Source organism: Carassius auratus, chromosome 28 (assembly GCF_003368295.1).
Source record: "Carassius auratus strain Wakin chromosome 28, ASM336829v1, whole genome shotgun sequence".
NCBI lineage: Eukaryota > Metazoa > Chordata > Actinopteri > Cypriniformes > Cyprinidae > Carassius > Carassius auratus.
Genome location: NC_039270.1, coordinates 16379278 through 16628938, shown reverse-complemented (window position 1 = coordinate 16628938; position 249661 = coordinate 16379278). Strand labels below are relative to the sequence as shown.

The following is a 249661-nucleotide window of genomic DNA, read 5'->3' as shown; positions in this document are numbered from 1 at the left end:
AATTACAAGGTAAATTTTTTCTTCATTGTTCATTATTGCACAACGTTTTGTTTGGTTTTCATATGAACAGAATCAACAAAATAAAGCAATCATCCATTTTGACAATATAGTACAAAGAAAGCAAAAATAAAGTGTTATGTATACATATATCAATATATATATATATATATTTATATATATATTCATAATAGTCTTTCATATAAACAGCCACTCAGCATGATCAAATCAGAGGAGTAATGGCACACCCCCAGTGACTCTGAGTGACAGCTCTGCTGATTGGGCTTGCTCATAGGAAGTACCTCCCACTCGTAATCATTTGTAAAGTTTAAGCACCCTTAGATAGCGTAACACCCTTGTCTTCAAATGATCCTGAACAAATGTATATCTTCCATTATATTCTGTGCTCTCAATCTTTAAACACTACACGCTTTACAAATACAAGACACCTTCTAGATTTTCTATTCCACAGACCCATAAGACATGGGATCACACAACCATAATATGCTTAAAATATTTCATTTCCAATTCCATCTCTCCTTTCCTCCGAAGAGCTCTCATCCTCTGAGGTATTGGTTTCTGTGATGCTCAAACCCATCTACTTTAGACCTATTCCCCACTCTCATCCAGCTCACACCGTCTGAGATCCATTCGATTTGCCTCTGCATCGGCTGCTGTGTTAACACACCGCGAAGAAGGTAGTGGTCTTTATGTGCTACCAAGTCTCTTTCTCAGATCTCCCAGTGGATCTCTAATGACTCAATCGCTGCATCAGACTGCTGAAATAAAGGGCTTTTTATGTTAACAAATGTGGAAACATGACATAAGGCTGTGCTTTTTACAGTTCAAACAACTGATAATGATACCATTCATCTCTCTCTGCTGCCGCTCAAATAAACGGTCAAAAAAATAAAAAAATTAAAAAACACAACACCCTATGTACTTGTTATTCCAAAATCATGGGCTTTAAAGGAACCATATATAATGGTCAACTGTATAACTTTCTTTATTCTGAGCAACACACAAAAAAGATCCAAAGAAAAAAATCCATGCGATTACAATAAATGGTGACTAGAGCTTTCAAGCTTCAAAGTAAAAGTGCCATAAAAAGCACCATAAAAGTGGTCCATATAGCTCATGTGCAATGCAGTATGATTGATTTGGGTGAGAAACAGACTGAAATGTAGGTGGCCAAAATCGAGAACCAATGCCAATGAATGAGTGAGTGAATAAATCATTTAGACTAGTTTTGTTGAACAGATAAAGAATCCACTGAAAAAAAAAATCTGATTGAAGTATTTAAACCCATTGTTATTCAGAAGTGGGAAGTCACATACTTGGCCATGTGTAAATCCCAGATCATCTTGGTGGACCATTACAGAAAACAGTCCAAAAGAGCTGTTCCCTGCTTTCATTTTCTATGCCATGATTAATTTCATAGACGATGCAACATAAAACCAATGCAAAGACAATTGTGGAAATCCCAAATGATCCATCTTCCTCTCTCTTCCTTCACCGTTGGCTTTCATCCAGCTCTCTCATCCTCTGCCATCTCTTTCTCCTTCCCCCCTTCTTTCTGTCCATCTTTTCAAAACATCAAAGTGTGGGAGACATCAGAGGACTGATGTGAGGAGATGCTAATGCATCTATTCATTCATTCATGCACGGCTGGGACCATGCGATTGTGAATGTGGAGCAGGGGCCCAGAGTCTACCCATCCACCCATCCTTCTGGGCCTCCAAACAAGTGCCACATCTCCTCTTACATAGCATTCAGCAATTTGTTTCTGATTTGTAGCTGTATAGAGATTTCACAGCCAGACGTTTTGGTTCCTCTCTTCATGAATGACTAAGAGAATCATAGTAACGTGCACTATAGTAACTTCCTGTGCTGGAGGTGCTGGCTTCGGACCGGTTTCCTGGAGCCCAGGGCTATACAACATATGTCACCCAGACAAACAAGGACTATTTTCAACCTTGGTTTATAGATGTCTGTGGGCTGGTGCATATGCACCTGTTGAACCCTTTCCACAGATTTCACTGTACCACAGTGGTACAGTGAAAGGGAGTGGCAGAGCCCTTGTTGGGGCCGTATAGTGCCGAGATGGTGGCTGTAATGGAGAGTTTGAGCATCTCTCGTGTACACACAAAAGCCACAGCCACTGATAATCGGCTTTGAGAACGAGCGGCGAGCACAGACTGCATCAATGCGCAGGGGCACTTTCTTTTTTTAATGGCCTTTAGTGCACAAGTCTCCTAATTGCCATGATAAATATGCAATACAGTCCCAAGAGCCGTTACCTTGTGTGAACTTGCAGTCGCGCACCATGCACAAGTCGAATTTTCTAGAGGCATGCCCAAGCACGTGCATCTCAACGTTTACAAGGATGGAAGAAAGCGAGAAAGACAGATATGGAGAGCAATGGGTGAGAGAGAGCATTTTGTTGTGACAGATCAGGAGCTGTGCACGGGGTTGATGAAAAACAGCAAATGCTATCTTTGCATCTCCTTTATTCTTCACACAATAGGCCAGCATCATAATTGCTATAGAGAACATGACACATCAGGAATAAATTGCTAGTGATTTTTTGTCTCTCAGTGCCTATCTGCAACACTGTATTAATGTCAACCCGGGCAAAACAGTCTTTGAGTAATCTCTTTCCAATATTAGCACCTCACATTCTAATAGAACAACGGATGAGGTTTTTTATCGAGTTAATATACTGCGTGAACGCAAACAAACGGCCACTTAAATGAAGCAGAAGAAAGATGAAGAGGGACAGCAGAGGCTTTACTTGCTAAGCAAGGACCATGCTTCCTGTTAAACCATGACATAACATTCAACTAGACAAATGAACGGCCTTTTAGTCCATTGCGCTGAATTGAAAATCAAATCTAATCATGAATGCAGCCGCGCGGGACAATATTGATGTGATTGCGTCATGACATTAGAAGCCAATTAGCAGTGAACAATTTTATTTTGGGACTGTAGGCCTTTAATCAACAGGGTTGAGGAGAAGCATCTATAAAAGCAGCGACACAACTAAGTTAATAACATTTTTAATTTTAGTAGTGGCACAGCTGTTTTAAATTAGTTTGCTTTCCTGCTTAAAAATCGTCAAACTCTTCATCAAACGTTCTTTAATGTCTGCAATGGGGAATAAAGAAATGTACCCAAATCCTGTTCTGTTTCACATAACATTGTAGAGTCTGATTAATTCAAAACAATCGATTCGTTTGGATGAAAATAAACACATAAATGCTGATACACTCTTTACTGTTTTCAATTTGCTTATGTAAATTTGGGTGTATTTTATAGTCTACATTTACCTTTTCAAGACCGATAATGTCACCTAGACTGAGATATTAATAAAAAACTCATTTGCGCCAGAAACAATATGATGCAGATTACTGTGCAGCTGTCATGCTACGGTGGAATGAAACACACAAGGAAGATGATGAGCAAACTGTATTTAATAAATCCGCAAGGATAAAACCAGGACAAAACAGGGAGGCGCACGAAGGGATGAAGTAGAACACAACTTAAAGGGGTCATATGATGTGATTTCAATGTTTCCTTTCTCTTTGGAGTGTTACAAGGTCTTTCATTACAACATTCTTGTGTAAATGCATCCATGGTTCAGTAATTTAACAGTAATTCTGAAATATTCTCATCTCATTTGTCTGCTAATACACCAGATGATTGAGGAGTGTAGATAGATGTTTGTTTTGGAGGTTGCATGCACCTTTGACTCTAGTATGGAGGAAGCTTTCATGACTAAAATCATTAAATATCAATCACTCCTAAATACCACTTAATAAATAGGTTATTGAGGCCGATTACTTGTTTTTATATTTGGCAGCTTACGACACACGCATAGGTTGGTTGTAAGAGGGTTTCAACAACTTTGCAAACGCTTGGCAAATTATTGTGCACTGTCTGCTATCATAGGCAGCCGTCATATATGGAGGAGACGCTGTTATTTATACCCATAACAACTAAGTGTTATGCTTAATATTGTAAAATACCTGCCGTATGCCACTGGTCCATGATCTTGTAAATGTATTTAACTGCATCTATAATATTTATGTCCTTGTTACTTCTTTTAAGTGGACTTAAATAAATTGTTAAAATGTGTGTGTGTGTTTGTGTGTGAGAGAGAAAGAGAGAGAGAGAGAGAGACACGGGGTCACACAGTGGAGTCAGCTGTCTTAACCGTCCGTGTCTTGTTTACTGCAAACACATACGAGCTTCATCACTGTGTCTGTCACGCGACTCTGTTCCTCTTTCAGGCTTGAACTGATGGTAAAACTAAGGACATTATTAAATGTCTTTACATTTATTTTGAAAGAGGAAGCCCACGATTATGGAAAGGGGCTTTACATTTCCGACGAGTGCAAGCGGTGTTCAGCCAATCACAATGCACTGGGCCAGTTGGCCAATCAGAGCAGACTGCGCTTGTCAGAAGGAGGGACTTTGTAGAAAAATATGCGTTTGAGAGAGGCGGGGCATAGAGGACCTATGATAATGTACAGTATTTGAAAAATAATGATTTTAAGAATATTAAAGCATGTCAACATATTCAGTTACACCAAATACACAAAATAATGATCTTTAAAAAGCATCATATGACCCATTTAAATAGGAGGGCTGATGAGGGTAATTAATGGCACACCTGAACCAAATGACAATAATCATACATGAGGGAAAACGTGGTCACACAGAATCCACATGGAATGAAAATACAACAAAAGTCCAATGGAGTGTGACAGCAGCCACCATCTTTTAGTTCTTTAGGTCAACTTCCAATGATTGGCTTGCAGCTTGGTCCTTTCATGGTCCTTAACACTGATAATAACCAACGGCCAAACAGAGTCTGTGCTTTCTAAGACCTTGGCTTTAAAATAAGATCTTGTAACATTTAAGTGGAAAATGTTTTACCTTGTTCCAAGCAGAAAGCTGAAGTTAAGAATTCATGCCTCAGCAAATTCACTGAGAGCCCTGTATATATAATGTATTGTTCCCTACAATGCTAAAGCATATTTGGATTTCCACAGAGCACTTGGTGCAGTCATTTAGCAAGAATGTTTTGGACTGCAGGTTTTTTTTTTTTTTTTTTTTAATCATAGCATCAAGCAATCTGTTCCTGCAAAATGAAATTAAGTTCTGGAAATGGAGCCTCAAGCTTACAGTCAGAATTCCACACGTTTTGCTTGATAAAAACAAGATTGTGTTCGTTGAGATAAATAACAAAAATGCACGACTAATGACGACTTTGAAATGTATGAATTACATTATACCTGTAAATAATTAAGTGCATGAAAAGACATGAAAATTAGCAAAATGTGCCTGGAGGATATAGACACTCACCTAATTAATGTCAATGCAGCATAAATAAATAAACAGAAATAACATTCTGGAAAAAAACATTGTTAGTTCTCTCAATGAGCTTGTGCAATACACCCAGCAGACATCTGTGAACTAACGAAAACGTATAACTTATAAATAAATACACATGCTCTGAAATATATTGTTTACATTGCTCCGTTTAGTCTGAGGAAGAAAAAAAAATTATGTACTGTAAATATTTTTACATAAAAGATCAAGCAACTACTGCATTTCTTTCAAAACTTTTTCCTAATATTTTGCTAAATTTTCACTTTAAGAAAAGGTTTTAATGTCTATTCAAATTAATTTTTGAACAAAGACTTACAAGGCAGCCATAAGAAGAAAAAAAACCCTGACTTTTAATCAGATCAGAATTAAAGATCCCATTTTTTCCTGTCTGAACCAAAACAGCAACATACTAGCATAACATAACATAACATAACATTAACATAAGCAGCAACTAAAGTCTAGTGAAATCTTCAGTGCACTGTTTGAAGGATTTTTCATTTCAATTGTTGATTGTTGAAATGAACACTGAAACAATAAACTGCACATTTTAGTGATCCCCTAATTTAGATGCCTGCTATTGGGCCATAATTCAATCACAGGCAAGGTGAGCCTGGGCAAACTTAATAACTAAGATTTGACACTTCATAAGCCTGTCGTAGTGCTCGCAGACAAGCCCAGACAGTAGCAGGCCTGCCGCACCCAAACAAGAAATTATGATGCCGTCATTGCAAATAAGAATCATCATCAGTCTCGGGCCCTCCAAAAAGATCTCTCGTTTCCAAATAGGGTTCTGGGGCTAGGATTTCAACCCAAACACCTGCTGTCTCGATTCAGGATATGACATTTGTTTTACAATTCCTAAAGTTTCTACAGTAGTTTTTTTTTTCTAACATTTTGTATTTTTAAATCAGGATCAAATGGATATCCATAATCGCTGAGACAATGAATGAATTATCATTGCCATCAGCTGTCTATTAAACATGCATAAGCATACACATAACGGGAAAAGTCAACCAGTGAATTCAATGAACTGAGGCTGAACTCACATTAGTAAAGCTCTCAGAAACATGAATATTAATGTATTTTACCACTACTTTTTTTTAACATAAATGTATGATTCAGGACTAGGAAAGGACTTGCAAGCAAGCAAATTCATGTTATATGCAAAATCCTGCCTAGTAATATAACCTCAAATGGGAAAGCTTCACAACATCAGTTCGAACATTTCTTGTGCCTGATGAGAATAAAACAAAACAAAACTTCAAATTCGTCTATTACTAATATAAACTGACCCAAAACACTGTCTGCACACAACAGAACAAGTACCAGCAGTCTGTCTTCTCTCACTTCACTTTTTAACACATGGCTCCCTACAGAACAGTCCAATATTAAAGATTACATTAAATCAATATGTAATTTTGCCCTAAACACTGACAAAGTTGACTTTTTGCTAATATTGCATAAGTTCAATAATATGTTCAAATTGGCATAGAAAACTGACAATCTTGGTTACAATTCCAGGGTTTAATGCTCAAGGCTATCAACTACCTTCTACCAAGATGCTGCAGGCCATCAGTTGAGAGGCACAGCTGTAGAGTGTACTGAAGGTATCCGCATTGCTTCTAATGGGCCAGATTGACAGGCACATCAGATAACTCTCAGCCTTTGTTCCTGTTGTCACAGGATGCTTATGGTGATTTTGTCTTATCTCTTTTGCTCTTTTTTTTTCCCCTTTATCGGCATTAAATGTGGTGGAGCTTAAATAACCAAATCCACGCAGGATGTCAGGAGCGATTTGCTTTGTGTCACCTTGATGAAACTGTTGTTTGTGTGTATGTAGGCTATCATATTTCAGGTATGTGAAGTGCTGTGCTCTGTGATGATGGAGAGCTAGTGCCTTGATTTAGTGATTGCCAAACAAACCAAATGAGAGAGAGAGCGAGAGCGAGAGAGAGAGAGAGAGAGAGAGAGAGAGAGAGAGAGAGAATCAAACACACCTACTCAGAGCTACACTTGAGATTTGAGACAAGCTGCAATTTAGTCCAAAATTACAACACCTAGAAGTAACTTTAACCATTTAATTTTCCTTTCTTTTCATTTCAGAAACGGAAAGGTACGGATAATGACACATTCAAGGCCATGCAATACGCCACAAGGGTATCCATCTCTTTGTCCTCTTAGAGGTGCCCTGGTCATTATGGAAGATATTTTTTTGTCATTAAGTGGGAGCATCACCTTTATTTTACCCGTATGACTTCTGTAGCGATTAGCACTTTTTTTTTCTTCAGTGAGACGGGGGGAGTAATTACTCAACCTCTAGATAAAACACTGATGTCAGAGGTTCTCCATGCATCTAACCGACACTCTCCGAAGCTGTAATGATTAGATAAGAGTGAATATGAGTCAAATATAAAGCATATGACCTCCAGAACTTCCCAGGCACCAATGTAAAAGACAAAAACTGCAGCTACAGAAACGCTACCCTTTCAGAAGGCAATTTACTGCTCAGCCAAAGATCACCCCTTCATTTCACGTGATGAAATATTTTGACTTGATTTGTACAGTGGTGTGACAGCCCGCATCCTAAGATTCCCGAGGCGGGCGACACCACGGCCCTACGAGAGAGCGGTCAGGACATGGGACAGCAGAGCAGCTGACATTTAAAGGACAGATAGCTGGAGGGGAGAGATGGTTTAGGTGTGGAGAAGCAACACTTCTCCCTTGAGTTTCCGCTTCAGAGCTTTTTGAGCGACCACGCAAGCATGCCAAAGCACTACTAGCGTGTCTACTGTCAGATCCTCTCCTGTCTTTTCCCAACACATCTTCATTTTCCCAATTTGCTTTTTTTTATTGCTTTTTTTAGAGGGGCAAGCCAATGAATTTTACTTCTGAATTTCCAAATGAAGCAATATCACATAAGCATGCTGCACTGAATATCAGCACAATGAATTAAAGGTATAGTTGACCATTAAATGAGAAGTCTGTCATCATTCACAACACAAGATCATTTAAAAGCCAGTCGAGTGCAGGAGTGTTTGCCCAAAGTTGGGAAAGTATCTTTCCCATTCATTTTTCAAAAGGGATTTTTAAAACATCTCCAGTAATGAGTTAAAAGCCAAGAACTAAACCAAACATCTACGAGTTAAATCACAACATGACAAACGTTATAAAAAAACGGAAATCGGACAAAAAGACAAAGGTGTAACAACTTTAGAGAGGAAAAGAACTACAATCCCATAATGCATTGTGAAAGACATGACAGAATTAAAATATACACATATTTATTATTCACAGTACTTAATGTCTAAATATCTTTTCCTCACAAATTATGCTATTAAGCAGGAATATGAAACAAATCAGTCGAAATACCACTTCAACAAACTGTGATCAAACTCGCAGATCACAGTAGACTTGTCTGTTTTTATTATCATTAAAAATCAACCTTCCCTATGGAGATAATCAATGGGATTTTTATTTCCAGAGTCAACATGAAACCCCACCGAGTTTCATTGTATGGACAATGAAATAAATATTTTCCAAAATATCTTCCTTTGCATTTCACAGAAGAAAGCATGTCATACAGATTTAAAATGAGAAGACAGAATTTTCATTTTTGGCTGGACTATCCCTTTAAAATCTTTTTTTTTTTTTTTTTTTTTTTATAATATATACATATTTTTTAGAGTATAAAATACTTCCAAGAAAAGCCCAGTCATCAAGCATTATGTGTTGCCCACCAACATACAGTACATACAACAGAAGAGAGAATGTAAACAGAAATGAATGACTGCAAAGAGCACTGCAATCAAGCCTGTTTTTTTTTTTCGCTCCCTGCTCGCACAAAACAAACCGATCCCACTTCTTACTCCATATCGCTCTCACACACATGGACAATCGGAGTAATTCCAACAGTGAAAATGTAGTCCTAAAGGCGATATAATCAGCACTCATTGAGCGCTGCACAGCCAATCTGATTCGAGGACCAGAACTGTCCATCTGAGCTAGAGGACTAAGCTAGTACAAACCCAAATTGCACGTGACCACAGCTGTCTCATGGGAAATGTAGTCTCATCAATAAATCAAAAAGTGAATTAACTTTACCTTAATAGTTTCAGGAAGAACTCAGGGTGAGGGAAAAAAATAAAATAAAACCTAAAGCCTGGACCACTCTAAAATGCATGTATCTTTGTCAATGGTTGTAGCACACATGCAATCTGATGTTCAACCCACTGACAAGACACATCGAGTTTGTATAAAATCTCACCCATCACTCCAGACATACATACACGTAATATATGCATCCGTCCTTAAATGCATTGTCAGGTTTTTCTTGAAGCTACACACACTTCCAAACTATACAGAGATGGCTATGACTTAGCTTTCAGTTAACCTGTTACTTTAATAAAACTTGCTTCCACTCGTATCCTGCTATAATGGCGATGCACTGACGCAAGCTTATTAGAGCATTAAATGCAAAGTCAAATCAAATGAACATTAACATTTAACATACAGTCCTCCTTTTTCCAGCCATCTGTCTCCCTGAGGAAACAGCGCGTTCAGTAGTGGTATTTTCCAAGGCCCTGAGTTCGAAATGACTTCATTTGTTCATCTGAACCATTGGCAGCCCATCCATTCTCAATGTAATGTGTTCAGCCCTCACATCATGCAGGTTTTGTTACTTAGTAAACAAGGGTTAATAATCTACTTGAAAAGGGAAAAAAAGACGTTGACATCATTATGTATATTTGGGGCACACAAAGCTACTCTTTATTGCTGTAGTGTCAGACTATCCTGTGAAGTCTTGCGCACTATTAGCAAAAGTTGTCTGGTGAGATCCAAGAACACCTTGGAAACCAAGTAAGCCCTTTGTTATTGTGTTCTGCTGATTTAACTTTAATACTTAGCTGTTTCTCATTTCAAAAGACTGGCTCCATGAATTAAAGGACAATCCCACACTTAGGTCCTGACTAAACCACAACACAACTGACGTAATGTACAGAGACCCAGACGTCATGGATGGACAGTCACTACCAATCAAACGACAAGGTCAAGTCAAAGTTCATCAACAGGTCGAGTCTAAATGTGATATTCACCTGGATATTCTAAAAACAAACAAAAAACATTAGGGGTGCTAAACACTACTGCAGGCTAAACTAAGATATTTGGAGGGTCATTCCTAGAGTTGCTCCATTTGCACATGAATACAGTGACCAAGTCTAAGCTAAATGAAATAAAGAGCAAACGAGTGCATTTTTTTTTTCAAAGAGGAGGGATAATAAATCAGAGGTGTCCTACCGCAGTCCAGTAACCATGCTAAAGAAAATGCATGTATAAATAATTGATTCAGTTGCAAATCCAATCAACCTAGTTTTGTCAAAAATGAAAGCTAAATATCACCGTCTTTGTGTTTTCCTCATCTGGCATGCCATCCAAGGACCAAAATAAAGCAGAGGCTCCTGGGTTCTTGAAGAAGCGTTTAAATCCCATCGCCTGTTCGTCATCCATTGTGTCTGGCTGTATTCAACATCCAGGAGTTCATGTAATCCACAGTCTAAAATCCTTAGGACGGTTTTTATTTTTTTTATTTTTCTTCCTTTTTTATATATATTTTTTTTGTTTTGCTTGCTTGGTTCTTTTTACCGGAGCGTACAAAAAGTCCCCTCCACCTAATCAAAATTATAAAAATGGAAGCCACTTGCAGGGAATAAAGTCACATAGAGAAACGTTCTTGGGACGTGGGGAGGAGAACGGTGACCACAACAATGTGCGTCACTTATTCCTTGATCCAGAGCATATCAATAAAAAAATATCTGAGTAAAAACCACACTGCTTTCTTCCAGCATTGACATCTTCAGTAGTTGTTACATTGAACTTCTTTGTAAAGAGACTCGCTCATGCAGAGGCCTGTTCTTTGTCCTCATGTCCATGTTTTCTTCATCTCCTAATGCAGAAGGTAGGAGATTACATATTTCTACACTTGCCCTTTAATTAAATATATAGAAAATAATTTAAATTAACCTGAATAAATAAATAAATAAACCTGAATAAGTAAATAAATAAATAAATAAATACAATTACAGATAGATAGATATCTGACTTCCTCCCATTAACTCTCTAAAACAAATGCTTTGCTTCAGATTGAATGTGGAACATTGTTCTGTCTCCTCGATGAGGTAAAACACAAATACAAACAAACTAAATAACAAACAAATGAAAAACCTTTAAAAAGAATGTGTATGTGTATAAGTATGAGTTAAAATCCTAAAATCTTCATTGTAATGGAACTGCATTAATTCATTAAGCACAATATGCCCTCTTTTAGAGAATCAATCTCTTTTACTGTATTCTTCTTTTTTTTTACTGTATCTCCTTACCTTTTCATTTCCTCTCTCTCTATATATATACTTGTAGGTTAATTAAAAAAAAATTTATTTTGTATTTTTTACTAACATTTAAGAAAACTCCCAGCATTCCGGCATAGGGAAAGCTTCGCCTGTACTGTATGTCGTCTCCTGACCTGATTGTTCAGGCAACTGTTTGAACAGTCCCCTTCGGTCTAGTCATGCTCCAAAGGGCCACACTGCTCTCAGGTCTCTCTGTCCAGTTTCTCTACAGTCCTGTCGGACGTTTACCACAAGCAAATACAAAATGGTAACAGGTCACAAATTAAAACAGGGAGATATAGAGAGAAAGACTTTGAGATGGAATGCCACATGTCAAACTGCTCCCTGAAAAAAACAGAGATTGAGTAGTGGGCCGAAGAAATACTAACACTAGGTAAAGCTTCATCTATTTCTCCTGGAGCCCACGATTGTTATTTGGCTTGTACTTTCCCCGTCTTTTCCTTGTGCTGCCTCCGACTGACTCTCACTTCTTGCTTCTCTACTTTCTTCCCAGGGGCTGGTGATTTTACCCTGTGGCTCTCTAATGAACACTTTTTCTTGGGTTGTGAGAGTCCCGTGGTCTAAGCTGCCCGTGCTGTTGCACTTTTTGACAGACGGGGGCGCTAGAGAGCTCGGCAGAAGCAGCGACGTCAGCGACAGGCTGCTCTGCGTCTCTGAGAGCTGCTGGCTGTCACACGTCTGGTTAGAGCCGCACCGTACCACCCCTACATCCTCATCGGAGCCTTGCCGGGTTCTTCCTGCACTGATGTCCGTTTCACAGCTGCTCTTGCTGCGCTGGTGTCCCCTCGTAGGTTGGAGGTTCTGGGTGGCTGGAGGACTGGGTCTCAGGGTCTCCGTGGAGAGGCTGGCGCGATCGTTGAGGAGTGTGTCCAGCAGCGGCTGGGTGGTGGATACGATGAAACTGAGCCCTTCTTCCATGGTGGTCGGTAGGCTGCTCTCTGAGCTCCCCGTAGCCAGGGAGGAGTCACTGTGAGATGGATACTGGGGGCAGAGAGGTCCAGTTTTTAGCAATGAATTGATAATCAGCAGGTTTAACATAGACAACAATACTCTGATTTTAACACGATTAAGACTAATTCTCTGACTTAGAAACTACCATGTAAACAAGAGATTTCTGATTTCCTTAATCCGCCTAAAGTCACATTCGAAAGTAAACACAAATCAAATTAAGACATATTTTAGTCACATTATCGAAGTACAGTATAGACAAGTACACACCTATTCACAGTAACAAAACTGGCCATAACGAAGACGAACTACATCGGATGGCATCATTTGGAGGTGTAAAACATGTGCCATTAATCAATCTATGTACTATAACATGTAAAACAGGAACATGAAAGGAACATTCTAAAAGCAACTCTTGTAAACACCTTAATCATAATATTGTCTTATATAGAATAAGGTAAATAATTTGATTACTCATGTCCATGTAAAAGTGTTCAGAGACACAATGCATAAGTTGTATATGTGTGTAAGATCAAACCTGTGTGGTGAGCAGCCTGGTGTTTGCTCCAGGAGAGCGTAGAGACGCCCATGAGGCTGGGGAAGTTAGCCGAAGCCCTCTTGGTTTGTGTCCCGGACGGCCTCTCGGGGGTGCGGGGAGGGCCGCTGCAGCTGGGTGGAAGAATTCAGCAGGGAGACGGATGGGAGTGGTAGAGCGGCTCGAAGCTCCAGAAACCCCTGGGTGCTCCTGATTACTGCTGCTACAGGGCACTCCACCTGCACACAGATTCAGTTACTCAATTTGAACCGAATTTATACCGAGGTAGCAAACAGGATGCAGATTTGAGTTTGAATGGAAGGAAGTAGAGTAACACTCTTAACAACGTTGGTAACAAAAGCTGTTGGCAACATGTTTAGATAATTAAGTATTATGTGGTAACTATTATTAATAAAAATGCCATTGGCTTAATATAAATATATATACAAGACCTTCACTTATCTTTGGAACACAAATTAAGATTTTTTAATGAAATCCGAGAGCTTTCTGGCCCTCCATAGACAGCAAGGGTCCTACCAAATTTAAGGCCCAGAAAGGTCAGTGTGTCCATGTGACATCAGTGGTTCAACAGTAATTTTATGAAGCTTTCATTCATTTGTGTTCCAAAGACGAAAGAAGGGTTTGAAATGACACGAGTGTGACAAATTAATGTTTTCATTTTTGGGTGAACAATCCCTTTAACTTATCAAATTTCATGTAATAGGTTGCCTTTTTTAGGTAGGTCAACTGTTTTTCTAGGAGTCCGTCCAAATCAAAAATCTTATTTGGAAAGTGAGACAATTTTTCTATTCTGAATTTTTCTTGCTTTTGTTCTCCAGTATCATTCCTGTAGTACTGTGGATAGTTACCTGTGCTGTGACGAGCAGGCGTGTTGTGATGTGGACTTTGAAAACCGTCTCCATTCTCTGCCGCCCCATCCTCTGTCCCAGAGCTGTGAAGCCGAGAGGGTCGCCGTAACCTGCTGTGACCTCTCCCTCCAGGTTCTTCAGTGTTTAGCCACTCATCACAACCCCTCTCCTGAGCAGAAATATTAGCAAGAGCTTTCAGCATACTGGGGAGACTTTCAAGTCTCTTAAACGCTATTGTCTTTTTTTTTTTGGGTAAACTAAACACTTTTAGACTCCATGCATTCAGGGCTTCCCTCAATAACAGTAAAAGAGATTAAGGAACTATTAAACTCTGCTAGATTATCTGAGCCATCTGCCTCACATACTGTCCTTTATGGTGTTTCTCTAACAAATAGTCTGCTGAAGAATTAGACTGGTTGAGCAGTGGAGCTACACGCCCCATGAGACTGCAGGGTTTAGACTAACAGCTTATAGTTATTTGATTTCTTCAGTCTAATTAGTGCGAGTCTGTGGTCATTCTCACTGATAATACATAATTAAAGGATCATTGTTTGGGATATAAGGGATTACAGCAGTTTATATATCCGATAGAGGTAAATCATTTCCAGTGGGGCAGAGTTTTCACCTGTTACTGAGCATAAGCCACTTTTAAAGACATGAGAATGAAAAATCTTTATCAACTTCAAATGCTATCTCTATAAAAACACCCAAATAATTCAACATTTATATACTGTTACAAAAGATTTCTGTTTCATATAAATTATGTCCTTTGAACTTTCTATACATCAAAGAATCCCAAAAGTATCATGGTTTCCACAAAAATATTAAGCTGCAGTGTTTTCAACTCTGATAATAATAAGAATTCAGCTTTGCCATCCCAGTAATAAATTACATTTTAAAATATCTTAAAAAAGATAACTGTAAATTGTAATACCATTTCACAATATAACTGTATGTTATTGTATGTATACTTCTTTCAAAAACATTTAAAAAAAACTTTCTGACCTCATATGTTTAAATGGTAGTGTGTATAACTCAAAAAGAGTGTTGTTTATTTCTAATTTACTTAGACAAAACAATATAACATTTTAATATTAGCTATTTATTAGTTACTGGCCATAGCATGAAAGTAATTATCAACAATCATCAATAACCAATATTAGCAAGAATCCTGATGAGTTCAGGATGAGTTCAATCCAGACAGATTTTCAAACATTTCAAAGTTTAAATGCTAAGCTAATTGTAGGGGTGAAGCATTCAAAATGACAAAATCATTTTTCTGAGAGAAAGTTCACCTTGCCCTCTTTGGCAGCCATCTGGTACATGCTCTGCTCGTCCAGGCTGAGGTCATCAGGCAGCGCTGGTGAGGATGACTTATCTGAGAGCTGCTCCGACCTCAGAGACGCCTGCTCCAGTTCAGCCATGTGGATCTGCTGTGGGCAAGAATTTATAGCATTGAGAATTGAGAGGGTTTTTACTCATTAAAATCCATCCCCACTATTTGGATTTCTGCAGACTTTTACTATATGCCAGTCGACCAGCTTTGTGGAGTCTGCAGAGGGCTGAACTGAGTTTGAGTGATAAAACTGTCAACTGGGACTTTGGATTGTTGTGGACAGCATGGTTTATGTCTGACAACGTGATGATGCCTTTCCAAAGAAGAAATCTGGCTAATTCAAGAAGAGAGACGTTTAGAGTCAAACAGAGTGAGTGGGAGAGAAGAGCTTGCAAATCAGAGATGTATGGAGAGCAGAGACAGGGGAGTGGAAACAGACTGACGGACTGACAGTGTTGACAGCCTGGCTGAATGGCGAGATGATAGGTGTGGAGGTTATGACTTGAATTATTTCTTTCCCCAACTACCCCTGTACTGTCCTTCACTCTGATGGGACACAAGCAGTGAGACATCTGTCTGTCCTTCTATCTATCTCTCTATCTATCTCTCTATGTATCTCTCTATCTATCTATCTATCTGTCTGTCTGTACTTAGATATGTACTTGCACCGTATTCACTTCATCTTGATATTAACATTGAGTGATGTGGCATTTATGAGGGAAGCTAAAAGAGTGGCTGATTGATGCAGGCGAAAGGTTTTTGTTTACATGTTCAGAGCTCACCGAGCTCAGCCAAATTCCACAAACTTTTGAGGTGCCTCAGACGTGTTTTCCAACTTCTATCGCTTTGAATTTTCTCCACAAAGGATTTTGCTGAGCGGATACAGTGTGTGGAGTGTGTGACTGTGACAAGTGTGTGTGTGTGTGTGTGTGTGTGTGCGTGCGTGTGTGTGCGTGTGTGCAGGTTTAGCCCTCTTCACAGCTGCTCTTTTGTAAAGTACATCTCTGTCTGTCATTTAATAATAATAATAAAAAAAAAAAAAAAACAAGTAACATGAAATATATGTTCATTTGTAATTTATTCCTGTGATGCAAAGATTTTCATCAGCCATTACTTTAGTTTTCAGTGGCACATGATCCTTCCGAAATCATTCTAATGTGCTGATTTGGTGATATATATATATATATATATATATATATATATATATATATATATATATATATATATATATATATATATATATGAAGAGTTCGGATGCAAAATCCTATAAGTGCCATCTGAAATGTTCATCTAAAATTAGGATTTTTATCAGGCTCCTATATTTATGTTCAGTTATTTCACTTTAATAGCCTGGAAAAGGACCTGCACATTGCAATTAAAGTAAAATGACCCAACCTAAGCATAGGAGCTTGATAAAAATCCTAATTTTAGATGAAAATGTCAGATGGCACTTTGCATCTGAACTCTTCATATATTACCCTCAGGATTCTTTGATTAACAAAATACTAAAAACAGCCTTTATTTGAAATAATCTTAATCATAAAATTATCTAAAAATATCATCTATCTACCTATCCATAAGTAAGGCCTATACATGTTCAAACTTCAATGCTTTTTAAACTGCTCTCAAGATCATTTGATTTATTATTATTTTTTCAATTAATTTACATTTTATATCTTTGAATTCATATTAGATGTAGGTTAGTGTTTAAGATTAGACTGACACAGCTCTAGTGTGTGTACCTCTTGTGGATGAGTCCTGCAGTCCTTGCAGACGGGTGGGGAGGAGTAATGATGGAAGACGGAGCCAGAGAGGTTGTCAATCATCAGCATCTCCCCTTCAAACGAATCTTTGATGAGCAGAGATACACTGTCCAGCCACAAGTTCTCCTGGGATACAAACACATATCACCAGAGTTAATAACCCACAGTTATTAACAATAACTCACTAAAGTAAGTGCAGGGCCAATGACTGGGGTTCTGGGAACACTTTTCCAAAAATCTATGATGAGGGAGCACACTAAGTCTGAGTAGTTGGGAACTGTATTTCTATAACATTTGGATGAATTGAAGTATATCTTATAGGAATGCAAATTAATTTTTATAAAAATAAATACTATATAACCATTTTTGTGCAATATACTGTGCATCCATGATAGTGCACTTTGAAATAGTCCTTGCACTAGAAAATAGAACACCCTAACCACCTGTGCGCTCTCTCTCTCTCTCTCGCTCTCTCTCTCTCTCAAACACACACACACACACACACACACATTAATGAGAGGGTAGGGTCAGTGAAAGGGTCTCCTTCACTGTCACAGTGCTGGTCTTAATGACGGCGTATTACAGCAGCAGAGCTTCAAAGAGCAGCTGTGCAGAGGGCTAAACCTGCACACACACACGCACACAAACACACACACACACACACACGTTTCACAGTCACACACTCCACACACCCTGTATCCGCTCAGCAAAATCCTTTGTGGAGAAAATTCAAAGCGATAGAAGTTGGAAAACACGTCTGAGGCACCTCAAAAGTTTGTGGAATTTGGCTGAGCTCGGTGAGCTCTGAACATAAACAAAAACCTTTCGCCTGCATCAATCAGCCACTCTTTTAGCTTCCCTCATAAATGCCACATCCCTCAATGTTAATATCAAGATGAAGTGAATACGGTGCAAGTACGATACCAGAACAGTCTTCTGAGAGAAGGAATACAGATCTGACCATTCAATATTCAGTTACCCAACAGAGCCATTTAGAAAGCAGTCAAGTGAAGAATCAATCTAACACAATCAAAATGTAGAGTTGTCTAATAACAGTCATTTATTTCTCCAGGTAATTGTGCTCTTTGTGTCACTACCAAACCGCTTTTGATTTCCTACACCAATAAACAATTAAGTTGAAATGACTAATTTGAGTTAAATGAAAATTGATCAGGCTGGCCTGCCTGCTAATCCGAAAGTGCACTTGGTTATTAGCGAGCAACCTCTCATGCACAATAAACAGGACTAACAAAAGAGCTCTTACAAACACCAGCAAACCTCAGCACCTCTAATAAGAGTTTGACAGCAGGACTTCACACTTTAGGCCTGACACTAACTCAAGGCTGCTATTATCCTCTGAAGATTAGCACCTAGCAGTGGCCAGTGTTACAGGATCACATACACCTCTGTTGTCCAGAGGTTTAAGTGACCAATTTATGGTTCCAGCCATGACCCACAGAGATAATGGCCCGCTTGGGTCTGGTTACAGCCAATGCACAGGGCGTTACGGTCACAGCCTGTAGAGCGAGAACAATCATTTTCAATATGGCTCTGAGCACGAGTGCCACATTTATGGGTGTTATAGGCTCACCTGTGCCGGCGTGGGTCATAATTCGTATCAGCCGGATGGAGCGGGGAAATGCTGTATAATTGGCAGGGATGTCGTTTTAATGACATTTCAACATATGGTAGTATCAGTGTCTCAGCATATGGCTACCTCAGCGCTCCTCAAATCACAGGTCTCTGTAAATCGAAGCGCAAGAGCATGTACACCTCCAAACCATCTCATTTAATGAGCTTTCTGGCGGCTTCCCGGTGGCAAATCACTCAACACGTGGTGCGAACAGGTGTGAATTCAAAGAAAGCCACTTTTTCTGCACTTTTCTGAAGGTTGTGTTTTACAGGTAGATGAATCAGCCAGAGACGGTCGTGAATGCGATACAAGGCGATACAAGACGATACAAGGCACAGTCTGACTCTAGTCTGTTCGGCGCTTTCTCCTCTGCTGATTATAACTGCGGTTTTGCACAATGCTGATCATGAGGAAAATGATGTGTTACTGGGGACCTAATCAGTACATGCTGTTTCCCGTCCCAGACCGACACATTAACGCAGACTGAGTCTCATTCACTAGCTGTGTGTACTCGCATATTTGTGCGTAAAAACTGTGTAGCACGTTTTATCCATCCTTTTTATTCTTTTGAAAGAGGTCTCATACAGCCTTAGTGAGCATCAATTTATCTGATATTTTAAAATACAGTACTATAGTAATATTGTGAAATAATATAACAATTCAAGATACCTATTTTCTATCCGAATATATATAATATAATTTATCTCTGTGATCTTTTCTTTTTTTCAGAATTCTTTTATAATTTTTTTTTCTCGACAATGCAAAAGTCAAACTTTAAGTCAAACTTAAAGGCTTTTAAAACTTTTTATAAGTCTTTGTCAAGTCAACATTCAAAGCGATTTTTGAGAAACTCTAGCTTTTCTTCACACTGAGTTAATACATTTTCATTCTATTCACATTCAAATTCAAATTCACAATTCTTCATCCTATTTCCTCAAATAAATTCTTAATAATAGACAGCCCTGACACTAACCACATGAAATGGAAATAACAAAAGGAAAATGCAACTCAGACCACTCATACACAAAAATAACATGGCATAATGACATGTAAAAAAAAAAATAAACTCCTATACAGACACGTACAAGCTCTGTTACCCATTTTTCAAGGATACAGTAAAAATCTAATATGCATCCTCGACAGCATCATCTGACTCTTCTTGGCTATGGCATACCGTGTGACCAGAAAAGCTGAAGTGCTTTAAGGACGAGAAGAGCTGTTGAGCAGAAATGCTGCAGTCAGTGTGTCAGTGCGCAAGGCACAATTCAGAAGAGATGCCTAGAGTGGGAGGTGACTTCCCACTGCATTTAAAATACGTTCTGTTATAAATACACACTGAACTGCGCTCGAACTCGGGACGTACACCTCTCTTTCACAATCTGCTGCTCAGTTTCAGCAAGCCTTACCGGTGTGACAAATTACAGTATGTTTGTACTGCCAAATCAGTTGCCAAAGCAGCTCATCTTTGGAGAAATACAGTAAGAACAGTAGAAGATAAGGAACAGTGCAAAATACATTCAAATATTATTCCAAAATACACAGAAAAATCATTATTATAAAGTGTAAGTAGAGTGAAATAAGATTACAAGAAGTTCAAGTTTAGTAAACATGTATATGGCTTTCGTATGTTTATATCCATCCTAACATCCAACAGCAGAATTCATTTTGTGACCATCTGCGAATTAAACACTTAAGCAAAAATGAAGCTCATTAATGACACATTTGCATTCCTCATGTCTCTAACCTTCTTCTGTTCTACTTTCTCTCTCTCTCTGTGTCTGAGGAGATGAAATGCTTTCAGTCTGCTGACATGGCTTCTGCTTGAAGTCAGACTAGTTTTTTTCCAATTCCTGTTCTGCTGACTGTCATGCATACCTCTTTCCTGTCTCTGTGTCTGTCTTTGTCTCCTCCTCTCCATCTCTCAGCCTCAAACCTGCAGGTAGTGATAAGGACTGAGCTCACTGCATGGAAAGCCGCTGCTATCTGTCTAGTCTGTGGTGTTTGTGTGGGCCTTTGTGCCTTTGTGTTTGTCACTATCGAGCCGAGACCCTGAACAGGTATGGGACATCACTTCCTGCAGGCAGTGATCTGTGTCTTTGGATCTTAGTATTCATATAAACAAATACCAGCACTGGAACTAGTTCACCCTTATGAAAGGAAAATATATTTACCAATATATTTCTTAAAATATATTGTGATATATTATATTCCCTTTTTATTTTCTAATATTTTATATATTTGAATACATTTTATAATATATTGATGATACATATATTATATAATATATTGCAAAATATACAAATGATTGCCGCTTTCAATATATTGCAATATATTGGAAAAAATAAATATATATAAGAATATATGCCTAATATATTACATGATATTTTCCAATATACTGCAATATATTTTTGTTTCATAAGGGCCAGCACATAACTGCACTGCGACAGCTTAAGACATGAGATATCAGCGTATCGAAGTCTTTTCAGAGTTTTGGAGACTTGTTTGTTTGGCTCCATTCACTAGACTAAACTTCTGTGGACGAATTTGCTTGATAGATCAACAACAGCTTCAAAGCAACAGCTACAGTATCTGGACTGATGTGGCACTTTCCATGAACATGGTACACTCATATGGTGTCCAATACTGTTTTTATCAAGCATCAAGCACCCAAACCCCCTTTTCTCTGACAACAAGTAGATATGTTGGACATGACAAACATCTATCCTCTCTTGCCACTGAATTTACTGTTATCATTTTTTTTTTATTAAATAATTTCTATACCAAAATCATACATATTTAACCATATTCCACATTTTAAATGTTATATGATATGGGTTCATAACAACAACAACAAAAAAGTAATATTTCTTAAAACGGTCTAGAAATAAAATCAAGTCAGACAAATAAATAAATAAATAAAGTCAAATGGTGGTAAGGCAAGTAAACAATTTCATTCCATTTCAAATTTTTTACAAATTATGCTGACCGCAATCAGTCACCAGCTCATCCTTTAAAACGGCAACCACATTTATTACAAAAAAGTTTTCCTAAATTAAATTAAAATTAAGTTTTACTAGCTATCTAGTGTCTATATGAAAAACAAATATGTATTTTAATGTATTTCTTTTCAAAGTGACATGTGACAAGTGACAAGTGTCTGGCTATATTCATTTAATAAAACTGCTTACATGGCAAACCTCATACAATTATTAGAAAGTAAAACAGTGTTCATACGAAAAATCTAATTTGTATAAAATAAAAATAAAACACTGCATTGAATTCAACCCTTCAAATAGCATTCCATTCCTTTCTCTCTCTTTCCTCCTCCTCTCTTTTCCTCTTCTCTCGGCAGTTACATAATCTGCTGCAGAAGCTAAAAATGGACAGGTAAAGACAATTATAGCTCCACAATAGCTGCCTGACAGTGAGTCATCATGGCTTGAGTGTGTGTGTGTGTGTGTGTGTGTGTGTGTGCACCACAACATTTGTCAGTACTCTGTTTTTAGCAATGCAGTCTTGCATGTGTGGAATATTTCTTTCCTGGTGGATCTGGTTCAACAGTTAATCGTTTGATCCTTAACATAATTACACAATTGGATTAATTGTAGTTTAGTGCTTTTACATATATAAGAGAACATTGCTGACTGACACAACGTGTTGCCATGGCGACAGGACCCAAGCTGGGGCGAGTCCAGAGGCTCTATAATGAAAACGTCTCATTCTGTGGCTTCTCCTTCCCCCTTATTGTGCCTCTTTTGCCCTTTTTAGCAGACCCAAATCATACTCTAACTTCATGAGCAAAAGGCACTAAGATTTTTCCACGCATTATGAAAGGATTGCTACAAAACACTAGACACTACAGAAATCATCCATCCATATACGGCTCGATGTACCACATGATGGTACAGATTTGCCATTTGCTAGAGATTTGGCTATAGGGGAGGTTATGGTAGATGTGTCAGTGGTTAAACAGCATCACGCCATTCATCTAAAGTACTGTAAATGCTGCAAAAGTTTGGCCACTTACATTCGTATATGCTGATTTGTTGCTCAAGAAACATTTCTTATTTAAATGTTGAAAAAAAAAAGTTTTTTAAGTGCTGCTTAATTTTTTTAAACGGAATCCTTGTGTTATTTCAAATAAACAAATATGTTAAAAATAAATATACTGTAAATAAATAAACCTTTTGAATGGTAAGGTGGGGTAATGTAAGATTTATAATAATATTACTGTTCAGCAGGGATGCGTTAAATTGATCAAAAGGGAGAGTAAAGACTTTTACATTGTTATATAAAATGCAGACCCCTATTGATATTTTGAATTTACAGCATAAATATAACCATACTGTGGTATTGGATATACCATAAATGTGATTTAAACTCACTCCATGCTACAGCCATTCATGCATGAATACATCCAACCAAATCACATACTCAACAATCCATTCCTCCATTAAAAATCAGTCACATCTACAGTATCCATCATTAATGTGGCCATCCATTCAGTCAATCCTTTTCTTGATCAATAAATTCCTCCATCTACAATCTATTCGTGCATGTCTACAATGCATCCATCATCCATTAGTCATTAGTGATAATTTATCCTTTCTTAATTTCAACCGAATCATCAATTCATCAATCTAATGCCCAATAGCCCAATCTCTCATCTACCATCTAACCGAATCATAATATTCATGAATGCATTCCTCCATCACTAATCTGTTCATCCATCCATCCATCCATCCCCTGCCATCACTGTGTGTGTTGGACTCGTACCTGGGCTGGTGAGTAGAGTTTCCTGGCGCTGTTGGGCTTGTGAACCCCTGGGAGTGTGCTTGGGGAGTGAGGTGGAACAGTAGAGCTGGGTCCGGCCCCCTGATGCCCCCCACTGCTCCTCTCCACTCCAGACCCCCCTCCTCCGATGCAGCAGAGCGTTCCCTGGGCCAGCTCCAGTTCAATCTCCGCATCCATCTCTGCCTCCTCCTGGGCTTCTTTGTTGGAGTCGTCCAGGTGTTTCATCAGCACTGCCACGACCACATTGATGAGAACAAACTGGGCCGTGAGCACGAAGCTCACAAAGTACAACGGAGAGATGAATTGTAGGCTGGGATTACAGGTGTATTCCCCCGGTGGGCATTCTCGAAGAGTGTCCTACAGGAGTGAAGAGAGAGTTACAATAAAGTTATTTATCACAGTTAGTTATGCTTATTTGACTGGGTATATGTGCATACAGATTTGCAATACTTGCTCACACTTCATTTAGATCTATTTTCATTGGTGGACTGCAGTGATCAGCATTTCTGTAATCAGAGGTGTTGTCTTGTTTTCAAGTAAAAATAGCGAAACATCCTTATTACCAATATTATTTAAAAGTACATCCTTAAAATACTTTATTAAGATTAAAAAAAAAAAAATACATTTTATAATACAAAACAAGACAAAAATACTGATTAAATGATTTTGATCTTTGTCTGATTGGTCAATAATACAAAATAACTTTTTTTTTATTTTATGGAAATGTTATTTAACAGCAATTTAGTTGTGTGCTGAGAACTTGGTATCCAAAAATGAGACATTACACTTGATAAACTGCACTGTGTTAAGTCGATTGTTTGCTTTTTTTTTTTAGAGGAAACAATTATTTAAAATAAGACATTTACTCTTTAAAATAATAAGCATAACAAGTGGTGTTTCAACTTAAAATGTTTAAGATCAAATGGGGTAAGAAAAAGTAATTAAATTCACATATTCTCTTAAACAAACATAATATAAAATACAATACAATACAAGTCTATGTAAGCATGTTTCCACCATGGGATCATTTTTTTATTTATTAATTAAAATATTATTTAAAAATGCATTAAAACTTTAGCATCTTTTTATATTGTGTCTTAAGTGTCAAACTCAGAATTGACTTGTTTAAAAAACTGCTGTTTAATAGCTGTCACAGCGCGGTAGGGGCAGCGCCGTGGAAAAAACAAGGTCAGGGTCCAAATGCAGGTAAGATTAAATTTAATAGAATAAAAAGGCCAACATGGCAAAAACAAACAGAAACAAATGACAGGGAACAAGCCGAAACAGCACAAGCACTAGAGACACGGTTCACAATTAACATTACAATAATCCACGCAGGCAGAGTGGTGTGTGAGACAAAACTATATACTAGTGACAAATGGGGAACAGCTGTGTGTGTGAGTAATTGAACAGGTGTGAGCCAGGTAATGAGTCCGGGAGCAAGGTAGAAACACAGGTGGGTGGGGTCAGAAAAGGAAAGGAGAGAGCACATGGCACCAAATAAACACAACACTCACAGAAGACAGTGACAGAACCCCTCCCTTAAGGAGTGGATTCCAGACACTACAAAATAAATAAATCACAGAGGGAGGCGGAACGGAGGTGGATAAAGGGGAGGAATGGAGGGTCAGATAAAAATGGTAAAACAGAGACAAGAGGACCAGGTAGAATGGGGAAACAGAGACAAGAGACACAGACAAGAAACCCAGGAGGGAGGTGGACCCAAGGAAGATCAGGGGAAGGGACGGAGGGCCAGGTCCATAGGAGGAAACAGAAAGAAAGACACAGACATCAGAACAACAAAAAATAAACACAAAAACAAAAGTCCAAGAAGGACATCACGTGACGCCCACCAGGGCGGAGCAGAAGACCACCATAACCGTGTGGTCGAGATGGACGCCCCCAAGGGCAGAGCAGAAGACCATCACAACCGTGTGGTCAGGGCGGAAGCCCCCCAGGGCGAAGCAGAAGACCACCACAACCGTGTGGTCAGAGCGGTAGGCCCCCAGGGCGGAGCAGAAGATCACCACCTCCGTGTGGTCGGGACATGAAGATCAGTGGTGACTTGTATTTGCTCATGAAGATCAGTGGTGACTTGACTCAGTCCTTGAAGATCACCGGTGACTTGACTCAGTCCTTGAAGATCACCGGTGACTTGACTCAGTCCTTGAAGATCACCGGTGACTTGACTCAGTCCTTGAAGATCACCGGTGACTTGACTCAGTCCTTGAAGATCACCGGTGACTTGACTCAGTCCTTGAAGATCACCGGTGACTTGACTCAGTCCTTGAAGATCACCGGTGACTTGACTCAGTCCTTGAAGATCACCAGTGACTAGCCTTGTCTCTGGATAATCCATGGTACCTAGCCCTGACTCTGGAGGGTCAGCGGTGACTAGCCCTGACTCTGGAAGGTCAGCGGTGACTAGCCCTGACTCTGGAAGGTCAGCGGTGACTAGCCCTGACTCTGGAAGGTCAGCGGTGACTAGCCCTGACTCTGGAAGGTCAGCGGTGACTAGCCCTGACTCTGGAAGGTCAGCGGTGACTAGCCCTGACTCTGGAAGGTCAGCGGTGACTAGCCCTGACTCTGGAGGGTCCACTGGAACCTGACTCGACTCTGGGGGGTCCACTGGAACCTGACTCGACTCTGGGGGGTCCGATGGAACCTGACTCGACTCTGGGGGGTCCGATGGAACCTGACTCGACTCTGGGCGGTCCGATGGAACCTGACTCGACTCTGGGGGGGGTCAACAGGAATCTGACTCGACTCTGGGGGGGGTCAACAGGAATCTGACTCGACTCTGGGGGGGGTCAACAGGAATCTGACTCGACTCTGGGGGGGGTCAACAGGAATCTGACTCGACTCTGGGGGGGGTCAACAGGAATCTGACTCGACTCTGGGGGGGGTCAACAGGAATCTGACTCGACTCTGGGGGGGTCAACAGGAATCTGACTCGACTCTGGGGGGGGTCAACAGGAATCTGACTTGATTCAGGTAAATCAACTGGAACGTGACTCGACTCTGGAGGGTCAACGGGAACCTGACTCAACTCTGGAGCTTTCGGAGTGGTCACCGCCGCCTCGTGGGAATCGTGAGCAGACGCCTCCGCCTTGGGGACATCGTGAGTGGACGCCGCTGCCTCGGGGACATCGTGAGCGGAAGCTGCCACCTCGGGGACATCGTGAGCAGGCGACGCCGCCACCTCGGGGACATCGTGAGCAGGCGACGCCGCCTCAGGGACATCGAGAGCGGACGACGCCTCCTCGGGGGCATCGTGGGCGGACACCGCCTCCTCGGGGGCATCGTGAGTGGACACTGCCGCCTCGGGGGCATCGTGAGTGGAATCTGCGGCTTTGTGAAGGCTAGCAGTCAGCCCCACTGCTTCAGAGGGAACATCAGCAGGCTCTACCACCTTGTGTGTCCTGTGAGCCGACTACGATGCTCGCACCAACATCAACTGTGAATCCTTCATGCAGCGCATCAGCCCGTGACGCTCCAGGAACAGGTGTGAGGCACTGGGTGCAGCCGACGAGGCCTCTGCTGACTCTTGAACTGTTGCCTCGGGAGAACTTTGAGCCGGCTCTGCAGCTAACTGCACCCTAACCCAGAAGAAAACCATTAGACAGGTCCTCTCTGTCGCTGACAGCCGAGTCCCCCCCACGAACTCCCAAGCATAATCCTTGATGCTTTGCTCTCCTTGGCAGATGTCGAGGAATCTCCCTGCTGGACCCATCTTGGCTGCCTGGATTCTGTCACGGCGCGGTAGGGGCAGCGCCGTGGAAAAAACAAGGTCAGGGTCCAAATGCAGGTAAGATTAAATTTAATAGAACAAAAAGGCCAACATGGCAAAAACAAACAGAAACAAATGACAGGGAACAAGCCGAAACAGCACAAGCACTAGAGACACGGTTCACAATTAACATTACAATAATCCAGGCAGGCAGAGTGGTGTGTGAGACAAAACTATATACTAGTGACAAATGGGCAACAGCTGTGTGTGAGTAATTGAACAGGTGTGCAGAGTGAACCAGGTAATGAGTCCGGGAGCAAGGTAGAAACACAGGTGGAGCAACTAAACAGTAATGAGGTGACAAGGTGGGCGGGGTCAGAAAAGGACAGGAGAGAGCACATGGCACCAAATAAACACAACACTCACAGAAGACAGTGACAGAAAGACAGAAGACTGTGACAATAGCAGTGTGGCTGTGCACTGAACACTTGACACCCATTTCTGAAAGTAATGCTAATTACAGCGAACAAACTCTAGCCATTGAATGATAAAACCATTATCCATGGCCTGGAGTTCCTAGAGGCGGCAGATCACCAGTAAGTGTGACAACTATCTTCCCCTTCTTCCTATTATCATCTGCAGTTTGATTAGCATGAGCTATAGGAACAAATTCCAGAAAGTAAATTTATTTTGATATAACAAAGACTTTTTCCCCCTCCAAAGCTGCCTTGAGTGAGAGGCAGCTGGACGCAGGCTCTGGCAGTAATTTTGCTTGGCCAATCATGCGTGTGGTTGAGGTTCGGGGCGGTGGTTTCTCTGCAGGTATGTAAGAACTCGGCTTGTAATTTACAACTCTGATTATGGTGCTTTAGCTTCCAGGAGACCACTGCAAGCCTCAGTCAACCATAAAACTCATTGTGTGTGTGCCTAATGGGGGGAGCCTGTCACCCTCCATCAAACACACCCTCTGGTGTGTATGGGGTGTTACACATTGATATCACGCCAGTGTGTTCTCATTTATTCTGGTGCGCTTTACTACTGCACTGAATATGCTGAGCTGGTATTTCCTCCATCATATACCTCTCATATAAACGCCAGGTTTGAAGGAGAGGAGATGAAACGCGGAAGGTTGTCTTTACACAGGCTGATAAGAACTCATTCCTCAAAGACAAGTATATTAAAGATGAGAAAGGCACAGAAAGACGAGAGAAACAATGATGAAAGAGGCTATGAAGAAATACCTTATAAGCAAAAGGAGGGATCAAGAAAAGTGCAGAAAAATGATGAGAAAAGACTGTAACATTGTAGATTTATAAGCGGCTACCTCAAAGCACTCCTCATGACAACCTATCCTGGTCTCTTTTCTGCCGTGAAACATCAGAAACCTTAAGCGTTTTGCTTGTGAATGTTTCTTAAGTGTCTAGTTGTCAGCTTCCTCTGTTGAATATTCTGTGCTTAATGGGAGCCAACCACTTACGATGGGCACCTTTTGAGATGGCAGTGTTATATCTAATACAGAAAAAGCAATAAAAAATACAATAAAAAGTTTTTACCTCATTCGTCTTTTTTTTTGTGCTATAATGAATGCAGATATATACAGCATTGGAATATGGTATTATACATTGGAATATTTTGCTGAGCTGTCTCTTCAGTTCTCTTCAGTGCCAGAAAGTGACATCAGCAATGTTTTCAGCTCATTTTTTTATGGTGGAATAATAAAGTAAAATGCAAAGAAATGTATTCATTTTGCTGGTGCAGTATAAGCCTAATGCAATTATGGCTCTTTTTATTATGGTCTTGAACTCCTCAAACTCGAATCTAAACCATATTTGGTTTTGAACTGCTGATCCATGCATTTATCCACTAATCTACAAAATCCCAGGAACAGCAGTGGCGGATGTAGGGATGAAGATATCGAATTAAACATGCCAGCTCATTTAAGCTCTTAAAACGGGCAGCAAGAATGACTGTTCAGCTCATAAACATGAGCCTATGATGGTCAATATTTAGCCACTGAATAATTCATATTCATTAGATAAGTATTCTCCATGTCTGGTCATCTGCGCACCCACAATGACATTAAAAAGATTGGTGACAGTATGATTTGTAGTTATTTATTTATTTAACGTAAATGTATACTTTTATTAAGCAATGACACATTACATTGATTAAAAGTGACAGTTAAAACATTTATAATGTAACTTTTTAAATTAAAAAATATATATATATTTTTTTTTACTTCCTCAAAGAATTCTGAAAACAGCAAAATCAGCATTTCAGAATGATTTCCAAAGGCTCATGTGACTAAAGCCTGGAGAAATTATGCTGCAATTTCAATTTTGCCATCACAGGAAAAAAATAACATTTTAAAATATATCAAAATAGAAACCCTTTATTTTAAATTGTAATAATATTTCACAACATTGCAGTTTTTTACTGTATTTTTTGGGTCAAATTTGAAAACCTTCAGTTAACTAACGGTCATTAACTTTTTTTTATAATAAAGTGACACTCGTACTATGTTTTTTGTTTTTTCTTTCAGTTGTACCTTCATTATTCCATTCCAGTTGTCCCCGGTAGAGACCTGGAACAGGGTGAGGAACGCCATGCCGAAGTTCTCAAAGGTGGCGTGCCGACTCATGCCCTCACATGGGTAGTCCTCGTTGCACACTGCAGAGAACAGACAGAGCCATAGAGAGAGTTTGTATTGATCACACAGAAAACCAGTGAGGTGGAGACAGAGAGAGAATGGGCTTTTGAATGGTAATAAGCATCAACAGGAGTAAAAGAAGAGTAGTATGTGTTTACCCAGCTCTCCAAACAATTCCACCCCCAGTGCAGCATAAATGAAGAACAGCAGCATGAAGAGGAGGCCAAGGTTCCCCACCTGAAACACATCAATCAAGACTGAAACCAGCGCACATGCACTCAATCGTTGACACAACATACAGGCAAGCAGGCCGTCATATATTAACACTGAATCAATAAGCAGATGCTTTTATTCATGCAAATAACAATTAACAGCCAATAGCGGTACCACAATCTGAATTGAGCTAAAGCTAGTGGACAAAATGTTGAAGTTTAGGACCAAATCTCTCTAATCTTAAATCGTTAAATGGGGTTGCCCTGCATTCTATAGTTCAAAGAAGATGGATCACAGTTCCAAGTAAAACACCTTTACCCTCACATTAACCCCACAGTGCCTCAATAAAAAACACATCACCACTCGTTTGATGTTTAAACCTAACTAATTCATGCAAATTAGCTTTTTGTATATATATATATATATATATATATATATATTTCATGTTATAACAATGTTTACACTTTTCTCTAAAACAGAAAGGGGAAATAATTTTTGCAGTGTTTCTAAGATAAAACATTACACTGCAGTCTAATACAGATGGAAGAAGTGTCTGGAACAGACGTAACAATAACAAAAATCAATATAATGTACATTTTAATGTCTCTGCCCCTGCAATTTGAGTCTCTCAGGAGACACAGTCTGTACCTGTTCCCCTGAAGCAAAATGAAGCAGAACAAATTTGTGATTTAACAAAAAGCTCATAAATGATGGATGGAACCGGCGGTCATGTCAGAGGTTCAGCTCTGGAACAGAATTAACTCTCTTAATGGAGCAAATGAGCTGTGTCCTCATGTAGCCAGAGCTAGGCTCACCACGCTAACGCTAACACACTAGCCTGTCAACAATATGTGTCTGGGAGTTCAGGGTGCGTCCACTAGAGCACAGGCATCTCAAAACAAAACAAAGAGATGAGATAAAGCCTAAGGCGACAAAGAATATGGCACAGGCGCTAACAGCTAGTCTAAAGTGCTGCTAATTAAGAAAACAGTGTGAGGGAGCTATAAACGTGCATAAACTGGTGAATAAAACAATCATCTTAGATCGTACTAATGTAATTTGTATAGTTACATGAATGCGGTTGGTCGTGTCATTTTATGCAGCGTGCCAGCGGGTATGATAAAACAACAGCTGAGTTTTATTACCATTTAATGCTAAGTAATGGCCTATCAAAGCTACAAACCAATGCTACAAAAAGACATTCTGGCTTCAAGATGTTAGGGGAAACATTACGACTTAACAGAACCAGGCTGTGTGTGTAAAAGCTGCAATACTGCAACATTTTTTTGTTCCTAAAGTTAGCATCTCTGGCAAATCTACAATGAGCCTATGGTGGTATGATCGGAAGTGTTTTACAAGCCTCTAATGCACAAAATCATGGTTAGACAGCTTCATCTTTCAAATAAATACTGTTCTTTTGAACTTTCTATTCAAAGATTCATGAAAAAGAGGATCACCGATTTAACTTTTTTATTAATAAAATAGTTTTTTAAAGCAGCAAATCAGCATATTCGAATGTTTTCTGAAAGACTGTATGACACTAGAGTACTGATTGGTGAACATTCTGCTTTGTCATCATAGGAATAAATTAATAATAAAAAAAAATACATATGTTACATTAGAAAAGTGTTATTTTAAATTATAATAATATTATACAATATTACTGTGTTTTTGAATGTAAAAAAATGCAGCCTTGGTGATTATAAGACACTTCTTTAAAAAAAATCTTCCAGAACCCGGACTTTTGAACAGAAGTGTACATCTCAAGCTTAAGGCATGTCTACTGCAAAACTGCATCTATTATTTATTTGTGATTATTAAACACCATATCAGCAGCAAGGCTGTCTTCATGGTGAGAATAAAGAAAAAAAAAACACTGTTGTGATGAATCACCTGTATTCCTTATTTGTAAATTGCTTTGGATTAAAGCGTTTGCTAAATGAATATATGTAAATGTAAATTTAACTGTTAAAAACATTTAATACAATACATTCAGGTGATGCTTTTTTAAATAAACCAGTTAAGCATATCTCTGAGTAAAACTATTGTCTATTTATATTAAAAACTGCAGTCCTGTAAAATGTGTATGCAAAACTAAATCTATACGAAGATCATAAGAAGGTTAAATAATATAGGCTAAACTATAAAAGCCAATCTGAGCCAATTTTTTTGAACAGTATCTGTAAGAGAGTTGTAAAGGAAATGCACAAGAGTGTCTGGAAAGATGTACTAAATAAGAACTGTGTGCCTGAGTGGCTCTTTAATCAGCTGCAGCGTTAATTACCCCACAGATGCCATGGGGATAAGACATTGGGCCCAGCAGTAATGAACAAGGGATCGATCTCCACAGAGGAGTGACGCTTTACTCCACCCTGGAGATGTCTAGCCAGCAGCTCTCTCCTCAAGCAGTCACCACTCTGTGACTACATAGACAGCAACAGCATTCTGTATGTTTGATTATGAAAGGATTGCTTTAATAGCGCGCGCGCATGTGTGTGTGTGTGCGTGTCTGAACCCATTTCTTTTCACATTACCTGTCATCTTTCTTCAAACTATTCCTCAAACTTACATGGGCGATAAAAAAATTATGGATCTCGCTACACTAGAGTTTCAACTTCTTTAGGAGCTTTTATTGGACTCATTCCTTTTTCATTTATTTTTCATTTGATTTTATCTTGTGCTTTAAAGCTACCTTTAAAGATGCGATATAAAAATAAAGTTTATTATTAATGTTTCCCAGTTGAAAAGGCAATGAACAAGATGAATGTGTGTGTGTGTGTGTGTGTATACAAAAGCAGGCACTTTATTCTTGCTTTGGGGTTATTATCTGTCCTAAGTGAGTTTGTGCTTCTATGAATCACCAGATTTCATGGGCCAATGAGCAGCCTGTGCTTGTTGTCGACACTGCTTTGGATGGCATCCTCTTCTCAAGCCAAAATATGACTAAAAGGGGGTGGGGTGACAATGCAATGCTTCATCAGGGAGGCTCATAGTGATATAATCACCTGTGGCAGGGCTTGAACCACCGTATCCAGCAGCGCTCTCATTCCTGTGGCCATCTTTAACAGCTTTAGCACTGTCAGAGAGAGCGAGAAAGAGAGTTACAGAGAGTTCAACGAGACAGCTCAGTGTGTGTGCATGTCTACGAGGCGTTGATCATTTCAGAAGAAGAAAAACAAAGAGGCCGAAAACAGACAAGGATCCCCCCCACCTTGGTTTAATTCCAGTCTAAACGGCTAATGAGGAGAGAAGGAAAAGGTCAGGGCTAAAATTAAACCCTCGCACTGCCGCCCTCTCCTCATACAGATGTAGAGTGATGGCACACTGACTCAGTGATGGCTGTGGACAACAGCAGGATTAAATACTAGATTAAACTCTAGACAAACAGATCAATCCTAAATAATACAGCACCACTGACCTGTGCAAAATACCATTTTGGTATGATGGAGTCGATATTTCTAAGCCTCGTATTGGGTAATGAGGCGAACGTAAGACTCATTGGCTATTAGGGGCTTATCAACACACGGGCCACTGATCAGGTGTTAAGAGGCAAATGGGGAGGAGAAAATGAGAGATTTTGGGAGACAAATTGAATTTGGCACTGATGAGTATTAAAGCCACTTTTTGTAACGATATTCTGTACATGAAGGGAACTCATTTTTATTTCAGGATGGCTGGTTGATTAAAAGATTAAACAGTGTGCTGAGACTGGGAATAAAGCCGCTTGATCTGATCTGGAGGACACTGCAGACAAAATAAATAGAGTTTTGTCATTTATTAGGATAACAGATACAAAAAAAAAAAAAAAAAGATTGGCGGATATGCTAAAATATGTTTGGCTGTGGTGCTCATGTGGGGGATCAAGTTCAAATCTGGCTCCTAACATTTCCCAGGCTCATTCCTTCTCTCACTCCCCATCATTTCCTGTTCCTTTGCTACTTGCCACTCAATAAAAACGAAAAAGGACTAAAAATAAATTAAAGAAAGATAAAAGTCAGGAGAGTAATGGCTGTGGTGTGTGACAATAAGCACTCGTGGAGATTACGGCAGAATGGATATGTGGCAGGGGCAATTCTAGGATTTCAGTCTTATCTGAACATGACCTGATGTGGGTTACAGAAATATTTCTTGCTTCAAGAGCAAGAGGTTCCGCTTGCTCCACTGATAATCCAATACACCAATCATACTGCATGTATTATATATATATATATATATATATATTAGGGGTGTAACGATACGCGTATTCGTATTGAACCGTTCGGTACGACGCTTTCGGTTCGGTACGCGGTACGCATTATGTATACCGAACGGTTCGTTGGAGTAATTAATTATATTTGAAAAAAAAAAAAAAAAAGAGAGAGAGATAGAAATATAATGATATGCGTTCAACAAGGTAGCCCAATAACCCAAACAACGTAACAGGCAACGCCCCTGACACCCCCGAAGAAGAAAAAAACACCATCTTATATGTTTATGTTAGGCTACTCAGCAGGCGCTCGCTCACTCAGTACGCGCTGAAGGCTCGTTGCAAAATAGCCAATGCGTTTAACAGACTAGAAATGAGAAGATCCCCCAATAACCAACAGGTCTGGTGTTTGGGTGCACTTTGGATTCCCTTTAAGCTATAATGGTGATGGCAAGAGAGTGGTGGATAAAAAAACAACGGTATGTCGTTCTCCTCCTTTCCAAAGCGCTCGGGCAGAAGCGCTCATGAGGCGTCTGTCTTTGCTAAGCAACAATGACGTGCTCTCTCCATGAGACGCGGAAATTTCAGCGAAGGATAAATGGATTTGCAGCTCTAAAAATCGCTTGCAGTAGCTCTGCTACTAAATTTATTTCAAAATTGCAATCCATATACAACTACGATCAGCTGTTCCTTCATCTTGGCTGAGCTCTCAACGTTGTTACGGGAAAGGATGAAGCTGATTGGTTGGTTCTTGTCACATGACCCGCGGTGCGCTTGCGGCATTCTGAAAAGTTGAGATGTTTTTACATTTTGCTGCATCTAAAACGTATCGAACCGAACCGAACCGAACCGTGACATCAGTGTATCGTATCGAACCGAACCGTGAATTTTGTGAACCGTTACACCCCTAATATATATATATATATATATATACTAGAAGTATACAGGTTTTCACTGATTATAGTAAAAGATTATTTGCTCTTGTATGTAATTAATTTAATTAAATAAAATTATATTATATATATATATATATATATATATATATATATATATATATATATATATATATATTAAAAAAGAAGAATAAGAATATATAAATATATAAATAATAATAATAATAATTAATAATAAATATAAATATATAAAGATACCATTATTTTATATTTTCATTTTTGGAGATAATATTTTTGGACATAAAAAAGATGCCAGTAATATATATATTACTGGCATATATATTACTGGCATACATATTACTGGCATCTTTATTTTTATGTGATATCTCACTATTTTATAAACTTCTAGATAATTCTAGATAGAAAATCTAGATAAACTAGTTGGCCTCACTAATCCAAAAGTCTATTGTGGCATTATGAGACTATCATTACTGCTGATGAGACAATTCAGAGTAAAAAAAAAACACTTAGGTATCTTACTGAAGTCTCTTTTCGGCAAGCATGATGAAAGTTCATTTAGCTACAAATTTTTGGGGGTCTAGCTGTTTAATTATGTATTTAGGGGTGCTGAAACCTCCAGCAGCAGCTATGATGAGTGCTGTCAGCCAGTGGTCAGTGTCTGTGTTTGTGTAACTAACCACGTGCGATGCGCAGGACCCTCATGATGCGTATGATGGTGGGGTTGATGGGCAGGGCTGCACTGATCTCGATCTCCTCCAAAGTGATGCCCATGACTGACAGCAGCACTATAGCCAAATCCAGCTGGTTCCACCTGCACACATCCACAAGGGACAGATTTGCTCAGTTACGCAACAATTCTACTTTCATGCACTCTGAATCCAACCTTCCCCTCTAGTTTCATTCCACTCTGGTCATTAATTCCTCCAGAGAGGTGCCTTAAAAGAAATTAACATCTGAAGCACGGTCTGGTCAAACAGGCGGCTTGGGACCTGAATTGTTGCTGGGGACCACTTAATAACACCCAATTAGGGAGAATTAAGGACCCTCTCCAGCAAAAGTGACCTCATTCACTAATGCAGGACGAGGGACGGCTCGTTTTTCCACTACAGCACAAATCACAGTCGCCCACATCTGCGGTGCTGGAACCAGCCGCGACACACCTGTCTGCACACACCTCTGCCATCCAGCTCGTAATTGTGACCTAGTTAAGAGGCATGGAAAGCTACAACTATAAATAATGGCTTGTTGAAAGCTTTCTGGTGTCAGACCCGAATATGCATGAATAAAAAAGACAAAGTGCACTGCGGTCTGAGCCCGTTTTTTTTTTACTCTTTTAAATGGGTCAATACCATATATTCTAATAAAGCTACAAAATGCCAGGATGTTTACACTCTGAGCTTGCTCAATGCACCTCGATACATGTCAGTGTTGGTTTATGACAAGCCAGAGCTACCGCTCTTGTAGGCAACCTAATGATAAGTAGGAGTTCTATTAGGGAAACAAACACAGGAGAGAGATTTCATTAAACCCTTGAGACAAATAACCACGTTCGCTCTTGCTCTTCACTGTAGTCTGCTGCGCTTTGTTGTATTAACATCACGCAGGGCTAATTTCATTTCTATCTGCGCCATGAATGCAACAGCAGATGCAACGGTTTGCCAATAACACACCCTCCAGTGACTCTGGAGAACAAACTAAGAGGATTCAGTCAGGTGGAATCGACATCTAATGAATTCATTAAATCAATTAGCGATCGGTGGAGAGGAAACATGAGGAGATGAAAGGTGAGAAGGGGAATGAACTGAGTACCTGTCTTTGAAGAAACGTCGGAAGCCAAACGCAATGAGCTTCAGGACAGCCTCCAGCACAAAGGTGCTGGTGAAGAAATAATTACAGTACTTGAGTGCGATCTCCAGAGACTGGGGGGAAAGGAAACATACAGACGCAGAGGAAGCCAGAGAGACAGAGGAAGAGAATAAGAGAGGTGTGAATGATTAGAAGACTTTCGCCTCGGGTTCGTAGAGTCAGCCAAACCAGTCATTTTTACATTAGCAATATAACAATATCAAGTATTCTATGAATGTTCAGTAAAAGCTTAATATTTTGAGACAAGCTGCATGCATTAATTTTTAGAGCAGAATTTCTCAAATTCATAGACCCCCAGGGTGTCAAATCGCCAGAGGGTCTGTGGGAAACTTCTGAATTGTGAATAAAAAAGTCTCACAGAAATCACAGATGCAAAGTGATACATAGCCAAATCAGCAATGATGGCTGTATAAATACACTCCTGTGAAAAAACAAAGTACACCCTATTGATTTCCATGGTTTTGGTCCTTGGCAGGTCTTAAAACAATACACAGATATCAAATCATGTCATTTTTTATTCAACTAAATCCAAGCCAAAATGGAAAAGCCATGGGTGACAAATAGGACACCCTTACAGTTAACATAGGAAATAAGAGGCTAAATAATGTTCAGACACTGCTATTTAAATATCAGCAACTGTGAGCACCTCTATAAAAGCAGCAGTTTTGGATCCTGCAGGTGTGTGTTAACACAATGCCAAAGAAAACACGAAGAAGAAAAAACATCGGCAATGATCTTAGAGAAGCAATCGTTACTGCCATCAACCTGGGAAGGGTAATACGGCCATTTGCAAACAACTTGAAGTCCATCATTCCACAGTGAGGAAGATTATTCACAAGTGGAGGTCATCCCAGACCAATCTTCCCAGGAGATTCACCCCATGGTCAGACCATACAACTCTCTGCACCTCAGACTCTACAGGCCTCAGTTAAAATGTGAAATGATCAAGTCTGTGACACTACAATTATAAAAGGACAACAAGTTTGGCCTGTTTGGGGTTGTCCAAAGTTGAGATGTTTGACCATATTCCAGAGTCAAATGTGAGAACATCCATCTGACAGCTAAAGCAAAATTGGGCCATGCAAAAGGACAATGGTCCAAGCACACCAGCAAATCTACAACAGAACGTCTGAAAAGAAAATAATCAAGGTGTTGCAATAGCCCAGTCAAAGTCCAGACCACATCCTGACTGAAACGCTATGGTGGGAGCTGTGCATAAACAAATGCCCAAACCTCAAAAAACTGGAGCAACGCTGTAAAGGAGAGTGGGACAAAAATCCTCCAGAACGATGTGAGAGACTGATGAAGTCCTACAGAAAATGATTACTTCAAGATATTGCTGATAAACGTGGATCTACAGGTAATTGAATCATAGGGTGTCCTTATAGTTTGTGAACCATTGCTTTTCCTTATTGGCTTTATTTTTTTGCAAAATAAATAATGACACAGTATGATATGTCATGTGATGTTCATCTGAGGTTTTTTTCTCCAAATTTTAAAACCTGCTAAGGACCAGATGATGTGTTATTATGTCTGTATTAGATACAGAAATCCATGGAAGTCAAATAGGGTGTCCTTCTTTTTCACTTGACTGTATATATATATATATATATATATATATATATATATATATATATATACACACACACACTCAAACTACTTTAAAAAATTGGGGTCAGTAAGAATTCTTTTAAAAATACATTTCTACTTTAAATTAACAAGGATGAATTAAACTGATGAAAAGTGACAGTAAAGATGTATTTTTTTTTAAATTAAATTTCAAATAAATAGTGTTCTTTTGAACTATTAATCAAAGAATCCTTAAACAGTGTCACAGTTTCCACAAAAAAATATTAAGCAGCACGGCTGTTTTCATCACTAATAATAATAAATGTTTTTTGATCACCATGTTTCTTACCAACCCTTTTATTACCTAACTTATACTACACAGAAGTCAAACTGACTTATTGTTGAAAGTTGGGAACTTGGTTCAAAAAAAGTTTGAGAAACCCTGTGTAAGAGAGTGAAGTCTACATTTGATCTTACATGAGGCTGGCTGTAGTGCTCCAGAGACATAGTCACAACGTTTACACAGATGATGAAGGTGATGAAGATGTCCAGGTAGTGGCTGGTGCACAGGGTGTGGATCATCAGTCGCACGTGACTGTAACTGGCATAGTAGGGCAACTTCTGGGCCTCTGAGTGAAACAAACAGATCAGTTTAGAATGAGCACATTTTGACAACAAATATAAGTGGTGACTGTCAGTTTATGTGCATATGACAGGAATTTTTTTGAAAAATTAATACAAGACGTAGTCAACCAGACAATGAACATTATTAACAGCAATTATTATATGATGCAATCACAATATTTGTTAGTTCTGTTTAGTTGTTTCAGGGTTAGCATCATCTGGGGTCCTCTGAGGGGTTGGCATCATCTCTCAAGTCAACAAATAGAACCCAAACAGGTTTCATTAACACTACAATAACACTCAAACACATAGTCCCTCCCCTAAACTCATTCCACTGGTTCAGCCAATGTTGCTACACTGTGAGGCTCAAACTAAAAGGTTTGTTTGATAGAGCTACAGAGCCACACTTCACACTTGTGAACACACTTTATTGCCAAGTGTGTTCATACGCAAGGAATTTGTCAGCTTCTGGTAAAGAAAATACAAACAAAGTGCAGACATACATAAAATTAGAGAATAAAATAAAGTAATACTACAAAGTAATAAACCAGAAAAAGGAAAAATGTCCACAGACAGAACTGTGAATGTGCATAAGTGCTATTGACAGATGAAGGTTTAATAAGAGTTTAATAAAGAGTTATTTCCAGATGTGTAGTACTGAGGTGTTATGTGTTGTTCAGGTGTGATATGGCCTGGGGGCTAAAGTATTCTTGTGTCTGGATGTTTTGGTGCATAGCGCTCTGTAGCACCGGCCAGAGGGCAACAGCTCAAAGAGAGAGAGTGGGTTGGGTGTGAGGGGTCTAGAGTGATTTTCTTAGCCCTTTTCCTCACTCTGTTGATATAAAGATCTTGGATTTTGGGTAAAGGGGCACTGATAGTCCTCTCAGCAGTCCTGACTGTCAATTGTAGTCTTCTGATGACTTTTTTGGTAGCTGAACTACACCAAACAGTTAAAGTTGAACACAGTTTTAGCAGCAACTGTGGCAGGTTGAACTTCCTCAGCTGGTGGAGAAAATACAGCCTCAACTGTAATGATGCTATTTAAGGCCAAACTGAAGTCAACAAATAAGATCCTTGGGCAATTCCCAGTTTTGTCAAGATGTTTCAGGATGTAATGCAGTCCCATGTTGACTGCATCATCCACAGACCTGTTTGCCCTGTAGGCAAACTGGAGAGAATCCAGCAAGGGTCCAGTGATGTCCTTCAGGTAGACCAGGACCAGTCGCTCTAATATCTTCATGACCACAGACGTGAGAGTGACAGGTCATAAGTCCAGTGATTTTGTGTTTTTTTTGGGAATCAAATTGATGGTGGAGCATTTGAAGCAGCAGGGAATTTCACTCAGTGCCAGTGATTTGTTGAAGACCTGTATGAAGTCAAGAAACACCATCTAGGCCTGAAGCTTTCTTAGATTTCTGCTTCCTATAGACCCTTCCTATAGAGGTGAATGTGGGAAGGGCTTATGTTAGTCTGTTCCTGGCCTGGTTATAAAAGATTTTATCCCCATTTCTGTAAGCATCCTCTTTGATGTGATGAAGCTGTTTGAGTTTCCCTGTAAACCACGGTTTATCATTATTGAATGTTAAGAATGTCCTTGTGGGGATGCATATGTCCTCACAGAAACTGATAAATGAAGTTACAGTCTGCGTGAGCTCGTCCAGATCGTGGCAGCAGCTTCAAAAACACTCAGTGAGGTGGAAACTGGCTTGTAAATTCCGCTTTGCTTTTTAATTAGACCATCTTTAAACAGTCCTTCATGTGGGTTAAGCTGTTTTCAGTTTCTTCAGGTTGGTGTAAGATGACCCAAACAGTGATCAGAGAGCCCCAAAGCTGCCTGTGGAACAGAGTGATATGCATCCTTAATTGATGTGTAACAGTGATCCAATATATTACAGTCTCTGGGGGGACATGTAACGTGCTGACTTAAATTTCGGCAGTTCACGGGAGAGATTTGCTTTGTTAAAATCTCCACGAGTAATTAAAAGAAATTCTGGGTACCGTTGTTCCATTTCAATTATTTGTTCGGCCAGCTGTTGCATCGCAGCGCTCGCGCACACATCCCGAGGCACGTACACATTCACGAGAATGAAAGAGGAAAACTCCCATGGAGAATAGAATGGTTTACAGTTTATGAAGAGCACCTCTAAATTAGGAGAGTACATCTTCTTCAGAGTTGTTACATCTGAACACCAACCTTCATTTATGTAAAAACCAACCTGTCCTCCAACCAATATGCTCGTATAGGTCGTTTGTCCAAATCCCTGAACTACGATCCATCAGAGCGTATACTACAATTGCGCCCCTATCGGCAAAAGGTTGTTTTCATATGAATGTTTTATACTCTTTTATTTGCCCTCTGGTTTGCGTTTCGTGTAGCTCAGTTGGTAGATTATTGCGTTATACCTTGATTTGTAATAATGCTATCATGGGTTCGATCCCAGGGAACGGTCGTGCACAAAAATGTATATGCGCAATAAATCATAATTTAGCATGATTTCTGTGAGGGTTAGGTTTAGGGCTGGGGTAAGGTGTGGTCATTCGAACGAATAAGACACCTAGTAAAATATGTAGGGAATACTGTGAGATCGGTGTAAAAAGCCCACGCATTCATTTAAATAAACGTGCGTTTTGATCGGTAATGACGTTATACGACCTATATGGTAGTTTTTTTGTTGGAGGAATGGCTCGTAAAAACATAGTCTACCACTTCTCGATTTCCCTGTTTACTCCGCAATGCGAACTGTTCTGAACAGCTGGTAGCCTGGCAGATGAAGCACGTTGTCTGGAATGACTTTACTCAGCCAGGTTTCAGTGAAGCACAATGCAGCAGACTTTGAAAAGTCCTTGTTTGTGCGGGTGAGGAGAAGTAGTTCATCCGTTTTGTTAGGAAGGAAATGTATTGACTTGGACCGCTGCCCCTCTGACCAAAACATCCAACAAAGCATCTGAATAATCAAAAACCGGAAAGAAATTGTCTGTTGTGTGTTGTCTTATGTCCAGTAGTTTGTTTCTGGTAAAACTTATAGTAAGAGAATGACTAAACACGGAACAAAAAGACTGGGAGCATTCCCCATCATGGCAGCAATACTCGCCACCAACTTAAAACATTCCTTAATATCATCACACTTCTCTTAAAATCAACCTTATTTTGGATTACTTACAATTATCTCTGCATATTAGATTGGGACAAGAGAATATTTTACCATCAAAATGATCTACAGTTTATATATGTGACGAAAAGACTACTCTCTGGTCCGTAAACTAGATTTGTTTTTCTTCAGAGGAAAGAAGCATCACAGAACACACCTGTGTGGTCTTTCCACCTGACTTATGTTATTATGAGATGTCTGAAGAATTAAACTGTTTGTTCAGCATATCATGTGCAAATCGATTAATCTATATTCATTTATACTCCTTTTCATTTCCTTCACCTCTCTTTCCCCTTTCCTCAATAGATTTCATTCTCCTCTCCGTGGAACTGTTTTGTTCCTAAAAAGAGGGTCTCAAACTAAAGACCATGTTAAATTGAAAAAGAGGTGGTGTTTTCCATTGTTATTACTCTTTTATTGGCCAAACCCATTTCCACGACACATGCTTTCCTCCTCTCCTCTCTTTTTCCTCTTTCTTACTTCGTCTCTTTTTCTCCATGCGTCTCAGTCGCTTCTCCTCTCTCCTTTTGGCCTCCTCCACTTCCTGGTGCTGTCGGCACTTGTGGAAGTTCTCCACCACCACTCCAACAAACATGTTCAGTACGAAGAAACTGACGATCAGGAGAAAGGAGATGAAGTACAGCAGCATCCAGGGGTTGTTATTGGTTATGGGCTGAAAAATGAAGAAACAGAAAGAATGGTGAATGAAAGAAACAAACACTTGAAATACACTTGATTTTCTGAAGAATATGTGAATGGCGACTGCCTTATTTCAGGTATTATTTCAGGTATAATTAACTTCCCGAGCACAAACCAGGCAGGAAGGGTTATTCCTCAAGGTGTGGCTAGAACAATGAGGAATGATAATAACAGTGCTTTTCTTCAGAAATACTTCCAAAAAATGACACAAGAAACTGTTCAGAACAGGGAGCTGCCTGAAATTGAATTTAACAAGATAATCAACACAGCCTTGTGTAATGCAGACACTCATAAGCTTGGGAAATTGGTCAAATTATGGTGAAGTGAACTTGGGTGCAGCTTTTACTCGGTTGCTTAGCAGCAGTGTGGAGTGAAACAAAGACGTCAAAGTCTAAATGAGCTCATTGTAAAACATGGGATGAGAAAGCACACGGTACTCTGCACATTTCCATCTGCTTCCACACACAGATGATGTCCTGCAGTGGACTCTGGTGGGACAGAGACGATGCAGTGGGGAAATTACACATGCCATTTAATCCATGAGATTTTTTTTTTTTCGCCCTGTGTTTGACTCCCTAGAGATGCTGGGCTCTGCCAGTGTGAGAGGGTCTGGCTGCAGGCCTACACTTAATCATTATGTGCTGGTCCCTAACTGATGCAAGCTCACTGCTTTCTGAATCGAGGACTCTTGAAAGTCATTGTTTTTAGCTTCAGAGCCAAAAGCCTGTTAGTATTCATGAAGCTGATTGTGTGTATTCAGGATTAAATATTCACTGTTGAGTGCTTATTCCTTAAAGCTCTTTATTTTAGTTAAAAAAGAAACTGACTTTTTTTTTTGCTTTTGCTTTTTGCCTTTTGACACTTAATAAGTATGAAAATAACAAATTCCAAAAATAAATTTAATTTTATACAAAGTTGTTAAAGCTTACTTTTAGTATCTTCGTTACATGATATAGGTTTTAATAAATGTACACTGAAAAAACCTGAACTGGCTTTTATGAAAGCGAAAGTCCTGACATTTTGCCAAGTATGGTAACTCATACTCGGAATTTGTGCTCTGCATTTAACCCATCCAAGTGCACACACACACACAGCAGTGAAAAGTGAACACACACCAGTGGGCAGCTATAGATCCAGCGCCTGGGGTGCAACTGGGGGTTCAGTGCCTTGCTCAAAAGCACTTCAGCCATTGGTATTGAGAGTGGAAGAGAGTGCCTTTTCATTCACTTCCCCCCACCTACAACTCCTGCCAGCACCGAGACTCAAACAAGTGACCTTCTGGTAACTAGTCTAAGTCTCTAACCATTAGGCCAAAGCAACTTGAAAGATTTTCTTTTCTATTTAGCTTTAATTTCCTCTATTCTTAAATTTTAGGGTAAATAAGGGTAAATCTTTAGAAAATGATATTTACCGTATTTTTCGGACTATAAGTCGCACCTGAGTATAAGTCGCATCAGTCCAAAAATACGTCATGATGAGGAAAAAAACATATATAAGTCGCACTGGACTATAAGTCGCATTTATTTAGACCCGAGAACCAAGAGAAAACATTAACGTCTCCAGCCGTGAGAGGGTGCTCTATGTTTTCAGTGGTAGACTACAGAAGCACTGAGCAGCATAAAGCGCCCTCTGGCGGTTGTAGATGGTAATGTTTTCTCTTAGTTTATTTCTCTTGGTTCATGTCAAATTAATTTTGATAAATAAGTCGCACCTGATTATAAGTCGCAGGACCAGCCAAACTATGAAAAAAAAGTGTGACTTATAGTCCGGAAAATACGGTATACATTCTCTCAAAGCGGAACAAATAAGTTTAATTGATGTATGGTTTGTTAGGATAGGATAACATTTGGCTGAGATACAACTATTTGAAAATCTGGAATCTGAGAGTGCAAAAATTTAAATAAAAAAAAATAAAAATATATTAAAAAAATATTGAGAAAATCACATTTAATAAAGGCAAAATAATTTTTTTAGCAATGCATATTACTAATCAAAAAATAAAGTTTTGATATACTGTATTTATAGTAGGAAATTTACGAAATATCTTCATGGGACAAGATTTTTACTGAATATCCTAATGATTTTTGGCATAAAAGAAAAATCTATAATTTTGACCCATACAATATGAACATGCTACTTATGACTGGTTTTGTGGTCCACCGTCAGATATTTATTTGACCTTTATTTAAATTCTTTAAAGCTTAGACTTCTTTATTTCATAATATATGTGTGATTATATTTGTGTGGCTATTTGTACTTTAAAAAGTCTGTATAAAAGTGCCTGCTTTGGGTTAACACTATACGAGAGGACTGACAGTGATGGTTCATTGTGATACCATTATGCAAATGTATCACAACATCCATATGACATTGAAAGAGCACAATTTATATTCACCAGGGTAGTATTAACAGGATGAACATGTTACATGAAGAGGATTACCTGCTGGTCCACTGCCACTGCGTCCAAACCATGATACATGATGTTGACCCAGCCGTCCTTCGATGCCAGCACAAACAGGGACATCAGAGCCTGTAAAACATAAACACACGTTCATACAAGCACATGCAAGGACACACAGAAGTATGGAGATGGTGGATGATGGACAAGCAGGACAAATAAAGATAGATGGGGGTTGAACAGACAAATATGTTGCAAGGACAGATAGACAACCAGATGTGATGTAAAGAAGAGGTCAATCTGGTACAGATGCACACACATAAAGGTACATTAAACAAAGCAACAAATTGAGTTGCCCAGTATTTGGTATTTTGTGAATCTGTCATGTAATTTGATAAGCCCAGTCAGAGAACAAACTAACCTGGCCCAAGTTGTCAAAGTTGTACTTGTGATGGACCCACTTATAATTGGCTGAGAGGCAGTCAGACTTGTTGGTGATGTTTTTGACATCCAGGCCCAAGCAGTAGTAGAACTTGCCTTTGAAAAGCTGTGAAGGCAAAAGAAATGGCACACACTTCATGTCATTCAACGCCACACTACTCAAGCATCTCTTTAATAAAACTGTCAGAGCAGAGGATATTTGAAAGAAAAAGGTTGTTATGAAAGAAGGCCAGGACAGAATAAGAAAACATGTTCTATGAAGAAAAGAACAAGATGCAGGCACTGAAAAGGAATAATATGAACACAAACTAAAAAGAAACTGAAAGCAATGGTGATGAAGACGGAAAGGGTATGACAGTGATATTAAGCACTAAAACTGGAGGAAAAAAAGGCAAATAATAAAAAATACAATTTCAAATATTCAAAAAAATAATATGAATTTAAATGAACAGAACAGTACTATTGTGGAATACGGTTTAAATTAAAACAAGGCTTTCTATTTGAATATAGTTTAAAATGTAATTTAATCCTGTGATGGCAAAACTGAAGTTTGACCAGCCGTTACTCCAGTCTTCAGTGTCACATGATCTTTAAGAAATCATTTAATCAATCTATCATATATATATATATATATATATATTTACATAATGCTTCTGTCCTCCAAAGCATTTACAATCCTATTGAGGGTCTCTTCTCACCACCATAATTTACACAGCCTTTTTTTAACTAAATTTTGACATACAAACGGTAACTTTCTGCCACAGGTTTTAGTGTTAGTATATCTTGCCAATAATAAGAACACCTCAATTTTCCAAAGATTCACATATTTATCAAAGATACAAAGATTCCTTTCAAAAAGTTGCATTCGAAAGGCTCTTCTGAAACATCAGAGGTAGCACACTGTCTCTGACAAGATGTTTCAGAGAGCATCTAGTTCTTTACCTGGACTCCCAGGATGCCAAAGATGATGAAAAAGGCACAGCAGATGAGAACTATGTTTCCTATAGGCTTCAGAGAGGTGATCAGAGTCTCCACCACCAGTTTGAGGCCAGGAGCTCGACTGATAACCCTGTCAGAAGAGGGGGAAAAGCATTCAGCAGAGTTAGAAACCAAGCACATGTCAGGCAATACCACATGAACGCTTGTATTTTTTGTTTTAGATGTACCTGAGGGGGCGCAGTGTGCGTAGAAGCCTGAGAACTCTGAGCACCCCCAGGATCTTAGCCCCGCCCGCCATCGACACAACGATGTCAATCAAAGACACGAACACCAGGAAACCATCCAAAATGTTCCAGCTGCTGCGCAAGTACGCCTGCTCTCCAAGATACAAACCCATAGACACCACCTACAATAAACAAAGAAACAACGTCTCAAATGGACAGCATAAAAACTTCACGCAGTTCTGTAATGTGTATCTTTGTTGTTCTGGTGTAAAACTGCATAGACTTTCTTCGGTTTTCTGGTGCTCTAATCTCATTCTGGTCCCTTCTAGTGTGATTTTGCTTACATCTCTTTGCTGGAATTGATCGAAACATTTATTGAAGTGGAGAAACAGACAGCAAAGTCAGAGTTTGTGATCTCCAGGAAAGCTAAGCCAAGACTTCTAATTATAGCCCTAAAACAGTGCTTCCTGTAGAAGAGCTAATTTTACTACTCAACTGAGCTCATCTAAAATCTACCGTTTTGTCAGAGGTGAGATGCAGATGTACTTAAAGGAGCTGCTGAAGGCTGAGAGATATTATATGGAGATTTTAAAAAACATTGTGGAAAACAGCAAAAACTATGAAACTAAAATTGCAGTAAAAGTGACGAAAATACAAAATCCATTGAAGCTCCGAGGTGACCTGAGCCTTGGGCCTCCAAGGCAGGTTCTTGTGACACTAACAAGACGAGTGACAGGAAAGAAACACGGTACGCGCACACACTCGATCTGACGTCAGCATTTGCTAAGGTCTAAAGAGCGAGAAGAGCGAGAAGAGCAAAGAGAGCAAGAAAACCGAGGTTCTGTAGACAGAGAGAGTGATGTACTTTTAAGAAATGAGATGCTGTACTGCGACACATATCTGCTCTTTCTTGGGATCAATTTGGGCTGTATTAGTCTGACAGTTTCTTTACAATACTGCCATAGAAAGCCAATAATAAATCAGTGATCTATACCAGGCTAATACAGTAATGTGACACTCACGCTAGCAATTTAAGGAGCTGCTTTTTGAGAGAGAGCAGATCTGCTTGCAGAACTCCTATTAGTGGAGCGTGGGTGGGCTGGGGACAGTAAAATCAGCCACTGCCCCTCAGGCTATGTTATACCGGTAGGTATATTTTTGCTGTAGCTTGCAGAATCTGCCTCCCCAAGGATAAACTGTAATTGTTGACTTTCTGGTCCTCGAGAGAAATGCGGAATCATTGTTTGACTTGTGTCTCCCACTGCATCAACGCTTTTAGAAATGTCCACAATAAAGGATACGCTCTGCATCATCTTATATTAACTGTGTATAGGACATTTTAAACGGCAACACATTTATGAAAAACCTCTTTCTCTCTCTCTCTCTCTCTCTCTCTCTGTATATATATATATATATATATATATATATATATATATATATATATATATATATATATATATACTCTTGTACAATGATTATACAGGGACAAAAAAAAGTATTATTATAAAATATATAAAATAATTACATTTAAAAAGGATTAATATCTTTGGTTTACACCGGACAAGCAGTTTGGGAAATGGGTGATTGAAAAAAAAATAATAATAAAAAAATAAAATAAAACATGCTTGTAACTCTACATAAGACAAGCAGTTTGGAAAATGGATGAATGGATGGATGGATAATAAAATATAATAAAAATAAATAAAAATACAAACAATACAAAAAAATTAAAATAATAATACAAACAATACAAAAAAATCATACAAATTTGATTACACACAATGGTCTGGTAGAGGTAATGTAGCGCTGCTTTTGACAGGACTATTTCATGTTCGTTCCATTTCCTAATAATTGATTAAGTTACATAACTGATGACCTACAAGTGCCGTGCATATACAGCAGAACAGATGGGTCAGCCTGCGAGACTGACTGCGTCTGAAAGGGGAAACTTGCTCTAATTAATATCATTTCTTAATTGCTTGCCACAAGAGAGCCAGCCAGCAAATGTAATACCACACTACTCTCAAAAGGTCCAGAGGAGGAAGTGTGTGTGAAAACGAGTGAGAAAGAGTGAAAGGAAGATGATGAAATGAGAGATAGATTAGAGATACACACACACAGTGGTTCATGTACTGGAAAATATTTAGCTAATTACCCATTCAGACGACCAGAGTCTTTAACAATGTCTCCATTATGTCTGGCATTAATCTGAATGCATGTCATTTTGTTCAATATCTATGCATTATGTAATATTCTTTGATACATAAAACTGAAAGATTTGGGATAAAAAAAAAGAAAAAAGAAACTGCAACATTTCACACTATTTCTAGATCACTGATCAATAATGCAAATTTTGACTCTGTACAGGCGATATGTTGCTGTAGTTTCCAATGAAGAACAGGAAGTGCTTTGGAATATCACAAATTATGCTGGAGAACATTATTGGTTAGGTAAAAACAACAACAACAAAAAACACCTTTTATGCAGCATTTGCTAAAGCAAAACAAGGACAGGCAAATCAAATGCTAAAACATCATGAAATTGATGTTCATTTTTAATTAAACTTTTCATTAAATTTTTTTATGCTGATAATATAATTTGTAATGGAAAATTTTCATTGAAATAGAAGGTGCAAAATAGAACCATTTCCACTGGTGTTTTATCTAACCCACTGTATGTTATATACATAACTAAATGGATTATACTATACTCAAACCATTAAAACATGCAAGAAAAAAGTTAGTAGATATATTCACAGCATCTGCAATTGCTATGAATACAGTTACCATATTGATAATTTTCAACACATATCAGAGGCATGTCAGCACATACATGAAGGGGGAAAAAACCTTTACATGGGAGTCCTGAAATTAACACAACATATCATGCTGTGAATGTAAATATTTACCTTGAGTGTCATCTCCCCCACAAATATGGCTGTGAAAATGTAATTGGACACGGTGAGGAAAAGCCTCTCCTGCAGAAAGGGACAGAAAAAAAGAGAGAGCTGAATTGTGGAAAAAGTAGAAAGGGAAAAGCTGGAATTTTGTGCTGTGAGAATACCTGCTTGTGGACTACATGGAAATCAATAACTAAAATAGGTTAAAAAAAAACTGAATCAAAGGTCCATCGGTCTCAGTCTTACCAGGCTACCCTGAAGGATCTTGGGTCTCTCCAGAGCCACAGTGATGCAGTTTGAGAAGATGAAGGCCAGCACCACATAGTCAAACAGCTTATGGGCAATAATGGACTGGCACAACAACCTGAACCTGGAGAGGAAGGAGGAAGTCAGGAATAGAGATACTGTATAAAGAGACCAACTTAAGCATAGAAAGAGACCAAGCCTACATAGAAAGCATCCAAACCATCATGGAATCTCACAAGTGATTGATTTAGAACACAGGGTGTGGTTTCTGATGTTGTTAACAGCATAGTACTAAGCAATAAACACAAATGTTACACATTTTGGGTAAAATATTAATATTGTAATTTCCCTGAATGAATTAACCAATACACTTAATAAAAGTAAGACAGACCTTGATATAAAAAATAATTTTCAAAATCATCTTATGCTAACCAAGGCTGCACTTATTTGATACAAATACAGAAAAAACAGTATTATTCCAAAATATGATTATAATATCAATGACCTGTTTTCTATTTATTTGTTTTAATTTTATTTTTCTTTCTGTGATGCGAAGCAGAATTTTCAGCATCATTGCTCCAGTCTCCAGTCACATGATCCTTTAGAAATCATTCAAATATACTGACTTGATGCTCAAGGAGTAGCATTTCTTATTATAACTGTTGGAAATAGTAATAATAGAATCTGCAATATAATGTTTTTAACTGCTGCCAAGCTGCAATAAAGAATCGACTACTTTCAATCAATCAACCAATCAATTAATCACTAAATCAATAAATAAGAACATTAAAAAAAAAATCTAAAACCCTAAAACTTTTGAACAGTAGCATATGTATTTTTTTCACTGTGCTTGTCACAATGCATTCTGGCAGCTCACTAGTTTTAGGAACAGTGAAGTATCTCAATTGTTCCACTGCAGTCCAAACTTTAGTTGGATATTCAAAGACTAGACAGTTACTAGGACAAAACAGACTGACAGACAAAGGGTGGGAATAATCTCGCTGACACAGATCGATATCCTAATCAAGCCACCCTCTAAAGAGCTGGCAGCCCATCAGTGTTATTGATCAGGCAGGGATAGCAGAATAACCATCAGGAGAGAAGAAGAGGTGTGGGGCATCTTATTCAGAGATCAAATCAGTGGCACTGTATGACACAAGCTTGCCTTTACCTGCTTCATTTCAACCTGGAGCAACTTCTAATCTGTTTTGTGCTATAATGAGGTCAGACTTCCAGCTGCACTTTCAAATTTTGCTTAGACTGACAACATTTGACTCTTATCTGACAAAACCCATGAGCCGTTTTTAAAGTGTAAAAGGAACAGGAAGGTGCATGATTGCCAGCAGGGTTTGCTTACGATGAGGCTGTGTGAGACACAGCAGCGCACGTGCAAAAGCATTACTGTAGACCAGAATTTCACCAATGTTTTTTTGGATGACCTAAAATATGTATTTACTTCACTGAGATTTTAAGTTATTTCAATAATTTAACAACAATTAATATGTTAACAGTTCTATGATGTGGTAAGATTACATGCAGGTAAAACATGTTAGATTTGTATCATTGAGATACAATTATAGTTTTTATTTAGCTACAGTTTATATATTTTTTTTAATTGCTTTTTAAAAAAGTTTTTATTTACTTTAATGTTGCACAATGTATCATTTAATTAATTCTAAGCCTTTTCTTCAATACAAAAACCCTTTTGGAAAACCCTGCCATAGGTGATTACTGTAAATATCGCACTCTCTGCTTTATTCAAGCTAATATAACTACCAAGGCAAACAAAATAAGTTGGCATCTCTAAAATGGCATTTATTTTAAAGTCTCTTTGACCACATAAATGCCATTTGCTTGGCTGTGAACATAATCACCCAAATGTCGATCACACATGGCAGCCAAGAAACCAAAACTGTGTTCCTGTTTTTCTGTTTTTTTTTTGTTTTTTTTTCTAAATAAAAATGAACTGAGAACTCACAGTTAGCATATATAACACATAAAACTATATATAAATTGTGTCTAAACAAAGGTCAATAGATCAAACCGCTTCCATCAGCTCTTATAAATCATATTCATGACTGTTATGTATTGACACAGATGATGCAGGAGGTTAAGGGACTCACTTGTTTTGGGGAGAGAAGAGGAAGACGGACCAGTCTTCCCTGGTCTCACACCAGTCTGGTCTGTACACCTCTATCATCTTCTGGATCCGGAAACATAGACTCTGCCGACAGAAAAATATGTATTTAGTTGGCAGAAATGAGCACTAAGATTAATTCTGCAGTGTTCAGGGTGGGAGAACTTTCTTGGAAACACGTTTGATAGTTGAAGCAGTTATGAAACGGAGCTTTCCAATGTTTCAGTTCCCCTTGGAGCTGCCATGTTACCCTTAATTGCTTACAAAACAAGAGAGTCTGGCTGTAAATTAAAAACTGAAATCCTGCTGCCATCTGTTAGCATTCCTCCTCAACAGATAATAATTAGTCGATTTTCATTGTGTAGTAGATTGTATGTGCAGTTGGCTCTGCTTCAAGAAGATTTACAATGTGTGCAAACGCTGTTGTACAGGAGCCAATATAACTTAAGATAATCCACAAAAAAAATACCATTTAAAAGACAATTCTCATTTTCATCCCAAACCAAATTTTTTTCCAACATTTGAATCTCTATCTTCCATGGAACACCAATTTCTAAAGCTCCGTAAATGACAGAAGTCTCCTGAAGCCACACTTTACTGTTGAAAAAGTTTGGGATCGTGTCAAATGTTTTTGAAACAAGTCTCTTATGCTCACCAAGGCTAAATTTATTTGGTCAGAAATACAGTCAAAGACATTTATTGCATCCTGGCTGAACTGAACTATGCTGAATTAAAAATAATATTTAATGACATGAAATGCATTGTGCCAGGTTTGATGGCAATCACACCAAATGGCAATAGTTGTCATAAGCAATTTCAATGTGCCAGTTTTAAAGTCCCCATGAAATCAAAATTATTTTTTGGGGGGTATTAGCATCAATATGTTAGTTTTAAGGTTATCCATAAGGCAGTGTGCTCCAAAACAGTGACAAAATTCTTATTTAGAAGATGCAAGCATTCAAATCTTGCAGTTCATTTCTTCCGGTAAAACGGCTCAACAATTTTTTATACTGTACATCATCTTCTCATCAAATCTTCTGACCAATCAAATGCTGTCTAGGATCTGGAGCGCCCGCCTCCTGCACTATAACTATAGATGCAGAAACACCATCTGAGATCAGTCACTTATTCACAGTGTGGTATTTCCTGTAGAGTGAATGCCTCGTAGTTTACAGTGTAGGTGATAGGGAATGATTCAGACAGTGTAATATGCTTTCGATTGGTGCAAATGAGATCTGGTTTCACGCTGTTTCACGTGAACCGCAGCAGTGCACGCACTCTGATCCGGACTTTGGCTCCTGTCCAGAGATGCGATCGCACGGAGCAGATCATTTGCACAACTAAGTCATCATTTATTGAAAACTAAAACTACACAGCCTCAGCATGATTATGACCAATATTTTGTTTTACTAAGAGTTTCATATTGAATCTAGGGGGTAATCTATGGCTGTCAAATGCAGTTTTACTGAGCTTAACGTCTCTGGCCCGAGCAGATAAAAACAAAACGCTATTGGCTGTTTTAAAAGGGGGGAACAGAAACACATTTAAGTATCCCTTGAAAAAAATTTTTGTGGACACTTACATAGTCCAGCTCATCGTCCAGATCCTCCCTGTCCTTGCGTGCATTGACCTGAGGGTAGACTTCATTGATGATTTGTGGTTGGACTGACGGTGTCTTCCCATTACAGTCCTGGTGCTCTCCAACGCTTCCCAGACCCCCAGAGAAGCTCTTCTTGCTTTGCCGGGGATGCAGAGGAGGCAAGGCCGGTCCAGGCACCTGCAGCAGCTCAGGAAGCTCCAGAGAGAGAGCCCGCCGTTCTCTGCATGGGACGAAGTGTCTGGAGAGCAGAGGCGGGTGCAGAGGAGGGGGCGGAGGAGACAGCAGGGACTCCTGCTCAGCGGGGTGAGAGTGAGGGCTACGGACTCTTAAACTGCCTCCGCCCCCCATCCCCAGGCATCTAGAGGATCGACCCAAGCTGTTCCAGCTTGACCTGCGACTCCATATTCCTGGCCGCGTGGACCGTGCCCAGTTGTGGTACAGAGAGGCTCGTCCTGGACACTGAAAACCATAGGATGCAAGCTGATAGTCAATAAATGAACATGAATTTAAGCACATACCCATATGTTTTATCCCAAGCATACAAGACTGAAATGACTAATTTGAGTGTACGGTCATTACAGACACTTCTAGTGTGCATGGTTGTGAGACAGACTGACTTTACTTGTAAGTGCTGCAACAACAGCAATCAAACCATTTTGGAATCTGGCTGACCTGTCAACAGATAGGAAAACTGTTCTAAAAGGGTGAGAAAATGTGCAAAAAAAAGTGCACTTTTGGAAGTGCCATCCATCAAGCCATCAGTTCTTCCATCAAGCTATTTGGAGCATCGCTATGCACTGTCCTAAGCTTTTTTGAGAACACATTTTAGAATTGTAACTCCAGACGGTGAGGACGATGAACAAGCATGCATTGTACAGTTTACACATACACACACACAAACACGTGTGCGCGCGCACACACACACACACACACAATCAAAGAAATAAGAAGACGAAAAAATTGATTGTATTATTAAATCAAATGACTAAATTACTAAAATTTGCCTAGCATTATTAACAATGTGCTTTAACTTCCCAAGGGAAATAAGTGGTAAACACTTTTTATTAGAAAACGGATAGTTCTGGTCCTTGATTCTGATTGGCTGAGCTGTGTTCAAAGGTGTTGTAAATTACACTACAAACATACACCTTTCTTTATGTCTGTGTGTTGCTTTGCGGTGCAGAGTTTGGCTCCAACTCTGATCAAAGTCACCTGCCTGTGATTTTCCAATGATCCCAAAAACATTGATTGGCATGCTCAGGTGTGTTTGACTAGGGTTAGAGATAAACTCTGCAGGAAAGTGGATCTCATGGTCCAGATTTGAGGATCCCTGATCTAGATGCACTGAATGATTCAATGATTAACCATTAAGATGAGTTACATTAAATAATATACAAATGTATTTAACTGAATGAGAAGTCATGCAAATGAAAAGTTTGATGGTAAGAGCTTTATAAAAGGAAGGAGAATGAAACCTCTTGAATCCTCAAATCTGGACCATGAGATCCTACTATATAAAGTGAAAGTGAAGTGACATTCAGCCAAGTATGGTGACCAATACTCAGAATTTGTGCTCTGCATTTAACCCATCCGAAATGCACACACACAGAGCAGTGAACACACACACACACACTGTGAGCACACACCCGGAGCAGTGGGAAGCCATTTATGCTGCGGCGCCCGGGGAGCAGTTGGGGGTTCGATGCCTTGCTCAAGGGCACCTAAGTCGTGGTATTGAAGGTGGAGAGAGAGCTGTTCATGCACTACCCCCACCCACAATTCCATCCGGCCCGAGAGTAGAACCCACAACCCTTCGACTGGGAGTCCAACCCTCTAACCATTAGGCCACGACTTCCCACAACCCACGACTTCCCAAGTGGGTTCTATCTCCTGCATGTGCGTTTAGATCAGGATTGCCAGGTTTTCAAAACAAAACATGCCCAAAATGCTGCTCCACCTGAACCAGTGTTGCCAAGTCCACAGTTTTTACTGTCTGCAGGTTAAAGTTACCTCAATCCCAATAACGTGATATTTAGCCCCTAAAATGTGAATTTTACCAAGGTAGCCCTACCAAAAAACTTGCATTGTAACCCCAGGTTGCAATTTTTATTGGGGAACCCCCTGGAAATGCGATTGGGCTAGATTTGGACTAGTTTTGAGAAGCAACTGGGTTTTGCTTTGTTGTGAAAACCTGGCAACCCTGATCTGAACACACATGCTGGAGATACACAACTAATTACAGGAGCGAATTCTATTCTTTGCACAGCCCTAATTTATATAATTTCTGGTGAATATGACTAAAATAACAGATGCTTTCTACTCATTCTTAGTGAATCCCCCCTCACTGTCTAGAACCCTTATAAAAAGCCAACCTCCTCACAAAGGCTGTTATTATTTAAACAATTGTAAAAATAATTATGTAGTTTATAAGTTGCTCTCAGCTCTTCGAGTGCCTGCTCAACGACCCTCAGTGTGTATGCTAATATAGTACAAGCTAGACGAGTACATACGGCCCTCTAAGTGCTGAATAAGTGTCTTATTAATGGTTTGCAAAATGCTAATACATGCAGAGCTGATGGATAATTATTGTGTTCTTTGCGCTTTTTTGAGAGGGTTTGGATTGCTGGAGCGATATGATATATCTGCCCTCTCGGTGAGTAAGACCTTGTAATGAATGGCAGGTTGACTGCAGCATGCACAATAGCTCACCAGCACCGTCTGCTCCAGACTAGCCATGCCCAGAGAGCTCACGCTGCTCTTGCGGGAACCCAGGGCAAAGCTCAGCCTTTCAGATGGGTACAGGCCCCTGGCGTTGGGTGCAGGTGCCAAATCCAGATGCCCATTAGGGGTCAAAGTGGAAAGCTTGGGATCTGCACAAACACACATGCCAAGACTGATAAGATCAAAAACACATCAGAAGGACTCAAGCCATGAGCAACACTAGCTGGCTTATCGCAAGGCACAGTAATTCAAAAACAATTTGTTTTGTGTTTGTGGTGCGGAATTAAGAAGTATATTCCACTAAGCCTATTAAAGTTTCAAGCCTGCATGATTTCTGGTATTTCTAAAGCCTCCTCTCATGCCAGGCGACACTCGTGGGAGCTTGCAAGTTTGTCTTCTGTCTGTGGAGAGTGTCAGTGTGTACATGCATTATTCATAACATCATGTCCTTAGATCTCAAAGCGCCATGATTTTTTTTCAGTTTTTGGCCAGATATTAATGAGACGTTTCAATGCATTGCTTTCAGTTACTCATTTTTGAAACAGTTTAGGATATTACATGATTACAGCATTTTTTCACAGTAACTAGTCTATCTGGGGTCCATTAGATTTTGAAAATGCTTTTTTAAAGACATCTCTTATGCTCACCAAGCAACATTTAAAAAAAAAAAAAAAAATAAGTACTATTTTGAAATGATTACAATTTAAAATAGCTGTTTTCTATTTTAAAATGTAATTTATTCCTGCCATGACAAAGCTGATTTTTCAGCAGCCATTACTTCAGGCTTCAGTGTCACATGATCCTTCAGAAATACTACGAACATGCTGATTCGGTGCTTAATAAAAAAAAAAAAAATGATTATAAGAAATTTTGAAAACAGTTGTTCTGCTTATAATCTTGAGGAAATTGTGATTAAAATTTTTAATTGAAAAATAACAGCATTTATTTGTAAAAGAAAACATTATAAATACATTTACTCTCACTTCTGATCAATTTAAGACATAAAATATGGGAATTAAATACAGTAATAATTTCTTAAATAATAATACTAATTTTCTTCAAAATAAAAATCTTAATGTCCCCAAACTTGAAAACTATAAATGACGAGCTTTAACTTATTAAAATAATTGACATAACACATAATTTACATCTGGACTTATCATTGATAAAACCTTCACCAACAAAATTATTTTAAAAAGTCAAAATACAGAAAAGCTTACTTTATGAATGTTAACACGTAGCTGACCATAGCAACCTTTTTTTCTTTCAGATAATCTGAAAAGGATCTCAGAACATGACAGAGTTTCTGCTTAGAATGAACCAAAAAAAAAGAACAGAACAGAACAGAAGGTTCAGAAGCAAAGGGGAAAAACACAGCTGTGCTGAACACTTCCTTAGTTAGTCCACAGCTCAGTACCTGACAGCTGAAGTGAATCCTTTTTCTCCGTTTCTTCTAAGTTACAAGAGGATCTGTCATCGTCAGAATAGGAACGGTTAGCATCACCCTGTCACAGACAAAAAAAAAGAAGGAAAAAAAAAACATGTACACAAGGTCAGAATAACACAAGATAGCTTGAGTTACATCCACATGGCACAGAGATTCCACTCTTAAAGTCAGTTTGGCTTTCACTCACCTATAAACGTATTATGTAAACGTAACCATACTTAACCACAGGGTAGACAATGTTATTATTGCACTGTGTGAGCCAGACAAATAACAGCCCAAAGTGAGGGACAGAAATTATTTTGTAAAATAACTAAAGAGCCCTGAGCATTGTTTAATAGATATGTCAATCTCGCTGCCTTCCCTCTGAAAGCATTTGCTCTAGTTCCCCACTCACCCTCACACAGTGCCTCAGATCTAGACCATAACCTGGAGGCCCACTTCTACATGTTCCCTGGAGAGATAACCTACTCCTGCAGTCTGCATACCTGCCCGAGAAGCCCTATTTATACAAGCATGCCCATCGAAAATATATTCACCGGCAAGAACAACAAAAGCCTGTGGAAAAATGCCCCAGGACAGCGGTCAGTTATTAGAGCCACGCCATGTTCATGCTGTTATTTTGTTGCTAAAAACCAGCACAGATTTGTCCCCCTTAAGAAAAGCATCACAGTCAACAGATGCTTTTCACAATAATGTATTCAAATGAACTCAGTGAGGATGAAATATTACTGGTTACTGGCCCTGTCACGTCGGAGATTGTTTTGTGCATCAACCAAAACACTCGATTTCTCAAATGCCTCGCAGTGTGTACCTTACCTCAGCCTGAAATCCTTCCACTAAGATAGCCACAAGCAGATTGAACAGAACATAGTTCCCGAAAGTCATGAGCGCGACGAAATACAGGGCAGCCAGGGGGGAGGTAGAGGCCATGCCGTTATACAAAACCATGTTCCAGTCCTCTTGAGTTAGGATCTGCACACAAGCACACACAGACAAAAAAAAAAAAAAAAAAAGTTTGATTAATAAACAAACAAATTCTATATTTTGTTATTTTTATATATATTTTTTTAAATTATCTAAAAAGGCCACAAATAAAGAATCTCATATTAAGTATTTTTCTATCTTTTTAATTTATCAAAAAAGTCCAAATCCATACAGTACATACATATTTTATTTCCTCTTTTTATTGTATATAACAAAATGAATGTGTGTGTGTTTGATGATAAACTCTATATATTATTCACATAACATTATATATTATATATATTTTAACTTTATATATTATTACATTAAATGTATTTTATTTTCAATTAATCTTTTGTTTAATACAAGGAAAACATAAATAAGCATTTATATCTAATGCTTTCCCTGTTTTTAATTTAATGTAATAAAAAGGCCAATAAAATTAAATACCTACTGTACACACATGCTCGCATACACAAATATAGATTTCATCATCATTTTGCTTTGTTTCTCTGTTTACTGTATATAATAGACATGCCAATAAATGTAAATATTACCATCTTAACAATATTCAATGTATACAAAATACAATAAAAAATACAAAGACATTTTTGGCCTATTTCATTTAATAATACCATGTACAGTAGTAATCTAAACCTTTCGTATCCCCACAGAGACTACCCAGGTGTGTGTATGTGTGTGTGATTAAAATGTGTTTTCACCTAGTTCCCAGTTGCCCTGTATTTCCAGTCACCTGCAACCGTGCTTTCATAAGTGAGATGAGTTTTGAGAGCGCTACACACCTGAAACACTGTGACAATGGCCCAAAGCAGGGAGTCAAAGTTTTTCCTGTCAGGTACTGTGTCCCCAGCTTCTGTCTTCAGGCTGAACTTGCAGCCAAATATGTGCATTCCCAGAATACTGCAAAAACAAACAGACAAACAAGCTCTGAGTGTTACTCTCACGTTTAGATATTCTGATACCGTATGCTTCTGATCGACCCCGAAAGGATGTGAGATGAATGAGTCTGTCAGAGATGAGGAGCCTATAAAAATGGTATCAGTGCTGTGTGAGGAGACATATGTCCTGGTTGGACAGCAGCCAGAGATGGGATCAGTCAAGCTGGAGAGACGGATCAGAGAATACAGAATGAAACACACACCAACATACAAATAGTACATGTTACTAATGACAGATTTTACATAATCAGATCATAAACGTTACATTTAAATGAAAATATTTAAGTATAACTGAACAGTGCTTACTTTCGGTGCAAAAGCTTTGTTGTACTGTGTGTGCGAGTGTAATGGGTATTAGTTCTAGACAGTGTGTATCATGCTTAGCAGTGACAAACAAAACATTACAATGATTTCTTGCAGCCTCTGCCAGATTTATACTTGAATGGGTCATATGATGCTTTTTTTAAAAGATCATTATTTTGTGTATTTGGTGTAACAGAATATGTTGACATGCTTTAATGTAAAAAAAAACAAAAACATTATTTATTAAAAAAAAGTACATTATTGTAGGTCCTCTATGCCCCGCCTCTCTCAAACGCCTTGTTTTCTACAAAGTCCCTCCTTCTGACAAGCGCAGTCTTCTCTGATTGGCCAACTGACCCAGTGCATTGCGATTGGCTGAACACCGCAAGCACGCGTCTGAAATGTAACGGCCCTTTCCATAATCACAAGCTTCATCTTTCAAAATAAATGTAAAGACAGTTAATAATGTCCTTAGTTTTACCATCAGTTCAAGCCTGAAAGAGGAACAGAGTCGCGTGACAGACACAGTGATGAAGTTCGGATGTGTTTTCAGTACACAAGACACGGACGGTTAAGACAGCTGACTCCACTGTGTGACCTCGTCTCTCTCTCTCTCTCTCTTACACACACACACACACACACACACACAAATAGCAAATACTTCAACTAATGACAATACATACTTCCAGTAGCTGATTCAGAAGCGCCAGATTGTCGTAGCAAAGTCAGAATTACCTCCTCTCCTAGGTTTACAGAACGGTTGGCCATTAAATGTGTTGCTGTTCTGTTGTAAGCAATCTTAAAGATTCCTAAATGCATCTACTTTAAGGTCAAATAAAGTGGTTTTGCTTTTGTCTAGATACACACAGCATCTCTCTGACATGGCTGCTTCAACACTAACTGTGATTACTGAAACCATGGCTTCCTTCTTTGCATGAACATTTGTGTGGCATTACGCAAATGTTTCCACATAGTGACATAGACATGTGGGGGCGGGTTTGAATGAGCTGTTTTAGGGGGGCGTGGTAGAGTCTTAACTTTGTTAACGATTTTTTTTAAAGATTTGATACTGTAGGCTTTGCAGCTTTACAGATCTTCTTTATGCATCAAGAGCTTGTAACACTCCAAAGAGAAAGGAGAAATTGAAATTGCATCATATGACCCCCAAACAAGGCTGATAAATATAAATAGTGGACAAAATATCAAAATCTGGGGACTGCATCAGAGCTGTGGTAGTTTTGCTCTGTCCTGAAACTCTCAGATATGGTTAAAATAAACTTTGCTGTTGTTTTGACAAAGTTTAGGCCTTTAAGGGCCTTGTCATTCTACTGGCGCAATGTGCTTTAGACCATGCACTTAGATCGTTAAAACAGGGCCCTAAGAAAGTCTATATTTCAAGAAAATGAAATATATGCTTGTAAAAAATATGCCTACATAAAAACCATAGAAATGTTTAAATCAGAATGCTGATAGTCCTGTGACATGTTTTTACTTTTCTGAAGAAAAACTAATCACTGGGAAGTACAGTGATCTCCACCCAGGGATAATGAAAATAATAGCAATGTTGTGCCGCATTACTTTTATAAGTAACATAACACACAACTCCATACAAACCACCCAGAGACAAACATGTTTCTTTCCTTATTTGTGTTCAGCAGCTCTCTATGCAGCAGAGCAATGATGAAGCCAATTAATAATTGGCAAAAATACAGCTTCCAGTCTGTAATGCTGATTCATTCTCTCCATTCGCTTTGTCCATACGTCATCCCAGGCATCTGCTAACAGTTACGAAAGCCTGTTGACTTTACCTGCAGGCTGGGGACGACTTTATCCATTTAAGAGACATACATCAGGGCATTGTTTTCAGATGAGGGGTTATAAATCGAGAAGGTTGGAGAGGGGGGAAGGGGATATGCTGAAAGCTAAACATGAGTGGAAAAGACAGATCGGCGGGATTGGTTTATGCACTCAATCCTGCAGCAGCCTCCATCTGTCTCTGTGCACTCTGCTGGAATTGCAGCGCTGCAGGGGGAAGGCGGGAGAGTCAGTGGGCACCAGGGGCCTGAGTGTTATTGTTCCGCCCTCCATCAATCTCACTCTGATCCTTATGGGCCCGTCACTCGCAGCTGAAGCTGAGGTGTACACTGTGCAGCTGAGACGCTCAGCCATACAGAGCCCGGCGTGATCCAGCTGCTGTCAGGTGAGAGATTTCATAAACCCTTGCTTGCTTTGTGTGATAAAGCGTGTGGCGTTTATTACAAACAAGTGTGTGTATGGGTGCGGACAGAGACTATGAGTAAGCACACAGATGTGAGTTTCAATTGCATAAGAGAACCATTTGAATGCAAAAATTTAGAATGAAAAATTATAATAAATAATAATATATATATATATATATACACATATTAGGACTGGTAAGCGATCAATATTTTTTATTTAATTAATTACATGATGTGGTGATTAATCTAATTAATCACATATCAAATTTTGAGAAAATACTCTGAAAAGATAATGTAAAGTCATAGTTGTGCAAAGCATCAAACATAGTTTACAAAAAGTAGGTTCAGCAAGAAATATTTTGTTTGATACAATTTATCACATATACTCTTTTGGACCATTTGAGTAAACGATGACAGAAATGGGTGAACTATAACTTTAATAATTTATTTTCTTAATTGTATTATTACTATGAAAATATGAAATTATTTCTTTAATGATAAATAATAAACTAAAAACGTCCAGTAAGTGGTGGTAGATGTCTTAACGATTAAATCGAGTCATTTATTCATTCGTTTCATTCGTTCAAATGGCTGATTCATTCAGGAGTGAAGTAAATGGTTCTTAATAAATGGTTCATTGAATCATTAGGCTTGTTCGACTGGAAGCGGATCGTCACCATCGGACCGACCGGTGTGTGACATCAAAGAACCGCAAGAGCTTCAGAGAGCAGACGACTCCTTGTGCTTTTGAATTGCTCTCTGGTACTTTGATGTCATCTGTGATCGATCTGTGCAGTGCCACTTCAAAGCCAACGAGACTATGGCCAATGGTTCAACGCGCCAAATGGTTCACCAAATTCGGTCAAAACGTGGATTAAGAAATGAAATGCAAACATGGGTTGTTCGGGGATGAACAGTTCTGATTTGTCTTTATATTTTGGTTGGCAAAATTTAGCAAAACAGACAACACTATGTCTAAAATAACACAATATTAACTTCTTAATGAACAGTTGTATAAGATGAGTATCACATTTGCACTCATGTGATATTGCACTTAGCTTACTGCTCGTGTGATATTTCTTAACTATGTGATGTATATATGAGACACAATCTCAAATGGGCGTTTTGCCCCATATCTTTAAATTTAGGGACATTTTTAGGTTCCATCATGCAGTAAGTTGTTGCCCTGCCTCATATTAATCATCATGCACAAGAGTGAAGCTCAACCTACCTGAATATGAAGATGAAGAGCATTAGTAACATGCAGAAAGTTGCTACGTTGTCCATGGTCTTCATCAGGACCACCAGCTGTCTCCGCAGAGCTGGCATGAACCGTACCAGCTTTATGACCCTCAACAGTCTGAATGTCCTCAGGACGGACAGACCCCCATCAGACTGCCCAATGATCTCACATACACTATACACAAACACACACAAAACTGTTGATTATAATGTAGAATCAATGTCTGTGTGTATATACATTTATATATACATTTATACTGTATATCTATATATGTATGCAGCTTGTGTTGCAAGGGTACAAAAATAGCCTATAACAGAGTAACCTTTACTTGAACACGACATTAAAACTGACATTTTATCTTGCCTTCATCATAAATTTTTGCTACGCAAATGGCCTTTACATATATTTTTAATAGCTTTAAGGTGTTGTCACATTAGTGACATTTCATCAAATTTTCACAGGCAAAAACCATACAGTTTATGCACTCTTGACTTGTCTTGAATCTTAAAACATAATGTTTTGTAGCATAATTATTGTACTAAAAAGCTTGTTTCCCCAATAAATATTTACTCTGTTGTGGTGTCACTTTTTGTAGTTTCTCTATACCAAAATTGTTTGTACCTAACAATTTTTGTACCTGTTTAAAATGTGCTAAAATGTACCTGGTTACCAATGAGACAATGAGTAAAATGCATTTTTGAGTTTTGAGTTATTTCCAGTCAAGCTGTTATTTTATCAAAATATTATGCATTATGAATATGATTATTATTATTATTTTTTTTAGACATTCTACAAACGTGAATGCACTTGCCTGATGATCACAATAATGCCATCAAAGATGTTGTAGGGGTTTCTCAGATATTTAAAGAAGCCAAAGGCAGTCAGCTTGAGGATCATCTCCAGGGTGAACATACTGGTGAACACTATGTTACAAATCTCCAGGACATTAGTCAGTTCATCTGGCTGTAGACACAGAGAGAGAGAGAGAGAGAGACATTGAGGACAAGTGAGAGGTTGAGAAGAATAAAAGAAGAGGTAAATGTGGAGAGGTCATTTCAGATCACTGCATTGCTGTTCAAGAGAGTGTGTGCATTGTTGCATGGACAAGATCAGCTTTTGACAGCAAGCATGAGTTCTTCAGTGAGGCTGTGACCTCCTCATATGATATAAAGGTCAGAGAAAACTGAGTTTAAACCTGAACAATTCCTTGTGGAGAATCAGTTAGAAAAAGATCAGGGGTGATGGGAGTACACTGATAATATATGTGAATTGTAAGTGCTGCATGTCTGCAGCTTATTCTGACCAAGGACTGCCCACTCTGACAGGAAGAATCCGTCTGATTGACAGGTGACCATTTTTTTTAATGCATTGTTTAGACAACACAGAAAGGTGCAGAAAAACATTAAGTCTCTGTGAACGTTTGTACCGAAAACACAGTAAAAACTGCTGTCAATCCAAAAATAATTACTGATAATATAAAAACAAACAAATGCAAAAATTAAAGTTGATTCTGCTTGAGAATATCTGTAGTTATCTACAATAGTTCACTGTAAATTTAGTTATTTTACCGTAATCAAAATGCTGATGCTCACTGCACATTTACATAACATGCAAATATGATGTATAAAATAACTATATATTACACACAGTAATATTTAATGGGGTCGGTTTGATTTTATAATGTTTTTGATTTGATCAAAAATACAGTGATATACAGTAATATTGCGACCTATTATAACTTTTCAAGAAAATTGTTTTCTATTTTAATATAGTGTTTATTAAAATGTAATTATGTGAAGGCAAGGCTGAAATTTCTGCAGCTTTTCTCCAAGATCCCATCATTCTGATACAGAATGTGTGACCCGTGATACTTTTTTCTTTACTTTTCTGGAATCTTAATATAGAGATCAAAATAGCATTTATTTGAAATATTTCGCAAAATTATAAATCGCAAGATAAAATTCTAACTGATCCCAAAATTTTGAATGGTAGTTTCATATTACTACTACAGTAAAAATACAGTAGGTTCTGTTAACCCAACCTGGTAGCACAGCTTTGTTTCCAGGCAGAATAATAACAACCTATGTGGTCATGTACATAGTAGAAATCCAGCTATTCAGCTTGTAGCTGGTGATTTAAGCCATTTCTGTGTGCACTAAGCATCAGACAGTCGGTGAACAGACTGTGGGGGGTCCATCGAAGTGTATGATCTACTGCGCTTAGAAAAGGATCAACAGGCCACCCTGATCTGCTTCAGTCCACGCTGTGTAATCTGACATCACATAAATCCATTACACCTTATCTCAACCGATAGCACTATGTATGTTCATGCGCGAATTCCAGGGGAGCAAAAGCGAACTCTGATATAAGAACACTTCCTTCGTTGTCCCTTTTGTTCCTTCTCTCTCTATCCCTTTATTGATCGATATCTCTCCATTGACGAGTTAAAGCCAAGAAAGCACAAATGAAGGACGAATGAAAACCAAACCACAGGCAGCTCCTGGGAGATGCCATTTAGAGAAATTGAATATTGACACAGCAATCAGGAGTAATAATGGCAAAACAATACGGTAAGGAAACACCAATAGCTTCTCCTCCCTCTTTGCATTTTTATCACTCCTTTTTTCTTTGTCCTCCCACAGGCTGTACAGTAAACTGCTCTTAAATCAATCCATCAGTAGATCATCTCATTATCAAACCTATTTGTACAATACGTCAACAATGCTGTAAGTGATTTTTGGTAAACCATGAATAAATTGTCACTACAACCCGACAGATCACTGAAGACTTTTAGGCATTTGCTGCCTGTCAGTCATTTTCAGTGTTCCTCGAGCTGGATTTTGGAGACAGGGGCCAGTCAAATGTTTAACGCTATCTCTGCATCAAAAATTTTGCAACTTACCTACAACATAGTGTGCGAAAGTACACCAACTAAGTGTTGAGCATCCAAAAACATAATACTCATGACAAAGTAGATGACAAATACCTGGATGACCTGCTTCTTCCACCAGGATATTACACCTATGCATATTTTATAGAACACGCTTTATCAGCTTTTTTAACAGCTAAGGTGTTCAAGATGTTAAATGCAGTAAAAATTCAGAATACAGATTTTAGGAAGAGTCAACCCTTCTTCTGAATTGAACTGAATTGGTTTGGTCCAAAATACCAATCCTTGTAATTGAGTTCAAAATCAAGCATGTTTTAAAGTGACACTTCACCCACTTTACTCACCCTCGTGTTCCAACTTACTTCTGCAGAAAATAAAAGCAGATATTTTCAGAAATGTTCCATTGTTTTAGTTTTTTTGTCCATGCAATGAAGGTCAAAAGTTACCAAAACTTCTTCAAAATATCTTCTTTTGTGTTCCACGGAAGAAAGAATGTGATGCATGGCACAGTAAGGAGGCCTTTTCCTGTACACAAATGACTGGACAGCTTATGCAACTAAAGGCACTCCTTAGTGCAGTACTCCACTTCCAGTGGAATACTTTACCAATTAATTCCCATTTATTCAGATTAACTGCTTTAAGACATGTTTTTGGAGGGCATTAAATAATGGCATAAATACTAGTAATTTGACAAGCGCAAATCTTACTAAATCACGTACATTGCGTGATGCATTTTAATACCTTGCGCAATTCTTCACTGCACGTCTTTCGTTAATCCTGACAGTACTATTCTAATGGAAAAAGATGGTTTGCACTGGCACAAGCTGTTAGAAAATTTTGATCCTACATCTGCAGTTCAGTTGCTGGCATTTCAGTATTTTGAAACATCCTCTTGCTGCTTCCTCAGACAATCCCTGCATGATCTTGGCACTCACCTCCCATATCGAAAGAATTTCAGTTGATACACTTCCTGGGAATCAAACCCATGACCCTGTCATTGCTAGCAACACGCTCTTCTCTTAGAGCAACAGGAACCTTTAAATGCATTTGTGTGTGGAGAGACTGAACGCATTGACACTTGTTCGATCGACTATTGTGTTCGAGCACACACACACACATACAGCCCACACACATGTAAATACCGTGATCTTTCCTAGGCTGGTTAAGAGTCAGGTTAAAACATACTGAGTCACAGCAGATGATGTCATCACACATGATCCGTTTAACCATACCGAATGGAGCACAAACTCTCACGAGGAAAGTCCTGTTTACATGCGAGCACGTACACAGGGGCTCCTCTGTTTGCTTGCGTAGGCTGCATTTACATGATGTCTCACATGTTAAAAATGCTGCGTAATAGAAGCCTCTTTCTCTCTCTCTCTCTCTGCATCTGTCTCTCTCTGCTTGTTGATATTTTTAGAGCCCAGAGAGATGAGAAAACAGTCCCCACTGCAGACGAGGCAGTGAAGACATGAGGGGGTGGAGGAGGAGAAACATACTGCGAGAGCAAGATAGAGAGAGTGTGCATGAGTAGTAGTAGCTTTCTACATCTTCCAAAGATAATTAACTGCACTTTCATGACAAGAAAAAATCCAACAAGACTCCAAAGGCCGTTGCACACGCTCTTATTACTTTGAATGGCAGGCCCTGTGTAGACTCTATCAGCACCGCAGAAAGAACCGGCTATTACAGTAATATATGACATGATGAGGTTGAACACTTCTTCAGTGTGGGTTCATTATGTGAACAGACTGCACTGCGGGTGAAATTACCTGGTTATGGTGCTCGATGCCCATGCTGATTGTATTGATGAGGATGGCGATCATGATCCCTCTGTTGAAGTACTTGCTTTCAACTATACCCCAAAGCTTCACTCGCATTTCATCCCAAACATCTTTACATTTCCCAAAACAGGAGCGTTTCCTCTTTGGCGAGTCCTCGGAGTCATTGTCCCCCTTCTCGTCCAAGCGGTTCTCATCCCTGTCAGTCTCCTCCAGCGCACCCTCCTCTTCCTCCCCATTGGCGGAGTGGCCCGTCGATCCCGCCCCCTCTTTGAGTGACAGGGCGGCAGTACAGTGTGGACACTCCTCTGGGTTTGGGGTGATGGAGAGGGAGATGGCGTTCTCCAGAGGTTGGGAGCTGTGGTCCAACTTGGTATCGTGAATACAGTGAGGCGCTGCGAGACAGATGGAAAAATTCAACATTTCTGTTTGACATTTTCATATAATACAATAAAATTCAGTCAGTTTCTTGGACAACTGCCACGCTGCTGCTTGGGATTGAAATGTCATTGGGCCATAAAAGCAAACACGTGAATGGATTTGTTCTTGTTTTTATTGCAACTTGCTCTTTGCTTTTGTAACTTGCTATTTGGTTCAGAGTCGTGGGGAAGCTACTTTGAAACTTGGCCAGGCTACAAGCTATTTTTTTCTGATACAAAGCAAGCTAAAATACACTAAAGCAACTTAAAAGGGCAATACTGTATAAAATAACGTACTAAAAATAACAAATTAATTCCTAATTTTAGAAACATATTCTTTTGGGGTTAGAATGAATGGACAGTGATGACATCAGACTTTTACGGATAAATTGATACTAAATCAAAGAAAAAAAAAATTGAATAAAAACACTTAATTAACAATTAATTTAAAATGCAAATTAATTTAGGATTTACTTAACTACTTAAAATGCTGTTCAGTGTTTTATATATATATATATATATATATATATATATATATATATATATATATATATATATATATATATATATATATATATATATATATATATATACTGTATATATATATTCATTCATTTACATTGTTAAAAAAAAAACACTTTCACGTTGTTAAAAAAACTTTACTTTCCAACATACAGTATAAGCAATAGAGGGCAGTTTAACATGAATCAATTCAATAAATGTTGAATAAATAAAAATGTTTCATGCCAAATATAAGTGATAGATAAGAGATCAAGACAAAATCAATCAGACTTTCCAATGCTACATTTGAATGAGAGAGGATAGTTTAGGACAAACACATGAATCAGATTTTCAAACATTCTCTCACATTTCTGAGTCTGACCAGATCTGATCCCAGCAAATCAGACTTTCTAGCACAACATATATATGAAAAAGAACAGTGTTTCTCATTATTTTTAATTTTCCTATACTATGAGTGAAAAAGGATAGTTTAGTTTAGTTTAGGACGACTGATGTTCTAGACTAAATCATTTTTTTAACACTGTTTAGGCAAAAATGGGCAGTTTAGGATGGCTCATTTCTCTAGTACTAATCAACCTTTTCAACATTATATATAAGACAAGAAAGAGCAATTTAGAATGACAGCTTGCTAGTATTTTGAGCTAATGTCAGACTAAAATAAACTTTTGTTTGATTAATTTTCTCCACAGCACTGTTTAGACAAAGCTTTTCTATGACCCAATGCCATTCCTCTGTCTCTAACTCTCTCCTTACTCACTCTGAGTAGAATGGCAGTGGTGTCTTTTGCTGCCATTCACATTAGCTCCTCCCCCTGTTGATCCTGCACCTCCCCTGCCACGCCCCCTCCCTCCTCCAGGGGGAGGGGCTTTGCCACGGAGCATGTAGTAAAGGGCGGCTGAGCGGCGGCGGGCCTTGCGCAGGATGTGGCAGACCAGCTGGAAGAGCTCCTCGTAGCAGTCTCCGGGCTCAGCGAGCGAAGCCAGCGTGCTGGAGGACAGGTAGCGAGCGCGTTGCTCTTGCATCAGCTGGTGCTCTCGCTGTTTGGTCTCTGAAAACTGAGTGGCAATGACCACCAGGCACAGATTAATCATGAAGAAAGATCCAATCTGGAACAGAAAAGAAGAAGTAGCGAGAGAGTTGACTAACTTTCTTCTCTGGATAAAAAATGCTACAGAAACATTACAGTGCTTTCTGGTAAGCTACTTTCTGAGAAACAGACACAAAATTAAGTTTTTGTTCAATAACATACCCTCTTTAAAACAGATGCATTTGGATATTCAGTTCAATCTACTGATGGCTCACACTCACAACAGTTATATGCAATAAGCAATAAGTCAATAAGTCAATAAGCAGAACTTGTGAATAATTATTGTGTGAAATGGATCCACCAGTTCCACCGAGTAAAACAATCCCCCAGATTCATTTACAATTCAGATATTACTGCTTCTTTTATAAATATTCCAAGGACTGCTAGCAAATATTTTCAATGAATAGCAACATTTTGGCCTTTTTGCCAGACAAAAGTATTGTATGATATTTTGGGAATATAGCATTTGCATTCAGCGGATGTTCTCCAAACTTGCGCTACGGTGATGCGTAGAGACACAGAGGAGACAAACTGTTGAATAAAGTCATTATTTTTGTTTTCTTAATGTACAAAAAGTATTCTCGTCGCTTCATAACATTACTGTTGAACCACTGATGGCAGATGGTCTAACTGACGATGCTTTTCATACTTTTCTGGACCTTGACAGTGTAATTTACTTGGAAAGTCAATGGGACAGTCACAAGCCTCCCGGTTTTCATCCAAAATATCTTAAATTGTGTTCCGAAGACGAACAAAGCTTTTACGGGTTTGGAACAACATGGAGGGAAATGATTAATGACAATTTTAATTTTAACTTCATTTTAATTTTTATTTTGGGGCAGAGTATCCCTTTAATACTCCAGTTAGCATTCAGTGTAAAATGACAGGGTTTGACATAACACATAAATAATGTCTAAATATTCATTTTTGGGTGCACTGCACATTTAAAAACATATTTTAGTTAATTTATTTGAGCATTTTGCTGTCATTGCTTTCTTATCCACTAAAGATACATTTTAAGTTAGATTCTGTTACCATAACTCTTGCACTGACGTGTGAAGTCTCAGCTACTTTAAACATCCAGATCTACATGACACCTAAACCCCTTTTAAGCTCTCTAACGCAGCCTGTGCTGCAGTGTTTGGCATAAGCAGCCACCATAGCTGTCTAGATGAGCTGCTATAAACGGACCCTATGTTTGAAAAAGTCAGCTGACGCCCAAACAAGATCCTGTTTTGTTGTGTTTGTGCCTGTATTGCTCTGGCTTTGATATGCTATAATTATCAGACTCTTTCATAGGAGCAAAACCTCTAAATATCTCCTAGTCCTCGCAGAGAAGGGCTAGATCCCTCTGCCAATGTGAAACGGATTAGAATCATGAGCCAATCATTTTAAAGACCGCGAGTGAACCAGTTCCAGACTCAACAGAACAGAACAGAAAGCCATTCATATCACTGGCATTTGTCAACACGCGAATGCACACAGCACTCGCTCTTAGGTCTTAATGAAAGTACAGCCTTGATCCTACATATGTGAAGTAGGGATCAGAGAGGACGGATGAGTCGTGAGGAGGACAGGAGGTGGAGAAATGCACAGAAGTGTGTGTGGGGGGGCAGGTCCTGCCTCCACATCTGCTGTCCTAATTTGGGAGTCTGATGTGTGACTGGACTGCTCCTAATCAACAGTTGGACCACTGTTTTATGCAGATAGACAACTTCTTTCCTTGCAGTCACCTTTCTTCTCATCAGTTCCTCTGCATGCATTGACACACACACTCGTAATCCTTTCTGTGTCTTGTATATGATTTTTAAAGTGATAGTTCACCCAAAAATTTACTCATCCTCATGCCTGTGCATTATGACTGACTTTCTTCTGTGAAACACAAAAGTGACTTTTTGAAGAAATTTCAGGGCGTTTTTGAATATAATGAAAGAGGACCTCAAAATGACAAAATAAGCAGTATAAAAATGGTTTTGTGTGAAGAATAGATTATAATTTAAATCACTATTCACTAAAAATCTAGTCATTGACTCTAGTTCTCCTATAAAATAAAATTATAAAAACTGAATAAGATAAAAATAAAACTCTTTACACTGATAGCCTTGTGGGCATTGCACCAACATATAGTGCTGTTGGACTTTGGGCGTCCCGAGTTCAAGTCCTGGCTTATGGACCTTTCCCGATCCTGATCCCATCCCTGTCTCTATCTCCCACTTCTCTTCCTGTCATCATACTGTCCTATCACGATAAAAGCCAAAAAAAGCCAAAAATGAATCTTTAAAAATAAACAAATAAATAAAACTACTCAAAACATTGGCACATTTCTGAGAAACCATGATGTAACAAACCATGTCTAATTTATGAATGGATCTTTTTGAATAAAACAACTCAAATCTTTGAAATGATTCACTTTCAGGAATAGTTGGTCTGAATGATCCATTTCAATTGAATCTGATTATTAATGTGGTTAATAAATCTCGACTACTCAATGACTAATACTTAACATCTCACAAAACTAGAAGATTAGCCATGAAGAACTTATTTGAATTAATGTACTAACTGAAATAAAGAATGGTGCCTCTACTACAGGCAGAAAACTATTATTCTAGATTATTTTAAATAAAGAAAGAAATAAGGTTAGACATAAAGTACAGATGGAACAAGGCAGAAGTAGAAAGGGAGAGGTCAAAGGGGTGCTGGTTAGTGAGTATATTTCAGTTCTGTTACAGTTGGATGAAGTATGACAGATGATGATTTATACTCTCATTTTAAACTGCTCTTACAATCAAAGGGTCTGGCTGCAGGCAGGGTGACCTTAAGACTGCCTGTCCAAAAAAAGAACAGTAGGCAGAACCGCTCATTTCATTATTGTGCCATCACTGTGCAAACGCAGGGAGAACTTTGCCAACATAACATAGACAGTAAAATAAAATAAAAAATAAATGATTCCCATGTCATCAGCTCATAATTCATTTCCATTAGTAAATCCCAAAGCAATCCAAAAATTAGCAAGATTTGTTAATATGTTGTTGCCTGTAATCAGAGACAATGTGTTTAACCTAATTATTTGAGATCCCTCTGCACATGTGTACTGATCCATCAGAGAACAGCTGAAGAGGAAAAACCGGGCACAGAGAAGGCGAGCCTGAATTAATTGCTCCGATGTTCAATAGAAGTGAAAGGAAGTGAATAGAGGTGCATCGGCAGGGTGTGGGCTGTGTCGGCACACTATGGCCCTCTCTCTACAGGTAGTGATGGCTGGCTGTGTGGTTGCCTGGTTACAGACAGAGCAGGGCGTCTAAGAAGTAATAAAAGTGCTGAGGGACACACTCGCATAAACCTGCACACACATACAGTGAAAAGACACATCTCACTCCACTCAAACACTGCAGGACACGCAGGGATTTGACTGATTCCAGCTGTGAAGGGGGCACCAGAGAGCATAAAGCATCAGAAACCACAGATGACTAACAGTTTCATAATGCTTAATCACATTTGACTGACTTTGAAATAATACATCTGTTTATTCTTTAAAGAGGATAGACAGAAGTGCAAAAAGTGAACTCAAGACCTCGTTTCTACTTGTTGACCTTGTTACTACTATCCTATCAGAATAAAGACAAGCTTCTAGACCAGCCCAGAAGTAAGCATCACCTTGGTTCCCTTGACAAAAAGATAATAGCTTTGTTTTGTTCATCGATCTTCACAAATTAAGCCGCTTTAAATTGAAGACTAAGTTCAATCACCAGAGGTAAAAAGCTAAAGGTAAGCTATAAACACATTAGACCAAATTCAAAGTTGAAGTCAAAATGTTTAAAAATAAAAATCTAATAACTAAAGACAGCTCTCTCAATCTACAAGTTTGAGAAGCATGTGCAAGTGAAAGTACTATGTAAACAAAACAAGTCTGTGGTAAATCATGAGGGCGAGTACACAGCCGAATCAATTGCGGTGCACCTATTGATTTCTGTCACTTCCTGTTTTTTTAGGCAACACAATACGGATGATGACTAATCTAAGTGATGTCTCAGTCCTGAGAGACTCTTTCTACTTCAGTCAGTGGCACATTCCACCAGTCGGCGTTCTGCTGGTGCATGCTGGGAAGGATCACATGACAGCTTCACAGGGAGCATGTGTCGGGGTAGCAGGGTCTCTGTCAGGAAGTGTGAGACTGCAGAGATGGCGGCAGGGGTCCGCTAGTCTGATGGGCTCTAATTAACTGCTAATGCTTTCACTCCGCTGACCTACACAGGATTAGGCCCTGTCATTAGCTACAGACACACACCCACATCTCCCTATACTTGCCATTTGTTGGGCTAAAATGGATTTCGGCATCTCCAGCAGAGCCATCAGCTGTTTGTACAAAGGACACGGGAAAGGTAAAGAAAAGCACAAATAGCTACAACAAACATCAGCAGGCCGCTCTACTATCTGACCAGCAGATCTCATTCCTAAATCCATTCCCTTCCTCTTTTATTCCTTTAGTCTCCTGCCGTCTTTCATTCTCAGATCCTTTTCCTCCTTATCCTCGGGTTATTTCTTTCAGCTCTCTCTCTCTTCTTTAATCTTGGGAGGAGACATTATCCGAAGCACATCTCACTGCGGGGCTGTCTCGTTCGCTGCTGTTCCTACCATTCAACAGAGAGGGCTGGTGTGGAGCTGGACCTGGCTCCATCATGGCATCGTTAAACATTCAGCCGAAACAAAGATAAATTCATTTTAAAATGCCCAGCTATTGATTCTTCACTTATTGATCTCTGTCGACAACTAAATGCGCTGTGTAGCTAATATCTGCATCTCTGAAACCCTCAGGGCATCAACAGGAGTTCTTCAGATTCAGTTCAGTTCAGTCTGTCAATAAAAGCTGGGTCTGGACACATCTCTAAGGAATAACAGTAGTGATTTTTTTCAAGACTTTAAACTTCACTTGCAATGCACCGTATGGGGGGACTAATCAAACTGATAAGCTTCTATTAGACGTTACGTGGCCTTGCAATAAAAAGACTTTATTAAATTTGGGCTTACAGATGTCTTGTTTTAGAAGAAAAATTAAACAATTAGAAGTATCAATGCACAATATACCAGTACCACAGTGGTTATCGGGGGATATTAATAGTGATTTTATAGATTTCCTCAATATGAGTGTCAGTTGTTCAAGCTGTTCATTATAATGTTGTCTTGCCTAATTTTACTCTAAATTTACATTTAAAATGATTGATTTTTCTTTTTTTTATTTATGTTTTTATTTCTACTTAAAATAGTAGAGAATTTTAATATCAGCTATTAATCAGCTAACAGCCAAAACATGAAAATAGTTATCGGTATAAGTCTTATCGTTATATATTAAAGGGGTCATGAACTGCCTTTATTTAAAAAAAAATTGCTGTTCTCTGAGGTCTACTTATGTTGTTATCAAAATTTTTACATAAACGTAATAGGCTATGTTCTGTCCTTTTCTAACCCTTCTCATCAGAACGCTCTGTTTGAAACACAAATTTATGTCTTGCAGCATTACTGCAAGATCCAATTTAGTCGGCACAGCATCGTCTTTTACGTAGTTTGACTCTTTCAGCAAATCCTGCTTGGAACTGTGTTTTTTTTTTTTTTTTTGGTAAACAAATCTGCAATAAAATGAATAGAACAAAAGACAAGTTCTTTCTGACGTGGTCTAAATCTCCATAGAAAGCTCATTCACTCTTTCCTAAAATGGTATCAGAAGGAAGGTAATGCAACGACTGTTTTTCCAGATCTTAGCACTGCACAGCATCTAATTGTCTTTCCAGTCATCTTTATCGTTTGGTTTCTGCATAGACCACCTAGATCACCTCTGTTTAGGCAGATTTTTAGATGCTTAGGCAGATGTTTAGGCAGATTTGCTTTTAGACTAACGAGAAAGTAAGGATGTTTTAACAGTACAATTACCTATTATATGTTGCAAAAACCTGCCCTCCTTAGTTACTGTTGCTATATCCGACCTACCATGGTGTACTCACAGAACACCACTTTCAGAAGCAGGTTACTTCTGGTATGAAACAAGCTCTCAGCTTTGGTAATTTTTTCAGAAATTCAAATAATAAATACCATTTTGTGGCTCTTTAATGTATCGTGACAGTTTTCTGTAGCACCTCGGTTCAAGCGGCATGTGAACCCATCTAATATCCATTTAAAGCACAAAATAAACATGAATAAACTTCAGAATGTATTTTGTTTCAACCACAGAAGGACACCAATACACACAATTTCTTTAATTTAAGTCCACCAAAGTTAATCTACTCTCCTGTCTAATTTGTTTATAGGACAAAACGGCCATTCTGCATTATGATTGGTCAGATTGCCTGTCATGACTCCTTTAATATCAGTGCATCCCTAATTAGTAAGCTTTGTGCTAAAAGTGTCATTGTTGTGATGGGTTAAGCTGTGTTTTTGTGTCATGGGGAAAGACATGACCTTTTTGTTCTTACCAGTGAGACCAAACATCTAGTTCACCCTCTGGTTCTGTTAAAGGTCACCAAACTTCAGGTCCTCCCAGATTACATATGCCTTATAAAACCACAGACTACAAGTTCTCAATAATTAGGACAAATGCATTATCTCCGAACACATGTATGGCGAGGCATAAAAACTTACAATGATGAGGAATATGAAGTAGATGAAGTTGTAGAAGGAATGAGCGTCCATGACGTAGTACATGATCTCCACCCAGCCCTCCAGCGTGATCACCTGCACAAACCAGACCACAATCAAGCTCTTTATGCACCTGGGAAAGATCCGTCTCAGATGATCCATCACAAGTCATCAGTTGAGACAAATGCTGTTTACGATGAAGTAACATGTGTCTGCTATTTGTAATCAAATTTCGAGGGGAGAATACATAAAATGTATATTTTAGATTTAGAAGCATTCAGAAAACAAGAAATCTTTAGCAATTATAATGAAATGTATACAAGCATATCTACACAAGCACAATAAATATGTATAACAATATATATATCTAAAAAAAAATAATAATAAAAAAAATATATATATATATATATATATATATATATATATATATATATATATATGCACATACACACTTCTCTATTGCTCTTTTTTGGATTTCATTCCTTCTGTAGCTTTTGTACTAATCTAGCTCGTACTAAAACTGCAGACAATGTCAGTTTGCTTTGGGTGAACACTTTGCTAAGTAAATAAATAAATGTAAATGCTTAAAACTATCTGCCAGTGGGTAAGAAAAATTCGAATTAATTCAAAGTGAAAACAAGCTGATTTTTCTTCCCCCATTTGCAAATAATTTATTTAAACCTTTGTTTTACCACAGTGGATGACTGACAGATGTGTAGGCGGCCCTTCGCTGTTGTCCAAGACGCATCAGGATGGATTAGCATTTGCAACACACTACACATGCAATGCTGTCACGAGGATTTGTGCTTTGAAACAAAATGCTTTGAATCGCATTTACACCCGTAGTAAGCACTGTTGATTTATGATCAGAAACAAATGTGTAATTTCATCAAATACCACTTGACTCAATCTCTAACCTGAAATATGACGATCCATGCATAACCTATGTTGTCAAAATTGATGGCTCCTTTATGTGGGTTGGTGTGTCCTGTATGACAGCGGGTGTAGTACTGGTTCCAGTTCACACAGAGCCCCATGGCGGAGGCACTACCGTTGACCAGTGGCTCCGCGCTCAGGCCCAGGGCCTGGCGGTGCAGTGCATCATCTTTATCTAGGCAGCACTCCCGTCCGCCTTCTCTCCGAGTGGGCACATCCCTGCAGGACATGATGCCGTTATCCTGAGCCAGCGAGCAGATGAAGGGCCGCTCGTCATCCTCCTCGGGCCGATAATATGGGGCGGGGAGGGTGATGCCAGATGTGCTGAAGACAAGACGGAAGGAGAAGTCAAGGTTTTTGAAAATGTCAATGTTAAGAAATGAACAAAATGAATGTGCATTGAAAGAAAATTTATTTTTATTAATTAAAGTTGTGGTCAAAATTGTACATACACTTTGCAGTATCTGTATCAGTAATTATTTTACCAAAACAAGAGGGATCATACAAAATGCATGTAATTGTTTATCTAGTAATGACCAGAATAAGATAGTCCACAAAAGAAAATAATAGTTGAATTTCTAAAAATGACCCTGTTCAAAAGTTTATATTCGCTTGATTCTGAATAGTGTTTTGTTATCGTAATGATCCACAGTTTGTTCGTTTTTTTGTTTAGTGATAGTTGTTCATGAGTCCCTTATTTGTTAAACTGCCTTCTGTTCTTCAGAAAAATTCTAATGGTCCCACAAATTTGTTGGTTTCCCAGCGTCTTTTGCATATTTGAACCCTTTCCAACAGAGACTGTGTGATTTTGAGAGCCATCGTTTCACACTGTGAGGACTCATTCGCAACTACAGTATTACAAAAAGTTCAAACGCTCACCGATGCTCCAGAAGGAAACACTAAGAGAACAGAGGTGTTTTTTATTTTCTTTGCCTAAATATCATATTTTTTGTACACTCCCAGAATTAAATCCATATTTCACATGAACAAAATGTTGTGAGGCCTGTGCCTATAAGAAATATAATATATAAAAATAATAATAATTGAATCATAAAATCATTTTGAATCTATTAAAGTGTTCTTACAGCACAGTTGAAACATCTCTGCAGTCCTAAAGAGATCTGAGCAGTAACCAGAGTAGATTCATTCTGTAACGGACCAACTGAGCGTCTGTAGTGTGTGCGTACATGTGTGTAAAGCCCATTTATCCGTGAGTGACCCATTGAGGGCAGCCTGCCCCTTAATCACAGTGTTTCACTGCCCAGAAATAGCTGTTTCCATCAGCCACTCACCCTCTCATACACATAACAGGGTCAAAATGGCTATTTACACTACCTTTCCCCCTCTCTCGCTCCTTTTTTCTCCCTTTCCTTGTTTCTCTCACAGATAAATGTATACGCAAATAAGAACCAACACACAATGCCATTAGTACAAGCAAGCCACACTGACCAATCAATGTCGCTTTGTGGTCTAGACAGTTAATCTAAATGTGCACATGCACAAAGCTCCCATGACAGCCATGTTGGAGGTATTGGGCACCAAGAAAGGATTGGTTCATCATCCCCAGGGTGTAATTCTCCCCATTTGGACAGAGGACTCCTCCACAGACTCGCAGCTCGATAAAAGGCCAAGAATGTTTCTGCTGTCGCGGAGGACATTTTTCCTTTGCCCTTCAACATCACGACATCCAAAAGATCTGAGCCATTCGATAGCAGTAATGAGCAATGGCATATCAGGCTACACCAGAAAAAGCAATTTGTCTAGGCAGACCGCCGTGGTGACACTCGTGCGAGGATATGCGTGTGCACATTTCCAACGCACAAAATGAATCAATATATGTGATATGGCAAATTGAGCCAATGCATCAAACCTTCGCAGATTCCCCCGTGGGCTTTGTGTGGCACACACTGAGATCTCTCCTGTAAAAGTCAGTCTGTATTTCCAACACGACAATCAAGCTGGACCACGTGGCACTGCTTTTCTTCAAGAGCTCAGCAGTATGGCGACAACTGGTGGGGAGGGGGCAGAGAATCAGTAAGTCTGTCAGGGCTCTGCAAGGAGTGCTGGAGTGTGAATAATGTTTGTGCCAATGCCAGGGCTCGGGCACAGCGTGGCAGCGCACTGAGAAGCACAGCCCAGCGTGGCACACCGCTAACACCCCACTGTGGCACAAAATGCCATTCCACTGCCAATAAGACTGCTCTCGCACATGGAGATAATTGACCAATGACTGACAAGCTGTTTGTGGTTCGTCGCAGGTGGCCGGATGTTAAGGAATAAAGCATAAAACGAGCCCCAAAGAGAAGTGTGACTTTGAGGGTTGACTTTTTAAAGAATTTCTTCCACTTGTGCAATTCAAACCCAGTGCTGGGCAGTAACGCATTACTGTATTTTATTACTTTATTAGTAATGGAGCAATTTAACGTGTTATACTTTTCTAAATAGTAATTAGAGTATAGTTACAATCCAAGGTCTCTATACGTTACTGCCGCGTTACATCGGTGACAGAATGCAGCGTTTTATAATCTAGAGATAGTAAAAAGGATGTAGCTCATGCACTGTCGAGTCTTGTGTATTCAGTTGATTACAGGTTTCTCGCAAAATAGAAATATTTAAACATAAAATATCTGAAAAATAAATTGTTATTAATCTATTTGTCTGCTAAATACATAAATGTAAATGTAAATCTATTGCACAAAAGCAACATGAACTTATATCAAATAAAAACGATATAAACGGTGCAAGCGTATGAAGTTTCAAATTAGGCTATAACACGTGTTTGCAGTGCTGAAATTAATTGCGTGTTCACGAATCCTCGCTTTATAACGCACGAATTGTAGACATTATGAAAGATTCATTATGTATATATCTATTGCGTTATAACAGAGATTTGCGAGATTGTGGTGAACTGAGATGTCTTTCAGAGATTATAAATGCAGCACTCTATGCTGGTATTCTGCCATGCCAAACCATATATTCAGCAGCCGCTTGCTTTAGTTAAAAATAACAGTGCTCTGTGAATGTTGATGCTTTAATAACAAATATTTATCGGGAGCGTGTATGTTGGGATTTCATCAGTTTCATGGAAGAAAAAGTAATGTAACTAGTAATGTACCTAGTTACTAATTACTTTGGAAATAAAGTAATCAGAACAGTGACATGATTACTTTTTGTTAAAATGGTGTATGGCTTAAGTTAACAAAATTGCTAATAGCAGCTTTAAATATGTTTCTTTGGTACGCTTGTATGTAAAACTTTGAACCAATACATTTTGACAGTATTAAAGTTTCAATGTTCGAAGAGTGTTTGAGCAGCCAACTGTTGCAATGGTAACATTGTTTTGGTTACGCAACCTCTGAAACCAGTGAAAATACGTGTTCCGACTAACTTGTGATCTAACATTCACAGTTATTTATGTCTGCAAATGCTAAAGAAATTTCTCAAATAAAGAGACACGCCTTATACGCTAAACTAAACTATAACTGTGTAGCATTTGTTCTTTCAAACCCTATAAAAACATTTTAAGTAATTCATCCCCACCAAAAGAAAAGGAAGGATTACATTTTAAGAAGACTGTAAGAGAATGTACGAAGCAGAAGAAAACCAGGCGCTCTCTCAGGAGACTATGATAGGCTCTCCTTTCAAGACACTTCATCATCTTCTGACTATAGTGCCAGCCTCTAAATATACTCGCTGCAAGACAATAAACGACAATCAGGCCTCAGCTGACGTTTAAACTTAGACACGCACTTCTTTATCCCACACACACGTGTACAAACAAACGCACAGTGAGTCTCGCACGCTGCCATGCACCGTGAGTCCTTTCAAATCCAATCACACAGCAATGAGAGGCAGGCAGACCAGGGTTGGCACGGTAACCTCAGGCAGACACCCACTCATGAATATGGACGCCAATCTGAGTTTTAATCAACTGGAGCCATAGACTGGGTGGAACCACATTTGCATTTTAGTGGCAGGTAGACAGTAAAAACAAGAAGATGAGAGGAGAGATTAAACGGAAGGATACGAGTGAGAAGATGAGTAAAAGTAAGACCAGTTTACATCTTAAAAACAAACATTTTGAGAATATACAACAAGGATACAATTTTTGCCAATATCCGATATGCTGCTATTTTTCAAATCAGTTTTGTAGATGCGATACCAATGTATATTTCCTTTTTTGGTTTTGTTTTGAAACAATGCCAAGTCTCTCCTGTGCAAAAATTATATAATTTTTTATATTAATTAGTATATATATATATAATACACATACAGACAAATTATGGGTCACAGGAGGGGATGCTCCCAATATTTAAGCTAAACATCATCAAAACAAACCACTGTCCACTGTTATTTTTTACAGAAAAGAACGCATAATCATGACTTTATAAGTTGGAAATAGGACGTTTTTGATAGCACGTGAAGCTCTCTCATACAACACAGTGAAGTGAATCATTTTGTTAACTTTGTGGTTTATTATTTTGGGTCGTATGGGATGCGGTAACACACGGCCCTCTCACAATATATTGCTTTAAAGATCAATTGCTTTTGCTGCTCAGAAATATTCACGCAATCATGCAGCACGTACCAGAAGATCTGTGCTCCGGTGCGGTTAGCGCTCACACTCACTGATCTATATATAACTGAACCGCACTCTTGCCCACCTCTTCCAACCGAGCAAGGGACTGCTAAACCTTACAATAACACTAGTCAAACGAATCAGGCTTTCGAATCCAGCACGGTTAAGACACTCTGCTGCGATGGGTCTCTAATAGGAAGGTGCCTGTTATAATGTTATGATCAATGCTCTGGACTCTGCTGTAAAAAGCACCTTATTTGTTTAAAATGTTCGCAAACCAAATGTTATTACATCTCTGCTGTATTCCCCAGAAAAATGCAATGAAAAATGACCTTTAAATCAAAGCAGACTTGTGATTATTTTTTTTTTATCCTTGTAAACCTAAACTGAGATCCAAATAAACTCACATTTTAGATTCGTTGCTTTTGTCTTCAATTAAATGTGAGCTGAAAACATTCAGTACATTCAGTCTTTTATCTCTCTCACTCCCTTTAGTTCACCAGCCCTCCTCTTTACTCACAGGGTGAAGTTCTCCTCTGGGTAACAGCGATTTCTTAATAGTCCAGCCCACAGCTGCACGCCAATGATACCAAAAATGAAGAAGACAAAAAAACAGAGCAGAAGCACATTTCCCAGCATGGGCAGAGTGTCCAGCAGCAGGTTCACCAGGATACGCATACCTACACAAACACAGGAACACAGAAAAAAGATTATCATGCCAAAGAATAATGTGCACGGAGATATTCATTATAAAAACAACAACAACAACATCAACAAAAAACAAGACGTTTTAATATCCTTTCGTGAAATGTAATAACTTTTTTTCTACCACTGACTCAACTTACTACTATTATTAAGCAAATCTCAGTGCATAAAATCATTGTGATTCTCACTGATCGGTTAAAAATTTTCAAGTTACGCAAGTTAGACATTGCCAGTCTTATTGATTGATAATTTTAGGTCATCCAGTCATTTATTCTTCATTTATTTTCTAGATAACAATTTGTGTCACTGTGACCGTCTAGCAACTCTTGAAAGCATGTCTTCATAAAACTTAATTTGTGCTTTTTCTTCCACACCAGTGGGATCGTTTGTGAGTGAGAGTGTGTTCCTGTGTCTGCTAGTGAAGCACTGCTGGGATTGAATGAAGGGTGTGTGTCCGTTCTGATTGGAGAACAGCAGCATGTGATTACTACAGTGTTTGTGGTTTAGAGAAACACAACAGGGAACTAACACAACACTGATGGAACATATTAACACATCGAGTCGTGTGGTAAAACACAAATGTTATAAACTTCATGTGGACTGGTGAAGCCACTGGTGCGGTGAATATCTGGACCTCTGGAATGAAAGCAGAATTGTGTCTTGGGCCACTTACAGAGAAATGAAAGGAATCACAGTTTAAAAAAACAAACAAACAACATTTTTTATAAAATGAAATAAAGAGGAGAGAAGAGGATGATTTAAAACGTGTGATGCAAAGGTCACATGCAAGCTTAGTTTCCAAGAGGGATGTTATTTTTACATATCGCACAACATCACAACATCATTTTCCATGTGTTCATAAAGACAGAAACCTCTCTTTCTTTCTCTGTCCGTATTGTTTTCCTTTTCCTCAATGTTACAAAGTTCCTCAAATGTGAAAATTTTGCAATCATAAAATAAAATTATAATTATTTTCTAATAGTTTAAGAAATAGGAAATTCAGAAATTTTTTCTTGGCACTGAATTTACACAATTCCCTGAAATTTCCAGGTTTTTGATAACCTTGGGATCCATGCAAAATGTCCACACTGCTCTTTTCCAACAAAAGCAGATGGTGATTTTACAAACATTTACCTAAACATTTACCTTTGCCTATTCCACAGAAGGAGAAAAAACTACAGGTCTGGAATGACATCAGAATGAGTAATGATGACTGCATGTTTATTTTTAGTGAACTATCCCTTTAATAAAATCTTGCATAAAGCCTTGCTACAATTTGGCATGCTACATGCACAGTTAAATTGATGCTAATTTAATTCTGTATGCCTGCATGCAGGAGTGAGAGTGTGTAATAGTGCATCATATGCATTGGGTTTGTGTGCGTCTTCAAAATCAGTTTTTCCCCCCACATGCACACGAGTTAACACACAAAGACCTACATTCTGCAAACACTTACTAAAACCCTCCCCTCAAAAACTCACTATCTCTTCATTAAGACTTCGAGAAGCAAAATCAAGTGCGAGCTAATTCAGTTAGCATTCATATTTCATGCGCTACACCATTGCCATGGGCACTGAAATATTGATAAATCCTGGGCTTCTTACAGAAGCTCAAATAAAGGCCACGATGTTTGGGAGGGGTGTGAATGTGAGACAGAGGAATATGAATTATGGCGTTTGTTCAAGGACAACTGTTTTTCTACCCAATTACAGGAGAGATTAATCTGGCTCTGCTAATGGTTGTGGCAGAAAAGTAATGGCTCTGAAATCCTCTTTGATTCATTCCAGCTTTGCTGTTCTGGAAGACCTGCACACCAAATACAAAGCTACACATGCACATTACTGTGGGTTTGATAGGGCAGGGGTTGAAGCTGACACATGAGGGTGCTTTTGAGGCTTGGCAATAACATAACCAGTAAAATCAGACACACAATTAATCAGATCATGTGTAACACCTGAGGTTTGCAAAACAGAGACTTTTGGGGGAAAGTGTGTTTGTGTGTACTCACTGGGTACTCTGTTGATGGCTTTGAGAGGTCTGAGTACACGCACTGTTCTGATGGCGGAGAAGTTGATGTTCTGGAGATCAAGGGAGTATTCAACCATCCTGAGAAGAAGAAACAAACAGAGAAAATTAGTGTCACAGTCACTGGGTATAAACAAACTCTGGGTGTTGTTTCTGTAGTTTAGACCAGCTCATTAAAGCAGTGTCTAGACAGAGACCAGAAGAGGGTCAAGGTCGAGTCAAGACTGAGTCCAGATGTTCTCCAGTCCACAAGACCAATACCACTCAGACTCGACTCGACTCAAATCTGGTCTTGACTTCTTGCTTTAAATGAGCTGATCTCAACGACAACACTGTTTTCTTCCACTCACTTTATTACGTACGGGGTCATCGTCTATAATACTGTAGTATTACATTTTTATATGTTAGGCATCTTTCATACCAAAAACATTATAATCATGACCATTTCTAACGTCTCTTTAAATTCCCCCTTTAAAAAAACAAGAAAAAAAACCCTTTTTTTAAAGCTTAACCCAGTGAAAGGCAGTTTCCTTCTCACCTAATGCCAACGTGATGCTTCCTGATCAATACTGCATTGTGTTTGTGCATTTAGACCAGAGGAGGACTGGTCCACCGACAGTCCTGTTTATGAATTGAATTTGTTCTTAATTCTTGAATTCTGCAACATTGATAAAGTTATTGAACTGAACTGAACCATCATTGAACTGACTTGAGCTGAATAATGACACTATTGTCTTCTTACAGCTGCTTTACAGCAAAATTTGGATGTGCCTCTTTTTTGGAGTTTAAATCATTGTTTGTTACTTTCCTGTTTTGGAAAGTAATCTCTATTGAGATTATACACTAAAAAAAACAAAGTTCATTGACAAATTTGTATTATCTCAATTTGTATATATATATAATTATTATTATTATTTAAGTTTAATAAAAACATTTTTTAATCCAAAAAAGTTAATATTGTGGCGAGTGGGGCGGGGCCGAGAGGCGTAGGAACGAGTGGTGGGGCGCAGGTGTAGCTCATCTTCAATCACTACACCTGGCCTCACTCCTCGTTCCCACGCCTCTCGGCCCCGCCCCACTCGCCACAAATATAATTTGGGGTGCTTTTTAAATGAAACAAATACTTTCATACAGCAAGGAAGCATTAAATAAATTAAAAGTGACAGTAACATTTGTAACATTTATAATGTAATTTGTATTACAAATAAATATACTAATTTTTAACTTTCTTATTAAAGGATCTTGCTAAAATGTAGTTTACTCACACACAAAAAAAGTAACAAATCAACTAATTGGAATAATGACTGATGAAAATTCAGCTGTGACCACATGAATAAATTACATTTTAATTGAAACAGTTAAAACAGTAAACATTATTAAAGTATAATTATAATAACACTGCACAAATTTTATAGTTTTTCCCTTATTTTTCAATCAAATAAATGCAACTTTAGTGAGCATAAGAGACTTATTTCAAAAACATAAAAAAGAAAGAAATATATATATATATATATATATATATATATATATATATATATATATATATATATATATATATATATATATATATTGTTTTGGTCTGGCTTTCATCCTCAGCACCAGGTAACATCCACTGTAGGGAAGCAGTAGTTTAAAACTAGACTAGCCATACACACTACAGAGACCTTTATTCATCTCTCTGACAAACACACCGAAGGAGAACAGGCCTTTCTAATGCAACCCAACCCAAAGCACAATGCTGTTCATCTTGATCTGACCATGTGTACTGTGTCAGGAACTGAAGCGGTGGGGGTTCATCTCTCTCGTCTGTGTGAGAGCAGCTCTGTTTGGGATAGTTACCGATTGCTCTCTGCATCAAACGGCCCTGTGGGACTGTCTGTTTGAAAATAGAGGCCAGAGGGTTTCTTTTCCCAGACAGAAGCACACATTATCTGCTGTTGATCTCCACTTTAATCTACACGGTTTATCACAGAGAACAAATCTAGATGCTGTTGTACTACCAAAAGCAGACACACACAGCCTCTTTATCCTTCCCACCCGAGCGAGGGCCATCTTTAAACAGACACTCCTGTGATGTCACCAATCTCGTCAGCATCCCTTTAACCTCTGTCTCTATGAGATGTTTTTCAACGGGAGGCATCTGCGGTGAGAGCTGAGTCACAGAACGGGACGAATGAGTCACATTGGCCACTGAGAATATACTGACAGCATCTCATAGCAGCAGCCCGGGTAGTCACACATTCAACATGTCTACATAACCACACAGCGAGAAATACTCCATAGCTCTCCAGAGCCACTCCACTGCCAAAACCCTGCCCACATACACGCAATTATCCCGTTTAGTAGAGTTTACTTTAACTACAATGATCGGCAGGCCCATATGGAGTCTGTAAATGCCGTTTTCATGCTGATTTTGCAATACTGTTTTAAACAGACGGTTGTGTAACTGAACCGTTCAAACTGTGATGTTTTTGTTTGATTGGACAGGTGAAATACTAATGTCATTAATTACAAAATTATTGTTAACATCTTTTAGATTTAAGTTTTTATTTCATCAACAATAATGGGAGTACTGCTGAAAAAAATACACAAAATTTACAATGAAATGTTTCAGCAAAAAAAAAAAATAATAATAATATATATATATATATATATATATATATATATATATATATATATATATATATATATATATATATATATATATATATATTCTTTTTTAATCTAGAAAGAATATGATTGTTTCAAATAAACCAATTACGTCAGGAATTTGTGGCTTGACTTTGTTAAACTTCGTAAGTTGAACCTGAACAGTGAATGAATACTGGAAAACTAGACCCCATTATAAGTGAGTTAATTCAGTGGTTCCCAACCCTGGTCTTGGAGGCAACCCGACACTGAACGTTTTGCATGTCTCCTTAATCAAACAGACCTGATTTAGGTCATCAGCTCATAAGTAGAGACTCCAAAGGTGCGTTCCGTTCGACCGTAAGTGTACTGCCGAAGTGGACTTCACAGGGTATTCCACCATCTTAAGTGAGATTCCAATCCGAAGAGAAGGGTCTGGCTGCAGACCATGGGCGAGTGGAGCTCCACTCTCAAACCGGAAATACGTCACCTCCACTTGAAAACATCAAGATGGCGTCGCCGGGAGTACTTCAAACTTAAACTCAGGTAATTTTATCTCTGCATCGCTAAAATGGTGAACTGACGCTGTTGTAACGCGCAGTGTAAGAAAAACGCACAGGGCTTACGTGAAATTAGTAACATAAGAATTACTAAACACTATGGATTTATAGATTTATATCGCGAGCAATGTTGATGTCTGGCCACTGATCATATATACACCACATATAGTAATTTATAGATCAATGTTTCTGTCCAATGTGTTTTTTTATTAAGTTATCAAGTTCAATTACAAACCTTTACCCCACATTTCAACAACTGGACACATATTATTAGTGTTGATACAGCCAAATAGAAAGAAAAAAGATGGAAAAAATAACAATAATCACACCATAAGATAAAACAGAATAAATAACGGAAAGAAAAAGAAAGATGTCTTAGGGTCTTATTCTAACAACAAAAACAAGTTCAAAGCATACAAGAGGTTCTGGGCATTCCTGTCAATCCTGTAATGAAGAGACTTTGCAAATATCTTTAGTTCATTCTTCCATCCGCTGAAGTGAGGTTTAACCTTTAAAAACGTACTTATCTTACTTATCTATGAATCTAGTATTTGCACAAAGTAATTAAGTTATTTATCAAAAAGTCTAGGATATTTTCCTTCAACAATACTCCAACCTTAACTGAGATCACAGTCAAAGGGTGTATTGATATCTGTTTGAAATGAAGCCAGTTTTGAAATTCCAGCCAAAAAGTCTGTACAGATTCACATTTCAAAAACATATGATCAACAGTTTCATTATCTTTCTCACAGAACCCGCATGAATTGTTCTCCCAATTAAATCTTTCTTGTAGGAAGTGATTAGATGGATAAATGTCATTTAGAATTTTAAATGTTACTTCTTTGGCTTTAGGAAGAACTGGATAAGTAAAATAACACTTCCTTATTTTCTTTGCCTCTTCTTCAATAAATTCTTGAAGAACATACTTTCTTTTCAGTTGACTGGGGAAGTAAAGTTTGGATAATACATTTCTGATAAACTTATTTGTTAATTGTTTGCTCTTTAAATTTTTACCTTTAGTACATGATGGATAACATAGATGTAACTTAGTTTTTGGTGGCTTGTGGTAAAATAACGTAGTGAATAATGAAAGGACACGATCGTTTTGTATGTGTATGCCTTTAGCATTTGTTGTATAATTTTAAAAAGGTCATATGAGGAGGTTGTTTTCATATTTAACTTTTCATTCACCTCCAGGGATAGAGGTGAATGTGTATTTTTAATAAGTGATTTTTTTTGCACTAAAAAAATCTTTTAACTGCACTGTTGTTCACTTCATTGATTTGCACTATATCTCTCATTTACCTTGCGCTGCTTTATTTAACTTTATTTTTAACTTTTATTTTTATTATATGTCTTTTTTTATAATTCCCTTATTGTATAATTGTATCTACATTTTATATTTGATCTAGTTATTTTTTTAGGCTTTAATGTTAATGTTATCTGTATGCACCGGAGTCTGAGAGTAACGCAATTTCGATTCTCTGTATGTATGTACTGTACATGTGGAAATTGACAATAAAGCAGACTTGAACTTGAACTTGAATAGGATTGGCATATAAGATGCAGCACTCTTTACATTTTAAATGTATGTTGCCACCTTAGAAGTCAAGGTCTTTTTACATGTGACATTAACATATTTATTTTTTCTATTTTGTTGTTCTGTTATTCTATTGTTTTACTTTTTTGTTTCAGATCAAATGTATATCAAGTGTTATCCATCCTCATAACACCTCCACAAATAGAGACTGAAACTTCTGAGCACCATCACCTTGTCTGCTATGGGACTGTCATAGGTAAATGATGCAGTACTATTCTGTGTTGAATTTACAAAACTTCAGCACACAGACTTAGTATTGTTCCAGTTTTGCTGTGCTCATGTCTTCTTTGTGTCCCCAGCCCAGCAATCAGATGCATCAGAACAACAAAGCACAACTGTGGTGGCCCAGGCACCTTCAGCAACAAGTAAATTGCTTTAACATTAATGATAATTAAATGTCAGTATTGTAATTAAACTTGACCCATCTGACGTAATTGTTCATGCCAGAGATTTAACAACACTGTCAGTCAGGAGCATATTTAACAGGAGCCACACTCAACTGGCTTGATGGTGACTTCAGTAAGTGTGGTTGACTCTCTTGTTTTTGTGGCTATAACAATTAGACTAAGTAATCTCACTCTCTTCCATTTCCTTAACATTAAACTTTTTTTTTGTTGATACTGAACAGGTGCAGTGAAGATATTTAAAGAGACACTATCTAAAGTACAGAAAGCCGTACATAATCTCTAGTTGCAGTCGCCTACAGTGCAGCCAGCTTCACAAAGACTGTGGGGCTGGTCACCAGGAAAATGCCCAACAAGGAGTGCTTTTGGGGTTTTACTCCTCAGATGACCACACTGGCTACTGTAGCTGGGATTGCTTCACAGAAAATGGAGGTCTTGAAGAGTAAAGTGTGCATGCATGTGAACACATTGTGTTATTACAGTAACAATTATGGTCACTTGCAGTTCATGTGTTTTCAATGTAGTGTAAGATGTGTTAATTATTATTATTACTCAAAAACCATTAAAACTTCTAAATTGTGGAAGTTATTCTTCATTATTTTACTGTGGTTATTTTGTATATGTTGTTATTTTGATTAAAATACAAAATTCAACACACATAATTCTGGTTGAGGTATTATTTTAATAATTTATTTAATATTTCATTTATTTTTCACTGCTAAATATTAAAAACATAAGGTTAACTTTCTCAAATGTATGGAATGTTACATTGGCAGTTGTACACTGGTAAAACAAACATGAACAAATTGATGTCTGTAGTGCTAATTTGCTTGGGGGGGGGGGGGGGGGGGGGGGGTAAGAAATGCTGTCTTGTCATAAACCGTAAAAGATTAGTGTATATATATATATATTTTTTTATTTCTACTAGGTAAAAGTAACAAAGATAAAAGTACAGAACATATTAACATTACGTACAAAGAGGTGACATAACTGGCAAAGCACCCTTTATACGTGTATATAACAAGTAATACAAAACGAAAGTTTGGTGGTAGTGACATATTTTCCCTCTTAAATGGAGCTCCACTCTACGTAAAGTGTTACCCGGACCAACATGGCGGCCGCGTCATTAGTGGAGGCGACGTAATTCTACGGAAAGTAGGGCCCGGTCCAACATGGCGGCGCCGTCGCTAGTGGAGGTGACGTATTTCCGCTCTTGAGTGGAGCTCCACTCGCCCACATGTCTGCAGCCAGACCCTCTTGAATCCGAAAGGAGCGAACATGTTTAGTTCAAAGGGCACTAGGTGCGATCCATTCGACAGGGTCCCTACGCAGTGTTCACTGCTCCCTACTCCCTGAGCACGGTATATCAGTTGAAGTGGACTTCACTGACAATAACCGCTCATTTGGAACGCCCTGCAAACGTCATCAAAGAAAGTCACCGATGGGGTCGCGCAGATTATGACATAAATATATAAGACTACATTCATATTTAAATTTTTATTTACAATCACATTTAAAATATGTAACGTTACACTATACAATAAAAAAATCATTGAGTACTATATAATGAAAAACGTATGTTTATTATACACTTTAATTGACAATTGCTGCTATTACTTCACTATTAACAGAACTGAAGCCGTGCTGTCATGCAGATATGAAAATAAACTTTTATTTGGTTAACTGTATAGCCTATATGTGTTTTTAATAAATGGTCATATAATTGCATAGCGGTCTCATGCGCCTTTTTCCCGCGCACAGCGGTATAGTAAACACTGAGGTAAATAAACTGAATACCCTGTGAAGTCCACTTCGCAGTACACTTATGGTCAAACGGAACGCACCTACTGAGCATGGCACAGGGAATAAGGGAACATCGATACATCACTTCACAGGAAGTGGAGAGCGATTATGTCATTGCGCGCAGCACGTCATCACCAGTCATAACACGGCCGTCTTCGCTGACTTCATTCATATTCATTACAGATTGTAAAAAGGTATGATAATGTAAAAGTGACTAGAAGCAGACGAGGCTCTGCCATTTTTCTTTATTTTACTTTATTTACCTCAGTGTTTCCTATACGGCTGTGCGCGGGAATAAGGCGCATGAGACCGCTATGCAATTATATGACCATTTATTAAAAACATATATAGGCTATACAGTTAACCAAATAAAAGTTTATTTTCATATCTGCATGACAGCATGGCTTCAGTTCTGTTAATAGTGAAGTAATAGCAGCAATTGTCAATTAAAGTGTATAATAAACATACGTTTTTCATTATATAGTACTCAATGATTTTTTATTGTATAGTGTACATATTTTAAATGTGATTGTAAATTAAAATTTAAATATGAATGTAGTCTTATATATTTATGTCATAATCTGCGCGACCCCTTCGGTGACTTTCTTTGATGACGTTTGCAGGGCGTTCCAAATGAGCGGTTATTGTCAGTGAAGTCCACTTCAACTGATATACCGTGCTCAGGGAGTAGGGAGCAGTGAACACTGCGTAGGGACCCTGTCGAATGGAACGCACCTCAAGACCTGAAACTGGTGTGTCAGGGAAAGGAGACATGCAAAATGTGCAGTGTTGGGCTGCCTCCAGAACCAGTGTTGGGAACCACTGGGTTAATTAACTCACCCAAATTATATCCATAAGATTAATTAGATATATAACATAAACATAATTTTACAACTTAAATCGACTCATTTCCATTGTGTTGCTGCTCGTTTCTGTTGTGTTGCGGCTTGTTTCAATTGTGTTACGACTCATTTCCATTGTGTTACGGATTGTTTCCATTGTGTTACGACTCATTTTCATTGTGTTACAGATTGTTTCCATTGTGTTGTCGCTCGTTTCCATTCTGAAAAAACTTTAAACTTTAAACAATTGCTTAATAATTGTAGGGGCTCATGTTTGTACATAGTTGGTTTTAAAATGTTTTTTAATTTTTGTATAGTCTATATTTGTATATAAGTCTTTTTAAAGTCTATTTTTTTATACTTTTCTAACAAATAATTTTGTGTGTGCGTGTGTGTTATAATTAGATGGCATTCTAGTCCAAGTTAAGTGGCCTAAAATCTACGAATATGAAATAATAAAATATTGACTGTATTTAAAGCACTAAATCCAAAAACAACCTTAAAAATTAACAATGTAGTGAAATTCTGACTTTTTGGATCCAGCCCACCCGCGAGTAGAAACATAGAGCTAATTAAAATATTCAGCAGAGACTTACATCTGGTTGCAGGCAATGAATTTCGACAGGCAGGTGTGGACATGCTGTGCCTTGATTAGAAAAGTAACCAATCATTATTACTGTACCACTGAGATTGCATGTTAATAAAAGCTGTACAAAGGGCTTATGGGATATTTGTCACCCCCGGCGGCATGGATTTATCTAAATAAACTTGGCTTAAGGGAATAGAGTGATTTCGGAGCTGGAAATGGGCCAGAAACAAGAGAGAGGAAACGGAAGAGGATGAGAACACAGACTGTGTTCCTGCGTTGTACTAACACAGATGAAGAACAATCGACTGCAGTGGTGTTGTAGAGCTTGACAATCCCATTATGTCAATTACTGTGTGACTGACAGTGGTGTCAGCCCTTTGAAAAGTAGTGGGGTGCTACCACACGCACCACTGCGGCTGCTTGTGTGGCTCACGCATGTTGCTCAGGACAGAATTCCTAACAATCATAAATTCCAGAGCATAATGTTTTATAACACCCATGCAAATCCTCATAAAAACAGGCAGAAATTTTCTCTTAACAAATATAACATATATACCATATCATAGCAATGCACAATGAGACAAGATTTCAGTGACAAGCAATGTTTTATGTCCACAGAAAAACTAAAAATGCTCCATGATGCAAGAAAATCACAACGATTCAGGATCATCTGACAGCTGCAGCATGCATACCTTGTTTTTATGACTTTCATAATACTTCAGCAGATGGGATGCATTTTATACATTTTCTTGTGGAACCAGAGGAATTTATCATCTATTGTCTGATGTCACAAAACTTCCACAATAATAAAAAAAAGGATGATTGAGGGTGCAATTAGGAATATTGTACCACTGTCTATTGCTGGAACGGTTTATGATTTCTGTCCAAACTCTTTTTTTCACATTCAGTGATGTGGTAAAGTTGTGTGACACATTCATAGCCTTGACCTGAAATGTCAATCTGTTTTTATCCACTGCATGCAAAGAGTTTACTATACTCCAAGTTATTCTTAGCTTACACTTTTTATATGTAACATCTTATAGTACAGTTACCATAGCATCAGCAAGAGTTTAAGTGCCTTGCACTGGGCTACCCTTCAGATCGCCCCATAAACTTAAGATTTTGGGTCATCAATATTATAGTCATCAGTACTATACTACCCATCACCCATTTCTTTCAGAAACATGCTAACAAGAAGAAACCCTCACAATAACAGTCTCAACAAGTGTGAACTGTTCAAAACCGAAGGCAGGTGTCTTACTGCCCAGTAATGACCAAACAGACAGAACTAACATGAAGACACAATAATGTCATATCTAATGAGCTACTGAAAAACAAATATAGAAAGAGATAAACCAAAGAGATAAAGTGAATATTTAAAGACTGCAATGGTCATTTCTCCTAAAAACCGAATTATAATTGAAAAGGTACACATTTGTGAACTCATTTACTACTTTTAACCAATACATCAGATGCTGTTTTTTTCTTTCTACAAATCATTAGACAACATACTCAGGATTGTGGGATATCATAAGCAGCAAATAATGGATATGATGCCTTCATCTCAGTAGATGTGAATGTTAAGCAAACATTGGATTCAGAGGGGCCTTGATGCATTCCTGCCTCCATGTACCGCCTCAAATGCATTTTTGGACAAAGCCTATGTCTATGTTAAGATACACACAGCTCATCCCACTTTTTCTCTCTCACTAGATTTCTCTGCCTTCCTGCATGTCCATCATGAATTATTGAAAAGCTTCAGACCAGCAATGCTTCAGGAAAACTCCTAAGTTTGATGTGCACTCGTCACTGACTCGTTCTCCATCTTTCCTTTTACTCAACCTCTTTCATTCTCTTTTTTCCCTCTTGTATCTCCCTTTCTCACAACCTTTTCTCTTCATTACTGTCAAAAGTTTTCAGGAGATCTTTAGATGTTTGCGCTATTTATATACTATTTATTAAGATCTTGAATTCATTAAATTTTTTAGATTTTCCATTTTTATTTTTTTATTTCAGTTTAGGTTTTAGTAAATTTGTTATGTGATGTCATTTTTATTGAGATGTTGTTGTTGTTTTTTCTATTAGTTAGGTTTTAGTCGTTTATTCAGTTTCATTTTTAATTTACATTTTTAATTTACACTGAAGTTTGTTTTCATCAAATATTTCTATTTTATTTCAGATTTATTTTAAATAAACAAAATGACAGTTTTAGTTTTAACAACAACAACAACGATCAAGCTAAAATTTAAAATAATAAATGCTACTAACTAGATAATCATGTTCAGTTCAGCTAGTTCAGTTATAAATTGATACCTATATATGTTTTGTTTATGTTAAGTCACACACGCAATCAAACTAAATTATTATAATTATATATATATATATATATATATATATATATATATATATATATATATATATATATATATATATATATATATATATTTTTTTTTTTTTTTTTTTTTTTTTTTTTTTTATCTCATACAAAGGTATCACATACAATTAGAACACCCAAAATATAACATACACGTCATATGAACAACTTTTATGACATATTTGTGCCATTTAGGCATCACTGTGGCATCATTGTGGCAAAGATGAACATTACATGGAATAAAAGTCATTAAAATCACAGGTTTGCTTCCCAGAGAACACACGTTGATAAAAAAAAAAAAAACACTTTGCACTTTGTCGCTTTGGATAAAAGCATCTACCAAATGCATAAATGTAAATATATAAGTAGTTCATCTTTGAGAAATGAGTCTTGAGATGCCTGTGTTCTGTTCCACTCTATTGCACTTCATCTAGCATCCTGTGCGAGCAGCCTCTTGCAGTGGACTCAAATAATACATGGCAATGTTAAGAATGAACCGCAAGCGCTGCTCCACAAACAAGTTCAGGTCGAGTACCTCAGGATACATGGGGAATATCTACTACAGTACATGCCATGCTAAACACAACAGCGTCTTTAAAAATGGTTTCAATGGCATTATTTGGAGCGATACTGCTGTAACAGCGATATCCCTGACTGCATCAACTCATTCTGAACATTTCATTCAATTTCAGTCTAGAAGAAATTTCTTCTCTTTCATTTTGAATTTCCACAACATCTTTACTTATTCACGCCCGGGCCTGCTGAGGGAGGCAGAGCCTGCAGTGCTCCGTCCGTCACTCAATAAACACCTGCTAATCACATACAGCAGCTGGCCCTCTCATTAGCATACATACATTATTCATTCATGCAAAGAGAGCTGATTAGAATGGAGGATCAGAGAGGGGATTGGACAACTAAGTGAAGAACACTACACGTTGAGTTATTTTGTTTCTGAGTGAAGCCATTGTGAAGTGTGTATAATCGGACAACATTGTTGCACTTTAAGTAGTGTTCTTCATGGTGTACTGATTACTAACAAAATAAATGCTCCATTTAGATGCATAAAGTCAGGCTTTGTGTGAATACACACACACATGCTCAGAGGCACAAGCACACACTTGCACTCAAGGCAAACGTTCTTGCAGAAGTCAGGTTGGATGATCCAAAAATATCAGCAGATCTTTTTTCCTTTTATTTTTTTGTAGAATCAGTTGAAATGTCAAACTGGAGATTGAAATGTCATATAGAGTGAGAAAACCTAAGAGAGCAGGATCTCTCCCCTCTACAAACACACTGACATTAACCAAATTTACACAAACACACCTTAATGGCAAAAGGGTCCGACCCTCAAAGGCATCATGATGCCTACAGAATGTCTTTTTAACAGTGGGACACGACAGGACATGCAGAACTGAACTAGCCACATTTAGACAAACTAACCACCACAGACACACATGCAAGTTTACACACATACATAAACCACAGAGAGATGAGCTCATCAATTTCCTTTCCACCTGGAAGGATTAAACCTGCAGGTGGTCTTTCTGCATCAAATATTCTTACAGAAGCAGTCCCTCCTGGACAGAAAGACACATACCGAAGACAAATTTGCTCATCTTTTGTATAGTTTGCATTACATGAAACCATAGCAGGGTATAAGACCAATAAATGCTAACTGAAAATTAGAGAAGACACATACAGACAGAATGATAGAACACAAACAGGACCGTAGTGAGATAGTGTGATACAGTATAGAATAGCTGTCACACCCCTGGACTCTTTATGTGTGTCTTTTCCCCTGTCTCCCGCCAGGTGTGTCTAGTTTTCCCTCTACATGTGTTCCGTGTCTATGTTAATTTAGTTATTCAATGCACCTGTGTTTCTCCTGTTAGCCTATGTATAAAAGTCCTAGTCTTTTCAGTCTGTGTTTGTTGGGTCTACCAGTAACATACGTGTGTCTTCCTAAGTGTTTCATGTTGGATATATCTTGTGTTGGATTAATAAAGAGACTTCTTTCACTTATCCTCGGCTCTGTGTTCCTTCCGGGCAGCGTAACATGACAGAAGACCTACAAAGTTTAAATTGCGTGTCTCCCCTCCGTTTATTTTCCGGTTTTCCTCAGTCCTTTTTGTTTCCGGAGAGTTGTTCATGGATCCCCTCCTTCGCCCTGAATTCCTCCTCCTCCTGCTGGAGCTGGAAAGATGTTCTCTTGAGGACCATATGAGACTGTTCTTACACGGCTACACGGACGACGCGCTCTGCCCATTCTATAATACCAGCCTGAACTCCAAGTGCAGAGCATTTTCATCCGAAGATGGTGCTCGGGAGGAATTCGCGCATTCGTGGAGCGGACTCTGGTGAGAAACAGTTCACCTCAGGTCTACCATCTCTGGGATGCGTGGAGTGCATGAGCCCACTGCTGATGGAGAGCCAGAGCCCACCATGACCGACAAGCCATCGCCTCATAGAGTGACAGAGCTGAGGATCGCTGGAATGGGAATCTGAACTGGAGGATGCACTGTCCCCTCTCCTCTCTCCGACATCTTCACTGGTCCCATCCAGCTCTTCTTCATCCTTGGTTTCCTCTTCCAGCCCTGAAGGGGCTTTCAATGCTCCTGGGCTCCTGTTGCCCAGAGCTCGCTCCAGCGTTGGCTCCATCCCCAGAGCTCGCATCAATATCGCAAAGCATCAATATCGCAAAAAAACAAATACTTGCCTAAATATAATAAAAAACTCAATCTCACTGAAGACAAGTAAACACTCGATTACTTGATTAAACATGATTAAATAAGAAACAAGTTACAAGTAACGGAGCAAAAAACTACAGTAGATAGATATAGTGCTACACACTGTACATAAAGAAAACAAATGTTTAAAACACTGCATGTTATTTACTGTGAAAATTAAATATATATTTCTTCTTTAGTTCACGCTGACACCAAGGAAGTCAAGTCGACACCCGGCAGTAGTCTTGTCAGGCCTTGACTATGCAGATGACATCAGTCTGGTCTCCGACAACATGGAACAAGCACAGGAACTACTGCACAGGGTAGAGCTGGAGTGCACCAAGGTTGGCCTTAGGATAAATGCAAAGAAAACTGAGGTCATGACCTACAACGTTCCACCAGAACATCAACCTCTGATAACAGCAGGAGACACTGTGCTGAAAGAAGTTTAGGACTTCAAATACCTGGCCGCATGGGTCAACTCAACTGAGCAAGATCTAAAAGTGAGGAAGGCACTTGCATGGAGGGCCCTGAATGGCATGAACAGTGTATGGAACTCCAACCTTTCCCGCCAAATCAAGCTCAGCTTCTTCTACGCGACGGTAGAGTCCGTTCTCCTCTATGGCAGTGAATGCTGAACCCTTAATCCAACCTTAGAGAAGTCCCTGGACGGGTGCTACACCAGGATGCTGCGTGCAGTGCTTAACATCAGCAAGAGTAAGCATGTAACCAATACAATCCTGTATGAGGGAGTAGCAAGAGTGAGCAATAAGATTGCTGTGAGGGGAATGAGACTTGCAGGACATTGCCGAAGGCATCGAGAGCTGCCAGCCAGCAAGCTGGTGCTATGGGAACCAACACATGGCCATCGGTCAAGAGGACGTCCCACGCTAACGTACGTGGACATACTCAAGAGGGATGCAGGAGCCCAGAGCACCAATGAACTGGCCAGATGCATGGAGAATCGGGATGACTGGAGGCAACGATGGAAGGCTCGTCTGAGGACGACCTAGAGAGTTACAAAGTTGATTTAGTCAAGAGCAGTGAGAGACTTTCTCTCTTTTGTTGTTAAATTTATATGAATGACAGCAGGAATATTAGACCGCTGTCACTTTAAGAGCTATTCTATGTACTGTTACATATTTACTTTCTGAACTGTTTGCTTTCACTTTACTGTTTTTATGAGGATACTTGCAAAGACAGGGATTTTGACACATACAAGTGAGTGTAAATACACTATAAAGTAAAAAAAATAACTTTGTTAAATACTTGGTTAAATACGATCTTAAAGTGTGTGCTCCTATCTGACCACGCTCAGAAACAGTCTCTCAGACATCATGTGCATACAGCAAAATGAGTTCTCTATCACTGCTGATTGCATTTCAAAGGCTTACAATTATTTATTTTTAAACCGCAATGCTTTAAAACACATGCAAACAATACATTTTGTCACCAGTTAATTGTATCTACCGGTATATCACCCACCCCCAGTATAATGATAGATAAATAGACATAATGAATTATAGAGTGATAGAAAAAATAAAGAAGTAGAATAATAGACAGCTAGATATCTAGATAGCTACATGGATAGATGGAGAGGGCACTCATTACTTTGCTTTTGTAATGAATATAGTCATTACTGTATATCAGCCCCCCCCCCCCCAGGTGAGTCTAGTATAACTTCAACAGAATAACTGAATTACAAATCAACCAAACTATGCCAAGCAGTGGGGGAACATGCCAATGTGATAAAGGGATGGAAATAGAAAATAAAAAAAACAGAGCATATGTGAGGTATTGTGGGGAGAGACATAAATATACAGAGGCAAATCCCGAACAGAGGCTCAGATGTAATGGGAGAAAGAGAGAGAGAGAGAGAGAGATCTCAACTGTTTCAGCACACATCAATCAGAGTGTGTGTCTGTGAGAGTAATTAGCTACCTGCCGACGGGCAGCCTCTCTCTAATTGTTCACTGCTTTGCTGCAGCCTCTTTCTCCTGCTCTTTCTTCATCTCCCTCACTTTTATGTACCGTCAGCCTTCTAGAGTGTTAATGTGTGGGGTGTGTATGTGTGTGTGTGTGTGTGTGTGTGTGTGTGCTGTTGTGTGCATCTTGTGAAATGAGACTGCAAAAATTATGACTCTTCTGTGGGTGTGGAGACGGAAGAGAGAAAAAGACAGAGATAGCAACTAAAAAAGGCAGTGAGGCAATCTAAGCTTGTGAGAATAGAAACACTGAGGCTGGGTTGGGGGATGGAGAAAAAGAGGCATGTAAGCTGGGTGTGTATTTAGTGATAGCCTCACTGGCTTCACCCAAAACACAACAGAGGGATTAGCCAAGAGTCGTCTAGAAAATATCACACAAACATCCCACCATACAGAAAACACACACAGGAGAGGACTTGATGTAACAGGGTTTCTAATCCAGTGTTTACCAACCAGGTGTGTGTGTACCAAGGGGGTACTTAGAAACATTTCGATTTTACTTGGTTTAACATGTCTTCATCGCCTGGAAGTCACAGGTTCTCATTAAAATGTGCACTAATGGCGGTGTAGTCGCTTGTGGGTGATATTTCATACTTGTTGAGCTCCAGTGGTTTTTAAATTCTACCATTCAAGTAGTGCAAATGACTTTACGTTTGTTAAACATCCCATCTGGATTTATTTATTTTTAAATAAATTTGTCATTAGGTCTTACTCTGAGAATATTTCTCTATGATTGTCCCCAGAAGTGTCACAACTGGGAAAGACAAACAAACGCAGGTGTCTTATAGCTTAGTAAGTCGGCTTTTCTTGACTGTTATAAGTTAAAAATCATTCGTCGACTAATTTAATTCTGTGAGTGATATTTCTACAAGTTAAAAGTAATACAGTTCTGGCTACACAACACTTTTTTTGTCTTTATTCTGTTAAAGTTTCAAAGGTGGACTATTACTGTAATAGCATATCCCTTACGAAAAATAACCATGGTTTTATTATAGTAAAACTGTAGTAACCCATGGTTTTTTGGCGTATTGACTGCCATTTGTAAAACCACAGATTTACTACAAATAGCATGGTTAAACTATGGTTAATATAGCAAAACCATGGTTAATTTGTGGTTACTATGGTTTAACTACAAGAACCATGGTTTTTTGGTTTTATTTGTAGTAAAACCATGGTTAATTTTCGTAAGGGATTCCCAAAAAACGTATGCACAACATTCTTTCCCTTCTATTCTATTGTAGAAACACTTGCTTTCCATTTATTTAAATCAATTTCTGATGCAGTAATTTCACCCAATCAATAACTCTCACTCATGTCCTTGAAAACAGCACACTAGAGTGATGAATTACAAAATACAAGATTTTTGTTTGAAATAAATTACTGCTTTCAGTCAGCAAGGATATATTAAATTGACCAAAAGTGTCAGTAAAGATGTTTAGACTTACATATTAGACAAACATATTAGGAAGTACAACAGTTTCAAACATTGATAATAGTTTCTTGAGCACCAAAGCAGCATGTTAGAATGATTTCTGAATTATTATGTGACAGAAATTTCAGCTTTGCTACCACAGAAACAAATTGTGTTAAAACACAATTTTAAATCATCATAATGTTTCACAATTTATTGTTTTACTGTGTTTTTGAGCAAATAAATGCAGCACTGATGAACATAATACCATTTATTCTGATACTGAGAAATATCTCTGTTACGTATGGTAACTGAGGAGACGTTGTGTTGAGTGTACAACACTAGGGGTCACTCTTGGGAGCCTTAACACCTCTGACATCTTTGATAAAAGGCCAATGAAACTGGGTGGGCAGAATTTGCATAGCTGACCACAACCCGAACATCTGGGTATAAATAGGAAAAATGGCATCTCCTCACTCATTCTGTTCTGAGACGTCGAGAAGCATCTCAACCCACTCAGAAGCAATTCGTAGTTGTGGCATGAAGGACACATCCTACCCGATGGGGAGGTAACATATGAAGATCCCCACCTATGGACTTACAGAGGGAAGGGAAGGGAAGGGAAGGGGAGGGAGGGTACTGGGGTGGGCTCCAGGTAAAGTGAGATCTACCAAGACTCAGAAATTATCGACAGAATGTGTAGCGCTGGTAGTAAGCTCTACACACTGCCAGTCTCCTGAGTCAAAGAACTGACGTTCAGACCTCAGTTTGCCAGGGTTACTGATGCAGCCATGTCCCTGGTAGAGTGAGCCCTCACTCCCAGTGGGCAAGGTAGGCCTCTGTCCTAATAGGCCATTAGGATTGCATCCACAATCCAGTGTCTGGAGACAGCATTTCCCTTCTGCTGTCCTCCAGAGCAGATAAAGAGCTGTTCAGAACATATGAATATTTGAGTGTGATCTACGTATGTGCATAGGGCACACACTGTGCACAACAGAGACAGGTTGGAGTTTTTGGGGTTAACTTGTAATGGTATTACCTGGTCCCTGAAAGTGGGAACCTTGGGCACAAATCCAGGCCGAGGTCTCAGGACAACTTGAAACTCTGCTGGCCAAAATTCAAGGCATGATTTGTTCACAGAGAGGTCTTGGAGATCCCTCACCCTCTTGACAGAAGTCAAGCGGATCCCTATGAAAGATAGGGTTCTACCTCTGGGCACCTCTGATGAACCTAATAACCAGATCCTACTTCCTCACTGATTTGCCTCCCACGGTGTCCTGGTTAGCCACCATAGCAGCCACATACACTTTAAATGTAGAAGCAGACAGGTTCCTGCCCAGGCCTCCTTAGAGGAAGGAGAGCTCATATCCGATGCCACATCTCCAAGGGACCTTCCTCTGTGAAGAACACCAATTCATGAAAACCTGCCACTTCATGTTGTACAGCCGCTTGTCAAGGGGGCTCTGCCCTGAATAATGGTACTCACCATTGCTGGTGAAAGGTCTCTGAGATCCTCCTGGTCATGTCCAGGGACCAAACATGAAGGCCCTTCCTCAGGAAAATTCGCCAGGGAGGAATTGATGACATGAGGACGAGCACTGAGAACCAGGTAGCTTTTCACAAGCAGGAGCTTTTCTCCATCTTCCCTGACTTTGCACAGTGTCTGTGTAATGAGGATCACTGGGGGAAATGCATACTTGAGTAGGCTTCTGGTCCAACTGTCAGCCAGTGTATCTATGACAAGGGGAGTCTGTGCCTGGGATCTGGGATATGAGTGGGATGCAGAGACCTGAGTTTGTGCTGGCTCCAAAGTAAGAGATGCGAGTTGTGACATGAGATTGGAGCAAACACCACCCTGGTGGTTGACGTATGCAACTGATGCTGTGTTGTCTATCCAGACAAACATGTGCTTCACTTGGATCAAAGGTTAAAACCTCCTCAAGGCCAAAATGCCAACAACTTCAGGCAATTGATATGCCAATTCAGCTGAGGGCCTGACCAGACCCCTGATGCTGCATGCCAGTTGCACATGGTGCCCCAGCCTGAATTGGAAACATCTGTTGTAACAACAATGCGTATGGACAGCTCCTCTAAGGGCACACCTTAGGTACGGTGACAAACAGTGTTGCCATACCCATCATGGGACTTGTGTATGAAGCCAGTGCTTAAAGGTCCAGTTTTGCGTGCCTTTTTGAATCTTTGATTGTGTTTACAGTCTGCAATATAACATGTGTTCATGTTTCATGTTTAAAAAAACACAGTATTTTTCACACAATTCACCTATCTGTATACCGCTGTTTTCACTGTCATAAAACTGGGCTGATGACTTCCTTGTTCTATGAAGTCCCTCCTTCAGAAATACGTAACGAGTTGTGATTGTGCCAGCGGTTCCTGTGTTGTGATTCGACAGCAGCTTAGTGCACACGGCCCTCCTGGAAAGGCGATTGGAATAGTTTTGAGAAGCAAGTGGACAGGAGCATGTGCTGGAGATGTATATAATCACAGGATCGCTTTTACTGACAAGATGCGCATGAAAATCGCATTTGATTTTTTTGCACAGCCCTAACATCTAGTTAACAAAGCTTAACAGCGTTGCCCTTTGTGTAATAAGTTACAGAAACTGTTAAACGCACCAACTTAAATAATAAAATACATTTACCAGTTGTGGTCCATAAACAACGCTTTCTCCAGACAAAGAGGGAACTGCTCCATCTTTCAGGATTAATCTTGCTGCGAATCCGGCATTAAACTGATTGATTGAGAAAGCTGTCCTCAGCAAGCTGTCCTAAGCAAAATGTGCTGCACATAGTTTTACATGTGGATTATAGTTTTCGGGAACCAAGTTAAACATAAATTGTAACCACTGATCTCAAAGTACAACGTCCCTGGGAAGGCCAAACAAAGATGACTGGACTCAGAGATGAAAATAACAGCGTTTCGACGACATGGCGACAAACAAACGCAACTCTTCCTCTTCTCTGTCAGAGTGCAACAAGGCCACGCCCCCTGTTTGTGTATTCAGTTGGGTGGAGGTTAGTCAAAAAACTATTTTAGTGACATCATTACTGCAGGAACTAGAGGGAGGTAGTCCAAACGGGTCGTTTTTTGTAGGCGAATTCTGTTAATTAAAATATCTCGCTTGGCATTGAGCTTTGAGCTTTAGAATTTTACAGATATACTCTAACAACAACATTACACACTAACTAAATTTTAAAACATGGGATCACGAAGAATGGGACCTTTAAGCGATCTCATATGCATCAGTCCCAGTGGCATAACCACGGCTGAGGATGCCATATGCCCCAGGAGCCTCTGAAAGTTTTTGAGAGGGACCACTGAAAGGGACAGCCCTCAAGCATTTCAGCACTGACTGAGCACAATCCTAAGAAAGGGGTGCAGTCACTGCAACCGAGTCCAATTCTACACAGAGAAAAAGATACTCTGCACAGGGGAGAGTTTGCTCTTTTCCCAGTTGACCCAAAGTGCCAGTCGGGCTAGGTACTCGAGGACCATGTCCCTGTGTGCTCAAATCAATTCTTGCAATGAGCTAGGATGAGCCAGTTGTAAAGATAATTGAGAATGCAAATGCCCATTTCCCTGAGAGGGACAAGGGCAGCATCAGCAATCTTCGTAAAGATGCGAGGAGACAGGGACAGCCCAAAGGGAAGAACTTAGTACCGACATGTGCTCCTCTGTCAACAGTGGATTCAGTCTGAAGTTGACTCTCTCCTGACCTCCTTTCCTTATAGACTTGAGCTCTGTATGCTGTAAACTGAACACATCACAATATAGCAACACTAAAATGCCCCAAGATGTGTCTGAGCAGTACTAGGGAACAGTTTACATAATCTGCAAGGTCTAAAGCACAGACATCATTTTATTTTTCCCCACCTGTTTACATTCACCTAAGACATAAGACAACTTTCATATACACCAGGTGGTCAAAACTGATCTGTGCTGTACTATAAGAAATGGATCTGCTCTGTGCCAAAAGGTCGCATGGATTTTCATCAGCACTGCACAGTTCAGTTTTATCCTTCTTTTGAATTGTTTGGCTCCCTCATAACCACGTAAAAAAAGAAGACATACAAGTTTGGAACAACATAAAGGGAAGTAAATGATGACAGAATTGTAATTTGTATGTGAACTATTTTTTTTAGACATTCGTCATGCAGACTACCTTACTGTATTATTCATAAGCTGTACGAGAAGACGAACACTCTAAAAGTGAGATGAAACAGCGCTACTCAACCGAACCACATAGTGTGATGCAACCCACTGGACAGGGCAGAGAAAATCTGTTCACTTAAGTTTTTTTTTGACCTTACAGTGCAGACTGTTTCACTGGGTCATGGAAGTAATATACACTTTACACTTTTCAGTGGGTCACATTTGACATTTTTTTTTTTTTTTTTTGCTGTTTGCTCTAAAACACGACAAACACGCTTAAGAAAATGAAAATTGTTTGATAAATTAAATATGTCCATACTGTCTGAAGTTTTTTTTATGGTTTTCTTGCACAGTATCATTTCATTTGGGAATTGTAATAATTTCATTGTTTCTCTGTGCTTTCCTCCATCAACACCTTCCCTTGAGCGTTAGATGTACTTATTTATCTGAGTAAATACCAGCTAATTTAATCTACTTTGAATCAATTTTGTAATTAGATTTTGTCTTGAGTTCACAAATAGTGTGAAGTAGGGAAAACTAGGTGCCCTGAATCATAATGAAAAATTTTTTTGAAAGGTTTAACAAGTTAAAGGGACCCCTTTAAAGTTGGTCTTCCAGCTAAGGCTGGTGTTCAGCTGGTTAAACTGGTGAGCCATCTGGTCTCCCTACATTACCAACTAAAAAACCCACAACATCCCTCTAAAACCTTCAGAACAGATTGGTATATAATCTTAAACTGCTATCAACAAGTTGTACAAAATTGGGAATTTATCACAAATCACAAAACTGTAGTTTATGCGTGTGTGCATGACAAAAAAAGTGTTTTATGCCAGAAGGACCAGCATGGGAGAGACTAATGTCTGTCATTACACAAGGCCACATTCATGCCCATCATGTTATAATGAGTGTAATCTTTCACTCAGCAAATCATTCCAGACATGAGAAGAAGCTTGGATGGGGCTGCTCACTTTTACAAACCCAAAACTACCCTGCAGTACCTGAACAGACATGTGGATCTCTAATTAAATGAGCATGCAAAAGTAGAAAGGAAATATTATAATGTTCTATGAAGAGAATAAAAAATTGTTATGGGGATGCCTTGCTCATAGAAAATTAAGGTAGCATATATTTAAATAAAAAAATTAACACCCTGTATCACATTACGGCTGAGTTTCAATTTGTTCAGCCTCTTAACTTATGACTGTTTGTTTCCTGTGATCTAGAGAGAAAAGTCTAAGGGAGACAGAGACTATGTGTGTATATTACAAATTAAAACAAGTTTATCTCACTCCAGCAGGTCTGTCCTGATGATCCAGTGCTTCTCCTTTCTGTTCTGATGTTCTCCTCAAAGAATTGTCCAGAAAAGTTTGGTAAATTAACACTTTTATAGCAGTTCTAGCAGTTTCACTTCTTTTTCAGCAGTGAAAACTAGGAGATCTTAAAAACAGCATCAGAACATGTGGGATGCTTGTACTCGACACAAGTGAGATCTGAAGGACTGTAGCTGAAGTGTTTGGTCTGGACATACAACAGAATACATGAAAAGCTCATCAAGGGCATTCTGGAGCTAAACATGAAGCACACATCCTTCAGAGATCACGTTGCAAACCTTTAGTCATATTCTACACTAGCCAATTTCCCAGAACAACTGAAATGAAATGTCTATAAATACAGGTCACAGAATGCAGACGTATACTGAGATGAAAGATAAATCCACTCAGGGTCACTATAGCCCCTGATTCACCAGGAGCTTTAAAGAATGGCGTGTCAAGAAAGATTGAAAGAAAACAGAAGTGCTCTTACCCTGCCATGACGATGAAAAAGTCCAGTCTGTTCCAAGTATCGCCAAGATAACAGCGACGGCCAAAGATCCCCAGAGCCACCATCTTCACCACCATCTCCAGTGCAAAGAAAATATAGATAAATGCATCGAAAGCCTAGAAGAGATCAACAAAGACACAGTGTGCGTTTTAATAGAGCGGCATTAATTCCATATTTTGCTTTGAGACTATCACTATAATGCGCTCCAAAAAACAGCACATATTGGTCCAATCAGATGTACTCAGATGTGAATTGTTTTTATGGATATTGCCACCAGTTAAGCCCTTGAGGGTTTTTTGTCAATTCTCCATCACATTTTTTGTGAAAGGTATAATATTGTGTTTTATGCCTTCATAGTGAAAATAAAATAAATCAAAATCAAATCAGATGTACTCAAAAATGATGTCAATACCACACATTTTCAATTACATTTTTCAAGCTGTAAAGCCAACAATTGTTAATGTCTAAATAAATTCTTAATAATAATGATAAACAAATAATTAATATTTGAATAAAAATAAGAATTTTTATTCAGTCAGAACAACAGACAGATAGCTTGATACCTAGATACTGTAGACAGACAGACAGACAGACAGACAGACAGACAGACAGACAGACAGACAGACAGACAGACAGACAGACAGATAGACAGATAGATAGATAGATAGATAGATAGATAGATAGATAGATAGATAGATAGATAGATAGATAGATAGATAGATAGATAGATAGATAGATGGATAGATAGATAGATAGATAGATAGATTTATAAGAAATGATTAGCTGTCCGGATGGAGTCAGTTCTACAGCGCTGGTTCATGATCCATTAATTGCTCTGCTCATCTGTACGCTCTGCAAAATAAAACCTCCGGACCATTCAAATTTGCTCTGAAAATGAAAGAGTAACCGAGATACTTAGCAACGTGTTGCACGGCATAGTTTTTCTTTAATACACAGTGTCTGACTGCTAACGAGAGCTAATGAGATCCTGAGAGAAGTCAAAAGCTGAATGAGCCTGAAACGAAAGGGCTTTTAAGAACCCTTAAGTGAATGATTGAAGTCCAGTCAGCACCCAGACTGTTCACCTTTACTTCACCTGATCCCAGACGACCCATCCTGGATCTCATTTCCCAACCGACGCTGAGATGACTGACGATCAGAGCATATGCTCTATTTGACTGAAAGCGGTTCTTTCATAAACAACGGAGTCACGCGAGTACACAGACTTAAAGAGGGCTGTTAATTAGCTCCTTAATAAACACTCTGACGCGTGATTTTCGCTGTCAAAGCCCTGCTGTATTCTCATTACGACGCCACAGATAGTTGGGATTTCGAGTGACTGATTACACAGACCAGCCAAGCCGCGATCGCCCTCATCAATGGCTTTGTCTCTGCTCTCATGTTGGTCAATCGTACAGTTTTTAAGTTCAACACTGCAGGGGTAATAATGATGATAGAAGGAGTTAAATTTTCTTGAACATGCGTGTAGAAAATAGAACGTCTGTTATGTTGTGCCCCTTAGTCTTAGTCACTTTGCATGTCCCCAGTTGCCAAGTAGAACTGATAAAGGTTTTGTTACAGACTACAAAGTGTTTATGTGTGCTACAGGGAGGGGACTGTTGGGCAGTGATTCCAATTTGGATGGCTGCCCGCACAAGAAATGGAGAGTTTGAAACCGGCCGGTGCGGATGAGTAAAACAGCTCTGGTTTAAGATCCCCTGTGGGACCAGAGGACGCAAACATCCTGGCACCAAAAGGATGCTTCCTCTAAAGCTACCTTCTTCCTCACGCCATACCGGACATATGGCTCTCTATACGAATCGGTACACACACAGCAAGCAGAAGAGAGACAGACTTTCGTTCCTGCCCACACAGTTTTCATTTCAACCCCGTTAGTTTTGTCTTTTTGTGTTGCAGTCAATCCAAAAAGCTAATGTGAGAAATATCGCATTGCAAACCTTCTTAATTTGCATTTCTCTCTTCAAAACTCTTTTTACACAACGAAAGTATAGCTCTGAACAGCAAGAGCTTACTGAGGGAATACTGTCAGCCATCTTGACTGGTAAAACATTGAGTCATGGCTCTCGCTCCATTTCAGCTGCACCTATGAGAAGGTAAAGCTGACGGCTGATGCCTCCGGCCTGCCGCAACGCAAGCCACTTCCACAGGTAAGCCTGAGATACGAGTTAAGCTCACAGTCAGCATTATTTCCTAATTGGGATATGCACTGTGGAAAGTGATTGGGAATTGCTATAAAATTCAATTTAATTTGGCGGAAAGCCTAGTCATTAAGGGAAGATCTCGATAACTTATCACTTGGACTAAAAGCCTATAAGATGACTTACAGTGCTTCACCTATGTTTCATCCTTGTAAAACTTAAAGGGATAGTTCACCTAAAACTGCATGATTTAGTTTACTTTCTTTTGTAGACCAAAAAAAGATATTTGTTTATGTGTGTTTTACAAGTCAAGGGGGTCAAGTGTTGCTTGGACCCCACTGACTTTGACTGTATGTGCAAAATCACAAGATTTTAAATATATTCCACAGAAGAAAAAAAGTCATAAAGGTTTAGAAAGACAGGAAAGTGTGTAAATGATGACAGAGCTTTCATTTTTGGGTGAATTATGCCTTTAAGCAGTAGGTTTTTCCATCATATCACATTGGGATCACATTGTCTTGATTATTGTGAACACAGATTATGAATCTAGACGGTGTAGCAAAATGTCTCATGGTGTTACACACACTAAGGACATTAACAACTGCAGACAGAAGTCAAACTTACCAACCAACAACCATCCCTGATGACACTGTTCAACAAGAGGAGTGTATAAACTCATCTCATATTGATGTGTTATGGGGACGAGCGGCCCACAAGAGCCCTGTTTTATTTATAAGATACAGAGAGAGTTTATATTGCACACATTGGTGAATATTATGAAAAAAGTAGGGCAAAATACTGCTACTATTTTATTATCTGAATATGAAAGTCAAGACATTTACTCAGTTTCATGTTGCTTCAAACACTTATGAATGACTTTCTTCCACGGTACACAAAATAAATTCTTCAGAATATTAGTACTTGTTGCTCTTTTCCCCCAATGACAATTAATGGTTTTAAAAAGCTGAAAAAAAAAATCATAAGTGGCTCATACAAGTCCTCTGAAGGCAGATTTGAATGACAAACACACCAAAATTTGTTCACAAATCTGACATTGATCTCATGATCATGCAAATGTAAGTTAAGGTGGAACTTAAATTTAGATCTGTTCACCACTTACACCTATAACAAGCCTTCAGCAGAAGACTAGGAATATAGTGTGTTGTTGTATCCACCCCCTCTTATCAAACTTTTATGGTGTTTTGTGTCCTTTTTAAAGCATGAAAGGCTTAGTCTATGTTCATTGTAACTACATTGAAAAGAATGATCATCACCAACTGCATCTTTCAAAACAGCTCCTTTTGTTCTCCACAGAAGCAAGAAAGTCATACAGCACAGGTGGAACACCATGAGTGAGTAAACGAGGACACAGTTTTTAGGTGAGCTAATCCCTTAATGGAGTGTGTTCATGTTTAAACTGTGTCATGAAAGCTGAACTGGAGCAGTGCTATAGGCGATGGTTTTTCTAACACACAACGATCATGTACGTTTTTATGTGAGGTCTCTGAACAGACTCCCTGGACCCAGCCGTCACATCCAGGCAAGCTAATGAACACAGCAGGACTCCTGGGACAGTGGATGCATGGAGAGTTTAGAGGACACATAAAACGTCCCTAATGCTCCCGAAGGATGACATAAGCAATTAAAGGCCATACTCTATCAACACAAACCCCCCCGAGTTCTGTCTGCTTCGTCAACCTCTCGGAATGAGAGAGAGCCTCATTAACCACAGAGAGTCGAAAGGGATGATGATAATAAATGGAGGCAAAGAAAACAGGAAGATTGTATCTTGATACAAGATGAGCTGGGAATCAGTATACGATACGTAACTCTCTTTAACTGACATAAACAATTGCATTTTGACAAGGCACATTAAAAAAATATTGAGGGCTGTTCTGTTGCATCAGGTTGATTTTCTATGTCTGGAAAGAGAGCAACACACATTCTCTGTTTCAAACCCTATGAAGTTATCATTTTAAGATATCTTAGGTTTGTTCCTGCTAAAAAAATGTAGCTTCATTTAAATTATGCATTAAATATTTTAGTTTAGGCAAAATTTTGAGCTACCACTCCATGTATGCTTTGCAGAGAAAAAAAAATTATACTGCAGTAAGGGTACAAAACTTTACCATTGGTGCAGTAATATCTTCTAAAAGGCAAACATTATACCTTCAAGCAGTTATAGTTCATCCAAAAAAAGAAAATTCTGACATCATTTACACACCCTTATATTGTTCCAAACCCTTAAGACTTTGGGGGCCCTATTTTAATGATCTAAGCACATGGTCTAAAGCACACGGCTCAGGTGCACTCAGGGTGTGTCTGAATCCACTTATGCTAGTTTAACGACGGCATGGTCTAAACGGGTTGTCCCTTTTCTCATAATGAGTAATGGGTGATTTTTGGGGCGTAATGTGCAATAAACCAATCAGAGTCTCATCTCCAATCGCCTTTAAAAGCCATTTGCACTTGCATGGCAGAATGCAACTTTTATATGGCGGAATGTAATTTTTCATTTTTTTAAATATTTGTGTGCTGCGCGCATCCCTGTTTGTGTAATAAGCACACTGTACATGCGCTGTGCACCTGCCTATGTTGCACCAAACTTTAGACCAGGTTTGAATTGGTCTATGGTGCAGTCTATTTTTCAGTTCCTCAAAATAGCAATACGATAACAATGCGCCTTAAAACTCACCTCTTTTTTAGACACACATGCCCATTGGCGCACAAATTTCTATTTAAACAACGTGATGCAGGACGGGAAAAAGAAAACTGCATCGGGCTGAAACTAGCAAAGACACTTGCGCTGGGTGTATCATAGGGCCCTTGGTCCCTCCGTTGTAACTTCAAGTAGCCAAAACTTGTAAGATCCACAAAAGTCATAAAGGTGCCATAAAGCAAGACCACATTAATTTAGTAGTTTATTCAAAATCTTGTGAAGAGATAGTGATAAATGGATTTAACTTAGTCTCATCTTTTGGGTAAGTAAATGATGACAATTTTTCATTTTTGGCTAAAATATCACTGAGGTATTACAACAAACCTTTTATATGTAAATATCCCATCACATCACTTTTTTTTTCAGGCAAGACCAAAAGCCACAATTGTATCACAATTATTTTTTATATTGATGCTTTAGTAAGTTATCAAGCTCTACAGTCAAACTAATTTCCCTATTGAGCCCTATAAGGTAACAAATAAATAAAAATAAATAAATAAAGACTGGCAGAGCATTTGATCCATGACATTTAGGTTGCTCACTATGTTTCGGAACAGAGTTAGTTAGTGTAGAGTATATACGTGTCCACACTGACCTGTAGAACCTGACAGCGCTCTGAGGTGCAGTCGATGTTCTCGCAGGGCTGGTACATCCCCAGAGTGACGCAGTTCAGCAGGATCACCATGATACTGATGCGCTCAAACCACGTGAGGAAGCATATGTTAAGGTCAAAATTTATCAGCAGACAAGTAAAAACAATAAACACACATTTAGACATTTACACTTTTTTTTAGGTGCTTACTAATTGCTATAATATTTCTAGGACACTCACTAGTTTAAGGGGGGTCAACAAGGTTCCTGTTTTGAAAGAAATGTACTCAGCAAGAGCAAAAAAATACTGTAATATTTTTCAAATATACATATATATATATATATATATATATATATATATATATATATATATATATATATACTGTATTTTGACCAAATAAATGCAGCCTTTGTGAACATAAGAACATTTTTTTTGAATAGTTGTCTAATAAAGCAGCTTGCACCATAATTGCTAACAGAATAAGTTCCATGCTGCGATTTAATACTTAGGTTTTGAGTTAATGTCAAGCTTTTCAGATTTATCTTCCTTTATTAGCCGTGATTAGGGTTTTGAAAACAAATCTCTTGTTGCTTCCCAAGCAGTAAATATTCACCAAACATACGATTTAACAATTTAATACAATTTAATTTAACATCTTGTTTATTGTGTGTGTGTTTGTATACTTTACATCAAACATGTAATTTATTATTTCACACCAATCTCATCAAATTAACAAACACAGTAATGTATGAACAGGACAAATCCAAAGTCCACTCCACTCATTGAGTAAAACCTCCAGAGTGAAAGCACATCACAGAGAAACACAAAATACACTGAAAAGGCATTTGTCAGCACCTCGTCCCTCAGGCCTGTTAGCTGGAGTGAAATCTTCACGCCTCTCCACTAAATCTCTACAAGCCTCATCTCTTCACCTTTATGGACCATTTCTTTTTCAATTTACTCTACTCCGTCTTTTCCTCCGGCTTGGTCAACCTTTTAGCAAGCTATTTTTTTCTGTTTGCACATACCGTCTGCCCCTCCTCGTTTAACTTCCTTGTTCACTCCATCATATTTCTCTCTTTCTCTCTCCCTCCTGCCTCTCATCTCCAACACGTGTCTTTTATTTCCTGTTTTCATGAAACATTTTCCAGTGTTTGAACTGCATTAGCCACAGGGCAAAAGGGCTGCTGATTCCGCTTTGTGCTGGATCTAACAGCGCTATACATTCCTCAATTAATTAGGGACTACCAAAAATGCACTGCACCGGAAAGAAGCTTCTGGCACTCAGTAAAATGTGATTTATGGGCAAATTTTCACTTTTTCCCCCTTCAACCTCATTCAAACTTTCAATGAAGAAAAATGTACATTTCAGTATGCATGTGCTATATTAGACTAAGGGGTTTGCTACAGTGCTGGCCACACTCTGAACTTGTGTGTGTGATATTGTAAAAGCCTCGCAGGCTTGTGTTTCTGTTTAATCATTAGAATGGAGACTGCAACCCCCATAGGGATAAAGCAAGCACCCGTATCATGCTGCAAAGCATTCACTATGGTTACTGCAGGAAATTGCTTCTTTCTTTTTTATATTATTGTTGATACCTCATCAGGTTCTAAGGCGAGCTTTTGACAGAGGGAAAAAAGCGCCAACAGAAACACTTAAATGACATTAAAGGGACAGGAGCACAGAATCAATCTCACAGTACACATCACAGAGAGAGAGAGAGAGAGAGAGAGAGAGAGAGAGAGGGTTGGGAGACAGAAAAGGAAGAGAGCGAGTCAAGGCCGATAGGCTGACAGAAACACGGCCCGTTTATTTAAAGAAAGGTAGAAGGAAGGCTGAAGGGGTGTGAAATAAGGAAATCACATGCACACGGGGAAAACATTTCACTCAAAGAAGTATTGGAGAAAAAAGGTAGATGGTCACAGTAGGATCAGTGAGGATGAGGATTTGCTGCAGATTTTGCTTCAGGACCTGATCTCACTTTGGATATCAAGTGGAAACCAAACACAGTTCCAGCACTGTTTATCATATAAAATGTCCTTAAAAATCAAATGAGGGAATTTTTTAAAAGGGGACACGAAATATTTACATGAATGAGAGATTGCTCTAAAAAAAAAAAAAAAACCTGCAAGTTTCAAAACTATTTGAAACTATTTTGCAGTTTGAAATGTTAATTATTATTTTCTACCCTTCTGAATTGGCCAGATTTGAAATTGCGACAATTTCTCCTCAACACACCCCTTACTTCAAGATCATCTATCTAAGAGTCTATCGTTGATTTGATTTCGCCAAAACTCTCATTCTAATCAATAACACAATCTGTTCTGCTTAATTAACAATAATCTTATTTAAGTCATGTTTTCACTGTTTTAGTTATGATGAAAGTATTTCTGAGAACCTGATGAGGTATCAACAATAATATAAAACAGAAAGGAGAAATGTTTATAGACAGCCGGTGATATTATTGACAATGTAAAAAAAATAAATAAAAAAAAAACAATACATATTTTTATTGTCAAATAGTTGATTGATCTAATATGACCTAATGTAAGAGCCTGCAATGACACAATTTGACCAGTGTGGTGCGCAACACAAGACCAAAAGTTGGAATAAGCTACACAACATTTAGGGTGCTTTCACACTAGCACTTTTGGTGCGCACCCGGGGTCGATTGACGTCAGAATTCAGTTCGTTTGGATGATGTGAACGCTGTCTTCCGTACTCGGATGCGCATCCCGCGAACCGTACCCGAATCCGCTTAAAAATGGTGGTCTGGGGTACACTTCATGTGAACTCTGGTATGGATCACTGCTCATGTGAACGCAATCATACCAAATCGCGTTGAGTGAACTGCTTTTAATGACAAATTATTTGATGAAAATGTGTATTTGTGTGTGTGTTTCACTAACTTTCCTGATGAGCGTGACTGACGCGCTGCAAGCAGAGAGCTGTACATCTCATTTATGTTCGCCTTCAACGTTCTTTAGAGCATTTTCAGTAAATTCGTAAGACAGACGCAAGTGCCATTATGTACCGAAGCTTCATCAACAAAACGAACAGTTCAAAAGCGTAATACATAAAAGTGCAGAGAGTAATGTTATTCATTTGCCGCCTTCTCCTGCTGTCGTTACCAAGCAACGGGGTAAACAGCTGCTGGCTTGATGACGCAAGCGAACCGCGGTTCGGATTCAAACATTACAATATGAACACAGTCCAGCGGGGGCAGGGGGAGGGGGGAGCAACCAAACTCGGGTTCAGACCAGGCAAGTGAAACAAGTATGAAAGCACCCTTAAAGTATGAACAGATTTTAAAACACTAGGCATCATACACTTACTGACTTTATACTAGTCACAGAGGAAAAATTGTCCATCATACACTAAAATTTAAATTCCTTCCAATCACATCAAACTCTGCAGAAACATACGTGTAATAGGAGACACGTGACGAATGGAAACAATGTGTGTTCTAAAATCTACTGAAAATATCAACATGTTTGATCTCCCCCGACTGGATGGAATCAGAGTCTGAAGTCTGTGACCATCGGACACTACGCACGTTGCTTTGAAATCTGTCAACTCAAATCTGCAGACTGGCTTTGACTTTCAGCAACTAGCATTGACTTCTCCAGACTGTGATTCGGGGGGAAATCATGTAGTAAATTCCAACCTTAATTGTTAAAAAAACCCTGTAAGATTATTTATTTATCAAAATAATCATTTGTTGCAGACCTAATGGACAGCAAATATGACCAATTCATTCACCATTGGCCATCATGACAATGGTTTTGCATACCTTTGACAAATATGCAAAATGTCTCAATGATAAGATCATGCATGATGCATGAGAAAGCTCTTATCAGAAAGAGGAGGGTCAGAGTATCAACAGCCAATCACAGACACTTCCAATCAGGCTTCCTGAGGCCCATCAGAAAAACGACACAGCACCATGTGCCAATACATGTGCCATCAGAGCCACGGTGATTAAGTGTAGCACCGACAGAGAGCGATAGATGAACGAGAGAGAGGAGGAGCAGGAGCAGATGGATGATAAGCGTGATTAGTGACGAAACAAGTTCATTTTGAGAGCAGCTCCATCAGTTACAAGTGCTAGCTGATTAAGACAGCCACGGCTTATGTTTAAGTCAACATAATACTGTGACAACTGAGGAGGAGAAGGATAAAGATGGGACTGTAATTGGCACCCTGAAGTGAAAGAAACTAAAGCACAGAGAGAGGGGTCAGACACAATGAAGCACAATTAGAAGGGAGGAACAGGTGTAGACTGATCTTTATGTGTTCATCATGGAAGTGTAACTCTTTGTCCTCAATAGTTATTAAAGCTACAGGGTAACACTCATACTAAATAAATAAATAAAGATAATATAAAAATTAATTTGTCATTGTGTGTATATATATATATATATATATATATATATATATATATATAATACACACACACACACATACATACACACACACACACTGTAGTCTAATTTCTTCTCATTTTTGAGTTGGATATGTTGAGCGAAGGGAATGAAGAGCAGTTGATAAGGAGGAAGGGGCCTATTTTAGGATATTCCGCTCCCCCAGAGACTTTAATAATGAGACCAGGACTCTAGGTCCCACAGAGGACACAATATTTGTCTCACATTGCAGAACAAACTCAGATTTGAATGCACCACTGGTGCTGCGCAGAAGCATACTAAACAGATTAGACGGACAAGCTAGCGTGGTGTGAGTCGGCGGTTAAAGCACATGCTGTAAATGTTTCTTCACACACAGACAGGCTGCAGATGTGACATCTGGCCTTGTGCATGAGCTAATTCCTCTACAAAAACAGCTCTGTCCATCGCACTTTCTCTGTTTCTCATAAAGTTCTGCTGCCCTTCAGAAGCAGAGTTTTAAGGAATTGTGCAGCTGATGTGAATGCTGTTAAAAACATAGATCATTTAATTACTATGCCTTCAAAGATCTCAATAAAGTCTCATTTTAGACTAATTTAAAGACAGCATCACATGCAATCTTCATGAGAGAAGGCAATCCCAAAATGCATTGCAACTATGCATATGTGAAAAGAAAATGTATCCATGATAACAAAAGATTTTTAATACATTTTTATTACATTCACTCTGAAAATGAATTCAGTAATTAAAAATTAATTATTTTACCACTATTTGCGTTTGTTATTTCCATGCTTTTTAGAGTTTTGCAGCATTAGCTTAGCAACATGTGAAGAAATGGTTATACCAAAATGCGTTGTGAAAAATACTAAAATTTATTAATAAAATAGTTCAATAAATAAAAATAAACCATTTAACATAATACGTATGTATGTTATATAATTTTATGATGAGAGTATTTTAGCATTATACAATAACAATAAATAAATAAATAAACCTGGTTTTCTGGTCTTTGTTGATTTATAGGCAGATCTACCTGTAGCTGGTTTCCCATCCTGCAGCCGATTTAGTCAATTTTGTCTCCCCAGTGCGAAATGTGTCCAAAACCTCTCTGAAACCAGCAAACAGTACAGGATGGGAGATTAGCAAAGACCAGCAAACCAGTTTAAGCTGGATCAAGTAATTTTTTCAGCTGACAGTTCGCTGAGCTTCTTAAGCTCCTGCAGCCTTTGGAAGAAAAACATTGTATTTCGCAAAAACGAATCACTGATTCATTGAATCACTTTGAATCAGCAAATCAGAAGGGGGGAAAGGGAAAGGGTATTACACATTCTTTCTCAAACTGTCATCATATATCTTCTTTCTGTCATTCTCTCTCTGATGGAGACTTCTGAGGCGAGTTTGGTCGTCACCCGACGAACGCTCACACTATGCTTCAGACGACTTACAGCCACACAGAGCTTAGCAAATAATCGAAGCCATTCCTCAGCTGACTGCCTTTGCGCTCGTTTAGCTGTTCCGCTTTAACCACACAACTCTCAGTGGAAAAGGGAACAAATTCCAGAAGCACTCCCACCTCCCTCCGCGCATTAGCATTAAGTGTGCGTATGTAAAGAGCTCGCAGGCAGTGTGTTTTGAAGGGAGAGTGTGCGACACTTGCTTTGGTTATTGGTGTTAAGAGATGTTAAGAGGAGGATTAATAACGGCAGTTAACTAAAACCTTTCACCGTTATCTCACTATAAAAGCGAGTATGCACGTCCCTTGAGTACACCACAGCTCTGTGAAGAGAAACAGTGTGGATCTCCATTGTGTACAATCGACAGAGCACCTCTGAACTCTGCCTGCATCACTGTCCTTAATTGTGTGGGTTTGTATGGGCAGTTTGAACTTTGCCTGCTCTTCTGGTATACTATGTTTTTGTGTGCGTGTGTGTGTGCGAGTAATTGCGTGCTGCACTCTCGTTAGATGACCGTGTGGTGTGAAGTGTGAGTGTCCGTGTGAAACTCTCTCGACGAAGGCCATGGTGACTCATGGCTGCCTGTGGGAGCAGACTCATCTTCCAGTAAATTAAAAACTCACCCCGTCTCTCAGATCTAAGATCACCTCTCCAAACCTAGCTAAATAATATTAACCACAATCGGCAAAACAGCAGAAATGGATATCGGTCCAGTGGATTCTTTACAGACCGAAGATCAGATACATGGAAATAAGAAAAGCAGGTCACATGACTTATCTAGCTGAAAAATACTGTAATAGAAGTATATTACTCATTATATTTTATTCTTATTATGACAGATTATTTCAATAAAGAAGCTAATTGTGGATTATTGTGAAGTTTTTATCAACTGTTTGGACTCTCATCCTGATGGCACCCATTTACTGCAGAGAATGTTAAGCTAACTTTTTCCAAATCTGTGGCAATGAAGAAAATCTGATCGTTGGATCCCTATTAAAAAATAAATATACTAAAATGTATTTGAAATTCAATTCAATTCATGCTAAGTATAATACAAATACATTTACATATTTATATACTTACTAGAAATACCCTGCAATTGTACCTTTGGTTTACTTAAAGCCTGCTAAATTGGAACAACTAGTTTTGCACTTAATGCACTTCAGTTGTGCAGAAGTTGAGCTGAAGTCCAACTAAACATACACTGAAGTATATTTGATTTTGCTAGTGGAACTTGTGCAAGTATACTTCATGTACACTTTAAATATCTTGCATTTAAAGACTGATATTATTAAAAGATTATATGGTCCTCATCAATAATGACATTAAAACACATTTTAAGCTTAATATTAAGAAATGTGCATTGTGCACAAGTAGTTTGGTCATGGCTTGTAGCCATGCTTTTAGCTTTTTTAGCTTTCAGTCATCACTTTCACCCATGCTTTTTGCCATTAGTTTTTGTGTAATTTGAGTGCGGTTCCAGCGTGCTTCGGCCAGCATGCCCGCTGCTACTGAGCCATGATGAGAAGAAATGCATAGTTTCGTCAAACTTTACTTCTATTCTTTTACTTTAGTTTCTTTTCTATTCTGTTAAGAGTTTAATCTTCTGAGTTAAGTTTTGTCGCCGTGTCTCCAACCTCGAATGCCCGTCTAAAACTTCAACCTGCCCACAACTCCACATATCTTCAGCCAATGCCCAACCATTGGCTTCCCAAGACATAATTTCAATGACTACTGAACTTAACCAGCTACTCAGCAACCTCGGGAAACCTTCTGTTCAGCAAGGACAACAACAAAGGGAACCCCCTAAACAAGCAACGGAAGTACCTCCTGATTCTGAAATGGTGCAGTTAATAGACCTTTTAACCTCATTGAGGAACTCAATTTGAGGGTTAATAAAGTGATCGATAGTTGTTCAGGTCAATGCAATTGCACATTTTGCTATAAATTTGGGATTTCACATTTTCATTCTCTGAAACTCATTCTTTCCTCACTTTCTCCCTGCAACTTGTATGAATGTGTGAATGCGTGTGTGTATAAGATAAGTTTATATGTCTTAGATTTATCCAATAAAGTCTTATTTATATATTTATATTTGAAAAGAGAAGTATCTTGTGTTTTGTGCTTACAAGTTAATGTCTTAAACTGCCGATCTTATTAAAAGTGACATGACATACAGCCAAGTATGGTGACCCATTCTCAGAATGGTTTTCACTATATCTAGGATTTTTATATCCATTGCAGAGTTTATTTTATACGGCTCATTTTTCAGCCGTAAGACAGTGATTCTGTCCAAATCCCCTATAAAATCTTAAACATATTTTAAGGGAAACAGGTCAATTTAGCTCAAAGGGGTTCACCCTTTGAGCTAAATTGACCTGTTTCCCTTACAATATGTTAATACATTTGAACTGATGTATTTTAAATATATATATATATATTTTTAACCAGGGTTGGCCTTAGGGTGTCAATTTTCAGCAATTTTTTATTTTACTGTGTTATACATTAACTCAAGAGTAAATACAACACTGAATCATGTACTGAAGGCTCTAGAAGTAAAACATTCCAATCCAGCCTTCATTTTCACAATCCATGTGATCATAATTTCTCTCTCCTTATTTTTTCTCAGCTCTTTATCTGCTAAATTTGTTAGCTAACTGCAGCACACTTACTGCTCAAGAGGACAGCGTGTTGAGCCACCAAATAAAGTAGGCAGACGCTGGCTGGATGTCACTACTCAGAGTCAGACAAATATACATAAGTACACACTTCACTAAAAAACCCTTGACCTTCTTAACAGCCTCATAGTGTTAAGAAAGACTCTCTTGTCAAGGAACTCTTGTCATCATCCAGCAAATCTCAGCTAAACACACACATTTTCAGCTGCTGAAGACACGTTAACCCCTTTGCGGAATGAGTAAAAATCTTTATAACTAAAGTTGATCAACCGATAAGAGACAATAGGCTACACTTCATTCCTTGATCAGAAAGCTCATTTTAAAAGGATAGTTAAGCCAAAAATAAAAATTTCCTCCATTTGTTCCAGACAGTTAACTTTCATATTATATATTTTTTCCAAACTATGGAAGTCAATGACTACATTCGAAATTTGGGTTACCAACATTCTGCAAACTATCGCCTTTTGTGCTCAACAGAATAAAGAATCTCATACAGGTTTGGAGCAACTTGAGGATGAAATGATGACAGAATTTTCTTATATTTTGAGTGGTATGGTCCTGTATAGTACAGTACAATATGCAACTATTTCTGTTTCCACTGTCAGAAGTTGTGAATGGTAACAAAATAGCGAACCGTCCCAAACCAATTTCTTGGTACCCTTCCGTTGGGGTGCCTAGCACAGCAAAGGGTTCCAAAGGGTGGAGCTAAACTCACCGCAGAACGTTGATTGGTTGACTAGAATCATCACTTTTGCATAAACAAAAAAAAAAAAAAAAACTTTTATTTTATAATTTTAAATCTTCACACAGACAACAGCCATTTCTCAATATGTGTTATTGTCTGTTCTTGAGGACTTGTGAAACGTTTGTTGCCCAAAAACTGTCATTTTCTAAATATTACGGTTATTGTGTCATGAAATGTAGTTTTAAGAGTTTTTCAGGTGATAATGTAATTGTTTAAAACTCAAATCTGCAGTTTATTTATAAAGATAGCACCTATTTAAAAATTTGCTATGCCGATTTCGGAGCTCCAGGCGATCACCGGGCGCTCAGTGCTCATGTATCCACAGAGAGCAGCCTTTGCTCGGCTAGTCCTTCTGACATTTCCCGCTGACACTGATGTCTCTGTAGTGATTAAACATGAGATACGATTCATTTTGGGTTGGCTATATTTAACAGGCATTTGTGGTCTCATGAATTTATTATTTGTTGCTGGTCATATCGTGTTGGCTGAGCACAAAGATATGTTTACCTTATATTTAATTTAAACTTTACCATAGTACAGCGCTGACTTTGTAGCATACGTTTGACTGAACTGTTTGCTTTTGTCTTAATTTCCTATTATATAAGCCTCGTATACTTTGTACTTATACTTTTTTAATTGCTATTATTGTTTAAAACTGAGATTTAACAGAAAGAGTCAGAGTTTTGCTAATTGTCGCAGTTCACCGTCAATCACTTTCCGTCATACACCACGCCTACCAAGTAAGGGTACTATTGGCAGTGGAAATGCAAGCCTGATCAGGGTTACCCATACCGAATCATACTGTACTTTACCGTACCGTACCTCTCAATGGAAACGAGCCAATAGAAAGGACGGGGCAAGTTAGAGCACACAAGCTATGTTTTAAAACCTAGTTAGCCACCTAACTAGACAAAATTTATCCCAAAGGCAGTTAAATTAGATGGAAAAAAAACATGAGCCAAATGAGTAAGAAAAATGTTTAATTCAAGAAATATTCTCTAAAAAGAAGAATATTCTCATTCAAAATGCATTCATGCAAAATCATCTAGACAGCGCAACAATCAACAGTGACGTAGTCAACACAGATGCACACAAACACACATTTGTCTTAAGGGTGTAAGGGTGGGCGAGAATAAAGCGAGGGAAAGGAAGGGAGTGTGTCTGTCTCCCAGATGTTAAGCTGCACTGGACCTTGACAGTAGCCCGAGACAAGCCGGGCCCTGTTGCCACAGCAACAGGATCAGATGAGGTGCCTCCTCAGATACTGAGCTAAACACAGTGTCTCTCCTGTGAGGGGAAACAAAATGGAAGATGCAAAGAGCGCACGAGCGCTTTGATTTTATGTGCATGCCGCTCATGTGTCAGAAGATCTGAAGATCACGCCGCAGATTGGAGAGACAGACCAAGCTTGTATGAACCCCATTTTCATAGCAATGACATGACAATAAGGATGATAATGAGCTGATGTCATAAATACCAGGATGTAGTGCATTCTAAAAAAAGGAATTCGGGATGCTCCCTTTCTGCTTTCATCACGTTAACACACACACACCATCTCACCAGCTGGGTGCTAATTGATCCTCCAGTGTCCCAGAAGGCTTTGATCTATTGATCATGGCAGTGTTTTATCTGTGTGTATCAGAACGCTTAGCAAGGTTTGATCTTGGTCTGTTTTATGTTGGGAGAGTGTGCATTTATGTGCAACCTCAAACGGCTGCTCTTCTGTACTTAAGTGGGTCCTACAGGCCCCCAAAAGTTTTCTAGCACCTCAGAAGACATGATTTAGACACCAGCGGATAAAGTTACAACGGGAGTCCGCCTCCCTCTCGCCTCCTCTGAGCCCACTGAGTTCTAATGGACCCCTACAGCACATGGTGAGTTTAGTGGGGGGTAATTGAGAATGAATGGGGAATGAATGGCCTCCATCGCAATATGATTACAAAAGACATGATTGGTTCATGTGATCAGGAATGAACATTATATTGTTCAATCGATCTGAATTAACAAAATAATGGCTTTCATTGGAAGACAAATAAAAAGTAAGTAAACAACTCACACACTTAGATATAACCACTTTGCTAGGTCCAAAAAAAAATGGCCTGAATAAACAATATGTTGGAGATTTTAGTGAGTAATCAGCTTGGTAACATTTTAAATAAATCTCCATCTCTGTGAACAATATTTTGACGGCTGATGATCTGAAAAATTAAGTTAATTAAGTGGTAAATGACTGGCAGCTTATTTTTGCCAAACAACAAAAAATTTTTTAAATTAAAGTAAAATTACTTCAAATCTTAATTGAAATAAAATGCAAAAACAATAATTTTACAGAAATTTTAGAATTATAATTTGTTTTTGTTTTTTGATATTTTACTTTAATTTTATGGTTTTTGTTTGGCAGATGTAGCTGCCAGTCATTTACCATTTGTTATGGTACTTTTATCTACAGTCCAACACCCTTATTTTACAGATTTCTTCTTGTTTCAATTACAATAATTTACATTAATTTTACTGTTTTTGTTTGGCAGCCATAGCTGCCAGTCATTTACAGTTTTTACGCTACTTTTTCACAGTCTAAAACCCTTATTTTACAGATTTTTTTGTTTTGTTTTGTTTTGTTTTAATCACGATAATTTACTTTAATTTTACTGTTTTTGTTTGGCAGTTGTAGCTTCCAGTCATTTACCATTTTTTATGGTACTTTTTTACAGTCTAAAACCCTAATTTTACAGATTTTTTTTTGTTTTGTTTTAATCACGATAATTTACTTTAATTTTACTGTTTTTAATTTTACAGCATAGCTGCTAGTCATTTACCATTTTTTAATTTTTTTTTTTTACAGTGCATTCATATATGAGAGGACTGATGCTGTCTCTTGAACATCTACATGTATTTATCTGACAATGTTTCAAATGCACGACACACAAGGTAAAAATAAGTTGTTTGGCATCGGATAGTCAGAAAGTGTCAGAGAAGATGAAGAGTACAAGAGGGTGACTGATGAGGATTGAAAAGTGATTGAGAGCAAGTGACGGGTGGAAAGAGTAAAAACAACTAGAGAGAGAGTAAAAGTGACAAAGGAAATGGACTTCTGCATGACGACACACATAACTCCATGACAACACCAGCCTCCCTCCAGCCATCTGTCGCTCTTTCCCTCCTTCTCCGTTTCTCCATGTCTTCGAATATTTCCCTATGTTTCCCTCATCACTTCACTTTTGACCTTTCCTTTCACAATGTTTGCTCCTGGCACTGAGAGCGGAAGAGAACAAAGCAATGAAGGGAAGCCATGCGAACGCATAAAGAAAGATCTTTCACTCAACAAGCTTCCTACTCAATGGGCTATATATTGGAATTAAGGAAATAGAGTAATATTTTCCAGCAAGTTTATCACACTTTGAGGTGTAACGTGGCACCAAATGGAACTGTAAAATTGACTGTTTTCGAACGGGATTTTCGAAGATTTAATAGCACTTACTTGACTGGCATCACTTGGTTGAGCCAGAAGGTGAAATGCCAGAACATTTGAACAAACCTTCTGCCTTCTGCCTTCTCTTATTATAAAGTATATTATAGGGATGCACCGAAATTTCGGCCACCGAAAATTTTCGGCCGAAAATGGCCTTTTTGGTTTTCGGCCGATAGACTTTTATCACCGAAACAACACGGCCGAAATGTTGTGATGACGCAAACAGAAACCGCGACCTGCACGTGCACTTGCATAGCGCAGACCACGAGCTCCCCGCAACATTCACTTCACACCAGTGAGAACATTCTCTCTCTTCGTATTCCTTTATTCGCAGCAGTAAAGCGTCTCCTAACAAAGAAATTAAGACGGACCACGAAGTAAAAACAAAGAAAAGTACAGTCTTATAGAGTCTGTTGGCGCACGTCTCATTGAGATCTTTTCGGATCCTCTGCACTTCATCGCGAATGTGCTTGATCCGCGTTATAAAGACCATTAACGTTACTTGGATGCGGAAATAAGGCAGCGCGCACGAGAAATGATCCAGGCCGCGCTGGATGCGGAGAACCCGCGTGGAGACGGAGAAGCGCCAAGCGCAGGAGACTGATCAGAGCGCAGAAAAAAAAAACTGGTCTCTGCACCAGATGAGGGGCATGCACCATCGTTGTCTGATATGTTCAGTGGAATTCTGCAAGAAAGTGCCTCAAATAATAATAATACATTGGCTTTTTTGTTCTTAGGCTACTATATATACACACACACACACACAAACATACATACATAATATCAGATTGTAGCCATATTTATGCTAGATTTCTGCTTTAATTTGATAAAAATGTTTATTTATGCCCTGGCCCTATTTAAATACACTCTCTCAAATATTTCTCAAATGTCAGGCAGATGACAAGCTCAACTGCTCAACAGCTAGATGGTTATCTGTCTGAAGTCCCCATCCCCAGAAGTGATAACAGTCTTGCCAACTGGAGAAGTAATGCACTTTCTAGTCCTACATAGAAAATTTCAAATGCACTTCACCTAAATGCACTTTGTTTTTATGAGAGAACTGTTCATTTTAAAACCTTTCTGCAGGCCAGTAGTCCTGTACATTATTATTAAATATACACATGAGTGGGATACATTTTTAGTTTGAATTTTATTTTATACTGTGCATTGTTGCAATGTGCTTAATAAATATTTGCATCATTTGTAATTATGTATTTTTATGTATTTTTTTAAATAAGTTATGTAATTGTAATTATCTTTGAAACTTTAATATTAATTTATGCAATTGCAATGTCTTAATTTTAGTAAAGTTAGTACACGGTCATAGCAATAAATGCAATGGTACTAATAATTGACATAATTTCATTCGGTGTTTCGGTTTCGGTTTTCGGCCTTGGTTTTCTCTTTTTCGGTTTTCGGTTTCGGCCAAGAATTTTCATTTCGGTGCATCCCTAGTATATTATTGAACAACAGCTATTCGACAAGCTTAATTATGGCTAATACACTCACACTCTCAAGACTAACTTTATCCAAAACTCTAACCCCAACAAAAAACTTTTGCAGTTTTAGAATTAAAACAAACACTGTAGCATAATTTGGAAGTAATTCTTTTTCAAGACTGCCTAATTTGAGAATGTGATATACTTTGGGGTAATTATAGCTCACTTTTCTTTCTCTCGCTGCCTAGCGTAATGAAATAACAGCTGGACAACAGCAGAGACTGAATTTACAGTGAAAAAATGAGAACCAGTGTGGATGATCATTTTCATGCGAGGTGGTGGAGGACATGGCAGTTAAGTGATTCAGAGAGCCCAGGAGCTCAAGACCTTCATTCATATTTTACATGAATCTAATGCAGAGACATGAACCATTTGCATAGAGTGTCCAAAGGAGCCAGATCAGATGACCTGAGTGCAGCAATGCATAACAAGCCTGGGACCGAAAACTGTCTCTCGGTTTCTCCTGCTCTCACTCGGCACGTCAGATCATTATCCATCACTTTGATGGACTGAGATAAGCTTTCCATCATGATCTATTTATATCCAGTGTTTTTCCTTTTCCAAAATATTATATATACATATACATCATTACAATCCCTTGTGTAGTTTTACTTAACATTAATATAAGCAAATACAAAAATTCTATTCAAACTAATGATGCACCAATGTTAAAATTCAGTCCAATACCAAAAGCCTGATGATAATTTGATAACTGATAAATGCTGAAAATAAAAATCTATAAAATTTTGTCTAAAATAAAGAAAGAAAAACAAAACTCTAACACTTTAGAATAGGGAACACACATTAACTACTAACTAAAAGTTTTCTCTGAATAAACTTCTAATGTGCTGCTCATTACTGGTTAGTAGGGTGGTTGTTAAGTTTAGGTATGGAGTAGGATTAAGGAATTTAAAATATGGTCATGCAAAAAAAAAGTTTTAATATGTGGGCTATAAGTACTAATAAATAGCCAACAAGCTAATGATACACATGCTAATAAGCAACTAATATTGAGAATTGGTACTTAAAATAAAGTGTTACCTACAAAAGACTACAAACTAAATTAAATTGAATTTAGGCATCTTTATATTGTACGAAAAGGAAATTCATTCTGAGATTTGAATGATATAAAATACAGTGTGTATGGTATAAAAACCATTACATCCCAAAAAACAAGGAAAGCAGTGTGTGTGTGTGTGTGTGTGTGTGCTCTTGTTTTTGTGACATATCAGGACACAACTCTGTATAATGACATGGGTATGACACAGGTATTACAAGGAGATGGTGACTTATGAGGACATAACCCATGTCACAATTTTTCAAAGCGCTTATAAACCATACAGAATTAGTTTTTTCTTCTTCTTTTTTTTTGAAAGTAAAAATGCACAAAGTTTCCTGTGAGGGTTAGGGTTAGGTGTAGGGTTGGTGTAGGGCCATAGAATATACAGTTTGTACAGTATAAAAACCATTACGCCTATGGGATGTCCCCACTTTTCACAAAAGCAAATGTGCGTGTGTTTGTGTGTGTTATTTCGACATATAAACACAAGGTTTGGTCTGGTCAATCATTTTTTCAATCAATTCTTCAAATGGCAGACAATTTTCTGTTAACATAACTCTCAGGATATGAAAAAGAAATCTTGGTGTGATCAAATTAAGAAGTGAAAGGACAGAAAAGTGGTGGAAGACAGAGACTTGGCAACAAAGAGACAGATTTATAAAGTGTAAAGAAGAGGAAAGACCACGAGGAAAAGGCAAGAATAGAGAAGACGCTGTTCTCATCTTGACGTGCTTGGCTCATTTGCTCATCATTATGTTTAATGAATGCCACTACAAGTTGGGTATAAATAACGCCTCTAAAACGCTTCTCCGTCACTGATAATCAGACCCCGCGCCACTGCATTCATGAGATGAAACTCAATCAAAACTCAATTCATGCTCCAAATTTATTGACTATTCATCTGGTTTCAGAATCACCAAAAACATCCATCCATTCAACACCCATGCCAGTATGTTCAGAGAGTCGCGAGTCAGAAGTGCAAGAGCGACTAGTGCAGGTGTCACAGGAGAAGAAACAAACGTGCCGAAGGCCTCAAAGGCCACACAATAGAAGCTGGCGGGCAGGAGAAAGGGAGCTAATTGCATTATTAATAGGTAGAGTCTGGGGCATTTTGTGATGGTAATTTGCAGAGCGGAAGGCGGGGGACTGTCACTCTTCGGGTGAATACCGGCGGTGGATGTGAAGAGCTGAATAGCTGCCACTAATGAGCTGGCTACGCAGTAGACGCAGCTCTGGCGTGATGGCCCATCAGTGTGGCCATGATCTGTTGGTCTATATTTCACATGCCAGGATGAAAGAGCCTGATTAACAGGCCACCGTCCCAATGAAACTATAATGAGATTACAGTCTTAAAGGCAATTTAAACACTATGCAAAAGGTAGGAAATGTTACACTTGCATCTAGGCCTTGGTATAAATACAGAGCAGAGATGATCTTTCTATTGGTGAATGCTGCTTTGATAACCACTCAAACCCTTGATGTCATTGAATTCTCTGTCAGAGTTTTGTGGCAGCCAAATAAAGTTTGTGTGAGTCCTAAAAATAAATCTAAAATGCTTGTTCAATGGCATTGGTAGATGTTGAAGATTAGCCAATAAGATGTCGATTCAATAAATGATAAGCTGCTTTCCCACAAAAAGCAGTTTATCCAACATAGTGAAGCTACTTTTCCACTGACAACCATTCAAAAAAGGCCTCTGGTCTCCTTTTCTGTGAACCGCAGCGTTGGCTTTTTTGGTTAACCTTGGAGTCTTGCCTCAAGGGGGCTTTGATACAGATCTCACTGATGCAGGAAAACCAATAATGAATGCTGCTACATTTCAATAATGAAGATCTGTGTAGGTCAGTGCTTCTTAACCTTTTTGACTCCTAAGCCCCCAATTGTGCAAAACAATATATAAAGCCCTCACACTTCGATTATCTGTAAATTAAAATACAGGTTTCCATAAGTTTCAAGAACTGAATGTACTTTTGCAGTTGTTCATGTTTTACTTGATAAATATTAAAGATAAAGTAATCAAGGGATAAGTTAAAATAAGAAGTATCTATTTATTTAGTAGATTTAGTTGATTTTTGTTTTAAATCAAGTCATCTTGAGGTCCTAGTGGGGCCTGGTCCACTGGTTGGGAACCAATGGTATACATAGGTTAGATTCTTTGAACTTGTAATAAACACCTGGAACAGGAAGAGAGTGAAAGTGGCTAGAATCTAGTCTGGGTGGGGAGTTGATTTGTTGTAGATTTTTACATACTGTTATATGATTGTGAGGGTATTCTGCATGGTTGCTAGGTGGTTCCTTACTGGTTTAAGCCAAAAGAGCTCACCACTAAGTCTCTGTGATATCCTTTCCTCTAGATACAGCCATTTTCAATGGATTTTGATGGTTTTATGGCTCAGCAGGTCCAGTTGCTCAGAAAAGAAATACAACACCTCTGCTCAAAAGGACACACAATTTGAGATTTCAGTTCATGTCTATATAAATGATGAAGGGGAGATTACACACTGAAGATCAGTATTCTCGGAACACTAAACACAGAAAAAAAACACTTCACCTTTAAATTTCCCTTGAGATTAATTAGATTCTAATTTGATATGTTCTACTAAGGATGTCGTGCCCATGAGAGACAACACTACTGTATCCTGTTTTCCATGAGATTGATGTGAGCGTGGCTCATTTGAGAGCAGCAGCCTCTATAAAACCAGATTAAAGGAATGAGATGGAGACAGCTTGTTGAGATGTAACATTTGACCCAACAATAAATGTTTACTGAGGCAGCTGCATTATTCCAGCTTTATGCAGAAAGAGAGGTCAGAAAGCCACAACATTAAAGCTCAGGAAAGTATGTAAAAACATTACTGGGTCACAGCTGAAAGGATGCTAACCGCTAATGCTTGTGTTTGGCTGTCTAAGTAAAGGAACAAAAGCCACTGGTGACCACATATTTAAATATTAATATGTCCACTGCTTAAAAGATGGAAGGAGAGCATAAACCATTATAGGATGGGATTAGTTTGATAAGTTATGTAATTATAACCAGAGCTCCCTGTAATTTAATGCTGTCCGAATCTGCCATGTCAGTGATTTTTCAGACTGCACAATCTTCCCTCAGTGTTCCTAGTCCAGCTTAATGTCCCTTTGTTTCTCAAGTTTTAAAGTTTTAAAGTGGACATCAGGAAATCACAAGACGTGCTGAACTAATTTACTCATCAACTTATTCAGAGAGATAACACTTGCTAATGGATTTTGGAACATTATTCTCTCTCTCTCTCTCCAAAAAAAAGAAGAAGAAGAAAAAAAGAGACTAAAGCAAGACAAAAATATATAAATAGCAGAGTATTCATGTCCTTATTCTGCTAATGCAATACATAAATGTCCAAATTATCTCATCAGTTCATTTTTTTTTTTTACAGTTTTGTTTGTTTGCTGTTGTTCTTGCTTTACATTTCATCCTTTAAATTCAGTCAATATTTTATGATATTCATTCTAGTCATTGTTACTTAAAAATATAATTTTACAAAATGAAAATACCCTTTTATAGAAATAATAAAAACTGATTAAACTGTAGTAAACCTTCAAGACAAATTTGTAAAAATAAATAAATACAATTTTCATATTTCAAAATGTTTCAAAATCTATAAATGTAAACAATTAACAAACTAAATCTTTGTTTTGAAAACCTTAGGTGCCTAAATCATAAGCAACTTTTAAAAGTGGTTTGCTTTAAATAAAAAAAATCCCTGTACTTTCAAGATGCTACTTTACATGTAAGCACTACAAGCACTAGCCTACTTTACAGAGTATATCTTGAAAATGAATGGAGCCTCAATGAAAGATTGGTTTTATCTGTATCCTATTCAGTCTATTTTGGAGTTTGCTTCGCTGACTAAAACACAAACTCAAAGTCAATCCATAAACGTACATCTCTTTTTCTCTTGACCTTTCTCATCTTTCCTACACCAATCTATTGTTTTCCTCTCTCTGGGAAAAAAATCCATCCCTTCTATCCACTATCATCTCACATATCCACCACATTACCCTCCTTACAATAAATATTTGTCATGTTTGTGTTCCTCCTGGAATGATTTACTTTAATCCCTCGTCTCCTATTCTGTCTCCATCTCTGTTGCTAATTTAGTGGCTTTAAGGAGAGCAGCAAGGCAGAGAGCTCACTTCTCTAATGGCAGCATTCTACCAGTCACGTCAAGCCCAGCCGAGGATCCAATGTTCTTGTCTTTTTTAATTACCATCTAACTGACTTTCAACAGTGTGATCCCTCAGTCCTTTCCTCCCTTTCTTTTGACTCTCACACACACACTGAACTCCTCCACTATGCATCCAACCTCCTGTGAACTTCGTTGAGGACGCTCTACATATCTGTCATCTGAAAAATGGAGAGGAACACTTATAATTATAAAACTTGCTAGCTTGCTCATGAATATTAATTATGTTCTGTCATGTCATTAATATTCAATAAGCCCTGTAGTCTTACCTGATTTGCTTGTTGTAAATGGGTGCTAGGTGCTTACAGCTATAAGCCTAGAGAGACCAACATGCGTTATAGTGATTATACCATGCTTAGGGGGAATTCTTATGCATGACAAAAAGTGGAGTGATGAAATGGGATGAAAAGCATAACATGTCTCTAGTCTCCTTCCATTATTTGGTATTACAGAAGGGTACGACTGGAGATAGGCGGTCAACCATTCTGTCTTAAGAGGGTAAAATAATATTACAGTGGGAGCAGTAAATAACCAAGTGCAGTAAAACATAGTGCAGTGATGGAGAACTGGATTTGTATTCTCAGAAAGTTGGTCTCGCTCCTTTTAACATTACATGCCCCATTCAGCTCTGAGCAATCACCCCTTTCATTACCACCATTACAGCAGCCCAGCAGTTATGGTCTTAATTTAATGTGCTCGTTAATACCTCTAATGCATTTAATTCCTACACCAGCGTCACAGTAGCACAGTCAAAAAGAAGAAAATACTTTTTTTAAAGTGAAAAAATGGCAGTGCTCTTCTAGGGGAAATGCTCTTCATGAAACCACTGAACTTTGTACAGTTTTACAACATGATTTTAATAATTTTGTAATTTCAGTCATGTATTTTGTTTTTAGGGGGACTGTTCCATTCTGTCCAGGGACTACAGATTAGGTAACGAGTTTAATACTTTTTGATAACAATCCTCATCCATACTTGCATTTCCACTGCGTTTCAGAAAAGATCTCCGTCCACATTACACGACCAAAAACGCATGTTATGGGACCATTCATGCACACTTTAGTATTATACTATGTAAGCCTAAGATTTATACTTTAAACCACCATCAAGTGTTTGTTATAACTTCCGATTGTGATCTAATTTGTGTTTTAACCATATAATGTTGCTGAAATATGTTTGTAGCCTTTTATAGCAAGCTAATCACTATACTTAATTTCAGCTTTATCATGTTGGAATAGTCACACTTGGTTCTGCATCTACATCTCTTCGGTTCAAAAAAGTTCATCTTCCAACTTTAAAATCGTCCTACATCATTATTTTACCTGTTTTACCTAAAGGGCGTTTGACTTTCTTTGCACGTTTGCTTTGTAAACACTTTTGCCTTTTTCCAATGTGATTACACAATGCGTGAAATCAAACTAGAGCAAGACATGCATTTGTGTTTAAAAAGTATTGTGCCTTCGATCATTTAGCTAGATAAGACCCGTTTGATCCCCACTGAAGCACTATATACTGAGAAAAGTCCTGTAATGCTTTCCTCAAACTTTTATTTACTTTCGATTCAAGAAAGAAAGACATGAACATCTTGGATGACATGAGGTGAGTAAATTATCAGGAAATTTGTATTCTTGAAGTGAACTAATCCGTTAAATTCTTTATAATGTATAACAAAAAATTAAAAGCTTAGTGAAAAAGTGGCCAATGTTGATTATAAATAGTGAAAATATGCATATTGATCTATTTTTGTGTTCTGTTAATTTCTATGCTCAAGGTATCATACTGTTACATGCTAACATGCTTAATCAAACTTTATTAAAGTAGCGCTGAAACAGAAGTACAGACAGATCATTTCTTCCGCATGAAGACCTATATCCAAGTGTAATGGATTATAAAAAAAAATACATGCCAATGACTTGTTCTTTCTCTCAGTTGCTGATTGGATGGAGGCAGATATGAATGAAAGATTGCAGTCAATTATAAAATAGGGATGGGTTTAAGGAAAACAAATGATAAGAAGTCCGGCATATGTCACCAGAGAGAAGTCAGTCATGTCAGCAAAAGATCTGAGTTATGAGACTTTGATTTATAAAAATAACAATAATAACAAAACACATTTAAGGAGAAATCCTTTGCAAATAAGAGCAATAACATACACTTAGAAAAAAAGAAATGATGAATTTTCCTTTTCAAATCAATTACTGATCACATGTTGAAATGCTATGCTATGTATGAGTTGTTGCCAGCGTACTGTGGAACCTTCCAAATCAGTCACTTATGAGAATCTAGGACAGCTAAATTGCTGTCTTAAAAGGCAGTTTGTAGACGTTGATCTACACACTAGGTCTTGGAACAGTATGATGTTAAAACAGGTCTGTCATCATTGCTCATCGCTAATTGTTGCTTAGACTACATGCTCATCTAGACAAAAGCACTGAGTAAATGTTGACTCCATTACAATGAAGCCACCAAACGCTTGACAAAGAGCTTGACAATCACAACTTCTTTACTCTGTCCCCTCCCTCCATCTGTTCTTGTGTACAATCTGAAATCTCAGACATGAGTCTCTCTTCGCTTCCCGCTGTTCCAGCCTCCTCTCTATTGGCTGAACTTGTTTGAAGGCCTGCAATGTTGAGTGCAAATCCAGGTCCCGTGTCAGAATGGATGACAGCAGACAAGCTGAAGTCTGAGCCTGGGGGACAGCAGCAGTCTGGAGGCAAAGGTGTGACATTTTGACAAGACGCTTTTGTCACACTAAGTCAGTTGGTGACTCAGGGCCAAGGCCATCTCCACAAGGAGCCATCTCTTCACACAACGCTATCCGGGAAGAGTAAAGCCCCATCGTCCCATTAGATCACCTGCTGTCTGATTCAACAGAGGTTTGATCTATCTTAAAGTGTTGCTTTTGCATTCAATTTTTGGTATCACTAGACACCGTTTTCTTCCGTGGCTTTTTTGTAGCCATTTAAAACATCACTGTCACATGTGGTTACACAATCTGACAGCTCATCAGATAGTACAGCTCTGAAACAAGAAAGCCTGAGCGAGAGAACAAACACACACAGTTGTTTGTCTATCACAATAGAGAGGTCCAGTTGACTTCTGTTGTTTTCTATTGTATTGTTTTTGATATTATTGTAATTTAAAATAACTGTTTCAGTGTTAATATATTTTAACTTTTTGTTAAAATATGTTAAAATTAACTTGTACGTTTTTCAAATGTATTCCTGTGATGGCAAGGTTGAATTTCCACATGATGCTTCAGAAATTAATTCATACAACAAGACTAAGCAAAACACATATACAGAATGAAAAGTGATGTAAAGTGATGATGCACGTGTTTTGAAGGCATATGAATGCTTTGTGCAAACATTGTAAAAAAAAAAAAATTGCAAACTGTAAAGAATTGTAATGAAGCAGTCACACCCATCTTTTGCAGACTTGACCAATGCAGAAATGTCAATTTTGGGTGGGAGAGGTTCATTTGCTTAGCACAACACCTTATTTGCATGGTTTATGGTGGTCTGAAGGATAAGTCAATATTAAGTCAAATTATGATAATAAGAGCATGGTGCAATTTATGGTGACATAATATACACCATTAATCCAGGAATCGAAGATGCTCATTTTGATTCCTGCCAGGGATTGGAAAATATTAAGGCAGTAATACATTCATATGTCTATATCCAAGTAACTGGAGCACATTGTTTTGGTGTTAATACGACTATACACAAATAAAAGTAGACCCTTTGCAGTTTCAAATGATACCTTATTCTTATCTGTACGATCAAAAAGGAAGTAATATTTTAAGTTCTTTTCACAGTCATCAAAAAAATAGACAGACCACACCAGTGCAGGTTTCCACCTCAGGGGTTTAAAAGCTCCACTACAGGTATACTCCAACCACATGGTTCATTGAGGGCCACATTTCTTCAACAATTAAAACACTGTAAAAAGCCATAAAAGACCAGAAGGCATGCACAAACCCATCATACACATCATTACTTTAAAAATACTTATCCCTGAAGTTGGCCTGGTCTGCGTGTGAGTGGATGTTCTAAGCCTCCCTCCCAGGTGCTCACCTATGTTTCCCCTTCATCCTGGTTTGCACACATTAGCATGGCGCTGCTGAAGCTTGCTGGCGGCGCATTACTTCAGCTCTAGGCACCCAGCGGGCTGCCCACACTGACGCTGATGGGTATTGGCAGCCCATAGCCACTAAGAGAGTTGGTGTAGTCCAACCGCCAGCAGGCGGTGGTGTGTAGAACGCGGAGTCACACTTCCGCAGAAAGACACACAAGCAGATGCACAAACACACCTGGGTCTGCCAGATGCTCAGCTTAACCCTCTGCCATTATTCAATTTGCTACAGACTTCTATTGGCTGAGCTCTGAAGGCCGTAATGCCAGAGGGGAGAAAGACATGCTGAAATTAGCCTCTCTGAAAACATATAATCCATTCCCACTGAAAAAAGTAACACTTGGGTCAAGCTACAATAACAACATTTGTGATAAACAACATAACAGTCTACAGCAGCCATTGGTTGGTTGGTCTGTGACAGGACTCTTGAATTAAAGGGATAGGACACCCCAAAATTTTAATTTGAAATTTATCTGCTTACCCCCAGGGCATCCAAGAATTGGGTGACTTTGTTTCTTCAACTCAAAAAATAGCATTCTGTCAGTCATATAATGGAAGAGAATGGAAATCACAACTTTGAGAGTAAAAAAAAAAAAAACATACACAAACAAAACAAATTAAATCCTGTGGTTCATGACGATACATTGATCTGTCAAGACACGAAACGATTGGTCTGTGCAAGAAACTGAACAGTATTTATATCATTTTTTATCTCTTATGCACAGCAATGTCCAACATCTGGTGCGTGACGTTTGTACGTGCTCTGGCAATGTAGGCATAGATTTGTAGTAGATTCCCGCGGCCCATAGAAACAGTCACTAATGAGACATATACGTATATACGTAGCTATGTGTGCTATGCAAGAGCATGTACATCCATCAGGCGCTGAATGTTCTACATTGCGGTGAAAATCTGGGGTAAAAAATAATATAAATAATGTTTTGTGTCTTTACAGATCAAAGTATCGTCACGAGCCACAGGGTTTAATTTGGTTTTATGTATCCTTTTTTTTTACTCTCAAAGCCGTGATTCCCATTCTCTTTCACTATAAGACTGACAGACTGCAACATTTTGAGTTTAAAATCTTTGATGGTGTTCTACTGAATAAACAAAGTCACTTATATCTTGGATACCCTAGGGGTAAGCAGATAAACATAAAATTTTCATTTTTGGGTGAACTATCCCTTTAAGACAATTTGCATGTTACCCATACTAAATAGTATGCCAGATTAAAATGAGCATGTCACAAATCACAGTACATTGAAAATGCACCAGAAAAAGTATTTTATTAGGACTCCCTCCTCATGCTATTTTCAAAGTGTGCATCCATGCTAATCCAGCAATGGCTAATATTGCTCATAACCACTTCCACAATGGAAGAGGGGGAGATTGTGATGGTTCTCTTTTGTGTTGAGGAATGCAAGGCTTAAGCTGCCACCAGTGTTGGGAAACGCATTAATTTACATTGTGTCAGTGTCAGCTGACTGAGACTGTCTCCTACAGAGTGGAAGCTCTTTGGCAGGCTTGCAAGCAATTTTTATATTTATTTGTTTATTTATTTTTACAATGGAAGTACTATTTTTATTTGTATTTTTATTATTATTATTTTGCTATGGACAAGTCTTCCATCTGCACAAAGTATGTGTGTTTAGTATATTACATATATCGAAAGGAAACAATGGGTATGTTGTAAAAACTAGTGCTGAAAACACTGACAAAGAGCCGACAGACAAGACAGAGAAGGTTACTTTAGACATGAAACAGTCTCCTTCGGATGAGACGTTAAACTGAGGTCCTGACTCTATGTGGTCATTAAAAATCCCTGAATTCGCCCATTGGCCTCTGACCATCATGGCCTCCTAACAATCCCCATGTCTGCTGATTGCCTTCATCACTCTGTCTCCTCTCCACCAATAAGCTGGTGGGCGTTCTGGCACAATATGGCTGCCGTGACATCATCCAGGTGGATGCTGCACACTGGTAGTGGATGAGGAGATACCCCCTGACAATGTAAAGCTCTTTGAGTGCCTAGAAAAAGCACTATATAAATGTAAGGAATTATTATTATTATTATCTGCCACTAAGCCGCTGGAGCTGCACATCTGCAGTCTATCACTTCGACATGACAGACTCAAATAAGCCAATCATGAGCGCACCACCCCAACATCTGTCCTCCACAGCCCCACAGATGGCTAAATTACAGCCTATAAAACAAATATGGCCCAAAAAAATGTGAAAAATCAATTATATTGAAGTACATAGGCTTCTGGGAAATAAGAAATCCACAAGGGCCCATATACTTGTCTGATTTGTGAGACTATAAGACTTATTAGATAACTTCTGAGTAATAGCATTAAAATTTCTCCATTATGTTACCTAATAATCAGAAGGGTGTTAATATAATTTTCCTCTGTGCTTATGGCTACTGGCCGTTTAGGTAATATCTTTAAGAGTGCCTTATTGAAATTGGTTGAAATAGATCAGTCCCACACTAGCCATTAACAGTGACAGACGTAGCCCACAGCAGCCCTGCCGAGAGTGAGACACACTTAGACGCATTAACCGAACAAAAGGACATCATTTAGTCTGACCACTAGCCCAGCACAAGATAATTGTACACTGCGAAAGAGAGGTCGGGGAGGGTCTGTTCTCAGAGGCTACTGATACATGTTTTGTAGCATAAGCTAATACAGTGTTAAATTAGCCCAATCCTGCTACTTCCTCGCTTTCTAATATCACCCAGAGGACTCTTCTGCCTAGTTCAGTTCCAATACTGCTGAACTCAGCCACCACGAGAGCAGGTACTCCGGAAAGAGACCAATACCACAGATACAAACGTGCCAAATGACGTATGAGTTAATAAGCAAAATTCACATTGAAACAGATTGACTGCAACAAACCACAGAAGAAAGAAAATATCTTGCTTGTAACCGACTAGCTGAATTTAACTGCTAATTATGATTACAAAATAAAATTAAAAAGCATAAAAAGAACAATTAAGAAGGTGTATCATGCATTGTTTGAAGGGTTTGCACTAATGGCTAGGAGTGACTTTCAGTGATAGGAAAGCAGGGGTGTGTGTATGTGTGTGCTTGTGTGTGTACTTGTTGTGTCCCCACAAGGGAAAAAAAAGTATATTAAATGTTTATCTGAAAAGGTAATGATGCAAACATGTTTTCTGTAAGGGGTAGGTTTAGGGTTATGGGATATAAAGTGTTCCTGTAGCTTAATTGGTAGAGCACTATCAAGCGCAAGGTTGGGGGTTCGATTCCCCAGGAACACATGATAGCTAAAAGTTGATAGCCTGAATGCACTGTAAGTCGTCTGCTAAATGCATAAATTTATAATATATTTATTTTATTTATAAAGTATCGTTTGGTCAGCATAAAAGTAATAGAATTCTATGGAAAGTCCCCACTTTTCACAGAAACAAACGTGTGTGTGTGTGTGTGTGTTTATGGGCAGGGGTGTGGGGTTATGATTCTGATGTTAGGTAAAGATGAGTGTGAGGACAGCCAGCAATGATTCACACTCACAGCAGGGTCAAAAATAGACAAGAACATGCACAAATGTGACTTCTGACTCTGAATATTGAGTTCTTAAAATCTGTCACAGGTTCGTCAGGAATCAAACATAAACAAAGCACTTCTGACACTACTGCCACTGTGCAGCACATAGATTACATGCAAAAACAAACAAACAAAATTTTGCCAATTTGCTATAGCTAACTAGCATTTTATCATTTTATTGATGTGACTTGGATTAATAAATAAATAGTGTTAATATATATTCTAATGTAAATATTAGAGCACTGGCTATTTGTTGTTATTGTATGATCATTGGTCTTTCACAACTAACCAAACTCATGTAAACATCACATGAATCAAACTATAAAAAATCCCTTACACTTAGAGAGGGGATTTCACAAGGTAACCACATGCCAGTGATCTATGTACCGAGGCAAATCGAATGAACATCTGGTGTTTGTTTAAAAAAGGTGAAATGGATTGAAGGTCTGTGTGGGGCTGTTGTTGTGGGCTGTGATAACATCGTCCAAACTGTGCTCGGATCTCGGCGGACTTCTGTCTGTTTCCTTAATTTGTCTGGGAAATTGGCCAAAAGGAATCATCCTGATGAACTGGAGCTCTGTGGCACTTCATGCTTTAAAAGTAAATTGGAGCGAATTGCGCCGTCAATTCACATTTGAAGAAAAAGCAAGAACAGTATCTAGTCAAAAACAGGTTTATATGAGAGCACAGTCAATGCTTAGATGAGTTTTATAATTATGTGAATCACGTACCTACAGTATGTTCGTTCCTATAGTCAAAGTAATGGCAAGGGAGTAACAACAGATGCCTGAGCATATCACTATGACATCTCAGACATGTGTTTGAGTGTGTAAGTGTGAAGTGCCTGGATAGCGTGCATGTGTATATACAACAACCACTAATTAATTTTCTGTTCAGAGGATTCAATCATCTTCTATAACCCACTGCACAAGACAACCATCACATCTGAATGACTGACCAGAAAATCACTTCCACAAATCTATCTTCAAGTAATGGTTCACCCAAAAATGAACATTCAGCACTTACTTAACAAGTATAATTTAAATTATAATATTGAATTTTTTAACCTTTTGAACATTTCCAGCACATTTTACCAACACCGTGGATAATTATTTTGCTCACTATAATCGTGATAAGAAATTTTCATATTGTTACACCCCTTAAAGCTTCAAAAATTGTATCATAAAAGTCTCACAATTTTGGACACTTTATTTCTAGAAAGTTCAAGAGATAATATTAGAAAAAAATCATAACTGTTGAATGAAGTATGACAATGTTCATAATTGTTTCATATCTTGCACTTGGTTTTCAAAAAAAGCTGAATTCAAAGATCAACTATAAAATCACCTCACCTGAGGTAATTCACTCAGCAAAATATCTGCCCACTGCAATTTACATCATTATAATGAACACCATTATACTGTAATGAACTGACAGCTTGAATAAACCCTTTTGGAACTGTTTGGACAAGTGCGGCATAATTGCAATTACAAATCTTCATTTACTTGTCATTCAGCAGACGCTTGTTATTTAAAGTACACTACAGGACATTGATTATAGGTACAATCCCTTTGGAGGAACCTGGGGTTAAATGCCTTGCTCAAGAGCTACAGTACATGGCGAGAGAGCAGGAGTCAACAAACACAGTCCAAAGAACTGTACCTTCATTCAGACCCAGGTAGAAACAAATGAGATATTGAAACAAGATAGAGGTCATGACCTGGATTAGCATGTTTATGTGCCCTGAGCAGAACATCAGACATATTTCTCTCTCTTCGCTTCAAGCTGACAGCTCTGAGACATTCATCTGGATACTGTATAAATGTCTGAGGATTTTCTCCCTCTGATTAATCCTCTGACACCCAGAGAACTGGATGTCACTGGGAACAGTAGGTCAACTAATCCAGGGTCAATGGGAATGAATATCTCCGTAGGTGACAGACAGAAACATGAAAAGCTGTAAATTATAGGGCCCATTTATTCTATTTTTTTCTCTCTGCTTGCTGCTTTCCAAGAAAAAGCCAGGACCCTTGATGTCCGTCTAACAAGACCTGCATAACCTGGCTGCCGTTTCCTGCAGACACTCACAGACGTCCTATTATATGCCACACTGCACGTATGTGAATCTCACGAAACCTGTGAAAAACACATCCAGGAAATCTGATACGGTACCTCCAAATCAAAATAAAATGAAAACACTGCTTTGCTGAGAGAAAAAGAGATTTCTATTTCAAATAAAAGATTGATCTTTTGAACAAAGAATCCTAAAAAGCACCACTCGATCCACAAAAATATTAAATAGAAAATCAGCATATTAGAATGATTAAAAGTAGAATTAAATTAAAAGTAAAAATCTAAGATGCATTAGGGAAAAAAATTTATTTAAAGAAATGTCACAATCCTATAAATAATAATAACACTTTTTGGACCACTGAAAAGGCAGAATATGTGTAAATGAGAGTGAGTGCATGCAGTTATTTATGAATAAATGCATAACTGCATGTGTATCTGTGCATACTGTACATGCACCCAGTGTGCCGCCTGCACCATTACTGTAGCGCAGGAGGAGGTCTGGTCCAGTCGCTTTGACAGTGACAAAGTGCTGCCATTTCAGCCAACTCCCATGGTTCACTGATTGTTCTCTTACTCCTTCTATCTCTCTCTATCTGTGTGTGATGAGCAGATCGGTGGCTTGGCTCCAGCAGAGGTGAAAGGTCAGTGAGTAGGGCAAACACAGACATTGTTCATCTCTCTCCATGCCTTACCTCTGGGAATAAATACTGTATTCTAACCCCTTCGCTTCACACAGTCTCTTCCCTTCCATTTGCCTTTGTCTGTCGTTCATTCTCCTTCCTCTGTCTGTCACTGCTTCATGCTGTTCTGGGCACAGCCTATAACAGCCCCTGCCAACAGCACAGTTAGAGACTCAGCGGTCCTCCTACCTGTTTATTGACAGAGTCTTAACAGTCAGCAGTCATGACCTCCTTTAGACACGCACACACACAGCCAAGCAGACTGCATCCACTCTCTTTTTTCCACACACATATTATCTGATTCAGAGGCAGGCCACAGTATGTTTAATGGAAATGCTATTTGTTTTTGAGAGAAAAACGTGATTGAGGCCGAGCTAAATGTCTGCTGACCTGATACCATCCAATGTGAAACTAGAAAATAACATTAACAAAAAACCTTTGATCTTTTCAGAGAACAGCAGCATTATTCCTTTTAAAGCTTTGCAATGTGTCCTAACCAGACATAATGCAATGCCATGACATGAGATGAGAGGTATCTTTTCAGTGGTAATTGTAGGTTTTGTCCTAACTAGCCACAATGGCGACAGGGGATTCGGTTTTAGATACGGTTTCCATTTCTGCAACGGCTAGAACAAGAACATACAAACTATGACACTGATAATATTAGGTACTGATTATGTGCTTTATAAAATGTTAAAAGGGTTAAATGTGAGTTTGAATATTATTTTGCGATTTCAGCCATACTGAAAGCGACAATAAATAAGTTACCTAAGATCTTGTAAATTCAAGTGAACAAGTACATTCAAACTCTTATGTGAACAAACCAGTGTATATCTTGCAAGAATCACTTCAGTCACTCAGTGTATTTTTCATTTAGTTAAAATGACTTTGGGTGTACTCACACTGCCCGAGCCCAACTGAACCATACCCTGGCCCACCTCTTCCAACTGGGCCAGGGACGGCTAAACGAATCACGCCCGAATGTGGCATGGAGCGAGGGCAAGGTTAAGATTGCCTAGTGTGAGTACACCCTTAGTGTCAAATAAAACTGTCAACAAGCAAACTTGTTGATACTAATTTATATAATGCCTAACAGATTCAAAGCAACTTTCCACTGAAATACAGAACCAGAAAAATCCACTATTGGCACTAATCACCAGTGGCATATTATATTAAAAAAAGTTCAGGTTCAAGTATTAAAATCACACATTTGCTAACACTCACAAATTCTGTGCCAAGATAAAACGTGGGCAATATATATATATATATACAAAACAAAAAATCAATTTCCATAAAGGCAAGCTACAGTACCCTGCTTAAAAAATAGTGTAGACCTGCAGGAATTTTTTTGCTGGTTCAGGATGGCTCTATGGCTTTTACAGAGACAAAGACAGATTGGCTAATGCTGGTCAACTAAGGAAGTCTAGCTGGCAACTGTTACCTGATAGAAACACTAGCAGCACCTTACAGCTAAAGGTCTTTTAAAAGTCTAGCAATATGATACATTGGTATCTTATCATATCATATCATATCAATTTTTTTTATTTTATTTTTTTAGCCAAACTTAGAGATTTTTTAATCGATTGACATTTATTGATATTTGTGCATTCTCATTTCCCCTTTTCAGATTACCATTTTTAAACATATTTAATTTTTTAATGCTAAGTAATTGCTATATATCCACTCAGGCCTGATTGGATCACTTATACCCAGTGTTTGGAATAACGCTGTTTAAAAGAATGGCATTAGGTAACGACGTTATTTTCATTACTATGCATTGATTTAATAAACTATGTAATCCGAACGCACCCCTGGCTCACACAGCGAGTGAGGAGATGGGTTAATAATGAGATAAGCGGTTGTGATTGGCTAAGGTAGAGTCATGTGTTTCACGGTAGCCAATCAGAGCCAGTGTTTTTACACACATGCCAGCACACGCGCCAGCGGTACCACACACACACACACACACACGCCGCAGCAGCTAAACAGAGATTCGCAGCAGCAGCAGAGATTTTCAAGGCATTTTCAAGGTGGAGATATAAGCACTACTTCAAATTTATTGTGGTCGAAGGCAAGAACGTGCATGTAATGTTTACATGTAATGTGTGACACACGCATATACAAAGCTAGTGGCCAAAAACACTTTTCTTACAAAGATAATACTTGAAATGCAGGATAAAACTCTTGCTGTCTGTTGATGTGCAATAAATATCGAAAGTTATGTACGAACACCTGTCTTTTATACTCATTTCAACTGACTAAAACTGCTAAAAAATAAAATAAAATAAAAAAAATTCTTTGACATATAGCAACTTTTTTTTTTTTTTTTTACAGTAACGCAAATAGTTACTTTCCCTGGTAATGAGTTACTTTTATGATAGAATAATTCAGTTACTAACTTACTTTTTGGAACAAGTAGTGAGTAGATATAACTAATTACTTTTTTAAAGTAACGTTCCCAACAGTGCTTATACCCACTCAACATGACAAATAAACACACATCTCAGGCTGGGAATTCAAGAATATCAGTTTTGCCATGACCCGAGACAATGACACAGAACCGTATCATGCCAATACGGTCAAGAAAGAGTTGCTGTGAAACTTCTGATGCCAATAATCCACAAGAGCCATGAAGCTCACTGACATGACAGAAGTGCGAGTGTGTCTGAGAAAGTGTGTGCAGGCATTTAGAGGTGCAGTTTGAGGGAAAAACAATCTGTTCAAACGGCTGTTCAACACAGTGCCCTGAGACCACAGACTTGAAGATCACAGATGGACCAGGAAACTAATCTATTACTATTGTGTGGTGTGTGTGTGTGTGTGTGTGTGTGTTTTAGAAAGTATGAACTGTGGGTCAATGTCAACAGCACAAAATGCATTTGTTAGCACAGAACACCATTTAGAATCTCCAATTTGAGCTAAGAGAAGGCAGAGAGCAGATTACATCCCATCAGTCACTTGCAGAGGGGGGGGGGGGCGTTTTGGGTGCTTAAGACACTGCCATTTTTCAAAATTATTCAAAAGTGCCCCTCTCAGACAAATAGCAATGATATTGTGGTAAATAAAACAAAATGCATTTGATTTATAATTAACATGACAATGTGTACCAAAAAGTCATTTCAATGCTCAAAAGTATTTTTTACATATATTTATTTTTACATATCTGTCCATCTGAGGCATTGCTATGAGTTGTGTGTGTTTTGCTTAACTGACTGATATTCCACATATTCTGTTCAGAAACATTTTTTTCAGCGAACTACTTCATGAAACTTTCATAGTTAATGAAGCCCAAGTGCCTGTTATGTGAAGTGTAGGCTGGCCAAATAGTGAAAAGACTTTATTATATTACCATTTTTGATAATTATGCAGCATTTTGTCCTATGCTCATCAAGCCTGCATTTGATCAAAAATACAGAAAAAAACTTAAATTGTGAAATATTGTTACAATTTAAAATAATGTTTTTTCTATTTAATATACTTTTAAAAAATGTCATAAATATCTGCAATGCAAAGCTGCAGTTTTCAGCAGTCATTGCTCAAGTCTTCATTGTCACGATCTTTAAGAAATTATTCTAATATGGTGATTTATTATCAATGTTTGAAAGAGTTGTGCTGCTTGGTTTCTTTTAAATTTTTAATTGTTTTTATTTATTTTTTTATTTTGATATTTATGTTTATTGATAAATCCTTGCTGAATTAAAAACTATTTTATTTAAATGAAAAAAGATATATACTGACCTCAAGATTTTAAATGGCAGTGTATATTGTTACAAAAGTTATATTTTTAATAATTCTGTTCTTTTTTTTTTTTTTTACTTTTTATCAAAGAATCCTGAAAAGTATCAATATAAAAAAGGTATGATGACCATAAGTGACTTCTTGCAAAAATATAAAATAGTAATGTATTCAATTGTGTTTTTTTTTTTTTTGTTTTTCATTGCCCCTTTTTTACATTTGAGCCCCTGCTGTGAGAAACTCTCATTCCTGCATCCCAGCATTACAAGAAACAAGCACCTAGCTTCACCAGCAAAAACCAACACCTGGAAAACTGAATTTCACTTCAAACGATCTAAGAAATGTCTGTGAAATTAAAAACATACACCAAAATCTCATGCATTTGTTGCTGTGTTTCATGTACATCACCCACACGGCTGTTACTCCAACACACCTCAGTTGTCTGACACCTTTACTGTATCAAATAACATTTTACAACACCATCTGTTTCTTAGACAGGAGACGAATACGAGCAACAGCATTTTAGTGACATCGATGAAGACAAAGCATGCATTTTTTGAACTCCAATCCAGAACTTGAGATGAGATTTAGAATATTTGCCTCAAAGCAGCATCATTTATAAAAAATAAAATAAAAAATAAAAATAAACAAAAAGAGCTCACTTTAAAAGGTCAAAGCTCCTCTATGTTAAATGGATATTCCACACAAAAATGAAGATTCTGTCATCAAGTACTCACCTTCATGTCATTCCAAACCTGAATGACTTACTTTCGTCTGTGAAACACAAAAGAAGACATTTCTATGAAGCTTCTTGCTTCATTTTTACATTAGCATGTAATTACAAAGAATGGGGTCTGAGGCATCATACAAATATCATTACTGTGGTCTTACTCCTAGAGTTCAGTCACAATACTATCAAATGGCTTTGAGACATGGCTTTAAAAGGCTTTTTAAAGCCTGAATGCTTTTCCCATTCATTGCAATTATACAAAAAAATATGTATCTTTTGCATTCACCAGATTAAAGTAATTCATAGTCTGGAACAACATTAATTTTGGTTTAACCGTTTCTCTGAGTTAACAGGATAATGCTACTGTTGGATTTCTGCGCTCAGGTCAGCTATGTTGTCCAAAGTCCATCTGATCTGAAATTAAGAGTACGATACAATCACTCAACATATACTGACTCTAACGCTCCATTATCCCAGAACTCTGGACTGATCTGCGGTCAGCCTGGATTAACTGCACACACACACACACACACAAATAGCGTTGAAGAGGAGGGAGGAGAGGAGAGCGACAGACAGCGAGAGATGTTAGTCCTCAGTAATTACTTTAACATGCTGTGACATAAATCACACACCAGAGAGTTCTTATAGTGTGCCTGGTGAGGAAAGAGACAGAGGTGATGGAGGGAATGAAAAATAGAGAAAGAAAGCCCTAGACAGAAAGAGGCTGACTGGCCTTAAAGGGACAGTTCACCCAAAAATCAACATTCCAAAAATGATTTTGATTTCTTATGCAGGACACAAAAGTAGATTTTTTATTATAAGTAGATTATTACACTTTCTGAAAGTTTGAGGTCCGTTTAATATTTATTTTGGAAATACATTATTTTATTTATTTATTTATTAAACTCATAAAAAGTGACAGTAGAGACTACAAAATTCTTTACAAAGCACTTATTTTCATTAATCCTGTTATTCATTAAAGAATCCTGAAAAAACATACATAAATCACAGTTTTTTACAAAAATGCTAATCGGCACAACTGTTTTCTACATTTCTAGTAATTCAAAAATGTTTCATTAGCAGCAAATGAGCATATTACAACACTTTCTGAAGGATCATGTGACACTGAAGACGCAGGGGCGGGTCTACGTGGTGGCCAGGGGGGGCACCGGCCCCCCCTGAAATTCGATTGGCCACCCCAGGTGCCCCCCCTATAAGATGTCTTGTGATTGGTGAAGTTCGCGATTCAAAGAAGTGCAGCGTCTTCAGAGAAACAACGCTCGTCGCGATCTTGGACTTAATTAATTAATTCTTGACCTGGGTCTTCAGTCTGTGATTAACTCACCTCGTGTCTGACAAGTCTTCGGGTTCAAATCATTCCTTAATCACGTGACAGACCCATGCGCTATTTCTGTCACTGTGTTTTTGTTACTGTTTCTTGAGGATCTGTGGTGTTATTATTTTATAAATAAATAAAACCTTTTTATAAATAAAATATTGATTAATTTGTCTTTTTGACTGTCTATCAGTAAATAAACACTAGGCTATATAATAATATAATAATCCAAGTATTTATAGCCTAGTTTAATTTTTAATCCATTTTTAATAATATATGTATAAGATGCTTGCTCAAAAAGGACATAATGACATAAATTAAAAGCAAACAACATGTTGAATCCTAAACAAGTAACACTACAGTTCTATAGTCTAATCTGAAGGGTGAACTCAAAAGACATAAATCATACAACACGGTCATTTTTGAAGATTAGAATCCACTGTAAAAAAAAAAAAAAAAAATCAAAGTGATGTCGCCGTCATAGAGACGACTTGTTCTTCCCTAGTAACATTAAAGATTCGTCGTTCAAGAACGACACATCACAAGGCACCAAACAAAGCAAAAGAGCTGGTAGGTAACCTTTATGTATGGTTTAAAATGTTTGTATGGTTTTCTCAGATCAATGTTTTTACCCAGTCAGGCTCTGCTCGCGTTGGTCGTGGTTGATTTCAATCGATAGTTCAGTCAACGTTTAATAAAACACAATAAAAGTAAAATACGCTGGGGGGCTATCAAACAATAAACAGTCATGTTGATTTGCATATTTTGTATCAGTTTATTTTGTGACAGTGACCAAATATAGCAAGATTGCACCAAATGACAATATGCACAGAATGTTCCATAATAATAATTGTCTGGTGACACGTTACTTGTTAATGCATGAGAGTAAGTCAGTTAGAGAGTCAGTTAAATTGTCAGGCCTAACTTAGCCATTTACACATGAAATGTTGTGGATGCATTCTGTGCATTTCATTTACAATTTGATTTTTTTTTTTTTTTTTTTTTTTGAGATTGAGAAAAACAGACACACATAAGTGTTTCTTTTGAAGGCAGGGAAGAGAGCAGTGGCAAGCCATGAAAAGAAGTAAAGATATAGGGAGTTTCTTTCAATGAAAAAAAAAAAAAAAATATATATGGGATGACAAAAACTAAATTAATCAAAAATGTGCTTTATTACTGCATTTGTTTACAAGTAACTTATTCAAGTTAATAATAATAATAAAATCAATAGGATATACGTAATACACTGTAGAATTTCGCTTTTTTTTTTTTTTTTTGGCCACCCCATTAGGAGGCAGTGCCCCAGCATGGCCCCCCCACTGAAAATGCTCTAGACACGCCCCTGTGAAGACGGGAGTAATGATTGTGAAATTCAGCTTTGATCACAGGAATAAAATATAATTTAAGATAAGATATCAAAAAAGAAAACAGTTATTTTTAAATTCACAATATTATGGGTTTATAATTTTCAGTTTTACAATATTTTTTTATATAAAAAAAAATGCAATCTTTGTGAGCATAAGTGACTTCTTTTAAAAACTCTTTAGTACCAACCTCAAACTTTTTAACGGTAGCGTATAAGTGAATAATGACCTAAATTTGAATATCTCACTATCGAGAAACCTACTACATGATCTTAAAAAAACTTTAAATATATTGCACAAGTCATATAGAGCAATTTTAGTCTTATTTTTGGGCACATAGTCTATGGTCATGCTGAACAACTTTCATATAGCAAAGATTTCTAATTCTGAGCACGTTTGAAACATCAAATAAAGACAGAACGTTCATTATTGGCATATACTATGTCTTTAAGATCCTTCAGCCTTTGAAAAAGCCTATGGGAAGAGAAAAGGAGTTAAAAGAGGATTCAGAAACTTCAGTCTTGCCTGAGCTGTCATAGACTCATAACAACACAGACCGGTCAGGACTGAAGATTAGTATTAACCTTGTGTTCCCGAACCCTCTTCAGGACACACAGGGGCTGAATTAGACAGTCTGGCACAGACAAAGTGATGTGCGAGGAGGGATCGAGGTCTATTAGCTACACCTTTATTACAGAGAGAGAGAAATCAAGGCTCTTGGCAATCCAGAGAGCGACATCCTGCAGCAATCAAGCCACTGTTCAAATACTACAATTTAAAACTAAGAATAGCAATTATTTCATCATCCAATCATACCATCTACAGCCAAGACCTTTTGTATAAAGAACAAAGATGAAATCTGAGTCCAGAGATTTTATTGACAAAGGCCTCCAAATGAGGAAGATAAAGACTGAAAACCGATACTAAATGCTTTCGGAAGTGTTGACAGATTCTAATTTTCCCTCTCGTATTGGGAGTCAAAGGTTTGGAATATCATTATTCCATTAGGGCACTGTGATGACGGGCTTTGTCATACTTGGTGTGCTGCAGCAGGGGATTGATGTCTAGGGGGGCATTGCAATGAGCCAATTGAAGGTTGCTGAATGTTTCGTTCCAAATTCATGGGTCTCTCCAGACAGAATGGACAGAAAGCTTCGTCTAAAACGGACAAATGTTATTTTGTAAATGCATACACAGACATACACTGCACCATTTGCAAAATGGACTGTTTCAAGCCAAGGGATAATCAATCGTTTTATTATCTTTTCCACTGAAATTCTGCTGAAATAGTTCACCCACAAAATAAAATAACATTTTAACCCTAACACTAATGTAATTTGGACAAATTTACAATTTTGTGAATGGCTTTATTTTATTTTCTGTGAAACACAAAAGGAGACATTTTTCCATGCAACTATTATTTAGTTATCATAGCTTCTAAGTTGCAAAAGTGACTAGACATCACTATGAAAGCTTGTGTTGTGATTGTTGTTATATAAGCCATACAATTGCTTTGTATGAAAAGCAGACCAAAATTTTAAGCAAACGATTCACTGAAAATTAGGGGTGTCCATGGTTAACCGGTTAACCGATTAACCGTTAAAAATTGTGTAACCGAGTGAAACATTTTGCTCGGTTAAGTGACGTCAATGGCGTGCATTGAATTTAGTTGAAATACATTTTTGCACCACCAGAGACCGCCAGAGCGCTCCCAGATATTTGTAATGTCCACAAGAAGAAGTCATTTTTCTAATATGAAGCGGGCTAAAACGAGTGACGGGGCAAAATGCAAGTATTGCAATACAGTGCTTAGATATACTTCAAGTACAACCTCGTTGTTGTAATCTCAACAGCCAACACCCGGGCATCATTAGGCCGGTCAGGACACACTGGATGCGTGGCGAAAGCATCTCAGCTGCGTGGTGTCTGTTTTTAATTCGGTTCCCATGTTAACAGGTTAGAGCTTGCCGACTGCCTGCGTGAGACGCGCGGCTCAGGCGCGGCTCGACGCGTGCATGCTAGAAATAGAACCGACGCCTTGTTGGAAGCGTTTCCAGGCAAAGTATAATAGGAAAATATGTTTATATGTCATTTTGTACAAAAATACATATTAATTCATGACATTTTGATATTTGAAAGTCTATAGGTTGACATAAATTCAGATATAAATGTAATTTAAATAAATAAATAAATAATTATCGGTTTTCAAATATTGTACGTGTCAAACATAGTCATAGCCATAGCCTTAGCGAGGCGGCCGCGGAGTCTGCTTGTTACCTTTTGCCTTATACATTTTAGGCTTATTCTCAAATTCAGATTGTGTTAATGGGCGGCATTATTAGGCAGTTTTAATAGGACAATTTGACCGGAGAGATTAAATTTTGTCGGACATTCCTTTTTTTTTTTTTTGGCCAATGTCCGGAAATTACTATGGTTATGGTTACTATGGCACACTATGGTTAACCGAGTATTAACCGCTAAGGGCCTCGGTTAACGGTTAATGAAAAACTTGAGAACGTGCAGCCCTACTGAAAATGTATTCAAATTTATGTAGTTTAAGCCAAAAAATTTAAAAAAGTATGTGTGGGGAGGCAAAGTAAGTTACACTAGTGAAAAACATTCAAATATTGCAAATATTTTTCTTACATTTATAGCTTCATTTGTAACTACACTATGCAAAAAAAACAATACCATTCAAAAGTCTGGGGTCAGTCATAATTTTTTTAAATAAATTAACACTGTTGTTCATAATGGGTGCATTAAAACGATATACTCGATATACTCTTGTAAATTGCTATACAGTATTACTGTATTCTTAATACAGTCTTAATGAGCATAAGAGGTTTCTTTCAAAAACATTTAAAAATCTTACCAACCCCAAACTATTGAACACTAGTGAACCTCCCTCCCTCATAAATTCTCATGTTGTGTTCCACAGAAACAAAACAGTTTTGAAATGAAATCATGGTAAGTAAAAGAAAGAGAGGAAAGAATGAAAAAAGTTCTGTTTTATAGTGAACTTTTAAATCCAAACCTTCATATTGCTAGTTCATAGTGAAATGCTAGCAGATAAATCAGCATCGAAATCGACCAAAAATTCTAATGTTAAAGAGTTCAATTCTTCTATACATTTCACTAGGCACACCGGATGTAAAACAGTTCGTAATTGTCTGTAAGAAGCCCTGCAGTTACATTGTTTCTCAAATGCAACAAAGTGACAGCAAACACTCTGGGACTTCATATCTAAAACCCTAAATCACCAATTAAAGTGTTTTGACAAGGACAACAGTGTACAAAAACTATTAAAAGATAATGATTCATTTTGCCAACATGTTAAATATGCAGTAAAAGGAGGGGGGAGATAATTTCCTCTCTTTCCTCCTTTATCTAATCTCTCTTATTACTAAATAATTAACAAATTGCCCCTTGGGCTTGATAAAGAGTACTCCATTTTAATTTCAATATTTCTGAAATGTAAACCATAAGATATCAATAAGCCCCTGGTTTCCCAGAAGTGTGAAATGTGTTTTTGCCTTTACAGCACTGCATATTCACGCTTTGAATGTCCTCTGTTCTTTAAATCGTGTAAAAATTAATCTCAGCACACTTCTGACCATTAATAACGTCATCAAAGGATCACTTCATCCCTCTCTCTCTCCCTACATGTAATAAAATCAAGTTACAGAGACATCCCATTAAGGCACTGAAATAAATTTGGCATGCTGTGTAGCGTTGTTTGAGCGCTAATGTCTTCTCAGAAAGTGCCTCTGTTTGCAGATTTCCCTAGTCGGCTAGCAGCTGGAGACAACAGTTTTCCAACGCACCCGTCTATGGGGTAACAGTGAGCGGTGCTGATTAGTGCCCTGTGGCTGTTCAAGCAATGGGAGATTTGGGCCTAAATGGGGCGACGAGGACCTGTGCCCATCATGTATAAAATGCTTGCACTGAGCCCAGCCAAATGAGAGTGTCAGCCAAACCAACGCAGAGACGTGAAATTCGATTTAAAACACTTTTCAAAGGACTCTGAATCCCCAAGGCAGCCATGGCTAGCTGGCAGAAATGCACAAAAAGGGAAGAAAAATCAACTTGTGAACTTCAAACGACAGAGAAAGCTCAGTCCTGCTTTGCAAAGTGCACCAAAGAGGCATTATCGATGCACTTTAAACCCTTACCTATGCAATTCAAGTGGTTTGTAAAAGTTTTTACGTGATAATTCAATATTTAACTGCACACATTCATACTCAATGTGTCTCGACTTTCCAGTTGCATTTTCACATGTTGACATAGTAATTCAATGTCACTGTTGACAACTCGCGAACGTCTAGTCTTAGTCAACGACATGCCCAATGCCAAGCTGTCACTCGCAGTGTGTTTAGATCAGCTTGTCACTGCGATCCCACAGCACTTAATCACTGCCTTGTTGACTACACAGCAGTAGGAAGCTGGATTAAGTCAACTTGCTATTGTGTTAGTTAGATACCACCTTTCCTCCAAGTCAACCCATAGTCATTGTTAGAAGTCACACTCTACTCACGACCCCTGAGCGCTGGCTATTAAAGGATATGGGCTCGACACCATGCGGATGCACCAGCTGCGCGGGCAGGTGGTCTGTTTGAGGCAGAAGAAAACCACTGGCGCCAACTCAGGAAACGGCACGACCAAAGTGCTGAGGTCACTGCCCGCATCATCGCACGGCCCCACCTCCTCGATGATGTCATCCCCCTGAGAGGTGCCGAAGTCCTCGCACAGCCCCGCCCCCACCTGGCTCATGCCAAGCGGCACGGGACATTCCTCAGTCGTCATGGCGACGGAGCGGCAGCCTAAGGGAAAAAGATGAAAAAGAGGCATTAGTATTCAAAAATGTCTACAGATATATAAAAAAAGACCCATTATAGTAAATCATACTTATTTTCACTAAACAAGATATATTAAAAAACAAAAATAACAGAAGTTGATAACTCTGAAATGTATCACAGAAACAGGTAGTGAGAAAAAAATGTACATATTGAACAGCACTGCTGAAGTCACACAAGAATTTCACTGCTTATTGATATATCGAATATAGCCTTATTCGAAATGGACTATTCTGACGATGTCTTTCATACTTTTCTGGACCTTGACAGTGTAATTTTCTCGGCAGTCTATGGGACAGTCACAAGCTTCTCGGTATTCATCAAAAATATCTTAATTGATTAAGGAAAAATTCATTTTGGGGTGGAGTTCCCTTTAAGAACTCTATCTTGTATCACGTAAAAAAATGCGGAAAAAATCCCCCTCCACTAATAGAATAAAATGAATACTGAGACAAATATTAATGTTGAACATGCAAAAATGTGACAAATTCCAAAATTTATTTCCAGAAGTTACAGTGCGCTATCATACACATTTTATTCTAAAGGATGGTAAAAATGTTCCTGGCTTGAGATCTGCAGAAGCAAACTATTACTTAAATCTCAAAGCATATTAAATGTCTGTCTTGAAGGATTCATACATTCTTGTTAAAAAACTCTCTATAAAGAAAATTGGGAAGTTTTATTCTGGAACCCTAGTGATGTTCTCTATAAGCCTAGATATCCTGAAATACTAGCTACACGCAAACAGATAGCTTTCGATTTGCTCATATTGTGCTGGTGCCATGTTCATGTGCCAGCGCTGAGCTGCTCGATCATCTGCTACGCTTTCATGAAGACTGGAATAAAAACAACTCCAAAATCTTAATGAATGCAGCAGCATATTGCGCTACATCGCCGTTCATTCACTCATTGCACACAGTGACTCAGTTTCTGCAGCATCAGTTGCATCCCTCACCTGACTGCGATTCTCAGTGAAGTCCTGCAAAACTCCACGTGATTCCATTATCCCTGCTCACTTCAATTAAATCTAACAAGCCACTCTCCTTTTTGTCCTGGAACACCAAATCTACCTACTGTCAGTGTTGCTGTGGTGATGAGCCAAATCTAATTTGCAGTTTCTCCCTTTTTCCCCTCTCCCTGAGTAGATGCTGAGGTGCCAACATCTAAAAAGCCTCTATTTGCAGCCATTATGACTGTAAATACAGCTAAGCAGAAGTAATTCAACTGCAGCCAATCAGAGAAAGGATATGAGTGGAAGACAACAGGACTGTGGTGTACCATTTTTGCCGTTTCAAAACTGTTCGTTCATTAATTCTTACTGTCAAATCTCTCTGCTAATTTGCTTCATTTTGAGTTTCTCCTCATCTCCTCAAAAGTTTCATAGTGTCTTAATATCTTTCCTCTCCTGCTCCTGCCTCCCTTTCGTCTCACTCTTGCAGGGGGAGCGCTGTGGTAAGCCTCCCTCTTGTGTGTTAACGCTAAAACACATTAGCACTCCTAATGGGAGAATAGACACACTTTCACATTCAACGCTTAGAGCTGCAGGAAGCCCCTGAGAGCTCATGCTGATACTTCTGTTTAAATCAGCTGCACGCTAAAACACCTTTAACCTAAGCACACATTTACCTTACAGTTAAACATGTACAAATGGTCAGGTGGGATTAAAATATTTCTAAATATTACACAAAAACATACTCTGGGTCATACTAATTATTACAATAATTGTTATCACTTCAAGGCCTTTAAATATTATGTCACTGTACCTGTACCTAATATCTGTTCATTTTTTTCTATTAAAGGGTCCACAACCTGACTAAACTTATATATATTCACCCACTACTTTTTTTTTATCCGCATTAATCATAAGCAGTGTTTCAGAACGAGCAGTAAGCAGAAATCTACTGTACACTGGATGCACGTGGCGCAGCTGACAAATACCCGAAGGTAAACTGCTGCTGCCTACCTATTTATGATGTACTGATACAAATTTCAAACTAATTTCAATGGTTGATCTGTCATGTCCAGTGTAGACAGACTTTAGCTGTTGCGGCGCGGCACAGTAACTGTCGCGTCCGGTGTTGACACAGTGTCATAGAGTCATTCTCATTATGTTGAGAACCGTTCATCCAGTTGACTTCACACGTGGCGGGTGTGTTGCTGCGGACCAAAGGGTCACATTTTGCAGTGTCATATTTTGATGCAATATGGACACGTGAAATGTTCCTAAGGAATAAACTTTAAATAAACTACAAAACAGCACAAGCCAGAAGTGACAAGCCTCACTCGGGCAGGGCTTATATGTTCTGAGAACGGGCACTGCACTAGTGATACAAAACACACTGTCTCTTAAAAGAAATACTTTTAATATAGACAAATTATTATTAGTCTATATTATAAGCCTATAGTTATTTATTTATTTGTTTATTTTATGACTGCTGTATTCGCACGTATGTTTCAAGAAAATTAAGAGCATGATTTTATCACGTGTAAAATTACTGATTAATGCAGAGTTCAGAATGCACGATTTTAGCCCGATGTTCATGCCAGTGACAATCACGCAGTGTGAATGAGCAGAGAAGCGATCTGAGAGAATCGCAGACGCCGTGAGATATTTGCTTAATATCTGGACCTGTCTGCGATTCCAAATCCTGCGGTGTGTAAAGTGTTCTGACTGAAAAGTACAATGATGATGACCGACAGCCAATGAGAGAGCAAGATACAGAGCAGCGGGGAGTTCGGGGAGGAGTAATAAACCACAATATCAGCAAGCATGTCTCGCAACTCCCCAACCATTTCCTCCTCCATATTCTTCTTTTCTTTTTCTTGTTTTCACTGCAAATCAGCATATTGCAAGCTTCTTGCGGGCTACCATTTTTAATAATAATTGCACGCTTGATATCGCATTGTTTTCTTGTCACATTTCACGTGTGTTTGGTTGTGAAACGTTTTGCATGCCAGACAGAGTTGTCGTCGATTCTTCCTATTATAAAGTTATCCCGACTGAAAACTTCTGTCACCAAACCATCGTGCAGTGTGAACTCAGCAGCGACTGAATGCTGGCCAAGATAGTCATGCAGTGTGAAAAGAACAATGACCCGACTACTTTGAAAATCTTGCATTCTGAACTCGGCTTAACATGCCGCATAAAAGTAGTTGTTTTTCTTACAACAATATACTATAGGCTTACTACTTACAGAACTTACTGTAGGTAATTTTTAAAACTTGATGTGCTGTTGTGGTTCTCTTTTCCCTAGGGGTGGACTTTGACCACTGCTGAAAACATGCTGTTCCTAGACCCTGTCTTCCAATGCAAGGATTTCCGATGATCTCTTTGGGAACATCTGCCTGGTTGATTGCCGTGCTAGCGGCCCACTTGTGGCCAGATCTTGTCCTGACTCCTGCTTCTCTGGTAAGTTGGTCTTGAGAGTTCCTTTATGTCTGGGACTGTCTGAATTTGGCGACTTTAAACTCCTCCACCACAGATGACAGGGGAAGCTGGAGCTGGCCCGACCTCATGTAAAGCCCCAAGGATGTAAAGCTTGGGGGTATTCCCAACCATCTTCTAAGGTGCTTGTTGAACTTCCTCTCCATCGCTTCTACAGTGGATAGAAGCACCTCATATACTGTGAGAAGCCACATGAGTCTCGGGAACAGGCCATGTTGGTAGATCCAGCACTTGTACTTCCCAGGCAGGCCCGACTTATTAATTTGTTCCAACCATTCTTCAACTTGCCTTCTGGTTCTGGAGATGCTGTTTCTGTCTGACAGGGAATCATCATACCACTTTCCAAGGTTTCTAATTGGGTTCCATTGAATGTTTGGGATCTCTTCCCCTTGAACAATTAGCTTGAACTTTCTAGTTGTTTTGCCCTTTTGGATCACCAGGCTCCTTGATTTTTTTAGCTTGAAGACCATCTTTGCCCGAGTGGCCATGCAATCCAATTCTGCCAGGACCCATCTTGCCTTCACGTGAGTTGGTGTTATCACGGTATGGTCATCCATGAATGCCCTAATTGCTGGTTGCTGATATCCTGCTGCGGTCTTCGGCCCTCTTGACTTTGTACTTGCTGCAGTTATGATCAGGTTCATTCCCAAAATTAACAAGATGGGAGAGATTGTGCATCCTGTCACTATCCCCTTCTCCACTGGCTGCCACTTTGTCATGAACTTGGCAGACTGGAATCATAGCTTGATGTCTCTCAGTTAGCTGGTTATCACACTCTGGATGTTATATGGGATATACTAGTATTCCAAAGCAACTTGGATCAAGATATGGGGAATAGACCCATATGCATTTACAAAGTCAAGCCAGACAACTGTTAGGCTGCCTTTATTCTCCTTTGCTTCTTGGAAAAGTTGGCTGAGTACCCCTGTATGCTCCAAGCATCAGGAGAACCCTTCGACACCACCCTTCTGGATAGAGGTGTTAATATATCCATTCTGGGTCATGTAAGCACTCATTCTCTTTGCAAGCACGGCAAAGAAAATCTTTCCCTCCACGCTAAGTAGGGAAATAGTTTGAAACTGGCTGATCTGTGTGGATCCCTGTTCTTTAGGTACAAAGCACCCTTCCGCCCTACTGCAGCTTGTTGGAATGGTTCCCTTGGACCAAATTACCCACACAAGCTTCCATAGCCCTCGGAGGAGCTTGGGGCATTTTTTGTATACTTATAGTATATATGTGAAGGATTATGTTTTATGTTGATAATACAAGTGAAGAACAAAGCCTATAGTTTACAAAATAAATAATAGGTTAGCATCTAGATACTTCACAAATATTTCAAACATTTAATTTCGCGCAGAATGAGAGATGTAGATTTGTGTTTGTAATTTTGCTTTTATATACCATTATTTTAGCCTACATTGTTTCTGAATGTAATAATAAAGTGCAACGTAAAGCCTAATTTTTAGCTGATTTTTTTTTTTTTTTTAATGCTTAGGAGTAGCATTTTTGTATCCATTCTGAAACATTTTTAAATATCTTGAAAACCGTTATGCATTTATGTAAAGTTATGTATTTATTGCACTGCCAGGTTTTGCTTTTGTTTAATACATTTGGTCTTTGGTCCATCTAGAAATCTATGACTGAGGAAAAGGTGAGAAAGAACAATTGCAAAAGAGAGAATGGAGTGAGAGAGGGTGTGAGCATGAGAAAGAAAGAGAGAGAAAAAATAAAAGCTGTAGCTTGAGTGAAATGGCCAAACACATTAGAGCCTTTTGATATTTTCACCAGACGAACACACACATATGTAAAGCTCTTTAAATCCCTTCAGACCAGGGTGCATGTGCCTTTTTATCGCTGTTCTCCCTGGATAGAACTTACATAGCAAAAGCTACAACAAGGCCACAGCGTCTGCCTGGCTTTCTCCATCTCTTTATTTGCCTCTCATGTCTGAATTTCTCTCCTCTATAACAGAGATTCATTCCATCAACAAATTAACTGTCCTTGAGTTCAAGAACGGATTTTTTAAAGCTATTAAACATTGTTTTGTTCTTTCAGATATTTTAGCATATGCACAAGTGAAAATGTAAGAGGCAGAAAAAACTGAAACACAGTTGATAGCAAATATAAATAATGTGCATATGGATTCACAACAGGTGTGTGGGATTTAGTGATTAGTGAGAGAGAAAGAGAGAGAGATTAGGAGTCTGTATGTCTCTCAACAGTGTTCGGCAACAGCATTTCTATTAATAGCAATATGTAAAGTTGATCTGCTTTAGCAACAGCAACATTACCACATCCAAACTGAGAAATGCAGTTTAACTTTTCAGCTGCAAACTGTATTACCTTAAAAGTCAAACTCTGGGCAGAGATGACAACAAGATTCAGTACACTGACTGTATTTCATAAGTGTTTTTGCAGGAGAAAGAAAGCACGCTTTGCATAAAAAAAAGAAAAAAAGGCTATTAAATAAATAAAGGCAATGGCTATTTACACTAAGTGCAAATAGCAGCATTTTTAGTGATATGCTATTTACACTAGGTGCAAATAGTGGCAATTATCTGCACCTCAGTATTGTAGCACAGTGTAAAACAGTATGATGTATTAACATATTGAGTCTAAATTAACATTTTAATTCAAATTAATAAATGGATGCCACCTTATTGGGACAATAAATCCCTCCCTAAACCTATCCTAACTTTATTATATTCTTTATTTTCATTGAAAATAAATGCTTTTCTGATGTGATTTGAAATTTGAAATGGGGAAAAATTGCGTCAAAATAAACGTCACACTTTTTACCATCTATGCCACTGGAGCTGACGATTAGTGCCTGTCTTTTGCAGTCTTGACTAACCTAATCACACATTGGTGGGTGGAGATATTGTAATTAGCTTCAGCCAAAAAGGCTGTATTTCGTGTAAATAGACACTCCAATAGAAAAAAAAGTTACTATCACAATTTTTCAGCAGAATATATAGACTACTACTACTGCTACTACTATTACTAAAATGAAACAAACTTTATTTTTTAAGGAATAATAACACATTTATTCCATGTTTTAATTTTAATAGTAAATTAAGTTTGCTCAATTTTCAATAATTGGAAGATAAAATAAATTAATATGTTATGCCTTCGTTTGACAACCAGAAAAATGTAAATACACAACACAGAATTTCTAAAAAAAAAAAAAAAACATTCATAGGGAATTCATGAATTCTTGAAATTCATAAAATCATAATAATTCATGAATTAAATAAATAAATATACCCCTAAACATATAATTTTTGTTTACATTTTAAAAAAAAAATTTTTTTTAAATGAAAGCAATTTAATTTAAATAATAAAAAGGAGTCAGAATTACAGAATAAAAAATAAATAAATGAAAAACAGAATCCAGAAAAATTAAAATGGAGGAAATGGACTCACAACCCTCTTCTGCTGCTGTGAGAACATTGCCTGTATGATAAATGACATGAAACAATGTTCAGAAAAAAAAAAAATTACATTAAATATTTTCAGTCAGATTTATTATATATCAAGTAATTTGTATAATTTAATGTATAATAATCTATATAACACACATACATGAATACAAATACATAAAAACACACATACCAACATAAATACATCAGTAATTCTGCATGAAAATAGTCTTGCATAGACACATATGGGTGTGCATGGCAATGAGACTCAGTGTCAGCAATTATTATAACTGTCTGATTGTTATTATTACATGGATATCACACATAAGGCCTGCTTTGCATTGCTGGTCATCCTGTCCTTAACAAATGAGCAAAACAAGTACGTATATGAAACACTGTACAAGTAATTTCAACAGCAAAGTGCATAAAATAGTAAAATAATATGTACTCTCTGGAATGTAATTGCTGCTTTATTATGATTAAGAGGTTAGTCAGTACCTGACTGTGCTGACAGCAATGCTTGGCCAGTCTTGGGCTTTCACGTGCTCAAACCTGTCATTGTGAGGTTGTTGGCTGCCTTACAATTCAATTTGGAGCTTCAAAAGTTACATTGTGTAGCAGAAATGAGTCAAATCAGACAAATCAAAGAGTCTATCAGAGCTGTGTGCATTGAAACATGAGCTGAATTCCTCAGGAAGTCATAAATCAGTTCTAGTGCCACAAGAACCAAGCAAGATAACCAACCAACCAACTTGTTCACACAACAGCTTTCAACATTAACACCAATAGAACAATTATTAACAATTTTAATTCCAAGAAGAGATTGTCAAATTTATTGTTCGTGATTGAAATGCAACGCTGGACATCACATGTAAACCCAGGAGATCAAGTTAAATACTTGCATTGACTCCCCCCCCCCCCCCCCCCCCCCCCAGCCAGTGAAACCAGACTGAAATTCCTAAGGGGGAAGGGCTTTGAACCTTTGTCTTCACAGAAAAGTCCTTTGCCAGAGAATGGCAAAGAAACCCTTTTTATACATTATATATGGACCAGAATGAACTCAAAAAAGACTTATGAATGAATCATTCCATTGCTTAACTCCATATTCATTTACGTGTAACCCACACATTTGACTATCATGTATAATCACTTATTGTGTATGTCTTTTGATAACTATAGGATACCTAGTCATGTCTAGTATTGAAATAATCGCATTTTCTTGCTTGATATTGTCCTGACAATCATTTATTTGTAAAATATATCATAATCATGTTATAGGAATCATGTCCAAAATTAGACCCTGTGAGGCAAGAACCACATGCTTGGTAAGATAAACAAATGATTTATGATACCCACCCCAAGAACATATCTGATTGGTCAAGGCAACATTTGAGGGGTGGCCAACAGGAAAGTTTAAATACTTTGGACACGATTAAATCTTGCTTTTAGTTCTAGTCTAGCTGCTGCTATTAGCCATGTCGGCTTTTAGTTCCAGCCTTGCTCGTGCTATCAGTCATGCCTGCTCTTAGCTTTTAGCTTGTAGCTTTGCTACCTAGCTTTAGCTATAAGCATCTAGCCATGCGGTTAGTCGTCATTGTTCTTTGAGCGCGGTTCCAGCGTGCCTGCCTGCTGCTACTATGCCACGATGAGAAAGTAAACAACCTAGTCTCGTCAAACTTTATTTCTTTTCTTTTCCGTTTGAGAGTTTCGTGTTCTGAGTTAAGTTTTGTAACGTCCATTCAACTTCAACCAGCGCACACGACTCTGCACTTTCAGCCAACGCCCAAAAACCACGGGCTTCCCAAGACGTCACTTCACTACTGAACTTCAAACCAATCAGCGACACCGGGATACCCCTTTCAACTGGAGTCCCTTTCACAGCAAACGAAGGCAACGTATTCCCAGATATTTGTTGTGCTGGTGTATCTAATATAATTTTAACCCCATTGAGGAACTCAATGCGAGCGCTAATTACGTGATTGATGGTTGTTCATGTCTATGCAATTTAACGTATTGCTGTAAACTTGGGATTCCATATTTCCATTCTCTTAAACTCATCTTTCCCTAACTTTCGACCTTCCTGCAACTTGTGTGAATGTGTGTGTGCGTGCGTTTATGTGTTAGATTAGTTTATATGTCTTAGATTTATCTAATAAAGCCTTATTCATATTGAAAAGAGAAGTATCTTGTGTTTTGTGCTTACAAGTTAATGTCTTAAACTGCCGATCTTGTTACTGTGCTAATTGATAGTGTTTTCACTATAGTTTGGATATTAGTATCCAGCGCAGATTTGATGTTAAACGGCTCGTTCACTGAACCGCAGGCGCGTCTCCGTGAACAGCCGTGAAACAGTGATTCTGTTCAAATTCCCTTTAAAATCTTAAATGATTCCCTTTGAGCTAAATTGACCTGTTTCCCTTACAATTGCAATAAGACTTGCTCTGTCATTTTGTCTCTGGCCATGAGCTAAGCAGATTAAATTGGCCGGCATCATATGTTAACTGTCATTTTCTGCATTTTTTAAGGATAACAGCTACTTTTATATACTGCGAAGCAGTTTTGCCACAATACATGACAATGCCATTGAGAGCTGGAGAGAATAAAATAAAAACAAATCTACACTGACATTGCTGGTTAAGTTAACATTAGTTTTTGGACCCATATAACTCAAAATGATGAATAAATAAAATAGGAATACAGTGCTGACTGCTGGAACGTGAGCAAGTTTCGGCTCTGTTTGTCCTGTCATTGTGCTTTAGATTAACGTCACATTCTCTGCTTAGGGTGTTTGCAGAAGAAACCAGCATCCTCTATAACTGAGCACTAAAGATTGCACAATTTTTATTACCAATGCATGAATGCAGCAGAGATGCTAGTGCCTTCACAGGGTGCCAGAAAAGTCTGTCAGAAATTCTTGGTAGAATTACAGTGTGACATCAATTTATGTTTATATTCTCCGTCTGCAGTTATAGCCCAATAGGGAGCCGAGCCCTGAGCACAAACACAGGCATGCTAAGCTTTCTTCAACCCTGATAATTACAACGTCAGTCATATTTCAAACAAACCCAATGCATGCGACAGCAGTCACAGGCCACCATCATCAGCAAATGTTGCCTTAATAGGCCATATTTCATGAAACAAATATGCCTAGGGCATCTTTACAAATATCAAAGAAGCCTATGGTTCTCAAGAATCTCGAGTCTGATCTCAAGTATAATTGTTCTACACGTCTAATCCTGTCCTTTCTCACACCGTGCTGGATCACACTAAAACCCCTCTCGAGCGGTCTGTCCTCTCCCTCCCTGTTTCCTCAGAGATGGCCCCTGTAATGAGCTAAGTCACATCAGGGCTCCGGAGAGTGGATGCCAGTGGATTAGCGATTTGTTACCACAATCTGTTTCGTAGCATTAGACATTTCAGTTACATTGCTATGCAAAGCTTGCACAACACTGTTTAGGGGCATTAGCATCACAGAGCTCACCATTCAGAGATTCTGAGTTGAAACTCAGTCCAGGAGTGTTAATGTGAATTTATTAGATAATACCGAAAGAGACAGGCTCATTTAAATGGGGCCCAGCGGAGGCACGGCTCATTCAATTCAGTGGGCTGCCATGAAATGACTGCAGCTTAAATAACAGGCCTCATTTAAACATGCGTCAAAAAGAAACAAAACATCAAAGTAATGTTTTCAGCCTGATTTAAACCTTTGCTAAAAGCTGCTCTGCTGGCAGCCAGTTCACATTCTTTAGAACAGTAATTAATACAAAAATATTTATATATTAAATTCTATTAAATAATGCAATAAAATAATATGATATTTGACCCTTTTCCTGAAGTTAGGGTCCTGGTTACACTGTCAGGTTTATTTTACGGTAATATTCAGATTATATTTTACTGAATGTAGTGCTTGAAGTGGGCCGGTATGCAGTACCCGCACTTCAATATACAGGTCCTTCTAAAATGCCAAAATCATCAGTATTAAAACAATAAAAGACCTGAAATATTTCAGTTGGTGTACAATGAATCTAAAATATATGAAAGTTTAATTATTATCATTACTTTATGGAAAATAATGAACTTTTATCACAATATGCTAATTTTTTGAGAAGGACCTGTATTAGTCTTTAGCATACTGACATGCTGTCAAAGCATCAGTGTCCGGGTGATTAGAAATAACGCTTTAAAGCACACTACCCAGGAGGTCATTTGAAACCGGTAAGAATAGTGACTCACATCCACATGGCAGTAAATTATTATTTTCAGCATGTTTTTGGCTCAAAGGCACAAGTGTTTTGTAATGAATTCTAGCTGAAGGTGTTTTAGATTATGCGCTGGTCAGTGGTTTACTGATTCTGCATGGATCCGTATAGTAGCATGCACAGTCAGTCAGTTTAATGGGTTAGTTGGGTTAGATTAGATTAGATAACACATGTTCGTTATCTGGCTCGGCTCGGGGTTCATCTTCAGTTCTCTCTTCACAGCAGTTCAGTCAGTGTACTGTTTGAGTACATGAACTCCAGGATATTGGTTTGTTTGAACTCAGAGGGAGTGTCAGCCACATTTTAAAAAAAGTGAACAGCTTAAGTCATTAGTGGATTAATACGTATTAGAGATGTGAACCGTTTAAAACGATTCAGTTTGATTTGGTGAACTGAATGATTCGTTCGTGAACCGGATATCCAGACTGCTTTGATTTGAACTCTCTCTCACACAGACACGGAAGAGAAGACAATGCTGAATAAAGTCGTCGTTTTTGCTATTTTTGGACCAAAATGTATTTTCGGGGATTCAAAAAATTCCAACGGACCCTCTGATGTCACATGGACTACTTTGATGATGTTTTTCTTATCTTTCTGGACATGGACAGTATACCGTACACACAGCTTTAATGAAGGGACTGAGAGCTCTCGGACTAAATCTAAAATATCTTAAACTGTGTTCCGAAGATAAACGGAGGTCTTACATGTTTGGAACAGAATAAGGGTGAGTTATTAATTACATAAATTTCATTTTTGGGCGAACTAACCCTTTAAGGCAGCAGGTTTAGTGGTCTTTTGGTCTCCATGAGGTCCTGTTTGGTATCGCAGCTTAACTGGTGCTTATTTTATATAAAAAATGCTCTAAACAATTTTTTCCCACCTCGAACACTGACAGAATCCATAACCCATGTGTATGGCGAGAGACTTAATGTTGACAAAAACAAAATAATTGGTTTGTGTCTTTTTTATCCAATGTAATTAACTTACTTTAACTCAAAGGCTAAATTCACTTTTTCTAGATTGAAACTAATGTATCAAAAGTCAGAAATGAAGATATTATGCCTGCAGAGTACAGTCACATTTAAAGTTACATCTATATGGAGCGCAGCTCGAAATAGGGCTGCACAATATATTGTTTCAGAATCGATATCACGATGTGCGCACCCGCAATAGTTACATCGTGGGATGTAGGATGTTTAGTATACTGATCGTTATATTTATACTGATTGTTTTCTTTGAACTCACAGACACTGTGTCTACATCGGATGAGACACACCCCACGCCACAACAGCTAAAGTCTGTCTACACTGGACACGAAATGCGACCATTGCAATTTTGCTAATCATTTGAAATTTCTGACAGTTCGTCATAAATAAAACGCGGCAGCAGATTATTGTCAGGGATTTGTCATGTCACGCCACGCAGCATCCATTGTAGACAGCACCACTGACTATAGTATTTTGTTGTATTGTGCCGCGCCGCTTGCGTATGGTGTAAACACAGTGAGAGCCACGCAACGCAGATCAACATTCCATTCACTTCTGTATCTATTAATGGCACATAGCGTGAATTTATGTCAAAATGCATGTCTCTGCAAGTATATCCTTGTAACAGTTGCTTACGGTTTAGATGAAGGTAAACAAGTGAGAATGAAAGTTGATGTGTAGCAATATATTGGTTCACAGCAGTTTAATGTTCTGGAGGCTTTCTGTGTCATGAATGTTAATCAAACAACAAAACACAGAGTAAAAATCACGTTTCTATGCAGATTCACTCACCTACAAAATCACCCTAATCATGGAATCTTTTTTTCCAAATAGAGCTATTCAAGTAATCTGTTTTTTTTTTTGTTTTTTTTACAATATCGTGCAGCTCTAGCTCAGAATCCTCTTCAAATGTCCTAATATGAGTCACCCATTGACACTAGAATTTTATTGAAAAGAAGCTATTTTAAATTCCCAGCCTGGTGTGTTGCTTGCAGGCCCTGCAGTGATATAAGAGAGAGTGGAATGTGTGAGTGTATTCAAATGCCTATAATGCTGGTTCTGGTACTACAGTATGAAGGTTACAATTGACACACCTGGCTGTCAGGATAACAGCTTTTTTATACCTGTCAGTATATGTACACTAATCCTGCCCCCAAGAGGCCTGTCGGCATGGCACTTGGAGTGATTGACAAGTGGCTGGCACTGAGGCTGGCTCAGGCAGTATAGTGTTAGCCAGCAGAGCGGTTTCAGAAGAAGAATCTATCCACCTCCATAATGTACAGCAGACAATACTTAGATACCGAAAAGAGACAACATGGCTGTCCCTTCCATTTGCAGATTAAAATAAAACACTACACATGAAAAACTTTCACTGTATGCCTTGCATTACACTTTAACATTTTCTAGCATCCCAAATCAAAACTGCAAAAGTAATGATTCTTTTTTTAAAACAATCTACCATAATACAGATATTTCCACCCTAAACCTCGCATGACTGGATGAGCCAGTGTTGCTATGTCAGGGTGGTCATGATGCAATGCTGTGACAGAGGCAAGAATTTACACATTTCAAAGATATCAATATACACATTGCTTATTAATGGGATTAACATTAACATCTGATAGACTAAGGGAGAAAGTATTTAAAAAGGGATATCGGATGAAAACTTTTAAGCAATCTTTTTTTTTTTTTTTCATCTAGTTAGGTTTCTGCTGTGTCTCCAGCTAAGAAAAGCTGAAAAGAAAACACATTGACAGTTTTTTATGGGCTGTCCGAGTCTGAAACTATGTCATTCAGCAACCTGTTTCAATTTGCAGCCGGTATCTATGTAGATAGCCAGCTATTTGAATAAGACCACCCCATGGAAGAGAGGAGACATTTAAAGAGACATGCACCGAAATAGGTCGGTGTGAACAGAGCTGTTTTTGACAAGGTAAAAAAGGGTGCTATTTTACATGATCATTTAGGAATTTTAACCATAGAAGACCCTATGGTTACAAACATGAAGACCCTAAACAATCAAACCAACTTGTGGAAAATGCACAATGCGTAATGAGCTTAATTAATAAAAATTAAAAAACATATGTATTGATTAATCGTCCATGATGAGATCAATAACATGCATTAAGAAACTAGATATTATGCATTACCAATTCATATACTTTATTTATACTGCTAAAGATTAGCAGTGCATATTTTTGGACATCTGCCAGACAGATGGATATGTGCCATGTTACACAAACTCAAAGCCTGAAGAGAAGCTTGAACTATAAAGAGTAGCAGCTATGTTTTATATATATATATGTGTGTGTGTGTCTGTCAGTTTGCTTTGAATTAGAAAGCAGGTAAGGGAGAAAGAATTAACCAAAGAAACTTTTAGCAGCTGTTACGCAAAACTCAATGTGACATTCAAGACATCATGAACAGTGTGACATTAAAGACGATGAAGCGTGTTGAATATGAGCCTAGCATCTGTCTTGACAAAGACTGCATGTGTGTCGGGCAATCTGCTATGAAGAAAACCTGATGCAAAATGCATTGACAATGCATGTTTAGTGTGTTTTATGTCCAGACAGCAGAGAGTATGCTTTTATGCCTCCCAACTAGCATATGTGCGTCAGTTCTTACACGTGAAAAAAGAAGGCGAGAGAAGACGATGGTGCAAATGAGAGGGAAAGAACCAGAGGATGGAAAATGAGCTTTCAATTGACTCATTTCAATAGGCCGTCTAGGCTTTTGAGAGAGAAAGAACGAGGAACATAAGGAAGGAAGAGAAAAGTGAGAGGGCGAACGATGATATAAAGGAGTTTTTAAAGCTCTTTTAGCTGCAGAGAACACAATGTGCCGGAGTTCTCCCTCAGTACAAAAACACAAACAGTCCACATCACAAAGCAGCTTAATGTCAGAGTCAGGAACTGCCAAAGCAACCAGATGACAGACTCACACACCCTAAAATAGACAGGGGTGAAGTGTGTACATTTGTGATTAGTTTCTGAGCTAATTTGTATTTATTTTTTTCCAAATGGTTATTTTAAGAGAGAACAGATCGTTTTCACTAGCCTGCAATCATACTGAACTCTTTTGGATTCGTAATATCATGAACAAATGCCCATCGCCAACTACTGGCACCGAAATGTAAACTACTGAACGAATCAGTGTTTGAATCTGAACGAAACTTTTAAGTGAACAGATTCAAAAGATTCATGTCACAAGAATGATCGGAAAATGAATTAAACCTGATGTAGAGCGTGATGTAGCAGGTTAGCACAGCAGTGTTCACACTGCTCAAACTTCCTACACCAGTTTAAAAAAAGTGGAGGAAATTGTTTCCTTCCCTCATCTTCCATCTGCCCCTACCCCAGAAGAACATGCTGTATCCTCCTAATGACCTGATTTACATAAACATGCATATAATCGGGCAGCGAGAGAAGAGGATATGTGTGTGTGTTAGTGACTGTGGCAGAAACACTTGCACGTGCTGCTTGGATGCAGGAGGGAAGCTTGTGTGATTCAGTCGTGGCACTTCACATTTTCCCTCCCTTCTTCCCACCTCCAACTGCTCTTTTCCTTTCACCTTCCCTTTCCTCTCGTTCTCAATTAACCATCCTGACACATTTAGAGCAAAAGCAATCCATTCTGGCTTCCCTGTCTGTTCTCCTCCAACCTGTTCAGCATCTTTCTACCACTGTAAGCAGTGCGGAGAGGGGAGTTGCGATATTATGCCTGGAGCCAACAGTGTTTATTTTTTTAGTCTGTGTTTTCTCTCGCTTGAATCGCTCCGATATGCTCTATCACAAGCATAGCACCTGCTTAAATGCCCATAATGCAACTGCAAAACAAAAAGAAAGCTAACACATGTTGACAAGAGATGAATAGTGTAATAAATGTATTGCGCAACATTTAGTTAGTCAAGCGTTTCCAAACGCTTTGTGAAAATTCATTGTGAAAACCTACGTCAAATGTGGAATTTAAAACGATGTGTTGAGAAAAACACTACATGTTGTACCCACATTTTAATCATGTTAAAATTATGTTAAAATGTAAATTTGGCATGAAGCAGACAAGTTGGGGGGGGGGGGGGGTTCACCTGTGAGTGGGGAGCAAGTGAGAAGCAGGAAATGGAAACCCCGGATGAGATCTGGAACGGAGTGATTGCTGATTTCTTTGCGCCAGGAGAGGAAATTGCTGTCGCTCCACTCACATACTCCGCTTCCCACCTCTAATCTCTTATATTAATATTTACATCCATGTCATTATCTTCGTCTCTTCAACCTGCACACTCTCCCTACCCATACTTTCCTTTCCTTACTTCTTCACTTCCTGTCATCCGTCTATCGCTGTGCTGCGTCAGCGGTTTGCTCCTCTCCTCCGGTGCTGTGAAATTGGCTTTGAATAAGGATTTGGAAATGAAGCATTCTCTCGTGAAAAGGACAGGACTGAAAGATGAAGGATGGTGCCATGCAGAAGAGACAAGCACACATGCAGACAGGGAGATGAAAGGAAGGTCCAGAGAAGGAAAACAAGATTTCCTCTTTTTCTTTTCTATTCAGCAAATTAAATGCTGACGACTGGCTGTGTTTCGTTCTTCATCTACTGGAACTTTTATGTCCTGGGGGTTTTAATAAAAATGAACAGATTTAAACTTTTTCAAGATTTTCTTCATAAAGGCTTTTTACAATGAAATTTGTGTTGTTTAACTCTTTTCAAAGACACACTTTCACACTACGTAGTTCTAGAAACTAGCCAGCAGGGTTGTTTCTAAAAAACTATTTCTCATTTTGGGACGTTTTCCTGGTTGCATTTGCACCGGCAGCAGGAACTCGAAAGTGGCCGATGGCGACGTATTTATTCACGGCATTTACAAATATCAACCACCAGTGAATGGAGGACACCACATTCAGTACTGTTTTGTTGCGAGTTGTTGGTTTCGTGATAATGGAAATGGATGTAAATGCACAATTTGCGCATCTGAAAGAGTGTGAAAATCTATGGCATCAAGGCTAAGAAAAGAACATAACAGACAACAGGTAGCTAAATGCCATTCTCGCTGTTTTCCATGTTTCCTGAATAAATATTTTTACACATCTTTTTAAAAGTATCAGGTAGCCGGTGTTTTATGTGTTTGGCCAATCCATGCATACTTATGTTACTGGTCGTTCCCATAGAACTGTTTTAGACCCTACTCTGAAGTAGGAGCTAATTTAGTTTCCCCAAACAGAGTTTCTAGAAATAAATACGTTCCTAATTCCTGCGGTGCGAACACTCCAAAAAGCAGGAACTTCTGCTAAAAGTTATAGGAACTATGAAAAAGTTCCTCCAGTGCGAAAGCCCCTACATTATGACAAATAAAATTATAAATAAAAATTTAATCGAAGACAGAAATAAACCATTTCCAATATGTAAAGATGATCTGAAATGTGTAAATGATTTGAAAGCTAAATTATTAACTAAATAAAATGCAATTTAAAAAGTTGTATCCACTTTTCAACAACATTTTGGACACTAATAAAGCTATCAAACATTAGTACACTTGGTTAACAAGAACACAACAGCATCAGTGAACACATTGCCTGACATGACATGAAATGAGACGTGACTTGAAGAAACGAATGAAAAAACTCATCACTCGAGAACAGAACTACTGCGAGTCATTTTCAATCAAGCAGAATGTCAAATTCTGTAAAAATATTACTGAATTGTGTGTATTGAGACTACAAAAAATGCAAGCTATGAAATTTACTTCATCAAGACAAAGAAAAAGCCTTTTTATTCCAATAAATATTATGGTGATTTAAGATTTATTCAGCACAGTAAAAAAATGCAATAACAAAAAAAAAAAAAAAAAACACTTTGATAGATCACCATGTGATAGCAAACAAATAAAATAAACTAGCAAGTTTGAAAAGTGTGCCTAAAGGGAATTTTCTAAAAGTTCACCAGCCCAAAAATGCCCTTAGCTGAAGAAACACTTCTAAAAAGTTTTGGTCATATGCTTCCAAAATAAACATCTTGAGTGGATATGTACACCGAGTTCTGCTTAAACAGGCATGCGCTGGTAGACTCTCAGGTGAAAAGCTAAATGAAATAATAAAGGAGTGTACAAGCTCAGCACTTGTGACTCCTGACACCGCTGCTCGAGAGCACAATGGCCTCTGCAGGGGAAAAAAAGAGGCTGCTAAAGACAGAAAGGGAAGGAAGGAGGGGGTGAAGGCGAAAGGATGGGAAAGGGACACAAAGACCTTCTTTGTTCCCTGCTCATGCTCTCTTTTGTGGAGGCAAAGAATGGCTGCATTCCACTGGGTCCTGTCACGGCAAGGAAGCCATTCCTTCACATATCACCTAATAAACACACATCCAATGACACTTGAATATGAATACACACAGAACTGTACTGATTGGCAAATCACTCCTGACTTTTAGGAAAGCTGATTCCTCAAAGGTAATAAAAAAGACAGAAGTACTGCAACAACAATCACACTGTGTCCAGTCCAGTCAGCCAATTAGGAGGGTGTTGCCATGGCAACCAGGTGTTGGTGCGGCCCATGGGAGGAAACCTGCAGGTGATTGGAGTGGACAAGATTATAAGACCAACAAACTCACAGCGGTGTATTGTTAGGATTACAGTCACTGTAGTTGGTTTAATATGGACTGGGACTGTTTAGGGGATAGTCAATATTGGCAGGACATGATTTAACAGCTCATAGGAAAAAAAAGGGACATTGTTTGTGTGGTCTGAAATTAAGCTTGTATTTATCTTGGTCTGGTGGGTATATCCATGCAGCAGACCCGTTCAGAATGGGTAGCCATTTAAATTAGTATAATGTACAAGATTTGGTTAAGACAATTTTGCATAGAATCATTCGATGAGTAAAGGAAGACAGAATTGCATTTTGCTTTGATGAACTGAAATGTTTTTTTGTGAAGACAAGAAGATGCATTGCATCAGTTTGCTGGGGAAGATGAAATCATATCGGTACGCTGTAGTTCTAAGTAGCGCCGATGTAGGAATGAAGGAAAAGGTACAATAAACAGATCCGCTGACAGGTACATTGTTTGATAGAGCGGTGAGTGAAGAGACCACAGGCAGCAATATACAATCACACAATTGTATAACAAAATCACTCATAATGCAAGCGTTTCTGGCTGGCACACAGTAAATAAGACTTTCTCACACATCTTATTTTATATACTGAAAGCATAGAGCTCTACGGCAACAACAGACATAATGTGTTCAGGAACCCTATAACCTTGAGTTTTTTTCCTCTACGAATGACTGATTCAGTAGGTCAGACAGATCAAATTTATAAGCTCATTTTATTACAAATTCATCTCAAAACCACTTCATATTAATTACATTTGAATTAGTATGACAGCACTATGCATTCATACGCCTTCCTCATTCCTTAAAGGTGAAGTGTGTAATTTCTAAACCATTAGCGGCACTGAATGAAACTGCAAAAATAATGACTGTTTTCAAACTGCTTTTCCAAGCACTTTTCCTGTCTGCCACTGTTTAGTCAAAACAGCTCCAAACTTATGTATAGGATTCAAAATTAACTTAGTGCCACATTTATAACTGACAATAAATAGGCTACTTTATATCAGCCATTTGCACTTGTTACTCATAGCTGGTGCTTGGAGTGTGTTTACATTAGTCTGGTTACATTATACACTATAGACTTCTGACCATCCAAACCTCAAACATGATTTAATTGCTGGAGGTTGCTGAGTCTCTGTACTGTTGATAAGAATGCTCACCATATTGACCTTGTGTAGCTCCGCCCCCTTTTCAGCACTGCATTTGTTATCTGTCTTCTGTTTGAATTTCCACAGCGTGGAACAAATTGATGGATGAACCAATCGCTTTAAAATCTTTTCAAATCTACTGACATTTATGACACTTGCTTTAAACATTACAATGATCATAATACATTTCATTAACTCTACAGTTAAGTACTAACTCTAAGTCCACTTTACCTGCTAATTACTCTTCAACAGAAAAATTGGTCAAATATGTAAATATGTCAAATAACAAAGCTACATTTCTGCAAAAATCCCAAATCAAATAAATAATTGATAGAAATAATTAAAATCTCTTTATATAACTAAATGGGCTATCAATCAATTAAAACCTCAATTGAATTAATCAGTAACTTTTTCTGTGATTAATCGCGATTAATTGCGCACTTGATAAAATTAAGCATAGACAATTTATCTGGTTTCAAATCTTTATTTTGTCATAATTTGGTATATCCAGCAAAATAAACCAAAAGATTGAATTGTGATTCTCAAAAATCTGTATTTTTCTCTAAGCTTACTTCAAGATAAACTTAGACGTCTTTCCAAAAAAGGACACTCAGAAACTCCAAAATGACACCAAAGAACCAAATGATATGAGTCCATTTAAGCACATGAAAGAAAAAAAAATGAATCTTATTGTATGTGTACAGTTTAACAGCAAAGAGCTTTTTTACATTTTTGTGATACCGAACAAGACCACATGGAGATGCCAAAGAAAAAAAAAAACTAAAAACTAAACCAATCGCCTGCTGACCACATATCTTCAACATTACACGGATCCATTACATATGACTAAACACAGCAACAAAAACATGACAAACAGAAACATTATTGTGAATGTGTGTGGAAACGATCAGTGCATTATTATAACGGACTCACAAGTGCTTACTGTACGACTCCTGTATGCAACTGCAATTGTCTTTACCTTGACTGTAGTCTCAAACATTAAAAGTTAACTAGTGAGACTGGTTATCCAGTTGAGAAACCATAGTCTGCGTCTCATATTGCCATACAGCGGTGGGATGTTGACATTCTGTACTCCACAAAGCACGTGTGACGTGTGAGGGCTCGTGCTCTTCAGAGACAATGGCAGAATATGACAGAGCGCTACAATCTCTGATGTAATCAGCCTGGTTTCCTTTATATTAGCTTTGTATTGGACGGATTGTTTGAATGCATTCACTTACTGGATCATTGGACTGAAACATTTTCCCAGAGTTTAGTGGCTCAAAATGATCTAATCGCAAGCAGAGAAGCGAAATTGGGATAAAGCGTTAGAATAGGAATTGTGCTTCAGTAATTTTGCCTTAATTGCGTTAAGAATTTTAAAATTAATTGCATGTGTTAACCTGTTAACGATGACATCCTTAAAATAAACCAAGGCTTATCCTGTACTCTTTTCTTTTAAAATTAGAGGCAACCACTGCATTTTAATATTTTCATTATTTGTCCAGTCGGGAAGAACATGCATATTTTGATATTTGATTTTGCTTTCATTCATCATACATGTCCTAGCAACAAGGCACATGTTTCTGCATGAGTTTGTTGTGTTAGCAACTATCAGAAAAACTGATAGTGTGTGTGATCTTCAGTTGTGTATGATACCCAGTGTTTTAAAATCTGTTTGGATTTTAAGTCTTGTATTGTAGAATGTACCATTGCCACCATCAAATACTAGCAAATATCAAAAGTATTATCTATTTTCCCCACTTGACATTTTAATGTTGTGATGCCTAACTTCACTTGGAGCACTGAAAATCAATGTTTACTTTATTTAGACAAAACAGTATATAGAATATCAACACCAGCTATCTATCTCGTCTTGGCCATACAACTAATTAACTGAATATCCATGCACCCCTAGCACTGCTCAACTTTTTCTTTTTCTTTTTTCAGAAATCGCAGACTCTAACTGAAAATGAATGATATTCAGTCGCTATTTGGCTGCAGATCTCTGTCAGTGTGAACGCCCCATTACTTACAGCTGTCTCTGCGAATTAAGCTGGGAAAGGAAGAAGTATTTTAACACTGATAAAAAAAAAAATCACTGAAAATGAACAGTCTCTCTCTGGTCTCAGCAGTAAGCTAGAACCTCAGCATTGCAGTGCAGGCCCGGGATGAGGAGAAGAGTCATGTTTGGCACTGCAGTAAGCCTTTCAGCTGTCCAGACAATTAGGCTACAAACAGCGAGCAGAATAATGAAGGAACATTGCAAGACTGCTTTGGCTGATGGCCGTCTCTCCCTGAAACTTGTCTGAGTCAGGGGCCTGGAGATGGGAGGCTAGCAGAGATGCCAGGCGAAAGCTGTATTTGTCAGCATTTACATCCCTGCCTGAGGACCTGACTAATCTCTCTTTCTTCTATCCAGCCACTTCCTCTGTCTTACAGTAGCCAACAGCTAAACTATTGCCTAAATGGGCATTATTCAGCAGTTCGCGCTGATCTATAGACACCACAATAGTCCTTTGTTTAATCTTGCTCTCACATTTATTTTCTCTCACTCAGCAGTATCTTTAACAATCCTTTAAGAGTTAAAATGTTCTGTCATCAAAGGCATGGGTTTCTGTCAAACGTTATTCCAGTCTTCTCAGAAAGCTTTTCGACAAATGCACCCCCCCTCCATACACACATACACACACACACACACACACACTGATTCATGCAAGCACCCACATTAGAAAGAGAAAGAGATAGAATGACACTGGATCTGAAAAAACTGCTTGTGGAAAATACGCATCGACTCGCATTTAAGTATTTTACGATGCAGTAAAACCTCAAAGTCCTTTGGGACTCTGCAAAGTGTGGTGGTTCAGATCCTTAATGACATTATCCAACATGTTTATCTGCCTTCGAGGCATTGTAACGCCTGCGCGCACACCACAACAGGTGATGCAGCGGCAAAATGAGGAAGTGTTTTAATCTAAAGGACGCACATGCAGTCTGTGAGGTTGCTGTAGTTCAGCAGTCTGTGTGTGAACGGTGGCGGTTTATTCAGTGATGCATCAATATCTCACGCCGCTCTTGGCAGGACTGTGCACTGGCCTTCTGCCTACTAGGCAAATTGCAGATATTGATTTGTGTCAACCAGGAGTTCTCCAATACAGGACATCATCTGGGAGTTTTATACGTGGATTAAATTCATGTATTGAAAATTGTCTGTACCATGCTACAATGCACAAAACTCCCTGTGTAAGCAAATGAAGGGTTCAAGGAACAGCACTGTCAATATTTAATCATCAAGTTGTTTGAAAACTGTATGACTTTATTTCTATCCATGAAGTACAAAAGGAGAAATTAAGGTGCTCTTTTCCATACAATGGAACTGAATATGGACAAAAAGTGGAAAAATAACATAAATTTGAGAGGACTGTCTGATGTGTGTGGACTTTCAGGTTTCTCAATAGCAGCCTCTCTTTGTGTGTGTGCGTTTTGATTCAATACACCTGAGTTGAGTTCGATTTTCCTTGTTTATGCATTTTTTATAATCATTTCATTATTCAATTTTTTCATATTATAATTTTAATTGTTTTCCTTGCTCTTGCAATGCTTTTTTTAAACCTATGATTTTGAGATTTCAAGGGATATTTGTCTTCACAAGTCAGAGCAACAGAATGTTTTAAATATCACAGGGCAATGTGAAGCAGTAATTTTCATTGCTTTTGGTTTAGTATAATAACAGTTGTTTAATTTGTACTAATCAGATTATATCTGAGCATAGAAACACATGAATACTATGAACTATGAATTCTCAAACCCTGCTCATCTTTTCTTTTTTTTCTTTTTTTTTACTGCTCGTCACTGGTTTCTTCGGTCAACCTCTGAACTTGATAAAAGACGTTTATATAATACAGTTTTGTGGTTTGTTAACTGATTTAGTATATGAGATGATTTTATTGGTTTTACTGTTTATTGGTTCTGGGCATCAGACAAAACTCTGCTGACAGTTTTGGATACTGGACAAAACAGATCTGGTAAAGAGACTGGATTCAATATTATTGCCGTAAAGATGCCGTAGAGAACACTTTTTTTACATACATTAAAATATAGTGCATGAAGATGCAATCAACTGATATCAAAAGCAAAGCTTCTCTCTGCTCTCATAACCCTGTCAAGTGAGAGTCAGACGTATGGCTTTGTGAACAAGATGTATGGACAACTTTTATGATGCTTTTTGTCCTTTTTGGAGATTGACTGCATCCATTTTCTTTTACTTTATTGTCTGGAACAGTAGATGTAAATATTGAGCTTTGTTTCATGAATGACAGAAGGTCACATGAATCTGGAACATGAGAAAAAGATAAGACTTTACTTTTTGGATAAACTGCACCACCTCTAAATGTCCTTTTAAACAAGCACACACTTGCACACCAATACAAAGCTGAATTTATAGCCATTCACAGAGACACAGACTCCCAGTCAAGACATTGCAGGCTTTCACATGAGTACATGAGAAATGCCAGAGCCCAGGGGGTTTAGCAACACGTAATGACTAACATGAAACAAATGACTCCATGTTTGGGCATAAATCACAGGCCAAGCAATAATGTGCATATTAAACTGAAAAACTGTCAGGGAAAATGGCACCATTAAAATTTTGCAGCAGTATTGAACATGTTTTCCTCCAAGAATGAATTTTTTCTGCCTCATGATTACAGTGGGACTTCAGTGCTTGAACATTTACAGACACTTTTCTATTGGCAGTGCTGCTGATACCTTCACTTCACCATCACCCAAAATGTATTTGCCTCAATCTCTTGCCTTTGTCCTGCCCTATGTTCTTTTCTCACTTGCAGTCTTTTCTCCAACCATATCTTCACTCCACTCATCTTCTCTACATTTTCCCCGGTTTCTCCATCCTATTTGTCCTGGAATCCTCCCTACTGTTTCTTCAAGAGACTTGTGCCCTTATAGGCACAATGAAATATCACAAAGCTCTCTCCCTCCCTGAGAGAACTGCATCCAGAATAGATCCACATACACATGACCACGAGGTATGACCTGAGGTTCCAGCAATAGATCATCATTACAGGGCCTTAAGCGAAAGCCTAGAGTCACAGACAGCTCTCTGACTACGGATAGAGAGATATAAGAGGCGTGAGCCGAATTAAAAGGAGCAGCTACATGTATCAAAGGCTGAAGCACACCTGCTCATCTTCAAAGGCTTCTCTTTTACCCCATCCCTGTGTCGCTCTGTTACATCCTAAACAGTTTCCATAGTTTCCTTATACACCTCATGTCTCCTTTGTGTTCTCTCACCCTAAAATGTTTATCCCCCCTCCCCTTTTGTTTTCTGCCTGTCTGCTTCACCTAGGTGACATTTTAAAGTAGAGATGTCACAATGCAATACACAAAACAAGTTGTGAGTAGTTGATACCAGTACCAGTAAAACTTTCACTATATACAGTATATATATATATATATATATACATATATATATATATATATATAAAATTAAATACTGTTAAATAAGGTTTAAATTAAAATTACATTTAAAATATAAACTTGTATGTTTGTGTGTGTGTGTGTGTGTGTGTGTGTGTGTGTGTGTGTGTGTATATATATATATATATATATATATATATATATATATATATATATATATATATATATATATATATATATATATATATATATATATATGTACAATAAATTAATTAAAAAATAACTAAACATGTAAAAAAAATTAATTTTACATCAAATATCCCAAGTTTTTCCAAAGTAATTCTGCAAGTAAACAATCAGTTTAGTGTCAAACTAACACAGGTATACACGCCTTCCAATGAAGCAAAGCATACAGGAGCAAGCTGAGACACCAGCAGCTCCAGTCTCCTGACTATAGCATGATTCATGCTCTTCTTTCTCGTTCCATAACAATCTCTGATTTCCCCTTTCTAGTAAGCAAAAGACTGCGGGCCTCACAAAACAACAATCAGATAAGAATTGGTGTAAAAATAGACTTGCTCATTGGAGAGCGTTCATTATTCTATAGTGTATGTACCCTTTAATTTTCTCATTCAGCGCTGACAAGTGACACCATCAGCAGCACGAGTCACTGGATGTCTAATCTAAGGATTTAGAGATGCTGCCAACCTATTGTGATAAATGAGATCGCTAAGAGAAAGCAACCAGAGCGCTTCAAAACCCTTCAAATCGTTGAATACTTAGTTCAAATCGGTCAGTCTCCTGTCAAATATTTTGTATAATAGCTGCTGTATTTTATTTTACAGTTGTCCCTGGCAACTGATTTCTTCCATAGCTGTGCTAGTGTTGAGTTTTTGCACTCTTTTTGTCCTCACATATTAAAATAATTCCAACTTAAATCAATATTTAATGACCGTGTCCCTACAGAAATGTTGCTCCATCATTTCGCAAAGCCCACACAAGCAGATTAGCTGCAGCTCTGGTCCTGTATAGTCTCAGGGAACATTAGTCTGTGATTTGTCCAAGGTGTTTTCACTAGAAGGCAAACTCTCAAACTCTCTGAAGATCTGTTTATCAGACTGCAAGGCTATAAAGTGCTGGAAAATAAGCTCCGGCTGGGAACTATTTCTCATGCAGCACAGAGAGTGTGAGAAACATGAGGTTGCCTTAGATTTAACAAAAACTGTGAAATTAAATTCAATAAACAAAACTTCAAGCTAATTGACTTGAGCCTGAATCTGTTTTCCTTGTGACGACCCAGATGCAATTGAACAATTAAGATTTTCAAATGTAACATTCATGTTAGTCTTAATATTTAGTTTTATCAAATTAAAGGTTTTAAGCTCACTTTCAATTTAAAATTTCTTGATAATTTGTTCACCCCCATCCACCCATGTCCAAGATGTGTATGTTTCTTTCTTTCTTCAGTCGAAAATAAATGATTCAGTTTCAGTGCAGCTTCAAAGGTCATTTAAAAAATAATAATTATAATTATATTCTTTATAAACAGACATGCTCATCTTGCACTGCCCTGCAATGCGCATCCACGACTGCACGTAATACGTAATTACGTTGAAAAGGTTGAAGGTCAAAATTACAAGCTTCGCGTCGGGTAGTTCTTTGCTTCCACATTATGCATTTGAATCCTTTATTGCATAGCTAGCCATTGATTATTATGTAAAATTATTGTGCACCAAGATTTTTCTAGAATAACTTTTGTTGCTGATTTATCTGCTAACCTTGTTTATAATAGTATTTTTTTGTCACAGATTATGAATATAATATTTTTTCATTAGTTATTTTTAATTAAAATGAAGTTATCAGTATTTAGCAGTTTATGTTTAACAAACACAAGAAGTATAGAAATTCTACATTGATTTAAAAAAAAAAATCTGTGCAGATATCGGATCGGAATTGGCTGATATTTGGCTGAATTTCTGATATCGGATCGTTTCGGATCTGAAAAATGGCACCGTTGCATCCCTAAGGAAGATAAAGGAAAAGTTTGTCATTTACTCTCTCTAATGTTTGGCAACTTTTTTTAAGCATGTTTGTTCAACATTTCCGAATACATTATTAAAATAAAAAATTAGCAAATGTAAAAAATAATAATAATAATAATAAAAAAATCCAGCTTACAAATGAAATGAAAGTTCTGCTTGTTTTATTAGCTATCAAATGTTTAAATGAGTCTGAAATGCATCAAGCTTTTGAGGTGAGGTGATTCATTCATCTTCTTGCAGCATTTCCCTCATGATGCGGTTCAGATGAACAGGTGCGGCGTTGTCTCTGATGAATCGATTTAGATTGAGCTTTAAAGATGGATTGATCTAACCCTCTGATCTCTTGCATCAGGCCTCTTGTGTACAAATAGCCTTAAACACTAAAGAAACGCATGGTTATATCTGTCGGCACAAAATCTAAGAGGCCTTTTGTGAAAGAGGAGAAAGTGGAAGAGAAAGAGACAGAACAGAAGTTGTGGGTGCCTGTATCTCAGCTCAAACCCAACTTTAGGTTAAAGTGGGCGTATCACGTTAACAAAGCAGAGGTACATCCACCTCTTCAAGGTGATCTCATTGTTTTACGCTGACCTCTTAGCCAGCACTGGTGCTTTAACATCCCACTGAGTTTTACAGACACCCCTCTCCCAGCACGTTTGGTATGGTCCAGACACCCACACAGCACTGAGCCTCTCCAGTGGGACTGGGCTGTTGTTGAGCGATGCGGGGGGTGAAATATTGATGCTGAAGCCTGATGTGGAAACAGAGCTGTGTGACAGAGGAGAACACAGGGGACTTCACTCACCGATGTTACGACAGTGTAAAGCTAGCCTATATCACAAGGAGGCGTTCATACAGGACATGCTGCATTAAAAACAGCACAATGAAATAGAGCAGAATATGTTATTCAGTTAACTAAAAGAAGATTTGCATTACAGCTGTTGTGATTATTGACGAAAAGTGCAGATTACTGCTTTACCCACACTCTTTTATCTCAATTTTTTCCCGGTAAAGTGATAGTTCACCCAAAAATGAAAATTCTGTCATTAATGACTCACTCTCATGTCGTTCCAAAAAAGTAAGACCTTGTTCATCTTTGGAACACAAATTAAGATATTTTTGATGAAATCTGAGAGCTTTATGACCCTACATAGACTGTAACACAACTACTATGTTCAAAGCCCAGAAAGCTAGTAAATAGCAACTGTTGTGAACATGCATCAGAGACTGACACTGAAGAGAACAAATTGTTGAATTAAGTTATTTTTAGTTTCTTAACATTTCGGTTGAACCACTGATGTCCCATGGGCTATTTTAATTATGTCCTTTCTGGGCTTTGAACGTAGTAGTGTCTATAGAGGCTCTCAGATTGCATCAAAAATATCTTAATTTGTGTCCTGAAGATTGACAAACATTTTACGGGTTTGGAACGATATGAGGCTGAGTAATAAATGACAGAATTGTCATTTTTTTTGGGTGAACTACCCTTTAATGTGCTTTTTGTGGTAACACTTTACAATAATGTTCCATTTGTTAACAATGAAAATAATCCTAAAGCATTTATTAATAATAGTTCATTTGTTAATTTCAACATTTAAAAAGATCAAAGATCAAACCTGTATCTGTTAATATATTTAAAGGACCTACATGAACTAACAATGAACTAACAAGTTGAATTTTTATTAACTAATCTTAACAAATATAAAAAAACACTGTAACAAATGTATAGCCCATAATAATTATTAATGTTAGTTAACATATTAAAGGGACTTTATGGTAAAGTGTTACTATGTGTGCAGTTTAACACGTTGCAAATCACATGCTATGCATGCAATGGTAAATGATTTCAGTGTAATAACCCAATATATGCTGCAAATGTTCTATGCCACAAAGCTAGAATACTCCCAGTATAATACTGACATATAAATCAGTATAAGTGTAATGAGGTGTATAAAATTAAATTATAAAGTAACTGAAAAACTGTTCTGGTGTTATTTTGGACCTATAACAAATAATATTGCATGCACTTGTCTCACACAAAATATTATAATGTTAGTTAAATGTACAGTAATACATATCATTTAAATATATTTATCACTGATCAGAATTTACTTGTCATTAATAATAATTATTAAAATATCATAATAAATAATGAAAACCTATGATACAGAAAACCATGCGGCCCTACCGTCTAGCACATTTACGTTGAAAAACAAATAAGAAACAGCACAGAGGGATGCAAGAACACGTCCTGTGTAAACGGTGTAAACAGAGAGAGAGAAACTGAGACAAAGAAATGAGGTGGAAAGAGGCGGGGTGAATGTTTCCCTTGTATTCATGGGTGCCTTGTCCCTAAGGGGACTGTAAAAATAGCAATACTTAACATGGTCTATTTAACCATGAATGCCCTGAGATGAAGGCATATTAGACAGTTTCCCTAATCACTAGTGGCGATTCACACGACTAACTGTGTCCTGTGGGTGTCTCGTCCCTCACAAAGATCAGGGGAGGTGGGTGAACTCTGCAGTTTTTCTTCACAAGACCCCTCTGGATCTCACTGGCGATGCTGTTAGATGTTGACAATATTCCAAGACAAAAACCTGCTTTCATAACGACTCTGAGAGCCACTGGCATCTCATTAGAGTAAATCTTAGAACAAAGGGTTATGATTAAGTTGCAGTCACTGAGATTAAACAGAATGTTCTTCTTAAAATGAAAAAGGGTCATTTATATCTGGATAACCACGGCTGGAGGACTGTACAGCCACAGTTCTTGCTAAGTTACATCTGGCAAAGCATCAAGAAGACAAATTAGGATCATCAGAGAACACAAAAGTCTCTTCAAATGATACAAAGTCTCACAGCAATTGCAAGACATTGGACTGGAATAAGAAAAAGAGTGAAAAAGAATGAAAAATAATTTGTTATAAACAAATGGTACTTCTCTCTATCACACACACATTGTTTCACTTTCCCTCTCTTTCACTCACTCTCAGGACAGCTGAGCTGGATGCTCCCCAACTGAGTGGGGACAGATGGTGAGTGTTGGCAGGGAGAGTTAGACACTGAGAAACTGAAGCAGTCGAGGCAGAATGGGGTAAACCGCATCCCTCAATGAGAAACCTTCAACATGCACACATTTCATAGCCTAATCCCTTGGAGAGATAGATGACCTGATCATTTCAGAGCTGTCACAATGTTTTCAAATAATGCTGGCTAACATGTGAACCGATTTGGTATTTCACCAAACAAGACAAACGTATATATACAAAAGTGGGACGTCTGACTGAAATCGCTAAGGATGAAAAAGGAAAAATAGCAGAACCAAATAACCGTGTTAATCTGGATATCACATATGCATTTTTCCAATGATGTGAAAAGAACACTGCCATGAATGAATCCAACAGTTTCCTCTGTTAATCTCAGCTTCTCAGCCCAACACCACTGATGAATCTACAGCTTAAACGTACAGCACAACCAGTGTGGTCCGATTCTTAAACATACTATGGTTGAGTTAATTAAAAAAGCTGTTGGTAATTTGAAATGAAAAACAATCATTTTGGTGCATCACTGTTAAACTGCTTACGATTCTCATCTCTTGACACTTGATCTCTTGTTTCGAAGTGCATAACTGCATATTTACCTGATCTTTAACTAGTAAACACTGTCGAATCAGAAATGTAAATCAAGCACTCTTTATATCGCCATTACAAATATACTCAAAGATTCAAACTTTTCATTTCACATATTTATATCTCTTTAACTGCAACAACTGCTGAATGCAGCCCCTCAAAGTATTGAAATATTTAATAAGGCATAGTCATGCATAATAAAACGTAGAAGTATGTTTCTATATATTGTGTGCACAAGTGTGTTTAGGTTCAAAACTACTACTTTTCAGTGATATGCTTTTTACCGATTCAGTATGTTTAGCAAAACTGTTTTTTCCCATAATGTTAAAAATCAATGGGCCATTTTTCAAATCTCAAGACGTACCTCACCATGATCGATAAGCGTTTTTCAGACAGGGTGTGTGGTTTAGATGCACCAATAGCTCTGATGTTTATGATGTTACAGTTTTTACAACAGACTGGTTTTATAAAAGCTAAAAGCAAAAACAAAAGCAAAACTTTGATTTTAGATCATTTTGTAAGTGATCCGATATGACCCCATCTCTCGGTCGGCTACACTAATGCCTGCTTGCATTAAGAGGCTATGTCTTATCGACCAGCACGCATGGGACATAACTGAATTACAGAGAGAGAGAGGAGTAAACTAAAGGAGGGTGAAAGAGTAAAATAGAGGTCGTGTGCAGAAAGAAGCCTCGAACTCAGCAGACGCTGAATACTTTTGATTCACTTCATAAAGATTGCATGCATTCCTAAAGTGTTGCTTTCAAACCCATTGAAATGACACATAGTAGAAAGAATCCTTTAGGGGAATGTCTGTGAGTCTACAGAGGACAATAAAGCGTAATTTCTTTACATTTATCACACCAGTCGAAGCCGCAGGGGAAACGCAGAACTCCTTACTGCGTATCATGAGAAACCAAAGCCACACCAAACAAACAGCCATGGAAAACAAACAAATGCCCTCCTAATCCCTCCCACATACACATATGTGTGTACGCACACGCTCAGAGCCCCTCTACGCACCACCGTCTCCTCACGTGTCTCTAATTGAATCTGGATTACAATAGCTGAGATTGATTTGGAAAACAGAGCATGAAGACGCCAGCCACAATTAAATTACCAATGCATAGAGTGAGGTCGCTGCGCCGACCACAATCAACATGAGCAGACCTGTTGGGCTCATAAAGCAGGTGAGCAGGAGGCTGGGCGTTTTCTCCCCCTCAGAGGCCCATTAACAGCGTGAAATTAAAGAGAGGGGATCTAATTAACCCCAGCCAGGAGGGAATACAGCTGCCGGTCAGCAAGTTCAGCAGAGTGGATCACTCGGAGCGCTTTACATTTCTCTGTCAGTGTTTCTGGATGTTTGGCTCTGCCTTCCTATAAAGCTGAGATTTTTCTCTGCACAGACACAGCAATAAGAGTTTATAGCACTAAGGGCCAGACAAGGAGAGAAAAGAAGAGAGATTGACAACAGCCAGGGGCATCACGTTGTTATATATAAAAAAAAAGGTCAGGGACATGAAATGGTAACAGAGCACTTAGGGCTGTCACAATATCAGATTTTCACCACATGATTATTGTGGGAAAAAGAATTTACAATAATGATATAATTGTGTATATCTTTATAGAAATGTAATGATAAATAAATAATGCTATCAGTCAAATGTATCTATCTGTTTATTTCATCCATACTGGATTACAGTAATTCTTGATATCTGGGGCTGTCTAAGAACTTGCTTTCATGATCCTGCGTCTCACTAGAGTATGTTACGGGAGACAGATCACGCACGATCCACTGTCTGCACTCCTATTGGTAATCTCAAAATCACATCACTGCTCATTTGCATAACTTTGCCACATAGTAAACTCCACCTACAGACTCTTCATCAAGCAACTACAAATCAAATCATCGCTGCAATGGACAATTTAGGTTATAAAATAATTTGCAAGAAAAAATAACAGCAGACTGGTGCAATTGATTGGCGAGAGGGCAGCTAGGGATCTTGTGCCCTCCACAGTCTGATGAAGGCAGATGATGTCAGTGATCTCACTAAGGTCCTCTAGCAGCACCTGCAGCTGCTCTGTATGCAGAGTGTGCTGTCTACTTTCCAGAGTAAACAGCTGGTGGCCATGAGGAATATTTCACATTTGCTGCCTCCTAATTCGATCGGTTAGGAGCAGTTAAGAAAGACAAGGGTGTGATTTGGTTCACAGATTTAATATCTGGGACTGTCTAAGAACTTGCTTTCATGGATTCACTGGTGCAAAATGCAGTGGCCCAAAAGGAAATGTTCCAGTATCTCTCTGTTTAAGAAAAACAGCATATGCTGGTTAGGTATGTTTTCAAGCATGGCAGCTGATTTGAACTTGTTTGAGCTGGTCCTTAATTGGTCATAAGCTGGTTTTAGATGGCCCTGAGTTAGCTATAAATTGTTTGTTAACTGGTCCTGAGCAGGAGCTAGTTGCTTAAGGATTTGTTAATCGTTTTTAAAGGTTTACAATACATGGGCTTACTCAAGAATATATCTCTAGCATGTAACACCATCATTATGCTGCTAAACCTTTAAGATTGTCTCAGAGTTGCCTCTTAAATGTGCCAAAATCATGGTTTAAAACTAATGGAGATTATTCCTTTTCGGTGGCTGATTTCTGCAGACTGGGGTTTCTAACACCCCAATTTTTTTTACAGAATCCAAAGAAACTTTCACACACATCTTTGATTTTTTTCAACAGCAGTAGTAGCTACACACTGCGTCACTGTTGTCTTCTTTCTGTTTTATGATGGGTGACATCCACAGTTCAAGGGTTAGTTCACACAAAAATTCAAATTAGTCCATAAATTAATCCTCCTAGGTGTATATGACTTTATTCTTTCTGACGAATCCAGTCGGAGTTATATAAAATATTGTCTTTGATCTTTCAAGCTGTTTAATTCCAGTCAGAAGGTGTTGCATAAAAGAAGCTAAATAAAGCGCCCATCCATAAAAAAAAGTGTCTCACATGGTTCCAGGGGGGAAACAAAGTCCTCCTGTAGAGAATCAATGTGCTTTTGTTAGAAAATAACCATATTTAAAATGTTATAATCACTATAATCTAGCTTGCACTCACTGTTGTAAACAAACCAGTCTTGGGAGAATGACGTATGAGGTAAGCTATGTGCATGCACTGCTCAGAAGTGATGCACGCGGAAACGCAGCATACAGATTAACACAAAACAATGGTCAAGAATTAGAAGTACAGAACGAGGATTCGTAAAGAAGAATGTTCGAGCATTTTGATACAAGCCAAAGTAAGGAAACTTTGTTTCCTTTAATCCTGTAAACAAATGCTGGTTTTCATGAGACTCGCCGGTGCATGCACAGAGCTGACCTCATACGTCATCCTCCTGGAGCTACTTCTTCAGTTTGCAATAGCTGTGAGTTGTCCTAGATGCCTCAGCACGATGCGGCGCTGCACTTCTCATCCGGTGTGCGACACCCCAATTTTGTGACTCAACTAAGCATACTTATTACACAATGTTTTGTTTTTTCTCAATTATGTGCTTGGGACATATTTAAATTTGAATCTCTGCATCATCCACTGTTGGTCACAGATTTTTGTCAAATCAGTTACTATTTGGGGTTTTTGCATAAAAGGTATTACAGTTGAACATGTTTCTGAGAGAATGTGTTCTGTTCACTTTTTTTTTATTTCTTTTTTTTATAGCAATTTTCAGCCATTAAATCTGACCATTCTGAGGCCTCAATAACCATAGCTTTCTCACAAAACACCAGTTATGTGGCGCTGCAATGCCCAACTAATGTTAACACAAAATAATTTGCAAGGAAAAATAAAAGCAGACTGATACAATTGATTGGCGAGAGGGCAGCAAGGGATCTTGTGCCCTCCACAGTCTGATGAAGGCAGATGATGTCAGTGATCTCACTAAGGTCCTCTAGCAGCACCTGCAGCTGCTCTGTATGCAGAGTGTGCTGTCTACTTTCCAGAGTAAACAGCTGGTGGCCATGAGGAATATTTCACATTTGCTGCCTCCTAATTCGATCAATTAGGAGCAGTTAAGAAAGAGAAGCGTGTGATTTGGTTCAGATATTTTGCAGCTAAACACAGCTCTAATCCCCTACCATCACAGCAGAGAGATAAGAAGAGAGAGGAAGACTGCTTTCTAGACTGTGCTATACATTCAAAACTAAGATTACAATCTCATTATTCCATATGGAAACTTAACTGCAAAAAGATGGCAACTGTTAGAAGTACAATAAATAAATACAAATATATATACGTATATTTATGGCCAGTGTGAAAGACGCTCGAGAGAGTTGAGGCATTTGTTGCTGCATCTTCATGGAAGTTTATCATTTGCAGGTGTTTTGAAAGTTGTGACATTTGCCAAGTATGGTAACCCATACTCAGAATTGGTGCTCTGCATTTAACCCAACCAAGTGCAGCAGTGAACACACAAACACACCGTGAACACACACCCGGAGCAGTGCACAGCTATTTTTTTCAGCCCCCGGAGCACAATTGGGGATTCAGTGCCTTGCTCAAGGGCACTTCAGCCATAGGTATTGAGGGTGGAAGAGGGTGCTGTTCCTTCACTCACCTCCACCTATAACTCCTGCCAGCACTGAGACTCAAATCTGTGACCTTCGGGTTATAAGTCCAGCTCTCTAACCATTGGGCCACAGCTGCCCCCAGTGTGGCAGGCGTACCCAGGCTCAAGCCTAGCCAATCCAAACATTCAAAAACTCGAAGATGTGATCCATGAGCACAGCGCGCACACAGAGCTGCATCTCTAGTAATGTAGGAGCCCCGAGTTGAGCTTCTCTATGGACAAATACAGAAAAAGGTATTTCAAAATACGCCTTGCTGCATATCCTTAAAAACAAAAATGGTTATGTTTTAAGATAACTTTTTTAACACATACAAACCTAAAGCATTGTTTAATTGTTTAATCTTTGTTCTATTTATTTATCTGTGCAATTGTGTGTAATTTGTTCATTTGTTCTTATTTATGTTTGAGCTTTTTCCCCTGTTATATTAGACTTGTGGTTTTTGCTCTGCTATTGAAATTGGGAATTGAATTGAAGATTGTAAAATGTAACTTGTTTCAAAAAAGTTTTGGTGTCATATAAGCTTACTTATTACAATTCAAGATAACATAAGTCAAAACAATGATAACAGCTATTTCACTATGACCAGTGAAAATGTGAACCACTGCCCCAACAAGGCAGTAGAAATATCCTTAGTGTTGAGAAATATTCTTACCATATAAAAATCGATTTTGTCAGTTTTTAGGGAGGGTTTGATCACCCACCCATAACAAATCTTGTTATATACACTAAATACTCCATTTTAAACTAATATGGATTGATTATGCTCTTCTCATTCTGTCTCATTTAAAAAAAATGTATTCTTCATAATGCTGTGCTAACCCTGCAACAGTAATGCAAATTACAGATTCTTTTTCTATTGCCTTTGAAATGCTTAAAACCCAAACAAACACAATTAATCTGTCTGGACTTGGTTTCACAGTTTCCATAATGCAGCTCACTCACCCAGAGGCACTGCTGAATTTGCAGCAGGTGTGAGTGCAGACAGACAGCAGCACTGATTGTGTGGCCACGCTGGAGGACACATATACACACATCCTGACAACTCAACAACAAACACAACCAGCCTTTCTAGCCATGAACAGCTAATGAGTTCTAAAGATCCTTGGGAATTTCACTCAGTTATTAAAACCCTCAGCAACAACAAAACATGGCGCAGGAGCGGTGCTGAAACACTGTTTTTATGAATTTACTTTGGCTGGGGAATTCAGCTTCCAATCTGCCAGGAGTACCAGCTCACTAACCAGAAATGTGGTATTAATCCATCTTAAACACTAGACGTCTCTTCCAAGTAATACAGAATGTGCTCTGTGTAATATTTACAAGTTGCACAACAACTACGGCTGTTGATTGGTTTGGGTAGGATATCAGGGGTGGATGGACTCTGGAGTAGTGACTTGTCCGGAGTCCCTTTCTCTGAGAGAGCTGAAGAGCACCTGACTGAAGTAAAAGACCCTGCAGTGAGCGTCCACGTGTGTATATTTGTGTGCAGCGAGGGCAGACTTTACAAAGTGAAGAGCACTCAAGCAGGTCCTCCTCATTCCCTCCGTCTCGTCTTGCATCTGCCAGTCCTTATTGGCTGTTAGATTACCACACACTCTTTTGTTCTCTCTTAAATGGTACTGGCAGCCTGCTCTGCAAACTCTTAGCCGCCCTACATGCTCAACAATGCATTTCAACATCCGTTTCTGGCACAGTATCCCTCTGTCTTCCTCATTGTCTCCCGTGATCCATGCATGCATAAATACTTTAACCTACCACATGTATTTAATATATTATCAGCACTGAGTAAAATGTAATTCCAGGACTAGTGGGGATGCAGCCTTTTTAATAAGTAATCTGGCTGTATGTTTTTAACTAAATCCGTCAAAACCATGATTTTATACATAAAGCATTGCTAAAGAGCGATTGGACTCCAAGCATAGTCAGATCAGCTAAAACATTTTGTGTTATAGTCTTGATGTGCACTGATTAAATATTACTGCAATATTAATTTACAGGCCAATGATAATTTGGAAATTAGATTAGGTTCCTATGTTATCTGTTCATATCTGATCATATTAAGCTATTAACATTTTTACAAAAATAGTTGATTCAGAGCCATCAACCATGTGACACAATTCAATATATGACAGCCACTGTGAAACAACTAATTGTTAAATTTACTGAAAATACACTGGAAGCTTTTGCTGACAGAACTTTACAAATAATAATAATAATAATAATAAATAAATGCAATGACAATGTCAAAAGTACTACAGGAGCCATTTTGGTGATTGTATAATTAAAAAAGACACTTACTGTGTGTATATAATTAAATATAATGATAAATGAAAATACCAACCTATTTGTTTGTTACTGGTGGTATATCGAAGGGTCACATGACTTGCTCATAAAACCTGTCTCTACAGCAACTATGAAACAATCCTGAAATAATGCTTGTTATTAAAATTTGGAAAGTAATTTTTTTTTTTTTTTATCTGATTGTTAATGCAAATATTGTTGAAATGCCCTTTTAATAAGGCAACTGACTTCCAAAACAATGCTATATCAATATTTGAATGCAAATACTGCCATGTTAAAAAAAAAAAACATGTAAAAGGCCTAAATATGGTTAACTGCAAGTTACCTTACATGTATTTCTTTTTTTTTTTACTGTTAAAAAGTCGTGTTAAAAGTAAAAGTGACAAAGTATGAATTTCTTTTAATCATAGGAGAATAGGGTGGTTATGGGGAAACCATTATTTAAATAAGAAAATGTTTAGAGTATGAAACAGCTTACGTCACAACAGTTGAGATGTAAATATCACTAGACATGACGTAGCTTGATAAATGTTTGTCTCTAAGCAGATCAGATTTGCTGTAATGGTCCTGGAACGTCTGTTAACAAGCAGATTCGTGACAATTCAGCTTTCGTCTGACAGGTGGCCTATAGGTCAGTGATGGGCACGATCTGAGCCAAAGCACTGTCGCTCACAAACACTGTTGCAAAAATATCGTTTTTAAAGGTGTTACAAAAGCTACAAAAAAATAATAATATTTCTGCTGTCACATCTGCGTCAACGATATAAACCGGTGTCTCCGCAGTCTCGCCACAAGCTAATCTATAACTTGTGAAATGATTTTCCCCCTTTCTAACTGTTGCGCTGAAATGTGACTCTCCGTCTTATAACGCACCTCGCAGATAAATGAACGCCAGAGTCTCGCTGTTTTGTTTGAGCTGCAGGTATACTTTTCTTTATCTTACAAGTTTCTGTAAGACAATAGAAAGGCATGACTGCAACCATACAAGTGTCTTCGTATTCTTGACTTGAATTGATCCAAAATGCGTTTTGGGTGTTTATCTCATCAGTTAAACCCGCCAGAGTCTGAATTATTCTAATTAGAAGCAAAAGCGCTCAGCGTTACTTCTGCAGCGCAATTGAGACAAAATGTGACACAAAGATTTACAACGAACAGTATTTCACGCGAGGAGAAAAAAAAACTATCGTCAGGGTGTACTTCAGAAGTGGGAGAGATATTAAATATGAGCAAAAGACCGTGTATATACAATAAAGGGATGGAGACAAGAAAGATTAACTGCAATAAGGAGTTGCCTTACCTCCTCTGACATCAAAATTGCGTGCCGCAGGGCACTGAAAAAGAGCGACGTTGATTTCCAAAAAAAGATCCTATACGAAAAAAGCGTCTGATCAAATTGAAGCAAAATTCCAGCTTGCAGCTCTGTGACAAGAAAATGTCATTCTCAGTTCGTGCATTACATAACCTCTACTTAACCGTCCACAAAATGATTTGTCTTCAGCCAATTACATTACGAGCCGAAACTCAGTGCTAACTGAGTCTTTTACGTATTCTGACAATCGAATTGTTCATTTAGACCAAGAAATTACATCTGTATCCCCATATCCTTAAAATCCAAGTCATCGCCGTTATCCGATGATGTCCTTTCCATTTTTTCCGATGGTGTCTACTCCTCAAGTTTAAGACACGATAATGCAACCGATTTGTCTGAAAGGGAAATAGGATTCGGTACGAATTACCTCCGTATGCTAGTTTAACTTATTGGTCCTTCCTATTACTTCTCGAAATGGGAATTTCATTCCCAAAGGTGCAGAAATCTTCCCAAATCCTTTTCCACACTGCGCATATATTCCCAAAGAAAAAAGAAAAACCGGTTTCGTCGCGAGGTTTGGTGGAAGGGAGCGAGTTGCATCGCTTTCCTTCAGTCTTCTTGCTTCAGGAGCTCGGGGATGTTTCTAATTTATATGCACGCTCAATAATCCACATAAAACGCCGAGTATCCTCAATTCCGAACCTTATGGGTCGAAACTCATATTTTATTATTCAACTATCAACTTCGGTAGCCCGCAGCGTGATCACAGTGCTCCAGCAGGTGAATTCGCATTGCCTCACGCTCGCTGAACTGCGGAGAACAACTCCAACTGAGCGAGGCGGATGTGAGCGCGCACTGACGCGCCTGACGCTGGCGAGTTCAGGGTCCCTTTCACCTGCGTCTCACGAGACGGGGCATGTTCGGTGCACACACACGAATGATTTGCTCTCGGGCAGTGTGTACCTGCAACTCCCTTTTTCTCCTGTGCCACTGCCATGTCTAAAAGAATCTACAGGAGAAAATGTGCGAAAAAACACTATTACCACAAAACAATGTGACCGCGTGCGGGGGAAACGCGTTTGACGAATCTTAAAACAGGCATTGGAGTGTTGTGCCACGCCGTTGTGACATTATTGTGTGCGAGAACGTCCTATATACAAGTGCGAAACGAACGTAGAGTATTGAGCGCATGTAGCTCATAAAATGGGTTGTTATCCATTTTTATTATTTATGTAACGCGCATGCATGAGTCTTTGGAATGAAGAAACACTGTACCGATCGCTGTGTAAAATGTATTCTCTCTTGCGACTGGCTAATCAAAATCAATGCGAGAAAACGGTCAGTAGTAATATATAACAGCCGTTTGGAGGAACATAATTTGGCCATTATGGTGTAAAACAGACTGATCTTATGCGGTGCACAAACACGTGGATTTATTGTACTAGACAGTGAAGGCGTCTTTACGCAGCAATGCCATGCAAATGCTGCATCTGAAGTGGCTTACATTTCAAGAAAAAGAGCACTTAGAAAGTTTAATGTTGCATTACTCATTTACATAGGAATTACAGCAGAAGTAAGGGTTATGAAATGAATGTTTTAAATATGAAATGAGCAAAGAAAGGCTTAAGGCTGCTATAATGCTGCATGTTCAACTTAGCTGTGTCAAGACTGCTTTAGATAAATTGCCATTTTATATTTCTCTCCATTAGTTTAACCAGTGAGGCTACTCAGTGCATTTGCCTACTTTGCACAAGTTGTTGCTTACTGCTTCAGCACCATGGACAGAGAGCAAATGGCGCTGTCCGTGGTGCTGCACACATACAACATATTTCTGATGCCAGGGCACGTGCGATAAACCGGTAGCGGCTGATAATGTGGTTAGAAGCTCTTAGTTATACCTTAACTGCAAATAAATCATTTTAACCATTTACATCAAAGCAGTGTATAATTGAGCATGCAATCCCTATCCTCATTGCAGAAAATAAATCATGCTTTTTGAAATAAAAATAAATGTCTGGTTTGCACAATTAAAAAGGAGACATCGCATGGCAGCTCTTGATTCTATTACACACAGCACCATGGATTAAGCGGATCCTTTCAAAACCACTGCTGCCATTCTTTATAAATTCATTCCAGAATGACAACACAGGCAAGGAATATTGACAGGAAAGCCAGTGGTAAGCTCTACAGACTAATTCAAGCGACAAGGCAAGATCTCTCTAGACGGCCTTACCTTTGGGACACTAGAAGTAATTTCTGCTAAATCTTGAAAGACGTAATCAACCATGACCTGGAGGTGCACGCTTGGAGTCACACACCGAAGAGTGATTACTGGATCTGCAGAGAGGGCAAAGCATGTCCAGGCCTCAGTAGATTCAGTGCTATACACACATTATACAAAGGACAGAGCTATCTTTTAGCATACAAAGGCACTACAAATTTAAGTGTGTAACCACAAGTGACAAAAAGCAGAACTGCAAAAACTTTTTTAAACTGGTAGAATTATTAAACATGCAAATTTTACAAACTTCATCTTCAACATTCCCTAGACAATAAAATACATTGGCATTGAATATAAAATATAATAATAATAATAATAATAATAATAATAATAATAATAAAAACTTTAATTAAAATTGGTAACAAATAATTTTAAGATGTATTTTGGGTCCCCTGAAAGCTTGAGGTCCCCTAGTGGGAACCATGAGAACCACTGCCTTGAAGTATACATATTAAGAGCAGTTAAAGAATTTTGATGGATTTAAATGATGGAATATAGGCCCCATTACAATCCCTTCAGGATAAATAAAGATTAATTTAAGTGTGTGGATTTGGTATTATCCGCTTATTTCAAAAATGAAAATAAACCACTTGTTTCTTGTGTAGTTCCTTCTGTGGTCTTTTAAAAGCCAATCTTTCAAGGTTCACTGGACTTGCAATTCCCTAAAATAGTAAAACAGGTAAAAATAGGTAAAAAGTCTCTGCTTGTCGTCGACTAGGCAACCCCTGTGCTAAACAGGGTACCAGCGCTAGAGCCAAGCTATAAGCCTTCATGAAATATTCACAGCAAAGGGGCGTCTACAGCTGTTCTCTTTTTGTTCAGAGAACAAACCAAACAATGCGTCTATTTTTGGGTTCTATTCCCACTCTCTGCACTGTCTTTAATCGTCCATCATAAGAGACAGTAAGCCAGAGCTCACACATCTACCAACCCACTATCAAATGGTGCTACCTAACATCTCTGCCAAAAGTAGATTCAAATGCCACAGTCAGCTGATCCCCATCACCCTAATGCAAAAGAAGAGTAAGCGTTGCGCAGATGCTGTTGCCAGAAAGAGAGTGGAGCACTCCTACATCCTGCTAAAAATGGGGAGTAATCACATTACACAACTGTAGTCCTTGCCTATAACACTAGATGTTATTCAATACACTGTCACAAATAAAAGAAACATTCATTATCGTTAGTTCATGCTGTAACAGTTTATTTTTTACAGCATTTATCAACTTATTCTAAATATCGTACAGACATATGTCTGAACAATTATTTATATTTAATGACATTCTCAGTAATTTCAGCAAATTAATCGGCAAATTAATAAATTAATGCTCTCCCTTCTCATTCTTCATAAAGGTTTTGCATGTGTCCTCATAAATCTGGCTATTATCTAACCCCATTATAAAATGGACTTCACAGCCTGTTAAAAGTCATTAAAATGTATATAAGTATGAGCTATAACTGTCTATTTTCAAACTTACTAATAATACATTTAATGATGAGATCAACATTGGTATACATTTTTCCAGGCATGCTCCCTGATGCATCATATTAATTGTCCAATCAGAGTTTGTCTCAATTGACAGCGATAAAAACTCCACTGAGACGACGAATTACCCCCTCCATCTATTGACAGACATACACAAACAAAAATAAGTGGAGGAATGTGAAATCTGGCAGGCCACCAACACCACTAGTAGATTTTGAAACTCACTCAAGTTGAACGAACCCAGCTTGCATTCTACCCCTGCAGAGATATTGAGGAGAGTGCTGATTGGTGTTCATTCCCCTAAACAGACCTGTCTTTTCCCACCCGTTCCCTGCCCCGCACACATCCCATCGGACTCTGAAGGGAAAGTAAACAGAGAGTAGTTTGATCTTCCATTACGGCCGTAATTCTATTATGGCTATTTACGGTATCGATTCTCCAGTGGAGTAGAGAGGAACAAGTCACCCAGGCTGTACAGGAGGGCCACCGAGGAGAGGCGGAATAAAAAGTCAGCCGTCGCTAACCCCAAGTGACACAAATTACTCTGAGTGACATGAGCATTCTCTAAACTCAGTGGGGAACGATGATGTGGCATTGATTAGAATTATTCAAATGTCACTCCTGTCTTCTGAAGGGTAGAATGTGAGATGGCAATGCGATTTTTCACAGCGCTTCGTCTTTTTGAAGATGAGACAACAAAATTAGCAGCACTCTTCTCTTCTTGTCCAAACCTGCCCTGCAGTCACAAAGTGCTTTAGGGAAATACAGCAGGTTGCCAACTATTCTGCTTTCATCCTAGTTGTTACTTAAACTTGTTTTATAATCAAAATTAAAATGACAAAGTGGCAGTTGTAGAGCCACTGCCTTAGGCAGTTCAGCACAGTAGGCAGGGAATCAGGAAAGATTGTATTACGCCTCCAGGAAAAGACAGAAAGGTTGTGAGGTGGCAGCAGCACCTCGGACTCCCTGAAGACAAAACAAGACCCCCATGAGAAGTTTCGAGATGAATCGCTACAAACACACTCGCACACACAGATAATACAAAGTCTCTCACATACACAAACACTTCAAGGGGACTTTACTGCACCTGGGTGGCCAGACAAAGATGACAAGGTGCTTATCAGCTCGAACCGGGTAGGTCAAAAGGTACCAGAGCGAGTAAGCGACAAGATGAGAGAAATACAGAAAAGGAGAGAGTTAGAAGAGGAAAGTGAGAGACAGAGCAGGTGTGTGTGAAAGAGAGAGAGAGTCTGGGGTTACCCACCACTGCTCTCAAGGGCGAGAGTTCCCTCATGCACGCTACTGATAAAATGAAACCTTGACAACAGAAAGTGCAGATACGTTTGGTGTAAAATACAGTTTTAAAATGTTCTGATTTCATACGTCAAGAGCTATACCGAAGTGTCAGTTTATTCCGAGCTCTATATTAATCCCAACAGAATCTTATTAGTATGGCAGTGGTTTTCAACTGGTGGGTCATTTCAAGGATCTACAATATTTTGTGAGATGGAAAAACGCAATGTAAATAATGAAACCAACCATATAACTGTAAAAAATAGACTTATTAGCCTTAATAGGAAGGAGAAAAAACTCTCCATATCTTCTGTTGATGTTAAAGACCATGTATCCACCGTCTGCTCTGATTGGCCAACTGACCCAGTGCATTGTGATTGGCTGAACACCGCAAGCACTCATCAGAAATGTAATGCCCCTTTCCATAATCACGAGCTTCAGTTAATAATGTCCTTAGTTTTACCGTCAGTTCAAGCCTGAAAGAGGAACAGAGTCGCGTGACAGACACAGTGATGAAGCTCGTATGTGTTTGCAGTACAGAAGCCATGGACAGTTAAGACAGCTGACTCCACTGTGTGACCCTGTCTCTCTCTCTCTCTCTCTCTCTGGCGCTTTTGAATCAGCTACTGGAAGTATGTTTTGTCATTAGTTGAAGTATTTGCTATTGAATGTTCAAATGCAGAGTTTTGCGTATTGCGTGTATGTGTGTTTGCGCGTGTGTGTGTCAGAGAGAGAATCTCTCTCTTCCAGTAGCTGATTCAGAAGGGCCAGATTGTCCTAGCAAAGTCAGAATTACCTCCTCTCCTAGGTTCACGAAACTGTCATCTATAAAATGTGTTGCTGTTCTGTTGTAAGTAATCTTAAAGATTCCTAAATGCATCACTTTCAGAAGGTCAAATAAAGTGGTTTTGCTCTCGTCTAGATACACACAGCATCTCCCTGACATGGCTGCTTCAACACTAACTGTGGTTACTGAAACCACGGCTTCTTTCTTTGCATAAACATTCGGGTGGTATTTTGCTAATTTTTCCATAGACATGTGGGGGCGGGTTTGAATGAGCCATCTTAGGGCAGTGTTGACGAGTCTTTACTTTTATAAAGAATATCTCTTTGGATTTTTGAGACTTTAGTCTTTGCTACTTCACAGATCGTTTTCATGCACCAGAGCTTGTAACACTCCAAAGAGAAAGGAAAAATGTAAATCGCATCATATGACCCCTTTAATAATATAGAAAATCACTGGATATATGCAGTACATATAATATTAATAAAGTTTGATGTTTGAATGTAAAAGAACATTTTGTTTACTTGCACCAAACAACTTGGGACTGTATCGGATCATCACTTGATCCCCCGAAGCAAGACCAGTTGAGATTAATGTGGAATAAACAATGAGATTATTGATCCATAACCACAATCAAGTAGAATTATAACACCATGACTCTCTATTACAGTCCTAGTGATATTTTGCAACAAACTGATTGCCATTATATGAGCTTTTCCAGTCTGCAACAGGGAATTGTTGCATATATGAAAACAATATTAAGTAGTTAACTAGGCAAGGGTAAATATTTTAGTATTACTGTCTTAAAGCCAATAAATACGTCAATAAAAACACTGGATTCCATGTAAACACAGCATTGTGTTTGGATGTGGTTGCACACACAGTCACATCCAGGTATTCTCATGAATTTCTCTGCCTTTAGGCAGTGCTCTCTCTCTCTCTCTAAAGCACAAAGCTATATAAACAGACTTTCATTACCTTTCATTTTCTGTCTGGGTCAATGAGCAGCTGCGGTCTGATGCACTAGTACCCAATAAAAACTGGTACTGAATGAGACCACCAGGACCCCTCCAACTGACTCATGCCGACGTACTGTTGCATATTACTTTAACACTAGCCTCCCAAATGATCCACCATGAACAGAAATGACAACAAAAGATTTAAAGCCAGATAGTGAGAACTTAATTGCTCATATGAAAAGATTTACAAACTAAGCTGTGCATTAGAAATACTGAATTAGAGATTCAGTTATCTGATGGACTTAATTCAGACAATGCAAGGCAGTATGCTTGAGTGCAAGCATAAAGAGCTTTAAAATTAAAATACATTTCACTTGTATAAAGCTTTGCTGCATTTGACATGCTCATTTTAACTCACCAGTGCTCAATTTGGCCTGTAATGGATTAGATGGAATGCCAGCAGGAGACATTAAAATGAGCTTTAGTTGTTGTAGGTCTAATCTCATTGCATATTAATATTAAAGGCTACTGGGATCCTTGGCCAAGCATCCTATAGAGAGGAAATGATTTAATCACAGACTGCTGTTCTCCACAGAGTCTCACACTGTGCGTATATGTGTGTGACACTGAAAGCGAGTGCAGAAGGGGAACAGTAAGGGCTGGTTTGAGAGAGCTGAAGGTCATATCAGAAGAGGAGCTCCGTGCACAGCTGCAGGGGTTATCGCACTGAGAGTGAGAGTGGCAGCAGGGAGCACGTCTTTACACATTTAAAGCCACCTCAATGGCACCAGTAGGGAGGAAGGTCAGCGGGGCCGAAAACGCATAAACATGCACATAGAAATGGAACAGGCATGCAAATAAATTTGTAGGTGATTTTAAATGTAACAGACACAGTTGCATCCTCACAAAAAGGATTTCCAAGATAAAACTATTTGTGGAGAGAATTTGTGGAAGCGTCACATATAAACCCAGGACACATTGTGGTAAACACACTATAAATCTATAAAGAGCAAGACTACACCTAATGCTGTAATGACACTGACTATCTCTGTTATGAAAACATCAACAACAACTATTCTCCAGATACAAATAATCATGACTGGTACAGTGAATCATCCGGCATCTCATTTATATCCTGATCAGGTCAGAAACATGTTTGGATTCACTACTCTCTATTCCTTGAGAATGCTATCATACTGTATGATTGTGTAGACATTCAGCAAAAAAAATAAAAACTCAAACACATTCACATTCATGCCCTCATAAACAGAGGTTGTGCTACAAATAATCATTATCTGTCATTTTGATAGACTGGGTTGTAAGTTTTCCTTCATGCCGCACTTCTATCTGTCAGTAAAATATGGTAATGCTTGCTATTTAGAGTGTCATCATCACAAGAACTGCTGTGACAAGAGCTCTTTCAGTCTTAAGTCAGTGTGAGTTCTTTGACTTCACAATACACAAGATACCTCATTTATCACTGTGAGTGTTAGTCATTTTAACAGAAAAAAACCCTGCATGTTACCTTATCATATACTGCAGATAATAACATAAACTGACATACTGTTCAAAAGTTTGGGTCAGTGTCAGTTATGACAGGTTATCATTTTTTTTACTAAACAATGACACATTATATGAAAAAGATAAGGCATTTATAATGTAACAAATATTTTATTATTTCAAATTAATGCCATTTCTTTCATTTTTATATTCATCAAAGAATCCAGTTTCTACAAAAATATTAAACAGCAAACCATTTTTTATATTCATAATAATATATAAATTATATAATCTATTAAAGCACCAAATCAGCATATTAGAATGATTTCTGAAGAACCTTGTGACACCGAAGACGAGTAATGACTGAAGAAAATTCTAATTTGCCAAAGGAATACATTTCTTTAAAAAAACATATTAAAATAGAAAAGAAAAAAAAAACATTTTAAATTGCAAAATTTCACAATATTACAGCATTTCTACAGCATTTTGATCAAATAAATGTAAGCTTTGTGAGCACAAGAGACTTGTTCCAAAAACTCATCCAAACCTTAAACTTTTGACAGGTATTTTATTTTATTTTATATAAGATAATACACCTAATTTAACTAAGAATTTCTTTTTTTTATTAAAAGAATATTAATTGTATTTATATTTAACAAGGAAATATATATACACTTGACATATTTTCAAAATGTGCTTTTATAAGTATGAATTGTTAAAAAAAATAAAGCATTTCCACAATTGCCGGAACATTATTTTTTAAGGTAAGTTCATTTAAATATAAAGCATATTATAGTGCAGTGATCCTCAAATCTGGCTCGCGAGATCCACTTTCCTGCGAAGTTTAGCTCTAACCCTAATAAAACACGCATGAGTTTGCTAATCAGTGTCTTCAGGATCATTAGAAAATCACAGGCAGGTGTGTTTAATTAGAGTCGGAGCTAAACTCGGCGGGAAACTGGATCTCGCGAGCCAGATTTGAGGATCACTGTTATAGTGTTTCAAAATGGCATGCATTTTGAAATATCCATCACTGTTTATAAAGCAAGCCATAAAAGCCACTTGTGAGTGTGATACAAGCTCATACACACCAGTCTAATATACACAGTCTCCTATGTTCAAAAGAAACACACTCACAATCAGCCAATACACAGCAGCAGCCTGATACTTACAAACATACAGTATAATAAATTCACAACAGACTTATGCTAGACACACAGTAGAGCAACAGCAGCAGCAGTCCAATACATATTTATCTCCAACAAAGCAGCATTAGGCTGATACAGCCAGGCGAAGGCATTCCGACTGCAGTTTGTGCATGAGCAACACTGAGGCCCACACGCATATCAATGTGGTCGATCACTCTGGTGCAGAAATCTGAAGTCACGCTGTCTAAATATAGAGCTAGGGTTTATGTAAGTCTAGGTGAATAACTCCTTTCCACAGAATCCTTCTCACACACCCGCCCTCTCTTTCTCTCTCTCTACCTCGAATCACATCTCAATAACCTACGGTTGTTATAAATACAATCAAACAGCTCTGCAAAGAAAGTACGATACCGATTTCACTCATATCTGGATGGTGTGTAAACACATATGCATACTAGCACTGACATTGTCTTTGGCTTTAATAAACCAGAAGTACGCCTGGCACGCTGACTCCTTTGCTGTGTAATCTCCTCTATATTCAGCGATGTGGGAAATTGCTCTTAGTGAGGGTGGGTGATAGGGAGTAATATCTATAATGACATACTGTGGCAGCACTGCTGTCAAACATATTAACCTGATTACACTCACACTAGCCCTCATCAAACAGGAATGCTAAAATCTTTTCCATCTGTTGAATGATAGGAACACGTACTGTTGAAGGGAAGCAGAAGTGTTGCTTGAATATACAAAATATCTATTCAGACTTCATTACCCCCTCCGAAAATATATTCGTTCATGCGAGATAATTACTGAGGCTCTGCTAATGTAAAACTAAGTTAGATTTCTGCATCCTCTGCTACTTTGTGAGAATGCGATTATTTCCTCCAGTGTTTGAGTGGTCAGCGTTGAAGAGGTCCAGCTGATGAGAGCAATTAAATACTGCTAATCATGTTTTAATGAGAGAGATTAGGCAGGTGCACTAAGAAAAATGGTGTAAGATTTACACTGAGAAATTGCTAGCAAATTGCTTGAAAGGACAACATTGAAACATGCTATTTTGAAGGAGAAAAAAAAACGATCATAAAGCATATTCCAATAATCATTTAGAAAGAAATTGTAAATGAAGCAGTGTGAGCTTTTCAGAGCAGATCTAATCTACGCTTCAAACAACTGCTCCAATTGATGAGTTCAATCTTCACTCACTCTTATCGTCACTCAGGACATACGCACAAATACGTTGATAAACACAAATCAGACTGGAGGAGGGGAGGAGGTGAGGACATGGCCAGGGAGGAGAGGAGAAATGCGGAGGGAAGCAAGAGGTCTTGAGACAGGGCTAAAAATATCTGGTTGCTGAACTCAATGCTTTCACGCTTTCATGGAGCTCTTGCTCACACACACAAACACAAAGACAGACAGAGATCCAAACAAGCAAACAGTCTGGTCTGAAAATTTCTGTCTGAGACATGCATAAAGCAAGGTGGGTTATAAACATCTTGATCTTGTCGATGCAACACACACAGAGACAATCACAATCCCTATACTAGTACATGGACCTGCAAAGAGCTGAACAGAGGAATTTAGTGTGATGGTATGGCACTAATTGAAGCATGGAAGAAAGAGAAACTAGATGTGCACCATTTGTTTTGAAAGGCAGCAATATAAACATAAGGACTTGGTTATACGAAATGCTACAATGTCTTGATTCTTTTGTGCAAAAACAATGCAGTCACTTCACTTCACAGTTAAATTAAAATAGTTAAGTACATATAAAAAAGACAACACAAATCAAAATTCAGTATTAAAAGAGACCTAAGAAAGAAGATCAAAAGTGCTTGCAGATACCTTTTATGCCATTGTTATTGTTTACATTTCAAATTCTGTATATTCTTATAGTGTAAATTCTTGCGTAATATTAATGTGATTAAGATTCTGTATATTTTTTCTTATTTAATCTTATATTTTCAAACTGTAGCTTCACATTGTAACATGTATTGTTTCACACATATTGTGATGTACATGCAAGTGAAACAAATTATTTTTAAACAATTGAATTGGTTTAATTGGAAACAAATCTAAATGTTAGCTTGCAGTCGATTGTAGGAAAAGGAAAGGGTTAACAAATATTAAATGACTAGAGAAGTCTTGCGTACATAGGTCTCCAGAGAGATGCCTGTCACATTACATGAAAGACTTATGACATATCCATTAAATATTAAGAGTTGACAACAAAAGCTTATACACAGATGAACCATTCACAAGAAGATTAATAACATGCTTGTTGTGATGAGTGGGGTGGGTCTGAGAGCCGTGGGAATGGATTGAGGCTGGTGGAGTAATTGAAAATGAGTGACGACTACACCACTCCCTGGTCTCAAGTCCCACGGAGGAGCTCTGGAAGGATAAAACGAGGAGTAACGACAGTGAAGGACGAGAGAGGACCAGGCCTGGATTTTATTTAGTGTTTAGGTTCTGTTTGTGCGCGACAGTCGTCTGCGAGGGGCTGTCACGCTGTCTGTGTTGAATGTTCCCATCTCCTTCCTGTGACTACTAACTTTGTTATAGTTGTCAATTTTCAAAAATAGATTGACGTTGGCCCTCCATGAACAGCTTTACTGCATGGCATCTGGTTAGGACACAGATGAACAGGAATCCACACAATCAGGAATTTCAGACTGAAATATTTCACCATTCAGATAATGCAACAGGTTCAGTTGCAGATTAGCCACGGTTTTACCAACAGAGAAACGTTTGGTTTTAAAGTGACTTATGTGGGAGCTACATGCCACCAAGCCAACAGTTGCATCTGTCAGGTTTTTGTGGTTTGTATTTCACCATAAATAAATATTGTCATAATGACATGACCATCTGGAATTAATAAAATGATCAACATGATTTTTATTCAAAATTTTAAGCAAGCACTGCTTTGCTCAGTTTTGGTTTCCCATTTTTAATCACAAATATGAACAACTGACATCAGCTGATACAGTTAGATACAATTATTTTTTCTTACACAATCATAAAATGTACATGCTGTGTTCATGGTGTGTTCAAGCACAACTTTTTAAACTAGACACATGTGATATAAGGCTTTTGTCACCGCTAGTTCTTTGGTGTTTGTTAGGAAAGTGCTGGGTTAGGAAAGCATGCAGCAAGTCAAGTTGAGTTCAAACATGAATGGTTCGGTGTGCGACGAAATCCGTAAGTGGTTCTTAAGATGGGACATGTGTGGAAAATAGAACAAAACCAATCGAAGTGCAGAAGGGGGATAAATTTGAAACAGTCTGTCTGTTCCTTTAAAACTGGACCAGTGAACGTAGTGAGCGCAAACTGAAAACAGAATGGCACATGAGATGAGTCTATCTGTACTGTATTTGCAATGCTCATGACAGGAATATGTGTCAAAAATACAAGACAACTAATCGAAGCTAAGACGAGGGACAACTTGGAAAATGTCATTTATGTTCCTTTAAAACTGGACCAGTGAATGTGGTAAGCATGAACTGGAAACAGCTGGAATGGCATTTTAGACGATTGTGTCGGTGTTTGCAGCACTCATGACAGGAAAATGTGTAGAAAATACAAGAAAACGACGGTAATTGAATCAAAGAGAAGAGTTTCAATTTTTGTCAATTGAAACTGACTGGAAAGTCTTCTTTTAAAACTGGAGGGTTTTGTCATAGTATGTTCTCACAGTATTAAGCCGCAACTGATGAGCAGTAAAACTGGAAATTGCGAGCTAGTCAAAATGGTGGTTTAGGACGTGGATCAAAAGGATAAAAACAAAGACAGTAAAATCCGGTCAGTTCACTATAATGCACAGTTTAACCTTGACTTTCAGTGTTTATTACTGTGTGTTTATTGGAGTGATGGTTTAGCCTAGGGCTGCGCAATTAATCACATGCGATTCTCATGCGTGTCTCATCAGTAAAGCTGGTTCTATGATTAGCGGTAAATGTCCATCATCTGCTTTCAAATGGAGCGGAACTTAATATACAGAGCCGTAGTTCGCTGACAAGCTACGCAATATCACGTTCATAACTGCATGCGATTCATCTGCGATTATGATGCGGTATTGCGTAGCTTGTCAGCGAACTACGGCTCTGTGTATTAAGTGCCGCTCAATTTGAAAGCAGGTGATGGGATATTTAGTACTAATGACAGAAGCAGCTTTATTGACGTGACACGCTTGACAATCACATGTAATTTAATAGTGCAGCCCTAGTTTAGCCATAATTAACCAGTTAATACTTAACTTCATCAGTAGGTAAAAACATGAACAAAATCTTAAGTTTTAAATCTTAAAAGGTTTTCAAAAAGATTTGGTTTAACTGTGTAAGCTGTATAAGTATGGAGTTGCTTAGCTTTTTTCTAAACTGGTGTAATACATTTATATATTTTATTATCTGTTGCCTGTGTTGTTACTTTTGTCATATTGTGTGTGATTTTAATTTAATATCTATTCATTTAACAAAGCAGTGGGCCTATAGTAAATTTCAAACAATATTTGTATTAAATAAAACAGTCAACTATGTTAATTTATATATTGCCTGATATATAATGTATGTATGACCTACTGTATTAAAAATAACTTCAGAGCAATTTGAGGTAGCCACTTAACCTGTAACTACATGGAATAAAGGGAAAACAAATGTTGTATTTATCCTATAACTATATTATAAGGGGAATAAGGGGAGATCAAGCACTGCTTTAAATAACAGCACAGAAATGTTGTATGCATCCTGTAACTACATGGGATAAAGGGGAAACAAGCACCATGTTAAATTACAGCCCGCAAATGTTTATTTACATTGTAAATACATACAATAAGGGGGGAACAAGCACCACTTTAATTTACAGCCGCAACGGTTGTATTTACACTGTATCTATGAAACAAGGGAGGAACAAGTTGGACTTGAACACAGTAAAAAGTGAATTACAGAGAAAGTAATTACAGAGAAAAATATTGCACTAGTTTTAATTTAATTGTTTGATGGCCAAATTAAAACCTCAATTTTTTTATTAAATAAACCTCACAGTATACTTCCATTGAAATACACTATAATTACAAAAAAGTTAGGATTTAACTTTCGTTTACTTTGGCAGTTCTTTGCAGGTTGCATATCTGGTTGTTACCCCCAGTAGGAACTGTTACAATTTTAAGGTAGGTACTTTAGGTCATTTTCAGCTGTGAGTCCCAAAATGGAGGGTGCAGGTTAACAGGATAAATACCTCATTTAAAACAAAAAATAACTATATTGTGCTATAATATCATTATTATGAAATTTTAATGTCACAACATGTTGTGATAAAAGATTTTGGTCATATCACCCACCCCTAGTCCTTACTACCTTTCTGGGCCTTTAACATGGTAGTTCCCTTGCTGTCTTTGCAGTGTCAGAGGGATCTCTGATTTCATCAAAAATAACACAATTTGTGTTCTGAAGAACAAAGGTCTTAAGGGTTTGGAACGACATGAGGATGAGTAATTAATGACAGAATATTCTTTTCTTTTTTTCATGAACTCTCCCTTTCAGGTTGAAACCATCTACAGTAAGGCTTTAACAATGATACACAGGATTAGGGGATTTTCTTGGTTGTACTAATTTTCCAAATCACGTTTTTTTCTAGGCCAAGCATCATTTCTAAAAGCAAAAGGAGACAAAGGTCCAAACAGCAAAGAGGAGAATGCCAATGAGTGAGAGAGATACGGGAACAGAGAGGGAGAGCAAGAAAGCAGTGACATGGGAGGCAGTAACCTGGTCGTCATGCTATACAAATCCCTGCACTTCTCCAGGGAGATGACCTCTGAACCCAATGAGCTGATTACCATGCACACACCTTAGACTCAAAAAAACAAATACTCAGACAAAGAGCAAAAATGTGTCCTTCTCTCATACACTCACATACAACCTCCGTCTGTCTCTATCACACTGTCCCTCATGAGTAATCTTACAGATACACAACACAAGGTAACACACAGCAGTCCCTCAGCGTATGTGTATGGTTTCTCTTGAGTTATGAGAAGAGACTGCTGGGACAGTATTTCAAGCTGGAGAACCGAAAATCGCATTTATTGCATGCCGGGGACCAGCATCCAAAACACAACATGGTTGCTCTTCATCTGGTCCTTTCAACAGGGTCACATCAGGCAAAAGAGTGGACCCGCAGCTCACTGAATAAATTCTTAATGCCGTTCCATTCTCAACCAAAAAGCACTGTGAAGCTCGTGGAAACTCCTGTATGCCATCGTCAAACGAGTCAGGATTTCATATAAACCCATGTTAACCCCAACAAAACATCTTGTGTTTGCTTAGTTGCAGATGAGACCTGTTTGTCTTCCCACCTGTCTGCACAAGCTCTTATTTGTTAGCCATAATCCAAGGACTTTTCACGAGGATGCATTATCTTACATCAGATTATATGATTAGGAGCCAGACGCAGGCATTCAGTACATTGGTGCTACTGCAGTAAATTACAGCCACCGAGGTCTAGTGACACGAGAGTAAGAGGATCTGATGAGACCGAGTCAAGTGCAGCGGGATGTGAAAGACGGACTGCGATAGGAAGATGCAGAAAGGAGCCGAGCGCTGAAAAAAAAAGAAAGCTTGATCTGGAAAAGGTGGAATAGCAAGAGATTTGGCAGCGTACAAAAAGGTTGATGATAACACGAGGAGAGGGGAGAGCCAGAAATGCCAGCAGCTCTTAATCACTGTGGACACAACCCCCCTATCACTGAAACAAGCAGCTATTCTCCTATCAGCCAGCAAAGCAGCACATCATGCTAGGAGCCTCCGGCAGCACCACCCAGGAAAACAATTCCTCTCTGCATCCCACCAATGTAGCTGAGCATCCAGCGGCTACAACCAGGTCATGGACTTGCTTCTTTCTGCCTCCCAGCTTTGTGCTGAATAAATGAGTCGATTACAGGCTTTTGATCAGAACCAAGGGCAAAAGGCACTCCTGTTCTGCAAACGCTGTAACACGAGTCAAGCGTCTGGATGTCCTCTGGGTCTGGGCTTCGATCCTAAACCACTGCTTAAAATGACAGTCATCACTACTATAAGTTTTAACATGGATAAATGAGACACAATTTGAATACTATTGAGAAATGCATCGTTAGATATTAATAACAGCCTCGTACTCGACTTCATCAAGGCACACTCTTCTCCGGGAGACTTGGGCGAGAGGGTCTGTGTAGGACTCAGACCTCTGAGCTCCAGTGGGGTATGAACACACAGTCATCCATCTCACTTAGACTCAGCCCTGCACCCATGCACCGACGTAACGGATGGGTCCCATTATCGCCTTACTCTCTCAGTGCCACTAAACACATTTCTCTACAACGGTTACTTATTCCATTTGTTTTTCCTGTCAGGACTCTTGACTCTGTCACTCCATCCGTTTAAATGGATAATGCATATGCAGTCTTTTTTGCGCGACTGTGGGAGAGAAAAAGAAAAAAGCAGACAAAGAGAAAAGAACGAGTTGAATGATTTGACACTTGTAAAATAAAATGTAGTTTCTATATCTTTAGTACTGTTGAAACGACAGAGAGTATGAGACACAGACTGGTAAAGAATGTGATGGCGCACTTGCACATAGTACAGAGCTTTTTAAAGGCTATAACGATATTAAATTTCCACATAAATGAGAAAACTAGGCAGTGTGTGAGTGAAGTATAGTGTGTTCATTGAATTGTGCCACTAACAAAAAAAAAAAAAAATCCTAAAACAACTTCATAAACGTTGTGAGTTCTGAAAATGACATGTGATCTTGGACCCTCATACAGTGCATGCCATTGTAAAACCTGGACTTAATTTTCATATGCATAAAATGTAATATGGCATCTAAACACTGAGGTATATGATGTTGTACAAAAATGTATAAACTGTTTATATGAGGTGAGAAATATGTATGATAAAAAAAAAAAAATACAGAAAGTCACACTGTGTATACAAATGACCAAAACCAATACAACTATGAAAAGACCACTGATGGAAAAGCAGCTTGTTCTTGGTTTCCTAGTGGCATCTAGTGGTTTTTTCAAGACCATATTTTGTCAAAGAGGTAAAAATGTACATTTAGAGCTTCAAATAATTTTCTGCTCAGCTTTTAGGCAGTGGATAAAAATGGAATTAGCGGGGACACAATATTCCTCATGATCTACAATAGAATTAAAACATTCATTTTTTCCCCCTGATAAACCGTTTCTTATGGGATGTTAGAGAAATGTGTATCAATTTTGCGATAAAGTAAAAAAAAAAAAAAAAAAGCCTTCTAAGCACTAATAATAACCCATTCCTCAAACTGGCTGCCATCAGACTTCATCATAGTAGTTAAAAGAGCGTAAAATGAAGGAATCATCATACTGATTGCCCCATTAACTTGATTTTCCACTTGTTAATTATAGTAATTAGTATAATCTTATATATGCTTTGATAAACTGGTCAGAATGATATAGCTTATTCTAGAACGGAAGACACTTTGTCATTTATATACTTAACTCTGGCAAAGAGTTATGTATTCCCACAACAAAGACTTCCACAAGCGTCGCACATCACAGTATCTCTTACACAATAGTGAGTAGCCAATTATTTCATTTATGTGATAACAGAGGCCGGCAGCTAATCATTTGTCTTGCCCCTTGCCTGTACTTCTGTGGCTGGCACTGCAGACGATGATTTAGAGTAAATGCCACCGTCTGACCTCTGTGAATGTTAAAACATGCTAATAACCACTGCACAACTCTACGCACATGCCCAGTACAGACCGTCCTTCCCGATTATGCATGTCCACTCTCAACACTCAGAATGTCAGCTCTCCATGGAAACCAGAGCCCTGAAAAGCACCCAGTCAATGACAGAAGACATTCCATGGCAATGAATTAACATCCAGTAGAACAGCAAAGCGATCAAAGGAAATACAAACACAAAGACAGAACAGTCTCTGCATTTGGCAGTTTGCTATTATGAGATTGTGACACAACAAATATTTATGTAAAGCAGAAATGTAAGCTACTCACTGTGGACATTTTTGTCTGACATTATGATAATCATACTCTCCTTTGCTTTTAGAGGCAGTTTGTAAACCAAAGATGTTCTTTAATGTAAATTTGCCATGGTAGAAAAGTCCACAGAGGGAATGAAATAATATAAGTATGTGATAGACAGCAGTTAATCATGGCATTTCCACTTAACATGACCACAAGAACAAAAATCACTTACCAACAACAGTTATATTGTTGATGTAGTTCAACTGGTAGAGCATGGCGGTAAAAAAAATGAGTTCATGGGTTCATTTCCCAAGGAACACATTCTGGCAATCTGTGTACACTGAATACACAGTGTCATTTTGGATAAAAGAATTTGCTAAATGCATTATGCAATAATGTAAATGTCAAACCTATAGGCAAGGAAACATTTCCTCTCATACCTGTCAAAAGGTAGCTGTTACAGAGGCTGTTTTAGCTCTGTTGAGGGATATGTGGAATGGAAAAAGAGCTGTTCTGTCATGGTTCATCAGTCCCAAGAACGAAAACAACGTATAGTGATACACCCTGTAAGCTGTGTCTGAACAAAACAAAGCACTAGAACATAACACCTGAAGTCCAAATACTTGCAACTCAAGAGCATGAAAAGACTTCTCCAACATATCTTGTACTATATTAAGATTTAGATAATTAGAATTTGCTATAATTTATATATATATATATATATATATATATATATATATATATATATATATATATATATATATATATATATATATATATCATCTGGATATCAAACTGATTCCTAAAACTGTTTGGCTGTAACCACAGTAGAAACTACATTGTCAAACATATAAATTAAATGGATGAGTGAGTGTTTTCCTACCAAAACAACTATACTTTTAGGTTTAAGCATTCAATTAACTTTGATAATTAATTAGTAGACTAAGCTAATATTATCTAGAAAACCTCTCTTATAAAACATTTTAACAACCATATGTGCTTCTTACCATTTGTGTATGAATGCCCTCGTATTTCTGTGGAAGGTCAAGGTGTGTATCAGGCTCACGTGGGGGGTTATGGGACAAACAGCAGAAGAAGCTGAAATGTTTTAAAAAAAAATTGGAGAAAAAAATCATGTTTTAACATAAAGCATTGAAAGAGAAGGAGAAAATACAGGCAAATTAGAGACAAAACAACAGCACGGCTACCAATCACTGCATGATAATGACAGTTACGTCTGTCAGTAATGCTGAAGGAAGTTGCAACATTGAAAAAATAAAGTGCATACTTGTAATAGTACATGTTGACTTCATTGATCGTTCATAACTACACCTTCAACTGTAGCTATAGCAGTGGTTCCCAAACATTTTCTTCCAGGTCCCACTTTTGTAACAAAAAAAGAAAGCCTCTTTTGCGCACCCAGGCTGCATTAATTTATATGTAAAAAAAAATACAGTAAATACTGTAATATTGAAATGTGTCAATTTAAAATATCTTTTGAATGTTTTAACATATACTGTATGCGTGATCAAGGCTGAATTTTCAGCAGCAGTCACCAGTGTCAATTGATTCTTCAGAAATTGTTCAAATAGGCCTATGCTGATTCGTCTCTTCAGTAACCATTTCTGATTATTTTAATGCTGCAAACAGTTGTGCAGCTTCATATTTTTGAGGAAACTATTTTTATCATGATTCTATTATGAATATATATATGCACCCTCTCAAACATGACCTTGATTGCAAAATTTTATATACTTATATCTAAACTTCTTTAGGCTACACACCTTTTCACTTGTGAATCTGAGGGCGAGATATGCTTAGTCATGTTTTCTTGTCTTTTCACCACACTGGACGCAAAAAAGTACACATTTGAAATCCAATTGTCCTAGCCATCAGTTCACGATCATGGATCGGCGTCTCGCGCATCTACAGCAGCACAGAACATCACTTTTGTCACGTGGCGCCGATGGCATCTGGTGTAGGCACGTTGTTTTGGTATTTGTGAATCTTAAGTATATTCATCATCTGTGTTACGTACCTGACACTGGCAGTACTTTCACAAACTTGTCACTTAACGTTACACGCTTAGAGCAGAACCTTGCTTAGTTCTTTTATATTTCTACACGACTCCCTGAAATGCAACTCTGATTCATTGATCGCGCCATCATGTGGTCTGTTATTGATACAACCACAACTGCTACAACTGCTGAACGAGCGCTCAATAGCTGAAACTTCAAAGGTTAAAGTAAAGACACTGTACAGTTAACCCGAGGAGAAGACTGGATTTGAGACATAGCATGTCCAATTTACATATTCTGTGCAGTTTTGCTGGCTTAATCATCTCCCAAACCTACAAAGCCGAGGTGTTGAGATCGAGATGTGTATTTTAAAAGATGTATTTAGCAGGACAGGAAATAGAAGTAGAAGTAGAATTGAATTGCCATTGGATGGATCCTCGATGTGGTCTTAAGATTGTTCAGATCAAGTTCTTTTGCAGTAGTCCAGGGTTTCACTTTCCCAAAACTAAATGTATCAGTTCATTTATTTGCTCCTTATGATGAAAAATAATCGCAATATAGACTAAATCTTTATATATATATATATATATATATATATATATATATATATAAAGAAATGCCCATCAGTGCACATCATCAGTAAAGTGAGTTTCATGGCTACATTTAAGACTTGTTGTTTTAATGTAATATTTTATGCATATTTTCTCTACAAAAATGCTACAGTGTATATATATATATATATATATATATATATATATATATATATATATATATATATATATATATATATATATATATCAAGAAATCGTTGAATAGTACTGTTTAGTTTCTCATGCACTAAATATTTTATTCATGTCCTATTTTAGACAATTGGTCTTCATATTTTTTTGACATGTTTGTATGATGAACACCTGATGGAATTCATGCTAATGAATCATTCTGAATGTTCTCTATCTGTTCTCTCATAATAAATCATAAATAAATGTAAACACAAAATATGTTTCTGCCTGAGCACATTAAAATAAATTACAAAAGAGCCTTCGTTTATTTGTGAAAACAGGTTTTATTGTATATGCCAACAGCTATAGCTTGTGTGAATGTGTTTTAGTTACAAACCAGAAGAACATGATGTTTCACTGAAGAAAAGTCAAAGGAAAAATCAACTAGAAGGAAATGGTTCACATGTACCGCTCAAGCTCATGGGAATTTAATGTAGTCGCGCTCCCTCTAGTGGTTTAGATAGCCAGTGCCACAGCAAAATTAAAACGCTGATTTGACATACAAGTGTGATTGAAATACTCCGTTCTGAATAAGTGAAAATTGTGGAATGACCGACAGAGCTGTAAAAGTGACAACATAAGGCATAGAAGCATTAAGCATTCCGGAAACACAGCATCCTTATTTAAGTGTTGATTAGACTACTTGATCTCAATCCCTCGGATCCTGACCTCGCCTTCAAAATGCAAATATTTGTACTTCTCAGCACCATGACGGTTAGGGAATTTAATCTGAGAACCATCAGGAAGAGTCACCAGGAATTCCTCATTGGTGAAATTGATTTTTGTCTGAAGGAAGGAAAAAAGATAATATGTTCATTAAAATCCAGAGGGGCCATTAAGTTTCACCCACAGCACATTGATTACTATCTGCTTAAACAGCAGTTTCATTATATATATATATATATATATATATATATATATATATATATATATATATATATATATGAGTCTTGCCTGGAACTCCTCGTTCTGATTAAATGGAAAGCTGTCCTCTCTCTGCTCCTCACACCAGCTGCCGTCCTGGAATGAATTGCACACTACAGTTCTCTGGTCACCATGGGCATCAAAACGAGGGTTCATGTGTAGAGCGACGTCCTCAGCGCTGTGACCAATGTTAAAGGCAAAACTGCAAAAGAGCAAATGGGAGATATGACTGCTTATAAAGTCCTGAATTCTAGAAGTTGCTTTGCAGAGACTTACTTTGTGGAATCAGCATCGGGGACTCCTGTAACAGTCAGAGTCTGTCCCGTCTTAAAGGACATATTCTGCACAACCACACCCTGTTAAAAACAGAGAGAGCTCAAGTTACTCTTTATTTGTAATTTGATTTTCTTTTTGTATATATCTCACTACTGGCATGAAAAGCCGAACATGTGCATCCACTTTAATTTGACTTGTACAGCTTGGCACTGTGCCTGGTTTTCCCTATAAGCCAAATAGAGACTAGCTATAATCATGGAGTGGACAGAATCAGCCTCACAAAAGCAATGCTTTCACATTTTCCAATGCGCTGAAAGGGAAATCCTAAGAGCCTGACTTGAACTTTCAAAAAACTGCAGATGTGGCACAGTTGCTCTATTGGAAAACCTTTGCATGGGTTCTGTCTTAAAAAAAAAAAAAGTTACAAAACTGTCACTAGAGCAGTACCCTTTCAAAATGTGCTAATATATGGGCCTACCTTTTAGGGTTAATTTTAGCTTTTGTACTTCCAGGAGTGACAGTTTTGTACCCTTTTTCTGAGAAGATGGATACAAGAAGAGCTATCTTTTAATAATTCAATCATTAAAAACTAGTGGCCATGCCATTTCTGAGAGAGTTGGTTTAAGTTTAGAAGTCAAGGTGGGTGGCCAGCTGCCGAGGAAAGTAGATTTGTATAGCTGATGTATTGATGGCAGAAGAGATATTGGAACAGTGGAGAGAAAGGAGGGTCAAAAAGAGAGATAGGAAAAGAAAGGAAAAAAGGCAGATGTGTAGCAGAGGTGAATTCTTTCCACATTAGTCGGTGCGAGTAACAGTAAACCAGCCCTCGGACAGAAGTTGCTGCAGAACGAAACTCTCAGAGCAGTGTGACATGCCTCAATCTTTCTTTCTGAACTCTCTAAACCGTTTATTGAACTGCAAAAGAGAAGCTGGCCAGTGATGCTCAGTCTTTCGGATTAGCATAAGAAAGACTGAGTCATGCTGCTTTTGCTGAGCTTTAGAGAAAGTGAGCTAAAGGTCTCCTTCCCAATGCCCCTGTGTATTGTATGGTTTCAGAACATTAGTTGGGCTTGAATTGGCCAGTCTTGCTTCATTTCTAGAAATGCCAGAGGACTGAACATGTTAAGGTATGATGAATTGCTCTAAAATGTTGAAGGGTTACAGACTATGTGTATTGCAAACACTATAGCCAAGGCTACAAAGCTAACCTGTCTCTCCAGTCTTCTGTGTCAAAAAAATAAAATAAAATTAGATAAAATTAAAATTAAATTAAATTATAAAAAAACCCTGCAAGAAGTCATTCTAATATGTTGAGAAAACATTTATTAATATCACAGTTGAACTTGGTTGAACATGCTACTTAATTTTTTTGTGGAAACATGATTTATTTGATTGAACATTTATTTGAAATGCATATATTTTTGGTAACAATCTATAAGTCTTGACTCTCATTTTTGCTCAATTAAATTAATTGTTTCTGAAAAGTGTTAATTTATTTAATACAACATTTGAACTGTATATAATATATATATATATATATATATATATATATATATATATATATATATATATATATATATATATATATATATATATATATATATATATATATATATATATATATATATACATACATATATACATATATATAGCCTATACAAATGTGTGTCATATGATCTGCAGTCCTGGTTTTCTTGTAATTTGATGTGGTAATACCACACTGCCACTGATTTGTTTTTTGAAAAGTTTGTTACATTGATTCCAATGTTAATAACTATACAAACAAATTCACCGTGATGTAATTAACCAGTACAACATCATGATATTAATGTGGAGGTCACACCCATGCGCAATGCATGTGGGAGCGCTTCAGTAGACACTACTCTACAACAGCCTAACTATACAATGCACCAAACAGACAGCATTCTCTACTGCATAGCACCAATAGCCGTAAATACCAGCTGCTACGAGCACTGTATTATTTGTGCTGACTCAAGATAGAAAAGACATTCTAACATATGCTGTCTTAAATCTTAAAAACACCATTTGACATAAAACTACCGAATAATGTTTAGTTTTAAAATCACTCACGTTCATTTTGAGTTCCTTTGATTGCCAATGAAGTGAAATGAAGAGTCTGGGAGAAGTTGAGTTGTGTGGAGGGCTTCTTATATCCACTGCAGACTAGGAGTGTTCAGATCTTGACCGATGTTGATTTCACCCAATTGGGTGTCTTTGCCTACTCTCTCTCTCTCTCTCTCTCTCTCTCTCTCTCTCTCTCTCTCTCTCTCTCTCTCTCTCTCGACCAATCGCAAAAAAGGCACGTGGCTTTACTGTAAGATATAATCTATTTCTAGACAAACTCTGGTAATACGCTATAAATACTTAGAAATAATTCAAACAAACGACCATAACCACAATGAATGCTGGTTTAGCTTAAGTTGCGAACAGAACATAATGAATGTAATTATGCGCTTGTCGTCCATAACTGATCTACTTATTAAAGCTTACAAGTTGCTACAGTTTACAAGATGATTAAACGCATAATACAATTGCCACGCTTATGAATTGACTGAAAAATGTCGCACGTTGTAAAATATATTGATCATGTCACAAAAACAAGTTATGATGAGTTTGTAAGAGAGGTGATGTATTTGTGGTCTGTGTGCTGGAATAGGCTACTCAGTATTCTGGAGCTGGTGGTGACATGAGGGTGGGGCTCTGCCAATTTGCGCTGCTTTGTGAAACTGACGAGCATTTTAACACCACAGTGTCCTTTGTTATTAATCTAAACTGTATTAGCATTTCTGCGCATTAAGTTGTTTCTTCTCTTTCTTCTTCTTTTTTTCTTCTTCTACGTAAGCAGTCTTAGTAACAACAAAATATTTGTATAGGGCTCCAGGATGTGTCTTAAGATAGTCACAAGATGCTAACCGCAAACTCAGGAAATTATAGCCTAAGTGAGAATTTAGGGGGACCACCGCCGAAGGGATATGCAATATGAAAGAAAAACAAGACTGCTCAAAACAACGTAAAATGTACAGATAATATTTTAATCTGTTTTTAAACGGTGTCTATAATATCAATATTTTTTTTCATACATAGTGAAATCATCGATTAACTGGTCCTTAACGGGACTCTAGGTTTTGTCATGTGAGATAATAAGGCAGCCTAGTTACAGTTACGCACGGGCAATAAAATGTTTTGGCAGCAGTTTGAGCAACCTCAAATATATAGCTGCATGCGCTTCTTCATTATCATTATCATCATAATCGAGATGCTCAGCCAGGAGGAGAGCAGTCTCTCTGCTTCCTGCAATCTTCCAAACCACGCCCACGCAAAGCCCCGCCCAGCGGGCACCGCCAGGGTTTCTGGGGCCCCAATGCCAAATAGCATAAACTGTAACTAGCAGTTAACCAAATTATAATCTGTCTAACTTTTTTTTCGGATTCAAATGAGACCAGTCTACATTAAAAGTTATGACCAGTCTTGCAGAAAAAAAGATAACTAAGGCTAGTCTAAGCAGTTTATGCACCTAGCCACAGATCTCGGACATTTTCTAATATTTAGACATGATGTACGTTTTTTTCTTTGTCTTTTTTCTTTCTTAAGTTAAATATGTATTTTTGTAAAGTACTTTTAGGATACAGTACATTGTTGTGATTCTTGTGGGCGGGTCTTGTAGTCTGTAAGCCACGGCATTATGATTTGACGCTGATGCACAACCATCCCTGCAGGTGGCGCTGCAACCACAACATACGCGGACTCACACACACGAAGAAATTCACCCATGCAGTTCCGTAGGCTCTAGTAACAGCATCGAGCAAGCAGATTTATGTGATATTAAACCCTGCATGAATTCAAAATATGAACTGTACACATCCCATGACAGGTAAAGGAGCGGATGGAATGAGCCACAAAACAAGAAATGAAGTTATACACAGCTTTCAAGTCAACTTCTTCGCCATGAGTCTATTAAATGCATTTCCATGGGATGTAAGTAGAACATTGCAAACTGCCCCAACGCATTAACAAAATATTTCAGATTTGTAGATGATTTGTACAACTATTTATATATCAGCTGTGAGCTCCGTTTCATTTTCTTTCTTTCTTTTTGTTATTTGATTTTGTTTTTCATAAAAGTAAATTAACAGTTGTAATGCTTATGTGTTTTCTCTGTTTCATCTCTAACGGTAACGTTACATCAATGGTATTTGCAGTCTTTAGACCGAGAAATTATGACTACAACAACTTCAGACATCATAATGGAGATTCTTCAGATGGTAAACAAACCATTATGAAAGTAAAATAATTAATGGATTTATAAAATAGTAATAATAATAATTATTATTATCTTTTTTGGCAGACATGTTTACATCCCATTTGCCTCAAGAATCCCCCTTCTTTGAAATACAGAAGACGCTTCCTAACAGAATTGATCAAAAGGGTTGGTTTCGTGTCTTTACAAACAAGCATGTTTTACATTTTGTCCCCACATATTTTGAGATACAGCACATTTTCATGAAGGCTGATTGTTGTAGCATGAGATGTTGGCTGCTGAACCTCTGGATGTACTGTATGAAGCACTCGGAGAGGTCATGTGTGCACAGGAGGAGGATGTGTGCTACAAAACCTACTTATTGGTGAGTCTGATCATTTCAGCACTGGATCTTAAACATATATATACCTCTTTACAAAACATTATATCGGGAAAGTGTCAAATCTCAGCCAACAGGAGATGCTGTTAGTCTAGCCGAGAACGTGGCGGTCATCTCCCAAGGAACCACAGGTCTGGTTACCTGGGAGGCTGCCCTGTATCTGTCTGAATGGGCTTTGGAGAATACACACCTCTTCAAAAACAAGTAAATCTGACACCTCTCAACTCCATGCCATTGTACCTGTGATTGTTGTTTATGTGGGATACAATTATTTAGAAATATTTAAGATGCACTATTTCTCTGTCAATTAATCAAGTAAACTAATTTGAATAAAAAAATCTAATAAATTAATGTAAGTTAAATAGATTAATCATTTATACATTCAATGTTTCTCATTCTATTTTATCCATTTGCATGCAACTGTAAGTGTACACTGTTGATCTCCTCCGTGTTGTACATGCAGGACCGTGCTTGAGCTGGGTAGTGGAATTGGACTTACTGGCATTGTAGTGTGTCGGTCATCAAGCCTAACCAAGTACATCTTCAGCGACTGCCATCAAACTGTGCTTCAGAGGCTGAAGGAAAATATCTCAAACTGCTTAACTAACTGTGACAGCAACAGTGCGTCAGTGTGTGTGGAGGAGCTGGACTGGGAAAATGTGTCTGACGAGCAGCTGCAAAGAATACAGGCCGACACCATCATTGCCGCAGGTGACACGAAACCCAGGGATATTTGCAGGAACACACACACACACACACTACAGTTTCATATGTGATTTATTTTCATTCATTGATTAAAAGGTCTCTGAATCTGATCACATGAAATGATGACGTTTGAGAAGTTTTGTGTAACATTGATGTGTTTGTTTAAAACAGATGTGGTGTATGATCCTGATATAATTGCTTGTTTGGTGAGACTGCTGAGCAGCCTTCTGAACGGCAAAGTTCATGAACAACATCCTGATGTTTACATTGCATCTACTGTACGCAACCCACAGACATATGACTGCTTCAAGAAAGAATTAGGCAGGCTTCACAAATTATTAGTTCTATTCTGTTCTATGTTTTCTTAATTCCTGATTTCCCATAATGAATGAAATGTTTCTTTTGTTTACAGAAATGGCTGGACTGAGACACGTCGTCATGAAAGATTCTGTCGCTCATGTATTTCCATACAACCAAGCCTCCTCTATAGAGATGATCAAAATATATGTATGACAAAAACAAACTCTTTGTAATAAAGTATTTATTTTCACAATATTTACATAGTGTGCTTTTTATTCTCATATTCAAGTCTTTCCCAATGGCTTTGCTGGAATGCTGAATGTCCCGTTGTGCGGACAGTTAGCTTAAAAATATGTACCCTGTGCAAATATACCTGACAGTAACTTTCCATTGAATGGGAGTCAAAGGATTTGACAATGTTATATAAACCCATCACCTAGACAGTCAATCGCAGTGCTCTTTAATAAGTGGCAGGACATTTTGGTCCCAGTTCTCATCCCAGCGCTGCTGCCCGCTTTCCCTCAGATTCTTCCTGAAGATGCCCAGTTTCCCCTGATCACTAGGGAAGTCTGAAAACAGAAGCTACAGAGATAACAGAACTATTAGGATTTATAGCAAGATCTTTAAAGGCGCAGTATGTAATACCGACAAGCTAGAGGTTGAAATCATTTACAACTAAACCTGCCAACTACTACTCAAAACTAGCCCAATCATGTTTTGAGGGGGATCCCCTGGTAAATATCGCATTTCGGGTGGGGTAAAATAAATGTTTTTGGAGGATTTCCCTTGTAAAATTCACATTTAAGGGGCTAAATGTCATGTTATTGGGATTGTTTAAACCCGTGGAAAAATGGCGGACTTGGCAACCCTGGGTGAAATTGCTACTGCAGTCCAAATTTACGCTCCCACTGGTAGCCAGATTGAGGATGCACATCAGGAAGTGACAATGGAAGGCAACGAAAGTAGGATTGTTAATCGATTTATCTGAATTTTAATATGCCTCTATATATAGCACCTTTAACAAAAAAATCTTGATTGTTTTTTAAATCTTGAGTCATACAGAACAGTTTTTAATTAACATATCTTACCTTTAATTGTTCAGACAGCTCTTTGGAGTCTTTGAAAATGAGCCCATTTTCCTCATGTTTCACCAGTTCATGCAAGCTAACAAGATACGCATAATGAGCAGATGACACCTAACATAACCCACACCTAATATAAAAGACCAGTCCCACAATCTTACCACTGAAATTGTATGGCACAGACTGGTAGGCAACATCCAAACATATCAACCACTTTCATTGGAAGGTCAAGACCACTGGAGGATTTGTGCAAGCAAACCCCAAGATCAGCAGAACCTGTGCCAAAAAAAAAAAAATCATACTCATATTATCTTAATAAGTGTTTTAGGCCAAGACATTGGTCTATGACATTTATTATGCCATTAAAGAGATCCTCTCACCAAGTAAAACTGGATAATCCTCTGCTTCCAGCCATGGAGTGCAAATCTTGATATGTTGTAGTTCTTTAGAGTCAATCAGCTTCTTATAATACTCTTTCTGAGGACCTTTACCTTTATTGATATATTGCAGTGTTTGAAACACAAACATAGGCATTGGTTCACAGATGATTTTATGGACATTTATGTATATTAGACATTTTGGTGTACCTGTAATCACACAGACCAATGATGGAAGCTTGTGCCCTGCCTCAACAAACTTCTCATACTCTATTGGAGACAGAAGGAAATAAATCAAACGTTAGGGAATACATAGTCCAATAGGTTTCAAAACATAAAAATGCAACTGTAAATTACAGAAAAGATTGTGATACACTACAGTTCGAAAGGTCGGTATGATTTCATTAAAGGTTTTGTGATTGAAAATGTAGTAAAAACAGTGATATTGTGAAATATATTATTTCTATTGTAATATATTTTCAAAAGTCAATTACTCCAGCGATGGTAAAGGTGAATTTTAGCTGTCATTACTCCAGTCTTCAGTGTCACAAGATCCTTCAGAAATCATTCTGATATGATGATCTGTTGCCCAGGAAATATGTTTTTTTTTTACATTGAAAACGTTGTTCTACCTTATATTTTGTTGCGGAAACTGTGATATATAAGGATTTTTTGATGAATTGAAAGTTCTTGTTTTATGTATAATAAATATTGTACTTGTTTTTGTCTATTTTGGTCAAATGAATGCATCTTTGCCAAATGTATGTATTCATTTCTCAACATAAAAATCTTACTGACCCCAAACAATAAGGTAGTATATATGTAGAGTTAAATAATAACCTTCAAGAGCTTGTAAAAGTATTGAGAAGTCTTCATCCTCTAAACATAAAAACATAAACAATGAAAAGTTAGGACATTTCAGTTAAAGGACTGACGGTTAGCATCCATATATTTAGTGTGGATGGCACAGACCAGTCCAGCTGGTGCTGCTGATGAGCAGCGCAGGACGTCCAGAAGAGCGCATCACAGCACCTGTCTGAGTATTACGCTCTGTGAAGGCTGTCAGTTCCATGTACTCCTTAGTCACATCAGGACTAAGAGATTACAAAGAGCAATATGTGAAATATTTATAAAATGCTCAAGACTAAATAGCGAGAGGCTGTTACTGCTATTATCGTTTTCAAAAAATTTAATACTACTATATGCATAACAGCCAGGAATGGGAACAAATGGTATTATGGGAAAATACTTACCTAGGTCTAAATGGTAAATAAGTACTGCCCATTCTGATAAACAGCTCATGTTGAAGTTTCAGAGGCGTTTCTCTAAATATCGGGGGTGGCTTGTCATATAATGTGGTTGCCCTAAAATTGGAAAATTGATTAACTGGCTTGTCTTAAAAGTAAACTGTTTTACTATTATTCTAATTATTCAAATACCTATTTAATAATGATAAAAAGTAAATCAAATATATTCTGATTCAGAATGGACATACTCAATATTCCAGTTTTTCTGAAGATCTTCTCTCATTGCGTTAGTGACACATAAATTATGATCCGAGAGACACCCAAAGAGCTTCTCGTACCTGCATACAACACAATGCACAGTTAAGACGGTTCCCAAATACGCCACTGTTCTAACAGGACACATTTCAAAAGCGTTACTTGCCATTTTGCCATCTTGACGATGAAATGATTCTGTCCATGAGTAAGTGCCATTATGGTGTATCCGTAGTTGTGCCAGTCTATGATGAACTGGGTTCCCCTGAAACGACTGGCCACCCACGTTACTGCTATAGCTGGAAGTCCAGGAGGATTCTACACAATACACACGTGACTTACAATTTCACTTTAAGACATGATTACACAGCAGTGAGTAGTGAACACACACAAACGGCCGGGGAGCAGTTGGGGGTTCTGTGCCTTGCTCATGGGTCTCACCTCAGTTGAGTGCTGGATATTCACTCCCCCAACCTACAATCCCTGCCGGACCTGAGACTCGAGCCCGTGACTTTACAAGTCTGACTCTCTATCTAAGTATGAAACGACTTCATGCTTTTCTTAATACAAGAGACAGATACCTGCATAAGAATATAGCCTTGGTCCTCAATCTTCATCAACACAAAGAACAGCTGGAAAGTCTGGAATACCACCTTTGAAGCATACCTGAAAATTTTGGGGCCAACTGAAAGGCAAAATTCTTTATATCAGAATGAATGTGATTGGATTTTGTTCTTTTATGTTTTATTTTCTGTGTTAGTTTATATTACCTGTGAGCCCCTTTAGTTCTGAAATGGGAAGTATGTCTATCCTGTCATCCTCAAGAATGTCTTGATGAGGTTTAGTACCTGTGCGAGCAACATCCCAGTGTTAGAGGTATAACAACTTGCCCTGTGACCTGTCTATGTAATGCACATTTAAGTGTTTATTAGCATGCCTTGCATTCAGTCATGGGGGGACATTTGACATCATGCATAAAAGCAAAAAATGGTGCAATGTAAAGAGCATGCGTTAAAATGTATATACCAAGGAAGCCAATTATGGTGACATTGTATCCGTGTCTGCTGAGAGAGAGCGCATGATACTGCATGCGAGGACTGCGCCCTATATCTCCCAGCACCAACACACAAACGTTCAGATGTGCAAGTTCATCTCGCCCCTTTAATCCACTGGCTAGTACAAAAATAAGCACCACTACAGCGACTGGTAGAAGAGCCCACGACAAGCTTAACCCCGATAAAAGTCCTAAAAGAACCAACGAAACTGTCACTACAGCTACTGCCGCATTGGCATCCGCCATTGTGCTTTCTGCTTATGACGTGGCTGAATGTAGGGCAGGAAATTTAAAGAGACACGAACCTATGACCAATACTCTCCAAGAGCATGTTACTTTGTACATTTTAAATAAGTTTGATTTAAACAATGTCTTAAGTTATACAGTTACCATTAATACATAAATTAAACATCGAATCCGAGTAATTCCATTCAGAACCATTCAATTCCAAATAGCCTAAAGCTAATTATTATTATTATATCATTATAGTCTATGATAAATAATAATAATAATAGAAAGAAAGAAAGAAAGAAAGAAAGAAAGAAAGAAAGAAAGAAAGAAAGAAAGAAAGAAAGAAAGAAAGAAAGAAAGAAAGAAACCTTGAATTTAAACTGTCATAGGAATGAGGAGAAATCCCACTCAAAACATATGCTGGGATATTTTCCAGCAAAAGCAATAATATTCAAACTATGTGGTAGCTAGGCTATCTCAGGCAGCAGGGTTGCCCTAAGCGCTGCAATCACTCCATCCGCGCTAAAAGATTCGCTGCGCGTCTAGTGATGCGTGCTAGTGATGGTCACTTCGAAAACCTTTCCAAATCATTAAAAAAGGATTCTTGAAAATTATTCAAATTCTTGTTCTACATCTCCCCCACTACAACTGTGGTCATTTTTATGTTGCTTCACCGTTTCATTCTTAATAATTCTAAATTCTAAAATCACCACCAATACTATTTACTACCTCACTCTGCAGACATTTAAAAAATCATTAAACACACACAAAAAAAACTTTCATTATTTAATAACTGAGTGCCAAACTCATGAGTAATCCTATTTAACTCACCATACAGACATCATTAAAAAATGATTTACATCTTATCGAAGTACCACTGTGGTACTTTTTATGTTGCTTTACTATTTCATTCTTTAATAATTGATTGTCTTTTCTTTTCTTTATGAATTTTTTTTAACTATGTATACCAACACACGTGTCTCAGGCCAAAACATTTTACAAACCCATTGCAAATATTGAACGTTTAATAAATTAAATACAATTATACAATACAATACCATAAGACGTGCCTGTATGTGTTTTTTAAATAGCCTATTATGTATCGATTAATTGACTGTGGTTCAGTTTGATACGCGCTCCGTTTTTCTTAATTATTTTGAAAAGTTTAAAGTAGTTAAGGCGGCAAACCTGAGTCACGTGACGGGTTTGCTATGACAAACAGCTTCGCCTTCCTTAAAATAAGGGGAAAAAGCTGTACTGACAGACCACTAGTTCATCAACTCTTTTCCGTTTATTTTGCATTCTCAAAGCTCTTAAAATGTGGTTCCCTTTGTGATTCTTGTTATGAAGGATAACTTTTCTAATTATTAAAAAGTTGTCTTAAAGGGTGTTTAAAGATGAGTGGGAAAAAAAGGAAAACAAATAATATTTATATTATTTTATTTTGACTTCTCTTTGAAGGGCTAAATGGGCTACTTAATTTGGGGGCTTAAACCCCAACCCATTCAGATTGTCCGAGTCTGTCTGCGCGCAGCTGTTTCTATGTTAAAGAGACTGAACAAGAACCTTTCTACTGCCGTCAGTATGGAAGCATATGGGTAGCATTATTCAATTTGGGGTGTAATATGCAAAATGACAATGCAATATGTAAAATGGCAATGCATTTCTGTATTTACATTTACATTTTCCAATACATTTGTGCAACGTTTGGTGCAAAATGAAAATGAAAATTAAATTACATAATTTTCATTTGCCATTTACTACACCAGTGTTAATATATAAAATGAATATTAATTTTAACGCTTTATAAGTTGCAAAATTAAAATGAAAATGTATTACAGAAATGATTAGATATGTCTAACATGTTAAAGCAAAAACTGTGGCAAAATGATCATTTAAATGCTATTTTTCTTAATTGCATTAACACTCACAGTCAAGACACTTACGATTGCATTTTCATTCAATGTCCCGCAATGAATGTAGCAAAATTCAATGAGCACATTGAAAATGCATTCCGAGCCGATCACGTGTCCCCTCCCTCGCGCCACGTCAATCATTGTGTGAACAAGGCGGGGCTTACAGAAGGTCAGAGACTCGAATCTCAAGAAGAGGATTCAATCAAGTGAGACAACATGGACAAGACAGTTGGTCCGTGTATGTTTTGATCATATCGGTTTATGGCTTCAATATTTCATTCGCACTTGTGGGCGGAGCTGAAACGCTGCTTTCATCTGATTGGTCGAATCGGATCGGTTTTCATCTGACAGCCTTCAGCTCGGTCTTGTCATTCTTTCAGGCAGAATAAGAGTCAGTGCGAGTGAAGCACTGAAATGTCTAAAACTACGCTCACTGTTAATTAGCATAATATTTGAATCAGATGTAGCTGGGCACATAATTCGTGCTGCTGAGACCTGCAAATTATTTCTAGGTTGTAGTATTGTATAAATATTGTCCCACTGATAAAAACAGTGCAAATAGTTCTGTCCCTTTGGATAACAGTGAAGTGGAAATTAAAATCAATAATAGACTGAACAGTTCCATGTCTGTAACATTTACCACTCTCATCTTTTAAGTCATAAGGCACTAGGTATGTGTGTGTGTGTGTGTGTGTGTGTGACATTAATAAATAATTGTAAAAATTAATATAGTTACATTTCTAAATAAAAATAGTAAAATTAGTCCTTGCTGCTCAGTGCTCATGTAGCCTACCCCAGAGCGCCCTCTCGCGGCTGGAGACGGTAATGTTTTCTCTTGGTCTTGAATAAATGTGACATACAGTCCAGTGCGACTTATATATGTTTTTTTCCTCGTCATGACGTATTTTTGGACTGATGCAACTTATACCGAAAAATACAGTTAACATTATTATTATTATTTATTATGAGAGTAATTGACACAGACTAGAACTTTAATGTTTCACCCAATTCAGCTTATATCTTTAGACTCGTCCGACTCGTGTTGCTTGTATAACTGGCCAGACTTACCTTCCCCAAAAATCCTATTTAATTTTATTTCATACATTTGACTATATTTATTTCCACTTCACTGTTATCCAAAGGGACAGAACTATTTGCACTGTTTTTATCAGTGGGACAATATTCATACAATACTACAACCTAGAAATAATTTGCAGGTCTCAGCAGCACGAATTATGTGCCCAGCTACATCTGATTCAAATATTATGCTAATTAACAGTGAGCGTAGTTTCAGACATTTCAGTGCTTCACTCGCACTGGCTCTTATTCTGCCTGAAAGAATGACAAGACCGAGCTGAAGGCTGTCAGATGAAAACCGATCCGATTCGACCAATCAGATGAAAGCAGCGTTTCAGCTCCGCCCACAAGTGCGAATGAAATATTGAAGCAATAAACCGATATGATCAAAACATACACGGACCAACTGTCTTGTCCATGTTGTCTCACTTGATTGAATCCTCTTCTTGAGATTCGAGTCTCTGACCTTCTGTAAGCCCCGCCTTGTTCACACAATGATTGACGTGGCGCGAGGGCGGGGACACGTGATCGGCTCGGAATGCATTTTCAATGTGAACATTGAATTTTGCTACATTCATTGCGGGACATTGAATGAAAATGCAATCGTAAGTGTCTTGACTGTGAGTGTTAATGCAATTAAGAAAAATAGCATTTAAATGATCATTTTGCCACAGTTTTTGCTTTAACATGTTAGACATATCTAATCATTTCTGTAATACATTTTCATTTTAATTTTGCAACTTATAAAGCGTTAAAATTAATATTCATTTTACATATTAAAACTGGTGTAGTAAATGGCAAATGAAAATTATGTAATTTAATTTTCATTTTCATTTTGCACCAAACGTTGCACAAATGTATTGGAAAATGTAAATGTAAATACAGAAATGCATTGCCATTTTACATATTGCATTGTCATTTTGCATATTACACCCCAAATTGAATAATGCTACCCATATGCTTCCATACGTCAGCACTCTTCAGGAGACAGACCCCAAATACTTCAAGTTTGTTTCTTTAGAAATTCAGAATTACTTGCTTACCAATGGATCCTCTGCAGTGAATGGGTGCCGCCACAATAAGTCCAAACAGCTGATAAAAACATCACAATAATCACAAGTAATCCACACCTTTCCAGTCCATCAATTAACATATTGTGAAAAAAACAACTGTGTGTTTGTAATAAATTAATCAAGACGCTTTTAACTTCAAAAAGTAATCTCATTAAAATCAGGTGAGACCTTTCAGAGCAGGACATAACGAAGAGACCCCTAATTTAAGGCATCATGAGATAATGGTTAAATAACTCAATTAATTAATATCTTATATTAAAAAAAAACATACAGTATTATGATACATTTCTTATTCTGAGGAAAAATGATCAAACGGAACAATTTTAATAATAATGAATGGAGCATAAAAGGTTAAATATAGCCATTTTTTTTATTATTTTAATGCATACAGAGGTTAGTTTAAATTAACAAAATGCCCTTTGTTGCTGACTATTTTCTCTTAGTTTAAGTTTTCAGGTTTGAGGCAGTGGACCCCTGTGTGTTTATTATTATAGAGAAAGCATGCTTAAAAATGCATGTTTGAATTCAGTCCAGAAACAGCATGATATCTCCAAAGCTGCTTACAAAGTAGCCACGTTGAGATGTCTTTTATTAGTTAGACCTCCATCCATCCATGAAATTGGTGTAAAACACCAGTCAGAAGACTGTGGTCTGTGGTGAATATTTGCCCAATATCTTGTTCTGATACAGCTATATGAAGTTGAATGATTACTCATTCCACCCTGTGACTTCATAGAAGAGGGCTTTTATCAGGCGTGATTCATACGTGACCGTGTTCTTGCCAATGTGCATGCGGTCCTCCTCCAGAGGCTGCTCTATGATGGCAGGCACATCTTTTCCATACACTAGAGGGGAGGGTAAAAAAATAAAATAATTAGTCCCATGAAGAATCTCGGGATTGAAAATTAATTAGTGTCTCAGCTTTCAAAAACCAGCATTTCATCCCCAATGAATTAAACAATCGAAACAACAGTGAACTAGTAATCACTGGATTAGATTTTGATACTTTGCGAATTACTGGAGGATTAAAGCTACGCGTTAACACAGTCCTGCTACATATGAAACAGGATACAGTGCATGTTTTCAGCCGTTTCAAACCATTTTTTTGGAGGATGTACTTACATTCACAGTGCTCTAGGAACTGAATGCACTCTTGCACCACTGAATCCCTGAGCATGATCATGTGCTTGGCCATGTTTTCCAGCAGTGACAGAAAACATCTCTTAGCATAGAACCACGTGTCTGTTCCAAGCTGAAAACATAGGATGGCAGTGTCATGTCAAGCACAATGACTACATAATATCACATGAACATCATTTCAGTAAAAGAAGTAAACATCAGACTAAAAGTAAGTGCTGTACATCTGCTACAGCATCATAAGATCAAGAATGCGGAGGTCCTTGAGTAACATTATTTATGCAGCTGGAAACAGCAAGGACCTCTTCAGTGGATATTTATTTGTGTGTACACAAAAATACATGATGATAACTGTATCAGAGCAGGACTAAGATAAATACAGCAAGTAAGGAATATGAAAGTCTATGTGCTGTCTAAACTCAACTAAAGATGGTTATTAAAACAGTAAATTAAATATTGATTACCTTTTTGTTGTAAGGCTCAAGGCTTTTTATGACACGAGAAATGCCAAAGTCATAGTTCCCTTTAGCACAATACAAAGTCCTGGAAGAAATTATGCATTGTAAGTATTACAAGTAATTCACATTGAGAATAGATGTCTTTAAATATAAAGGTTTTCTTTTGAAATGCATATTGCTCATAAGTTTAGGGCCAGTAAGAGTTTCAAAAAGTGTTATGAAAGAAAAAAATATATACTTTTTTCAATGTTTTTTTAAAATGCTGCTTAATATTTTTGTGTAAACCATGATTTTTGATAAAAAATAAAAATCATTCTGATACCAAACTTTTGAATGGCAGTGCAATATACACAGACTGCTTTTACAGCGTCATCTTATATTATGATATTTCAGGTTATACTTATACGTATCTGTATGAACTGTATAAGATAAATGCTCATAGAGGATGTTCTTAAAAAAATTATTTGACATCCATGTTACAAGTTACACGTACTTACTGTTATAATAACAATAAGTTATGCATAATTACATGCAAGTAACTCTAAGCCAAACCCTAATCCTAACCCTACCCATATAGTAAGTACATGTAGTTAATTAATATTACTCAGTACTTAAATTTATAATTACGCTGTTACAAGGACACTTAAAAATAAAATGTAACCTAAATATATTGTACATACCCTATTACAAGGTTGACAATACACAGATGAAAGATTTTTTTGTCCGGATCATCATACGAGATTTGCTCCTCTTCTTTCTCTATCTTCCTCATCAGTTCCTCTGCCTGTACACACACAGACGCAGACCCGAAGGGAAAGAAAAATATGATGAAACAAAGCTGCTCCAGTGCTATCAATTGTAATTAAATAGGATTCAAATTTTTACCTCTTCATTTTGGCTGGTCATGATGTATGACACACACAGGTTAGCAAGGACAATCGCACTGACGTTAAGGATCTACAGGACAAAATGTGACTGTTAATTCATTGTGAGGATGCGAATAACAGTAGACACACTTTGAAATCAAACATCATGCCGCAAACTCCATGCAGTCACACAGTGAGACTCCAAGAGTCCGAGATCATTTTACCGAGGGTTTTGTTTTGCAGGGACACTCTTGAATGTTACACTGTTCCAGCTAGCAAGCAGAGGAGCAATGGGAAGAGGAAGATGTTTTCATTTGAAAGGTTTAGATTTGTTATAGGATTGTCTGCCATGGACGGACAAGTGTCATCCACCATCACAGAAGACAAATAAAATACTATTTATACCTACATTTATCTATTTACACTATAAAATATATAAAAATGTATAGTATATAAAATATTAGCAAACATATTAACTGTCATTTTGCATGCACAAGTTATTTTATTTTCTAATATCCATGAATAAAAAAAAAACGAGTTCTTATTTTACAGTTTTTTTTTCACATCTGGATCCCACTGTTTATGCAAAATACCATATTACTGGTTAACTGATTTAGGTTATTGTTATCTACTGTATTAAAAAAAAGACCATTAGTAACTTTAATTCGTCATCTGTATTTCATAAGCTATCATTCTTATTTTTTTATTTAAAGGTGGACTTGGCTTTTATGGAAAGCATTAGTCTTTAAAGGGACTCAAAATATATTAAAAGTGACCAGAAAAGCACATTTATTAACACTGAACTTACATTCTCATAATGCTTCTTAACGATGGGCTCATAGAAGCCTATGGCTTCTTTATATTTGTTGTCTTGCATGAAGAGCACATGAGCAACATTAAGTTTCCAAGTGTCGTGCTCATTACAGAACTCCAGTGACTTATGGAAGATCTTTTCCACCATGCTGTAGTTCTCACGGTTCCAGTAGACTCTGGCCTGTGCCATTAGTACAGGGATGTACCTTAAGAAAAAAAAAACACACTTAAGTATTTGTATATGGTGAACATTTTACATATTTACACAAAAGGACAAAAATTTAAGGACAAATCTTTAGTAATCACCTTTTTTGTAAATCACTTCATACAAAGCATCTGCTAAATGCATAAATGCAATCAATGGAAATGAATCTTACATTTACCTCTCAAGAACCTCGTCATAGTCTTGGACATATTTTTTTAGAGATTCATCATCCCGATTGTGCCTTGCTTCCTGCACCTTTGAGGAAAGGGATTTTAGCGTTTTTAAATGAATTAGCCATTCTAGTGTCAGACATACTGATATCATAATGGTGTTTTTAGGGAGTAGCATAAATGCTGTGAGTTGCTGAAAGGCAAAATGCCAAGCTGTAACCTGTTTCGTAACCTTGCGCAGCTGCTCAATCAGTTTTCCAGCAATTTCATCAAATTTTCGGAAAGCCTACGTTAGAGGAAAAGTCAATTTAATAAAAAAACAAATGCTCACTAGATACTTGCCAAGAGTTTGAAAAGATGACTTACTTCCTCAGGTGCTGTCTGACATGTGATCATGGCATCCAGGAACTCATAGAGGTACTATAAACAGGAGAACAAAACTTTAGCCCTACCGTCTCCATGCGAGTTCGGACTGATGTGCCAATATGCATGAGGCAACTCTGCAATTATCACCTGGTTTGTTATTATTTGCAAATGCCTTATGGCCAGAGGAATCAATCAATGTGGATGTTATTATTGGAACGACTATCTGGGCAAATGAAAGTGGAGACTTGTATATACATGTTTTCATTTTCATAAAACTAGCAATGCAAATACTACAAGGCTACGAGGGAAATAAACCATGAAATTGCTACAGAATCAATAGTGCCTTACCGGTGTGAGGAACTTGTAAGTGAGATGAGCATTTTCAGCCAAGACATCTGCAGCAAGGTCAAAGTACTGTAGACAACAAAAGCAAAGAAACCTCATACAACCCTTAAAGAAGCTTCTTTAGAGTTTCTATGAAAGCTTAAGTACATAATTAATATACCACTACCAAACAGTTTCCTGAATGCTAGGAAGTGTTAGCAATGAAGCAGACTAACCTCATGTTTACAATAAAGCAATAGTAAGTTGCCAAAAGTGACAGGAGGAAAGGGGTTTTGCTGAAGGAGAAAAGCAAGTTTCTCAAAACCCTCTGTGGGCTTGGTGTCCATGTTCATTAGGGCCTGGTTGTGAAGAGTGACAGGATCTAGCTCCTAAATGTAAAAAAAAAGGGAAAAAAAGAAAGGAAAATCATCAATTCCTTGGTTGATGACTTTAAACACTCACAGTATGAGCCAACTTTCAAATTTAAAAGCTTATCTTACACAGAAACAGACTAAGGGAGCTAATTAACAAATTATTGAAAATGTACAATATAAACTATCAAAGGTCTAGACTAGAGTACATGGCAAATAATCACTGACATTACAGTCGTTCCACTAGGGGGCAGCAGATAACTACGTTCGCTTGTCCATTTTGCAGAACAGACCCTGTGACCCTGGACCACAAAACCTTAAGTGTCTTAAGTGTCAATTTTTCGAATTATAAGGATTGGACATTATTTGTCTGAGATACAACTATTTGAAAATCTGGAATCTGAGGATGCAAAATAAATCAAAATATTGAGAAAACCGCCTTTTAAGTTGTCCAAATGCATATTACTAATCAAAAATTAACTTTTGATACATTTAAAAGAATAAAAGAAAAATCGATCATTTTGACCCATACAATGTATGTAAAACCAGCAACTTAAGACTTAAGTTTTGTGGTCCAGGGTAACACAAATTCCAGGTATGCATAAACTAAAGATTTCAGCATGAAGGGTTAGCCTGTCTATCTGTATACTAACATTAAAACTGCACTGTATAATTGCTAGATTTCAGATTAATAAGCACATTTTGTCTATACATAGGCCCTCTTTTCGGGAAATGACATAACCCAGTAAATGCATCTTTGCGCAGTCCCCTGAATTCTTACTAAAACCTGGTACATTCCTTGTATTAGTCCTAGCTGCAGATTCAGTGTTTAAAAATACCTGTCCTGCGGGAAGAAACAGTGTATTTATGCGTGCTTATATAAGATGGATCATTGTTTGGACTCATTAACATCGAGATGGCAGTTCAAACTAGCACAGAAACATGTCCCTGCAGCCCACCATTATTCCAGCCGGCAGGTGTGGGCTTACCAGCTCCACCAATACAAACCCCAGCAGAACCGGAATCTCAGAAACTGCTAATTCCCAGTGCATAATTACAGCCAATCTGGTAAGGATTTGAGAAAATTAAACTTGAATTGTACGATTAAAAGGCAGTGCCAATGACTAGGTTATTTTCTTTCTTCTGAAATAGATGGCACATGGTCTGTCAATTTAGCATAAAAGTTCCTCAAGCGTGCATGTGAACTGGCATGCCTATGACACTGATTCACAAGAAGCTATCCTGCAAGAGTGAGCACGCTCAGATCAAACAGCATAACTAATGAGGAAAATATTCTCTTGACAGGCATCTGATCTTATCTGACAGCCTTTGTTTGCTGCATTGCAACAGAAATGAGAAAACACTCGGAAAATGTTTTACAGCAAAATCACCTGGAAATGTACTAAAATAAAATAGTGATGAGATATAAACACATAACCAGGTGTTTTCTGTGATTAAATTATAATCGGACACCACTTGAATACATTAAAAGCCAAATTCACCTAATAGAAGACTGCGATCGGATCTCTGAAAATACTTTCGAAGCTAGTTAGAGATGGTTTCTGTTCTCCTTTCATTGAGTATAAATGTGACAAGGTGTACATGCTAATGCATTTTGATTAAAGCAATATGTAATTATTGCACTGATTAAGTACTATATAATGAGGTTGAGCAACAGATAAAAATGATCTGTCACTTTGATGGACTAGGTTGTACATTTTCTATCGTGCTCTATTTATATCAGTGTTTAAAGAGCTTTTGCAGCTTCTTCTCTTTTTATTCTGCTTGCACAATGAGAATAAGTCAAACAGACACTGAGGTCTTGCAATCTGCTCGCCAATTTAATGATTAATATCCAATGTATTATTTCACTGAACTACACTTACAGTCTCTCATTTCTTTCCCCAACTCCTCAGTCTTGTCTCCCTCCTGGTGTGTTTTTGCGGGGACATTTTAAAACCTAATTTCTTCTCCTTTTTCTTCATATCTAATCATTAGCATCCTTTACACAATAGACCATACATATATATATTTTTCGTCTGTTTTATCCATATATAATGAATTTATAATGGAATGATCCATTATTGTATAAAAAATTCTGTGGTTGGCAGAAAATGTATGGTTAAAGCAATCTATAATGTAATACATGAGTGCCATTCCATTTCGAATGGATAAGAGAGATACATTTAAATGCAATCCTGCTAAACAATATTCAGATGCTATCCAGATACAAAATTAATGTGAATGCCAAGTGTCAAGGGGAAAAGTGTTACCACAGAGGTCACATTTTTAGTACCTCTTCTGATCTGGGGGGCATATCAGTAAGTGCTTCCTGTGCGGCAGCATCTGCAACAGAAAAGTCTAGATATATTAGGCCATAATCATTGAATCACATTAATTGAAGTTCAATAGTAGCCATTCTGTAGGCAGTCAAAACAGAGCAGTGCATCACCCCAGGCTAAATTATGCAGAAAGCCACTGAGCAAAACATAGTCTGTGCTGTAGACTTCATGCTTAAATTTGTGAGATATTTGCAGTAAAATATCCAAAAACCACTAGGCTAGTGTTATATATTTTGTCCAGCTGATTACTAACAATATCTCTAATGTTTTCAACTACTTGTAAATCATTAGAAAATTCCCATTTTAAACAGTGACACGGGGCAGTGCAGTCGCCTGTCAATGACGTTAGTTACCCTTTGTTACCGCCTTAACTGACGTAGAAACCACATGACAACAGTGTCGTGGACAAATGCTGAAGTAGTGTCTAGAGTCCAGCAAACCACAATCTTGCTTCAAGCAGTTCCTTATTTACATCTTCTTGCACGTTTTATTGTGGATTGTGTTACTTAATTATGGAACATAATTACAGTTTACCATCTGCCGCTGGTTCTGTCAACAAGGACAGCTCCCGTAAACGTAAACGTATGGGCCAACCAAACGAACCAAGAAGAGTTTGAGACAAGATGCGAGAAAGAGCGAAGATCAATATCGGAGTTGCATTTTCTAGATGGAAAGAGCTTTGTGACAAACTTTAACTAGAAAAAGATGCCGATCTCGCTTGTGTTTTACTCGACAGGTAAGTTGTTTTAATTCGTATCTTTACAGAAAACGTATGCTATTATAACAATCAACAAGATTAGTATTATAAGGCATACACATGATCTCTCTAGACCTGCGCGAGGACGCGTCTGATCCATAGTCTGATTGCGTCTTTGCATTGACTTTGTATATAATCTACTCGCGCAAATCGTTGAACTCGCTTTTGCTATGTATTTCCAATTATTGTGTTTGAATGTACATGAGTGTATATATTTGTTGAACAATTGTTCATCATTTTTATATCGTCTGATTGATGGCCTTCAGCGGTTGGGTAGAAGACAACAAATCCCATCATTCCACACTCCTTCTTAACTTCATCAAACCACGTGATTGTTGTTGTTTTGGTAGTGCGCCCTCTAGTGGCAGGTCCTACAACTTCTACCTCTAATTCTTAATGTAAAGCCACTAGGAATCCTGGAAGGCCACAGATCTGCTAATGGATTTGCAGTTTATAAAACGCTATGAATAAATAGAGTTCACATCAAAAAGCGCGTGATAGGAAGGCGCCAACATGTAACATCAGGCCTGGTGGTTTATCTATACTTACAGTTCTTCAGCTGGTATTCAATAGCTGCTTTCAGATTAAAGGCTTCAATCAAAGCAGTTTCGTGCAGGACGAGGGTGTTGCCGACACTTCTTACATCAATGCCTTCTGTTGTCATTCCAATACTGAGCTCTATAAAAATAAGAATCACTCATTGAAAATCACTCTATCGCACAGCAAATCTTACAACACCTAAAGGATTTCTGACACAAATACCTGGATGCTCTCTGATTCCACGTTCAATAATTTCTGCAATATATTTGAGTGCTGAAGCGTACTGCTTTAAACTGTAGTAACAAAGTGCTATATTGTAGGCCAGATCTGTATAAAAACAACAACAACAAAAAAAAACAATCAGAGTCCAGCACAGCTAGTTTTAGAAAACATTGCAGTGTGTCAAAAGGTCTCCATACCACATTCATTTCCATAAAAAAAAGAAAAAAATCTAAATTACTACCCTTATGCAGTGTGGTCAGCCAGTCAATGTTATGTTTGTAACTCTTGGCAGAACAGTTACTGGGAGACACCAGTGTGTGTGTCTGTCTGTTTTGTCTATTAAGCTTCTGCATGTAGACACCACAAACACACAGAGTTATAATTCAATGGTACCAGCGCTAAAGAAACTCTTCCTCACCTGGCTGGTAGCCCAGTACATTCATGGAGGACGTAAACTTTTTGCAAGCCTCTTCATACTCGCCCTCCTTATAAAGCAAACACCCCAGATCTACATCATAGTCTGGATCGTCCTGAGGCAACTGCTCAACCAGAGTCTGGAAGCAAAACCAAATATTTCAACAAAATAAACAGTCGCTCATGCCACATTCAGTGGTCAGATGGTGATTCATTTTCCACATGTGCCATTGCTGAGTTCTTTTTACATCTTTTCATTTATTTGCCCTCATGTCAAAACTAGTGCAACTTCCATTTATAAATAAAAATAAATAAGATTGCACAAATATAGATATATTTATTTTTATTTTTAATATATTGTACACTGAATCACTACATTCTTTAACAATTTTACAAATGTGTTCCATAGAATAATTAAAGTCATAGATTTTAGAATGACATTTAGAATTAGGTTTAGAATGAAATAAGAGTGAATAAATTACATGAGAAAGAAAATGTTACCTTTGCACCTGAAAAATCTTCCTCTCCATATGTGATGGCAGCTTGCAGTTTAATCATCTGTTTAGAAATGGTATGAATAATAATATAGTTTTTAAATAAGCATCAATAAAATAAAAGGAATGCAATTTGACATGCCAGCAATAACCATTTTTTAAACTGATGAACACTACCATTTAAAAGTTGGAGGCTTTTAATGTTTTTGAAAGAAGTTCTTCATGCTGCTTACTAAGGCTGCATTTATTTGTTTAAAAATACAGTAAAAACATTCATATTGTGAAATGTAATTAAAAAGTACAACATATGCTATTTTAATCCATTGTAAAATGTAATTTATTATTGTTATGACAAAGCTGAACTTCCAGCAGCTTCCGGTAATCAAAGGTAACTAAGCTCGTCAAAGAACAAAATTACCATCCAATCACAATCAAATAATATTAGATATCATGAAATAAAATGTCTCATATTGTGGTCATACAGTACATCACGCCAAACCCAATCCCCCATCCCGTCCCTTATTGAACCATGATAAATCTGGTAATCCTATATATAAACCTGCAAACAGTTTTAAGGATGGTACATTTTCTTAATACACACATTTTTTCCAGATGTGACCAAAGGTGATGTGTATTCACCTTAGTATGACTAGTTGTGGTGTCCAAGAGAAAAGTGGCTTTCATGGCCTCTGGGAAGGCACACGCTCCATACAGAGACTGAGCATAGTAAAGTTTGTAGTCCTCGACCTCTGGGTGAAGCTGTGTCAGCTGTTCATAACATTCTGCGGCATTAGTGAAGTCCTGCATGTGATAGTAGCAGTAGCCCAGCAGAGACAGAGCAGCCCTGGACTGGACACACACAGACAGTCAGTCATACAGAAATCATACGTCTTATAAAAGAGAGATTTTATAAATACACTCATATTGTGTGTGTGTGTCTATATATATAGTAATTTTATATTTGAAATTGATTATTTTCCTAAACAACAGAGAACACAGTTTAAAGCAATGACTAAATGTAAATGTAAAGCACAGGACGTCCACTGACTGATTCAGTGTAAAGGATGTGTTCAGTATGACTGCTGAAACTTACTTTAGTGTGTTTCTGGTGCTCTTTGCTCAGAATATGAATTGCGTCTCCATATCGCCCCTCTTTGATCTTATAAAGAAATAAATACGCTTATAATGAAAGTCAACCATTTCGATAAAAATTAAATTGTTAAAAAGCTGTTTTTGCTAAACGTTTTGCTAAAAGTGAATACAAGCAAACAGCATACAGCAGGGATAACTCAGCTAACGTTAGCCCGTTAGCTTGTGCAGCTAATAACTCACCATTTTGTACACGGTGGCCGTGTATTCGCCGTCTTTAATAGTTGTTAGCGGCATTGTCGAAAAAAAGCTTTACCCCATATACAAAAACTTCAAATTAAGAAAGCTGAAGATGAAACCCTTCTGTGTTTTCAGAGACGCAGCCTTCCTGTATCTTAGCAACCGTCCCAGAAACGGATGTGACATAATCATTACAGCGTTACTCTCCAGCGTGCTCTGGTCTCTGGTCTCTGCCATAGACAGTAAAAGAAGTCTCTGCAGACACTTAAAGAGAACTCATATCTGGGTCATTCCTGGTATGCGGTAACATTTTGGCTTCATAAATGCTGGGGAAAAAAGTAACATGATTTTTTTTTTTTTTTGCATTCTACCTAAATAGTGATATGTTTAACTATTAGGAATGGATATAGGTCAAGCTCGGGGACTCAAAAAATAATGATTATGGGTAGATTGTTCAGACACTGGCCATGAGCATATTGCACCCAGTTAGGGACATGTAGATAGTTACCACAACATGTTAATAATGTAAATGTTACACAATAATAAGCTTTTCTTGGATAGTATGTCCCTTATGCCATCTTATTATTTTTATTTGAAAAACAATAACAAATCAATTATTGCTGAATAAAATATGTCTTAATTATTAAGAACAGGTACTTTTTGTGCCAATTTTTGCCAATAGGGTTCTAAATAATAATAAAAATTGCTAAAAAATTTATATATGCTGTTAGTGCTTCTCACCTCACAAAATAAGACAAAAGTATGCCAAACAATTACCGTTGCTATGAAAATATTATTTAAAATGACTTGTCTAACAGGGTAGAAAGGAGCATAACAGGATGGATCACCAGTGTTAAAAGGTTCGTTAATGGTGGACACGCTTTCCATCATTATCCTGCATGGTTTCCGATCTGTAATGTGTGGACCTGCACCTATATTGTTTCAAAGTGATACCAAAAAAAAAAATAATAATAATCCAGATTTTCTTTGGGGGAGGGACACAATCAATCATGGTGGCAAAACGATTATCTGTTCAGATGACTATACAGTATATACACACTTATATAGAAATTTATTTGCTATATACATTAAATACTATTTATTCTATTAGAATTTCCACGCTGTTAGTTACACATCCCACCCTGTTTTTGAGCTTTATTAGCCATAGCTCATTAAGTGATCAACATTTAGCTGGCTAACCTTCTACAGATTAACAGAACTTTCATAACTATGTCAGATTTGTTTTTACATTTTTTTTGATAGGACAAACATTCTCCATAATATAGCCTAACCGGGTGGAACTTTAAGAATGGGACAAGCAGGATAACATTTCAATAACTGAAAAAAAAAAGTTGAGAGTTGAAGCTTACCTCAGTTTGTACAGATGAATTGCAGAGGGAAAATAAATTATGTCACTTATACAAAATGGTCTCAATTAAATTGCAGTCGGTTTTAGAGTAATAGAAAGTATGTACTAACAAGGTGGAAAATGAATTCAGGGACAGGGTTATTGAAGAAAATTGTAAAAAAAAAAAAAAAAAAAAAAAAAAAAAACTATATTTTCAAATGATTTATATGTATGAGTTGAGGCAGTTTAGCCTAGTCTATAACATAATTAAAACAAATTTTGAGTTTTTTAAAATCATTTTATGGTTTATATTTCTTGTGGAAGTTGATCACTTCCACTGAGGACATAATAAAATTGAATGCATATATCAATGAAAAGGTGTGTCAAATACAAAATAGTATTTATAATTTCTATTATCCCTTTTGTAGTGATAAAGAAGACCTAAATATACAATTTAAGCCATATCTTATAAATATGTGACTCATTTTAGAGAAAATATGATTAAATAAATCATTGGGACATAAAAGTCACTGTATTACAGGAATAACCCATCTGCTTAAAAGATTCTGTAGCCTATTTTTAGTACATAAGATACAGCATTGGCATATATATTGTCAATTTCTGTGTCACTTTCTTCATATATATAAGTAATTAGACACCAGATATAATTTTTGATATATATATATAGCAAAACTTTAATAATGTGAGAAATGTTGAAGGTGTCTGAATAAATGTAGGTTTGATTGTATATTGTGCTATTTTACATTTAATTATTTGGTTTCTGTACCTTGACACCTACAAACTTGAAAAAAACTTAAACATTGTGTAAACAGCACAAATAAATAAAAATAAACAAACCTACAAATTAAACAATTTCAAACAGGGCTCAGCAAATATATATATATATATATTTGAGAATATATATATATATTCTCAAATTTGATTAATTTTACATAGAAATGTCAAAACACACTTGCTAACTAAAATCATACAAAACAATACAAACAAGTTCTTACAGAACTCTTCGGACCTCAAGGAAGAGTTTTGAAATTCAAACCAAAGTGGCTTGCTCATACAAGCCAAGGGTTTGGAAAAGATGTGTGATGAGGGAATGTTTTAAAACAGGAGGGAGTGTCCTTCAGTCTCGGGACAGACTGGCGGAGCAACGGAGACACAGAACTCCAGGAGCACTTTAAAGAGCACACATCTGCCCAAACTCTCGGACTGACTGGTATGTAAACACCGATATTGAAATTTACACACTTCTATAATTCCAAACGTGTCGGTTGTTTTTAGCTGATTTTCTTTTATTGTAAAGATTTCATATTTATATTTCAAGAAATGCATATACTTATGTACTTAATGTAAAAATAAATATATATTTGCATTAAGGGAAGTTAAAACATAAATGTTTATTTCTTGTTTTTATTCTATTTTCACATGCACATTGTTTTTAAAATGTAGCTTTCTTACAGACCAAGAAAATGTCATGCACAGCTATCAGGCAAGTCGGCACAGATTGTGCCCTGAAACCAAATATGGTCTTTATGCACCAATATTATTTTAAGGATTATGATTAATAGTGAGTTTAGTAGCACAGACCTTTATTTATCTCTCAGTAAATATACGTCATCTGCTTAGAGGAGAGGAACAGACCAGGGCAGTCATTTCACCGTTTTAAAATGAGAGGAAATGGACTTTCAGTAATTCGTTTCAGTAACCACACGTGTAGTCTTAGTTTCTGGGTGTACTTGTGCAGGAATCATAAAGAACCAGGATGAGTTTCAGGGTGAGCCTGTTGTTCCTGACCCTGACTGTGGTCGTAGTCTGTGGTCAGAAGAGACGCCCTGCAAAAGAGGAATGGAACTATCGTGATGGCTGTAAGTGGATATATATCTTTTTATTTAATAAAACACACAGTAGTTGATTTAAGTGTTAATGTTCTTGCTGATATGTTATTTTTTTACCAAAATATTATTATATTATGTTGTACCAACTGATAAAAATGCTAATGAAATTACTTTTCTGGTCCTCAGCTGAGAAGGTAAGCATGCGAGGAGTTGCAAATCTGACTCAAGTGCTTGATGACTGGAGGTTTGACATCCTGAACCAAGTAAAAGGACTCCTGCAGAACGACCATCAGTCCTTGTTGCCCGACTACTCTAGGTACACTATCATGAAGTTCAATCAAACTCTCAGATTCAGGCATTCTTTCTTTCCACAGAAAGAAAAAAGCAGGAACACAACGTTGTTATTTTGGTATCTGATGTCGAAATCTGGACTGCGTTCTTTTCAGAGCAGAACATTTAATTATGCTGGAAACTGTGCAAAATATTTTATGTGCTTAATGGGGAACTTCCTGGCTCCTTATGGTTTGGATTGCTTGCTGCTCTTATGTTTCTTTCTCTCTTTAACTCTCCAGGATCCAACCTCTCTCTGAGGCGCTGGATGACTTGTTCAAAGAGTTCAATGCCCTGAAAACTCATCTTGGTGAGCTGACAGAGAAGTTCGGTCCATTGGAAACCTTCATAGATGAACTGAAGGCTGAGAAAGCAAGTGCAAGTGCAGCACCTGCTAACCCGGTGCGCAGACGGCTTGTTAAGAAGACGCCTGTTGCCTCCTAAATGGCTGTTTTTAAGTAGAGCTGGATCTCTCCTAACATCAAATCACTATGATATAGATTTCTTTAGCTGCCTTTTCTTGAGCTTCTCACTCTTTTGGCATCTTGTTGCTGTATGTTGCTGGGAAACAGGTAATAAACATTATGCTGAACATTGTGCCTCTATGTGGTTTGGGTTGTACATAAAAGCAGCAATTGAAATGTAACAGCCCATGCATAATTAACATCGCAAAAAAAATTATGGACAAAGCTGTAACCAGAGGACTTTATTTTCAGAATACCTTCAATTGCTCCTAATCAAAAAGAACCAAATAGGCATTTGTTATTCAGTATAAGAGTATTTCATTTAGCTGTCTTTAATCCTGTTGTTGGAATAAGTCTGTATGAGTATATTCAAATATGCATGACTGTCAGTGAATTGATATGTGGTATTTGCAGCTCTCAAAATGATCAATGGCTCGTGCAGGTATAAACTGATTATGTACAAGCAACGAACATTTCAGGAACACAGTAAATTGTGTTTTTCATTGTGTATTTATGCTTATAATCGGATGAGCATGGTAATTAGATGCTTAATATCTCTTGGCTCATATTTGCCATCTCGTGTAAGCTATAATAAATTCAGTCTGTTGCATTCACTTCAAAGTTTCAGTGTGTTAGCTAACTTTTGACATAATTAGCTTTGTGCATAATAGTTTGGTGTTTGTTTTGTGTAATAGTATCTATCTATCTATCTATCTATCTATCTATCTATCTATCTATCTATCTATCTATCTATCTATCTATCTATCTATCTATCTATCTATCTATCTATCTATCTATCTATCTATCTATCTATCTATCTATCTATCTATCTATCTATCTATCTATGTATCTGTATGTCTATCTGTCTGTCTGTCTGTCTGTCTGTCTGTCTGTCTATCTATCTATCTGCAAGCTAAATTCAACAACATCAGGGAGCAGTAGAAGAGAGGTCCATTTTTTTTTCCGACACTGTTTACACCATACTTTATGGCCAGTGATTTGATAATATAAGGTCTTCTGTAGCACTTTATTACTATAATTTAAAATGTACTCCCTCATTAAAACACATATAAAAATAGGCAGCACTATTATTTATTGACTCACACACTCTCAGAAAAGAGTGGGATAGTAGCTTTTGGCTTATACAAGTATTTGGACACTTTTGGACATCACAGCCAAATACAATTCTTGTGTTTCATTACATAGATCAATAATCAAATAGAATGGTTTCATAGTTTGTTATATAATGCAAATATGTTCAAAAGTGTCCACATTTGAGGCTCTACATAGTACACACACAGAGCCTTGTTTATGAAACTATTTTGTATGTCAATTGTTAGAAACCATTCTTACATAAATTGCTGCAGTCATTTGACTGCAGTCATCTCCATCCATTCAATAATTTATGTAAGAATAGCAATACAATTGATTTACACACAAATTCTATTTCTGCTTCGCAAATGAGGTCGACAGACCGCAGACTGTGATTCATAACTGTAACCACCAGGAGGAAATACAATGTTGTGTCTCTCTGTGGGTATATATATTAAAAAGTGGTCAGGACACTGTGGTCATGAAGTCATGTACAGCTCAAATAATCCAAGCCATTTACCATACCACATCTTTTTATGTCTGTTGTATCATCTCTCCTAGAGGAGCAACACCAATAGACAGCATCAGGAAAACATATTAAAATAACTTCATATTCACAATGTACACTCAATGACGGAGATATATCATAAATCATAAATCTCAGAAGGAAGTCTCTTATGTCTTTGAAGATTTATGAAGCATCACACTCAAAGGAGGGCAGAAAATGTGTTACACAGCCCTACATTGTATAATCATCTCTTATTCTCTTAAGTATCTTGATCTGTAAATTCATTTTCATGACTGTAATCCGTCACTGGTGTTTCGGAGTTTTAAAGTTATTGAAAGACTTGTGTTACAGTATCAAGTATCATCCACATTAAAGTATTATCTTACAGAACATTCAGTCATTCACCCTCATGTTGTTCCAAATCTCTATGAAACACTTTTTTTTTCTGTGGAACACAAACGGAGAAGTTAAGAAAAATGTTCATGCTGCTCTTTTCCGACATTGAAAGGGGACTGGTGCTTTCAAGCACCAATAATGACAAAAAAGAACAATAAAATCACAATAAAGTAATCCATTTGTGTACCACTGAGAAAAGTGAGTAAATTAACACTGAGTAAATTATGATGTCTGTTTGAATTAATAATAAATCAGACTATAGATAATCCCTCTTCGTCAGATAGCAGGTCAGTATTTGGTCTAGTCATTTTGAAGCCTGTTCCTCAGATGTGCAGAGGACGATAAAAAACTGAGTGTATTTAAGAGTTAAAAAAAAATGTATTAATAAGTGATGCATTTACATTGCGTATATAACTGGTTTTATGAAATACTAATCCGTGATCACATTTGATTTAAGACTGACTTAAAGAGAACCTTTCAACCCCGGGTCAGAGCGAGGCATTCTGACCATTTTGAACATTTATATCTCAAATTGCTTGAACACTTGGTACGGCTTTAAGCTTGAGTCATGGACCTCTTATGTCATGCAAGTCTCATAGTTCTGGGAAAATGGCCATAAGGGGCATATTTTATTGATTTCTCAGTCATTTACAGAGTGTAATCAAAAGCTCAATTGTAAAATTGAGATGATGATTTAAAAAAGTTAGGAAGGACAGTGACTGCACTGGAATGATGAAGTTCCAGCTATCTGGTTTGATTCGAGGCCAGTGCCCAGACAATGTCAGCACTAAAAAAAAGCACCTCCTACTGCAAGCTAAGTGAACTGCAACGTATGCATGAGAAATCTCTTGTCACTGATTCCGAGGACATTTGGTATTGCTGTCATAAATCCATAATTGGTCCATATTGGATATATGGCCGTAATGTAGTTATGATTTCAGCAAGCTATCAGGTAGATGAGAGATCAATGCATGTGTAATATCATAAATTAATATCATAATCATGCATTTTCTGCCAGTTTGAATGATCTGCACAGCAATCATATTTGAATATTGCATCTGAGTTTCAATCAATATAGTTTGGCAATTAGAAGAGGCTTCTGCAAATTACTGTCTGATCTCCAATTCATTTTTGTGAAAAAGTACGACATTTAAAATGTTCAGCTAAATGTTTGATGAAGGTAAATCCATCTACATATACAGTAGCTTCTCACATTAAAATAAATCAGATAAAATAAATATGTATTTTACAAGTATAGAACTAAAAAAAAAAAAGCTTTGAGAGTTGGAGATGC

General features: G+C 38.0%; 5 protein-coding genes and 1 long non-coding RNA gene across 7 annotated transcripts; 2 read left to right on the top strand and 4 right to left on the bottom strand.

Moving 5' to 3' along the window:
• Positions 1–9208: 9208 nt before the first annotated feature.
• Positions 9209–195999, bottom strand: cacna1ia (calcium voltage-gated channel subunit alpha1 Ia). Its single transcript, XM_026208214.1, has 37 exons — positions 195148–195999; positions 155684–155939; positions 113970–114081; positions 108479–108612; positions 85567–85664; positions 83374–83533; positions 78256–78598; positions 77342–77434; positions 70385–70733; positions 68678–69081; positions 64827–64978; positions 64004–64189; positions 60095–60212; positions 59145–59300; positions 58299–58386; positions 56870–57030; positions 54143–54619; positions 52547–52647; positions 50424–50547; positions 50187–50255; positions 47282–47460; positions 47058–47184; positions 46096–46221; positions 45717–45806; positions 43058–43250; positions 39282–39433; positions 37179–37288; positions 36047–36180; positions 33275–33345; positions 30215–30293; positions 29955–30076; positions 23659–24033; positions 17229–17375; positions 15446–15583; positions 14151–14319; positions 13285–13520; positions 9209–12779 (listed from the first exon to the last, which is right to left on the bottom strand). The coding sequence occupies exons 2-37, from the start codon at positions 155920–155922 to the stop codon at positions 12180–12182; spliced, it is 6612 nt and encodes a 2203-aa protein (XP_026063999.1). The 5' UTR covers positions 155923–155939; positions 195148–195999; the 3' UTR covers positions 9209–12179.
• Positions 88636–91282, top strand: LOC113047002 (uncharacterized). The gene is made up of 5 exons (XR_003276189.1): positions 88636–88757; positions 90467–90567; positions 90671–90736; positions 90819–90890; positions 91000–91282. It is a non-coding gene; the product is annotated as an uncharacterized LOC113047002 (long non-coding RNA).
• Positions 196000–216659: 20660 nt separating the features above from the next.
• lgals2a (lectin, galactoside-binding, soluble, 2a) lies at positions 216660–219841 on the bottom strand. Its single transcript, XM_026208213.1, has 4 exons — positions 219691–219841; positions 217600–217679; positions 217354–217525; positions 216660–217185 (listed from the first exon to the last, which is right to left on the bottom strand). The coding sequence occupies exons 1-4, from the start codon at positions 219694–219696 to the stop codon at positions 217039–217041; spliced, it is 405 nt and encodes a 134-aa protein (XP_026063998.1). The 5' UTR covers positions 219697–219841; the 3' UTR covers positions 216660–217038.
• Positions 219842–221370: 1529 nt separating this feature from the next.
• eef2kmt (eukaryotic elongation factor 2 lysine methyltransferase) lies at positions 221371–223517 on the top strand. The gene is made up of 8 exons (XM_026208212.1): positions 221371–221595; positions 221820–221882; positions 221966–222046; positions 222141–222242; positions 222328–222461; positions 222721–222968; positions 223134–223283; positions 223375–223517. The coding sequence occupies exons 1-8, from the start codon at positions 221467–221469 to the stop codon at positions 223473–223475; spliced, it is 1008 nt and encodes a 335-aa protein (XP_026063997.1). The 5' UTR covers positions 221371–221466; the 3' UTR covers positions 223476–223517.
• Positions 223487–227530, bottom strand: alg1 (ALG1 chitobiosyldiphosphodolichol beta-mannosyltransferase). The gene is made up of 13 exons (XM_026208211.1): positions 227247–227530; positions 226991–227068; positions 226802–226905; positions 226390–226538; positions 226217–226306; positions 225975–226085; positions 225694–225815; positions 225562–225600; positions 224932–224991; positions 224725–224835; positions 224506–224620; positions 224351–224426; positions 223487–223844 (listed from the first exon to the last, which is right to left on the bottom strand). The coding sequence occupies exons 1-13, from the start codon at positions 227518–227520 to the stop codon at positions 223707–223709; spliced, it is 1467 nt and encodes a 488-aa protein (XP_026063996.1). The 5' UTR covers positions 227521–227530; the 3' UTR covers positions 223487–223706.
• Positions 227531–231922: 4392 nt separating this feature from the next.
• On the bottom strand, positions 231923–242567 carry ift70 (intraflagellar transport 70). 2 transcript variants are annotated; one of them, XM_026208209.1, is made up of 19 exons: positions 242383–242567; positions 242144–242209; positions 241690–241899; positions 241058–241114; positions 240561–240696; positions 240143–240247; positions 239930–240058; positions 238578–238627; positions 236147–236299; positions 235935–236000; positions 235587–235640; positions 235441–235506; positions 235229–235305; positions 234841–235051; positions 234052–234123; positions 233847–233950; positions 233173–233251; positions 232694–232823; positions 231923–232416 (listed from the first exon to the last, which is right to left on the bottom strand). In XM_026208209.1, exons 1-19 carry the CDS (start codon positions 242434–242436, stop codon positions 232280–232282), a joined length of 1956 nt encoding a protein of 651 aa, XP_026063994.1. In that variant the 5' UTR covers positions 242437–242567; the 3' UTR covers positions 231923–232279. The 2 variants fall into 2 exon arrangements, with proteins under 2 accessions (XP_026063994.1, XP_026063995.1); XM_026208210.1 differs by having other exon boundaries at positions 235453–235506.
• Between the last annotated feature and the right edge of the window lie 7094 nt (positions 242568–249661).

Coding starts and splice junctions, on each gene's coding strand:
- ift70 (XM_026208209.1), bottom strand. CDS start 242,436: ATGCCGCTAACAACTATTAAAGACGGCGAATACACGGCCACCGTGTAC. Junction 235,306..235,440: donor TGCGCAAGGTTACGAAACAG/GTTACAGCTTGG, acceptor CTTTCCTCAAAG/GTGCAGGAAGCAAGGCACAA. Junction 232,417..232,693: donor GTTCCTAGAGCACTGTGAAT/GTAAGTACATCC, acceptor CCTCCCCTCTAG/TGTATGGAAAAGATGTGCCT.
- eef2kmt (XM_026208212.1), top strand. CDS start 221,467: ATGAACTGTACACATCCCATGACAGGTAAAGGAGCGGATGGAATGAGC. Junction 221,883..221,965: donor TAATGGAGATTCTTCAGATG/GTAAACAAACCA, acceptor CTTTTTTGGCAG/ACATGTTTACATCCCATTTG. Junction 222,047..222,140: donor TAACAGAATTGATCAAAAGG/GTTGGTTTCGTG, acceptor TGATTGTTGTAG/CATGAGATGTTGGCTGCTGA.
- cacna1ia (XM_026208214.1), bottom strand. CDS start 155,922: ATGACGACTGAGGAATGTCCCGTGCCGCTTGGCATGAGCCAGGTGGGG. Junction 47,185..47,281: donor CGCACACTGCGCCCCCTCAG/GTACATCTAAAA, acceptor CTCTTCTGACAG/GGTTATCAGTCGAGCTCCTG. Junction 30,077..30,214: donor GGAATTGTTTGGAGAGCTGG/GTAAACACATAC, acceptor TGTTCTCTGCAG/TGTGCAACGAGGACTACCCA.
- alg1 (XM_026208211.1), bottom strand. CDS start 227,520: ATGGCGGATGCCAATGCGGCAGTAGCTGTAGTGACAGTTTCGTTGGTT. Junction 224,427..224,505: donor TGTGCCATACAATTTCAGTG/GTAAGATTGTGG, acceptor GTATCTTGTTAG/CTTGCATGAACTGGTGAAAC. Junction 223,845..224,350: donor AGCTGTCTGAACAATTAAAG/GTAAGATATGTT, acceptor TTATCTCTGTAG/CTTCTGTTTTCAGACTTCCC.
- lgals2a (XM_026208213.1), bottom strand. Junction 217,526..217,599: donor CCCGATGCTGATTCCACAAA/GTAAGTCTCTGC, acceptor GCTCTTTTGCAG/TTTTGCCTTTAACATTGGTC. Junction 217,186..217,353: donor ATCAGAACGAGGAGTTCCAG/GCAAGACTCATA, acceptor TCCTTCCTTCAG/ACAAAAATCAATTTCACCAA.